Source organism: Aythya ferina, assembly GCF_964211825.1.
Source record: "Aythya ferina genome assembly, chromosome: 15".
NCBI classification, from domain to species: domain Eukaryota; kingdom Metazoa; phylum Chordata; class Aves; order Anseriformes; family Anatidae; genus Aythya; species Aythya ferina.
This window is the reverse complement of record NC_140314.1, coordinates 11,426,086-11,709,903: the sequence shown is the minus strand read 5'-3', so window position 1 is coordinate 11,709,903 and position 283,818 is coordinate 11,426,086. Positions and strand designations below refer to the sequence as shown.

At 45.2% G+C, this 283,818-nt stretch overlaps 4 protein-coding genes and 3 long non-coding RNA genes across 24 annotated transcripts; 5 read left to right on the top strand and 2 right to left on the bottom strand.

The window, feature by feature from the left end:
- Positions 1–2,653: 2,653 nt before the first annotated feature.
- Positions 2,654–7,172, bottom strand: LOC311445262. 5 transcript variants are annotated; one of them, XR_014698321.1, is made up of 4 exons: positions 6,586–7,172; positions 5,338–6,457; positions 3,019–4,354; positions 2,654–2,916 (listed from the first exon to the last, which is right to left on the bottom strand). It is a non-coding gene; the product is annotated as an uncharacterized lncRNA (long non-coding RNA). The 5 variants fall into 5 exon arrangements; XR_014698320.1 differs by having other exon boundaries at positions 2,654–4,354; XR_014698322.1 differs by having other exon boundaries at positions 2,654–4,354; positions 5,338–6,460; positions 6,946–7,172.
- A 6,148-nt stretch (positions 7,173–13,320) lies between these two features.
- ADCY9 (adenylate cyclase 9) lies at positions 13,321–95,734 on the top strand. Of its 2 annotated transcripts, XM_084537164.1 has the most exons (10): positions 13,322–15,613; positions 55,949–56,121; positions 61,611–61,715; positions 65,942–66,159; positions 70,108–70,210; positions 73,496–73,704; positions 81,322–81,481; positions 84,455–84,603; positions 87,626–87,667; positions 93,575–95,734. In XM_084537164.1, exons 1-10 carry the CDS (start codon positions 13,918–13,920, stop codon positions 94,761–94,763), a joined length of 4,044 nt encoding a protein of 1,347 aa, XP_084393290.1. In that variant the 5' UTR covers positions 13,322–13,917; the 3' UTR covers positions 94,764–95,734. The 2 variants fall into 2 exon arrangements, with proteins under 2 accessions (XP_084393291.1, XP_084393290.1); XM_084537165.1 differs by lacking the exon at positions 61,611–61,715 and having other exon boundaries at positions 13,321–15,613.
- LOC311445263 lies at positions 18,398–91,169 on the bottom strand. Its single transcript, XR_014698325.1, has 2 exons — positions 87,994–91,169; positions 18,398–18,473 (listed from the first exon to the last, which is right to left on the bottom strand). It is a non-coding gene; the product is annotated as an uncharacterized lncRNA (long non-coding RNA).
- LOC311445261 lies at positions 18,443–25,778 on the top strand. Its single transcript, XR_014698319.1, has 4 exons — positions 18,443–18,676; positions 18,785–18,849; positions 24,492–24,563; positions 24,825–25,778. It is a non-coding gene; the product is annotated as an uncharacterized lncRNA (long non-coding RNA).
- A 28,988-nt stretch (positions 95,735–124,722) lies between the features above and the next one.
- Positions 124,723–219,365, top strand: CREBBP (CREB binding lysine acetyltransferase). 9 transcript variants are annotated; one of them, XM_084537157.1, is made up of 32 exons: positions 124,724–125,161; positions 138,278–138,813; positions 138,940–138,990; positions 159,725–159,901; positions 169,016–169,265; positions 169,808–169,921; positions 177,081–177,323; positions 177,944–178,043; positions 178,505–178,651; positions 179,113–179,230; positions 181,884–182,076; positions 182,265–182,318; positions 183,196–183,320; positions 183,880–184,068; positions 185,576–185,992; positions 186,632–186,811; positions 187,044–187,230; positions 192,075–192,193; positions 192,329–192,568; positions 193,059–193,147; positions 198,599–198,709; positions 199,396–199,452; positions 201,315–201,392; positions 201,886–201,953; positions 205,695–205,845; positions 206,629–206,775; positions 207,205–207,318; positions 207,597–207,762; positions 209,020–209,187; positions 212,730–212,891; positions 213,142–213,423; positions 215,032–219,365. In XM_084537157.1, the coding sequence occupies exons 1-32, from the start codon at positions 125,077–125,079 to the stop codon at positions 217,201–217,203; spliced, it is 7,290 nt and encodes a 2,429-aa protein (XP_084393283.1). In that variant the 5' UTR covers positions 124,724–125,076; the 3' UTR covers positions 217,204–219,365. The 9 variants fall into 9 exon arrangements, with proteins under 9 accessions (XP_084393282.1, XP_084393280.1, XP_084393278.1 ...); XM_084537156.1 differs by having other exon boundaries at positions 124,723–125,161; positions 138,278–138,990; positions 183,226–183,320; positions 185,579–185,992; positions 198,629–198,709; XM_084537154.1 differs by having other exon boundaries at positions 124,723–125,161; positions 138,278–138,990; positions 183,226–183,320.
- Positions 219,366–220,531: 1,166 nt separating this feature from the next.
- Positions 220,532–243,031, top strand: TRAP1 (TNF receptor associated protein 1). The gene is made up of 18 exons (XM_084537179.1): positions 220,532–220,652; positions 222,427–222,594; positions 224,010–224,092; positions 224,488–224,628; positions 231,906–231,977; positions 232,695–232,855; positions 234,000–234,109; positions 234,298–234,371; positions 236,915–237,070; positions 237,412–237,532; positions 237,658–237,727; positions 238,875–239,022; positions 239,562–239,747; positions 240,110–240,248; positions 240,726–240,811; positions 241,244–241,389; positions 241,791–241,863; positions 242,149–243,031. Exons 1-18 carry the CDS (start codon positions 220,547–220,549, stop codon positions 242,248–242,250), a joined length of 2,142 nt encoding a protein of 713 aa, XP_084393305.1. The 5' UTR covers positions 220,532–220,546; the 3' UTR covers positions 242,251–243,031.
- Positions 243,032–250,985: 7,954 nt separating this feature from the next.
- On the top strand, positions 250,986–282,810 carry SLX4 (SLX4 structure-specific endonuclease subunit). 5 transcript variants are annotated; one of them, XR_014698318.1, is made up of 16 exons: positions 250,986–251,105; positions 256,553–256,654; positions 258,380–259,139; positions 260,204–260,467; positions 261,281–261,446; positions 263,155–263,370; positions 264,389–264,603; positions 265,686–265,999; positions 268,058–268,340; positions 269,813–269,901; positions 273,012–273,158; positions 274,901–275,070; positions 275,918–278,376; positions 279,794–279,896; positions 280,142–280,690; positions 281,249–281,384. XR_014698318.1 is itself a non-coding variant. In XM_084537162.1 (16 exons), exons 3-16 carry the CDS (start codon positions 258,770–258,772, stop codon positions 281,586–281,588), a joined length of 5,613 nt encoding a protein of 1,870 aa, XP_084393288.1. In that variant the 5' UTR covers positions 250,986–251,105; positions 256,553–256,654; positions 258,380–258,769; the 3' UTR covers positions 281,589–282,810. The 5 variants fall into 5 exon arrangements, 4 of the variants coding, with proteins under 4 accessions (XP_084393288.1, XP_084393286.1, XP_084393287.1 ...); XM_084537162.1 differs by having other exon boundaries at positions 269,819–269,901; positions 280,142–280,624; positions 281,249–282,810; XM_084537160.1 differs by having other exon boundaries at positions 280,142–280,624; positions 281,249–282,810.
- The last annotated feature ends 1,008 nt before the right edge of the window (positions 282,811–283,818 follow it).

Genomic DNA, 283,818 nt, shown 5'->3' with positions numbered 1-283,818 from the left:
TTTCTCGCCTCTCACTGTCCTCCGCTGGGTGAGTTTGCATGGTTTTCTTAAGAGCTAATGGCACTGAAATGCCAAAAGAAATGTGCTAATAGAGTTGCTGTTCCTGCCGTTGCGCTGTGTGTCATTGTCACAGTAAGTCCATCAAACCTTCTATTTGCAAGTGCCGTGTTGTGCCATCTCTTTCTTTGCTGCCTTGTCCCTCCAGGGCCCGTGGGCTCTGCCCGGGGTGCCCCATGGAAAGCCCCCGGAGCCCAGGAGGAGCCTGACCTCTCCCTGATGGCCTCAGACCTGAAGGCAGCATCACTGTGCTCTCAGGCTGCTCCCATCCTTCTCCCAGCCCCTTTCCTTTCCTTTTCTTTTGCTCCAGCTTTTCTTCAGCACTCATTGCCTTCTCTCCCATTTACGACCCCTCGCTCTCTCCTCCACCGCCTGCAGCCCCGTGCAAAGCACTGGCACGAGTGTCCCGGATGGGGCTCCTCTGACATGGCCAGCTCCTTTTCCTGGCACACTGCGCTGGGCTTTTCCTGGGCACACTGCGGGGGGGTGTCCGAAGCTGGGGCCGGGCCAGGGCCACCTCCTGCTGCCCCCGTCCCCGCGTCGCGGGCTGCGAGCATCTCGCCTGAGCGCGTGCTGGACAGACACTCGCAGGAGGACACGCAGCGGGGACACAGGCCCGTGTAGGTGCCCGTGATCGAGTGCATTTGGATGAAACTGTCAGCTTGAACATCGGCCTGTCTAATAAATCCTGGCATTTTCCAAACACACTCCCTGTGGGTGCCTGTTTTTTTTTTCTCTGGCCAGAGGCCAGCGGGGTGAGGGTGGGGGGCAGCGGCCAGGTCCCCGTCCCTCAGGCTACAAGGAGCGCATCCCATCCCATGTGGGCTCTCCCCAGCACCGGGGTCCCCCCGCTGCCCCCAAGCAACACGACGCCCAGGGGCACGCACAAGCAGCTGACACCCTGCATGGCTGTGGCTTCTCCTCCTTGAGCATCACTTTGGCACCCGCTCTACCCTGGGGTCCTGGTGCCCCCCCAACTATCTGGCTTGCTTGCTGGTCAGAAGGGGTTGTCCCAAGAAAGCTGGAATAGGCAGAGGAACATCTCACTCAGCCACGGCTCCTTTGGAAAGCCTGGAAAATCCACGGCGTCTCAACGTGCGTGAAGGTCTGACTAGCGAAAAGCACAATTTCTTTCCAGAGCTACTTCAGAGACGTGAATCATGAGAAATTAACACTCCTGGCAGAATAAAAACCGATTCCACTGAGATGCGGTGCTGGCAGCAGCCCTGGCATATCTCTTGGATGGAAAAGGCAAACATTTATCTCAGGACCTCACCGGGCAGGAGCTGCCCATGCTGCTGGCGGCTCCCGACACAGAGCCCAGCTCCTGCCTGGACCCGAGGCCGGCTCGGCAGCGTTCCCAAAGTGTGGCCGTGGCACTGCCGATGTCCAGGCACAAGCTGAGGGTGTTACTGTCCCTGCTGCCTCCTTTGCCCCAGGACTTACCCCAAGGTCTCCATCGCCTGCCCCAGCGGTGCGTGGAGGTGATGGGATGTACCTGCCGCGGGATGTTCCCACTTCCCCCTGTGCAGGGCTCAGAGACCTGAATGAGCAAAATAGTAAATGAAAAAGGGCTGTGTTCTGCCTGCCAAAACACACCACTCGTAACCTCACCGCCCTCGGTAGCATCTCTGCATTTCAGAGATGAAAATATCCCAGTGGCTCTTTCGCAATGAAGTTGATTCCATTTCTGTTTGTTTGTTGTGTTTTATTTGTTGCTGTTTGGTTTTGGTTTGTTTTGTAGACATTATATTACACTTTGCAGGGGTGAGGAGCGATGCCTGTAACTTGATCAATCTTTCTCGCTGCAAGCACAAGGCCAGTGCTTCTCACTGTAATTAATTAATTAAGCCCCGCACCTCCCCAGCTGTACCTTCCCCACGGAGGAGCACCTGCCTTTCGTTAGTGGCAGCTGCACGCGGGGAACTCGGCTGCCTGCTGCATCTTTCATGGAGGAGAACCAAAAACCAGATTGTGCCTATGTGGGATAAGCTGGAAATCAGTGGGTTATGCCTGGGGCACGTACACGCTGAACCACAAAAGTGCACAAAGCCTTGGCAGCCCAGTGGCACAGCCAAGACCTGAGGGAGGCTCAGGGCAAGAGGCGGAGGCTCAGAGGAGGCCGGGCAGCGTGGAGCCCTGGGGAGGTCGCCTCAGCCTCGCTGTGTGCCCAGCAAGGGCAACGCAGGAGAAGCGGGGGCTGCTGGTGTGGGGGCTCAGCCACCGAGCTCCCCTGGGTCCTGGGAGTGCGAAGGAGGAGGGAGGGGGGTGGTGGGTCAGGGAATGGGGTCCTGAAGACAGAGAGATGGGATGTCTCTGCAACAGGAAAAATACTGCAGCACCACAGCCATCAGGAGATCTGCTGCAGCAGCGAGCAGCCTGTGACCTTCAGCGGTCCTGGTGGCAGCGGGGACCGGATCGATGCCTGCAGCAGCCTCAGCAGGGGATGAGCAGGGTGAGCTGGGGGCATCAGCGGGCACCCTGCACCCCCAGCACCGGCTGTCGGAAGGGATGGCAGTGGGGACAGCACCGCTGGGACCTGCGGACACCGGTGTGTAAGTGTCCGGGTCCTGTTTCCATCAAACCCTGGCTACACAGGTGCAGCAGTGCTGTGACACTCGTGCTCCTCGTCCCCACGCGTGCTTCTAAAGCTGTCGGCACGGGGAAGCCCTTGCTTCCTGGCTGCTTTCTTGCGCCGTCTGCCGAGGGATGGGAAAGGCCGAGCAGGAACCGAGCGCTCCCAGGGATCGCAAGTGCTGCCCAGCACTTCCCAGCACCCGTGATTAATTGTTGCTCTTAAATCCAGCGCTTTTATGCAGGATGGAGAACGGCCAGCCAGAAGCCCAGCTCCTGCCCCACCTGTCAGTAAAAAACATTGCGGTTGTATAGTTGTGGAAGGAAATAAGAGTAAATGCATCCTCTGTAAGTGGCTTCAGCTTTCTACGCACATCTGCATCCTACCATTTCCGCTTCGGTGGCCGGTCTGCTTCTGTTTTCCCTCTTCCCATGACCCGTACACTGCTTTTCTCCTTAATCCTGTCTGCGGCTCCTGACGTGGGGCTCGGGGCAGCGCTGCAGCTATGGATAGCGGGGAGGAAAGGAGCCACAGCTGCCTCTGGCCAACTGCAACTGATGGAAATTTTGGGTAAGCTGCAGCTGCAGCCCAAGCCCCATCCAAACTCAGGGCTACTCCAGGTGCTTTCTCCTTCCCTGATGCACAACGCCCTCTTCCCTCCTTTGGTCTGCCCCATTTTAACACTAGGGAGGGGAGCTGGCAAGCCAAAAAAACAAGTAAGTGAGGGCAGGGCTGCACAGGGAAGCAGCATGGAGTCGGGACACTCAGCAGGTGCCAGGATGGCTGAGCCCACAAAACTGGGGCTGGTGCAGCCCTGGTGCCCGTGGCGGAGCTGTGATCCCAGCAGGAAAGCAGGGTGGGCTTTTTGCAGCCTGCATTGGTGGCAAGTGCAGCCAGACAGCATTTTCCCTCCTAGAGGTTATCCAGCTTTGCTTTGGGTGCGCTCCCTCCACCACCTTGGGTGGTGGGAGGGCAGAAGCACGATTAAACCCTAGGGCAAGGAAGGGGAGATGGGCTGGAGAGGCAGAAACATGGAGTCAGGTGTGACAAATCCAAGCAGCTCAGGGTTGTCATTGTCGGATGCCCCAGCCCTTCCTACAGAAGACACCAGGATGATTTTGGTGTGCTCGACACTGGGGAGCACAGCCCTGTGCTGGTCCCACCACCACGAGCTGGGAGATGATGGATGCTTGGCGCCTCACCACGGTAAAACACATCAAGACAAGAAGGGACCCAAGATGAAGAAGTTGGAGGTGAAGAGGATCGAGGGCAGCAGCTCCTCCTGCAACAGGCCTGGGGCTTGGCAGCATCGGTGGGCAGAGGAAATCCAGGGAGAGGCACCGCAGAAGAGGGAAGGGCTCGCGGGATCGCAGTGCCGCAGAAGGAGGAGTTTTTTTCCATTGCTTGCAAACATCATCATGTTGTATATAAACACAAAATGCCAAAATGTGAGTCAGCTTAATGGCAGTTTGGCTTGCACACAGAAAGAAGACGATAAATGTTAGAGGCACAGTTTGCAGAGGTGATTTATGGGCGTTTCGGAGGTTTTCAACAAGTCGCTTCATGGCAGGTAGAACATGCTTCCACAGTCTAATAAATTTTTTGATGAGTTGCTTCCCATCAGTGAGGAGAAACCTCTCAGGCCCGGCTAGTGGCCAAGCTTACTTTTTTCGCCTTTGGCCTTGATATACTTCAGAAAGTGCAAATGCAGATGGTGTCTTCCTATGGGCAATAGGATAAGAATACATAACAGTGTATTTTTAATAGCTGCTAAATAAATTTAGTGGCACAATGCCCTGATCCAGCAGAACAAAAGATCCTATTCACATGAGGGAGCAGATTTAAGACGCACTCAGAAATCTTAATTCCTGAATTCCCCCCCCCCCCCCCCCTTTTTTTTTTTTTGTTCAACATAAAGAATCTCAATGAGCCAGTTGCAGAGACTTTGATATAACGTCATTTTTGTAACAAATGCTATGGTCAAAACGTTGCTCCACAAACATTTACGCATGTACTTAAATTTACACGTGTAAATAATCCCATTCAGGTCAGCAAAACTAACCACATATATAAAGTTAAGCATGTGTGAAAGTGTCTGCAGGATTGAGGCCAATGATTGCAAAACAGTTTAAACTATAATCCTCCATTTTCATTAGTTCTAACTTTCTTGAAAAACTTCTACCGTGGGCTTGCAATTCTCCATGTCTTGTTGAGCCAAAGGCGATTTTTCTCCCCAGGAAGTCCAAGCAAAACCCTTCCAGCTGTTTTCAAGTTGTTAGGCTTCAAAATTGCATTTCCTACCAAGGACATTCTGCCCTTTCAACTTAGATAGCTCAAAATCTATTGTGTAAATACAGCTAATTAAAGCCAGTTATTACTTGCTATACATGAAAGCCCTCGAACACCACAGCCCGGTAGATTTGGCTGCTTTTGCTAATAAATCAAGGAACTCTCCGAATCATTCAGGAAGCTCCTTGAGCTTTCACCACGCTGCAGAAACACTAAATACAAAGTTTACAGCCTACCAAGAAGTTTCCCAAGCCTCCTTCTTTTCTGTAAGACTTAAGACTTCCAAAAAGTGGAGGTCTTTTGGAACGCAGCATTTGGCGACCCACGTCCAGCTCCCTGCCCGCCATGGGCGAGCACCGGGGGGCAGCCCAGGGAAACCTCTGATTCCCAGGCCCCCAAGAAGCCAAGGCACTAACCTTTAGAGGCCAGTCTGTCAGGCACAGCTGCCCATCCCTCACACCCTCTGTCGCAGCAGTGAAGCCTGGGCTGGTGGCAGAGCCGTCCGAAGCACTGCTGTGGTATGGTTTGCACAAATATAAGTGTGAACCTTTTGGCAAGTGCGTTCACGCAGCACCACAGTGGAAGAAGTCCCTGGCTGCATGGAAGGAGATGCAGAAACGAGCTAGCTGGTTGGGCCTGGTGATCTTGAAAGTCTTTTCCAAAATAAATGAATCTACGATTCTGTGATTTTCTTTTCTTTGACCACTGGGACTCGGCACGGGACCGCACTCCCAAATCTCCATGGGTTCATCCTCTCAGAGCATCGTGGCACTGCCTCCAGCCCCTGGGCACAGCAGTGGTGGGCTCCCATCGCAGCTCATCACACGCCCCATCACACGTGGCAGCGAGCAGCCACGGCCATCTCGTGGTGAAATTTCTCACTCGTACAGTCCAGGCATCCTGCTTTTTCTTGGACTTGTTTCAGCAGCTGGGAAGAGCATGGAAGCCTCGTCCTCCTCTCCAGGCGAGGTGACTGAACAGACAGTGCTGCCTCAAAAATAAAACATGACAGTCATTAGGCTTCGCGTGTTGGGGGTGTAATAAAACAGGATTTAATAGGTATGTGTTGCTTGAACAGCCATGAGAGGGGCCATGGGGAATTGTCACTGCTTTTCCACTGAGCCAAAGCTAAGGAAGGAACTGAAAAAAGGAGGGTAAAAGCGGAGAAATTAGAAGACAGGAAAAAGCCACTTAGTTCACCAAGCCTGCTCCTCCGTGGGGTTGGCTCAGCCCCCGCGCTCCCGTCTTTCCCCAGGGACTCACGTTGCTGCATCCTGAGGTCGGGGAGTGCGGAGCCCCGGGGTGCTCCGGGTGCTGCTCTCCTGAAGCATCGTCCGAGGGCACGGGATCGCTGTGTGAGCACTTCAGCCAGCGGCACATCTTCATAGCTTATCCAGGAGCAGGTTCTGTGGGATCCCAGGAGCTTACTCCTAATAACGGAGATGTTTTGGCTAGGCAGATAAGATGCAATCCGGTTGTTTGTTTGTGCCGGAGAAATACCGAGAGGCCATCTCAGCTCCTCGTTTCCTTTTCAGCCTTCTAGGAAATAATTTACCAATTAGCAGACAGCATGCAGCGAGGAGATGGGGTCACACACAGTAAGACGTCAGGCCGCCTGGCCTGCACCAAGTCCCCTTTTAGACACCCTGCAGTACTTCACTCACCTGTCCTGGTCTGCCTGACACAACATCTGAGCACCTCCTGCAACGCTTTCAGGGGGGCTCCGAAAGCTGCAGCCTGGAGACAAACCTCGTTGGGAAATGGCCAAAAAGCCTGCCATGGTTATGCTTTTTTCTGACGGTGTCATTCAGAGCTCAGCTTGTGCTGTGAAGCATGAGGGCTATCGGATTTTTGCTTATCACATGTGGCTGTCAGTGCTCCCATTTAAGCAAAGAAGATTCCCTCTTTATAAAAGGACAAGGGCCCCACTCCTGAATCATGATTGCATCTAGTCTGGACCACGTAATTTCTCATTCCACAATCTTTCATTTTTCTATATGCTACTTTGTTTTTTCCCAACTCACCTTTTTACCAGATTCTTGCTGTTTTCAGCACCCCAGAACTGATATTTCTCCCCAGCTGCAGAAGAATACACCTCACCTTGCTTCCAGTTTCAGTCACTGACAGAGCAGGGTTCACATTGCTCCATACGATTTCTTCTTGCTTCATCAAAGCTTTAAACCTACCACCACAGCAGAAGCTCCTGCTGCCTGTGCTTCATGACAGTAGCAGTGGGCTCCTTCCAAGCTCACAGAACACCAGCGCGTGTAAATCATCACTAACGCAGGCTGGAAATGGAAACAATCATTCCTCAGTGCCTCCCACATCAGCCTCTTAAATCAAACGCCTGCTGCTCAGGGGCATTTGCTTGGGGGGAGCAGTGAGTTATCCACGATCCTAGAGAGCACGGCAGCCGCGGCCACCTAGGAGAACGCCTGGGTAGAGCTGAGAAGGTGGCTGCTTTTGGTCTTCTTGGGGAGAAAAAAAAAAAAAATCACCAAAAAGCTGGTATTACAGATTTTTTTTTATTTATTTTTTAATGATTCTGGCACCCACGCCACAGAATAACAGATTTGCAGCTAAAATACTCTGTGACATTCTGAGAAGGGGAAAGAGAAAGTGAACGTGTTAGATGGGAACGCCGTGTTACTCAAACACAGCGCCTGGCTCGGGGCAGCAGCAGCTGCCACCACGTCCCCCAGTGCCACCCTAATGGTTCTGGCACCCACAGGCCTGGGAACAAGGGGTTGGGCCCGAAAAATGCAAGAGCATTTTGACCTCGGAAACCTACACTTGAAAAGGGGCTTGGTACACACACCACAAACGTTCTGCTAACTTTTAAGTTGTGTAATTCCCTGTGGCACTTGGAGTCCTGGAGCTGGGATTTTCTGTGGATTTGCAGCAGGTCTTTCTTCAAAACCTGTGGAGTGTGCACAAGGTGGTTGCATAAGGCTGTAATTATGCCTATAAATTCTCATCCCCACCTCTTTTCAGTTGAATAATCCTAAACACTAAATATAAAATGTGTTGCAAGTTGCAACTGTACTTTTGAAAAAAAAAAAAAGTAAAAAAAAAAAAAAAGTTATGCATTGCAGTGTTCACACACATTGCACAAATGACAAATGATTTTTTCCAAATCTCTATAATTTCCTCATAATAATGCAGGAAGATCCTGTACTGAGTGTCACCCTAAAAGGAAACCTGCCTGTGAGGTTATACGAATAGCTCAGGCTATTCTGAGGGTGATTCCATGGAAGAGAAATCCCTTATCCCTAAGGATCTTCCCACAGAAACTGTGCAGTGAAGACAGGTTGTCTAAATAAATGAGCTGGTACACCAATTTTTATTTTATTTTTATTTTATTTTATTTATTTTATTCTATTTTATTTTCTGTTTCTCTGTAGCATTGGCTTCATAACCCCTATTTTGCAGCATCACCTAAGTCAAGATGTCATCAAGGTAAAGGAGCATGTACGAGGTCTTCGTGGTACTGCAGCACATAGGTCCCCAGCCCTTCTTTAGACGAGATGGAAGTCAAATTTCCTTCTTGGACCTGGAAGACAGCGAGACCAGCCTGCAGCAGGCACCAAGGGAGAAATGAGGAGCAGTGCCAGGATGGTGGCACGCAGCCTGATGGCCCCGACACATTTTCTAAAGGCTGTCTTTCTGTAGTGTGCTAAAAAAATAGCAACAATCTATCTGCAAGATAAAAAGCCAGCTGAGCAACTTGAGAAGAGGAAAACGGGTGAATTAACACTATGCTTATTTTCCTACTTATCAGCCTGACGTGGAGCCACAGAAACTCCTCCCTAACGCACACCCTGTATGGACTATTTTTACATGCCTTTTCACTGCCTTCCACCTACTCACAGAAGTCCTGCCCATGACTTAACACCACTTGACTGCAACTGTTGATCATTTTCACTGTTTTTTGGTACTTTGTGTTGTGCTACGAAGCTGAGAGGTGGCCTGGCAGTGGGAGTGACCCAGCTCCACTTCAGGCATCCTGGGTGAGCATTTTCATGGCTCATCTCTCACCAGCTGTTTTACAGCTTCATGGCTTATGGCTTTGTTTTAGCCAAGCTGCAGGCTGTCCCTTGTCCCCCTGCTCTGCCCTGACTGTCCTGCAGGTAGATGTGCTGGGATCTTGATGCTTGTCTGGGTGAGTGGACATCAATGCCTGCTGCTCATCCATCTCCTGCTGTTTATTCCTTGATGCTTGCACACCAGAGCGCCCCATTCACACTGATCTCAACTTCTCTAAGTAAAAAAAAAAAAAGCCTTTTTTTTTTTAAAAAAAAAAAAAAAAAGCCATGCAAGTTCCTCCAGCGAGAAGTTGTAGTTATAAAAAAAACAAAACAGCACATTAGATGTGGCAGTGTTTGCAGACAACAGTGGTACTTCCTGTGCTCGGAAGCTGAGCAAGTTTCTATTTCAGGCTTTGCTGACTCAAGGGTGAGGTACCCACGCTGATTCAGCAGCTTGGCAAGTCAGGAGAACTTCTCATTACGAATGGCACGAGCAATAAATTTTAAGTTTGCCTGCATCTTACAGACATGCATTTTAAGTGAAGCCACCTCCTGGTGGCAGACAATTTGCCAAATAAGCGGTAATGTCTGCACTGCTTTCAGGGTAGATGGCCACTTGAATGAGACACCCGTAAAGACTGCAAGGAAAAGCCTCATCCTGCAGGAGCCAACGCTTCCCACTCAGCTGGGCCAGGATTTGTCCTTCCTATCGAGGTACAAGTCATGCAGAAAGACCTTCTATTGCTTACTTGCTTCCGTTATCCATGCATCTTGTCTGGGGCATGAAATTGTGTCGGTAATATGAGTGATTTGAACCACAGCCTCAGAAGGATGAAAATACAGCACAGTTAAAATCAACCTGGCTACCTCACAGAAGTAAGAAGAATGCACCACTTAACTTCCTTTGCTTTACAAGGAAAAGGTGCCAAAGCTAATCCTTGTGCTCTTCTTTTATGGCAAAGTGCAATAAGCATCGTGATCAGTTTCTGAATTTAAAGCAGATGGGGTAACAATCCTCCCAAACATTTTACCTGTTAGCATGCAACCAGAAGTCAGAACAGTGTGCTTCTTGTCCAGACACGAGCTCTCTCACCCAGAGGTTGGCAGGGCTCGGAACAAAACTCTGAATGAACACTACTAGGCCAGCTAGGATGCAGAGGCAGAAATTTGTCTGAAAGTGAGATCCTGCTATCTGGTAAGGTAGGAAACTAGGGAAAGGGCTGTCTCTTCTCTCTCCCTTGAGCCTTTCTGTCTCTGGATGGACTAAACAGGTTTCAAAACATTTTTTTTCTGAACATTCTTGCTGTTTTCAGAGCCAGACGGGACAAATAGTCTCCATCCATTGCATCCATGTTGCCTTTTCTTCCAGGCTGTAAGTTTTCCTTCGCCAGCATACAATAAAAGCCACAAACTTCTGAATAGCATTCCTCCTCCCCAGCTACTCCGGCATTAATATACTTTGTTGTTCTAGCCAGCAGTTCCCATGTCATATTCTTCTGCCTCCTGAAGGCGGTTTGTGAAGTCTAAAAAAGCATCATGTGGGTTGTCACATTTTAGAACCCCCCCTAAATAGTTTTGCACAGCTCCATCAGATAAGCAGTGAAGTAAAATATTATGAATGTCAAACAAAAGCTAATCAGAAGAGCTGACAAAGCTGTGCCTCTGCGAAGGGAAGCAAATCAAATTCTATAGACTAAATATGTATATTTAGTGGCATGAATTTAAGAGAAATGTGCAAGTAGGATATGCGTTTGCCTAACTATTGCACTGTAAAGTATTTCCTCTAACTGGGTCCCTGAGAAAGGAAACCAGCCACAGTATATTTTGGAAGGGCGGCCAGAATTCTTTACAGGAAAACAGCACAACCCAGAACTACCAGGCGCTAGAATTAACCCAGGACTCAAAATTAACACTGCCTGGTAGCTTCCAGCTCAGTCAAGGTGTGCTCACTGAGACAGTGACCAGGAGGAGGCATCTTCCTTGGAGGGTGCTACAAAACTCACCCACCTACCTTGGAGGGACACAGCAACAGCATTATACACCACAGGGTTCAGCTCTCTCCGGAAAACTAATCAGAATGGAAGGGGGGGGAATAACAGATACAGCTTTGAACCACTTCTTGCTTTCTAAGACAAATTTTACTCAACCACTTGAAATAAATACTTACATCATTGGCATTTCTTGATTACCATTTACATGCATTTCATCTGCTTCTCAAATTCAACAGAGGTATCTTTGTGACAGAAGCAGAGGAAAAGAACAGCACCCGTAACAAGGTCGAAGTTTCAGTCTTTTGGGAGGCAGCCCTAAGTTCTTCCCAGGCAGTAGAGCTAACGAAAATAAATACCAGGCAACTGTTCTCCCTGCTGCACACGTAGCTTGTGTCTGTATGGAAGTGGATGATGGCAGTAGCCGCTGGGGCACGGTGAGGCTGGTGGGCAGCCACAGTGCAGCATTTTGCAGTGATTTGGCTGTTAGAGGTTTCATCTGGTTATTCCAAGGCAGGGCTTGTTTTGGGGGTGAACGGCTAACACCGAGTTACTGCACAAAAGATCAAAAGGACGAGCAGGATGGGAGCCTGTGGGTAACAAACCTAGCGGAAGCTTCCTTGGGGGAGAAAGGACTCTGAGAAATCCTGAAGTCGGGGTCTGAAGTCAGATGCCTCCTTCAGTCCCATGTCACTGTCCCTCAAGCCAGCATACAATAGCTGGGAAAGAGGAGACTACTTCACTAGCAGAGATCAAAAGCAGTCTCTGACTAGCAGGCAGCCAAAATTTGGGATCATGTGGGTCACTCCATTAAAACTTGTGATGTAGTCAGCATCTTTGATGTGATTCTGTTTATTATAAGAACACACAAAGTCTTGCTTTATTGAGCATGGGGGGAACAAGACATGTCTCTTGCTTTTGGGTCAGAGCTTTGCCTCTTCTCATTCTCTCTCCCCTGGAACATGCACACCCCATGCCTGACGTGGGGGTCTCTCCTGCGTGCATTAGAGGGAAATGCACAGGAACTGCCCCTCTCCTCTGACCCGAGCACTCATGCACGAGCACTGTTAAGCACCCGAGCCACCTCCTGTCTGTGTGCTCATGCCCTGTGATGCACACGCAAGCCACTGCCCGATGGTTTGGCTTTAACGAAGGTGTGATCCCACATCTCCATGCCAGATACTCCTGAAAATTGAATTAAAGCCTACCCAAGCAGGTTTCAGTAGTAAATAACAACCTGAGGGGCTTCATCTTCTGCTACCTTCCAGACAAGCACTGTTTTACTCACTGACTGTCGGCATGCTCCTAGTCACTCTGGACCAAAGGAGCTGAATGAAATCACAGCTTTGTACTTGCCAGAGGGAAATCTCACATCTTCAACAGGAGGAACACTTACCCTGGCATTCTTTTCAACAACATCCTGATTTACTTACACATAGTAAGGGCTTAAATTATTTCCTATTTCCCCTTTTCTTCCCACCTATTTCAGCTCTTGGTAGTTTCTACCTTTTTCAGAGGGGCATTGCGGGAACGCGGCTGGCCCAGACTGTCAGCTGATGGAGTCTCTCGGAGGGGATAATGACAAGCCAACGCTCTCACAGAGCAAACAGTGTGCTTGCCTCCCAGTGCCTATCACATCTGGAGCTTCGAATCGCCCCATCTCAGCAACAACCTAAGTCTTAGAGGACCATTTAGCAATGCTAAATGACACAGGTAGCGTTATGTTAAATTGAAGTCAAGGAATCCCTTCCTTTTCCCAACAAATCTCCCCAATTCCTCTGAACCTTTGGAAGCCTGGCAGCCTGAAGACACCACCCCTCGTGCAGTAACTCGGGGTACGCTTGGCAGAGCGCACAGAAAGCTCTCCAGGAGCCCCAGCAGCACTGCCCGTCACCGGGGACCCCCAGCTGCCCTCCTGCCTTCCTCTCGCTGTCCCCTGCTGCATTTCCATGAGAGTGGCCCCGGGGAGAGGCTGGGGGCCGGGGGGCCTCGTATTTACAGCGCCAGGACCCGAAGCCCGTCCCCGGGGGGCGCCTGGGCCCGCTCCGCCACCGGGAGCCGTCGGGGGCCGGGAGCGAAGAGAGGACAAGAGGGGACACAGGAGGGACAAGGGGGGGACACAGGAGCGACGGGGGGAGCAGGCAGCGCCTGTGGGGACGCGATAAGGAGGCGCGGGGAGCGGCTCGGCGCTGATAGCAGAGGGGGGGGGGCACCACAAGAAGCGGCTGTGGAGCAGCACCGGGCCCGGCCCGCTCCGTTACCCCGTCCCCGCCCGGCGGCGGAAAATGGTGGCGAGCACCGCCTCTCCCCCCCCCTCCACACACACACACACACCCCTTCCACAGCGGCCCGGCCCCGCCCGGCGGCAGGGGCACGGAGCGGGGCGGCTGGAGCGGAGCCCGAGGGGCGCTCGGTGCCGCAGCCCCGTGCGAGGCCGGCGGGGAGCGGCGGGAGGCGGGCGGCGGGGCCGGGCCAGCCCCGCTGGGGCGGGTGGGGGCCGGCCCGGCGGCGGCAGCAGCAGCAGCAGCAGCAGCAGCGGCGGTGGCGGCCGTGAGGGGAGCGCTGCCCGCCCAAGCGGCCGCCATGGAGCAGCGGTGCCCTCCCGGAGGGGGCCCGGAGCCCGCTCGGCGACGCTGAGCGGGACCGGGCAGGGGGCGAAGCGAGCGGCGGGTCCCGGTCCCGGTCCCGGCCCCCCCCCCCCCCCCATCCCCAGCCCTCCCTTCACGGGCGCGGCGCCTCCGTGGCCGTGCGAGGCGGGGGAATATGCGGGGCTGCCCGCCTCGCCCTGCCCTGCCTGCCGCGCCCGGCCCGCGGCGGAGCGCCCCGGCGCTGCCCGGCCGCCCCTCCGAGCAGGCGGCGGGTGGAGACTGAGCGGCACGGCCCCGGGGAGCCCCGCGGGGTGGCCCCGCCGCCGGCGGCTCTCCCGGCCCCGGAGGGTCCGGCTCCGGTTGCTCGGAGCTCCCCGGGAGGAGCCGCCAACATGGCTTCCCCGCCGCACCAGCAGCTGCTGCATCACCACAGCACCGAGGTGAGCTGCGACTCCAGCGGGGACAGCAACAGCGTGACGGTGAAAATCAACCCCCGGCAGCAGGCGGGCTGCGGCTCTTCCAAGCGCTGCAAGTACAGCATCTCGTCCAGCTGCAGCTCCGGGGAGTCGGGGGGTGCCCGCAGGGCGGCCGGAGGAGGCGGCGGCCCCGGCCTCCGGAGGCAGAAGAAGCTGCCGCAGCTCTTCGAGAGGGCCTCGTCCAAGTGGTGGAACCCCAAGTTCGACTCCACCAACCTGGAGGAGGCGTGCATGGAGCGGTGCTTCCCGCAGACCCAGCGCCGGTTCCGCTACGCCCTCTTCTACATCGGCGTGGCCTGCCTGCTCTGGGGCGTCTACTTCGGCGTGCACATGAGAGAGAAGCGGATCGTGTTCATGGTGCCGGCGCTGTGCTTCCTCGTGGTGTGCGTGGCGTTCTTCGCGTTCACTTTCACCAAGGCCTACGCGCGCCATTACGTGTGGACTTCGCTGGTACTCACCCTCCTGGTCTTCGCCTTGACTCTGGCTCCGCAGTTCCAGGCGCTGAATCCCCTCTCAGGAAGCGGCGACGTGTCCAACCGGACGCCCCCGGCCAGTCCCGCGGACACTTGTCTCTCTCAAGTAGGCAGTTTTTCCATGTGTGTCGAAGTGCTCTTGCTGCTTTACACCGTGATGCACCTACCCCTGTATTTAAGCTTGTTTCTGGGACTGTCGTACTCGGTCCTCTTTGAGACCTTTGGGTATCGCTTCCGCGACGAGAACTGTTTCGCGCCTCTTGGAGCCGGGGCGATTTACTGGGAGTTGTTGAGTAAAGCCTTCCTTCACATCTGCATCCACGCCATCGGTATTCATTTATTTATCATGTCCGAAGTCAGGTCCAGGAGCACGTTCCTGAAAGTGGGGCAGTCCATCATGCATGGAAAAGACTTGGAAGTGGAAAAAGCCCTGAAAGAGAGGATGATTCATTCTGTTATGCCAAGAATAATAGCCGATGACTTAATGAAGCAGGGGGATGATGAAAGTGAAAACTCCGTCAAACGCCATTCCACCTCGAGCCCCAAAAACAGGAAGAAGAAGCCCTCCATCCAGAAAACCCCCATAATATTCCGCCCTTTTAAAATGCAGCAGATTGAGCAGGTGAGCATTTTGTTCGCAGATATCGTTGGCTTCACGAAAATGAGCGCCAATAAATCTGCCCACGCGCTGGTGGGGCTCCTGAACGACCTGTTTGGACGTTTCGACCGCCTGTGCGAGGACACCAAATGCGAGAAGATAAGCACTTTGGGAGACTGCTACTACTGCGTAGCTGGCTGCCCAGAGCCCCGGGCAGACCACGCTTACTGCTGCATCGAGATGGGTTTGGGGATGATTAAAGCCATCGAGCAGTTTTGCCAGGAGAAGAAAGAAATGGTGAACATGAGAGTCGGCGTCCATACCGGGACAGTCCTGTGTGGCATTCTGGGAATGAGGAGGTTCAAGTTCGACGTGTGGTCCAACGATGTCAACTTGGCCAATCTGATGGAGCAGCTGGGGGTGGCTGGAAAAGTCCACATTTCGGAAGCTACTGCAAAATATTTGGATGATCGTTATGAAATGGAGGATGGAAAGGTGACCGAGCGAGTGGGTCAGAGCGTGGTAGCTGATCAGTTAAAAGGTACGTGCTTTTATTTTGTATTCAGTTCTTTTTTTTTTTTTCCCTTTTACGAGGGAATATTTTTTCCCCAGTACGTGTCTTATGCTTGTTGACTTGCAAACTGAACGTGTTTTACACATATCTCTGCGTGCTGGTGATCAGAAACGCCAAGGGAATTACAGAGTGAAAGATGCCATGGAGATAAGTGTGAAAGAGCTCATGCCTTTTTTTTTTTTTTTTTTTTTTGGAGGGTACTCAAAGCATACTTGGACTTCAAAACTCCTTAAAATTCCTCGTGAGCTTATCGTGTTGTAGGGAGGAGAAGGTTAATGTGCTTGCTGTCTGCAAGAGGTTTTTGTTTGACTGTTGTGTGTCATCCTTTAATTCAGTAAATAAACTTGTTAATTGACTTCATGTGCCATACATACAGCATATGTGTTTTGCAAAATTATGTATATCTGTGAAAAGTTTTTTGGCACCGAAAGAGTTGGGACTGCGAAGGCATTTGGGAAAACTGACAGCTGGATTCACAGAAAGAAGTGAGCACTGCAGATTTGGCAGTTTGATAGCGAGTTGTTACGGTTCGAAGTTAGGCTGGAAAAAGTTACTGGGGTGGTGCAGTGAGCTAGCAGATGCTCTCATTTCTGCAGCTCTAAGGATTTGGGGATGAAACTGCAAATTTGCAATTCTGGAAAGAAAATGAGGGATTGTCCGGTTCCCCTTATAGCTCGCATAAGGGGCCAAAACTCATTTTTCCACAGAGGGTTCATTTTCAAATGAACCCCTCGACTGCTTTCCAGCAGAGGTAGCAGCACGTAGGGGTGCACGCAGGGGGATTGTACGTGCTGGGGCTTTCACTCTGGGGCTCCTTGGATAAAGCTGTCCGTCTCCAGCACCGTGCTTTTGTCTCTCCGAGGTGTGTGTGTCTGCAGCAGCGGTGCTCCCAAGCGGAGAGCAGACAAACAAAAATGAGCGTGGACTGCGTTGCAGCCCCTTTTGTGCGACGTGGGTTTGTTTGTTCAGCTTGTGAACGCGCACGTTTCTATAAGGAAAGTGCGGAAAATGGAGTGGAGGAAACCAGAGGAGTCGCAGGAGAGCGTTGTGGTGGGGAAGGAGAGGTTTGTGGCAGTAAATACGAAACGAGGCCAGGATGGTTGTAGGAAGGTCAGCGAGTAAGGACGGGGGGAGAGCGTTGCAAAACAGCGGTAGAAGCGGTGGCGGCGGTCTGCTCGCCTGTGGCAGGTGCTTATTTTGATGTGACACAAATACTTATTTTTGGTGAACTGGCTGTCTGTATGCATATGGCAACAGGGCTGAAATGAGAGGCTTACGGGGAGGGAAAATATCAATAATGACATTGGTGGCTGGAAGCCACGGAGCTGAAGCAGATGTGTGTCCTGAGGCTTTAGCTCTCTATTTGACTTCTAAAAATACAAATTAAGTTAATTTCTTTGAAAACTGTTGACGCCGGGGTGGTTACGTGGAAGGGTACTTTCGAGAAAAAAGGATCAGATATAATCGCTCCGTCAGGGTAACTTGAAGCTTGCCTTTCTTGTGAAAATAAATTACATGATTTCCAGAGAAACAGCCCTGCGATGTTTAAGTTCTTATTTTCCCTCGTCTGTCTATAGCCAAATGCAGTGTAAAGGCTGTGCTGCAGCAGCAAGTGAAATGAAGTGGTTTTGCTAAATTTATAACTGCACTCAGTGTCATTAATCGAAGTGACACAAATTGGCTTGCGGAGACTGATGGTACTGCTCTTCGATATTTTAATGTATTTGTTCATGTTTTCTAGGAGATCACAAGAGTGCTGTATAGAGCAGTTACGCCCCATGCCAGGAGTGTTTTTTCATGGTCTTCCTCAGACTTGTGTTCTGTCCTTGGTTTCATTTATTGCAAGGAGGCATAGGCTGCTCTCCCTGCAGCGTACTGATGCGGATTTGGCAGCTTCCAATGCCTTTCACGGGTCCTGCTTTAGCCAGGGCACTACGGATGAACAAGCTGAAATGCAGCTCAGATAAGATGAAGTATGCTGTGTGGATTGACATTTTAATGGTCTCTTCTCACCCTGAAACCTAGCTATGACAGCAGTTGGAAGATGTGGTAAGAATTACTTGAACAAGGAATTGCTTTAACAAGGGTTATTTTTTTTTATTTTTCTTTCTTTTTTTTTTTTTTTTTTCTTTCCCATCTGTATTTTGTCGCGGAGCTGTAATTAGCTCACGTTTTATTATCCGTGTCTTCTACGGTTACAGAAAGCGAAGCCTGTGTGCACGTGTACGTGTGGTGCAGGCAGCCCCGTGCCCTGCCTGCTCGACGTGCAGGTACGCCGCAAGGTGCTGCAGCAGTTGCCCATTTTTTCCTCTTTTCTCAGTCCTTTGCTCCCCATTGAGCTTACTTGGCTGACAGGTGAATGGCATCAGGGGGGGAAAAAAACAACAGGGAAATGGCAATGATAAAAGCAACCTGGCAGCAGTGCCACTGCGTAACAGGGGGCTGTGGATTAAAACCAGCTGCAGGGGAGGGTTTTGTTAAGGAGCCACTCTGAGAGTTAATGTGGTGAAGTGAATTTCACCTTGTAATTAATAGTCCTCTGCCAAGCACCTGCTCGGTTTTGTGACTGAAGTACTGTTAGGAAGCTTTGCTTTACTGTTTTCCCTGAGTATTAGTTGATAGCAGCGATAGAGCAGAGGAAGTTTGTTGTGGTTGTTTAATTATGTCATGTGTCGTACTCTTTTCAAGTATCAAAGCACAGCGGAGATAACAGGCATAAGCTTTATTTCCCTACCAATACTTCACTTCTCAGCTTCCTTTCAACCTTTGGTATCTTAATGATATCCTATTTTTTATGTTGTATGCCTAGCCTATTATCTCTTAATTGCTTGAGCTGCCGCAGCGGTCGTTGCTATCTGGCTGAGGCTAAGTCAACATTACCAAGTCAACTCCTCATTGAGCAGAATGGGGGTGCTGAGGGCTCGTGTCCACCTCGGGTGGGTTTTGGGACTTCTGCCTGCATGAGTGCTGCCCTGGCACTCTGGACACGGCGCTGTGCTGGCTCAGGAGTACCCCAGGGTGCTGGTAGAGGTGTGCCCGGAGTCATCCTCCTGCTGCTCTGCTTGGTTGCTGGAATATGCGAGGTATAACCAAGTTTCTCCTTCCCTGTGCTGTTTTGTGTTTCGTTGGAATTTTTAGGATGGAAGTACCTTTTCTTCCTCCTTTGGCTGATCCACGATACGATGCTTCCTCGTCTCCTTATCGTAAGAAGTGCAGCCCCAGTATGTTCCTTCGTGTTTCTGACTTCTGAACTAACTAGATGGTGTTTATAGCCTGCTGATGAGGAAACAGAGCCACTGATGGCCTTACAATGTCTTTTTGCCTGGCTGCTCATTGTTTTAAGATTGCTTAGGCCTGCTGGCCTAGCAACACCTTGGATTTGAGGGATTATAGGGGAACAATGTTGCAGTGATTTTTTTCAAGTCCATAGATAAACCCTAGAGGTCAGTTTAATTGCATCTTCCATATTAATTTTGCCGTAGGATTTGAGACAATTCACTTTTTCTGTTTTCTTGCTGAGCTTCCTAGCAAATACATGTATTGAGGAATAAGATAGCAAGCGTCACATAATACATGAGATTATGGTGTTAATGTGTCCCTTCAGGACTCTGTGGAGTCAGAGATCTCATTTCAGGATATAAAAAGTCCTGCTTATGGAAATATTTTTGTTTTGCTCTTGGTTGTTCTTGTTTCTTCTTGGTTGTTTGCATTTCTCTTTCTTGTTACTTAGGAGGTCACAATTTTGCTATTTGCCAGCCAGCCAGCAACATTTCCAGAAATACCAGGGTCACCAGCATCTTTTTTTGAGCGCTCAAAATGCGTAAGCATGTTGGGGAAGAATGCTTTCTCTGTTTATGGAGCATAGCACAACGGAACCATGGTTTCATTTGGGACGTTTGCATGTATGCTGTTAGTCTAGTGAGAGTCATTGTTATTAAATTCCCTAAAAAATTCCTGGCTGTTCTGCCTCAAGCCACCTCCTTCAGTTTGTCTCAAGGAATGGCGTTACCCCTGAATTCCTGGAAGCGCTTGGAGATATGGACACGGTTTCTCTATGGTTGCCATTTGCTTCATCATGGAAAAAATGTCAGTGTTTCCTGTGCTCTCCGTCACTGGCTCAGCAGCTCGAGCTGTGCGTGACCGTGGGGTGCAGGTCTGGTGGTGTGAAAATCCTCCTTCACCTGTGGCAGCCGGTGGCTCCAGCTGGTAAAGCGCTCGGAGATCTGGGGCTTAATGTTCTGTTCTTTGCCATTCTCCGTGCTTCTTCTAATAACTTTAAACGTTTTTAAAGAAAGCAAATCGGTTATAAAATTCGCCATTTTGCCTGATATTGCAACCTTTCTGTGCAGTCCATGAAGGCTGTTATTTCTCCATAAACTGCGTGAAGGCACGGTGGCAACCTCTGGCTGACGGGATGCGCGTCTCTGCGCCAGGCCTGCCTGGTGACCCAATACTCTGCTGCTCTTCGGGTTTAAGTTACAGGGAGGCAGGGCTGGTTTTCCTGAGAGAAAAACGTCTCAGATAAGGTTATGTAGAGGCAAAGCACTGAATTTTTCTTCCCTTCATCCCCTCTTGCAGATCAGGTGAGACCATCAGGTGATGGCAGTGAAATCTCCCCAGCCTGCCCATATTTCTCTTTTTGCAGGGCTTCACACAGGGGACCTGTGCAGTTGTGTGCTTCTTGAAGCTCATAGGAGGATGAAAAATAAGATGGAAGTTTCCCTGAACTTCCTGAGCCCAGCCTGCTGGGCCTGCTGTAAATCTAGAAGGCTTGTGCTTGTGCCAGTAGGACAGCTCAGCAGAGAGCTCCATGCGGGTTCGTCTTTGCTGCGTGACTTGGCTAAAAGCAGCTTTAGTCCGTAAAGAGGAGTTTTTAGTGAATAGTCAGTTTATCATTTTTATATCGTCTGACCTATAAACTGTTATTATTGAGGTGGAAGTCCACGATCTTGTTGTCAAGTGTGAGACTGAAAATATAATATACACAGGTTGACTTCTCTCCTGTGTTTTAAAAATGGAAAGTACTCAGTGACAGATAAAGAATTATAACTGGAGATAATTTGCATGAAGGCATGTTGCCAGGAAGAAGTAAATTCCACGTTGATTTAACATTTTGACATGATCTGTAATTTTACAGTGTAATAGTAAAAAGAAAAGAGATAAATAGTGCATGAAGTTGCTCAACCTGATTCTTGTCTAAGTCTTCACTTGGTAAAGATACGTTTTGTACTTATAAACAAAAGAACCTTATGGGAAAACCTAGTGATTATATCATGCAACATATCTGGAAAGTTGAATAATGATAGAGCTTTTTCTGAAAGTAAACATTTGTATTTTTATTTATGTATTAGTGCTAATCAGGTTTATTGCCAGGTAGGCATGACCTTTGCAGAAAGATCAATTTCTCCAAATTTTGAGGGAGATTTGCTGAGTTGCTCTTGACTTTACACAAGACCAAGTAGCAAAATATCTCTATTTAGAAATCCTCACATGTAAGCTGTTTTTATTATTCAAGGGAAACTTGGATGCTGACCGTTGAGGCTCTGAGTTTTGATAACATACTTCTGGGCTAATTTGATTGCACGTGGTGCAAAGTCATTTGTAAGCACAGATACCGTCTATGTAAGATTCTCCACTTTGCACAGGGTGGGGCCTGGTTCTGGCCATATACTTTGTTTAACAAATTGGCCTCCAGTTTCATTTTTTTTGTATGTCCTGACACTAACAGGGAAGTCAGCATGTGGCTTCCAGTCTGGTTGGAAGGTATTGCTGGATTCAGCCCTATCTCAGTGCTGTTGGGTGGAGCAACAGCTTTACTAGCCTTTAAGACATTTACATCCTCAAGGAGTTGAAGTGAGCACAGCACGAGTGGGGCTTTATTTTAAAACGTGGGCAAGATCAGTGTTGAAATCAGGTCCTGTAACTTTGGAGTGATACCATAACTTCCGTTGCAGTCAGTGATTGTCATCTGCAGAGGCTTTCTTTCATGTTCCTTTCTTTGGCTCCTCAAAATACAGTTGTTGAAATGCAAACCTGTACCCTACAAATAAGTCAGAATTCCCTTCTTCCTCCTCTCCATTTACTTCAGTAAATCTTCAGAGGCATGTAAGGGACTGTTCAAATGCAAGAAAACTTTCTGTTCTTTAAATAAGAGCATTGATATTGTAGGTTATAGGGGGAAAAGATTGATGGAAAAGACAAAGCACAGTCAAAAACACATAATTATATTCATCTTCTGTCACGAGGATTGAATGGGTTGTTTAAAACCCTCTTCAGTTGTTTCACAATATGTACTTCACTTTTCCTTCTGGCAGGCAAAGTATGTAAGAACTTACATTTGCCACTTTAAAGCACAGTACAATTTCATTGCATTTCAAGTTGCCGTAAATTGTCCTGGAATACTAATCAAATTAGTAAATTAGCACTGCTTTCTCCCGTCTGCAGCTCGTGGTTGAGCTGTCTCACTCTTGATCCTGAATCACAAGCTGGCTGCATCCCTCCGGGCTCTGTAAGGAGAGACTGCTATTCCTGCTTCCGTTACAGCTGACACTTGAAAATTCCCTGCTATTTTTAGATGATTTTCAATCTCATTTCTGTCCTTCAAAAAGAAAAAAAAATAAATCCTAGCCTTTCAATTTTTAACTTCCAGTGGGAGTTGCTATTGCCAAGAAGCCAGCCAGTCACCGTAGTCACATTAACACATTTTAACAGGTTCTGTTACCTACGTTTGTGTTACTGTCAAGGCTGTTTCACAGGTTTGTGGGAAATGGCTGGAACTTGACTTAAAGCGAGGCTGTACAGGTTGTGGAAGTGCAGCTGCGTGCTCCCAAGCAGCATTTAGTGAAAACACGAGGTGACAGTGGTGGCAGGAGTGGGCCGGGAGCAGCGCCACAGGGCTGCGGGCCTGGCCGTGGCCTAGGGCCGTGCTGAGGGGCCGTGGCTGCTTGGGCAGGCTCGGCTGGAGCCAGGCTCCTCTCGATCCTCTTTGTCTGTCCTGGGTGGCTCTGGGGGCCTGTGCTGCCCTTCCAAACCAACTTGTTTTCATCGCACAAATGTTCTCTTTCCTTGTTTCCAGAAACGCTCTAGCCTAGAGTGCTAGGCCTACCGGACACGTGGCTTTAGGGTTAGATAGGTTTCATGGTTCTAAAATTATTTTGTGAAGGAACAAAATGTTCCACATTTTTTCTTCATCGAGCATCCCTCAAGTTCAAAATGTCCCTTACATCTGCCTGCAAACTTTTGGATTTGTATTTGCTACAGTAACTTAATGTGGGAATTCTTAGGAAACCATATAAATAACCATAAATACATGCTGCAAGTCTTTATTTCACTGACAGTGCTTCCTGTTCCTTTGAATGCACTTCTTAAGCTGTTGTCTTCAGCTTGACTTGATAAATTTAGAAATCACATTATTGTCATGAAGTTGTACTACCTAGAGAAAATCCCCTAAATTGGAACAGTGACGAGGAGCTACTGGAAGAATGAAGTACGCTAGCTTGCTGATGGGACCTTTCTGTTTCTGGCTTGACATACGCAGAATCACGCAAACAAAAATAAAGCATCTTTTGCTGTGCCTGTAATGTCTTGTTTGCCTAAGAGCGAAAGAGCAGCTGTCTTTCCTCTTGCTCTTTTCCTTTGGCTGTCGGCTGAAGGTAACCCTGGTTCCTGTGTGTGTCCACCAGAGCAGGACCGTCCCCGGTGTTCCTCCCATTGCACGGGGAGTGGAGGGACACAGAGAGAGATGAAAAGCATCCGAATGCAGCTGTCTGTGAACTAGGAGTTAACGTTGGTTCCCTTCCACTTCTGTTAGCTTATAGGCCTTTGAAGGAAAACTCACAGAATGGTTAGGTTTGGCAGGGACCTCTGGTCATCTGACGCAACCTTCTGCTCAAGCAGGGAATCCTCTTCTGCCCCCTCAGAGATAAGAGGGAGAAGGAGGCAGTGAAAGCAAAACTAGTTTGTAATCCATGTTAGCAATTATTCATATGTTTACTGAGCTAAAATGGTGACAGTTGGTTTCTCCGCTTAACAGCACAATGAGCAAAAAGGAAAGTCAGTAATTGAAATAAAATGCGCTTTGAAATGTTGATTCAGCCTGTAGGAAATGTAAGAAAACTTCTGTTTCTGATATCAGATGCTTAATTCTTTGCATTCATTAGATAAACAAGGACATTTAAAACAGAAATGGAAACTTTTTTTTTTTTTTTTAATGTGCAGCTTGGATGTCTGACTTGAAAGCATATACCTAATGCATGAAATAGAACTTTTTTTTTTCTTTATACCCATTTTCAAAAAGCTGCCTGATAAGCTTTTGCATAGCTGCTCCTAGTAGTTCTTGAATCAAATTCTTGCAGTTATTTTTAACTCCTGTTCAGTGGACATGTGAGGTCTGTCCTGTAGGGAACGGAGTGTCTTTATCCTCTGACCGACTTGGACAGAAGTGAAACAGGTAAATCTCTTGGAAGTACTCAGGGCCTGACACGGCCGGTGTTAAAGACAGGATGTAATGAGGAAATGCTACTGCAAGGACATAATTTGCAAAGAGCCCAAGTACAATGTTAGCTCCAAATTTCCGTTGTTTAAACAACGTGATGCTCGGTAAGAGCTGTGGGTGTTTCTAGGAAGTCTGCGTTTGGGCTGTACCAGCAGAAGGAATGGTGGCTGCAGGCTTCCAGAAGAACAGCGAAAACCTTGTAGTGTGGCACTTGCCCACAGTGAAATTCTGCTAGCAGACCATCAGACCTTGTTCCAAGATTTTGTAGCCTTTTCCACCTATGCCACTTTTCAGGACTTGGTTTTTATTTGATAACAATATGTAAAATGGTTTCACTTGTTTTGCTTTCAGTCTGACTCCCTTTCTGTGAATGACATTGCTTCTGCAGTATGTTATGAAAGAGATTTTATCACGTATGTACATGTAAGTTACTATTGAGACAATATGAGTAATATTTAATGTTTTACTTGCTGCTTGGCAATGTAGCATCAACTGGAAGCAGAGAGCTTTCTTAAAAACACCACGTGAGGATGAGAAAATTTATTATTAGTTGTTTCATAATCCCAATAAACCATTTAAGAGAAACGCACACACGTGCCATGCCTTTCCCCAGTTTCTGGAATCCGTAGTGATCGCTAATTGAATTTTTCTGCTGAGGATGTTAAACTAACATGTATGTCTTAGGTTATGAAACATCGCTGCCACTGGAATCTGCTGCGGGTACGGAGCTGTAAACAAAAGGTCTCTAGTCTTCGCTGAAGTCACGTTTTCCTACCTCTGTTGGAAACTTTACTCATACTTTGGTATTTGATGACAGCTTTTCACAAAGAAGTTCAAAAATCTTTATTGCGTGAAACTGTTGAGAGTTACTTGCTTTCAATGTAGACATACATGATGTTTGTGTATATGTATAGCATTTCAGTAAATACGTGCATCCTGAGGGTGTTTCTTATATGAAAACGCACCAAGTTGTCTTTGCAGCCTGTTATCTCTGAAAAATTGTCTTCTGTGCCTGTGACCATCACCATGTAACCCTTCTGCCTCACTGCAGTCGAGCTGGGGTGTCCTTTGTCCCTCCTTTATCTAGCAGGGTGAAATCAAAGACATTGTGAGAACTGTTAGTACCAGTAAAGCTCATGATTCTACCATCTTATTTTTCGGACCCATTGTCAAAAATTTAAAATTAGGACTTTAGCCAGCTGGTACTTCTGATGAGACAGAAGCATATCTCTAGCTGTAAGCACCAGAGTAGGGTTGCCACTGTTGGGATTGCTGATGTGTCTGATGAGAAGTTCAGGGACATTTGCAGGATCAGGCATAACACTGAATTTAACCTCTCACAGCTGGATTCTTCCAAAGCCAATAAGGAGGTTTACGTGCCCATAGCCACAGCAATGTCCAGAGGCCATGGTGGGAATCCTTGTCTAAAGAACTGTATTATTTTATTATACAGGGATGGTTTGCCTTTTACAATTTACTGCCTGAAAACTTTTGAAATCCACTGTCTGTGTATTGCTGCACATGAGCTACAAATCAAAGCAAACAGGAATATGTCGTTTTGAAATCCCATCTATTGAAATTATTATGAAAAATGCACTTGTCTTTTTTTTTTTTTTTTTTTTTTTTTTTTTTTTTTTTTTTACTACTTTTCATCAAAAAGCAAAAATGGCCAAAATATAACATTCAGCTTAGGTCAAATAAATGTGTGGTCATACGGGAGCTTTTTGTTGTTGATATGTCCATTGTAAAAACACTGGATTAACCAAATTGCCTGGTAACCTTCATTTCATGGCTGGACCTCTTCAGCCGAATGTACTTTCTTTCCAGTTCATGGCCAGAAGATCAGCCATTAGTGCAGGTTTGTTGCAGTGAGAGCCTAAAGCTTTTAAAATGGTGGAGATCTCATAGGTCCAAGAGATCTCATATGGTCAGAGCATCTAGGTCATGGAAGGCTCCGACGTAGTGCACTGGTTACAGCTGGGATCTGGTGTTTGAAGGCACCATCAGCTGCTCTCAGTCAGGCTTTACTTGGGAATAGTGCACAGTTCTTGCACCAGATCTTCATCAGATGGCTGGTGTTAAAAAACAACAACAACAACAAAGCTTAGCAATCTATATTAGAACCTACCTGTTGATAGCAAAGGCAGGAGCACATCTAAGACAGATCTTTCTTTCGCTGCTGCTGCTTCAGCAGGGCCTGGGGCGCACCCAGCTCGGCAGCGCTGCTCATGCAGGGATCGCGGGCAGAGGAGTTCGTGGTGGCCACAGTCAGGTGCCGAGACTGAATCAGGCCATATGGAAAACATTTTTGATCAGGCACAGTGTTTTCTGAATGCTGCAAAAAGAATGTGTGTGTGACGTGGCTGTTTTTAAAATGTAGTGTGTCTGTCTGTCAAGCGTTGAATTCTTCCCAAGATTTCGAGAGGTGACAAAGTTGGAAATTGTCTTAGAACATAAAAGGAAAGTTTTTAAAGTTAGGATAGATTTTTCTTGCTAGGCTTCCCCGCTTTCTGCCCTTCTATAAAGTATGGTATTTTATAAGCACTTAGATAAACTGTGTTACGTGTGTATGTTGGGACTGAACTTGGACTGTGATTTGCGTGGTGTGAGCCTCATGGAATGGGCAGCTATGCAGCACGGCAGGCTGTAAGTGTGCATGGTGTTGCTGCTGCTGCAGCAGAGGGGGCTTTGCGGTGCTGGGTTGTGCTGGCAGCACGTTATTTGTCCGACCCCTTCGGAGTGCAGGATTTGTTAATTCTTGTGCTGCTTCCTACGCCCAGGATCCAGGCCCTGCTGGGGTTCTGTGCGGATTTTAAACAGCAAATCTTCCTCATGCAAGCAGCATGCAAGCTTCCTCATGCAAGTTGTTATAATCGTTTCCTTTCAGAGGAGCCAGCTGGTTTTAATGGCGGAGTTATTGATTTGGGGAGGTGGTGTGATTTTGTGTGTGCACTCATGTCGCCTGCAGGACGTTCCGGTAACAAGTCTGTGGGGGTAATGCATAAAACTGCATCGATACACACTGAGTGCACTGGCAGTTTATGTAAATAAGAGCACTTTAAGTTAGCAAAGGGCTTCCACACATGTAAGCCACACAGGAGTGTGCTCGGACAGTCCTTGCTGCTGTGTTCAGGTGATTCAGCACAAAGCGAAGTGCAAGAGGAAAGGCTGTAAACACAGACACAGGGATAGGAAGAAGGAAGCCTGAGAGTATTTCTGAGAGTTATTATCATCCCTTTCAATGTGTGTGTCAAATTATAATACTGCTGCCATGACCATCAGAGGTTGATGTTACAGAAAATAAGCCAGAGGACTGCAGCTGCCATTAGGTGGCCATTGGCCAGGCTCACAAAGCCAGTAACTATCCTGTCTCTATGCTTGAGTTGATAATGGCTCTTCTACAGCCTTGTTGGGTAAATAAATAAGTTTGGGTTCTTTCTTGAGCATAATTAGATTTCTTTTTCGTGGTGTGACTTTTTCACGTCTTGTAATTTGAAGAAAAATCCCTCCAACCCCTTCCTTTCAAGAAAGCCTAAAATAAAGGTCTCAGTATGGATATGTGGATATTTTTATACCAATACATAACTGAACCATAACAAAGGGAGGATGAAATGTTATTCTTTCATATGTGCTCTTTCCCTTAGGTGGTCAGGAGATAAAAATCTGCAGTGTGGGCCCAGCACACCAGCCGGGAAGAAGCTGTGCTGCGTTTGGGTCACTGGGACAAACTGGCTTTGTGTGCTTGCAGAGGGATGCTGTGGTTGGACAGGGGCAAGTGCTTGCTTTGAGAGCTGTCTGGAGTCCCTGCCGTTAGTTTCTTCCATGTCTGCAGCTGTGTAGCCCGTCCCTGGAAAACAGTTGTGCAGGCATCTGTCAGAATGTGTTATTTTTCTGATGTGCCCATTCAATAATCTGCCCGAGGAGGTAAGTCAGCCTTCATCAAACCCCGGTTATAGCTGCAGCCAGGGGTCGTTATGTTCGTGTTTTGTAGGGCTCCTGCCTGCTCTAATAAAGCTGCTGGAACAGTTGGCTTCATTGCCCTGATCTGTGAAGTTTACCATTGTTAATGTCACTTTTTTTGATGGGAGACTGACCAGACACTTCCTAAGAACGCAGCAGTGAAGTGCCAGCGTGCAGTAACTGCAATTTCTATGCTGTGACCCCTAAAAGCAGGTTTAAAACCCCATCACCAAACAGGTGCTCGCTTCCCAAATGTATTTGTGGTAGAGGGAACACCACAAAGTGCTGCTGTGTGCAGGGCAGGGCAATGAGCTCGTTCGTTTGCTGGTAAGAAGATGTGCTTGCATTTTGTTGACAGTGAGCTGTGATTGCTGACAGCGGCTCCCAAAATGCTGTATTTAGGGTTTCTCCAGAAACGCAGGCATTTATAAGTAAGTGGGCTAAATCGACTAAATTCTGTGCAGTTAAAATCAGTATTTCTACTTCATGGACATGGTGTGTTGCTTGATACCTCTGTCTCAGACACTGCCTGCCTGCATGTACGCTTCTGTGTTGAGCTGGGAATATTTTCTCCTATCTAGTTGTGTCCCCACATTCTCCCCATAGCATTTTCCCCCCACGGGGAGTTCAGGAAGAATACAGGGCTGAGCTATGTTTTCCCTTTTTTTGGTACATCTGTAGGCATTATCTGTAATAGAGTTTGGGGCCTTAAAAAGGTAAATTGGTATGGAGATACTGACCGGGAGATGTGGGGATACCGGGCACATTTCAGCAGCAGGATGAAGAACAGCGGGTTTGGCCCAGCAGCGCTGAAAACCCCCTCAGTGGTACGGGCAGATGCAGTATTTGCAGGGAGGAGAATGCAAATACTCCTGAGCTGTCCCTTGGCTTCTGCATCCCAAGCTCTGGTGGCAGGTTCTCGTTAGCGGCGTTGTCCAAGCCGGTGTCCGCGTCGTTCTGCTCGGCTTTCGCTTCCTGCGCTCGTGGGTGGAACCCGGTGTTCTGCCTCCCGACTTGGAGAGGAGAAATTGCTGTCAACGCTATTTTGCAGCTTTTTTTTTTTTTTATAGTACAAACCAGATAATGATTTATCCTTCCTACTGCAGTGTTATGGTAGTTCTGGCAGGGAGAGGGGTTTTTAAGTGACATTCACTTGGGAGGACGGAAATGATTCTTTAATGGCCTAACGTTTTCAGATGCTGCCTAGCATTTGGGGTGATTCATGACGTTTCCTGAACCAGAATTTACCTATTTGGATGTTGGGGAAGGAAAGAACATACTGCAGCGGCAGTAGTGTATCCAAGATGCTTTTTGTTGTTATTTCAGTGAGATTTCCCCAAAGTAAATCTCAAGACCTTTAGCACTTGGCGGAGCCTCTCCTCGTCCCGTGTGCGGAAGAAAGGATTGATTCAGTGCATTTATCCAGCTGACATTTGGCTGCTCTGAATACGTGTTCCGCTTAGTGTGACCGGTCATGTGAACATGTTCGGATGTGAACCTGTCTCCACACGTGGAGAAATTGGAGTTTTTGAGCTGCCTGTGTGTGTGTGTATGTATATAGTTGCAGTATTATCAGCCAAAACAGCGGGGAGACCAAGTGTGTAAATGACACCTGAAAATCTGAAAGGTAAGCACTAAAGCAAGTGCTTACAGCACAGGCAGTAGGTGGCCGAGTTCCTTCATGTTCGCCTTTAAAATTTGCCATTTTGGCATTTGGAAATTTAATATCCAAATTTTGAAACATCCTGCGGTCTTTTAATTTCTTTCTATTTTTAAAACCTACTTAATAACCAGGAGGTTAGTTGGCAAAAACATCTTTCAAGGGAAGCAGAAGTGAAAGACCGTGGATTTTTGGTCCGGTGGGAGACAGCTCATTCCCCCAGGGCGGCCATGCCCCTGCGTTCCCAAAGTTCAGGTGCTGGGGGCTCTGCTGGGCCCAGTTTTTCTTTCTGGGTTATCCATTACGTTCCTGCCTGATTTTAGGGGCTGCATTTCAGAGGAATTTTCTCAGTGCAGTGCAAGCCGCTGCCCATGGTAACTTGTGCGCTTCTAAAGAAAGGTCGTATTTGCTGGTATTGCCCTCCCTGCCCCCAAAACCTGACAGCTGTTTTAAGAAGTTATTTTCAGGCTGGAACATGAAACTTGGAGGAGAACCAGCCTTCTTTATAAACAAACTCAGCAGTTCCCCCCTATTAAATACGACTCTGTACTTTTATTTACAACTGAATGTAGCTGATCCTATGTTACTGCTGCAGTTTATTTCCCCCTTTTTATTTACTTTAATGCTCTTTAATGTTTGTTTGCTAATAATTCAAAAGCGTAAACAACTGGAGGTGGTGGTGGACTTTGTGGTGTGAGTTGTAATAGCATTTCCAGTGCAGTTTGCTGATGGGAAAAAGGATGTTGGGAAATAGGAAAGCTGGGATTTTCACATATTCGCATCATGGTTTTTAGCTGTAGAACTGAAGAGCAAAACTTATTTTTGAGCAATGTCTCGCATACTTTGGTGCAACTTCCCAAGGTCCCACAGCACCATGGTAGCTTCTCTGGAAATATTGTGGCTTATTTAGATAAATTTTCAGTGTTTGTTTTCTTTGTTCTCTTGCAACTGAAGATAAGCCCTGTAGGCAATACAGCAGGAAAATATTTTAATGGGACGGAAGCAGTGAAGGGAAAATAGTTATTCCTAAATTTTCTTTTGTATTTTTAATTACCCATTAGATCATATCTTCTGAGATGTAAATTAGCGATGGATTCTGTGGTGATAGGCAGAAAAACCGGGAGGGCGGTAGGGAAGTGGAAATCAAAGGGACGCTGTGTGATGGTGGGAGGGAAGAGGTGGGGAGGGGTTGAGAGCCGTGGGAAGCCAACCTGGACTTCATTTTCGGGGTCTTTTCTTGTTTAGCCCTTGGATGTCATTAGTTTTGTTTCAGAAATAGAAGAAACGCAGCCAAAACACGACGTGAAGCAAGTGGAGAGGACCTATAAGAGGGCAACGGAGACAGGCAGATGCTGAGAAAAGAGGGAAGGAATTGCAGCTGTTTGGGTTGGGATGGAAGGATGAGGGGGAGGGCGCTGCGTGGGGGGCAGGACCCGAGTCCTGTCCTTACGCTGCTGCACCAGCCCCGGGCCCGGCAGCGTGGGCGGAACGACAGCGACTTCATCGTGTTGAGGATGCTGAAACACTGACATGAATTAATGCATCGCCCTGGGAGGTCGTAGGGCTTCCCCCGCTGGCAGTTCTCATGAAGAAGCGAGGAGCTCCGCGGGGACTGCCCCGCGGCGTGTGGGTGGGCTGGGTCGGGGCGATGGGAATCGCGGTGCTGAGCCGAACCGCGCTGCTGCGAGTGGAGGTGCCGTATTTCAGCAAGATGGCATTAAAAGAATTTTAATCCTCTTTTTGAAAACACAGAAGTGCTGCAGCTTTACTGGGCGGGGGAGTATTTCTTTTTTTTTTTTAATGTCATGATTCATCCACAGTGCAAGATGAGAGAAGATCTGCTGCTGGCCCCAAAGCTGCGCGGAGCAGTGCCACGATCCTACCTGTGATAACCAGGCCTGGGATGGGCTGAGCATGTGTCGGGGCTGTGGTGCTTTCTGGAATGACACTTAAGCAGTCCCCAAGTCTCATTGCCAGAGGTTTTCCTATAGGTAGAAATTCAACTTGCAATGAGAATATATTTTTTTAACATTCTCACGTGTACACATATAAATAAATGCATCGATTCTGTTAGGTAAGAACTATTAATTCTGGAAAAGAAAATAATTGCAAACCAATGGTTTGGGGGGTTGTTTTGCTTTTGTGCGAAAAGCTTTGGATGCTGCAGCCACGCAAAACACCAGGACAGACGTGGGACACATCCTGACGGTGCCGGTCCCATCGCACTGCAGCTGGCCAGGGCTGGCCGGGAAGCACCTGCGGCTGGCGGAGGGCTTGCGATGCTCCAGAGGGTGGCTGCGCTCAGCTGTGACAGTTTGTCCCTCTACATCCTTTTCCTTTCAGTGCAATCTTATGGACACACTTGTGTGATAAGTTTTTTTTGTCTGCAGATGTGTTTGTCGTTGGAATTTACTCCACTCTGCTCTGCGAGCCTTGCCGTGGTGTTTCCAGGTCTGTTTCACTGGAAATTTCTCCTGCACCATCTAAGCTTGCAAAAACAAACCAGGCATAACTATTTGGAAAGGCTGTTTTGTGAGCTGTTCTTTCTGTGTTTTCCAAATGTATATTGCCAACAGTGAGACGAAAGTGACGGGAAGGTGCTTTGGGTGCAAGTGTGGCCCAGGAGCAGTAAAAGTTCCGTTTCCTCTTCGGCTTTGTGCAGACCAGCAAAGCACGTTGGTATCATGAAACGTTCTCAAATATTTTCTGTTCTCATTTCTATTTCTTCCTTATCTACTAGCACAATTCCGTAGGCTTGCTCATTGATAAGCAGATAAGGACACCTATCAAAGATTAAGAAAATAAACCTGATTTTTGATTGTTTCTATCGCTTGCCAGCTTTGTCTCAATGTGTGTGTACAGGAAAACGTTCTCAGGGGTCAACAAGCCTGATGATTTTGTTGGTAGTAGTTCAGATGTAATGCCTCTTAGTTATGAAGGGCAACATCATATACTTAATTTAATATCATGTTAGCCATTCTCTCCTTTCAGTTATCAACAGGAAGACTAAATAAAAATAGCTTAAAGAAACATGCCACTAAAATATTATTATTTTTAAAAGCATTAGGGAAGAACTATTTCAAGGGCTATTTTTAGGTCCCTAAAACTTGAGGCTGTCTTCTTATGTCTTTTTCCCACCATGTAGGCTTTTGTTTTGTTTTGTTGTTGTTTTTAAATCATTTCTGTTTACTTTCATAACCAGAATTGTTGCCTTGAAGTAATGTATTTTTAAGGATAGTTAAACTCAGGAAGTTTGGGGGGATTGTGTTATTTATAGTCCATCACTTTATACCAAGGTTCTTACCGAAGGATTTCTTTGTATCTGATTAATTTTGTTTCTCATTAATTTTTTCATTAAACTCCATGTACTCCAGTGGGAGCTGTACACCTAACTCAACTTGGATCTACCTGTGCAGATTGTGAAAACCAAGCTTCTAGCTCACACTGGGGAAAAAATCAAGTTATAAATATGTTTTTGCTCTCCTCGCTGGGGCTGTTTTACTAGAAAGCAAGCTCTGTTGAGCATGTCAAAGCCCTTAATCGTCAGGCTCCATCTCACAGTTGCTGCTTCTCACTTGCTCACTTTTCCTTTTTTTTTTTTTTTCCTTTTTTTCCCCTCCTTTGCCAGTTCTCCCCCTCCCCTCTCATTAATGTGAGTCGTATTCAGATTAAATTAAGGAAACACAGGGGAAATGCATATGTTTTAAGAGGCTGGTTCTTCTCTGCTCACGCAGTGTTTGTTGTTGGGTGCTGCCTGGAATTTGCCTTCATGCAAAACTTCAGCTTTTACTGTTTGTTTTAGGGCTGGCACGGCACAGTAAGCATCGTGCGGGTTTTTAGGTAGGGGAGAAATGAGGCTTTGCTGCTTGCGACGTGATGCAGGTCGTGCTCATGGGGCTGCCTGGCTTTTTGACCTTCCTCCTCCACGTAGATTAGAATTGTGGAATTGTATTGGCTTTCCAATTGCCATTTGGAAAAAGTATTTTACCTTTAATAAAGCCTATGAAATGTTTTCCTTCCCTGCCTCCAGCATCTTCGCTTTCTCCATGCCCCTTCTTTCTTCCAGTCCGTCCTTCCAGGTTTCCGCTCCGGGTCCGGAGATGGAAGCCACGAAGCAGGGCTGGCCCAGTGCTCGGGATGGCTGGAGGAGAGAAAAGCTGAAGCACAGGGAGCGAATGAAGCAATGGGAGAGAGCAGCTGGGTAGGGTGGTTGGAAACTCCTGCAGCAGATCCGCTGGTGGAGCAGCACTCCTCGTCCTCCTGCAGCAGCACCCCCAGGCCTTCCTGCTGCCTCCCATCTCTCGTTTGCTTTCTTCCCATTGTCCAGCTAATCCTTGCATCGGGACAGGATTCCTGAAGAAGGAGATGAAAATTTGTTTAGAAAGAGTCCCGGTTATCCATTTAATTTTATATGGGTGATCTGGAACGTTACACAGCCTGAATGTTGATGGATTGGCAGCGAATGTCAAGGCCCTTCCTTCTCCAAACCCCATTTTAGCTGTTTTTAAGGACATGAAAATGTAAAGATGCGATTACCAAGGGCAGAAGCAGCAGCAAGGATAACCGAGTCAGTTCCTGTTCCTTTTCAGGAAAGGAGCCCGGCTCTGCTGGGCTGGGAAGCACCCATAAACTTCCCAACCTAGCTGATTTGTTTTAAGCTCTGGATTTATGGGACTTACAGTAAGCAAACCCGAAAGGAAATAGTATAACATCCGGAACGGAGCATCTCTCTCACACTTGACAGTAAGGGAGTAATGGGAAGGAAGGAGCAGGGCTGGCCATGGGCAGGGTTTTGTGCCCAGGGCTAGGAGCGCCCCGGGACACGGCTGTGGTCGCTCCCCCGTGCCGACCGCGGCCCCTGGCTCTGGGGCCATAAAAGGGAACACATTTCTTGTCAAAATACGGCTGCCAAGCCCGGCGGATTTCTGGGAAAAACGTCCAGTAATGGCTGATGCAGCCTTGGGATGCTGGACAGATTAAGAGTGTAAACATTTACTTGCTTTAACCAGGGTTGTTCGCTCTTTGGAGCCCGTAGGGCAGGAGGATGTAATGCTGCCGACTCATGGACGGCCACTGCGTAGCGGCGTAAAGCCTAGGCAGAGGTTTAAAGGTCAAAATTGATGTTTTTGTTTTTGTTTTTAAGTTATTTTATCACGATGGACATAGCAAACAGGTCCATTTTTTTTTTTTTTTGAAAAAGGTGCATCCTTGCAGTAAAAATCAATTTCAGATAAAAAGTAGCCATTTTTTCCCTCTCGTCATTTAATTTGAATTGTTTTATAGTAACACTATTCCCATATTGCCCGGGGAGTTTTAAATATCTATAAGCTCTTTAAATGATGCAAGAAGGCGATCTGTTGGCATATAATGCAAACTGAGCGAGTGGAAAAGTAAATATTTAAGGCTGACATATTGAAGTATAAATAGCGGTCACTGTGTGTAATGTCTTAATTGTAAAAATATTTCTAGAGTTCTGCTACTATGCACCGCTGCCCGTCCGATGGCGACGTTTTCGAGAAGCTGCATTTATATTTTGGAAAGTCTGCCTCAGGCTGCTCGGGGACGCTCCTTTGCCAGCGCTGTGCCGCCGGGTGCGTGGCGATCCCCAGTCGGCGGGCAGAAAAACTTTTCTCTTCTGAAGTTTGTCCCTGCCCTGGGCTGGCTGTGGAGCTGTCTAATCCCAAAATGAGGAGCACGGCTCCTCAAACACCGGCATCGAGGCAGCACAAAGGGCTGCTGCTGGCCAGGCTGTGCCATGGGGCATTGGCAGCCCTGTGGAGATGCGGTGCTGGGAGAGGCCTGGGCCGATGCTGCCGCTCGCCACACGCATCCTGCCAGGCTAGAGCTGGGTTTTCTCCATCTTCAGAACCTGGTTTTGATGTCTTAAGGTGTGCAAGGACAGGGTTTTGTACCTGAAGAGCCCCAACGTGCACCTCAGCTGGGGCCACAATGAAGAGCTCACCTCTGCGTTCCCTTCCCGCTGGCTCCTGGTAGATCATGGCTGTGACTCGAGGCTTGAGTGATGAACAGGAGCCCTGTGGGCTGTGCCGTGCCCTGCCCTCGTTGTTGGGCCTGGCTGGCGTCCCTGTGTGCAGGAGGGCAGGGAGGTGGGAGCTGTTAGCATGCCTTGACATTGTACGACAGCTGCCCTCCGCTCGCAGCTGAAGTTTGGCGCGGCCGGAGCCAAGCTGACATTTGTACTTAATGCTTAACGTGTCTGACTTCAGCAATAACGTTAAAGGGAGGCATCCCTCTCTTGCAAAGAGCCATTGTGGTCACAGGTAACGCTAGTCCGAAATTGCGTTGGTGGTTTTTGCTAAATCCACTCTGAAATGTTTGTTTTATAGGTAGGCTTTGACTGAAAGTTTTGTAGAAGGGAACAACACGAGAGATCTTGCTAAATTTCAGCTTCCCCACCTCTTAAAAGATTTTCACATGCAGGAATTTGGTCTTGAAATGCAGTGCAGAACAGGGGCACGCCAGGGCCTTTCGGAGCCCTTCCTTACCTTTCTGGCAGGCAGCTTGCTCGGCCAGGTCGGCGTGGCGGTGACACGCACAGTGACAAGCTGCAGTTGTCATCGTCTCCCTAGATGGTGCCGCTATCTGTGTCAGCCCGTACTTTCTCTTGTTTATTCCTTCTGTAATACTGCCTGCTAATACTGAGTCATATTTTTAAGCTGTGGTTTGGAGCTCTCCAGGACCTCGAGCTCAGCGCTGGTGACGCGCTGCGTCGTGTTACTTTCTCCAGAAGCAGCCCCTATCTCGCCGCTCCCCTCCCGAAATTCGTAGCAGCCCAGGTACATCGCTAGTTTTGCAAAGCAGTGCGGGGCAAGGAGGTTTCCTGCTGCTCGGTGGGTCCAGCCACAGCAGAAGGTGGGGAAGGGCAGCCCCTTCCCCTTCCCTGTCCCATTCCCGAGGTGGCCGGGAGCGCCACGGCCACGTAGTGTCCGTTGTTGTGTTGTTCTTTGCCCAAATGGTATCAGTGGTTTTTACTCACTGGAAAATAAATGGTTTGCAGGAGCTTTTGTGGCCAAGAAAGAAAAATAACTTTTTTTTTTTTTTTTTTTTTTTTTTAATAATTGTGTAAATGTGTACAATAAAACCCAGTCATGCATTTAGCAATAAATGCTTGTTCTGCCAGTGCCATACCTGTGGTCAGGGCAGTGTAGTGACATTTTTCATATTACCCCAATATAAATAATTGATTTAGTGAATTATTATTTTATATGTTAGTTTCTAATCCAATGTATAGTTATATAACAATGGTAATGCCTGAGAGCCATAATGAAAATCAAGAACATTTTCTTAAGTGCTTTTCAAACATTAAAAAAAATCCCTGTGAACTCTGGTTTAAATAAACAATACAGATGCAACAGAGATACAAGCCACAGCAGAAGTAAATTTGTATTAAAAAAAGATAGGAACGTGCTTAAATATTTTCTTTGAAAAGCTTTTTTAAAAATACTATCTAATATCCTAACTGACATATTTAGAAGTCCAAAAGCTTTGTTCTTAATCATCAATTGTGCTGCGCTGATTATGCAGAACAGGTAATTCTGAGGCTGTCGAGCACCTAACAAAGGTCTGACCTTGCTGACTTCCCCTTGCAGGCCTGTGCTGTCCTCCGTTTGATCTGCTCTGTCTCTCCCAGCCGAGTGCTGCTTTCCCAACTCACTGGCTCAATAACCTTGTTTATTCGCTGCCTAGCAAACAGAACAGCGCATGCCCTGAGGCCTGGCTGTGGCACTACAGGGCTTGCCACCAGCTCTTTTGCCCTCTGCTTTCTTCCCCACTGAGATTTTTTTTTTCTTTTGTGATTTAATCACTTTTACAGCCTGCTTCTCTGGTTTAAACTGTCCGCATCCTTCAGTGCACGTGGCTGTTCAGTAATGAGCTATTCAAACTCATGCGGATAGCTTGAGTAAGCTGTACTTGGATATCCCATTTTATACTTTATTGCAGTGCATAAATCCTATCAGAAATTGATTAGGAATGTTCTTTTGGGAGGCTAGACGTGGTACGGTTAGGTCTTTGCAGACGACTGCTTGATGCTCATTTCCTTTCTTTTGCAAAAAAAAAAAATAAATTAAATTGTCTTGACCGTAGCGAAGACCATTTTTCAGATGTTGAATGCTGGAGTAATGGACACAGTACGGTTTTATCGTGCTCACACTGATCATTTCATGGCTGTGACTCCGTTTGGTCTGGTTTTGTTTGGCTTTTTGAACAGTTGTTAAAAACAACCGTTCTGGAAGCACCTCGCATAGGTAAGGTAGTAGGCTGGTATATTTTTAGTGCAGCAGCTAAAAAACAGGGCGATGGACAATAAAGCAGTGTGTGTGCCGCTGTCCTGGCAAGAGTGGCTGGTAGATGCTGCCCTAACCACAGAGCTCCCAAAGCACTGGTGTGCTTCGTGGCGCGGGGATCGCTGATTCGACTTGGTGAGCAATACATTCCTCTCTCTTCAGCTCCAGTGCATTGAGGTGTATTTTGAAAGCTTCAATACCAACAGGTTTTATAGGTTGTGCGTAGTTAATTCACATCCCTCAGTGGTGTCTTGAGCCATTGCTGCATTTCTCTTATTTCCCGAGCAATTCCGTGTGCTGATTTACGATGCAGTTGCTTTCAGTTTGCATCTTAATTTTATGTGTGTGTCACTTAACAACAGATGCTTTGTGGAGTAGAGGCTCCTATAATTAGATCTGGCATATGTTCTCATGATAGGTGAAATAGTTTGCATGCTTGCAGAATAAATATTTTCTGCTGTCCGTATTTATAATAGTGGTAAACAATTGACCACGTTAGCTCTGCGCTCCATCTTTAGCGTAAGCTGTGGCTTTTGGAACAGGTACCCTTGTGGTTCCAAAATACGGAGTCCTTTCTAACGGCATTTTTGTTGTTGTTTTAATAGTCCAAAAAAGGGAATGATCAAAGTGCAGTCTGTTCTTTCCTGCCCTTCTAGATATACAAAACAGCTGCAAAGCACAATCAACTATTGTAGTGATATGTGCCCGAGGTCTATAAATAGACGTAAAGCTTCGAGCTTGAACTGCGCTGCTGGAGAGGCCAGGGGATTTTTGCCTGGGGTTACTAAACATTCCCTCTCTTGTTTGTGGTTTAGAACCATAACTTCCTAGGCTGCTATATTCCAATTAAACCTGAATTCAAAATGACTTTACCATGAAGGCTTTACATGATTTCATTGTTCGCAGTTTTCTCATTCCGTGATGGTTTTCAACCTCTTTATTTTTTTTTTCATTGCAAAATCTTTACGCATTACAAGTTTCTAAAGGAAAACAAGTGAAGTACAAGAACTATTTTTTTACCAACAGAATATTGCTGCAATATGTGCACTTAGTGGGAATTTTATGGAGGCATGCATGAAGAGTGAGAATCTGAATATTGTTTCATTAAACTGTGGTCTGGACTCTCCTTCAACCTGGAAATGTGCAGTGTGGTGCTAGATAAGGGCTTCATGTTCTTTTGAACTGGGAAGTAGGCAGCTGCTCCAAGTACACCCTGCCGAACTGTGAAAAAGAGTAATAAAATCTGCATAGCAGACTCCGAGCTGCAAGAGCTGTTCCCAGATTTCTGAAGTTGATGTGCTGCATACTTCTTATTCATCGTGTTAACTGCTATTGGAGTAGTTGTTGAGAATGTGAGAGCTAGGGACTTCCAAGACGATGAGCGAAAAATTAGTGTATTTGGCAGGAGGAAGGTGTTGGAGATAATTTGGGTTTTGAGTATCCAGGATGTGGTTGAAACTGCTTCAGGCAGAGTTGAAGGAGGCTCTAAATTGCTCGTTGGCTTTCCGCTCGCTCTCCTCCTGAGCAAACGATTGGTTCCCGTTGCTTTTCGACAATGCTAGCACCCAGCATTGTTAATAGTGCTGTCCTGCTTTAAATTAAAGGGAGAGGAGTGATAAAAATAACAACTTTAGCATTTTAAGCCGCTACTTTTCACATGTAGCCTTCGTGCTTTGAGTCAGATGAACTGCTTCATCTCAAGTCTGCATAATTTCCATGACATGACTTGAAATCCAGATAATTGCCGCTTATCAGGAGCGACATGGAAGGACCTGCTCCGTGTAGGCAACTCACTGAAGGTGTTTCCTGAAGCCTTCGGTGCATAAATATACTTGGATATATGTGGTCTGCGTTTCCCAAGGACGTGCGAGCTTATGGTAGAAGTTCCCCAGCCAGAGAGTAGAGTGGGATGATGATAAACAGTGTTGTTTCTGTAGGAATGGCAATAAATCCTTGAAGGAAGCAGGTTGAAATCTCAACTGGAAAAGCTGTTTGAGAAGGTACAGGCCTGCAGAGTGCCTTGCAGCAGCCGGAGCTTGACGGGAGGCAGCGGTGTGTGTGTGAGGCTGCTGCTCTGAGCCCGGCGATGGCTCCGGGGTGGTGTTTGCCCGTGGTTTTTGTCAGTCAGAGATTTACCTGAACTGAGAAATTCGTCTATTGGAAGCTGTCCTGGTGTGGCCTTTCTTGGTGAGGATCGGGACATCAAGAGGGCTTTTTTAACTGAAGAACACCAGGAAAATTTCTCTGCTTCCTCTGCTGGGTCCATGAAAACCTAAACCAAGCCGGCACAGGCACACAGCTGATCTTTACATCAAAGAGGACTTTCCCTGTAACTTTCCATGTGGCAGTCCTTAGGCTTCATGGAGCAGCAGAGGTTAGAAGGAGCCTCAGAAGGTGCCTTGGCCAGGCTCCTGCTCAGATGTGGGAGCTCAGGCCCTTGTCCAGCTGCTTGGGAATCTCTCTGAGGACGGAGACCCCACAGCCTCTCTGCTCTCCCTTTTTTGGCACTCCACGGTGAAACTTCCTCCAGTATTTTGCCTCTCAGCTTCCACCACACAAAATATCCCTATAGCCTGGCAGAGCGGGCTGGGGCAAGCGCCCAGCCTTCCTTTGGAGAGGCTGAGGGGAGAAATCAGCCTCCTGCCCCCTTCCTGCAGGCTGCGTAGATGCACCAGCAGCAGTACCAGCAGTGCTGCAGGTGCTCGAGGAGCCGTGGGCACATGGAGAGAAGCTCCCAGAGCCCACAGGTAGTGAAGGTGTTGAAGAGCGTTCAGGGAGGTTGGTGGATGCGGTGGTTTGGACTGGGAGAGGATGTTCTCCTCCGAGTTGGTTTTCTCAGAGAAGCAGATGTGAGGTGAAGCATTCGGAAGGGTCGGTTTCTCAGGGTGGTTGCTGTAGTGCAGGCTCCTCTTTTTCGGGATCGCAGGGCTCCAGCGTCCCTGCATAGCATTTTTAGTGCATCCGGCAAAAATAGATGTACTTCAGTACCCAGTGTCTTTATTTATTTGCTTTTGAGAGCAGTAGCTATTGCGTGTCTTCCCGAGACGCTGTTTTTTTCCATGAGATCGTATTTGGTTTCTGATGTTGTTCGGGGCCCCTCGGCTGAACTCCTGCAGTCACCTTGTTGTCTCGAACAGAGCATGGCTATTGTGCTGGTCCTCGCAGCAGTTCCCTGCTAGAGCTGGCAAATGTTTTCCTGAACTCGCTGTACCCTCCAGTAGATAAAATGGCAATCTAAAAGCAACACAGGCTTCCCACCAAAAGATTAAAATTAATTCTTTTTTTTTTTCAGCTACGTGTTTTTTTTTCCAGGCTTCTGTGCTTGCTGGTTTGCCTCCTAGAGAAAGAGCAGCTACTCTGGAGGTGTGCACCATGCAGCTCCAGCTGAAAAGACAAATGCCTTGCTTGTGCTTTGGTGCTAATGGGAGAGCAGACTTGAAATAATCCATTTCCCTCTAAAGTAAACAACTTTTTATGCTTCTGACATAAAAGATGAAAAGCACACCTCCTTTCAAAACCAGAGCTTGCTCCTTAAGATTCTGGCAGCTTCATGAATTAAAAAAATAAATAAATAAAAATAAAAATAATATATATATATATATATATATATATATATGCTTCAGAGGAGATGTTCTTTTAAACAAAACACTATTTGATCTCCATATTCTATATATCCTTCATATTCTACAAACAGGACATCCAGTTGTTGTGTAATACCTTCAGTAGATGGCTATGACTCAGTGGAGCCCTCCAGTAACTATTAGAAAAGTATTTCCTTTCTCAGCTCTAAGTTTATATACTCCCGTTCCCGTTTCCCAAGTGAACTCTGGCATGAAATACCAGCGGCCTGGGTCAATGAGAAATTAAAATGTTCTTTTTTGGACTAGGCAGCTGGGAAAAAAAGGCATCAATTGATGGGGTAGCACCCAAAGTTTGTCTAAGGTTGGACTCGGTGCTGTGCGAGGCGATGCTGTTTGTTCTGAAGCCTTGTTTGAGGGTCTCGCAGCCCAGGGAAGCGAGGTGAGCAGCACATTACACGCGGGGCTCTTCTGTCCTGCAGGGATTGCGGCTCCGTGCTGGGGGGGCCAGGAGATCTGCTTCAGAAATCGGCAGCTGCGTGGTGCAAGTAGCTTTCTCTTGCACGTTTTGGCGTGACTTTGGGTTTTGCTGCCGAAGAGTTGATGGTTATATAAGCTCCAGGGGAAGACGGCTACATTAGCAATGCATAGCTGGGTGCTCGCATACATCTTAATATATTTAGAGTCCTGATTTGCCTGGTATTTCTAAGACATCCTACGATGATGCTTTTTAGGGGAGAAGAATCTCTCTTCCCTACATGCTGCCCAAGCAGTGACATGTGTTAAAAATAATTTATTTTTTCAAAGTATTTGTCTAGTTTTAACTTTTCAGTGATTAAACTTTGATTGAACAAGTTTAACAAAGCTTGAGAGGTTTAATGGTCTGAGAAGAGACTCTTTTATTTTGACATAAAGTGCTTCCATAATTCTCATAATGCTGGCTAAGAAATAAGAGTGTGCAGGGAAGATATAGATGGGAAAATAGATGGGAACAAATAGATGGGAAGAAGTGCAGTCAGAAATCCACCTAGGTGGAAGGTAAAATGCCAACAAAGTGCAGAGATCTCACTGTAGACAAAAATGAGGTGAAAACTGAGGCATAGACCTGTGTGATTGAGATTTTAATACCAGAGATAGGCAGAGATGGGGGATATATGTCCCAAGCATCCTACACACTATCCTGGATGCCATACACTTTGTTTAAACTCATTTTCTGATATTGGTGTCTTTAATTTCACGATGTCAGTTCTTTAATTTCAGTTTCCTTGAAGGAAGGCGTGCAAACTGAAGGGAGATTTGCCACCATCGTTTTTTCTGTTTTGAGACTTCCCATGCACCTCTGTGAGTTTTGCAGCTGCCTTGCTGCATTCTGGATGTGCATCTGCTTCTAAAGCAAGAGATTAGGCTGCTTACCTCAGGGAGATGCTAAAAAGTGTCAATGGTTGGTTATAAAATCCTTCCTTTGCATAAAATGGTGTGTACAAGTGTGAAGGTAATGAAAAGCATACTCTTCTTCTTGTTCAAACAAGCTCATAGTGTTTCTTAGATTAGATATCTTTGGAAAAAAGAAAAAAATTAAAAAAAAGAATTGCTTGCTATCGGTTAAAAAAAAAAAAAAAAAAAAAAAACTTTTTAAGATGAGTAAGCTAAACCACTGTGATTCATCATGTTTCTCAGAAGCCCTGATCCCTAACCTCAGGGAGAGAGTAATCCCACAAAATACCTCACTCTTCATTGAGGAATTTTGTTTTTGAATGCCTGGATCTTCAAATAAATCAGGAAGGACTCCGTCGGGCGGGTGATTCAGTAGCACAGCGCTGGCCCAGAGCTGCCAGAAATCCAGTTGGGGGCTGCTCCCCCCCGATCCCCACAGATCTCAGGCTCTTTGCACAGGCACCTGGCAGGGCTGCTTGCTTGGTGTCTGCTGTCGTTCCCCGCACAGAGGGGCTGGAAGAAGAGAACAGCCTTCTGCACCGCGTGTGCTGAGCTCGTGTCCAACGCTCTGCTTGCAGGTGCCAGGCCCTACAGGGAGGGAGGGCGATGCAGGAATTTACGTGCACTAAAATAGGCTTTTGTAACAGAAGCTGTCTGTCAGTAAGCCTGTTACGTAGTAGCATGCAACTATAAAGAAAGCTTCCGCATGAAAATAATAATAAAAGAAGTTAATTTAGCTGAATAGTCGTCTTTTTCAAGTCATGGCTTAGTTTATGGAACGCTTGTTTCTTATGAAATCACATAAGAATTTTTGAATACAGTAAAAGCAATCACTTAAGTCTTGAACCAAGCTAACCTTGCAAAATAAGAATAAGAACAGAATTGAATGTCAGGAGGGCAATGGTACCATCAAAGAACTTGCTCTGGAGTTGTGTGTACTGCTTATTGCAAGCCCTTAGTTTTATCCATAAAAGATTCACGAATGTGATGTGGTGCACAAAGGTCAGGTTTAGCTTGCTTTAACTTTAATGAATCACTCTGAATAGGCGCATAAAAATATCTTCATTTCCAAAATGTGAAGTATTCGGCCTATCTTGGATTTTCTCTCTTACACCAGATTTTGAAGAGTTTACGCAGGATAGTTAGCTGCCTCGCATGCCAGTGTAGCACAAACATTATTTATATGGAATTTTTTGCAGAGATGCTTCTTCCTAAGAGCTGGGAGACTAAATCATTTCACCAGTAGATTAGCTAGGGGAGATAGTGGGCCACTTTCTTGTGGTTTTGCTTTTGGAGAGGCGACGAGTTTCCGTAGCGAGCTATCTATTTATACCAGCTCAGAGCCCACTGATTTTCACCCTGGTTGTTTTTGCATTCCAGACACATTCCTGTACTCCCCAGTAATAAATTCTAGCCCGAGGGCAGTTTGAAATGTAATCAGGTAATTATTAGCACGAAGTCTGAGAATGTTTTTGCAAAGGATGAAACCATCATCCTTCGGGTGATATGGGGCATGAGCAGCTGGCGGAGCTGGCTGCGGTGTGAAGCAGGCTGCCAGGCTTGGTCTGAATGCAGACTGCTGGGCAATCGGTGAAATATCCAAACCTTGGAACAATAGAAGTGTTAATTTCACCCATTTTGTGCCACTTAGAAGACTTCTGCTCACCTGTCAGCCAGTCGTGGTGGTATTTTTTTGGTATTAAGATTGGATGTGAGCATTAGTAGTGGGCAGAGACTTGTTGAGGGCGCACTCATTTCAAACAGTGACAAGCCGAAGGAAACGGTCAGCAAACCTGTATTTGGAGAATGAGCATTTGACTGTATTTTATTTATTTTTAGCATCATTCACAACAGGTAGATTTAATGATGAGATGTAATGATAATCAAGAGAGTTCATTGAGCAACCAGTGACAAACCTCAAGCTAAATTTAATCAGGTGTGTTTGGACATACAAAAGAATTTGCCACATGTGCTACATTTTCTAGACATCTTTCATCTGAATTATGATTTGGATCACACTGCGTTATGTGGTGAAGTACAAGTTGCTAAATGGGGTAGCGATAAGCATTTGTGGTGAATGCACAAGAGCAAAGGTAACATGGTTTGAAGTCTGTGTACAAGAAGCCTGCACTGGTTCGGACCTGTCCTGGCCCGAGCGCGTGGCTCAAGTACATGGCAAGCTTTGATGACAGCCTGAAGACACTCGGCAGCTTCTCATGCAACAGCAGGTTTGTTCTCTGTCCCTGGAGCCAGGAGGGGGTCATCCTGCATGCCTCGCACATCCTCACCTTGTGGTAAGGGATGAAACTCCACTGAGAAGCGGCGAGACCAGGGAGGGCAGCAGGGGAGGTCGAGGGAGATCCCTCACCATGCTGCTCTTCAGCTTTGTGGCCTTCTCTGAGTGTAGGTGCTTGCCGTGCTTGGAGGATCAAAGTGGGTTCTCGACAGGTTTGGTTTTCTTGCTGAGGGCCCTAAGAAGCCTACCATTTGGGCAGTCTCTGGTTGTCCTGATGTTATACGGGAAGGAATAGAAGGGATTTCGGAAAGGTTTTGGCTGTGTGAATAAACATAGCTCTGGAACAATTTCCTTTTCTTTTTAACTTTGTTTTGCAACTTTTGAGTTCTTTATTTTGGGGAGGGCTTGTTAGTATCTCTTAGTTAAGGAAGGGAAATAAGCTGGCTGAAAAGACGAGACTCTCTGCTCGGGGAGACACAACACTCACAATCTCAGAACAGTAGCTCTTCTCGGCATGGGCTCACAAATTAATCTTTCCTTTGTGCTAGAGGTACTTCAAACACCCTCTGGCTGAAGTTTGCCAATTAAATTAAAAGCACAGCCGTATGGTGATGTATGCTTACACGGTGGTTGCATGCAGGGATTTCATCTTCACCTTACCTGTGTTTATACAGCTACTATCCATTGTTATTTTAAAGCGCCTCCCGCAGCAGTTTTATTTGCATTAGTTTTATTTTTCACTACTAAACTAGTAACCATTTGAAACTGTTGGCCTTGTAAACAAGCGGTGCATAAGTTATTCATAACAACCTACCTTGAATTACAAATGCCTGTTTGTATTGCACAAGGGGCAGCGCTGGGGGTGGGATTGTGAAACGAGGGAATCCAGAAGCGCGACGCCAGTCCTGTTTGCCTGGTCCCTGCAGCCCACTCGGACAAAAATCTCACCGGGTTCCGTCTGGGGATGCTTCCTCGGGGAGGAAAAGGGTAAATGATTGCTGTTGGCTCATTGGTCTTAAAAATAAACTGGGAAGATGCGTTGAACAAACGCTTGATCCCAACACGAATTCTTCAAACTGTGTGGGTAGGCTCTGATGACGGGTGAAAAGAATGGTCATCTTCTTTGAAACTGGGTGTAGAAATGTATTTAAAAAAAAAATCATATTTCTAATGTAGGAATTATCTGTGATACGCAAATTTACTTCTTTTGATTTGATCCCTTAAGGAAAAATCTTTTATTTTTCTGAGTCTGACTTAGGCTAATCAAGGTAATTAACTTCTACTCGAGGTAACTTCTGTGAATGTACTTTGGGGACAGTTCACAACGCATTCTTCTTGTCTGCAGAATGTTTCCACGTTGCATTCTTTTTGGTGAAATATTGGAGGTTACTTGCAGGGTGCAGGGATCTTTCCAGAGATCCCTGAGCATGAATAAGCCACTGTGGAGCAAGGTGGGCAGAGCTTTGTAGTGCACTGCCGTGGGGCAAGGTTTGCCTTTCCTAAAGCACTGCTGTGCCACTGCTGGTCTGTGCTTTCGGTAATGGGAAGAGGGGACAAGTTACGGCTGTAGATAGCCAATACTGAGGAAAGGTGAAATGAGAAGGGTCATTCTGACCAATATGTGATGGATATTTAGGAACTTTTGAGTTAGAGCTCTCCTGTAGGCATCACTGGATGCCCAAAATGATCTCTTTTCAGTTTGACCTAAGCAAAAATGTTGGTACCTAATGTGTGCCTTCGGTATTATTTTATCAATTGCTTGGAAAAAAAAAAAAACATATTTGAAAACTGATGATGACAATACTGCATCTGTTTGTTTTTGTTTTTGTTTTTTTTTTTTTCCCCTTTACCTTTTAATTTTTCTTTTAAACCAAGTTACACATGCAGAACCCACCAGCTCCTAGCAGGTCTGCTTGCAATTCTTACTTGGTTTAGGTTTCCTTGTCTGCAAGTCCACGGAGAGCGGTGAAGTCGCATGGCTCTTACTGAGGGCGTAATTAGCCTGCAGGATTGCCCTGCTTTAAATGAAATGCTGATTTAGCACATCGAGCCCAGACTACCTGAGTTATGCAAGAGGGAAGGAATTTGCCTGATTGTAGTCCTGTCAACACACAGAGATTGCAGCAGCGTAACAAAATAGACTGCTAAAATCTTGTTTAAATTGGTGCGTGCTCTTGTCTGGATCCTATTAAAAATATGTCAATACCAAGGGCCACAATAGCTCACTTTGTTACTGAGTGCCCGAGCAGACTCCGGTTGCATCAGACTATTGTTTTGTACTGCAATCCTTTTGTGCATCGTGCACGCTTGCTATGTTTCATTTCTAAAATATCCATCAAAAGGATAGGTGAAATTTCTGGTCCTGAGTGCAATTTTCCAGGGTGGAATTTCTAATAAACTTCTAATTGCTTTCAGTCAGGCCATGCCTTTTAGTTTAAAAGAAATCAGTTCCCATCCCCGAGAGCCTGGAGCTGACAAAACTTTTGCTTGGACCCCTCTCTGTTCAGCTTAGGAAATCCTGCCTGCCGTGTAGGGCCGGTACGGCCATCCCACGGCTCCGAGGTACGCCAGCGTGAGGTGGGCAGGAGGGAACGTAGAGCATGAGACAGCTCTGGCATGCCTGTGGTTGTGCGTAATTATCCCGTCTAGAGGGCTGGAATTTACTCGAGAAATCCTTGCCTCTCCACGGATCCCTGCTTTATGAAGCTGTTGTTAAAACGGGTTGCCTGAGGTCCTTGCCTTGGAGGTGGCCTCTCTGCAGCCATCTGATCACTCGCGTCCCCCCACAGCACAATGCAGCTTTAGGTTCAAAACGGTTTTGGTGTACTTAATTATGAAACAAAGGGATGCTTGGGAAGTGGATGCCCCGAGGGATCATGGCACTCCTCGGGCGGTGGGGAGCAGCAGGGCTCCCTGCATGGGCAGAGGCACAGGGGATGTTTGCAGATGCCAGACCGACAGCTTGGCTGCAGGAGGCTCCTCCCGGGCTTGCTGCCTGCCAGCCACAATGTAGTGCAAGGCAGTACGTGGGAGCTCCTGGCTCCCCAGGCAAGGTCCTGCCTTTGTTACACGGAGCATTAGGCAGAAGCAGGGGTTGGATGTTGCCTTAGCCATGTATTTTTGAACTTGCTGGGTTTCCAAGCAGGCTGCTTTCTTAGATTCAGTTCCTGCTTCCTTAGTCTTTAGTTATATTTTCAGAAAACAGATTGGGCTGTAGGAGTATGGTAATTTTTTGAAGACGTTTCAACCCCCTGAAGAAGCTGGGCTCCTGTGTGCTTGGTTGACTCTCATTTTGGCAGCTCCTTGGTTCCAAAATGTCATCATCTCTGCCACGCTCGTTCCTTCCCAGCCATTGAAATTAACACAGAGGGCAAAGGGATAGCCAATAAGTGTGAAAAATAATGCCAATAACATAGCAGGTGCTTATGAACACACACAGTTCAGTCACAGAATTTATTTTCACAGAGGTGTTACAGAGATTGAATCGTGCAAGTACAAGGCAGGTAGCATCTTTGCTCCCAAATGACCTACAGCTGGAATTGGGCCCTCTTTTTGCCATACGTGTAGAAATGTCGTATCTCTCTTAAGTTTTGTGAGAAATCCTTAGGACAGATCATCTGGTATCTGCAGCGCGTTAGCGAAGTGGCTGGACCTTTGGAGCACCCAGTTCCCAGGGCAGGACTGAAAAATCCCAAGATTACCCTTTGAACCAAAGCTCTCCTTTCAAGGCATCAGACTGTTTATGTACAGGTCCGTACAGTAGCTTATGAACAGGTCCATAAATGTGCTCCTGAGGCAGCTGTTGCAGCTGGACCAGTGGTTTGAGCCACTTGCCCTCGCTGGATCTGCACAGGACTCTTTCCCCCGCTCTGTGCCTTGTTTTCCTGTTCCCCACTCGTTTTCCTGTTCCTCATGCAGGTAGGAGGATGCTGCGAGGCTCGGGGGGAGGCTGGCCGGCTGCAGCCTCGTGCCTGCAGCACAGCTCCAATTGCAAACCGTGGCTTTGGGTGCAGGGCTCCCGGCTCCCCGCTGGCAGATGTCGAACACCAAAATTACACACATGTTGTTGATCAGCATATTCCAAGCCCACTGTTGTCTGTTAGCTGATCAAAAGCAAGCGTTTTGCTAAACAAAGGAGGCATAAGAAAAACAGTGGTTTTCCATAATACAGAAGATGCCTCTGGTTTCTCTGGCTCTTTGCAATTCTTCTTCTGAGATTATGAAAATAGGTTTGGGTTTTTTTCTTTCATTTTTTTTTTCTTTTTTTTTGGGGGGGAAGTTCCTTTTGTATTTCCAGCCTGTAAAGTTCTGTTTCTTATTATCATTGTTTCTGCTTTCCAGAGTCCTAAGATAACAAGTAGGCTCATAAATTCCCTTTCTAATTTTAGTCACAGGAAATACTGCTCCATACATTCGAAGTGCTTTTCCAGGTAGGCTTGTTTATCAGAGCCCAGGCATTGGGGCTCTGCCTGTTGCAGCAAAAGAAGCGCCCCATAGGTTTTTGGGGTGGGAGCTGCTGCAGCCTAACAGCTGGAGTAGAGATTAAATGTAAGGACAAAATATCAGGTCCGGTCCTCCTTCCTTCCTTTCTGATCTTGCCCAAGGATTGAGGGCGAGCAGCTCCCCTTTCGATGCCGTATCTCATGTTGTTTAAACACAGCCACTGGTGGCTCCTTCAGGAAATCAGATAAACTCCTTGGCACAGCTGGCGGGCTGGGTAGGTAATTGTTTCCACCATGTGAGCATCTCATAAACTTGCTGGAAAAGCCACTCCTCTTGCAGTTAAAGATCAGGCTAATAACTCCCCATCCTGGGCACAATGCCGTGGAGGAAACTTGTAAGGTTCTGCCTTGGAAGCTCTGCGCCCTCCTTTGTTCAGCACGAGTGAGCAGATGTTTGATCGCCTGCCCGCGCCGCGCCACGCAGGAAGGTGCTGAGAGAGCTCGCCCTGCGGCCCCAGTGCACGGTCCCGAGAGCTTGGGGCTGTTTTGGGCACTCAAGCAGAAAGAGGTTTTTTGGTTTGGTTCGTTTTGCTAATTTTTCTTTTCCCAGTTGCTGGAGTGCTCAACGGCAATTGTCTCTCTGGGCGATCCAATTGCAACGTGGCAGCATGCTTGAAATTCAAAATATACATAGAGGTCTTTACATGCCTAAATTTCTAAAAACAAAATCCTAAGCAACTTCAGCAAGTTGAGGTGGAAAATCATTACTAGTGCATAGCATTTCCACTCTGAAAGTTCAGTTGACTGAAAGATGTTCTGTGGGGATATCACAAGCCTTCTGATTATCCCGTTTGTATTTACCAGATGCTGCTGCCCAGCTAAGGATGTTCCTCGGAGCTTTTTCTCCCCTCGTTTCAGCGTGCACAAATGCTTTAATCATGAAATTATGAGAATCTTCAAGAAGAAAAACTCTCAGAAGTTAGTTCTTAAATGCAACAATCTGTTGGCAAATTAAGATTGCAAAATAGGAAAAAACTATTATTACAGAAGTAACAACCCTTATTTTCGTTTAAAGTTGCGCATTTCTTGGCAGTGCATTCAGCTTGGTTACTGGGGCCCTCTTTGAAGATGCCTCGGTTGATTTGCGGTATGTTGGCTGTGCAGCTAGGCAAAGGACTTCCAATTTTGTGATTGCCCGTTTCCAGATTGGATCTCTAGTGAAATGCACAACGAGCTCTGGTTCGTAAGGAGCCTCGAAATTCTATGGCAACATATTTTATTATATGAGGAAATCTAAAATCAGTCTCGGTTTCCTCTCCCTGGAATGGCCGGGGCTGAATACCAGTTTTCTCACTCCTGGATTTTTGGCAAAAGAAGAAGATAGGGTGTGGAGAAAACTTTGCATTGTGGTTTTTGAAAAGAGAAAGCAAGAGATGATTGATCGTGAAGAAGCATAACATTGAAAGTGAGTGAATACCGAGCTACTTACAAAGGAAGGAGCTAAAGCCAGCCCTGAAATGCAAAGCTTTTTGATGAGCTGCCTGTACTGCTGCGAGATACTTGTACCAGAGTTCTATAAAATGAGATACGAAATTACTGAGAGGTAATATTACTGAGAGGTAATAGCTAACACTGTTCATCACAGCAGACTAGGGCGGGTTATTAATAATTACTTTCTATCTGGAAAGGTGCTGCTATATGTCCTCACTGGCGTAGGTAGGGCAGTCACAGTGGTTCTTTCCTGTGGTAGGAACAGATTTCATGTGAATTCTGATTTTGGGTGGTAAGAGACTGCGAAAGCAGTGGGTTGTGAAAATAGAACTCATTATTTAATAATCGTAAATTCACAAAATAATTTATTTTGAAAGAAATATGATTAAAGTGTGTAGATTTATGGGAAATAACGGAAGGATGAATAATGAAAAAGAATCATTAATATAAAGCTGCTTGGTAAAAGGGGGCATAATTGGAGTAATTTGGATTTTATTACACCAATACCAGGAATGTTACTAATTTTACAGAAAAGAGGGCTACTGGGAAGTAGTTATTCCAGAAAGGAAGGTGCCCTGTTCACTAACTGCCATTTCCTAGCAGCACAGCTAAAAAGGTGAAGTGATTCAGGGGGAAGAACAGGGATGTGCACTGAGAACAGGGTTATATTTCCATTAAATGAATCAGTGAGGCAATGATTGAAATATCGTCATGATTTTTTCGTGTCTCTTCTTTAGTATCAGTACTGAGAAGGATTTCAGAAGCATTTGAAGTACATTAAATTAGAGAGGTGAGAGGTATGCTACAGCTTGCCAGAGAGAAAGTAATTTTCCTGTCTGCTATCAACAGAGAGCTGAGAAGCCTTGATTCCTTACAGGTGAAGCGTTAACACTTGATGCAGGAATCTTACTTTGCCAAGGAATTCGCTCACCAATTTTGGTACTAGCCCCCCTTTCTTGAGGCCTCTATAGGAGAAGACATCCCCTCTTCACAGAGGCATGGAGCAGTGCCCGTGCCACTGCACACGTCAGGCCTGATGAAGGAATGAAGCAAAGTAATCAAAGTGACCGGGACGTCCTCTTACACCCCGTGCCATCAGGCCAGGTCTCATCAGCTCCTGGGCCCGTTGCCCGCAGCAGAGCCTAGGGCAGAGGTGTGGGGAGGCCGCACGGCAGCGGCCTACCTCTGGGCTGCCTCTCCCTCTGCTCCCCCGGGGGCATTTTATTTCATGCTACCAAAAGCAGGTTAACAAGACGGGGATGTTTATGCACAGCCTTCCTCATAATTTTGTTTGTTTGTGAGCTTAGAGGTGTTTTGCTGTTGTTAGGCGTGGTGTTTTGGTACTGGGAGGGGGTTTCTGTCTTCATAGCTTCAGAGGAGGGCCGCCGATAAAAAGGAAAGCAAAGCTAGTAGAAGAAAGGAGCAAAGTGCAGCCATTTCTTAACACTTCCAAAATTCAGTGTTAGCAGCAGTCGTAAACCCACTGTAGCTCTGTGCAGATCTCACCTGTTAACTACTTTGTCAAAAATGCCCTTCCACAGACGCTGCCGTGGCAATGTTCAAAATGGTCGAACTCCAGCAGTAAATGGCTTGGCTCGGTGCACAGGAGCTGTTACTCTTTATAGCTCTGTCAGATTCCCAGAAGCTGAAGATGAGTGAAGGAAACGGCTTGTGTTGTTCAGAGACGCACGATGTTGCTCATTTTCTCCTGGGCAGAAAATACTGAATAAATCAGATGGTGGACGCTGTGCCCCCGGTCAGATGTAATACGTCTCCGTGAAGGAATGAGCCAGCTCCCTCCCGGTCTGTGCTTCCAGGAGCCATCTCTGGAAAAAGCAGAGACGTGCTGCAGGGTAGAGCCTGCCAGAGCACATACTCGCTATCAGGCAGCTTGAGATTGTGTTATTTTTCAGCATTTCTTTAGAATAAATCTGGGGGAAGGGAGTTATTATAAAAAGGAGACTGGCAGGAGGGGAAAGAAGGACAAGCTTTATCTTTATTACTGGCATTTCGTAGCACTTTCTTCATTGTAATGTCATGAGATGCATTGTGCAGCAGTACACCCCAAAACTTGCACCGTTTGCTGTATCTCACAGAAAACAGCAGCTCCTTCGTTGCTGGCTTATTTGTTTCGTACTGTTGAGTTACCTAATTGATGTAAACCTGCTGCACAGTGATGCGAATGTTCTTCCTGCTGCACCCTGTTTGTATGGAAGATGAGAGTGTGGCTGGGAGAGCTCGCTGGGTATGTAAAAGAAGGAAAATTACACCCCTTGTGTGATATGTTTTAGTTGCATCAATAGAGCTCTGTTGAATTAATAGCCCTTTTTTATACCAATACACTTCAGACTTACCAGGAGTTGCTTCAGGAAGTGTCACAGAATAGCAAGCAATCCCAAACGTGCAGTTTCCCTATCGTAAGAGCTATTTAATGACCAAGTATTAGGTAGGTAATATTAGTAAAGTTCAATAAAGGTTTCTGAACCTCCTAATTCTCAAAACATAACCTTTTTCACTTATTTACTTTCCTGAAACGCCAGTCCTTCAAGTAAGTAGCATTTGTTAGGGCTGCTCCGAGCACTCTGGGCTGCCACTGTCTGAATGCTGGGGACACTTCTCGAGTAGTGCTGGGTGGTTGGTGGGCACGGTGGGGCTGGGGAGCACGAGGAGGGGGCGAGGGAGGCTCTGTGGTCACCCGGTGCCCCCTCGGCCAGCTTGGAGCCTGGCACTGGCCACCCGTGGGGCAGAGCTGCTCCCCCAGAGCAGGTCTCCGTTGCGGCAGCCCCATGGCCTTGGTGCTTTTTCCTTGGTGCGGAGCTCAAACTGGAGATGATTTTACTTCTTTGCGATGCGTTGACAAAGTAATTCTGCAATGCAACACAGTAAAATGGGAGAAAAGCATTAAAGAATGCCTCCTTAAAAGTACAAAGAAACAAAGAAAATGCGTGTGCTTAAAAAAAAAGAAAAGAAAAGGGAATCATAGTGGCAAAATAATCCTGTTGCTTTAAAGGTAGCGTTTAAAAATAGAAGTAGAAAACTTAATGCTCTAGCTTTTACCCCAGTAAACATACAATTGTAAGCTGATTGCGGTGAATTCTTTACATGACAACCCCCATCAGCATAAGGTTTAGAGACAGCCCAACATCTGGAAGCCAGCAGCAGCCCGGGGTTTTACGAAGCGCTGCCGCCAAGTAGGATCCGAGGGCTGCTGTAACCGATGTAAAATGAAGGTCGGGTCCCATGCAGCACCTCGGGCACGGGGCCCACACGAATGCAGGTTTCTGCACAGGCTGGGCAAGTGCTGAGTGGTGTGAGATACTGGGGAAATAAACAAAGAAGCTGAAAAACTGCTATTAGTATGTCTAACTTATTTGTATTGGAAAGCTTACAGACAAAGTCCTGTCTGGATTACGTGTCACGGGCAGAAAAACGTTTATAGAATCTCTCCACAGAAAGTTGCAAGAGAATGACCTTTATCATAACGTCAGCTGTTACTTGAACAGAAACACTCTGTCTTCCAAGGGCTGGAGCTTGTGTCCAGCTTTTGTCCTATAGAAGGAGGCAACCAGACGCAGTAGATCATCTTGTGCATGAGTGGTTTTGGGCATCTAAAGCCAGGAGGTTTGCTGACCCAGATGCAGGACCCAGGAGCCAGTGCAGGAGCGTCTCCTCCAAGGCCAGGCAGGGAGGGGCTGGCTTCAGAATCGCATGGGGCAACAGCCTGGGACCCCAAAATAAGGAGCACTGCCTGGTTTGGGGATCTGGTGCCCCCCACGCTTTTTCAGTGTAGCAGTGCCTGTCCATGCCAGGTGGGAGATTTCCCACAGAGCAGCAATAAAACTGTCTCATTTCAATTCAGGAAGGAGTGTGGTGAGCAGCTCCTTCTCCATCTTTGTGCCTAGGAATAGCCCAGAATATTATAATGCAAACTATCAAGGAAGTGAAGTAGGGAATATTCTGAACCAAACTCAGATCCTCATTTTTTGAACAGATTTTTGGTACGGATCAGCTTGATACACCACGGTATTTACCAGCCTGGCCTTTAATACAGGATCTGGCTTCCAATTATGCTTCACTTCATGCAACAGTTGCAGAGAGTGCGTGTGGGCGTATGAGAGATTGAGTTTGTTCTTTAGAAATGTGAAGTCTGCACTGACTATGAAAACCCATCAGAATTTCTAGCACTTAAACGCCATTTCCTTTTGCAATGTGCTACCAGCATTAAGCGAGCTTCACAACAGCTCTGTGAGAAATGGAGAGTGCAAGTGGAGGAAGACATGCTGGTTTTCAGAGGTAGAATATCAATCCAGACATCATTGAGAAATGTAAATCTTTTCCAGAAGCAAAGAGTTAATGTCCAATCTCAAATTACAGCTTGGAAGCGAATGCCTAAAGTCTTAGCTCTTTTCTCAAAAGTACGTGAGTGAAAATGGAATAAAGTACATGTCAGGCATGGCTGCTGCTGTGGGTTCGAGTAGTCTCTTGAATCTGGGGCAGCAGGTGTCAGGCAATCCTGGTCGCCACCACTTCACCCAGAACGTCTTTATATTCCTGGTGGTTGTTCCCAGATGCTTCTCCTTTTGTGCTGTGCTCTTGAGCTTTGATAGCGCTTTGATAGCTACTGTGGTTCATATCCGAGAAGTCCAAAGGAGTGTTATTTTTGTCTTTCTGCAATTCTCAATGTTTATGTCTCTCCTCTAGGTTTGAAGACCTATCTGATCTCCGGTCAGAAGGTGAAGGAACCCCAGTGCAGCTGTTCACAAGCCCTGCTTCCTGGCTTGGAGTCTGGAGATGGAGCCAGGATACAGGCAACATCGTCGTCTGAGAACGCCAGCGACTTGACAAAGACTCTCAAACACGTGGAAAAACCTAAGGTAAAATGCCTAGTCCTATTGACAAGCAATCTCTAAAATAAGGTGAATGTTTTTTAAAGGTGGTTTCAGATAAATTATTTTCTTATTATTTGTATTTCGTGACCAAGAGGTCAACACTGCTTTTTCAATAGTCTTTATTTTATTGGGGAGAAAGAATCTATGCCTCCTGCAGCTACTATAACTTTTATGATTTTCTGTTCGCTGCAGCCTGCTTCTGTCTTTCCTCTATCTCTCATTCTGTGCACCTGTGAACCTTTTTATATGAGCATATAACAGACATCTCCACGGAAAGACAGCAGGATTGTTTGAGTGGTAGGAGAAAGCACTTCGGTAGGCTACAAGACTGTGTTTTATCTGCTTGCTCTAGAAACCTAGAGGGCAACGATTTGTATGGAGAAACAGCTTAGAGAAATGATGACATTTTGTTATGTTCACACCTCTCACGAGAACTCTTGACAAGGAAATCTGTGAAACAATGTGTATTACTTTGAAGCTTTGCTGTTACTCTCAATCTTCCAGCTCAGAACAGATTTCCCAAACAACAGATGTCTATTCTCTGTTTTCATTTGCGCTGTGAGTTCCTCATGGTGGGTTGCCTGAGTTGGCCACTAATGCCAGGCCCGTGGGTGGCTGTCTGCAGGTCGCTGTCCTTAGACTTAGTGAATTTGGTCCTGGGAAGAGCTCTTTATATTTAGCTGGTAGAGCAAGTGACTTTCATGGCATGCTGTCTGGATCAGCAGAGCATGAGAGAGGTTCAGGCACCTCTACCCTGCTTCTGTGCTTGGTTTTAGTTTTGCAGTAAAAATACGGGATCACAGTGTGATTAACTGGAAGGCTGGTCTGCAGATAAGGACCAAAGTTAAGTGATTTCCTTACAGAGCAAGCTGGGGCTGTATAACTACAGAAGGTAGCATAGCCATCGTTGTCCTTCCCAAAATATGCAGTGTGAGGTTTGGCTGGTCTCAAGTTGTTGGTGACACCTTTCTATTCCTACTGCTGTGTAAGTAAGAACTGGATGGCATATTTGGCATCCCTCGGGCACCAGCTTGCCAGCTCTCTCTCATCTTTCAATGAAGGGACTGACAAAAAATGTAGGAGAACACAGCGCAGGGCTGTCGGTGGATGCCTGTACAAATGAGTCTGTGCTGCCCGGCGCAAGGCCACACAGAGATACTGCTGAGGCCATAAGGGGTAGGAGCTTATGTGTTTCAAGTAGTGAAGAGAGAAAACGAGGATGCCTTGTTAACCTGATGGGTTAGGTTGGACTAGATGGTCCCCAGAGGTCCCATCCACCTCAGAACCTCAACTGTTCTGTGATTCTGGGACAGCAAAGTAAGCTTTAACTGCAGGGCAGCAAAACTACAGCAAGATGATCTTGGGGGTCTTTTCCAACCTGAATGATTCTGTGGTTCTAACACTGATCTGCTGTCATGTGGGTAGGCACTTATTTCTCTACGCGTTTTCTGAAACAAGAGCGTGACTTACTCAGCAGAAGTGTGCATCACTTCCTAAGCAGCTAGTGTGCCACGTTCGGATGTGCTGCTGGCCCGCGCTCTGTTTGCTGCTCATCGCCTCCCTGCCTCTGGTCTGGGGCCATCCTGGCTGGGTGTTAATTGCTGTTTAAATGCTCACACTGTTCTTCACTGCACAGAAGTGCAAACATGACTATCCAGATAAGTGAAGAAGAGGCTCACACTGGCTGTCCAAGAAGGGAAGCTGCTTCAGAAGAGCGTCTAGGACAAGTGCCAGCTTAGTTTCAGCCTTCTCAGACACCCTATCTACAGCGGTGCTAAAGCTACTGCATCGAGTTTATGCTTATAGGTACCTGTTTCTATTCATCACCACAAGCACTGGAGGTCTCCTGAGGGATTTTGCAAATGGCCAGACAACACCTTGAAAATACTGTGCCTGATTGCCCAAAACAGATTGATGCTGCAGTGAATTTTGAACTGCCTCAAACTCCTCTTCCCCTGCAGTCTGATAAGTATCCATATAACACATGCCCCAAAATACGACAGAATTTGTACAGCACAGTGATAAAGCAATCGTGTGAAGGCTCAGCACTTATTTAAAAAAAATGCTCTGCTGCCGTAGTTGCAGTATAGGAGTGCAAGATGCTCTTGCTTCTCGCAGCAGGGCTAGGTGCAGGTACTCCAAGCTCTGCAGCACGCTCTCAAGTGTGGATGTGCCCTCTGGGTAGTCTGTTATGGCAGACTGTGGACCGAGAGGGTTGGGTCAAGCATTTAGGAAATCTGTAATTAGCCAGCCATGCCAGAACAGGTCTTACGATATTAAAAATAATAATAATAATAATAAATTAGAATATATTTTTAAAATCCTCACAAAGAACAGATGTGCAATTTAATCACAGATCATGCACAGTTTCTGAAAAGAAGTGGGTTTCTTTTATATGGTGTTTTTCTTTTAAAGCCTGCAGCTTGCTGGTAGGGTCTGGAGTGATAATTTGCAGAAGAATCATGACTTACATGCCAACTGTTTTAAATACAAAGCTGTAAACAGTGTCAGTGTGGGAGGAGATGACTCCAACTCTGCAAAAGAGACTAAGTAGGAGGGGCAAAATTGTAGGCAAGCTGAAATATTTTTGTTCCAAAGGGAATAAGTGGCCATATTGCATGAAAAGGATGACTTTCACCTTTTGGGCTTGAACGGATGTTCTAGTGGACAAGGTCTGTTAAGGAAGGTCAGGAAGGAAAGTGCAACAGTAATTGATCCACGAAAGGGATTGTATTTCCTCCTCTCCTCCACTATGTCTGCATTTAATTTGATTGCAAATCTCATTGCAGCATGGATATCAATAAAAGGCATTTCAGGTCATGAAGTGGGTATGTAACTAAAACACCGAGGAAATATGCTGAAAACATTAAGTAGCAGCTGATTTTTGTATGAAAACGCTGTAACTTGCTCAGCCGTTTTTGGTATTGGTTTATTTTATCTATCACGTATTTTGAAATCCCATACTTGACTGAGAATTATAGGCTTTTTGTAAAAAAATGTCATTATCAACTCAGTATGAAAACAGAAAGTACTTCTGCTTGTTTTGGTGTTTGCTGAAAGTGCGTTAATGCATTATTCATCGTGGCTGGCCACAAAGGCACGGAGCTTGTGCGAGTGTCTGCAGTAGAGAATTAAGTTTATGATATTGACTTGAACCCATGGGGTAGGTCAGATAACCTCCCATCTCTTTTCCAAAAGACAGGCTTCTTTTCTGAGATTTTTGTCTTCTGCTTTAACCCTAGGAGCTAAACATGTGATTTGGTCCTTCTGGTTTAGTAGCAAGATCAAATGGGGAGTATTTTCTTTATTTTTGATGTTTGAGGTATTTGATTTTTATTATCACCGTTAACTGACTTCTGCTATGCTCAAGTCTACTAGCTATCATTCTAGGAACATAGAAAGCTCGTTAGCCCATGGTCATGTTCAATTTTAAAGTCATTTAATAACGCTTTCTGCAAAGTGATTAAGGCATTCATGATACTTGATATTTTTTTAAAACAAAACCATTTAGGAAACAGCTTCATTCTTTTTTCCGGTATGCTGTTACTTGGTCAGGCTGTAGCGCTTCAGAATTGGATGAAACTTGCTCACCCGTTGCCAGATTAAGGAACTTGTAGGTAATTTGAGTGCCTCAGCCCAGCCCATGCTCCCGAGGAGCCTTGGGTGTGATGGTCACGGTCTGCTGGCTGCTAAGAAGGCTCAGAGCCTTCATGACAGCCTTTGAGAGACATACATGGTTGAACGATGGGTGGAGCAGCAGTCCCAGGAAGAAGTGCCACACCAAAACAACCTTCAAAATTAAGACTTCTGAATCTTTTTTGAAATTCACAGAATCACAGAATTTTCTAGGTTGGAAGAGACCTCAAGGTCATCGAGTCCAACCTCCAACCTAACGCTAACAGCCCTCCACTAAACCATATCCCTAAGCTCTACATCTAAACGTCTTTTGAAGACTTCCAAGGATGGTGACTCCACCACTTCCCTGGGCAGCCTGTTCCAGTGCCTCACAACCCTTTCAGTGAAGAAGTTCTTCCTAACATCTAGCCTAAAACTCCCCTGGCTCAACTTAAACCCATTCCCCCTCGTCCTGTCACCAGGAACGTGGGAGAACAGGCCAACCCCCACCTCGCTACAGCCTCCCTTGAGGTACCTAAAAAGAGTGATAAGGTCGCCCCTGAGCCTCCTCTTCTCCAGGCTGAACAAGCCCAGCTCCCTCAGCCGCTCCTCGTAGGACTTGTTCTCCAGGCCCCTCACCAGCTTCGTCGCCCTTCTCTGCACATTCAGGTGTGACAAGAGACAGGAAAAGGGGCACCGGGTGAAAATTCAATTCTGAAAAGAGAAACATGCTGGTCTTTGAAATAGGGAGCAAACCTGAAGGGAGAAGCTGTTGTGTTTTTGGACCAGCTGTTGTATTTTGGATGGAAGCTTGCACCAGTGCCTCCTGAGCTCAAAATAAATAGATAAAAGGGACATGGGGTGTTGACTTCGGGATGAAATGCCCAAGTGGCTTGTTGGAAATTTCAACAAGTTCTTTTGTGGATAACCCACCAACACATAGGGTAGCGTGCTGAATTTAGCATGCTGTTCCCAGTGACTGGTGTATCTGTACCCATTCGTAGTCTTCTGGCAAGCCTGGTAACAACAAACTGAAGAGCATAGGAATTGTCAACAGGGATCAGATATAGGGTTCCTCTCGTACAGTATCCTGTCCCTACATGGTGAGTACAAGAGAAAAGTTTGAAGGACTTTGCAAAAGAAGATACAGGGTTAATTAGAGAAGATCCCATTTTAATTCAGTGGGACAGGTTGTTTTAAAAGCTGAACTGTGACCTTTTACGTTGCTTCCAAAATGCGTAACCTGTAACTGTTAGGAGTGTTGATGGTTTTGCTTTCCTTGTTTCCTGTGATGTTTGCTCAGTGTTTGGCTTCAACAGTATAACACAGCCACAGCTCCAGTCCCCTGTCTTACAGAGCTGTATGAAAAAGTATTCTTCTTTATTATTTTCAGATTTGTTACTTTCCATTTTTCTGTGCTGTTTGTAACAGACCATGGTGTTTTGTGCTTTTTGAATATGCTGCATTCTGTGCTAAGTCCTCCCTCAGCTGGTCATAATGCCATTCAGATCCTTTTGCAGACCCTTTTCAAACAATAAAATTGCACTTCTCTCGCTGAAGAATATTTCTTTCTTTTTAGGGTACTCCTTTACCAGAGAGTAGTGATTACAGAATATCTGTGATTTTACACCAGTAAATCTTTCCTGGATTAGATTTAGCTTTAGTAAGCAAAAAATCTATGATTTGTTTTTGAAATGGTGGATTCTGGTCCTTTCAAATTTTGCTCCCTGTTTCCCTTTCTGTTGCTTTGTTTATCTTTTAACCATGCAGCAAGCATATAAGCAGGCCACATTATAAATTGCATACCATTACGAGGACACCAGAATGTTCCTGGCTAAATTTTTTTTGTCTCATTGCAGCCTTGCCCTTCATGTAGTACCACCCTTGCACCCCACTGCGATGTCAGCATAGATGAAGGAGCTATCCAAAATGGTTGTCAGGATGAGCATAAAAACAGTACAAAGGTAATTCGAGTATTTATCACTTCCCTTCTTTCCCCTTATTTTTCTGCTTCAGTTAGCTTTCTCAGTTTTGCACAGCTATTGCTTTATTCAAGCTCTTAAGCAGCAGAACCAATTTTGAGCAGTTGTATTCCAAACTTTAGTTGGCCCCCCCGCACACCCTAATTTTTCAAAACAATTAGTAATTTTATGGGCCAGTTTGAGAAGGATCTAAAAGTTGGGCTCTTTAAATTAATGCTGAGGCCAGCCAATGAAAGAGGCACAGACAACACTACCAGCATCTCCATCGCTTACACCAGTCGCCGTGTGTCACCTAGCCACAAGTCACACACCTGTGTCTTGCCATTGTCTTCTGTATCATAGCTCTAAAACACGGTCATTCCTGTTCATGCCCACAGCTGATATTCACAGCACCTGAGTCCATTCACATCCTTTTTCAGACAAATAGAGCATCTTACATATTCAGCATGCTGCTGCCAGGGTTGTTTTCCTTGCTTGTTGCTTAGATATTCTTACCGAAGCCACCTACTCCCTCTACAGTACCAGACATGGCCTATTTGTTGTCTTGTTTGTGGCCTTTGTAGCCTCCCTGCTCTGCCTGTCATCTCTTCCCCCTTTCCAGAAAATTAAGCTCCCACCTAAATGCAGACTGGATGCCAGAGCTCATCAGCTCTCTATTATATTTTCAGATAAGTTTTAATGCTTTTCCTGACTGGGGAGATCACTTTATAACTATTCTCAGAGATAGCTATCTGGTTGTTTTCCTCCTCATCTGTCTGTAGAACTCTTCTGGTGTACAGAGCTAACAAAAAAACTTGCCAGCATTTTTGTAAATGGTATGTAGCACAGTAGGCCATGTTCTGTGTGGGGTTCCTAGGAAACAGCCTAAGAAAAAAAAATTCTAATCTCTTCAGCTCTCAGGAAGATAGAGCAGGGTGGCCAGCAGGTACTGGTCTCAGAACAGCATGAGATCTTCGAGACAGAAAACATTGTGGGAGATCTTCCCAGATGGTGAGCATGAGATGCTGCTTCCCAGGCTGCTTCTGCCCACGTGCCAGGGGTCTCCAGGAACAGACTGCAAACAGAGATTTTCCTCCCAGTAACAACCACCTGTTATCATATATTGTCTTCATCAGAATTATTCTTTAAAGTTTCTTCCTACTGCAGCTATCTTAGCCTCATGTATGTTAATCACGTGGGGGATGACCCTTGCTTGGAAGAGGCCTGTCCAGTGCTGAAAAAAATATCAGTAACGTCATTGGAAGAAATAAGCTGGTGGACACCAGATCATATGTCCCTCATGTATTCACAAGTTGCTGCCCCAAAAACTGGACCAGCTAAGTGGCTATCCAGAGTCTGGGATGCCCATTTAAATGAAAGCTTAAACAGGTACATGTACAATGCTGCCATGGCATTTGATTTCCAGATCTTCTTTGTAGTCTCAGCTTTCTTAGGAAGAGCCCTCAGCTCCCTCTGCTCACCTCTGTTCTCTCCCCACACTGTCACTGCACCTGGCCCTGCAGCATTCATGTCCCCTCCTGTTCTCTTATCTCCCAAAACACTGTTAACCACCTCCTTTGACCCTTTGGAGCCCCCAAGTCTCTTCGTGAGGGGAACGGTCCCATGGTGCATCATATCTCCGAGTGCTCGGGAGAACTGCACGGCCTATGGCTGCCAGAACCCACAGTAGCACTGGAGCTAACAGCATTTATTAAACAGGGATTTTCTCCTTACAAGCAAGCAGTTTCAAACTCTAATCCCCTCCTGTTAAGATTAACAGAGTGGAGACAGCACAGGAAAACCTTGAGCTGACCAAAGGGAAGAATTTTCTTAGGGATTTGAGCCTTTGCCAAAGAGCTGAAGAGAAAAGGCCAAGAGAAGTCCATGCTGACCTTCTCTGAAAGAGCAGAAATTTTCACTGCATTCTTCAGATGAACTCGAAGAACAGTCAGGGAAAGCAAACAGTACACATATCTTTTCTCTGAGCTGCCCAGACAAAAAAAGCTGTGTTTCCTCCTTTACTGCTTTTCAAGTAAAGCAGGGTGAGGAAAAGGAGAAAGATTCTTTACAGAGAGAAGGGTGATAACTGTGACCTTCATTTTTCTAGGCCTCAATTTTTTTTCTGCAAAGTGCTCTCAGCAAATACAATCTTTAGCACTAAAAAAACAAACAGCAGCACTGAAGAACCTTCACTTCAGGCACTTGTTTGACAGTTCTCCTTGCCTCGGGAGCAGCGGTCGCTCCGGCCGGCACTGCCGTGCCCTCTGCTCCTCCGGGTGGGCTGGGTGACCTGCTCTGGCTGCTGGAGGGCTTGTTTGGAAGCTGTTGAATGCTGTCCCGTAGAAAAGACACTGGAGACCTTTGGTGGTGACCAGGAGAGTGCCCTTCTGTCACACTCACAAATGCCTGTCCAGTCCAAGAGATACGCGTTGCTGAAATCACCTTTCTCTTCTGTTGCTTACGTTCCTTAGCAAAACATTGGCAGCACACCAAGGTAACTACTAAATTTCCCTATTATACTTCATCAGCTGCTGTCGCTGTACCATGAACACCTGCAAGCTGCCAAAACAGCTTGTAAGTCTTGAGTCACAATAGGGACAAGGCTGGGAATCCTGTCCTCTCCGTGCTCCACTCCTCCTGCTGGGCAGCCAGTGCAGAGGAGTCCTGTGTCCTGCCAGGGCAGGGGGAAAGGGGAGAGCAGTCTGCCTCCTTCCTGCCTTTCCTCCTGTTTGCTATGGCTGTGGGGCAGAGCAGGTCTTCCTTTCACTATGGCAGTTTTGATGGGGATGGGGAGCCGAGCCCAAGTGCCTTCTGACTCTTCCCTGCTCAAGGTGATGTTCTGCTGCTGCTGCTGTCTCATGTCTTTGCTGGTAATTATTTGTGAAAGCAGTGATGCATGAAAGTTTTTAACATGCACAGTGTTTGTGTTTTTATGTTTGTTCAACTAGAAAATGGATACCAGAAATGCTTATGTTAGAAAAATGCTGCTTTTTTGTTGTAACATCTTCCTGTTAAAAACTAGGAAATAATATATTAAGTGGCCTGTGCACCTTCAGTTATACCTGCCTGTGTTCACGTTCCTCATTTGTTTTACAGCCTAGAGACACAAGGAGATTCAATTAATTTTGCACAGGCAGCTAGAAATCTGGTATTTCTCAGCCTTAGCTAAGTTGATTTTACAATCTAAGGAACATATTTCAGTGCGTGATTGGGTGGTGTGATATTTATGGTCACTGCAGTGGCATCCAAGAATAGTCCTCTGGAGGAGCTAGTCACTGCTGTGCTGACTGCTGTACAGGCAGAAATGAAGAAACTTCTGTCATGAGTGGGTTTCAGGATGAAGATGAATGATAAATGATAAGACGTGGAGGGAGGAGATGAACATTCAAATATGCAAAGTTTTGATACATGTTTGTATTTGAAAATTGTAAAATGATCCTGACTAACTGCAGCTCACTTTCATTCTAGCTGTATTTAGCTGTCTAATTCCTTGGACTTGCTTCAGTGCACGTTGGTCTAGATCAAACAAAATGTAAAGGAAGAACTTCATGTTCCATGAAAATAGAATCATTTTTGGTTCAAACTTATTTTTATTCCGAAATGAATGACAGCAGAATTGCTGATACTGTGCACTTCAACTGTACTGCAAGCTGGTGTCAAAATTTAAAAGTACATTATTAATGGTAAAAGAACTATATCTTAGTGAGGAAAATGTGGTTTCAGTTGCAGAATATTTTTTTAGGATAATGAGCTGTACAAAAGGTCTGTTCAGATACGGCTGTTCCATCTTTCTGGGAAAGCAGTGAGGGTACAGTGGACAGTGGCAGGATCAGCAAGGCTGGCAGAGTTAATTGTCTCATGACCTGTGGAAAGATAGTACAGTTAAAGCAGGTATTTGAAAAGATTTTGAGAAGAATCTTGACCTGAAGATGAGTGAATGAAGTTTTGGTCTATCATTGGTCTTCACTGCATGTGTGAAAATGTAATTTGCTTTCTGATGCCTTGGAAACAGGGACATAAAAAGCAAAAAGACAACAACACCTAAAGAGGCGTGCGCTTCTAGCAGACATGAATGATTTCAAGGCAGGTGGAGGTAGGTCTTTGACATGATCACATAAAAGTTCAGCGTGCTGAGGGAGGAATTTTTGACTTTTGCTGCATTAAATCTCTCCTGTCTGCTTTCTCAACCATTCATGTTCCCTGTGTATCTTTTGCTTTCTGTCATGCAGGCTCCAGGAGGCCATAGTCCAAAGACTCAGAATGGACTTTTGAGTCCTCCACAAGAAGAAAAGCTGAGCAACAGTCAAACCTCGCTTTACGAAATGTTGCAAGAGAAAGGAAGATGGGGGGGCGTGAGTCTGGATCAATCAGCCCTCCTTCCTTTGAGGTTCAAAAACATCAGAGAAAAGACAGATGCTCACTTTGTCGATGTGATTAAAGAAGACAGGTAAGGAAAATGGAGCTGCACAAAGAAAAGGTATATAAAGAAAGAAAAGGCATTAACAGAGGTCCCGTATCTGTAATCAGCATTTGTGTGCTTTTTGTTTCATGTCAATAATTATTGTAAACATACTATAACATGCTGTATGTTTTCTGATCTTAGTCTGTCTTCTGTTTAACCTATAGTAGGAACTTGAACTCAAAAACATTCTGCTCAGGAATATGTAAAGCCAGGTTTTTCATCATTTTTTTCTGTGGTTAACAGACATTCTTCATTCAAGCCTTTGAAAAGGAAAAACACTCTTTCAGTGACTTGTTACAGAGTTGAACTCTTTCATCTTTACATTCAAAACTCCTCATAATACACATATTATGTACCTTCATCTGCAACTGAAACTGTAATATATAATCTGAACCACAAAACTCAAATTTTTGTATTGCAAGAGAACAACATCTGATAATATTGCATGACTAATACCTAGAAATCACATTTGGCTTGGAAGCAGAATTAATAGGAGTGAATTCTCATTCTACCTACAGCGTTTTGTAAAGTTAGTCTCTCTCCGCATTTCATACAAAAAGACTTGTTTTGGGCAGAGGCAAATATGTTCTTCAGAATTCAACACTGATTTTGTAAACACACAGCCGTATCTCCCTTATTATGGCAGTGATTTGACTGGATCAGCTAAACAGACAACTTAGTTTTGTTATTATTTATGGCTATTCTTATTTTTGCTTCACTGCTTCCACTGAGATTAGGGACATTTTATCTAAATATCCTTGAAACTGTATGCTCGTATATACTCCAGGCTGTTTGGAACAGGGACAGCGTTGTCTTAACTGGAAACATGACCAAAGCAGGGAGAAGTGAAAGAGGGACAAAAGTCCTTCTCCAGCCTCTTCTTCTCTTGTTCTTTTTCATTTTGTTTTTGTTTGTTGGTTGGTATTTTTTTGTTGTTATTGTGGTGTTTTTTTTTTTCAGATTGCCTTTCTCCTGGGTCCAACCTCTGTAAAAATCTAGGTTCCTTTTTGTGTGTGTGTTCTGTCATTAGTGGCTGAGAACAGGTGCTAAGCTGATACTTCAAAATATTAGAAGACAGAATGATTGTGAAAGTCCAAATGTTTGCAGAAATCAGGAAAAACAAATTGGATTTTTGTTTAAAATGTAACCAGCATCCTGCAAATTTTAAGTTACAGAAGCAGCTTAATTTATGCCAGTGGACTGCTAGATACCCACCTCCAGCTCTTGTATTCATGGAACTTTCCTCCTCCACATACAAAATGGATACTTCTTCAGAAAAGGAAAAAGTGGGACCATGATGTGACATCAGTCAAAGCCTAGCTTTTTTTTTTTTTTTTTCTCAATTAAATATCATCATTACCATATTAAGTGGGCCATTTCTTGTTGCCAGGGAAACTTCTCTGCTGAGTTCGGTTCATGTAAACATAACTTTCCAAAAATAATCTCCTGATTAATTAGGTCTATTCAAAATGGTTTAAGCCTACCGTTTTATATCAATCCTTTTTAACATTTCTTAGTGTTAAGTTATAGGTAATGAGTCATTTAAGAAACATGTTTGATCCCCTACTGTAAAACGTAATACATTGTTGGTCTCAAATTTAGTATCGATGAGGACGGTTGAATGGGAAATCTGAGTTTTCTCAGCGAGTGGGGTGAAATCCAAACTTCCACTTGGTCATCTTACATGAAGATTCACATCATTCACAGTAATAATTACTGGAATGTTGCTGCTTTGCTTTCATGTTACTGCAAACCCAACAGCAGCGAGTGAGAGCTTCTCTTCATATTGGGTAGTGACTTGCACCATGTTGCATGATGCAGGTGTTCTGATCTGCAATGTAAATTAGGCATCACATTCACAGATGTCTAACCTAGATATGGTGATTAGGTGTTTAAATTAATCATGCAAGCTTCCTGTACAGCTGGGAAGAGTTAAACATATCCTAGGGACGATTCAGGAGCCTGCACACTGCACAGCTGCCTAGGGCTGGGTGTGAGAAAGTGTTGGACGCTGGTGGTGTTTGTCATGCCCCAGCCTCTTCTGGAGTTCAGGTGTGTGTCTGAGAGTTTCACAACCGGCTGCTGGGCTCTTTGTGTGCCCAGATTTTGCCTTGGAGTTGTTATCTCAGCACAGTTCCAGTCATTTTTAAAAACAATAGCAATAAGGCCAGTGTTAGTGTAGCATTTTTCTATTATTGCGTTACACAGGAATCCGTTCCATGTAAGTTACTGGCTTGCCTTTTCTTAGAAATTGATTATAAGTATTTCACACAGTGCATAGTTTGAGCTTTAACTCTGGCTTTACTACAACCACTATGAAAATACCATGCTTTGTTCATTGCAATCTGCATGCTACCATGTATTTTAGAAGAAAACTGTAGTATAAGAGGTAGTAAGAGTGGTAAGTGGGTCTTGTTGTTCCTTGAGAGCATCCTGTAATTTTTTTTAATATATTGGCCAAAACCAGAGTGTTGAAAGGATGTAAAGTATCTGCCATATTCTTGGTTGAAGTCTTTTGACTTCTAGAGCCTCAGTCTAGCAGTGTGTATGTTTTGTTGGTCTTGCATCTTGAGAAAAAATGTTTCCCACATGCTATCTTGTATTGGGAAGTTTAGGTGTTTAAAAAATCTCTGCCAGTGGTACAAAAAAAATAAAATGCAGGTACAGACTAGCTTTCTTGGGTCTTTCAGCTTCTTCAGTTACTTGGAATTTGGTCTTGTGCATCTCGTGGCCTTTGTTTAGAGTTAGCAACTGCAAAATAGTCCACTCAAATTTTAGCTCAGGTGCTATGTTTTTTGATGTAGCGCTTGGAAAGAAGCAGTCCCATGTCAGATTCTACGGCAGTTTTTAAAACAGTGCATTATATATAACGAGTGGAATCAGTTGCCTGAAAACGAATAGAGATTCATAAGGAGAGCGTGTGTTCTGAAGTCTCAGATTAGGATGACAGAAGAGAGAGTGACAGACTGTCCCAGGAATAAATTTGGGTAAGCAAGCCTGACCATCAGGCACAAAGCAATCTGTGCTGACTAAGTTGAGTCCTTCCAGCTCTTTGACACCTACCAGAGAAAGAAGAGGTTTGCAGATCAAGTGTCATAGATATCACCAGAGAATTTCTTTCACAGGCTTCTTACAACTAATGTAGAACTCAAAAAATGCTCTTTTTTTTTGCTCTGGAAGGTAGGAAATAGAAACAACTTTTTAATGTTTAAGGCCCTTTTGTATTTGTGCTGCACCTGGCACTGAAAGATAAGGTGAACGAATAAATGAACACCCTGTGGTAGATGCTGCCTACTGGTTCATTAGTTCTAGTAAGCTCATTTCATTAGTTGTTAGTGCCTTTGTTGATGATTCTGGAGATTTCAATTTTTCCGTTGCAGAAGTAAATTCAAGCCATCCATCATCTTGGGTTACATTTTTCTGCAGCCTGGATCGTTAAGCAAATGTTCCCAGCTGAGTTACTGAGATATTTTAGTGTCTTTGAAATAACAAGACGGTGCTGTTTTCTAAAATGGACAAATTTGTCACCTTTATCATCCTTGGCTTGCTTTGTCCAATGGAATTCCATCCAAGACATAAATATCCCACGGCCACGCGTCTCCTAAGGTTGTGCACCTGTAGCAGCAATTAACCTTTACTATCAGCTAGCTTATATTACACTTACCTGTAGCCATCTGCAGTTATAGCTGTTAAGTTTCTGGAAGAGCTTGTTAGTGTCTTCCTGAAAATATAAAAGTTTACTCTGTCATGGTTTTGTAAAATATTTCCTTTGACTGAGCGAGGATAAGGGGGTACCACGGTGGCTGAGAGCAAAGAACTACAGGAACTGCAAATGCAAGTGCCTCCATCCCTGGAAGCAGAAACCACAGAATGGTGGAGCTCTGAAAGCACTACAGCTGAATAAACTGATGCTGAACTGTCTTTTCTCTTTAGCCTCATGAAAGACTACTTCTTTAAACCTCCTATTAACAAGCTGAGCCTGAACTTCTTGGATCAGGATCTGGAGATGGCCTACAGGACAAGCTATCAGGAAGAGGTGAGTTTCTCCTGGCATTGGTTTTCTTCTGTAATCCATTCAAGTAATGTCTGTAATTGTTTTTAACACATTTCATCGCAGTTGATGACAAGGGTTATGAAATGTCAAGTGGGATTTACTACTCAGTATTGCTGCCTCTGAAAACAGTCTCAGTTTACCTGTCTTGTGCCATGTCCTGAGTCTAGTCCAAGATTTGGGTTGGAAATACATTTTCACAACCCACCAGGATACACTAATCACTTCCCTTGCCTTTTCTCCATTTTCAAGTTAATGTTTCAAGGCTTTAGGCAGCTCAGAGAACTGTAAATGACTACTTGCCTACTTATTAAATGTCCTGACTTTGAGAATGGTATTTTTGAATTTGATTCTTGTTCATGCCACAGCCTCCTGGTTATCTCAGTGATACCCAAATCTGATCTGAACTCGGTATTATAAGTTCTGTAAATGCGTTGCATTCAAAAACAGGCAGTTCAAAACACTGTGTAACTGTAAGGAACAGGGTGTAAATTGTGAGGAACTTGGTGCATTCTTCAGGATTTTGCAGTGAGTATAAAAAGTCCTTTACCCCCTTGGGAGCTAGTAGTTCTGCAGACTTTACATGTCAGTAGATATTTTTGCTGGGTTGATATGAACTAGCAAGATGTTGTAAGTTTGCATGTAGCAATGATAGACATCAGTACTGACTGAGGTTGCATTTCCACGAGTGGCTGAAAAGGTACTGCCAAAAGAGGGCAATTGCTTTCCCACCTTGTTCCTACTGCTCCATGTTCCTGCTAATGGCTCTGGTGCTTACCATACTTCCCTGCTGTGATCCAGTTCATTTTACTAACCTAGCATAGAATATTCATGTTTTGTTTTGCTGTTTGGGGCTTTTTTTTTTCCTTTTTTTTTTTTTCTCTCCTTTTTTTTCCCCTCTATTTTCTGTCTTGGGATTGAACCAGCAGCTTGCTGAGTGCCAGAGGCAACACACGAGGTGAGGGTCTGGGAGCAGGAAGGGTTGTGCCCTGTCCTTGAGCAGTACTGAGCTGTGAGGCTGGGTCGCACATCTGGCAGGGTTCCCACCATGATAAACAAAGGTGTTGATTCTCTCTTCTCCCAGTTTACCCTGTATCTGAGGACAGGTAGGATTTCTGTTTCACTGCTTGTTGCTCTCTACTTGTAGGCTGCTTTCTGTGCTGGGCAGTGCTTCCACGCAGTGCAGCCCCTGTTTGCTTGGTTTCTACCTTTTACAAATGAGGTCTAACTTTTTCTTTTTCCTTTTTTCCTTTTTTTTTTTTTTTTTTGTTTAACATAAGGGAAGCATAGTAGTGATGCAGTTCAATTCATTCACCTTGTTCAGGAACTCTATGCTCACCCTGCAGCACTTTCATTGGTATCTCTCTGAATAAAGCTCATCCAGCAGCAATAGGGAGAAGCTTCCTGTGGGTGACATTCACATTGATGAAGTTATATCTACAGCAGTGTATTACATCTACTCATATCCTGGATTGAGTACTACAGGAGAGCAAACCAAGAGTAGTTTGTGCTCTTTTGATACATCAGAATTTACATGGTATTCATACCAGTGTGTGTGTGTACATACATGTGCACACACAGACCCCTGTTTGCCTGCTCAATTTGTACAAACTATACAGAAAACAGTAAATCAAAATCTTTCCAACTGAAAGATTGGAAAGAGAAGAAAAGCAGTGATAGTCAAGCACATGCAGATTGATCTAGTAATGTGGGTGTGCAGGAAATTGATAGAGGAAGGAGAAGGAATGAGGTCTGTGCATTTTCTTGGTGGTAAGCTACTCGTTTGAAAACTATTACGTAAACCTACCTGAAAATTGGAACCTTATTTTGTAATAGCAACTGTGCAGCACTGGGGCAAAACTTGTTAAAGCCTTAGTATTAGCACAGTACTGGTCCAAAACAAAACAACAAAAATCTCTTGGGGAGCAAAGCGATTGTAGCATTGCTGGTTGTTGAAATGCCTCGCAGATCGCTGTTGCTGAACGCAACTTCCAGCTCCAGCGAGTTCACCTCTAATTACACGGTGCCAGCTGCATGATTGCTTTGTGATCATTCCTAAGTGTCTCCACGTCCCGAGAGCTTGCTTAGCCTGTTCTTGTTTGGAAATTAAGGCACTACTTAACACTGTTAGGGCATCCTTAACTCTGTCACTTTAGGATGCAGTGCTCATTTCCTTAATTCAATTTGTGCGACTGTGTATGGACTACAGAGATTCTGCTACAGTTCAGATTAAAAGGTAATTTTGGCCCTGAAACAAAACTCAATGAATACATTAGGTTGTAGAGAGCTACAAATGAAGAACAAGTTCATTTTGCTATGCTGCTGAGTGCCGATAATGTTCTGAGGAGTGAAAGAAATGTCCAAATGAAAGCAGAGTACAAGACTGCAGTATTCAAACAGGACTACTTCATGGCATTATCAATAGCATACTTCTCATTTTTCTTTGGAATTTGTTTTCTGCTGTCCCTCAGGAAGATAAAAACACTCGTAAGACTGCACTTAGTGGAATAAGCCAGGGCACGGAGCTCATGGTCTGGTTTTCAGCTGGACTGGCCAAACCAGCACACACCGCAGCTGTGCCAGCACATGGTGGGGTGGGAACGTGTGGTAAGGGGTTGCTTACAGCAGAGAGTTACTTGGAGTCCTGGCCTTAGATCAGTTCAGGTTACATAGCGTCCCGATTGCTGCTTTTAGGCTTGTCTGAAAGGGAGATGTGAGCTCTGCCACGGTGAACTAACTCTTTCTGTTGAGTGGTGCTTGGAGGGTTTTCTTCAAGAACCCCTGGAACCAGAAAGCTTTTTTTTTTTTTTTTTTTTTTTTTTTTTTTTTTTTTTACTGTTTTAAGTTCTACTGTTATTTTAAACGAAAATACTTGAAGAAAACTTCTGATAGCTTTCTCTGCTAGCAATTAGTTTTTTATGTTCCCTTGCATAGTATTGGCAATTTTCATATTATTTCTATATCATTATATGCTGTTAAAAAAATGATAGCGGTCTTTAAGAAAAAAAAAAAAAGATTCACGCCATACCCAGGGGCTGCGCTGCCAGCGTGTTTCTGCAACGTAGGCGTATTCTCAGGGAACTGCTAGTCATTGAACTACCTCTTCTGTTTCTTTTTTTAAAACAGTACTTATAGTGGATTAATGAAGTGGCAAAATGTTCTCTATTCCTCTATTTATTTTTGTGAGCTGCTGTTTATGGTACGGTCAAATTCGGCAAGAGAGCATTTATTCATTGTCATCACTTCCCTCAACCCTTGTGTTCCATGCAGGTTATAAGGAATGCTCCAGTGAAGACGTTTGCCAGTGCTACCTTCAGCTCACTCCTGGACGTGTTCCTCTCCACCACAGTCTTCCTCATACTATCTGTCACGTGTTTCCTGAAGCATGGGATGGTGGCGTCACCTCCGCCACCTGCGGCCGTCGTCGTGTTCATCATCGCCATCCTGCTGGAGGTGCTGTCCCTCGTCATCTCCATTAGGTAATAAAAACGTAACGCTGTCTTGAAATAGGAGTGAGAAACAAAGCGGTTGGCTGGCTAACAGTGCTAGCAAAGGCAAGAAGGCTTGCAGCAGATTTTGCACAGAGAGGGTCTAGCTCAAAGAAGCAAAGTCTGCACACCGTGTGTGTCCCCGCTTAGTGCTTGTGGTGCTGCACACAACTCGATGTCTTTCACTCTCATCTGTCCTTCAGAGAAATCCCCCACATTTAAACAGAAATACACCATTCTGGTTTAAAGCTGAAATAAGTTGTCACAAATGCAAACAGTATTCCTTTTCCGGGGGGTGGGGAGGGAAAGGGTGTAGGAATAAATAAAATTGCCAAAGTCACAGCACATCTGTCAAGAATTAGTTTTCTTAATTATTTCTATTTCAACTCTGATCAGTTTAATATTCAAATACTTTGTGTTTTTTTCTTTTTTACACACTGAAGTTCAGTATTCCCCTCAATTCCTTGGCTGTGTAACAGTCAGCTGCTGCTCAAGACGGGGCATGGTCTTGTCTCCTCAGTCAGGGCCCTGCCAGCCCCCACACTGCCTCCTTGCAGCAACGAACCGTCAGCCCCCAGGTTCTTCAGGGTGCCCCTGAAGCCCTGTGCCATCAGAGGCAGGGCTTAGCTGCAGGCACAACTACCTGGTATTTAACAGTGATTTCTCATTCCCAATTTATGCCCAATCACCTCCAGGATGTGTGTTCTGGACTTTTGGGACACTTACGGTCCTTACCCCATCATCTGTAACTTGTTGAAGATCCGTTACTGCGCAGTTCCTGCATAACGTGGGGTGTCCCCAGGCCTTAGCAGAACACTGCAGTTGTTACATGCATTCAGCAAAGCTCATGCTCTCCTGGGCGTGTTGCCTGATGTGCACAGATACCACATGTAACGTGTTATTAACCCAGATGGGAGACGCAATAGTAAGATGTTTGTTTGTCTGTACTTGTGATGGCAAGTTAATTCTGCCCCCCTCGTTCTCTGTTTTCACTGTCACAAGAGAATGTTATGCGGGTGGTGTGTGGAAACGGGTGTCTTCACTTGCAGCTCTGCAGATCTGTTGGTTATGTGTAAGTTAAAATGCTTTTGTAATTACAAGCTAGAAGCAATTCTGCTGTTGTTTCAAAAGAAACAGTAGATTGCAGCTTGCACTCTGACTTTTCAGGCTCGAGGTAAAAAATAATTTGTACTTCAGCCACCAAAGTAATCCTTGTAACTCAAGTATGCCTACAAAGGTATGCAGGCATGTTTACAGGAAATAGTTTGTTTTGGAGAAAAGAGATGTCATTTGTGAACAGGGACAGTACTTCTGAAGGTAGTGTTTCTTAGCAGGTGTATTTGGCTGTTACGGCTTGAATAGTATTGTAGTTCTGGAGTTTTTGGAAAAACTAGAAACTCAGAAAAGTGAAAGTTTTTTTCTGTCAGTTTAATGAGCCCAGGCAGTTCCTTCATTACGTCAGGATTGTGAGCAGGAAGGCAACAGTGAGCAGTTAGTTTGGGTTAGGTGGCCACGAAACTGAATCCTTGGATTTGTTCAGCTCTGAACAGCTCAGCCACCACTTTGTACAAGAGTTGGTTTCTGCTACCCAGGTGCATTTGGAGATAATTTGTTTATTCACCTTGCAGATACCTTATCAAAATAACTCCATTTTAGTATTTTTCAGTATGTTATTGTTCCTACTTGTTTTTCCAATGTCACATTATTATCTTTGCATTTACCTTTTCTTACTTCGTACAGTTATAAAAGATAATGCTGTAATCCTATAAATTTTTATATGTGGGTACATAAGGTTTTCCTTCAGTCCTGTTCTGTAATTGGTTGGTCATGTTTTATTTAAGGAGAAGAAGGAAAGTTGTTGTTTTCAGTATGCTATCTCTATAGTCAGGAATTTGCAAAGCAGTTTTGTCTTTCTGACCTGTGTACAGCAGTAGGGAGGTTTAGATTCATTGCAGCACTGTATTGCTGACATCCATGCTCTCTGATAGTGAGCCTGGGCCATTACCAAGGTGAGTTTAAGTGGCTTTATAATGTTTTCTTAATGCTATTTGTTTTTTCCAATGACATTTCTGCCATTTGCATGAGATTGTATTGGTTTAAAACCTAAATTTTACTTCCTGAACAGGCTCAGATTCCTCATTTAAGGTCGTGTTGATTTAAAAAGCCAGTGTTTAAAGCAGACTCCTAAGTCTTAGAAGTATCTATTTTTTAATATTAATCATTCCTTTTCCTGATTGGAAAAGCAGGCTGAGATACATCTCACTTTTTGGTGAACATCTGTAGACAGTCATCAAAACTTAACTGGTCCTGCCTGTTATGGTAGCAGCAAGTTTTCCATAAACAATGCATTGAGAGCACACAGGTTTGCCTTTCTCCTAATGGGCACTCATGGGGGGTTTGGGCATGCAGGGAATATTGTAATTCCTGCACAGCTACTACGAGTGCAGATGATGGGAGCTCACTAGCACTTGCTGCTTTCACTGGGACCGAGATGGCTGTGAATCTCAAGACCCCACAAATTCTTGTGGTTAATTTGGGAAACAGGAATTGCTGGATGGGAGAGGTGGTTGCTGCCCTCCCCTGCGCTCTCCACCAAATGCGTGGCTGAGGAATTTGTGATTGAAAACAAGCCACTGGCTATCAGTAGCTACTGGGGCCCTTGTCACGCAACTGTGAGATGTGCTCTTCTTTCCTCTGGCATGAGGGAAGTGTCTGCAAATTTACCCCAGAGTTACAAGCAGTAGATTCTCAGTCATTGGCTGCCACAGGCTCACATTCACAATCTTTCCTTTAGTAAACAAAATATAATTTATACTTGGCTTACATCTCATCATGGCATCTATAGTAACTTGTAAGTAAATCTCTGAAGTTCAAAAAAGGATCATCTCTGATCTGGGGAGATCTCACCCAGGGTACTTCCTTGAAAATAGCCTCCTACTTTGCACTGAAAAAGAGCTTTTATTGCTGAAGACAATCTCAGAAGCCTTCTGGCTTGCTTTCAGTTAGAATCATAGAATCATTCAGGTTGGAAAAGACCTCTAAAATCACCTAGTCTAACCCTTAACCTAGAACTAAAGTCCACCATGCTTCTAAGTTCTACATCTACACATTTCTTGAAGACCTCCAGGGATGGTGCCTTCCCTGGGCAGCCTATTCTAATGCCACACAACCCTTTCAGTAAATAAATTTCTCCTGATACCCAACCTAAACCTTCCCTGGTGCAACTTGAGGCCTTTTCCCTTCATTTTACCACTTGGTGCTTGGGAGAAGAGCGTGATTCCCACCTCTCTACAGCCTCCTTCAAGGTAATTCTAAGAACTAAGGTAGTTCTAAATATATTGGCATATTTTGGGGGCACGTTTTTTAGGATTTGATGTCTGTTTGGGGTTTTGGGTTGTTTGGTACTTTTATGTTGAATTTATGGTCCATATTTACTTATGGTAAGATACATTTTTGGGGCACTCCAGTCTCCACAGCCTGAGGCACACGCTCATGTACAAGTGTAACAACCTTCCGCTTCCCCATCTGCGCTATTGAAATACGATCATTCTGTAAGTGTTCCTTAGTTGGCTGCATTAAATTCAAAATGTTTTAAATTGTGCACTGCATTGCATATTCCCAGAGGATGAGTTTACAGGCAGCTCTGTTTTCACTGCTGAAGCATGGAGCTTGTTGGCATCAAGAGGACAGACGTACTGTTGTGCCCTTATTCCATCTCACTTCCTTTGATCAGAAAGAACAAAATCATCCTTTTCCTCTTTAAATTGTCTTCAAAGCGAGGACTGCTCACTCTGACCGCTCATTATGCACAGAAAAGTGCAGAGCTTCCTGTGCAGAAATGTCATCACAAGTGACAATCACAGAATACCACAGAGATATCTTAAAGGGAGGGGATTGGACTACAATGCTGGGCACAATCCTAGAATTTCAGGAGAGGGATTATTTTGGGACCAAAAAATTCTTGCCTAAGTTTCTTATTGTATTTTCATTATCATGATGCGAAGCACCCTGTATTTAAATCAGTCTGACTTTTAATTGAATCCAGTGCTCAGACTAGGAAGTACTCGCTGCAGCTCTTGTGGCTAAGGGCTCGAGTCCAGCTGCGGTAGTGGGAGAGGAAAGCACTCACTGCCTGCACAATGAGAAACGAGGTAAAACTGAAGTTGTTAGAGCAGAAGTCCTTACGGAGCAAGGCTTGCAGGAGAAGGATGTTTTGATTTCTCTGAAGTGTCTGATAATAAATTATTGGAGTATCTATAGATGAGGATCCCACTGTTATCACAAGTGCCACTCTAGAATTAATTGTTTAAAGCTGCATGCAAAAAGTGGTGCTTAATTTGTCAGCATGTGGAGTATGTCATCTCCAGTTCTGTAAATGTAGTACAAAGAATGTCCTTCTGCCCACTTGAAATATGACTACTTTGACTTTCATGAGTTCAGTTGGAGTGTAAAAGGTCTTAAAGTTCTGGTATTTTATAAAAAAATACCTTGGGAAATGTCACTGAGCATACGACAGTGTGTGAAGTTTCACTTGGGATTCTTAGGGGTGCTTCTGCAGGAATACAGGTAAAAGAGATCTGCCCACTATTTTAGGTGTGAATACAAGTTTTTTTGTTAACTAGAAGCTTTTTTCATCCAGTTCTTGTTCTCAATTAAAACTTGTTATAAATAAGATGTTTAAAACATGCATTGCTTTCAATAACACCCTTCAGTGAAGATCTCTCAGTGAGGAGATGAATCCAGTGTAGTGGATATTTCAATACTGTTCTAAAGAGTGAGAGGTGGGAGCACCTGGTAAGTTGATTCATCAGTTTAGAAGTACCTTAATAGAGAGGAAAAAAATCTTCTGGGTGAAGAAAAAAAGCAAATAGAGTCAAAGCAGTAGAATGGAAACCTGCTGTACTGTGATGAAATAAAACTGCCCTTTGCCCACTACTTCACCTTCTCAAGGCTTGCCAAAGTAATATCCAAAGTCTGTCTGCTGTTGAAACCTGGTAGCCGACCGATTGGATCTTCTTAAATTCCTCGTAGCCAAGAACAAAAATTGCTTTGTGCAACTAGAGCTTAATGAACTGGTTTTGTTAACAACCTGACTTACATGGAGTATTGATGCAAGGGCAAACTGTATTCTGTTTTGCTTTTATTTATTTCTAACATCTGTGACTTTGGTATTTAATATCCCACCAATTCACTGCTGTGCCAAAAGCTTTTGATTTGAAATATGGGAATTGATTTTAAACTGCCAGTAAATACAGAAATGACGGTAATGTTCTCCATTAGCCATTAATCATTTATGCCAAAGTTACTAATTTGAACTGCAGCTTGTGTAAACATCTTAGATGCTTCAGCATTTAAGCCCTGTTGAGCTACCCACTGACACTGCATTATTTACCGGTAGTGCCCTGTGGCCATTAAATGTCTGCAGCTCTCCTGCTGCCGGGATTTAATGCAGTACTCGCTTCCTCTGATGGGAGAGCTGTGCTGCGTTCACAGGCTTCATCTGTTTTGTGAAAGATGGGGTTTCGCTTGTTTTAATTCCAGAGCACAGAGCATTGCAATTGATTCTGGACTGAAAAAAAAAAAATAAAAATCAATGCAAGAAGGTAAACATTACCACTGAGAAATGTGGAGTTGTCCTGGAATTTGTGCTTGCTTTTTCAAACATGCAGCTGCCTAAATAAAGAAGTGTCCTCATCCCAGGATTAACAGATCAGGTTTGCTGATGGATTTGTTGCTATAGTTCCCACAAGAATTTATCCTGGCATGAGGCTTGGCAAAAACCAAGCTTTTCTGCTCTGTGCAGTGCCCGCGTGGGTCGGGCTGCGAGACACCAGTGGTGCCGGGTGCCCATCCCCAGGGCTGGGATCTGCACCCACAGTGGGGTTCAGGGCTTGGCATGGGCAGGGGGTGCCCAGCTCCACTCAGGAGTGATGGGTGCTGCCCACGGTGCTCTGCCAGAGCCGGAGCTGTTTCCTTCTCACCGTTTAGCCATGTAAATGCTGATCCCAGTTCGTACGCTTTAGCAGGATCGACTTTATTTTTAGAGGCATGAACTTGGGTGGCATTTTCAGAAGGACTCGATACTGGAGCAGCTTGGCTGCTGCTGGAGCCGGGACGCGTTCTGCCATGGATGGTAGAGGCTGTCAGGACAGTATATAAGACTTTAGAAAAAAAAGTAATTACTCTACAGGGCTTTTGAATTTATTTTGCTTTCTATGCAGTTGTATTTCCGTGCTTTGTTGCAAATTCTCTTTTATGATGTAATATAGCTATGCTTTTTGGCTTACATGGGACTCCATTAACTAGGCACTGAGAAATCTGTGAGCACCCTCTCGTGGGGTGCTGATGTATTACAGCGTTTTCCATCCTATTGCCCTAATTTTCTCTTTTTTTTTCTTTGCACTTAAGTATAATTCCAATATTTTAATGTATTAAATGAGAGATTAAGTCTATTGAATAATGCTAGGGGTTGCAAAATTCATGAAGCCTAGAGCTGAGAATTAAAGTAATACTCATGAGCAAGGCATATTTAAAAGACGTGCCATTAGTGTCCAAGTCACGCAGAAAACTTTACCCATTTTTTATCAGGTTTTTATCCAACATTATACCTTGTATTTTAGTCAAAAGCATTAGAGAAAAATCCTCTGTGTTTATTTATTTATTTATTTATTTATTTATTGTCATTTTTTAAAAAAGATCTAGGTAGTGTGCAATAGTTCGTGACTTTGGAATGTGTGAATTCCACATTGAGCATATATTGTATTTAAACATTCTTGTCAGCTGTGAGCATCTCTGTCCAAAAACGCGTTTGCCATTTGGGCTCCCTGGTCATCCACTGTGGCACCAGCAGAATTACCTGTGCCACAAACGCACAGGGAGCTGCTCACGCCTGCCCTGTGGTCTCACAGCGGGCTCTGTGGTTCTGCCATTTCTCTTTGAAGTAAGTTCATCTCACAAAAGCAGGAATCCTTTGGTAAAGCAAGAAAAGCCCAGACCCGCTGTGGTAAATACACACATCCACAATGGAGAGCCTTTGAATGAAGGCAACTATTGCATTGCCTATTTATGCCTCCATAAAAATAATTGAAACCTTGAAAAGCGGTTGCAATTTTTGGAGAGTGATGAATGTTTCTGAGCTTTGAGAAGCAAATTTTGCTGATAGTCTGTTTCTGTAGATAAAAAACAGTTTGTTAAGCAAGCTTTCACCTTTGCTCACTCGTTTTAATGATGAGAAGCACTCAGGTGTAAGAAGTGTCTCCGCTGATCTGCCCTCGGGAGCTCTCCCCACCTCTTTAAGGCTAAGTATTTATGACTGTAAGTCTCTCATACACTTACCTTCCAAGTGAAAAGTGTTTTCCAGTTTGTTTCTCAAACCCCAGCATCCCCCCTCCCTCCCATCCCACCTCGTGCTGTAGCAAGCGAGCCATCATCTTTCAGCACGCCTGGATCATTCCTTGAACTTACCAGCAGGTGGTATGGCACGTGGCAAGCTGTGACTGGTGCTGCAGCCCCAGTGAAGAATTTTAAGTTATTTTATTACAGGTAATTAAGCTGTATGGAGTGATGTGCTGAAATTAACTCACAGGTCTGTGGTTCCGTTTGTTCCAGGATGGCATTCTTCCTGGAGGAGGTGATGACTTGCACGAAGCGTCTCCTGGAGGTGATATCTGGCTGGCTGCCTCGACATTTTTTCGGTGCAATCCTAGTTTCTCTCCCAGCTCTTGCAGTTTTTTCGCACTTCACCTCTGATTTTGAAACAAATATACATGTAAGTTGTAGAACTCCGTTTCATAGTCTGATGTTTTGGATCTAACTTAGCTTGTTGCTTGCCTGCCTTCTTCCTTCACTTCCCTCATGCTTTACAGATGTTTGATACAGATCCATTAGAGAAAAACAGGGCTTTTGTGTATGATGGAATACAGTTTGTTACATAAATACAGTGACTTGCTGGAAAACTGTCATACAGAAGAGGAGAGAGATAGTTATAAATGCCTGTGTGCATACATACTTTTTTTTTCCCTTAGAACAAATACTTCTGCTGGCATTTACTCTGACTAATGCAAGTAGAGTATCTTTTTTTTTTTTTTTTGATTTGGAGTTTGTAATCTGAAATGTTTTGTGAACCTAAGAAGTTTGCATGCATATTAGTAAATCTAAGAGCACGTATTAGCAGTGGGTTGTTTGTTTTTTTTCTCTGCCAGGTTAGATGGAGAAACTGAAAGGAAAGAGCTGTTGGGGCATAGAAATGATTACCCTGAGGGGCTGCAGGGATGGTTAAAGAACACAGGATGTGCCTTCTCAAAAGGAACTGAAAGAAACTGGCTTATTTGGCCCAGCCAGAGACAGGTTCACAGAAGATTTGGTGCCTCCTTTAATAAAAACATTCAGAAGTAGGGAGCAAGGAGCAAAATATGGAGGAAAGAAAATAACTGTTTAATTTAAAGGTGATGCATCGCATAAAATCAGTGCTTATAATTTTTATGAATAAAACAGTTGAGAAACAGATGAAAGTTTGTTTCTCTTAGGTAGCACAGTGTATGAGCCTTTCTTTCCAGGATCTTCAGGGAACTCATTTACAAATCGCTTGCTATTGCAGGGCCCTGCTTATAGGTAACAACCAGATCCTCTTCCTCCTTCCTACCATGAATTACAGATGCAGTTTGGTACTGTGTGTCGGGAAGTGTTTGTTCTGTGGGAACATATGGACCAGACATTTTGATTTAAATCTATTCCATGGTTTTCACAGTCTCAAAGGACTGGATTTGAGGATCTCACAACCCATGTTTAAAATCTTTCTGTAGCTTTTACCTTTGTGAATATAACCAAAGTTAACTATTTTAAAGCTGTACAATGTTTTTAGTTTAATGATGGCCTTCTTCCCTCATGACCACTAGCAAACTAATTGTAGGAATGTTTTCTTTACACTGAAGGGACCTGAAAACCTTCAAATCTCTCAAATTTCTCTGTGCATTTATTTTATATCATCCCATTCATCACCATCCATGATCATCTCTCCAAACATGTAAAAGTAACGTTGGAAGACCCATTTTTGTTAGCGTATTCTCAATACCTCATCATACCAGGTTATTGGTCTAAGGGCTTCAAGCAGCAGCAGTGAGGCAGTGGTGTTCATCACCAAGCTGAGAATGATCTTGGCTTTCTTTCCTCTTGCAGGTCCTCCAGAGTCGCGGGGTTGTTGGCTCACTCTCCAAGAGATGTCCCAACTCATCTTGTGCTCAGTGATGTTCCAACAATCATGGAGCTCTAGGAAATGGAATCAATCTATAGAGGGTCAGGTAAGTGTCATATTTTACTATGACATGGTTTTGCAAAGTTTTTTTTTATTCATAGCATTTTATACCTTCCCTGGATATAAAATAATTAAAATCAAAATTATCAAAAACAGCAATGAAAAAAAAACTTTCCAAAGCCATGCATACATAGTAAACACAGCACTTGCTGACCCTCTATAGGCTGGCTTCATGCTGGGGCATCACTTGGAGTGAGAACCAGTGCTCTGCCACTTTAGGAGACCTGAAATGGGGGGAAAAAAGTAAGTTTAAATTATGTTTTCTATGGACACTTCTGAAATGAAATTTATCCATTTTTGAGTCATTAAATTAAACAAAAAACACTGTTCTTGTGGTTTAAAATGGTAAATTATGTAAGTTTTTTTTTCCATACACCGTCTACTTCTGAATCACATGCTTATTTGTTATGTGACAGTATTCCTAATTTGCATTTTCTGCATTTCAGCTGTAAAGGAAATTTAAAATGGGGGAGAGAGAGAGCGATCATTTGATACTGTAAAATGCAGTATGTAGCAGAACAGAGCTCCAGGACGCGGTTGTGGAGTCTCTGTTTTAGCTTGGATGGTCATCGATATTCTTGATAAAACCAGACCTTGCACAACAGCTTGAGAGCTTTGACTGGTGTAATGTTGTATCTCAGGGAAATTAAGACATTCTGGGGAATATCTTTGTTCTGCACTTCCTTTTATTTATCCAGCAAAGATGTGGAAGGGGAAAGCATTCTGAGATAAGGCATTTGGAAGAGAAAACCCAACTTTTTTTTTTTTTTAATTGGCACAAGTAGTGGTATTACCGAGCACTGATTGACAGTGATTGATACCTGTCTTCTGTGATCGAAATAGTTTTTTCTTATTTCCTTATTCACCTGCTGATAGGCAGTATGCTAGCAGCCTCTAAGAAGTGTTTTTAAGGGTAGGAAGCTGGTTGTAGTTCCTGAGGGTGAATATGTTCCACATTTTCAGTGCAGTGGAATTTTGACATCCCGTTCAAAACAGGGAGGGTCTAATCCCAGTAATTAGAGAGGAGATTAATGTCAATGCTTACCCTATTTTTTCCTTTTTTCCTTTTTTTTTTTTTTTTTTTTTTTTTAATAAGAAGAGGAACTGAGCATTTTCCTAAGGTAAGCTGAAGGTGTTGAATAGTATTGAAATAATGGTGGTATAATGCGGTAATGCAAAACTGTATCTAGGGAAAATTGTGACAATCTGTCAATGCTAAAAGTTTGCTTGCTCTTTGAATGGAAGACCTCCATCTTCAAGTGCTGCCTCCTGTTACAGACACAATGAGGATCACTTAATGTGCATATCACACAAGGAAATTAGGGCTTTCTCTCTCATATTGCACATGCCTTTATTTGTGCTGGCATTTATGTGCAAAAGGGCTCCAGTCAGCAAGACAAAGCTAACTCGCACTCTCTCTCTTTGTTGCAGTACACCATGTTTATGTGTTGTGCCATTCTGATCACCATTGTGCAGTACTGTAACTTCTGCCAGCTTAGCTCCTGGATGAGATCTCTATTGGCAACTGTAGTAGGAGCAGTGCTTCTCATTCTGCTCTACATCTCCTTGTGTCCAGACAGGTGAGCATCACATCCCAGCACCCATAGACCATGTTTGGGATAAGCAAATTTGGGATAAACAAATTTTTCGCTGCCAGTCCAATACATATGATTTTAGTATCTGCCATGAATTTCTCTAGTATCTCAAATGTACAAAGTTGATTTGGAAAGAGATCTGTGTTTTTGGAGGCATTTCAGAAGGCTACCTGAGGGGCCCTTTCCTGTAACCTGTGTTGAAATGATGCTCTGTCCTCAAGTGGTGTGTTTCTAGGGCAAACGTAGGAGACCCATAGAATTGTTTTTTACCTTTTGTTAGAAAATCTATTTTAAGATATTTCTGAGCTGTTTGGTGTCCTCTCCTAGCTGTATTTACATTTGTACTTAAGAATCGTGTATTGTTCTTCCAGATCCGTCCTCAAGGAATTATGCACTGTAAAAGGCAGGCACTCAGATTTAATAGAGATCTAATATCCTGCTTCCTTTCTCACTTCTCTGCCTTTTCAGAGGATGCTGCAAAACCATAACTAGAGGAATCATGTTAATGTAGTTTGTGTGAAATAACCTTAAGCCCTTTCAGTTTGTCTGCTGATAAGCAGCTTTCTCCATAGGAGAACTTGTTTGCATTATTCTTCTATTTTCTCGCCAAGATAGTCAAGGGACTCCTTCCAGCCCCCTGTCCACTCCTATTGTCAAAATTTTATAATCAAACTGCGCTTCTTGGTGGCTTTTGGCACTCTTACCATAGCATGGGCTTTGCAAGGACTTCTTATGCTAGACTTCTGTGATTCCTATCAAAAGCTATTCATTCCTTTTACACTTCTTCAGAGGCCTGTTGAACCATATGGTGAAAAGCCAGGGAAAGAAAAAAAAATAAAATATTGCAGATGCGTGTTTTGTGTATTTAGTTTTCCCCTCTTCAGGCGTCTTCAGCTGACTCTTAATCTTGATCCAATTTATATTATAAGAGGACAGAATAAAAGTCACCCTTAACATCTGCTCAGGCTGTAAGTAACTCAGAAGTGGCTATGAGAGCTGTAGGAAGAAGAGCTTGTCCCTCCTTAGAAAAAAATAACTTGGAACTGGTGTCAGTTGACAAATGGTTTCTAGATCATATTAGACTAAAGAAGATCCTTTTTATGTCAGCAGAGCACTCAAGCGAGGAGTACAGAACAGCCTTTTCTAGCTTCAGTGGAGGGAAGAAGTGTTTGGTTTCTGGAAGTAGTGTGCAGTTTCTGGATGCCTGCTCCATTTTTCTCATCTCTGATTTTTCAGTTGGATTTATTTGTCCAGCTTACCTAACAACATCACTCCTCCAGTGTGCTAAGTGACCCTCTCCCAGTAACAGTTACTTTCACTCATTTCATTTTTGCTTGGCACTCTTTCCCTGTCCAACCACCAGCTTCACTGAGAAGTTAGGCGCAGGTTCATTTTTTCAAGGAAGTCAGTGAACAGTAAACTCATAACGCTGTTTCACGACTCCCTTGCTCCTCTTCCATAATTCCCCCAGGCCAGGGGTCTTGCTGCTCGTTAAGCTACACGCCTGCTGCTAGCATGTCTTCATGGAGCTGCTGCAGCATAACTCGGTGCTGGGTGCAGAATCACAGACAGAACTAGAGAATGGCTGAGGCTGGAAGGGACCCCTGGGGGTTTCAGTTGCAGCCCCTGTTCCAGCAAGGGACACCCAGAGCTGCTTGCCCAGGACCATGACCAGCAAGCAGAGCCTTTTAGAATAGGGTAATGTAACGTCAGTGTAGTACCAAAAGTCTTTATGCAAAGGCAGGCAGTCAAGCACCAGCATGGAAAAGGTATCAAAGTGGTTGACATTTTCCTGGGTGATTACTTCAACAGACCTCTGTGCAGTTTATTGCAGAAGAAAATCAAAACGTTTGTTGTCATAATTTTAACTCCTACTTCCGTATTCAGAGACAAATTTTAGACAAATCACAGGTGTAATTACTAGATCAGCTTGTACATAAGCTCTGCATCATGATATTGCGCAAAGGGAGGGACACAAAACTTGAGATAACTTGGGGATTTCCCTGCACATCAATTTTATTAAGGGACTGGAAAGGTTATTCCCAAACAGAGAGGTGGAGACCTTGCAATCTGACAATTTGTAGCACCACCTTTGCTAACTACTAAGGGGGTAATTATGAATGTTTAAGAAACTTTGTCTTAAGAAATTTTACTGATGATAGTGTATTTTTGCCTGTGGTTTGAGCAGTGGTAATCACAAATGGGCAAAGTTTAGAATTCATGCAATATGTTATTTCATCTCTGAAGTATTTAAAGTAATAGGCTGAGCTGTTCAACTGCATACCCGAAAAACAGCAATTTGAAGAATAGATCGTGAACAAAATGCAGGTTGAATTAGTGTGTCCCATAACTTCTGTTTGCCTAGATTAATAATAACTTTTTTTTGTTCCTTTCTTATCGATAGTCTAGATGATTTTTTGTCAAAAAGGTAATTGCAGCTTTATACCTCACAGGGAAATCCATTCTGCACTATTCTTTACCTTTTTTTCCCCCCCCAAAAAGTAACTAGTTCTGTCAATTATAATACTTAATTGCTGCATAGAAATTTTAATGTTTAAATTACTTTCATTCACGGCATCTTCAAAAAGAGACTCTATATTTGTGTTTTGGTTATTATTTTTTTTAATCTTTGTATTGTGTTGGTCCAATAAGATGGAGGCATAGCTGATTTTTAGAGTTCTGAAATTGGTTTTCTATGTTTCCAAGGTAAGTCTGGATTCTTTCACAATTACTTGTTCCAGACATCATATTGACTGCATTATCATCACCTAGTCTTCAGAGGTTTTTGCATCGCTGTCTGACTGTGGTTACTTCTGCCAAGCAAAAAGTGCAGATAAGGCGGCGTTCAAACAAAGTTTGTCTGAAGTTGATCAAATGTGCAGTGCTATTATTGGTCCTACTGTCCACATAATAGAAAAGTTCAAAATGCTAACTGGAATTCTGGCAGAATGCTTTGTTTATTGCTTTAACTTCCTTCTGATGTCAATGCTTTTTTTTTTTATTTCAGCTCTGTGGAAACTTTTCATCTGGATTTGGCGCAGAACTTTAGGTAAACTTTATATCAAATGACTGTGTTTAGGAATAGAAACATTTTCAACCAATTACATGTAGTAAAAGTTTGCATCCATAGTAATACACTTGGGAATTCAACAAATTGGTCCAGCAAGTTGTGTTTAAGCTCCTTGTGTACCTAATTTCCTTTCCAGAAGACCTGAGTATGATGAAAAATCATCAGAGAGCTAATGCTGCAGTTGCTGAATTGCATAATGCTATTTTCTTTTTTAATTTTATTTGTAAGAAATAGAACTATGGAGGAGCTGTATAAAATAGCACCTGTTCTTCCAGTAGTAGCTGTTTTTAAAGCACTATCTGTACATCTTGAGCTTTTTTTTTTTTAATTGTTTTGTTGATTTGCACAATTTGGAAGCATGCAGAGTTAGATGTTACCCACAGCTGGGCAGCTGAGAATTCCCTGGTGTAGAGAAACGTCAGCAGAAAGAGCAGACTGTGAAGCCAGCTGCCTTCACCAGGACGGAGACATGCAGGCAATGACAGTCTGCGTGCTGTCTGTCACCCGGAGCTCACTTAGGCAGCACAGCACGTACTGTCATTGAGAGCAAATGAAATTGTAGCCCCCAGACTTCTAAACCAACAAACAAAAATGTTTTACTGGGTTATGAATAGCCCCTTATAGATCAGCGAATTAAAGATTCACTCTAATTATTTCAGTGCTGAATTCCCTGTGATTTTATTGCGAGTTTTTCTTCTACCATTTTAAGTGTTTTTACTAGTTGTTGGTATTAGAAAAATGTGTTTTCTAATTGCACATTTGGGGGCAATACTGAGGTGATGTTGTGCTCGAATGAACTAATGACCGTATGAACAAGTTGACTAAGTAATTCATTTAAACCAGTGTGTATTCAAGAGGATGTTGCTTTTGCTGTATGTATCAGAAAAAAAAAAAAAAAAAAAAACAGTATTTACTTTTAAAAATTATCTACACAAAGTGCTATGTTAGTTTAGCAAAAATGTGTGTGTTGTAAAGACAGGGAGATGGTAACTAAGCTTTCTTATTAGATTTATTCACCAAGATGATAAAATTTAATACAGTGGTATTTTTTTACATGGGTTTTCCTTTCTTATGGCTTTGATTGAAGATCAAAGATGAAAGATAACTTCATTTTCAGAAGGGAATTCCAGTTCACTAAACCCAGAAGGGCTGAAAAGTTAAAGCCAAAAAACAGAGGTTGCTCAGTTTTTGTAGGCCAAAACACTGGAGGGAATTTGCTGAAAATGCAATGTACAAAATATTGAAGTGTGGTGATCACTGAAGGTAATGTCTTAGGATTAACCTGAATTTAAATCTTCAGTGTTGTATTATTAGTTTGTGAAAAGGCCTAAGCTTTTATGTTGCTCAGAATTACAAATGTCTTGGCCACCATTGACAACAGCTTAACAGGCTCCTGACCAGCTGCTAATCACTAATAAATAATTCATTCTGCCTTAAATAATTGACAACCCTGTCTTCAGTTCCACGACTGTTTGTATATCATTGTTTATTAGGAATCTGTCAAAAAAGAGCTGTCAAGCATTGTTTACATGCAAACATTTTTATTTCAAGAACGTATCATGTAACTTCTAACTCATGATAAATAAAGGTAAAAGTAGATAAAACCAAACCACGTAGAGGTCGTTACTGCAAGCAGGCATGGAGTACACTCTACCTGCTTTGCAAATTGTAGCCTGTGATTTAGATTCTAAATAAAGCAGTGACCAAAACATCTGGCTCACTAAACATTTCTAAGCTTAAAATTAAGCTTTCTACTGTGAGATGCGTGGTATTTGTATTTTGCCTGTCATTCTTTCAGTCAGAGAAAAAATGCAGGTACATGGTGCACGTGTAAATATTGCACAGCGCCGTCCTTCCTGCGGGCAGCGGCAGCTTTGTCGGGTGGTGGTTTGTTGGTCACCATCTCTGGTTTAATGCAGGAACTGTGTCACACCAGTGCGATGTTTGAGAGTGGCTTAGGCTCCTCTGATCTGAAGCTGTCCAAACTTAGGAAGTGATGTAATGCTTCTCTGGTTTGGAAGTTAAAAGAGAGAACTAGGAGTTAATCCTATTCTACTTCTACTGTTGATTTGCAACAGAATTTGGTAGCTTGGGGCTCTTTTTAATGTGCATCGTTATATACCACAGTTTTAGAGTTATGTGCAAACATATTTTTCCCTTTTTCCAGGTGGTGTACCAATAAAAAGTTGAAACTCCCTTATCCTAACAAACATTTACGCTGTTCATTTCTGATTAGTATAGATAAACAAAAAAGATCCCTTGGTCACCCAAATCAGAGCAAAAGCTTTTCCTTAGCTCTGAGAGGGCAAGACAAACTTTTTATTTGCATGCCTTTCATGAAGCCATTCCCTGCTCTTGATCAAGAATTGAGATAATAATTAATATTGCTTGGGAGGAAAGGTACTAGTAATGGTAATGAAGTCTTAGCACAGAGTTCATCTCTGGACTGTCTATGCTGTGCTCAGTAAATCAAAATATGGAATTTGCCTCCTTTTCCAGACAGACCAGTTCATCAGCCCCAAAGAGGTATTACTGCACTTGGTCTTCTAAGCAAGAAATATTTATTGTTTTCATTCATTTCTTATCTGAGAGCAGATAAAGTATATTGTCGCAGCCTGTAATGGCTCAAGGAGGAACACTGATAGGCTACTCAAGGTGGAAGACTATAATTGCTTGATGATAGGGTTTTTTTTATATGCCTCCTCTTTATGTTCTTCATTGAAAGCAGCTGTTTGATTTCCTTTTTCCGTGCTGTTCCACCATTGCATTCTTTTTTAAGATTTAGCAGGCATGCATCCACTTTAAATATAGTAAGAAATCCAAATCCAAACATAGGTTACTGGCTCAGAAGCAAAATGGCTTTCCAAAAATCTTTATAAGTAGAAAGCCATTATCTTTATGATTTGTGATCAAGCCAAAGGAGATTCTATCTCCGGAGCTCTCACTTGTTCCATATTCAACACACAGGCTGAATGAAGATGCCAAGTTAATAGTTAGGCATCTGTGCCAGGAAGTGCTTCAACAGTTTGAGTTAAAGAAACATTGACAGCTTAAGATTTCGGTCTGAATGACTTTTAAAATTAGTTTTCTGCTGCAACACCTCATGAAAAGTAGAACTTAAAAGGATTTGGTTTTGTGTGATCCGTTCGTATATAGAGGTGTGGGTTTTTTTCTTCCTTGCATTCTAAAGGGCAGCTTTGGACGGAGGGTCATCTTTGCTAACAGGCTGTGAGGTGGTTTAAAGCCCTGTAGGTCCTGTAACCTATTCTCTGCAATGTCCAGAAATTTGATTTTCAAATGAGTAGGAAGTAAATGTTTCCTCCTTCAGGTTAGTATTGTGGCTTTTTGTACTAATGCTTGTAGCAGTCGCATAGGGATCAAAAATGCCTGCTCTGGAAAAGATACTGCACCTTCTCTTTTGAGATACTAACCCATTACCTTATTAATGAAATCAGGTCAGCTTACAAGTGAGTCACTCTCATTTCAAATGCAGATCTCTAAGGTTGTACACCCACGTGGGAAACAAGGTCAAGCCGGTGCTTGAGGAGATGATTGAGAGCTCGCAGATGCCAGTGCTTCAGGAGCTGTGAATGGGAGGCAGGAGTTTGTTCTTAAAAGGCATCTCTAGCGTTTGATACGGGCCACTTTTTGTAACGGAAAATGTATGGTGCCCTTCTTAATTTATTTACGAGGAATTACAGAACCAAGGACTATTTTGTACAATAAAAACTAAATAAAAAGCCTCTAATGACTTAAATAAATCCCTGTGGCAGGGCTGTTTGATGTTAGAGCAGACTATCTGAATCAAACTCGTGTACTCTCAAAGGAGTAACTTGGCATTGCTCAGATCTGCCGGCAGATCTCTTTCCACAAGATATGGAAAATAATCAACTGTTTTGAAAAGAACCTGAATCATGCTTCTTGACTGAGATTCATTCCTCACCTCCTCCAGCTTTCTTTATTTAAAGAGATCTTTACTCTTACCTATCCTCTCTTGTTCTGTTCTCTAAGCACATCAAATTTGGCGGATATTTTGCTACCTGCTAAAGAGGCAGCAAGGCGTGTATTTTAGAAATTCTTACTATTCCAGTCATTGATTTATTTTTTTTTTGATGTCAAACCAATAAAATGAATATGCCTTCACTTCTCTTGGGAGAAGTATATTTATGGTTGGGAAAATATATATATATATATATATATATATATATATATATTATATATATTAATTCCCAACATAATACGTAGCCTTACCTTTAATCTGAAATGTGACCTGTAAGCTCTCTATTGTAAATACTTGCAGAAACTTTTTTCTCTCCTATAGGCTTACTATGATAAAATTCAATAGATAAATATACCAAAAAAAAGACCATAGCACAGAATAAAATGTGTGTATTCATCTGTATCACAACTGTGCGGGGTTTGCTTCATCATACCTTTCTGGCTATACTGTGCAATCAAATATTTGAGAAAGAACTTCCAAAAAAAGAAATAGGGTCTGGAATGTAGCTCAGTTGCTAAAACATTTGCTTTGATTTCAGAAGTGGAAGCATGTCCCCTACGGACATAAAGAAACAAACTGAACATTGAAATGTTTTCACATTACAGAAACAAATTTAAAGTCTTCTTTACTTGAACTGTTGCTACTGTTGTGCTTTGAGGTTTTGATGTCTTTTTGCTAACATACCTTCATAAGAGGAACACAAACAGACGCTGAGATACAGATTGCATTTCTCTTTTTGAAGAATAAAGGTTGAGGTGATGCTTTCCCTTATCAGACCATTTCTTAACTTGAGAAACCCGAGCATGTGTCTGCACATATCAAGTCTTACACTTTGGCATAAGAAAGTTCATAGGAAAAAAAAATTCAGTTAAATGACTCCGGAAATCTCTGCATGCCAATCTGTCTGGGTTTAGACTTAGTTTCCAGCATTGCATAGGTGGTGTCTTCTCAGACTAAATATGTCTTCACATCTCTCCAGAAAGTTGAGACTGTGGACTGCAGATGTCTCCTTGCTAAGGGCTGTTTGGCACTGGAAGCGTACTCTGTCAGTGCTTCATAATCTGCACAGGCAGTCAACGAATTGTCAAAAGGATTTGAAATATTGCTCTTAATCTATATGAGCCTTGATTTTTATTTTTTAATTTTTTTTTAATCTTGGTATTCTGAGAAACTTTCCATCTCCACCATAAAAAGCTTCAGTGGTTGTAAAGTGCAAAAGATGTCAACCCAGAGCTCCATATTCAGCGCTTTCATGCAGGAGACATGATGTTCTTCACGAAGCATCTTGTACAGGGCTATCTTCTTCCAAAACCTTGACACGTTAACGTTAAAGGCACACTGCAAAGGTTGTCTTTGATGAGGAGACGAGGGAAAAGCTCGAAAAATCTAAAGTGAATGTTTCTAAATATTGGAAGTGTGTACAAAGAAATTATAAACACGCCAGTTACACACACTAACGCACGCAGCTGTAGACAGACATGTACATGCATGTATCTAAACACACAGCCATTATTAAGCCTTTATTTATATGTATTTACATGTAGTGTTTATATAGAATAGTATTTATATAGTTATATGTAGTATTTATATAGAACAATAACTGTCTCCTTAGTGAAATCTTTATAACAGGACCAATGTAAAGGTGGGCCAATTTCTGTGTTGCTAAACCCGATGGTATCCCTTTAAGGAAGTACTTGGTGAGTTTAAGAACGAAATTAATTCTTTAGCAAGCTTAGTAGCAGATAAAGTTTTAAAGGCATATTTTCTAATTTGGTATGTAGCATACACTTCCAACAATTTTCTTGTAGTGTAGGAGCAGAAATTGCAGTGCCCTGACCATGTTTTTAAATGCACCTTTCTTGTTCTTCCCTTTCTTCTGCTTCCAGCTCCAGGAAGAGTCCGTGCAACAGTTCGGTGCCAAGTGACATGAAGAGGCCAGCAGACCTCATCGGTCAGGAAGTGATTTTGGTTTTTTTCCTTCTGCTCCTCCTGGTCTGGTTTCTGAATCGGGAGTTTGAGGTCAGTTACCGCCTCCACTACCATGGGGATGTGGAGGCCGATCTTCATCGCACCAAAATTCAGAGCATGAGGGATCAAGCTGACTGGTTGCTGAGGAATATTATTCCCTATCACGTGGCTGAGCAGTTGAAGGTTTCCCAGAGCTATTCCAAAAACCATGACAGTGGCGGAGTAATCTTTGCTAGTATTGTGAACTTCAGTGAGTTCTACGAAGAGAACTACGAAGGAGGCAAAGAGTGCTACAGAGTCCTGAATGAACTGATTGGGGATTTTGATGAGCTGCTAAGCAAACCACATTACAGCAGCATTGAGAAAATCAAAACAATTGGGGCAACCTACATGGCTGCTTCAGGGCTGAACACATCGCAGTGTCAGGACAACAACCATCCCCATGGACATTTGCAGACCCTTTTTGAATTTGCCAAAGAAATGATGCGAGTGGTGGATGACTTCAACAACAACATGCTGTGGTTTAATTTTAAACTTAGGATTGGCTTTAACCATGGCCCTCTCACTGCTGGGGTCATTGGCACCACCAAGTTGTTGTATGACATTTGGGGTGACACTGTGAACATTGCTAGCAGAATGGACACCACTGGCGTAGAGTGTCGTATACAGGTGAGTGAGGAAAGCTACCGCATCCTGAACAAGATGGGGTATGACTTTGACTATAGGGGGACAGTCAATGTGAAGGGGAAAGGTCAGATGAAGACCTACCTGTACCCAAAATGCATGGACAATGGGATCGTGCCACATCACCAGTTGTCTATATCCCCAGACATTCGGGTTCAAGTGGATGGCAGCATTGGGCGATCTCCAACTGATGAGATTGCCAACCTGGTGCCTTCTGTACAGAATTCTGATAAGATAGCCCATGGCACAGATAACTCAGAAACCAAGGACATTCTTCCTTCCTCCAAGAAGCTCCAGAAAGATTCGATGAAAGCAGAAGAGAGGTGCAGGTTTGGCAAAGCTGTAGAGAAGACTGACTGTGAGGAAGCGGGAACTGAGGAGGTCAATGAACTGACAAAGCTAAATATCTCTAAGAGTGTATGATGCACTGTCAGAGTTGCATGAAGTGCTCTGTCAATAGAAACACAAAGACATTTGCAATTGGCAGTTTTCTTTTTCAAGAGAGACCTTCTCAACACCTGGGTTGTACGTTTGTTTTCATTTCAGCGCCTGATGCTGTGTGGATCACAGCTCTTCAGGGCTTGTTTTCATCCATCTCTCTCCTCCATGCCCCAAATCACATCCCAAGCTCCCCAGCTCCCTGTGCAACCATCTTACAGCTGAGTAGAGGATATTAAGTGCCTTCAGATATACTCCATTGGACTCCCTGTCAAGGTACAGAGGCCCCAAGTGAAATCATAGCTTTGGGTATTTATCTAATTTTAAAGAAAAGAAAAGCTGTGGTTATATCATTTTTATTGTTGTTTCTCACAAAACACTTTTTTTGGCTAATGCAACTCCTTGGGTTTTTTATATCTATCTGAACAATGTTTTACTGTTATCAGACCTTTTGTATGTAAACACACAGACAAATGTGCATGTATCTACCATATGAGACTGACATAAAGTGCCAGTAACGTACCACAAAAGAATGTCTTGGCAAGGGGGTGACACAATTTTACTTTGTGTTGGGCTGGAGGAGGAGTTCTGCAGTGGCTCAACATTTAGTTAGAGTAGGCTGAACAACTGCTGTAGTTTTATTCTCCTTTACCAATGCTTTCTTCAAACTTAATGTGCCATTGTGTGCTTTGGATACACTTCTTTTCCATATAGCCAATGAGTTACTGATATGTGGGAATGGAATAAGGGTTCGGACTTCACCAGCTCTCAGGACAGGCTTCCAGAAGCAGACAAGCGACCAGAAGAGCGTTACAATTCGGGTTTTGTGTGTCTGAAAGGGTTTTAGGTTGCTCCGCACCCTAGCTGAATTGGCAAAGGTAGGTGAAGTTGGTGTCTCTAAGCTGGTCTGATTTGAGAGAGAGAAAAGTTAAATAAATGTTTTGGAGATGCCGTTATTTATTTATTTATTTTATTTCTATTCTTATTTTGTTTTCATTTTTGTTTTTTTTTGCGGAAGGGATCAGGAGAGATGAGTCGTTAATTGGTTTAACAAGAGTAGTGGGATAGCGTTTCAGCCTCTTTGGACTACCAACCACTGTGAGGATGTTGTTACCCAGGCAATATTTGTTTCAAAGCTGGTGAAACGTCCGAAGCCACCAAACGCAGTTGGGCATCCCAGCTTCCCTCTGTACTGAACTAATGGTGCTGCACAATATTTTTTCAGGATTTGCCCCCTACACTGTGCTTTTGCAGCAGGGAATAGAACAGCATGCTCCCTGCGTGCCACTGAAAGCAGGAATAGGGAAAGAGTCCTTCGTTGCGAGCTGAGAAGCACAACAATTTCCCAGTCCTGCAGGTGACTTTGTGCAGGTCCTCGTGATCGGAGATCTGCTTGCACAGAGGTAACTGCAGGAGTGGGGCCTCAAACGATACTGGTCTGCCCTCTGCATGCTTCCATCACCTCACCCACTTACATCTGATGCCCCACTTTGGATATTATTACCTGTTCAGCTATTCGAGTTTAACAACCTTGCAACACCAAATAAGATTAAAAGAATTTTTGCGCCTGAAATAAGTTCTTTAGCCGGGGACGAGCTGGTGAAATGCAATGCTGTGCTGTCTGCGTATTGGTATGTGTTTTAATTCTTTCTTTCTGTCTGACCTGAAATCAGAATATATTGATGCTTCGTTTTATTCCCGATGCAATTTTTGGAGTTTGAGTAATAAATATACACATCGTGACGTTCCCATTCAGCCATCTGAGATCCATCTACACTCCATGGTGAGCACAGAGCCCTTGAAGCCTTTGTCAATTGTAAATCTAGGAGGTTTCTGGATCTCAGTTACCTTAAACAAGACTCTGCACACTGTTCTCACAAAACCTGCTGTTTATGCATCTCTAAATTGCATTGGATACAAAAGCTGTTTAAAGTGAATCTTACTCGCTCAATCTCCCAGCACACACAAAAAAAGGGGGTGCTCATCCCTGTGCCACAGATGCCGTAGCCTCGTTCGGGGCTATTCCTGACAAGCAACAATAGGAAGTTGTTTTTAGTAGTGCAACGTTCTACAGCAGCCTGCCTTCCCACTCGATTAGAACTAGTCCCCTTCCCCTGTAGTGGGTTGCACTTCCAACTTTCAGGTAGTATAACTCTGCAAATACCTCTTGCATCCGACGAATGTATTCTTGAAACCATTTCTAGGATTCTCCTTACAGTGAAGTCTATGTCAGTATTTCTTTTCTTACAGTAGGGGAGTTCACGTGGTCCAGAATTGTTTACATGCCTTCTAGTGTTATATTCGGGATCTCGAAGTGGTTCAGCCCTTTTCCCCTTTCCCTTCTTTCTCCCCGTTTTACAGACAGCTCTGCCCAGGGTTCAGTACCATTTCTCTCTCGCTGACCCCCTGCTTTGTCGGGAGCCCTGTGCGGGGACCTCTTGCCACCAGCCAGGTTTGCACCGCGTGGAGCCTCTGAAATGGGCAACGCTGCTGTGCTGCGGGAGCACTGCAGGTGGCTGCTAGCGTTCAGATACCAAAAAATGCAATACCACGGGTTCGTTATTGTCGGTATTAAGCGAATGAAATGGCAGAGGACAGAAATGGGGTTGGGCTCTGAAGCTGGGGGCTGCTGTCTGCTGCAGCCTCCGCCGCCTCCTTCAGAGGTCAGCGCCTCGTCGTAGCACAGCGAAGGAACAGGATCGGGAAGCCAAGCTGTCGGCCTGCGCTTTGAACAGCCAGATTTTCACAGGCACAGGGAGACGCTTGCTTTTTGTTGGGAAATGGTGGGGGTTGAACCTTTGCGCCTTCCCTTGACGCCTTTGAAAAGATGTCCCGGTGCTCACAGAAATTGTTCTGCGGGCGTTTGTAACGGTGCTGGGCTGCATCTCGCCGTGCCCCGGAGCTGGCCCTGCCACACGTGTGCTTGTGGGAGGCCTCAAGCGAAGCCGGTGTCATTGAGATGTCCCTCCTGCTTGCCCTGCTGGTGCCACCGCCATTCAGACATGGGGTGGAAGCTGCAGGGCTGAACAGAGAGCTGGAGGTGTGTTCTGCATGCAGTCAGCATAGTGCTGTGCTCTGGTTTTGGGGTGTCTTCGTGCTGATCGTTTCAAAACTACCCAGAGAGGGGGAAAAATTGCTGCGTGTTTGCTGGGCTGGGGCTGCCTTCAGCTGCAGGTCTCTTGTGGGAGCTGCTCGGGAGCACAGAGTGAGGAGCAGGATGGTGAGCGTGCCCTGCAGCGGCGTCTTCATCTGCTGCCAACGCACAGAAATGCTGACTTTCTTGCAGCTGCTTCTGTGAAATTGAATTGATTTCTCATTTAAAAACACGTAAATGGCGTTCCTGTTGATTTACTTCTGGTGTTCGTGATTTGGAGACAGGACCAGAGCTGCCTGTTGTTTCCCACAGTTTGGTGCCATCCCCTTTGGCCGAACCAAGCAGGCACAGTTGGACTTTGAGGAGACAAAACGGGGGCTGAGAGGATGCCCCCAGCGTGGAAGTGGCACAAACCTCTCCCAGAGCCAGGTCAGCGTCAGCTGGCACCAGGAAAAGGGCAAAATGTAACTAGTTGGGTACTTAGGGCTTATAATTGCTGAACTCTAACTTGTTTCTAAACCTTTAATTCTGAATACAACAGCCATGTTTAAAAAAAAAAAAAAGTTGTAAGGGAGCAGTTGTGCACTTCATGCCTTTATGTTGCAATATCGCAGAGCCTGGGAGTGCCTGAGGTTGGTTATAACCCAGTCGGCTGCGTAACTGAACAACTTGGGGGGGTTTACCAAATTTAAGGACTGCGTCTGTTTTCTCTCTGCTTTCATACGGGATTTCTCTGGCTCAGTCTGGGTGACCTTGAGTATTAGAGACCATGCAAAAGCAGAAGTTAATAACTAAAATGAAGTGAGGGGCTGCTGGTGTTGGGTTCAGGGAAGCAGAGCTCAGGAGGGCCCTTGTCCCCAAAACGCTCTGGGATGCTGAAAATGGAAGGATGCTTGCAGAGAGCACGTTTTGTTTGCTTGCTAAGCTTGAGGCTTCTTGGTTCGAAGCTATTTTGTGGGGAGGCATATTTGGAAAGGAATGTGGCCAAGCAAAAAATGAGAAACTCTGCTTGCTGTCGCAGCAGAAAAGAGACATGTGAGCGGGCAGGGGTCCTTGGTGGAGGGGCTGCCTGGTACACACGGAGGGTGTGGCTTTGCCTTGAAGTCTGGCATTTAGTTATAAAGCACTGTTTATTGATGTGACTTTCCCAGCTGCTGGAGATGTCATGGGGATGGTTTGGCTGGAAACAGAGTGATTTACGCACGGAAAGAAGAGCGGTGGATGCTAGAGATGCAGGGGTGCCCCAGCGCTGTCCAGCAACGTGCTGCAGCGCTGCTGCCTCGCAGGAGCAGCCCTGGGGTCGGCTGGCTCGGTGGGGTGGGAACAACCTGGGCTTGAGGCTCGATGGAACCGAGACCATCAGCACACAGCGCCTGCAGAATTTCGCCAAGTCCCATAAAAACAAAAATTTGGAAATGATAACCGCTGCATGCTGATTCCTGCAGACGTTCTGGCTGTGCCTATTTTAGTTTGAGGGGGGCAGTGGTCTGGTGACTCAGTCAGGAGCTGTGAAACCATGGACCATTTTCTGCTGAAATGTACCGTGCAGGAAAGCAGAGAGGCAGGAGGGTCTGCTGGTAGGAGTGCAGGACCCCGTACACCGGTGGATTTTTGTTTCAGTGGATTTTGGTGCTCTGTACGATGACGTTCGTGCTTCCAGCTCAGAAGGTGCCCACAGACCCCCAGACCCTTACCGCTGTCGCCAGAGCTGTGAAATCCCTTTGGTAGTTTCCAGGTTGCCTTTGGTGTCCTTGGTGCCCATGGGGGAGAGCAGCAGGGGGCAGCGGTCGGACGCACGGACAGGACTCGGCAGTGTTCCCCGTGACACCCCTGGCAGGTGACAGACCTCTGCAGGGTCTAGAGGTGGGTGCCTCTGTCCCCTGCAGCAGGGAGTCACCCGCAGCGTTCACCCACTGCTTCTGGGTGCTCCCGCGTGGCACAGGGTCCCCCAGCTCAGTTTTTCACGTGAAGCCATGCCCAGCTCCTCAGCTCGGGGGGCACTAAGCCCGTTTGCCAACTTCAGGAGGAGCGAGAGCCTTTCTCTAAGGAGGAGCGACCAACTTCCAGCCTTCACCTGCTACAGACTCGTGATTTATGGTTTCACGTGGCACGGAGCTCCCCTACATCTCCACTGCAGCAGGGGGCTGAGACTCCTGAAGCCATCCATGGGGTCTCTGGGGACATCCCCTCTCTTCGTGCTCATCCTCACGGGTGCTGTGCAGCCCCCTCGCGTCCTGCCGTAACTGCTGGCCTGGTGGCGAAATGTGGGGTAAGCAAACAGTGCTGCACAAAGCACCGAGCACGCTGATAACACAGAATCCCAGGGTCATCAAGGTTGGGAAAGACCTTCAGGATCTCCAAGTCCAACCAGCAGCCTGGCCTCACAATTCTCTGCTAAGCCACGTCCCGCAGGGATGGGGACTGGGCAGCACGCCCCGGTGCCTGGCCACCAGTGCTCAGATCAGTGAGGAAGGGGGAAGGTGGACGTGAGATGAGGTGTGGGTGCTCTGAAGGCTCATTTCTAATTTCCACGTTCAGTGACTTTGCTCGGCTGGAGCACGGGGAGGTTTGGGGTTTCTGTGTTAGGATAAGGGAGCCTGAAAACAGCCGCAGTTTGTGAAGCTGCTGTAATGCCACGCTCTGAACTCTGTCCTCTGAGCAACGCGGCGGGTTTTGTCAGCAGCCATCAGGCACCCAGGAGCTTGCTGGCTTTGTCTTTAAATTAGAGTTCATTAAAAATCAAATGTCAGACTCTGAATAGGCTCAAGCAGTAACTAAAATCACTGCGGAATCTGATTTGTGTTACCAGTGGCTCAGCTGGAGCGTTGCTGGGGGGTTAGGGGTGCTGAGTGAAGCTCTGTGGAATAACAGCAGTGCGGGTTTTCTTCAGAAAACCCTTTTTAAGCCTTGAGCAGAGGAGCTAAACTTTTGTCTTCAGCTAAGGAAACTGGCTATACAACTTAGAGAAATGTTTCCTTTTTACATTCAAGAGGCAATATTAGATTTTAAGATTATTTTGGGAAAACAAAAACAAAAACAGGTGGGTAGAAGACATTCAAAGCTTTTTTTCCCTGGTTCTTTAGTGCAGCTGCTGTCCATTAGTTGGCCAGGAGAGGTGCAGGGGCGCGAGCTGTCCCACCTGCGGTGCGATGCGGGTTGTGGGGAGCCACTGTTCTGCACACATCGTGGGGCTGGACGCTGGTGCAGGGGGAGCAGTCGCTCATTTTATTGTTCTGGAAGGGCCCCGAGGCTGCTGCATCGGCTTCTCACACTGTAGCCCTCGGTCTTACTTTGTACATGTTTTACTCTGTTCTTGCACTGGTCTTTGGCTTGCTGTAGCAGCGCGTATTTTCATCTCTAGATGTTGCAGCATTCGCTGAATCTGAAGAACTGCAAAGACAGCAGTGGCTGGGATCAGCTTCTAAAATGTCAAGTTTCAGCTCTTTGACTGGTGCTGCCCTCGCCTAGCTCGTCATCCGTGGTCACTTGAGCCACTGTGTACCCGAGGTACCTGGCCAGGCTCTGGGTTGCTCCGCAGCTTGTGTGGTTTTGAGCTTTCTGAGGATATTAACGCATTCGTCTCAAAGTGACTTTCTCAATTTTTACTCTTTTCTCCCTTACTTACTAATGAGTTTGCCTGTTTCTAAATTCATGCATTGGCTGAATATTAGCGCGCGATTCAGAGATTGTTTGTATTCTTTGGTTGTGGCTCAGGGCAGGAAGAAATGCAGCGCGTGGGGCAGCGATGAACCGAGGGGAGGGTGTGCAGCAGGAAGGCGCCTGCCTCTTCAGCATCCTTGACTCTTTGCCTTGATTCCAGCAGGAGCAGCGTTTCGTTTGGGGTTTATCTGAGAGGTGAGCTGGGTACCTCCGTCTCGCTGGTGCCCCCAGGAGCATCCCAGGGAGGGTTTTGGTGGTATCGCAGCACTTTGCTGGGCACCAGGGTTGCCTCTGGGCTGTCTCCAGCACCTGCAGTGGTTTTCTCCATGCATAGAGGTTTGGGACTCCCCCACCACCAGAGTGCCCTTCCCAGATTTCATTTGTCACTGCTAGTTTTCTGAGGCCGTGCTGAGATACACATGCGCATGCGTGTACGTGCCGAGACAGAGACTTGTTGCACCCTCCTGCGAGTACAGCTTCCAACTTCCAAAGTAATAAACTCTTTAAAGCCAAGAGCCTTAACGACTCCCACCGTCTGCTGAGAGACAAAGCACAGGTTCAGGTTTGTGCCGAATACTTAGGAATTTTTAGCCATGGATGTCTCCTGTCCGTGAGGAGGTAACAGGAGCATCCAGAGACGTGAAGGACCTCGGCGGCGCTCGCCGAATCCACCAGGAACACGTAGAAAGGCTCCCCCGGTGCTCTCAGGAAAGCCACCTCGCTCCCGCAGGGCTTGCCGTCACATTGCATTTCTCATAACAGCTCCTTTCTGTGAAATGCTGCTTTTAACCTGGCGTCAAAGCTTTCTGGTGGTGGTGGGGCTGGCCACCTCTTTTCCCGTTCGGCCCCACCACGGGGCAACCCCACGGTGTCGGTGCCGGAGCCGTGGTGGGGTTTGGCCAGGTGGAAGCGAGGAACCCAGATCCGGCAGGGCCGCTGCCTTGACGTGGTACGGAGACTTCAGCGCTGCCCGTCCTTGCCTAAGCACACGTGGAGATTGTATGGAAAGTGTTAAACGTTCATTGAGAACAGTTTCCAGTTCAGGAAAAAAAAAAAAAAAAAAAAAAAAGGCAAATGAAAACATTTTAAAGTATCCAGGTTAGCTGGAAATTGTTTCTTCATGACGTCTTTGTTTTCTTTCTCTTCCCATCCTAGCAAGGGCCGTGCTCACACTACCTTCTCCCCTCCCTTTCTGCAGAACGACAGAACCGCGCTGTTTACAAGCGCCCTGCGGGGAAGCTCGGCGCTTCTGCCGGGTCGCTTTGCTGGGGGACGGGGCTTCCGCGCAGCGGCTTCACTGTAAATACTCTGCATATGCTTCGTTGGCAAAGCAGAAATGGAGAAAAGTTGTATCTGTGAAATATTAAGCTATATATGTATATAGATAAACCGCGTATTATCTCTGACTCGTTACTACGGATCTGTAATCAATTGTATATTAAACTGTTTTACTGTACGGCAGATCATTTCACGCTATCTTAGATGTAGACAAGCTGAGAACGTAATTCACAATACACTATGTCAACTTAAAATTTGTTTGCTTTTTTATTTTTGCTTCAGCACAACTTCAAATGCAATCTCGTGCCATTTGCACATTGTTTCAAAGTATAATAGTTTGGAACAGCATTTTTTTTGAGCCCTTTGTTTTGGATCTGGCATCTTGCAATGTTTCTTTGATAAATCATGAAACCACCAAGTTAATTTTTGATTAGGTGCATATTTAGACGGCGTTTTGAATGCTGAAGGAATTTGTCACGTAGCCCAGAGCACAGGCCCGCTGCACTTCGGTGCGTAGCTCAGCACGGCCGCCGTGCCCCCAGCAGCGGCTCAGGAGCAGGATCAGGAGCAGGATCCCCCCGCTTCGTCCTCGTCTCAGCGCTGCTCCGGGGCCTCGGCCACATCTCTGCGGCAGGGACAGCCCAGGGCTCGGTGTGCTGGGGAGCTCATCGCGGTTGAAGTTGGGCATGGATTTAAGACAGACATTTTTTCTTTAGCAAACAGCCTGGATGGTTTATTCTGCAAATTATTTTAATCTGCTTTAACAGTGGAGCAGGACGTTGTTATTCCGGAGCAAGAGTCCACAGGACAAGAAGTCACTTTTCCCAGGAGTGGTTGTCTGTGAAGACGAGCCTTGACGTTTCTGAGATGCGAGTCCGGCCGGCAGAAAGAGGTGAACGTGTTGTGTTGGGCTGCCATGGGCAGTGGAGTCTGTGTCCGCCTCCCTTGAAGCATCCCATTGTGTTTTCACTGGGTGTCATGGGGAGACAGACTTGTCGGAGGACCGTCCTGAGCCCTGGCAAAGCAAGGCCTTGAGCTGGAAGATCTGAAGGCTGCCTCTGGGTCCGTGCTCATCCGCTGTACCAGCGAGCTCAGGTGCCCGCAGTCACCGTGTCCATCACCACCGAACCCTTCCCTGCCCCTGGGCGCTGAGGACGGGGCTGTGCTGAGCCTCTCGTGGGGTTCAGCCAGACACCGTGTTCAGGAGCCTCAGGTTCCCTTTCCTCTACTGCCCATCGGGCTGCAGCAGCGTCGCACCACGAGCTTTGTCCTGGAACCACGGAGAGGTGAAATTTGTTCCCCCTGAGGGTGTTGATTTATTGCTTTCCCCCTGTATTTTAAATACATTTTCTTTCTGAAGACGAGGTAAGTATCAGAGCACACGTCATGCGCGTGGTGCGACTCGCTCTGCAGCCAGCAGCCAGCGGCTGCACCACGACACTCGATGGCAACCCGGGGTTTTGTGCCAATGTGCAAATTTAGGCGATGCTCGAGTGTGCCTGGGTGTTGGCCTTCTGTTGTAGGTGAAAACTGTTCCAATGTTATCCAGTGGGTTTTCTATTGTAGATCATGGTGATTGTGAACTGCCAAGGGATATTTTTTAATAAATCTTATAAAGGCATTTCAAATAAATCCAGCCCTTCTGTTTTCCTTTTCAGTTCTATGTTGTCTTCTCCCAAAGCTCCCCCATTTTTCAGTTTCCTGTCTTTCTCTGTTCAGGTCGCAGTGAAGGATGTGTTAGATGTATTTAAAGATACTGGCTTGTGTGTGTTTAGCGTAGTAGGGGACTTTGGGAATGAGAAAAGCCCCAAAATCTCCCAGGGCCGCATTCCGTTGCCGTTCCCAGGGGACCGTGGCAGGGGTGATGCCGTGTCCTTGGGACATCGCCTTGCGGGGGTCTCATGCCCCAGTAATGCCAGGAGCACAGGAAGCTCTGCAGCAGCCGGCTTCTTGCTTCTTCATGCATCAGGATCCCCCAGACACCTGGAACGTGAGTACTGGCTCGCTCCTTGCTCCCAGCAGCGTGGTGTGGAGGTCCCAGGCCGGCGTGCACTGCCCAGCTGTGCTGCTCTAGGGGTCAACTGTTCTGGAGGAGCCGCTGTTGCCTCCGGGGTAATGCAGAGATGCAGAAGCCCGAGCTGCCCCAGCGCTCGGTGCCGTGGCACCCAGAGCAGTCCCACCTCGCGGGGTGGCTGGCTGCCTGCTGCGCTCACCTGGCCTTCCTCTTGCCACCAGAAGTGCTGCTCAACCTTCTGGGAGGTGAGAACCTGAGTGCATCCTGCCCAGGAGGGAGCAGGGACGTGGGTGCCCTCCAGCTCCAGCAGCGTGGAAGGTGGTCAGGGAGTGGCGATGCTGCCCCTGGCCCTGGGGTCTCCTTGGGCTTTCCCCAAGGAGCCCGGGCTGGGCTCCTCACCCTGGGAACTGGTTTTGATTTCCATGGTGCTAAAAAATCTTTTCCTCCATCTCTGGGGCCAAATCTGTCTTCGGAGCAATATTTTATTCCCCGCTCTCCCTGGTTTCATAACGTTCAGTCCAGCCAAAGGCCTATAAGCGATTTGTGTTCAATTAACGTTGCCACTTAAGCACCCGCTCGTTGCGTCGCTCGGCGTGGGTTCACCACATCACTTGGGGGAGCGGGGACCTGCCAAGGATGCGCTCGGCCGCTGCGCAGCCCCTGGGGCCGGGCGGCTCGGGAATGCAGCAGGCTTTTGTTCTCACTTGTTAATCATTGTTTTGCTGTTGGTAACTGAGCTTTGTCGCTTTGTGGTGTCGAGCAGCAATTCTCATTTCACAGCTTTGCGGAGTTTATGGGAATTTAAGAGCTGGATGCAAATGAACTTCATTAATGTGCTTAATTATCTTATAAACCTCATTTCCATCTGTCCTGCATATGCTTTGTACTCGAAGCTTTAAGGCAAGCATCCACATCAGCGTGGCACGAGGCGGCTCTGAGCAGGAGCCCTTGGCGAGCACCAGGCTGCGCATGCGGCATTACCTGTGGGATGATTTGCTAAAGGCAAAACATAGAATAAAAAATGAAGAACACAGAAACTTCTCCGAGGTGTCCAAACTCCAGCCCCCACACCAGGGGGAATCCTGAAGCTTCAACACCTTGATGATGTACGTGGTTTTCAGCAGAAAGCTATTTTGTGTGTTTCCAAAGGTGCTGCTGTAGCAGTACTCCAGCAGCCATGGCCATAATCGCGATGGGAGCCATCCGTCCGTCTTGGCAGCGAATCCCCAGGTTGCTGCTGGTGCTAGGAGCAAAGTCACGGGCAGGGCCATTCAGGAGCCCACTGGGGCCTTCTCCAGCAGCGCCTCCAGGTCTGGCCCCCTGGCCGTGCAGGCTGCGCTCCTGCCCGCTGGCAGGAACTTGGAGCACCGGAGTCTTCCCCAGTGGTCGGCTCCTCTCCCGTGTGGACACCACCACCCAATGCCACCAAGTCAGTGAGTTTAAAACCCGCCCTGCGCTGGCTCCTCTCGGCAAGGCATGCCCTCACTCCTGCCATCGCCTCCTTCCCTGTACGAGCATTTCACCATGGCAGAGGAGCACTGTGGTCCCAGCACCAGGTGCCACAAGCAGAATCGCAGGGGATGCTGCAAATTAATTGCATTATAGTAAATAATTATAATAATTTAATTTAGATAATAATTTAACTCCATTCAAGCATAGCATAAAAAGGAGCCTTTTCTTCCAGGCTGCCTCATGAAGCTGCAGACCTGCTGGACAGGAGGTGGTGCAGGTGCCCGTGGTGCCGGGGCTGTGCTGGGGCTGAGGTGCAGGGAGCGGTCGCGGGGAGCTGGGGCTGTGGAGCTGGAGATGCTGCAGTTGTGTGCTGGGCACAGGGAGTGTCTCGGCTGGGAAACACCAGCAGGGCTCGGTGCGGATCTGCAGCTCTTGTCCTGGCAGCAGCAGCCCCGGGGCTGTGCAGCTCTGAGGCCGGCGTCCCGTGGACACCGCGGTAAGCAGCGAGCTGGGAACGGGGAGCCGCCACGCATAGCAAAGTGCTGACAGAGAGCTCGTTCCCTCCTTTCACTCTTGCCAGCTCACATCATGGCAGAGACACCTTGTTCCCAGAGGGGCTCGGATAACACCCCGTCCTGAGAGCCCTCTGCCTTGCTCCCTTTTTGCATCCAGCCTCCCTGGTCCAGTGCCAACGTCCCTATCAAATTACCAGCCACCCTAGCTCCCCTTTTTCCCTCCAGCACAGCCAGACACTCAGCTTCAGAGATGATATTGAAGAATTGTCGTCATCTGGAGCTCTAAAAACTTGTAAACCTTAGCAAGGGATGGCGATGCTGCGTGCCGAGGGGTTCCACAGCCAATGCTTGTGCTGGGGACACACCAAAACCTTTGGTCCCTCAGCACAACTTGAGCTGTGGCTGCACGGTGGGCAACACTGCTGAGGTGTGGCCCAACACCTCCAGAAAGGCTGGAGCGTTGGGGCTGGCATCCTCCAGCTCCCCTCCGGCACCAGGACACTTACCGACATCGCGTGTGGTTGTAGCTCCAGAGCCTGTGTTAGGTGAGGCTGTGTGCCCGCGGGGCTCTGGATCCCTCTCCTGAAAAAGGAGAAAAGTTTTCTCTTCTTTTGCAATCCATAGAAAATATGAGCAAAATACGCATTTCTAGTGCTGCTGCTGTCCCATGGAGCTCCTATCATGGGGACCTGCAGGATGGGGCAGCTCCTGCTGGTCCTGCTCCCAGGGAGCCCTGGAGGTGCCCGGTGTGGTGGTGCTGCAGCAGATGCGTGGGCTGAGTTTCCAGGTGAGGTTTGCAGCAAACCCCCTCTGCTTCCCTACCAGCACACCTCTGTCCCTGCTGGGCCCTGCTCAGTGTGCCGGGCACTGTTCTTCCTTCTGGGGTTAGTTTTGCGTGCCCCTGTGCTACCTGCAGCCGGCACGCCCGCTGCAAGTCCATGTAAAAGCCAGGAAGCCCCGGGCACCATTCCCAAAGATGCCGGGAAAGCCCCTGCAAAGCCCAGGGCCTGCCACCCGCAGAAAGCTGCAGCTTGGGGCACGGTGGCCCTGGGGACACGGGGACACAGCACCAGGAGCACCTGCATGTCCCGGCCTTTACCTCCCCCTAGTGCCACCCCCGCTCCGGCTGCAGCAGGGGAAGCCCCAGGAGCCAGGGCTCAGCGCCCTGCCCGGCCCCCAGGGCTGCTGGCAGCAGGAGCGATCACCCCAAAACCCCCAAACTGGGCGAGTGAGCACTGGGTGCTGCAGCTGGCAGCAACGAGGAGGCATTCAGCATCCCCCAGCTATGGGGGAGAGGGGGAGCCTGGGGGCAAGTACCCAAAGGTGTGATGTTTTGCAGGCCGAAGGTCCCTAAAAAGCGCTGTTTTGAAGGCTAAAATGAGGCTGTTTCAGTGCCACAGTTGTGGGGCCAAGGATCTCTGGGGCAAAAGCCCAGCACATGGGGTCTGTCCCTGCTGTCAGCTCCGTGCTTTCCACCTCTCATGGTCTGAGAAGGACAAAGGCAGGAGGAGGCCCTTCCTTGGAGGCCGGACGGTCTGCGCCAGCCCAGCCTGGCCAAGGCACACTCTGGTAAGGTACATGGCAGGGAAATGGTTCAAAAAGCACGTTTGGCACCACAAAGTGGCTTTGTATAGTTGTGGGTGTCGGGGAGCTTCATGACCCCACTGCTGGTGATGCCCCAGGCTCTGCAGTGCCAGGGACTGGGCGTTTTGGGGTTGTCCCCAGGGCAGGGACAGAGCACGGGAATTGGCTCGATGTGGGGCCGATGTGCCCGTGGGCTTACAGGGAGCGGTGTCGGGGGGTGGAAGCTGGCTCACAACCCTGCCCTACCTGGATGTGTTTCTGTTGCCCTCAGGGGTGTTGGACTTCTCTGCTCCTCTGTGGTGAAGGGCAAGACTTGCATGTGGGGAAGGGGCAGGGGGTGCAGGCTGGGCAGTGTGGGGCCATGTGGGGCTGTGGGGTGCGGAGCTGTAGGGTGCAGGACGTGGGGCTGTGCAGTGTGGTGCACAAGGTGATGCCGTGTGGGGTGCGAGAGGGGCTGGCCCCACAGCACCATCCCCCAGGGGATGCCCAGACCCCACCACGCTGTGCCCCCAGTCCCCACCGCTTCTGGAGGAGCCCCCAGACCCACACAAGAACCGCAGCGGCCACTGCTGCCAGAGCAGGGCTGGCCACAGCCTGCGCGTCCCCGCCGTGCAGAATGAGCCCTGGGACGCTTCCAGCAGGAACCAGCCCAAAGAAGGCGTTTGCTGCACTCTTCTGGCTTTAGAAATGTCTTGGAACCGGAGGATTCCTCTCTTTCGAACTGCGTAGGGGGAGCCACAGGCCCGAAGGGTTAATTGCAATTAAACCCCGTTTGGTTTTAGCAGCCGCTAACGCTAACCCCGCGGCCCTGGCAAGCCCTGCGCTGGGGTATTTATAGCACCCTGAACTTTGAGCATGTCCAGCGAGCGGGCAAAGCCCGAGCCGGAGATGCAGGGAGGGCTGGAGGCTGCTGGGTCCCCTACACCAGCAGGGCCACGTCCTGGCCCGGCCCCTGGAAAAACCCTAAGGCCCCCAAAACATCTGTTTTTGCGTCTCTTTTATGCTGCAGCAGAGGTACCTAGGGGGTGATGGGCCCCACATTGGATGCAGTGCTCCTGGCCGGCGGCTCAGCCACACTGGCATGGCTTGGAACAGGGCAAGAGGACAGAGGACGTGCTGGGCTCACAGCCGCACGCAGGCCCAAGAACAGCAAGGGGGACAGCAAGGACACTGAGAGAGGGGCTGGAAAGCAGGACTTGGACCTAGGAGCAGTGCGGGAGCTGGAGCTGCCTAGCCTGGAGCATGGGAGGCTGAGGGGAGACCTCGCCATGCTCTGCACCTCCCTCAAAGGAGGCTGCAGCGAGGAGGTGTTGGTCCCTTCTCCCAGGCGACAAGTGGCAGGACACGAGGAAACGGCCTCAAGGTGCAGCAGGGGAGGTTGAGGTTGGACGTCAGGAAGAATTTCTTCACAGAAAGGGTGGTGAAGCAGGGGAACGGGCTGCCCAGGGAGGTGGTGTCTCCTCCCCTGGAGGTGTCTGAGAGGTACGTGGACTAGTTGGCAAGGACGTGGCTGAGTGATGGGACTCGGTAGGTAAGGTTGGTGGCTGGACTTGATGATCTCGTAGGTCTTTTCCAACCGGAGTGATTCTGTGGTTCTTTGATCTCCAGTCCAGGGCTATCCTGCTGCTGGGGTCATCCCAACACTGCCGTAATGTCCTCAGCAATCGGATGGTCTGTGAGCGTCCTGGTCTACGGGGAGAGGTGAGAAGTGACTCAAAGAGGTGTTGTCTGGAGCATGCTTGTGTACATGCTTCCAAAAGGGCATTGATCTGAGGCGGGATTGGAGCAGGGGCGGTGAGACCTCACGATGTGTTCTCGCCATCAGTGGAGACAGTGCAAAGACTGGGAGCCAGCTGCAGGGCACGAACGGGCTGAGGAGGAGTGTTACGAGTCCCAAACAGCCTTCTTTCAAGGGCAGGACAGCAGCATCGCTCCCGACCGCTGTGCAGGATGGCACCAGGTCAGCCAGACCCCGTGAGGCCGATGGGGGATGCACCACGGGCACAGGGAACCTCTCCAACCCCTTCTCCTGGGGCTGAGCGTAGGATTGTAGAAGTGCTGACTGGAAGGCTCCCAAGAGTGTGCAGTATTTATTTTTTTCCTCGAAAGCAACTGAAATGTTTTGGCTGAAATTTATTTTTTTTCTTGGGAGTTTTCACTGTGATTCTGGCCCGAGAAGAGAGCATTTCATCTAACGTAGGTAATGTTTGACAGGGTTGTAAGCAAATGAAAATCAGGTCTTATAAAGAGAAGTGTCTGGAAACCCTCATAGAGGAGGACTGGCCTCATTTATAATTGCAAATATATACAGTTTTGTACAATTACGCATCTTGGCCAACTGTGAGGGCAATTGCTCAAGATTGCCTCTTCTTCCTGAAAACAGTGGCTATTTATTTGTGGGAAAATGTATTTTATTCCCTCGGGAGAATAAACGGGTGTTGCTGTTGCTCTCCAAGGTGCCTCTGAGATGTTCTTAGGTCCTAACCCCACCCCGGGAACCTTTGTACCAGCAGGCGTAGGAGGAAGCACTGAAATGGCAGGGCAGGAAGGGAAGGAACGGTCTGAGTCTTACAGACCGCTGCGTCAGAGGCTACGAGCATGTCTTCAGAATAATTGAACAGGGATACTGTCCAGTACATGAGGCTACAAGGCTGTGGGGAAAAAAAAAAAAAAAAAAAAAAAAAAAAAAAAAAAAAAAAGCTGATTTCTATTTTTATGAAATAAAAGGAGTTTTGTGGATGACATAGCACCTTCCACTGAGAATGTCAGCACGAGATAAGTGGGCTACAAATGGGAAAGTAAACATTTTTCCCATGGGGACTGAGTTCTTCGTCTGAGAGGGAAGAATTTTTAAAAGAAAAATTTTGTCGCCGTAATAATGTTTTGATAGCACAATGTGCATTTAATGCAAGAACACTAATTCTCACCTTTGCCTGCAACTTCTTGCTGCTTCATCTGAACACGGTGAAGATTCAGATATCAGGAAAATTGGACTGCCTGTATTTTGTGGATGTAGCATTTTTCAGGGCACAAATTGGTTCTGTTTCTGCAGGGGGGGCTGATGTGCTTTTTAGGAACCAGGGGGATTTTTCAGCAGACGTCAGAGCAGGCTGTAGTTTAGCGATACTTTAATTTCATTCACAATGAGCAGCCCGGTGGGGGTTTTATTCTGGTTTCAGGTTGGTGGCCCTTTGAGATTTGATATGCCATGCTTCAGATCCACTGCTGTCTGGCATAACAATTCAGGTTGCTCAAAAGCAATGATTAGCATAAATGAAAGAGTGGGTGAAATGTTCATTATATTGCCTACTGTCATGTTTGTGTACCAGATTTTGTTACCATCTGTCATTTCTGTTTTCTTGTTGTTGCCAAAAGTTGTCATTCTGAATGGAGGGTGGAGACATATTTTCAAAAGATAACATGAGATAATTTTAGGTACTTTAGGGCTCATATGCTCTGTGCTGTGTGTCAACAGCTCTCATGTACATCAGCCTTGTGAGTCTTTGATAAATCCTGGGCAGTGATTTAGTTAAAGTAGGTTTTTTAAGTCATTGGTTGCAGCCACGCAAATGCATGAGATTCTCAGCTGTCGTCATCCAAAAAGCATCCAGTCCTTGCAATTGCAAAGGAAAGCTTAAAAAATGAAATGTGTCCTCCCTAAGGTTAAAAATACAGAGAATGTAAAGAAAGCGGGTATATGGTGACATCAGGCTGTTAGAAGCCAGCCTCCTGACCGGGGATGTGACCACGGAAAGCAGCAGCTCTGCAGTGCCCCCGGATTGCTTCCAGAGATGTAAATGTCCCGGGGACCTGAAGCTGGGCAAATTCAACCTTGAAATAAGCTGCAGCTCTCTTGCAGTGAGTAATGGCACACTGTGGCGGTGCACGAGGGGAGCAGTGCGCTCACCGGGGCTTGCAGCCTGTGAAGCAAAATGAGCTCATTTTAAACTGCAAGCTTTAATTCAGCTTCTGGAGGGAGCGAGGAGCGGGCAGGGGGTGCATGGCCTTGCCCCAGAGCTGCAGCGTGCCCCACTCTGGGGCTTGGGTGTCTGGAGGTGCAAAGGAGGAGAGTGGGGCTTCTTTCCAGTAGCTCTCCAAAAAGCCCAAGGTGCCCAGCAGGAGGATTTGGTCTCCGTGCCTGGAGCTGCAGGCTGCCATGCCAGGATGCTCCCCAGCCTTGGACGGAGGAGGAACGGCTACAGGAGCAGCCCTGCGAGGCCCAGGACTGGTGTCTGGTGCATCAGGAGCTCTCTGACAACCCAGACAAGCAATTGCTTTCCAGGCCAGAGGGACAACAGGAGAGGTGTCAGAAGGGCAAGCACAAAAAGGGCACAAAGGGGCTCATTAGAGTAATTTTGATAGTGGTGTAACTTAAGAAATTTAATTATTTCCAACTAACCTAGCTTCCTTCATAAGACAGCAGTGAAGCAGTGGATGGGACGTATCTCAACTTCATAAGGGCCTTCAGCACAATCCCTCATCCCAGTTCTATGAAGAACATAACAGACAGATTGGATTAAATGCCTGAAATGAGGGTGCATAGGGTACGGAGAGTTGGGTGCTGGGTTAATACCCTACGGTGATGAGTGGAGGTTTTGGATTGGGCGCTGAATCTGGTACTATTCCGTTTTAATTAATAACCTGTTAATTAATTAGGTGGCAAATGAGTGATTTGCTTGATGGAGCAGATTGGCCTGGGATGGTCTGGCTGCTGCTGTGTTGTGGGACCATGGCACTGTGGCAGTGCTGAGCCCCTGGAGGTCCATGGGGAGGCTCAGGACAGAGGAGCTGCAAATCCCTGCATGGGGACAGATCCTGCACAGCCCTCAGGCTGAGCACGGCTCCAGCAGGCACTTGGAGAGGAGGTTGTGCCCTGCTCAATGTGGGCTGGGCATTGAAGATCCTTTCAATGCAGATGTGTCCCCATCATGAGCTCAAAGATGCCCAGAAACCAGCATCTGGGCTCCACCACGGGGAAGTTTGGACCAGCTGCTGCAGTGACAAGATGGTAAGAAGCCTCACGTTGTCCGCAAGTGAAATCCACATCCCCTTCCAGGTCTCCTCCTTCATGGATGCCTCCTGGAAGCTTTTAAGCAACCCCATGGTGGGTTGTGCACCCATAGTTGTGCTGGCCACCCAGCCTCAGCCTCCCCAGGCTTCCATGGCCCCTTCCCTGGAGTTGCAGGAGGGCACACAGGGGGCTGCAGAGCACAGCACGCAGCTGGTGTTGGTGCTGCCAACCGAGGGCTCCTGTGTCAGGCAAGGGGTCAGTCAGGGCTGGTCACCTCCGTGCCTGGAGGTCTCAGGTCATTCTTTGTCCCTGCCACTGCTCCTCCCTGCACACGGGCTGCGGTCCTGGGACCGAACTTGCTCTAACAACTGGGCTGATGCTTGCTTTGGGATGCTTTGAGACATTTTAAGATATAAAGTCTTCCTGGCAGAGTCTCCATCCATGCAAAATCCTGTATTTCACACTGTCCTCCGCTGCTTTTCTAGCATGGATTGGAGATAACAGCTCTGTCCTGTTTTAACACTTCAGTAATGTAAATTGGCTTTCCTAGTTTGAATTCTTCCTATTTGCTCTCTGCTAGAGGGTAATTTTACAAAGCTCACAAGCAAATTCCACACGAGCATTTCAGGATGCTGCGCACGTCACTGAAAACTGTTGTAAAAATGTTGTGTCTTTTTTTTTTTATTTCACAAGTGTTTTTCAGAGCTCTCAAATTCAAACCAGCCTGGGAAATTGCCCTAAATGAGCACCAAGTGCCTTCTTGTATGGGAGAGCCTGGAAGGCAGCTGAGAAGCTTCAAATAAGCAGGGAGTTGTGGGCTTGGGCCACGGGGAGTGGAGCCCACCTGGTGGGGGGGCTGTGCTGGCTGCTTGTAGGGTGATTAAATGGATGTGGCCATAAAACAAGCATGGCAGAGCTGGGCGGCAGAGGTGAGGTGCAGTGCTTTGTCCAGCACCCAGCTCCCTGCCACGCTTAAGGCTGGGGTGGCTGGCGTGGGATGGGAAGAAAACCAGGAAAAAAAAAAGGGAGGTTCTCTGCTTACCTCCTAATCTGCTGTTGGTTTAAGGAAACAGAAGCACGCTCGGCGCCAGGACCTAAGTGCAGAGTGCTTAGTGCGCGGCTGCGCAGGTCGAACAGCCAGCCTGATAAATTCAGCAGTGTAGGAAGTGAGCTGCGTGCAAGGTGGACAGGTTGGTTTGAAAAGTTAATCCTGCTGTAATTAGAGGCGGTGTCGTAATAGCAAAATCGCAGAGTCGCAAATCAGAGGGCGAGATGCCACAAAGACTTAGAGTGCGTCAGGTCTTGCAAGAACGGGACAGAAGTAATACGCATAACAAAAATAATCCAGCCTCACGCTTAAAGGAATGCAGCAATAATCTGAGAGAGCTGGTGAAGGCTCCTCTCCCGGTCCAGCTGACAAGGTGTTTGGCCTTGAGGAATTTCAGGCGAGAAAAGTGTTGTGTCCAATCAAGGACACAAAATCCAAACAAATTAAAATGCATCTGGACTAATGTGCGGTGATGTGCATGTACGTTAAAAGTGCTTTCTGACCTTTACAGGAATTGTTTTATACCCTGGAGCGTGACATTTTATTACTCTTGCCTTCTACATAATTCATCATAGAAAAATATTATTTTGGCTATAAAATCATTCGCCTTCATTTTAAGCCCAGCAATAGTATTTAACTTTCTGATCCTTTTTTAAACTAATTTCCCCAGGCAAATTGCATATTGTGCCAGGAGATTCCTTTGGCTTTAAATTTTCCTGCCATTAATGTCACAGAATGGGACATCGCAGCCGAGAGGGCGATCATTTTTTTGATAACCTTGAAAGCAGCAGAGTAGAACACCTCGTTAGAGTTGCTCTCACACAGGTTTTCCAGTGGAAATTATCCCAGTTTTTCCTGTGCCAGTTATCACCACCACAACAGTCAGCTTTGCTCTGATCCCCTTAACCTGAGCTAGAAGCAATAAAGACAACAATTATTTCTATTTTCACCCAAGCCCATTATTTGGGCACTGTGCAAACACAGGGCAAAAGGTGATTTCTTCTGAACAGGTTTTACAGCTGAAGCCCTGATTCTGTGTTCAGGAAAAATTCTGGGCTGAATCGATAGAAAGTGTTTGGGTTTGGCTCCAGCACACTCCAGAGGGAACACCCAGGAGACCTCAGGTGTTGGGCCAGTTGGGGGAAATGAGGCGCATCCGTGTGGGATGTGCAAGAGCCAGACCTTAGCTGAGAAGCTGTCTAAGAGAACCACAGGGTTAGAGAAGTAGTGGATTCTTTGATGTGGTTGTTGCTGTAACAGGAAAAAATAACAAATTTGGTTTGAATCAATGTGAGAAATTCAGTGAGGGAAGGGTGGCGAAACAATACAGTTTAGTTAATTTGTCATTTCTCACTCGTTATTTTCCTAGTTTCAGAGCTAGAAGCTGTTTTTTAAAACTTTGCTTATGAAGCATGGAGATGAATTGTTTTCTGAATCAATTAATAGATCAGAATGTCTCAGTGCTTTCCAAAATCCAAAAACCGAAACCTCAAGGGCTTTCTGAATACTCACTGAATACCTGAATATGCAGGGGTTGTCCACCTGCAGAAAAGTACACTTCCTGAAAACGTGTTTTTGGCTAGAAAGAGGGGGAAAAAAGCATCATCCAATTCTTCCAGTTCCCCCAAAATGCTGAGGAGACCAGAGTTCAGCTGCACTTCTCCTAGGAAATGCAGTTCCCAACTCCAGGCTGGAGGGAGGTGTCCCCTCTGCTCGCTGTAGGGCTCTGCGGATGAACAGCCCTACGGTGTGGCCCCAGGCCTCCTGAACCTCCTGAGCCTCAGCTCCTGAGCAGGAGGGACCCCAAGAGGCCTCCGAGCCCAGCCACCCACGCACCCCACGGCTGGTCCCGGAGCTAGATCCTTCCTGAGAGCAGCTTGGACAAGGTGGTGATGGGGACCGGCTCCCCGCAGCATGGCTTGGCTGATCAGGCAGCGTGGGGCCACCAGCACGGCTCTCCCACCTCCAACCAGGCTGCTCTCTCCTGTGGAAGTTTGTTGTTTGTTTGTTTTTGCCTAAAACAGGGCAAGAACCCTTGTGCTAGAGGAAGAGCGAGGCTGGGGGAACACACAGGTGGTTAATGCATTCGCCTCGTCGGGCCCTGCTCATGGGCTCTCCCTTCCCTGATGAATATTGAAGAACTTTATACAAATGGGAACTGGTTCGGCAGGCCAGTTTTCCACAGACCCAGCCCAGAAAGGCTTCCTGGTCGCCGCTGGGGACCCTGCCCGCTGCAACAGGAGCGCGGGCCCCGGCCTTGCTGATGGGGACGAGCGCTCCCGGTGCAGGCCGGGGCCCCCCGAGGAGGCCGCTTGTGGGGAGACCCCCAATTGCTGCGGTGGGACAGGGGCTGCCAGCAGAGCTGCTGGCCCTGGTGGTGCCGTAAGCTAGAGGGGTTTGCACGTGGCCAGCCACAGAAGCACAGTTAGCAAGCATTTCCATAGCTGGAAGTGTCAGCCAGCACAAAACCCAGGCGCCTCGGGGGAGAGGTGAGGGCTGGGCAGAGAACGGGGTGGCGACTGGGTGCTCAGGAGGGCAGGGAAGTCCCGTGGAGGAGCTAGCTGTCCCCCACAAGGAGCTCAGCTCTGTGCCTGCAGAGGCACAGTGCTGTTGTGTGTTCACCTTTGGGGCTGGTCTCTGCCCTGAGTGGCACAGTCGGGGCATGAATGCAGGTGGCAGTGGCTGAGCAGGGACAGGACAGCCTCCTGGAGGGCAGCCACCCCTCGGGCTTTAATCGTTCTCTGGGAGCTGGGACAGAGTTAACTCCCGGACCCAGCACAGAAGATGAGGGACCTGCCTGACATTAGAGCCAAGAGGTGGCTTTGGATCCAGGTAACAAAGAGGCTGGCACTGCAGAAGAGCTTGGGGGTGACCCTGGGAGTTCAACAGAGTCTCTGCTAAGTTTATAAGCAGGTGGAAGGAGTCAAGCCCAGAGACAAAAGCTGGTGGGCAGATGGGCAAGCCCTTGACAAGGCAGAGAGAATTTTCCAGGAATGGAGCTCTTAGGGACAACCAGAGGTCTTGCACCAGAGCCACGACCAGCACCAGGAGTTCCTCTGAAGGAGAGGGCTGAGGCAGGAGGGCCAGGCGAGGCTCAGTGAAGCAGCAGCAGCAGCAGAGCCGTGCATCAGCCAGGACAATGCCCAGAGCAGGGGAACAACGCAGTCAGTGTCCCCATGGCCTGGCTTTGCAAAGGCTCAGCAGAATTTTGCACACGGGTGACTAACAGGATGATGGTGAGACTGAGAGCTCAGGCAGAGTTTTCATGGGGCCGTCACATTATTTTTTTTCAGCAGAAAACAGGGACTGTCAGGCCGAACACCAGGAGGACATTTCCAAATGTCATCTTAGACACTTACGTGGAAGTCACTGTGTTGCTGTGAGCAGTGCTACCAGTAGTAAAAGAAGCTATATGCAGAGAGAGAAGAACAGCTGAACTATGAAATTTACAGTAATGACTTTACTTCCACAAAAGAAATATGCAGTCTATCCAAGTAGGTTAATACATGGTGCATTCGATCAAACAGAGCAATTCTTAGTGGGGTAAAATGTGCTGAGCCCTTGATCTTGTCTCTGTAAAAGCCCTCATGGAAAGGGCAGAGGATAAAAAGGGATGAGGAGGAATGTGAAGACATCTCTCAAGGGACAGGCAAGCACCCAATCCCCCACCTTGGGGCAGCAGTTCATGGAGATTGCTAATATGTCACTGCTCTGAGGTTCGTGGAGTGAATGAAGCTGGCTGAGGCGCCAGCTGCAGCAGGAAGGATGAGGTCTTTTGAGGAGATGGACGTTCAGTTAAGAGGTGGACTCTACAGTGAACTTAGTAGGCAGGAGCATGAGCCGTGCTAGCCACCAGAGCTCACAGCTCAGCATGTTAACTTGGGCTGTCATTGATTTGGGGTTAAACTGGCACACCAGACTGTGACCTGCAGCACCCAAAGCACTTGCAGGTGCTTCCTTCTGCTGTCTGTGTCATGGGAAGGGCCAAGTGTTTGACAGAGGGACGTGGCGGAGAGCAGGGAGGCAAAAACCTCTGAAATCAACCCATCTTGAATGGTCAAGTGTACCTCAGGGCACCCCATATTTCCATGTGCTCAGGAAAGGGGAATATTTCACCATGGTCTGCAGGAAAAAAAAAAAAAAAAAAAAAAAAAAAAAAAAAAAAAAAAAAGCTTCATGTCTTTATTTTGGCCCGTGTTGGCTGAAGCCTCCCATAAACCACTAATTGCAACTGCTAAGAGGGAACTGGCAGGCATGAAACTTGCCGAGATTACACAGATTACTATTTTATGGATAGAAATACAATTTTCAAACTGACTGTGAGGCTGAGAGCTGGTGGCATACAGACAAAACTGTAGTGTAACAGAGCCCAAAAACAGACATTTTTCATAGCAGTTTGACTTAAAAATAATTTAAAAAGAAAAGAAAAGCGAATGGACTATTGTCTCAGACAAAGTGCAAACCATGATTTCTAGAGAAAGAGCCCAGGATGAGAACATAAACACAGATTTATACAGATTTTTCATAACAGTTTGTCAGGCATAGCAAAATGACAGGCCAACTCCAGCAAAAGGACTTCACATTTGGGACATATGAAGAAAGGACCACTCAGAGCGAGAGACGTGATTGTGCTGGTGACAGAAGACTGCATGTTTTTCCTGAACCGTTATTCTCACTTCAGCGAGAGCTTTACTTGTTAAATGGATGATTCCTCTACACCAGATTTATGCCAGTGGAGAGGATGGTCTTGACAGACAATGAATGGGCAGGGTTTTGAGCAGCTCACAGTAATACCCATGCTTGCATCCCATCCCCGCTAGACTTTGTTCAACTTGGAGGTAGGAAATTGCTTTAAAATGATAAATACGCATTGACAAGGAATGCAGAATCAGGTCTGGCTGATACTTGACAGTATTGCCTTACAGGATGGCACCTATGAAGCACAGCTAGCCACCTGCAGATGTTTTATTTTGGAGAAAATGAAGCAAGCAGACTGCTTGGGACGTTAGTTAGGCTCTGTAGCCCGAGGAACTGAGGGTTTGCAGAAGTGCACAGACATCTAACTAAACACAAAACAGCACTATGATTGCGGTCCCAGGGGTTACCACCACTTCCTGAACACAACAAGAATTCACACATACGATGAAAATCAGAAGCCAGAAACAGCAGTTATGTCACATAAAGTTGTTCCACAATCCCAAGAGTGCAGGGTGTGTCTAACCAGATAGACGTACTTGGAGGAAGAATATGCAGCACCTTCTTCAGCAGCTGGGCAGAGAGGAGATAACGGATGCTGGGCTTATCTTTTTGCCTGGGACAACTTCATTTGGCAGCAAATGTGGCAGGTAAGGCAACCAAATGCCAGGATATAATGTTCCCAGGAAATACTGACTCTTATTTCCCGTTAGGACTGTTTGGATGATGCCATGTTGAATATGAGTTGCAGAGCAGTGCTCCTCAGAAGTTATTCAAACACTGTTAATTGTTTGGTTGTAAGGATCAGAGGTTGCATGCTATAGAAATGATACTTCCATGTTTTGGCTGAGGAAGGAAGATTGATCTTGGGAACTGTGTCTTTAAGCAGCTTAGTTTTGGAGACAGGAAGTCTGGAAGTGGGCTGCAGCAGTGCAGATTTTATTATGCAATTTCTTTTGGAACTAGTCCCTGAACAAAGGGGCTATCCACTAAGCACCTGCTTCACGGTGGCTCCTGAGCACCACCAATGAAGTCCTCAGGAATCTATGCAAGTGCTTAATTGTTGGCTGGGCAAGCGGAGAGCTGGGATCTGTGACTGGGAACACTGGGTGCGAGTTTGGAGTATGTGGCTCATTCGCTTGCTACGCAGTACCTTCTCACAAAATCATCCTATTTGCTTGAGCTCATTCTGTGTTTGGCATTTTCAGTGGGTGTTATTACAAAGAGCATGGTACCCCGAGCTCTGCAGTACTGTTTGGGCAGCCTTTTGGGCAAGCTGTCATAGCTCTATTTATAGGGGTGGTGGATAAGAGTCAAGTTCTTCCCCTCACTCCTGCCATGAAGCCCATGCTGTTCTGATCCCATGGCAGGAGGCAGCTGGGGCCACCCTAAGGAGACCTCGGCAAGGAGAAGCTGCAAGACAGCATCAATAGTATCCTCCTCCTGCTTTACTGCCCCAGGGTATAGGATTCTCTCCCTCCAAAGCACCTCCTTCCTCTCCCACTCCCCGGGACTCAAAGCCCCCCTCTGATTTTGCTTATGTGGCAGGCCTGGTTTGGCCTGACACTTGCTGTAAAGGTAAAGGAGCTCTCCCAGCTTGTGGGAGAGGATTCATGGCCTGCTTCCACCTGCTCCCCATCCCCATTCCCAGTACTGAGAGCACAGGGTTGCCCTAGCAGGCACGAGCTGCTGTTAGAGTTGTGGTGGTGTGTCTGGGCTTTGTGTGTTGTAGCTGTACAGTCAGAGCTGCAGTATTGGTATAACATGAGCACGCTGTCTGTATTCAGGCAGCATAAACACCTTCCTAGAGAAAAGCTGTAGATCCACCCAGGTTCTGTCCCCATCAGTAGATCCCCATGCTGACTTCACACCAGAGCTGTAGAGTCATTGCAGCAGTACAGAAGGGGGCAAAACACTGTGGGTATCTCCTGGGGTTAGCTGCTCCAGTGAATCCTTCTTTTTCAAGACCACAAGTGATGTAATGGGCAAGGCAAGGGCAAAAAGTTATGCTAGCTGCAGTTCAAAATGTCCAGACCATATTTTTTAAAAAAGTTCAGGTAGCAGATAGCAAAGGGCACTGCTGTCTTCTGTTGTGCCTGACAGACAGACAATCTGACCTGATTTCCATCCATCCACCTCCAACAACAAAACGTTGTCCCTTAACCTAAACCAGGGCACTTGCCTTATATTACAGTGAAACACTGCTGGACAGAAGCTGTTGCAGATCCTTGTTACAGTGTTTTAGATGCCCTATTTGCCTAAGGGAAGTACTGTTCCTCGGTGTGTTGCCCTCATTTTTAAAATGATGGACAAGTAGACATCTTTGTGCTCCTAAACTTGAAACAGACAGGTGGTAGCTTAGCAAAGACCAGAAGCCAAGGGCTAGTGGCCTGTTGTGCCCACCGGCTTCTACTGCTTCTGCAGCAGCGGTGTTTCAGTAGCAAGTGCCTCACTGACTGACCTTGAGCCTTCCACCCAAAGGAGTGGTGTCTGTGGTGCAAGACCCAGTTCAGAATCAGAGCATTCGCATCTGGAGCCGCTGTGAAACACTAAGCCCCGTCCCACCCTGACCTATCCGAAAGCATACGGAAACACTGCTTTCGAAGGAAATGTCTGTATGGCAGACAAAACCAGGGAACACTACCTGTGTAACTAATGAGTAATGTAGTGGTGGAAGCAGAGGCCTGTAAGAGACCTCCTGTGCGTGATTACAGTCAGAACTCAGCATGGACAGGCACCATGTAAATAAATATTGAATTTGCAAGTAAATGTAATGAAATGCATGTAAATGTCAAAGTAAATGTAATGAATACAAGTTTAGCAGTAAACAAAAGAGAGACTTGCCCTTTGCAAAAGGTGTCATTATAGATCTCCTTTAAACCAATGCAAAGTTGCTGATTGATCCATCTCAGCTTATGGATTTCATCGGCATTGTCCCAGCGCCCTTCTCCAGTCTGGCCTCCAGTAATTTCTGCTCTTTGGGGACATGTCGACATATTGGGGATGAAAACAGCCCCGAGCAACTAGTTTGGGTACAAGGTGATCTGCTACTGCCTTGGCGTGCCACGTCACCGGGGCTTATACGACCTGCTTCTCAAGTTGGGAACCAGTATGGAAATCCACTGAAGCATATGAGCTCCAGTCCTATAAACCTGTTTCAGCCAGGAAAGTCTGTCTAGACAGAGTGCAGGCGTTTTTAAAGGCAGGAGCCCCAGCCGCCGCCTGGCGCCGCCGCCCGCTGGGGCCCCCGGTGCCTGAGCGCTGCCCCGGTGTGCGGCTGTGCCAGCCAGCAGCATGGGGACAGGCGGCCCTGGGGGACTGGGGGACACCGGGCCTGCTGGAAGCTGGACCCTCAGTGGGTCCGCAGCAGCCTCTTGCAGGCTGCTGGTGCCCAGGCTTGGGTGCTGGGGGCAGGTGTTTTGGCAAGGGATATGTGGGGCGTCCCCAAATCCTGTGGCATGAGGGGGCAGAGGATGAGGACAGTGCTGAGGGAAGCCAGCCATTGTGGGGGGACAACAGGCAGACAGGCATCAGGGGGACAAGGCCCCATGGCCTTGGCGTTGCCGCAAAACCCCACGGGAGGGCACAGGCTGGCAGGTCCTGAGGGTGCCGGGGGTGCTGAGAGGTGACACAGAGGGACGTTGAGAAGGGGAATTTGTGGTGGGGCTGGGAGGGGACAGCGAGAGGGGGGAATGCAGGGGGATGCTGTGAGGGGACTGAGGGGAGACACTGTGAGAGGGTACTCTGTGAGGGTAGACACTGTGAGGGGATGTGCTGTGAGGGGATACACGGAGGGGACACACTGAAGGGGCACACTGTGAAGGGACATGTTGTGGGCTGCCACACTGAAGGGACACGCTCAGGGGACATGTTGTGAGGGGATACACAGAGGGGGCATGCTGTGAGGGGACATGTTGTGGGGTGCCATACCGAGGGGGCACACTGTGAGGGGACACACTGAGGGGACATGTTGAGAGGTGCCACACTGAGGGGACATGTTAAGAGGGGATACACGGAGGGGGCACGCTATGAAGGGACATGTTTTGGGGTGCTACACCGAGGGGGCACACTGTGAGGGGACAAACTGTGAGGGGATACACGAAGGGGGCACACTGAGGGGACATGTTGCAGGGTGCCACACTGAGGGGACACGCTCAGGGGACACACTGTGAGGGGATACACTGAGGGGACATGCTGTGAGGGGCCGTGTTATGAGGTGCCACACTGAGGGGGTATGCTGTGAGGGGATACACAGAGGGGGCACACTGAGGAGACTGTGAGGGTAGACGCTGAGGGGGCATGTTGTGAGGGGGCACACTGAGGGGGCACACTGTGAGGGGACGCGCTGTGAGGGGATACACAGAGAGGGCACACTGTGAGGGGACATTGTGAGGGGACATGTTGTGGGGTGCCACACTGAGGGGCCACGCTGTGAGGGGATGCATGGAGGGGGCACACCGAGGGGGGACATGTTGGGAGGGGACGGTGTGGGGGGACACACTGAGGGGACACACTGAGGGAACACGCTGTGAGGTGTCACACTGTGAGGGGACGCGCTGTGAGGGGATACACGAAGGGGGCACGCTGAGGGGACATGCTGTGAGGTGCCACACTGAGGGGACACCCTGTGAGGGAGCAACAGGGGGTGCTGCGAGGTGCCCGGCCGAGGCCAGCGGTTGAGACTGAGGCGAACGAGACCGGGACGCCACACGGAGGAGGCGGCTGAGGGGAACTGAGAGGGGGCGACCGAGGGGGGGCGCGGCGAGCGGACACCGCGGAGGCACCGACGGCCAGCAGCCGGCAGCGGCGGCGGCCGCCCCCCTCCTCCTCCTCCTCCTCCTCCTCCTCCTCCTCCCCAGGACACCGCGGAGCAACTGAGGACGAGCTCGGCTTTTCCGGCGCCGCTCGCGCCTTTCCGGCGGCGGCGGCCGGCAGCGGGGGCGGCGGGGAGGCGTGCCCGGTGCGCGGTGACGGAGCGCGCAGGCACCTCCCCGTCCCCGCCCCCATGGTCTCTGGAAAAGAGAAGAGAAAAAAAAACTTTTTTTTTTAATTGAGGAATCAACAGCCGCCATCTTGTCGCGGAGCCGGAGCGCGGCGCGAGCGGAGCGGGGCCGGGCCGGGCCGGGCCGGGGCAGCGGGGCCGCCCGCCGGGACACGGGGCAGCCGCGCCGGGCGCCGCAGACGGGCAGCGGGGCTCGGGGCCGCGGGGCAGCGCCGGACGGGGCCCGCCGGGCTCCGCCAGCGGGACCGGGAGCGGCGGCGGCGACCGCGGCGCGCTCATTGTTTTGGGGCGTTTTTTTTCCTAATTTTTCCCATTTTCTCTTTTTTTTTCCTCTCTTTTTTTTTTCCTCTCCCCCGCCTTCCTCCTCCTTCCTTCCCTTTTTTTTTTTTTTTTTTTCTTCCCTCCCTTCCCTTCCCCTCCAAGCCCCAGCCTTTCCACCCCCCCCCCCCCCCCACCTCCACCTCCACCTCTCCCGTTTTGGGTCCGCGGCTCAGAGCCGCGGGTGGGGGCGGCGGCGGCGGCGGAGGGGAGCGGGCGGCAGGGAGGGGGGGGGGGGGGGACCGGGAACCGGGGGCCGAGCCCCCCCCGGCATCGCGGAGAGGCCGAGGAAGGGCGGCGGGCGCGGGGGGGGGGGGGGGGAAAGGAGGAGAGGCCCCGCTATGCTCCCCGAGTGACTGCCGGAGCCGCCATCCGGGCACCTCCTCGGCGGCGGCAGGGCGGGGGAGAGGCCGGGAGGAGCGAGGCCGGCAGGGAGGGGGCGCTTGGGTTCTTCCCCCCGAGCCCGCCCCGAGCCCTCCTCCCTGCGGCCTTGCTGCGGCCCCGGGTATGGGGGAGAGGGGGCCGCCGGCGGCCGGGCACTGAGCGGCGCTGTTGTTCGCCTTCCCCCTTCGTTCTTCTCCTCCGGGAGCGCCTCGGGACGGGCCCCGAGCGGCGGCGGCGGCTGCCATGGCGGAGAACTTACTCGACGGGCCGCCCAACCCCAAGCGAGCCAAGCTCAACTCGCCGGGCTTCTCCGCGAGCGACAGCACAGGTGAGACACCAGGGAGGGGGGGAGGGGGGTGTTTTGGGGTCCCCCCCCCTCTTTTAGGGGCGGGCGGGTGGGCCCGGAGACCGCTCGTCGCCGTACGGCGACGAGCGGTCTCCGGGCCCACCCGCCCGCCCCCCTTCTCTGAGGGGTCCCCACCCTTCCCCGGGGGTCCCCTCCTCTTTTTGGGGGTCCCCATGCTTCTCCTTCACCCCCCTCGCTTATCCCACCCTCCCCCCTCGCTGCCACCCCGCTCTGCGTCTCCGGGCTGTGCTGCGGAGCCTTAAAAAAAAAAAAAAAAAAAAAAAAACTCAACGCCACATCCCTATCCTGCTTTTTTCATATATCTGTTGGTGTTATCCTCCTTCTGTCCCCCCCCTCATGTCTGAGTGCGCTGAGATAGGTTTAAGGAGCTCGGTTCGACCTGCTCCGAGCTCTTTCCCCGTTTAAAATTTAAAATAATAATAATAAAAGAATTTGCAGACCCGCTCAGGCACTCAAGTTGGGATGAAATGCCCGGCAGCCCGGCGGTAGCTGCGACTCGTCCCCACATCGCAGAGCGTCTTCGCCCTGCTTTTCTTGTCCGAGGGGGGTTCGTGGGTGATGAAACACAGCAAAATTTCTCGTTCCCAGCGAGCGTGCGCCCACTGCGAGTACGCACGTGTGTGCATAAGCGCGTGTGTGCGTGTACTCAAGTCTTGAAGTGTTCCGTTTTAATTGCCGTCGTAGGGTCGTGTCGGGTGTTTGACTTGCACCTCTGTTCTCAGAGATTGCTGAATCTCGTCGGAGGGTCGGTGATAAGTTAATCGTGGTGTGCCTGCTGTGTTTTTATGGATAGAAAAAAAATATTACTATAATTGAGCTGATAAATTTTGTGGGTTGTTTTTTTTTCAGTTTGTTTAGTGTGCATTTGGCAGTAGCTTACAGATACTTCAGGCTTTTTTTTTTTTTTTTTTTCTAATTCATGAAATCTTTTTATTTTCAACCTCCCAAGAAACATGCCAAAAAGAGAAAGAGTATTAAGAGTAAGAATTGGCAGAAAAATATCTAGGTGAGGTCTTGTGACTGAACGGCGTTAATCTCTTTTGTGGAAGTGACAGAATGCCATAGGGAAGGCTGATACGTAAGTTGCTACGAAATGCACCAGAGTAACCTGGGAAAAACACGATTTTTCTGAAATTCCTCAGACCTGTAGACTGTACGGGTAGCCAGGGAAGGCTGTTTGAAGCTGTCTCTCTCTCTTTTTTTTTTTTTTTTTTTTTTTGAAGTTCTCTTGGTCTGTTCTGGAATGCTTCAGTCATAATTACGTCCTGTTCAGCAAGTTCTAATGCGTCTCGGGGAGCTCTGTGCCGCGCTGGAGATGTAGGCTCCAGTATCTGCGGGAAGTTTTGCACGGCGCAGGGGGCCTCTGGCCAGCGGGGACAGAAAGCCCCACGTTGTGTCCTGGAGAAGTAGGGTTGTGTCCGTGGTGTTGTGCCATGACCCCCAGGCAAAATGCCTTAGTGCTGGAGAGCGCAGGTATGTTGGTGCACTTGGCGGTGCTTTTTCCAAAAACTACGTTTTAGATTGGATCCTAGCTGCCGAGGCTGCTGGTGGAAAGATTGCTGCATGCTTCTATGCATTGTATTAGGCAATGTAAGTGGTATGAGTGTTGATAGCTGTCAAATACCTGCTCCTGAACCCAAAACTGCCCGCTTTCTTGCGCTGGGGCTTAAATGAACAAGTTTTAGGACAACCTGGGAAGTTGTCTTTGTGTAGGTGGGCAGGCAGCGAGTTCTGGGATGGATAACTGTGTTGTAGCTGCAGTCGTAAACCCATGCCACTTGATGCTGCAGCTTACGTGCTGGGGACGTGCTTTTGAGACGTTTTGGTAGGCCGAGTTGTGCTGCTGCTGAACACGAAGTGTTCAGGCGCTCGTAAGCGAGCGTAGCAGCGCGATGGCGAAGGGTCTGGTGGCAGGCCTGAACGTTCAGCAGAACACAACCACTCGCACCTGTTTGTACTTCGCTTTATGCTTTGATGCGGTGATGTTAAGCAACTCTTTTTGTCAGGGTGAATTTTAGCCGCCTTTAATCTTTCTGGTAAAAATAGCGCCTTGGCTTACCGTAGCGAAGTTTGCGCAGTCAAAATCGGTCTGCTTGCGTTCTGCAAAGCAGCTAAAACAACTGTCTGAGTGAAGGGAAAGCGGGGGAACTGAGGGGATATAACAGACAGGCTTGCTGTGAACATCGTTAAGGCTTCGCGATAGATTCTGCAGTTGTCTCGTTGCCCTTTGAATCGAAAAGGAAGGTTGAGACTTGGGGCTGGTAGCTGACCGTTACCGAGCAGCACTCGACGAGCTGGCTCGCACGCTGGAGTATCCACAGGAGAGATTTTCCCTTACCTAGCCAGGCAGGAGGAGTGCTTTTGTCTCATTACCTCTTTATTAGATACATAATTTTCATACCTAAGCGTTTGTATCCTTATTTATTTAAACTGTTACGAGGCATTTTGATCTAGCCTCTTGCAGGGTAAACAAGGGTTTAGTACAAGAAGTAGAACTGCAAAAACTTTGGTAATGGCAGAATGTTATTTTAATGGTGGGTGGTGTTACTGCTCCCAGTGCTGCCGGTATTGATCGCTCAGCAGAACATGCAGCGAACTGGCAGCGATCTGGGGCTGGTCTTGGTCTGAACTCTGCACGCAGATTGTGGAAAGTGTGCCTGCACGGAGCGGCAGTACAGCCAGCATTCTTCAGGTGCCCTGTCACCACTGCTCTGCAGATAGCTAGCTCAGTGGCGTTGTGTGCTGCACCGTGAGTAACGCATCCGTCGGAATTTGTTGCGTACCCTGCGGCCTGCTGCAGTCGTGGGGCTGTGCTAGCTCCAGAAGTGACAAGTGATAACGTGGGCCAGAGCAGAGGGTGTCCTGAGCTGCGGTACGAGTTAACATACTCCTGAAGTAGGTGAAGTTGGAAAAAAGGTGAGATGAGCAGCTTCAAAAAGTCCATTAGAGCTGGATTTACACCTCATACTTTCTCGTGTTTTTTTCACAGCTTCAGATCATAAACAGATTAAGTGGTGCAGCTGCTGCGAAAGCTGCAGGCTGAGAACTCCAGTAATTCACGTTTTCTGTACGGCCTGGTGTGGTAGCGTTGCGGCTCCCGTGTTTTAACACTGGGGAAGGACTGGGCTTGTCGCGTGTTCCTTTGCCTGTGCTGAGATGAGCAGAGCTCTGCTTAGCTCGCGGGGAGCTACGGAACTTCACCGAGGGGAGTTTGTGTCTCAGTACGCGGCCTGATTTGATCTTGGTCTCTTGCAGTGTGCCAAAAACCGGGTAGGTGTATCTCTCAGGGGATTTGGCTTTTAGCTTAAAAGAGAAGGTCTGCCTTTCGAACAAAGTAACTCAACGGAGACACCCAGGCTTTCTCTGCTAGCGTTCCCGTACGTAGCTGGGAGTTCAGGTGAACTGATTCCTCAGTTATCCAAGGCCAAACTTTGTGCGCATGAGAGCATTAGTGTGTGTGTCTAAGGGTTCGTTCCTGCGGAGCGGAGAAGTTTCCCGGAAGCTGTTTAATTGGTGTGCTCGTTTTACATGACGCGAGCAAAACTTCAGTGTCAGTTGCGGACTGTAACAGTAAGAAATTGCTTTTATATGCATGCTTTCTCCATCTCTCTCTCTGGGACAAGAAAAAGAGTAATTCCAGTAAGGGAACAGGCTTGGATTTCTAAGCAGAAAATCAGGAGAAGAAATGCTTTCTCTGAAAAGAAGTAGGTGAAGGCGTGTGTGGAGTTCTGACTTGCCACGGGAATGCCCTTTATTCCGTGGCACTTGTACTGTAACTAGCTGGGATAGGAAAAATGCAGCGTGTGATATTTTATGGCTGTATTGTTTCTTGCCATATATGTAATGGTGGATGAGGGATGCCACGCCAAGCAGCAGTGTTTACTTTCTGAGCTGTCTGAAGTTTGACACAAGTTGCATTGCTGTGCACCTGAAGCGGCTGACCTGCCTAGCGCTGTGCCAGCAGTCGTCGTCTGGGCCAAGAGATTCGAGAGATTAGAAATTGGTTCGCTTGTTGAGGATCTAAGGCAGCACATTTGTGCCAATTCACGAAGCACCGCTAATAGCAGGGTTTTCTATGGTTTCTCATCGGGGGGAGATTTTTGTAGATTTCTCCAAGGAGTTTGACGCTAACATCTGCATGAGATGACAAAGTTGAGCAGAAGGTCTGCCGGTCTAATTCTATGTGACAGTCTATATGCGGTTGTTTCCCCCTGCTTTTTTTTTTTTTCTTTTTTTATTCGTGTTTTGACTGATAGTTGCATATATGCTTGGGATTTTATCACATTGATTCATTTTCTTCATGATTTGAAATTAACACGACTCCTGGAGAAGGCCTGCCAACACCAGACGAGAATAAAGGCTGTGCTCGGGGGGGTCAGTCTTTGTTGTACCCTGGAGATCTCTTGATAGCTTGTGAAATAATTCCCAGTTTTCTGTTGCAGATTATTCACTTTCTATTCTGGCTGAATGTTCCTTGGAGTCATAGTCCAGTGCCACTAATTATTTCCACAGCAACATGCTGAGTTCCGATACTCTATCTGCAACTTCACATTAAAAAATCCACCTATCCTCGGTGTTTATTTCTACTGAAGGCTTTGCTCTCTGTTGTTACCTGCTAATAGAGAATAATGTGAGCAAAAATGTTGCCGTTTTATCAAAATACTGCAGTTTAATGAGAAATCAGGGGGAGTCGAAAAACAGGATTTGAAAAAATCTGGGGTTTGTTCTTATACAATGAAAAAGCATGTGGGACAACTTAGAAATCTGACACTTCCATCCTAATTTGGTTTACACTTTCAAGAATTTTTGCTTTGTAAATCTTCCTTTTAACATATGTTATGTTTTCCATCTGTCTTCTCAGATGTCTAAGATACAGCGCGAACCTAAATCTTTTATTTGGAATTCTCTCTTTAATAGCAATGTCTCGACAAATACTGTATTGTGCGGAATCATAGCGTGAATCAAAAGAAAACTGAAACTTCCATTATCAGGGGTAATTCACAATCACAAGGAACTCAGAGTCTCAATCTTTAGGGCACAGACACGCCAAAGGTTCGCTTCCTCTAGCCATTGAGGTGTAAGAATCTTTCTCATTTGGGAAGCTGGATAAATATAGGATCTTTGGTCTGCAGCTGCTTTATGTGTATAGAGAGGGACATGAAGTTGTCTGCTTCTCTGAGGGTCTTCTTCAGTGCTGTGGGGATGTGCTAAGGACGTCGGTGCTGCCCCACGAGCTACTCTCTCTAGGCGATGAGCCTCCCAGGGAGCTGCTGCAGGGTGTCTGAGGTCCTCGTGTGCACCAGCAGCTGCCTGTTGTGCAGGGGGGAGGAAAAGGGGATTTGAGGTTCCAGCCCCTCCATCTGCGTCGCACCTGAAGAGCACAAGCTTCTTGTCTCTCCCTGCCCGCCCAGCTTTGCCACAGCCCGCGCTTTGATGACTGCTTTAGTGGGTGTCACTGCACGGGTGACGCAGCTTCTGTGTCATCTCCGGCGTGGCGTTATCTCATGGGGCGAAGAAAGCTGGAAACTTCAAGTGCTGCTCGCTTCTGTAGTGGCTGTGAAGTTTTTTCCAAAGTTTCATAGGCTCCATTAAGGAAAGTATTAATGAGAAGGCAGCGAGCAGGGGCTGCTCTGAATCAGTGCTTTACAACAAAACAGATCTGAGCAGGTATTGTGTTTTTGTATGCAGTTAGTTAGAGTTGGAAGCTTTTTTAGAGTGAAATTATTTAAAAATTAAAAAAAAAAATAAAGTGCATGTCTGCTGTTGCTTCCGTATGTGCGTTTGGTGTATTCTGTGTTGTGTGTTCTTGCACAGATGAATTTGAATTGCTGAACAAACCACCCTTTGCTTGTAATTTGGTACCAGAAATAGGGAGGAAAAGCGGCATTAAAACAAAGAGAAAGGAAACATGATTTTTGAGCTATTATAAATCACAAAGGAGACAGAAAACTTGCCTGTTTTATTGTAATCTTGCACAATGTTTAATTCTTTTTGTTTCATAATACTACTTCAAGTGCACATTAATCATTGCCATTTCAGTCTTTGCAGAAATAGATCTGTTCTGGGCTCGTAATACAGAAGGTGCACAAAGGTGAGGACTTCACAGAAGGACTTGTGCAGCTGAAGGGAACATTTGAAGCAGCCTGAGCTAAAAAGCAGAGTTAGGATGGAGTTCTCACCACCCATGCCATCAGTCATAGTGGGCAGGATGCAGGAGTGAAAGATTTAAAATCTGAAACACCTTGTGCGAGCCTGTGTATTTGATAAGAAGTCTCCAGCCAGAGAATGTCACAGTGAAAGTTTGCTTGTCAAGATATTTCACACCGTGGTGAGCTATCTGCTGATTTTGTTCCCAGATGTGCAGTGAGGGTGGCACAGCCTGAGCATGAAGCAATGGATCTGTCAGTTGTGTGAGCTAACCGAAGGCATTCTCATGCTGACACTCTGTTTAGGTGTGCATTTCATGCTGCCTTTAGCAAGGGCTTGCTTTTTATTCCTGGATTCTCAGATGATTTTGCTTTAAATGGTTGTCCTGAACGTTAATGTTTTGTCAGCTGTTAAAATAGGGCAACAGAAAAGATACTTGTGTTTGTGATAGGGTGAGAAAGTGAGACCCCGCTTCCATTAATGTGCTCCAAGAACCCTGAAATATTTAATCTTAATCAGGATGATCCCATAAAAGAAAAGTTAATGCGACCAGCGTGTCCACTCGGTGAAGACACCTTGGGAAGCAGTTAAGGGGAAGAGCAGTTACAGAGAGGCTTTGTAGGACCAGAGGAAAGGAAAGTTAATCCAGCATTTGCCATCCAGTACTTCCAGAGTAGACCGGAGTGAGCGTTCTTGGGATTCTTTTGCATGTTTTTTGGTTTTGCTTTTTTGGGGTTCTCTTTCCCCTCTGGCATCTGGGAAGCGATGAGACTAGCTCCTTGTCTGAGTGCATTCTGCGGAGTTTCTTCTGTACATGAACTTTGGTACCGGGTACATTTAACATCCCCTCGTATACTACTTTGTGTCAGTAGTGGAATACTCAAGTAATCTGTGTGCTGCTGTTAACTTTTTTTTTTAAGTAGAAGCATACTAAGTCTGAAAACAGTGATTATTCCTGAAGTTAGTACCTTAGGTTTTTCTGGACCTTTAACACATTGTGTTTTCATTGTGAATGTAGCAAAAGAGAGATGGTCGAGGTGGTCTGGATAGGTTCAGCAGAGAGAGGAACATGAGGTAACGACTTGGTGATACACAGAGAGGTGATACAAAGAGAGGCTGGGAGCTAAACTCAGTGTAAACAGGGCTTTCAGCTTATACCATTTTCTTTTTTTTTTATTATTTTTTTAAGGGAGGTAAGAGAGAAGGGGGGCAGAGGAGCTGAACTTCCCTGTACCAGGCAGTTGTTTGGTCTCACGCATATCAGTTGTGGTTTTGGGGACTGAGCTGCGTTTACTTTTCCCTTCCTGAGCGGTCGGGCGGCAGCCGGGAGCGATTTTAAAGCTGAGTCGCTGCTTCGTGGTATTGCAGCAGAGGCTAGCAGAGAACGAACAGATTCTTCCCTTTTTCGTTAACTTTTTTGATTTGTTTGCTTTGTGTAATGAGCTTCAGTTTTGAAAAGTCACTTAGTTGCTGAAGTCTTATAAAAATAGATTGAGAGAGATTTTTTTTAGGAGCTTGAAATTACTTTTACTCATTCTCAAGATTAACTGTATGCTAAGCTGGTAGCGTCTCTTTTGGTTATTGGAACATACAGAATTCATTTTGTATCAAAATCAATTGATTTGGGGAACTTATCACTGCTTAGTTGTACCCTGAACAGTGTTTGTGAAGTGTGCTTCGCCAGAAGGCGAGTTGTAAAGGAAGCACGGAGGGATCGAACGCCTCCATCTCAGTGCCCTGTGCCCCAAATCCCAGCAGCAGGAGAGCAAAAGGAGGCAAGCATTGGGCCCGTTTTCAAGAAGGGCTGAAAGGATGAATCAGGCAACTACAGACCGGTCAGCCTGCTTCCCATCGCGGGGGGAGGTCCTCCGGGAAAAAATCTCTGGGCGGGGAACAGTCAGCATCGATTTATTAAGGTTAAATCACGCCTGACAAGCCTGATTGCCTTCTGTGATTAAAAGGACTGGGCCGGGGGCAGGGGGAAGGCAGTGGATGTCGTTTACCTCAACCTGAGCAAGGCTTCCAGCCTGATCCCCCGCAATGTCCTTGCTTCCAGCTCGGGATGTTGTGGTCTGGAGGAGTGGGTGGCTAAGGTGGGTGCTTTTAAAACAAAAGCAAACAGAAAACAAACAAAAAGGCTGGATGGCTGGGCTCGGGAAGTGGTGCTCAGTGGGATGCATTCAGCTGCAGGCCAGTCAGAGGAGAGTCTGGGGGGGTCTGTATGAGTCTGCAGGGGTCTGTACGGAGCGAGTCTGTGCTGATGTCCTTATCAAGGGCCTGGGGCAGGTGACAGTGCTGGGGGGTGTGCCAATACGGGGTGGGTGGCCACCCAGAGGGGCCAGAGGGGAGGGCTGGGGGGCCGGGGTGCTGCCAAACTCCAGCTTTCTGTCCAGCAGCCCTGCCTCTGGCGAGGGAGCACTGTGATAATTAGCCTAATGAGGTTCCTGGGGGTTAAGTAGCTAGAAAGTCTGGAGGCAACGCTCACTTCTGTGTATTGATGGACAAAATTCAAATACAATCTGCTGACTTAGGAACGAGCGAAGCAAAGCAGGACTTCTCTCTCATCCCTAACACAAACAGTTCAAAAGATTGGGCAGAAAGGAGTTGAGTTAATTATTCAAATCTCCTCTTACACAAGCCGTAACCAGTTGGGGCTCATCCATGTGCCTGCTAATGGATCCCTTGTTTTCCCCCCTGCCCCTTCCACCCGGTCTTTGGCGTCTCCTCAGCCCACCCAGGTCCCTCGTTGCTGGCTTTCACAGCCCGGTCACTGAACGTCAGCTTCTGAGAAAGCAGCAGTCTGCTTTGGGAAGCCAAAAGCCAGCGTCAGATGCCCGTCAGTCTTTGTGCCTGCCTCGTTAGGTGAAGTCGCTAATGTAAAATTTCCTTACTGGAAATTTTATTTTTTTTTTTTCCTACGAGGGCATTTTTAATTGCTCTTAAAACTTTAAATGTGCTAATTGTCTTTTATGAAACAATAAATTACAGAATCCTCAAACCTCGGAAGGAGGCTGGGGTGGATGTGGTAATTGCTGCCTGCGCCGAACAGTGTGGCCATTGAGCCGAGTTACCTGCCATCGAATTGTAGGGAATGGCTGCGGCTCTGAACTGTTGAGGCTTTGTCTGCTGGGGTCTGGCGTGATTGAAAGAAGCCTTACAAAACAAAATTGGGCTCACTGAAATGTAACAGCTCTGTTGGCATGAAAAGAAAGGCACAGTGAAAATACTGCCAGTGCGCCGGGACTTCCAGGGTGACTTCAGCGTCGACTCCGTGGATGGGCAGCCGACGTTTGTGGCAGGGAAACTCCCAGTCACGTCCAGGCGAAGACAGCTCCGAAAAATTGAAGCTGAGTTTGGTAGTTGGCCACCTGCTTTAGCATCTTAAACATATGACAAAGAAATGCCGTGGAGTGTGTCACCTCTCCAGGCTGGCCTGAAGGAGCCAAGGGGAGAAAGTTTTAATGGCTGCTGGAAGCGTTGTCCAGGATGGCAAACAGCTTACATTTGAGCCCAAAAAACTGAAATGAGGGGAACCTGTGTTTGTCTCCCGTGCGAGAAAAGAGATGCTCAAAGAACACAAAATTCTCAGTTTGGAAAAGGAGCCCTTTGGAAAAAGTGGGTGGGTTCTGATGCTTCAGTGCTTCCCCTTCCCGTCCAAAAGATGTGGTATCTGTGGGTTTTGGCTCTTTGTTTTAGAGGCCATTTGGGTTTATGTTAGCAGAGATAAGGAGGGGTATAGAAGAGGTGCTACCACATTGATCTCTAGCCCATGACTTCCTGAGCACTGAAATAAGTGTGTTTGTTGTGGGTAAGGGAGGCTGACCTCCTTCAGAACTGCTCTGTTCTGCTGTGCGACAGCAAGCAGGGGGTTGAGAGATGCAGTGGGTACAAAACTGGGTGAGTGGAGCAGGACTGCTCTGTTTGGGTGTATTTTGTGCATTGCTTTTGATAACTTTGTTTAAATTCACGGGAATATCTTGATTTTTTTTTTTTTAATTTTTTTTTTAGGCTTTTGGTAGATGCTGTTTATTTTGAGAACTAGTTGAAGCACCGAGGACGTGATCAGTTGTGTTCTTGTGAGGATGGGGGGAGGTCAGTTCCCATTTTGCCAGCAGATATGGGTCGTTCCCATTAAGGCAGACTTCTGCATGTGTATATAAGTACACGTATGTATAACTGCCAAGACAATCTGTTATCTTTATAGATTTGTTGCAGACATGCTTAAGTAGACTTCAGTTTTCTGTTGTGTAACTGTGAAATGCCTCGTGTTGATTTAATCGTTGCCCGAACTCTTGAATACTTGGTGAATTTTTACACGGCCGCTGTGCTAAGCTGTTTACCTGCTTTGTATTTTCCTGCAGGCAGAGCTGTAAACTTTCCATGCCTAACATTAATGTATAGACTTTTTACAGGAGCTTAAGAGTGGTAGAATATTTTAAGTATTCCCAAATGCTTGCTTCACTCTTTTCATAAACTGCAAAAACATTTCCAGTCCTTGGCTCTGGCAACATGGTTGAGAGTCCAGCCAGTGAAACAGAAAAATTTGAGCACTGCAGCTCCAGCATCCTGTTTTGAAATACAACTGGAAAAAAACTTCTCCGTTTCTTTTCTTTTCAAGCTGTAGCAACATGTTTCCCCCCTCCTTTTTGTTGCTCATCTCCCTCTGGCCGTACACAGCCACACGCACGTGGCTGGCCCTTTTTGTTCTTGAAAAACGAGCACTTTTAGTGCAGAAGCTTGGAAAAACAGCATTCGTGGGATTTACACAAGTTCCCTGAACAAGTGCTTTAAGCCTCAACGTGCCCGATGAGCTGGGGTGACCAGAAGTGCTTAAGGAAGGCCAAGTCTCAGACAGGGCCCTGCTGGTCCAGAGAGGAGCTGTTCTCGGGGCCATGTGTGGGGTTAAATCTGAACTGCTGGGAGAGGAAAGGTGGAACAAAAGGGTTTGGGAAAAGGCACCCAACACCCAGCGGTTGTGTGCCAAGAGGAAGAGGGATGATGATGAAGTGATCGCCAAAACATGCAGTACACAGGGACTTTTGTAAAAGATGTTCAAAGGTGAATTGAACGACCGAAGGGTAGCAAATAAGAGAGAAACGAAGAATACTTTAGTGATGAACAAAATTGGCTTAAGAAAATACTGGTTTGCTCCTTCCCTGCTTGGTCTGTTCCTGAGCCGTAGCGCGTTTCGTCACGGCCAGCCTCCCGCAAGCTTGTAAGGATGCTTCGGGGCCAGATACGTGCAGCCTCATACAGGGGTGAATCGAACGTTTTTGTGTGTGTTACTGAGATGATTGGTGTCGTTCCGTGGTCGCTGCAGCACATCTAAAATGCGTGCTTGTTTTTCTCCAGCTGGGATGAACTGAGAATTTGAATGCTGATGGCATGCATTGTGTTTCAGCGTACTGGAAGTTAAGGGTAGTACAGCCTAGCTGTGTGATGCAGGTGAAATGTGTTGTGGGTTTTGCTGCTGTGTTTTTTTTTTTTTTGTTTGTTTGTTTGTTTTTTTTTTTTATGCACTTGGTGTGGTCCAGGTTGTTGCTTCCTGAATGAGATGATGGCGCTTCTGCAGCCTGAGTCTTGTGCTAGCTTTTCCTCCTGGAAGAGTGAGTTGAATGTTTAAGATGACGAAGCATTTGGGATTTCCTCCTTTAGAAGAGAACTTCTGTTTGCTCTAACCTAGAAACGTTTTGTTAGTCTGTTTCTCACTCTGAGGGGCTAGGATTCTTCAGGGCTGACTTTCCAGGGGCACAATAACATTTCAATACAGTTCTGTTATGTTATAGTAGAAAGTGGTTGTTTTAGATCATGCCCTTGGACTGCAAAACTTTTCAGCGGTGTGTCGTGTTTGAACAGCTGCTCTGATGAACCGGGGCTGGTCTGCTGATGGCTCTTATTAATGTGGATGTACACACTTGTCCTCATGTCTTCAGATATGGAATTAAAAATTACCTATATACAATCAGATTACTTTGTATTTCTAGTTAAATACCTAAAATAAGTGTTACACAGACACCACTCACAATGTGTAATAAAACATTTTGGTGAACCTGAGCTGCTAATCTTAACAAACAAAACACAACTTCTTATTTTTAAAGAATTTCGGTGTTCCGGTCAAAGCAGTTCCTTCAAGGGGCTTAATGAAGACTTGATTGATTTATTTTGCCCATCTGGACAGCGTGTGGATTACCTCTGTCAATATTGGCCATGATAAATGAGGGCTGGGCACTTGGAGAGCAATTTGAATTATTTGAGCTGTTCAGGCGTTCTGAGGAGAAAATGCTGGAGTGTCTTTGAGGTCGTACGTCATGGGGGAAAAATGATGAGAAACGGATATTGAAAGCATTTCTATGAGAGACTGGGAGCAAACTACTACGTAGTGGTTCTGTTTTGCTTAAGCATTGAAGTGTAGCTGGAAGAAGTCTTTGGCCATACGCAAACAGAAGTTGCAGTGTTGAGGTAGGATTGTTGGATGAAATGGGGTTACTCGAGAGGTCAGGGAACGTGATGTGATAGCTCTTCTGGGAGAGCAAATCCATTGGAAAACCTCCCTTGATATTTCTGCTGTTTTCTTTTAGCCCAAAAAAAAAAAAAAAATGGACTTAGGTCAGATGACGCTGTTCGTTCCACCTCCATTTCTTAAGCATGGTACAGTGTTGTGTCAAATCATGCCAAAAGCCCTACTTCCTGGCCTGTGTTTTACCCTGTGATTTTGTGTGTACACCGTGTGCCATCAGGGACTGTGCTTTCTGAAGGGTGCCAGAGTTCACAGCAGTGGGCACTCGCCACCAACATTGGCAGTCTTGCGTGAAGTTTGGCCTTAACGTGTGACATTGACTACATACAAGACAAGTATGTAGTAATGTAGGTGAATATTTTAGTCACTTACTTATTGTGTTTTCTGACTTGTGTTTCTGCTTTAACTTGCAGATTTTGGATCTTTGTTTGACTTGGAAAATGATCTTCCTGATGAGCTGATCCCCAATGGCGAGTTGGGCCTTTTAAACAGCAGTGGGAACCTCGTTCCAGATGCGGCTTCCAAACACAAGCAACTTTCCGAACTTCTAAGGGGAGGCAGCGGCTCTTCCTTAAACCCAGGAATTGGAAATGTGAACTCGAATAGCCCTGTCCAGCAGGGAGTTGGTAGTCAAGTTCAAGGGCAGCCGAACAGTGCTAATATCGGTAATCTGGGTGCTATGGGTAAGAGCCCTTTGAACCAGGGAGACTCGTCTGCTTCAGGCCTGGCAAAGCAAGTAGCCAGCACCTCTGGACCTACCACACCTGCATCACAAACACTGAACTCTCAAGCACAAAAACAAGTGGGGATGGTGACGAGCAGCCCTGCAACATCACAGACTGGACCTGGAATATGTATGAATACTAATTTCAGTCAGACACACCAGAGCCTTCTCAACAGTAATTCTGGTCACAGTTTAATGAATCAGCCTCAGCAAGGACAAGGGCAGGTAATGAATGGATCTCTTGGGGCAGCTGGAAGAGGAAGGGGAGCAGGAATGCAATATTCTGCCCCTGCCATGCAGGGGAATGCAGGCAGTGTGCTGGCAGAGACTTTAACCCAAGTATCTCCACAGATGGCTGGTCACACCGGACTGAACACAGCACAGACAGGAGCAATGACAAAAGTATGTATATATGCTTTAGTATATCCAATTTATTGCACTTGTGAGTTTTTGGTTTTCTAAATACCTGTGTGGAAAAAGGGAAAAAATGAATGGACTCCTTTTTCTGCAACAGAACTAAAGAATGCGCTTTCATGAGTCTGTAGTTACAGGTTTCAGTCAGCAGTGATATCATGAATGATGGTTGAAGCAGTATTTCTCATGTGATCAGAAATGAAAGCACTTATTTAAAAAACACCTTGCTCTGTATCTTAGCAGGCTGAATTAGAAAACAAAAGCTTAAACTTGCAAGAAGAAAACAGTATTACTTCTGTGCAGGATCTCGTTTTATCTGCCAGGCAGCAGTATCTTTATTTAAAGCAACATGAAATCTGTTAGAGCTCTAAGTTTGAAGGGGCAGAGGTATAGCAACTGGTCCTCTTGTCAAGGACCACTATCAGCAGCTGTGCAGCGATTTTTTTTTTTTTAAATACAGAAGCACTGATCTGAAAACATTAAATTTCACATGGATTGCCAAGCCAGTGCAAAATTCACAAAAGGGAGGGGTGGTGGCTGGACAAGAAGTAATTCAGGGACCGTTACGGATAGGGGCAGGGAGTATATATACCTGGAAGTATCTACCTTTGTCTTGGGATGCTGCTCTGATCCCTGCTTGACACAGCCATTGTTTTTTAGCTCTTGACTTGCGTGGTATAAGCATAGAGAAATGATTAGAGAAGGAGATTGCTGCTCCTCCTGTCTCAGCTGGGAAGCAGTGCACCTCATTTCTTGTTTATGTTGCTTTGGTGTAGTTCCTTCCTAGAATTTTGATGGCAAAACCACTCTATTCTGGTATACAGAAGAGAATTGCATCTCTACTTTTTTATCTATCCATACACCACTAGTTGTTATCACTGTAGTTTATTAACAGCAGTCTTAATGCATGTGTTAAGAATTCTGGAAAAAAAAAAATCATTGCCTGACAAAGGCAAACCTATGTATTCAAGAAATGTTGCCATCCTTGTGGAACTGCACAATTTATTTAATTTTTGAAAATAAAAATACAAGAAGCATTCCAGTGGCACTGAAAGCGATCCTGTTGCTTAAGGAAGAGATGCCTGTGCTCTGGGTGACGGTCATAGCATGGAAAAGTCAGTGCGTCTGTCTCTAGCATCCAAATCGGTTAAATTTGCCATGTGGAGGGATTGGTCTGCACAGAAAGAAATGTTTCCCTTTCGTTTCTTTTTTCTTTGTAATCTGGGGGAAGAGTGACAAATTCTGATTACCTGGTGTAGCTGATTTCTGTAAATTTATGGATATCTGAGTTCAGGAGTAGATTTTCCCTAGCCACCGCACAGTTACATAGTGAAACTACTGATTTTTTGGTGTGAACTAATTTAAGTAGAATACCCCCAAGCAAAGGGACTTGCCTAAGGTCTTACCTGACTGAATGTACATGGCTCTGCTGGGAGAGGCTCTGTGATGTCTTGGTTTCTTTTAAGCAACCCCACCCCAGTAAGGAATAGATTAGAATAGAATAGAACAAATTGCATTTTTCAAGGAGTTCAGTCTTAGCCTGAAGCCAGCTGCAAGTGGGATTCACCAGCTGAGGAAGATGGTCTGCGTGTTTTCAGCGTGATTCAGGTTCAAGAAGTAAAGTTAATTTTGCATGGATTATGTTGGAAAAGAGTCGTGGAAGTACCCCGATTGTGCACGTCAGTAGTTCTTCCTTGTGCGCAGTGCTGTGCTCAGCACTGGTGATGCATTTCCAAAAGGTTAGAGCAAAATTAGTGCTTTCAGGAGGCCTTAGAAGCAGAATTGTTTGGAGAAACTGAAAAGGTACGACTACTTAATAACAGAGCATAAGTGATAAAGCAGCGCTTCTGTGAAAGTGCTAGCACTTAAGAAGAAAAAAACAATTTTAAAACCTTGGCAAACTTGAAAAAATAGAAGACTTGGTGTTTTTCCAGACCTCCATCTCTTGCCAAACAAGATGAAGCTTAAAGGCATCGCATTTTTGTAAAAGTTTTACTTTATTTACAGCTTAATTTTCTTTTGGTAAGAGAGCAAGCAAGCAGGAAAGATGTTTTACACAAATACTTCATTTAATTTTGGAACGATTGGTTTGCTCCCTGAATTTTCTTCTTCACAAGCAGAAGCGTTCCCTTTTTGCCTCTTCTTATTGGCATTTGAGGACAGGCATCCTGTTCAGTCTTTTCCTGTCCCCCAGCGTGTTGTCCTAATAGGGCCATCAATGGCGCTCGTGTTAGCTTTTTTCATTTATTGGTACTCCCGTTGTGATGAAGGCTTTTAAGAAAAGTAAATATTTCAGTGGGTTTGTCTGTTCTGAAACTGAAATTTCTGCTGAAGGAGAATGTGGGTTAGTTTGTTGGTTTTTTTTCACCTCCTGTTCCCTGATGTTTACCACTTAATGTGCACGCTGTAAAAAGATTTGAAGAGTAGCAATTAAAATGGTGAGGCAGCTGATTTGCCTAACTGGAGTAAACTGTTTAAAATGTAGCTGCCGTGTGCTGGAAGAGCTGCATCAAGGCAGGAAACAAATTCTCTAGCTGGTAACTATAGCAATGTATCTTAAGGGAAGGAGGTGGGAAATACGAATGCAGATTTTCATTTTTTGAAAAGAAGTAGTCCTAAACCAAGATTTTCTCATTATGTTTAAGTGATGTGCATCACTGATTGATTTCTTTTATTTCCAGTCTAATTGTTCTATTTCAGGATTTTCAGCATCCTGATAGCTAGGTAAGATTGCAGCCCCTCTGCTTGGTTTACTTTCTTTTAATCCACTGACAGAGCTGCAAGCATATGCAGATGGAGGGCACGAGAGCTCTCTTGCAAATCTGCGTTGTCTCTGGAAATCCCTGTGGTCTGAACCATCTCCATGCAGGTTCCTAGAGCTGTGCAGGCTGTGCCCGGGCTGCTGTGCTGCACCAGGCTTCCCAGACATGCGCTCTGCCGTGCCCCGATGTTCCTGGGGCAGCTGGGGGGAGCTGCTGGACGGTTGGGACTTGCCTAACCCGCCGAATCTGTTGTAGGTAAAGCTAGCAAGCCTGTTTTCCTTAGCTCAGCACGTTTACGTGCAGTGCGTAGCAGTCCCGTGACCCTGCGTAGTTCGGGACCAGGGCTGCTGGTGGAGACCTTGCTTCCGTGGTGGTTTGTTCTAACCCTTTTTAAGTAAGTGACTAATCAAGGAAAGTCCATTGCGTAAGTTTTTGCTTTTTCTATTTTTTCCTCCTTGTGTTATATTTGTATAAAAATATACCAATTGTACCAATTCTTTCCAAGAATGTATACCAATTCTCCCTAGTAAGAGGGATTAACCAAAAATAACCCTATCTTTTCACCTGCTCTCAGAAGTAACTGGGAGTCACTTCACCTAGAGTACCTTAAGCCAATACTGTTCCTTTTAAGCTGGACTTGTTTTAAGGCAGCTCTTGACAATGAGAAGCAGGCCAGAAATTCATGGTAACTCAAACTCATGATGCACGTGCTTGCGTAAGCTGAAGGTGGCAGATAAACTTTAAGCAAATGAAAATGGAATGAAAAATAGCTGAGTCTCAACATCAGAAGGCTGTGAGGTGCTGGCATCAGGGCTAATGCTTCCCCATCAGTAGGGAGAGATTAAAGCAAAGCATTTATTCAGTCTGTAGAGACATGAGCAAAAGATTTCTCATATTTCATATGATCCTCCAGAAGAAGCAACCTGTCAATACAAGTAAAATGATAGCTATTGAAGTCATAGTCATGTTTTCTAGGGAGTACGTAGCATGTTCTTGATAGCCTGGAATATTTTTGGAAATAGGGAATGGGGTAGGCAGTGAAAATATTTTGTGAATGAAAGATACAGCAGCTTGCTATAGCAAGGATTTCAATTCTTCACTGGCCATGACTGTGCAATTTGCATTTTCAGGTTTGTGTAGAGTGCCTGCCTTGTGATTTTGACCCATCTGAGTTATTCTGGAAACCTCTGAGGAAACCTTTTTTATGCTACATTATCTCTCTGCTCAGTTCACTGCCAGACTCCTCTTCTGAAACAGTTTTGCTTGTAACTTTGGGATTATAGCCCTGTTTTCTTGGACAATGAATGCCACAAAAATAGTTTTCATTTGGGTTGAAGTTCTTCAAGAAATCAGATTCAAAGAGCAGAAGAATTCTTCTTTGAACAAGTATCATGTGGTAGCGGTAGAGGGGCCGGTTGTCTTGTCACTGTGACTTCTAACAGGAGTAGAATTGCCTCTTTTTGTTGTAATTTGTTTTCTTTAAAGTCCATGAGGTCCAGAAAATGTGTTCAAACCATCTAGAAAATCTCCTTAAATTAAGGTTGTTTCAAAAGATTGAAGGTTGTCAGTTTTTGGACATCTTACGGGGTAGCAAAGCTAAGCAGATGGCTTATTGTTTCCATAGAAATGAGCACTTTGTTGCGAGCGTGTTCTGTGCCTAATGCTCTTCTGTTGCCGTGAGAGTCCCTCTTTTCCAAATGAGGGAGATGAGGCCTGCATGAAGTTTGTGGTGGCTGGCAGCTAGAGCTTGAAGTTGTGTTTCTGGAGATTAGATGGCATATAGTCTCTCGCTGAGATGCATTCCCTTCTTCCTACTGCTACTGTCAAAGCCTGTGGAAAACCAGAAGAGAGCTTCAGAAAGTTTCTATTTATTTTGGATGGTTCTCCAATCTCTTTTCTGTACCCTGGTAAGAGTTTTTGCCAGTGATTCACCTAATTGCTGCTTTAGCTCTTGCCATTAAGAAGCAGTAGAGTCCCATTGAGGTGAGTAGGACTCTTTAGTGTTTTTGATTACGTATGTTTCTGAGACATAATGCCTCTCTACGATCCTGCAGAAGGAATCACCTTTTCTTCAGTAACTTCAGAGCTGTCTCGCTCAAATAAGGGTATGCAGGTACCCAACAGCAGAAACAATCTGAAGCTGCGTGTGTCTGATCTGTGGAAGCCACTGCTTGAAACCTGAAATTTAAGCTTGTCTGGGAGTTCCTTTCAATGTGTTTGCCTTTATAGGACTACTAAACCTACCTCGAGATTAGTTTCCTTTCCGAAAGATGCAGTTTAGTCAAACATTATTGGGCTCTATATGGGCAATAAATGGAAGTAATTGTTTGGTCAGATCTTAGTCTGAAGCTATAAACACGTCAATCAGGAGAAAATGGTTGGTTATTTTTATACCTGGTTACGAGGATTCCAGCATTAGTGGTTTTCAGTAAAACGTCTTTCTGAGGCTGTAGCTTGTAGGTAACCTCATTATGTGCGTTGTGAACATTCTGAAGGAAAATATTTGTGCTGATATAAGCTGGAACCTGCGCGGCAAGCAGGAAGTGAGAGAAATGGTGATCTGGTCGGCAGGTCTTCCAGTGTAGTGTTTCAGGAAGTGATCTAGTAGCAGTGCTTTTGATACAGAGGTCAAAGTGTGCGCGAGTGATGTGTTTTCCCTGCTTGTGTGTAATGTGCTTGACCTCCCCCCCCCCACACACACACACACACTTCCTGGAAGTTGGTACCTGTAACAGATTTGACACCAAAATCTTACGGCTTCAAAATGTCACCAACTTTGTGAAAAATAGGTCTTAATATACTAGGTTTCTCTGTAATCTTGTCTATTAACTGTATCTTAGCATAATTAATTTGAATAGCTTGTGTTTTTAACTTCATTTCAGTCAAAATAGCTACGTGGCAGTGCAAGTGGCAGTAGGAGAAGTTTAAGATTAAAGAGGAGGAGGAATTCTTACCAGAGGTGACGTTCAGAAAACAGTAAAATCCTTGTTTATGTCTGTCGAGAGAATAAGCAGTTGTCTCGGTTCCTGTTGTTGAGCTGTCGAAGAACTGGATTCAGTTACTTGCTGTTTCAGTGCTGGGTGTACGTGCCTGCGTGTGCCTTGAACACCAGATCCATGGCTTTGCTCCCCATGGCTGTTTGCTCAGTGATGTTTCGGTGTTGGATAGTAACTGTCAGGAAATGTAGCAAGATAATGAATGACTTTAAAGAGCAAGGACTGTGATACTAGGCTTCTCCTGCATACGTAGTTATGGTGGTTGAGTCTGTTTTGAGGAATCTGTAGGAAGGAAAACTTGTAATGGGGAAAAAAAATAAAGCAGGCTATTTAAACAGGTTACCCAATTGATATTTCTAAGTACCAGATTTAGATACGCTTGCTGATTGTGAATTAAGTCAGCTGAAGATGTTCTCGTTCCGTTGCAGTTCTGTTTGTTTGAGCAAACTGCTGGTGCTGTTTGTTTCTCTGGTGAGCCTCAATCTGTCTGGATCTGCCTGAATTGTTTTAACATGACTTGCGCGTAATTTGCTGCTGATCCTCTAAGTTGTCCAGAGTCGGCTGCCAAGCTGACTGCCTCCTAGCAGGCCATGCCTCTGGCAGGCTCAGATAGCCAGCCCAAATCATGTTGTACCTAATGCTGCTTCCCAGTTTCTGTGGGCTCTTCATGAAGTTACAGACTCGACCACTTCCTTGGTTCCCTGGTCAACAACTTTATCGTCAAAACAACATTTTTACTCAAAAGAGAAAAGTGTTTTTATAATAATAACAAGCAGAAGCAGGATATAAATACATTGAAACACGTAACAGCAAAACTCACTGACTTGTAGTAAAATTAAAATCTCTGTAACACAGTTTTGTTTTGAAACATGACCGTGTAAAGTGGTACTTCACAGATGACTTGACTTTTGATACGCCAAAGAGATTTGGTGACTTAAAAAGCTCTCCTACCACAGGTATTCCTCCTGGCACCGGAAATTGTTTCCTATTTCTAGTACCTGAGTTAAATTTCATTTGCAGTTGTGCAATGTCATTGAAGATCTCTGAAGCGATAGTCACTTGGCTTCTGTCCTCTGCATGTGTTTATGCAGGTACCTGTGTTCGGTCTGACTGCTGCTGCAAGTCAAAAGAATTTGCGAAAGAGAGCAGTCAGCCTGCACAGGGGAAAACCACAGCTTCGTTTCCTCACCTCCTGCTTCCAGCTTGGGGAGCTTAAAAAAAAAAAAAAAAAAAAAAAAAAAAAAAAAAACAGCATTAGGTAAACCTGCTCTGGCTTGTCGTCCAGCTGAGAGAAGTGCAGTACGGTATCTTTCCAGAGTGGAGTTGTGCCATTATCTCCTAGTGCAGTAACGCAGCCATTAAGGATTTTATCACCAGCTCTCACTCATACCGGTTAGGGCCTTGTAATCCTTCAATTCTTGTCATTGGAGTAGGGTTTATTTCTTAGGAGTTGACATGAAAGAAGGTTTTATAAGTCAAATTAAGAGATCCACCAGTTTTTGTGGAAGCCACAGGTTAAAAGCTGTGTTGTTTCAAAAAGCTTATTAAAATGTTAAATTAAAATTTTATTTATAAAATAAATCTCCACATCCTTCTTATTATTGATTTCTTTCTCAGTTTTAGACTGTTTTTCACATAGCTTCCTGCTGCTGTTCATCATTTGTTTTTTTCCAATATACAGGTGAAAATATCTCTCCCTAAGAGAGGAGAACCTGCCTGTTTAAATGTTGGTGTTAAATGTGGAAGTTACAAAACGCCTGGTTATTTCATTCAGACGGGAATGTCTTTTTTGTAGTATTCCTACTAGGGCCCAGTCATACCCATAGATCCTACTGGGCAGGAGCGTTTCCAATGACAAGACCTTTTAAGAGCTCCAAAAAACCTTTTCTGTAGTTAATGATGCACTTCATCGTCGTGCTTGACAGGGAGCTGTGATGACATTGTGCATCATGTAGTTGGAAGTCTATACAGAAAGGTGTCAGAACAGCCGCGTTACGGTCTGAAAATGAAATGCTGGTGGTCTGTTTTCTTCGAAAAAAGGCAATGCAAGGAAGTTTGAATATTCCACATGGCACAGTGTGCTCCATCACCCTGCCTGAGAAGCTAACCAGGAGCAAGAAACGGAGGTGGTGCTCCTTGCTGCTTCCCCTGAGAGAACACCCAAAGTGTGGATGGGACGGCTTCCACTGCTGGACAAAAAAAAAAAAGACATTTGTTTTGAGAGTTTGATGTTAGCATTTTGAAATCTTTTCACTTAGCTAGAGGGGTTGGATTAAGTACAAGCGGCTACGTAGTGCGTGCCCGAGTCTACTTCGTAGTGGGCAGGCTACTTTTCATTGTTTTTTAAGTTAAATGTAAACTAGAAAAGGTGTTTGAATACACACATTCTCCCATTTCTCAATTAAAATCCTCAGCTCTTTACTGACACAATTGCTGGTTACTGTGCAGGGCTGAGTCTAAATAATGGCAGAATATAATAGCATTTTCCTTCTTCCTTGTGAACGCTAATGTTCTGAGGAAGTACCTGTTGTTTTGTGTTCGGAAGCGTAATTTCATTTGCGTGTGGCATTGGTGGAGGGTTTGCCTGCTGTAGATTTGTCCATGGGCCATGCTCGTTCCTCCTCCCCACCCTTCCCCTTCTTGCCTCTGCAGCAGAGAATAATTACTGGAGAAATTGCTGTGACTGGGGAGGGAAGCGGCGTGCTAAGCCTGTTGTTTGCCTTGTAAGTGCTCCCATGCAATCCCAGTGATGGGTTTGACTTCAAGACCAGCAATAGTTTGTGGAAATGAGATTTAGATGGACGAGGACGTCTGCTGGTGTGTTCTCGTGGTGTTTTTTTGGCCTCCTGACACTACAGGGACTACGTGTGGGTTGCATCTGGAAAGGTGGTCTACAGATGCTCGGGCCCCAAAGCGCCAGGCTCAACACCTATTTTTTGTTCCTTTGTTAGGTGTATGTACCTGCTTTAGCTTAGCAAAATTAGAAGCATGCTGCGCCATAAAAGGGACTTGTGAGGGTCTTTGTTCTAGCATGTATCATGATGAAAATTAGGCGTGTTAAATATAAGAGGTCCTTGCCAAAAAGATCCATGAAGAAGGCTTTTAGAGGAGAGTGTAAATAGGTTACTCGGCCTCCTCCAAGAAACGCTGCTGGCTTGGGGCAGGCAAAGTTTTTGTTCTCTGAGAACGGCTGCAGCATAGCGTTACCTGTCCCTATCAGCTCCTTTTCTAAATGGGTTTTACGAGCAAACAAACCAGAACAAACGCCCTTTGATACTCTCGGCAATTTGGCTAAATAAAATAACCCTCTTTAAGACGGGAGGACCTTTGTCCCCTGGAAGCGGAGGGGTCAGACCATGATGAGCCTGACACCTGGGATTTCACTCCCGAACTGGGTGTGTAAGCTGCTGGGTCGGGCAGGATCGCGTCCTCAGCATGTTGCTGTGCTGCTCCGGCTGGAAAACGCCACCACGGGTGGCACCAGGGAGCCGTGCGTGTGCAGGATGGGTTGGTTCTCGCTGTTCAGCTTACACGCCTGTCCTAAAGGTGGCCATCCCCCTATTTAAAACCTTTTGAGAAGCCTCGGTAGCTTCACAGAAGTTCTCAAGGAAGAGTATTTCTACAGAAAAGCCGGAGATTTCAGGGTGGCTCTTCATACCAGTGTGGTGTTTCAAAATAAACACATTTGGATCTTAAAACTATCACTTAAAAATTATTTCAACAGTATAAAATATTTATAGTTAGGTTTCTCTCGAGTTACTGTTAATGTCACGCTATGATATTTGTGCTAAGTGGTTGTTTTGAGTAAACTATATTGACTTTTTTAATGTGTTTATGGTAACTTATAGCATAAACTAGTTTCTTGCCTGTTTTGATTTCCTTTTTCCTCTGGTTGTGGATTGAAATACAATAATTATCTATTAGTTGTAGAAACACAATTTTTCCCTTAGTGTAACCACTCCTCCATTATGGTTCATGTTTGCCAAGAAGAGTACGTGCTGTAAGGAAAGGAAACTGAAACTGCTGTGAGGAAGGGAAGCTGAATGCCCCTCTCCACCGTGTTTTGGAGGCACTTTTCCCATTGCTGTTGCTCTCTAGAGCTGCTGCTGCCTCTTCCCCATATAACACGGGGAATATAATATGATACAGGGAAGAATAATGGAGTATCCTGTCACACAAGATGCCCGATAACGCATCTTCAGACAGCTTCTTGGTGATAAATGTGAAAAAAATCCATCTTAAATATTGCTACTGCCTCCACAGGGAGTGGAGGGGACGTTTGGGTTGAGCTGTGGCACAGCGTTCTGCTTCCATGTCACTGTGGATGTGCTGCAGGAAACCTGGTGTCTCTTCTGTTGGTAACTCAGAAAGATTTTGGCCTGCGAATATTCTCTCAGGTGTTTCTGTGGGTGTAGCTTAGTTGAATTTCAGTCCTTCAAAATCCTGTTTTAAGTGTTGAGTAACTTTCTCAGAGAGAGAAAGAAAATAGAAAAGACTTGATGCAGCAAACCTTTGAAACCTCTTCAGCTACTGCTTTCGATGTGGGTCTGGTTAACTTTCTGTTCCTTATGTAGTAAGAAAACTTCAGAAGAAAGCCACTTTTTTCTGCTTGGTAATCATAAAAGCTCTTGAGGCAATTAGAATACATTGATCATTCATGGCTATATATATATTAAAGGTTTGATATTTTTTTTTATTTGCAAAGGTTACTCTCTGCAAAGCAAGATGCGCAGCAGTGATGCTCAGTAACACAAAAGCTTTGATTCTTCCAGTGGTATATTCCATTTTATCAGCACTCAGGCTTGAGCTGACCTTTCCCAAAAGAAGTTTGGAGATGTTTTCCTTATGCAGGCATACAGTGCAAGCATGTGATTTTTTTTTTCCTGAGACAGGATAATTTCTAGTTAAATGCATTAAGAATTTTTTACTGCATAATAGGCATTTGTAAAGAGCATTTTCCACAAAATTCTGACCTTTGCATTTCAGTAACAATGCAGAAATATTTGTACATACTTTTAAGAGATTTTTTGTTGCCTTGGAATATGTAAATTTGTCTTTGACCTCCTGAAAAAACCTTGGAAGAGGTTTTCAAATGTTATTACAAGTGGTAATAAAACACCTGGCTTCGTCTTAATGGGATTTTTAAGATTTTATTTCTAGCTTCACTAAACCTTTCATCCTGTAATAAAGGGTGAAGTAAATTACAATTATTCCTGGGTCTGAGTATTTTTATTTGAGTTATTTTGCTACTGAAGAGCAAGATGCTCTAGAACCTTCACAGACCTATTTCAATAGGCTTTTTTGTAACAGCAGCTAGCGTAAAGACCAGGAGAGCGGAGACTTTCAGTGCAAGGTAGGCTTCCTCTGCACACTGCTAGCCAGAAACCAGATCCTGATTTAATTCCCAAAATAGATTCCTGAAAAGTTGTGCGCACACACCTTTTTTTCCTTTTTTTTTTTTTTTTTTTTTTTTTTCCATTTTAGGCAGCCCTGTTGTTAACTGACTATAAAAGTGAATATTTCCGAAGTGGTATTTTTGTCAAGCTGCCAGATGGGTTTAGGTGAGGAGCTCTCACCTAAATTTAGGTAATAGGATGGCCACTGTTCTTGCACTTAAATTGAATTATTTTCTCTCTTTTTTTTTTTTTTTTTTTTTGGTAACGCCATTGGCCCTCTGCCATAAAATGATTAATCTTTTCCTTGCTTCTCCATCTGTCCCTCTGGCATTTACATTCCAAGCACCATGGTGACTTTTCTTTTGGAACACGTTACTATAGGATGAAACAGCAATTAGCAGAGGCTTACGTCTTTTTTCTGTCAGTAAACAGATACAAGATGATGCCAACGTAGTAAAGAAAGCCTGTCTTTCCCACTTTGCAATTGAACACAAATTCCCAACGGACCTATCTTTTACACTTCTCCGGGAGCCTTAATCAGCGAGGTGGACCTTGCTTCGTGTTAGAGATTTGTGCTTCATGCCAGAGGGCGATAAGAGTCCAAAGTGCGAAGTCCTCGGCGCGTGGACGGCTCGGTGCATGCCCTGGGTGTGCAGGCAGAGCAGCCGAGGAGGGATCGGCGCTGGGAGGCTGCTGCCTGCTCCCCGGAGCTCTGAAACATGCACGGGCTGAATGCACCCGGGAGCTGGTTGTGGGGCCAGAAGGCAGGAACCCACCGTTCTGTCCTCCCTCGCTGGTGCTTCCCGGCCGTGTCAGAGGCAGCTGGTGTCCATCAGTCGGGTTTCCTGACGTTCCTCCATTACAGCAGATCTGCTCCAGCATTCCCAGTGCTTTGTGTAACTGTAATCGATGATTTGTGAGTGTCTGAAACACCTGAGTGCTCCATTTCCTTACCTTGAGAGGATAAGGAAGATCACAAGAAAGCTTACTTATTAAAAAGCTTACTCTAACTTATTTGAGTGATTTAAACAAAGCAAGGTGATGCCGTCTTTGGTAGCAAAAACACATCCATGGGTGGGAAGGGAGAAGGGGGGACAAAATGCTGAGTTTTGTAACCAACTTGAGTGTTGAAAGCTGAGATTTGGAGTAGATTTAATAATTCGATGACAAAGGGTTTGAAGGCTCAGCCCAGTAACAGAGTTAAGTGTCTGCTTTTGTGAGGCCCACAGGAGAGACTGAAGGGTGTGTGGGTCTGCGTGGCTTGGTGGCAGCAAGAGCAGAAGTTCTGGATCATCCCTGTCCCCTACTGACTGATGGCAGCAGTAGCTTGGTGGCATGAGCAGGAGACCGTTTCTCCATATGACGTGATTCTGTGCATGCCAAACCCAAAGGACAAGTCCTGGATCTGTGGGACATGATGGGAAGTGCAGAATTTCCATTACATGCCAGTTGTTTCTCTTTTTTTTATAAGAAAAAAAAAAGGGAAAAAATAATGCCCCTTACATACTGGTGAGGTAATAGGGGATTTTGCATGAAGCACATGAGATACTGAGTAGTAATGGCTCTAGAAGGGTTGGATTATTTTCTTCAGGATGTTCATGCGTAGTGCACAGGTGCTCAGTCAGCCTAAGGCTCTCGATAGTGGTATAACCTTAAAGTTGTAGTTCAAACATTCAGAAAACTTTATCATAGTTCACAGATAGCTTTGGAAAGGTGGAAATAGTTATCTGTTCAGCATTCAGCCTGTTATTTATCAGCGGGTTCTTGCAGTGATAAGCAGGAGAAAGCAAGGGGAACATCCTCGCAGATTGGGAGATGTAGAAGAGAGCAGCAGTGAGTGGCAGAGGTCTCAGTGCAGATCTTGCTGCCGAGCAGCCAAGCTCTTGTGTGTGCAGCTCTTCAACACTGCTGGTAGTTTGTGGCAATCTGTCCCGTTATCAACCCAGATCACACCTGGGGTGCCGCTGGTCTCTCCTCTTTCCTTGATTGTAGCGTGCAGGTTCTGTTCTCAGAGCTGGTAATTCAAATGATTAATCTGGGGCTTAGAGTTAACATCGATTTTAGCTTTTCTATCATAGCCTAGATCCAGAATAATATAAGGATGGTGTTAGCTCACTAAAACGCTGTCTTTGTCTTCCTGTTTGGTGAGATGAGGAGGAAGAGGAGCAGTTAGAGGCTCTCCCCTGGCTGCCACCCCACTGCCAAGCAGTGTCCCTACACCGCCACGCTTTGTGGTCCTCCGCCCCACGGGTCTCGTGAACGCCTCCTGTCCTGCTTCCAGCTCCCTGCCGCGTCCTCAGATAATCTTTCCGATGTGCTGACAGGACAAAACCGGCAATAATGGGGGCTCATTCAGAGCCCGGGAGACGCTGCCTGTCTGCGGCCGAGCACAATGGGAAATGGCAGAGTCCTTTGTGCCTCTGCTTCACGGCGATGTTCATCGGAGAGTCATCATTTACCTGTCCGTCTATCTGCCCTGCAGTGTTACGAACTTAATTATCTGCGAGGCCTTCACAAAAATGGGCCAAATTGGCTGGTGGATTCTAAAGCAGTCAGAGAAGAATTGTTCTGGGGAAGGGAGGAGCGACCCTGCAGTCCCCATCAGCCTGAGGACCCCCCGTCACTGCTGCCCTGTCCTGAGCAGAGCCATCAGCTGGAGCCGTGCTCTAACAGGGCTCTGTAGGGGCTGGCTGTGGGTTTTGGCTTCTGGTCCACACCTCTGGGCTTTGGTGCTCTTCTCTGAGGCTGGTCAGTGGGCTTGGCAGTGTGGTCCATCCATTGCATCATTTTTGCTTCCCGAGATAAGCTGTTCTCGCCTTTTTGCGTTGTCTCTAGCCAAGAGAGCTTCTCGTTCACTATCAGTAGGTTCCATTTTATAAAGGGCAAAGCACATAAAAACGAGTGACCCAAGGTCAACCTCACAGGCCACGCAGCTTTTGTGAATTAATTCCTGTTTAGAAGTAGGAGTACATTCTATTTAGAGAAAAGGTAAACATAAACTTACGAATTTCAGTGGCATTTGGGCACTTGCATTTTTTTCTTGTTTTTGGTTTAAGCTGTAAAACTTCAGATCTTAACCTATTAAGAAGTTTTTGCTAGATAGCAGATCTTTGTGTTGTCACCTTTCTGTTCCCAAAAGTGGTACTTTAGGATCATTTCAGTGCTTGCCATAATAAGCTAAACAAATGAATAAGTTTAAATAATGAGCTAAGTAAATTAGGCTATTAGACTGCAATTAGACTATTAGTCCTTTGAATAGTTCGAGGCCTTTCTGAATCCTGTCATGTCCACGTATCAGTCGTGAAGAACTAATGCAGCATGAATTCTCATCATTACAGTAACATTCACATCAAGCCAGAAGCATGAAGATGTCACTTTCTGCTCACCCAGTCATCTTTTCTGACCTCCTGTTGGCATGCTAAGAGCTCAGATTTGTTGTTCAATCACTTTGCACGTTCACAGTTTCAAAGACAGTCCAGCCAAGCTTGTCTAGCTTACTTCCTTTTTTTCTAGGACTGTTTTCGAGATACAAATCGTGTAGATACAGAACTGAATACTAATGATAACTTTTATTTTTAGTTTACAGGATTGAATCATAACCAGATTACTTCAGCCAAGTGTATTTTCCCCTGAACCCCTGTTGCTTTGATTCTCCTATCAACCTTTCAATATTTTTTTCTAATGTCAGGCCGGTCCTAATTTATTTGGTTCTGTTTGTTTGTTTTTAAATATTTTTCCATTTTTGTGCAGAAGAGTCGGTCATTCAAAACTTATTGAAAATCAACGTTTAACTTGGGGGCTTTTTGAACTGATCTGGTAGGACCAACTAATTCAAAAAAAAGGAAAAGAAAAGAAAAAGCAGAGCTTTCACTTTTTTGTAACTTTACACAGGCAGTGATGTTACAGGATAGAAAAGCAGGAGCGTTGTCAGAGGTAGGTGCTGCTCCTTGGGGTGTTTTTGTGCCTGCAAATGAGGACAGCTTTCTCTCTTGCAAGAAAACTAATAGCAGCTTCAGTCTGTCCTGCCAGACCTTTTATTAAGTCTGGAAACCCTGGTGTGAAAGATGGGTTAAGGGTGACAGAGGAGAGCATAGTTTCCCAAAGGAAAAAGGGTACCAAGGAGCAGAAATATCCTTACATGTATACACACACACACACATCTGTGATTTATGACAGCATTATTGGACGGGAAGTTTAAAAAGTGGATTTTGAATAGTGAGCAGTGAATGATTTTTGCAGCGCGTTGTGTTGCTTGCATGTCTTGGGAGCCTCGGAGGAATAAGTGGTAATGAAGTAACTGCCTGAAAGAGAACTGGCTGGAGTGGCAGAGGTGAAGGGATAGTTAATAAAAACTTCGAGTAGGAGGAAAGGACAGGGTTTATTAATGGCCCAGACACTTAGTGTACAAAGGGAGTAGCTCCTTGATGCAGGTTGGAGGAAGAAATGCTGTGGTGTGTCAGCAGTAGTACAGAGGGGAGGAAGAAAGTAAGCTTTAAAAGAAGGAGATACGGTGTGGTATTAAGATGCAGCCTGGTCCTGACTTACCTTTGAATTTGATGCCTGAACACACATCTCTGTCGCATCGGCTCTGAGTTACACCACTGAATGAAGTACATAGATTTGGTCGCAGACTCGATGTATAATATCTATGAAACTCCAGGAACTGGAGGAAATTTAATTGCTGTTCTGCTCTGAAAATAACTGGAAAGCAAAACAAAGGGAAGTACCTCCTACAGCTGCTGCCCAAAGCATTGCAGCGTGAGATGTCTCGCCTTGTCCAAGCCAGCTAAACGCAGGGTTTTTAATTTTTTCAGCTTGGATGTTTGTAAATTTCTTGGCTTGTGAGAGGAGAGCAAAATGCTCTTACCTTCCTATCCATTTCAGCAATAGATTCCAGTATCTTAGAGAGTTGCCATAGTGATGAAAAAAGGGGAAGGAGAATCTGCTTGTCTTTCTGGGATAGCAGAATTACCAAATCAAATGCATCTTCTGCCTTAAAGGCGAGTAGCATTCGACCTGTTTCTGAGAAGAACTGGCTTAGAGCAGAAATAACTTAAGACGACCTTCGTTGTGCTCGCTGCTCCTTCAGGCACTTCTAACCCTGACTCGTGGGTTGTGCTGGCGTGTTCTGAATCTGCCCCAGTGCAGTTGCAGGAACGGCGAGCAGGAGGCGTGGAGCTGGCCACAACGCCCTGCTTGCTCTGCTTCGTCACGAGCCGCTGCAGTCGTGGCCACGGAGAACCGAGCGAGAAGCGTGAGCTGAAAGAACGCAGGAAGAGGAGCAGAAAACAGGAGCTGCTGGAGGTGGGATCCCTGGGGGGAAGGAGCGCGGGGACACAAAAAGGAAGGTTTGCTGAGCGTCTGCCTGCCCTGCCTGCCCCCTCATTTCACACAGGAAAGAACCTGGGGGCCCGAGGGGGAGCTGCAGCGCCGGGGCGTTCTGACTCTCATTTGCTTTGGAGCCGCTGGTTTCAGTTTGCGGAATGAATAAGTGCTGTAAAACCTTTACCGTGCCCAGGCATACGATTGTGCTTACCAGTTGTCTTGGAGATTTCAACCAGTGCTGGTTCAGAAACTTCTTACAGAAGGTCATCAGATCCAAACATTCTTACAATTAATTAGGAAACGCCAGCTAATGCCTTTTGTGCTTGGGCACGTTTTCGGCAGAGCACACAGAGGATGTGATCCTGCCTTTCCTCCCACCTCCTCTTGTTGCTGTCCTGACCCAGCTGCACTGCCGGAGCTCTGCGTACCGATGCTGGTGGGCACCAAAACTCCTCAGCCTTCCTAGCCAGAGCTGACAACCTGTAAATAGGTGTGGGTTCGTTAGAGCACCTGTTGTGCTGGTTCTGCACTGCTAGTCTCGGGAATCCCTAGTGCTGCTGATAAGCGTAACTGCTCTGAGGCTAAACAGATCTAAAACAGAAATTACTGCTGCTGAGACTACAAGCATCTGTGAGTTTTAGTAAACCTGTGTGTGCTCCCTCTTGATCTTTGTCTCCGTCTTTACTTCGTGGGTTGCCACATAAGAGAGAGAAGTTTGTCTACTTATTGAGATATATTTTTTTTCTAGTTGTTTGAAGTTCTTTTTTTAAAGTCTTTGGCATTTTGGTTCAGTGGCAGTAATTTACAAAAACGAAGCTAAGTTTAAAGGACGTGTAATATTTTAGAATGTTATCGAAGTATGTGTTTGTGGTGTTTTTTTTAAGTTGTGGGCTGGTGTAACTGTAGCCAGGGGTTCCCTTCCTTGTGGCAGAGAGTGGGTGTAAAGAAATGCAAGTTCTCAGGTGGAAGCTAGTCGGCTTCCAGCTCGAGTTCAGAGAACAGCAAAGCATTTCTTACAATTTGGATCAGGTGTCTGTCACTTAATGATCACCTAGAAAGGAAATTATTATCCTCAGCATATGAAGCACTCAGTTTGGATGACTTGAAAGGTTTCTCTGTTGCTGTTGTGCTGGGTTCTGAAATGTTTCATAACAAGGTCCAGTGAAAAGCAAATATTAAAAAACGAAGAGGCAAGGATGCGGTGGTGCCAGGTGGTGCCTGGTCAGATTGCTGTTTCTTGGAGCTTTTGGCATAGTCTGAGTGGTTTAGGGTTGTGGCAAGCTTAAAATGAATGTTCTGTTACATCCTTTGAGACTGAAATAGTTGTAAAATATTTCATTTTAAAAAGTTTTTAAAACCCCTTTATAAAATGATTAATCTCCTGATAATGAAATCAGGTGAATAACACCTTTTCCTTTCTTTCAGAGCAAGAACTGAAATGTGGTGTGAAACTTGCTTAACATTCACTTTCCTTTGAAAAGCAAACAAAACCAGAGCAAGCTCTTCCCTCTCTGCAGGTTCAGGTGTTTGGATCCCGACAGAAGGTGTGGGGCCCAGCAGGGCAGGGGGGTGGTGGGAGCAGGCTTCCCCCTGCGGGGGGCTCGCCGCTGCGTGGGCTGTAGGGCTCGTAGGAAGCTCTAGCAGAGCAGTGCTTGCCAGCGATGCATTGATCAGCACAAAGCAAGCAAACCTGCAGGCACGCTCACAGAAGAATGGAAGGGCCAAGAGCTGCAGAGAGATGAGGTTTGTGTTTGGGGATGCAGCAAGGAGCAGCCAGCCCAGCCTGCTCTTGTTCCTGCTCCTGGCCTCGGAGAGGTTTGAGGTTGTCAGCTACTTGCTTGGTCACACGTTGAGTTTCAGAAACTTTCTTCACCCTTCAAAAAGAATTTGGTAGACAGTGTGCAGGAATAGCCCTGGATATTGCATGATCCTTTCTCATACATTAAAATAGTGGACTAGGAGGAGTGGGTAAGTTTATTAAATACTTTGCTATTCTTCAGAGAAAGCCTGCCTAAGTCCATGTTGTAGTGAATAAATAAATAAGTTTAAGTGTCTTTGAACATACAGTGGTGTGTTTCCAGCACGGATTGCTTCAGGTTGTATGGATCTGAAGTTCGGGTTATACTTCAGGCCGTTTTGACTTGCGTCTAGTTTGCAAGTACTGAAAGGAAAACCGTTTATATAGAAAGTGGGAAATACTGCATGGGCTTTTTTATGTGCTGACGTCGGAATGTTGGCATTTTTTTGGGAACACTGCTTTAGGAATGCTTTCTGTGCAGCATTTTATTCCTGGCTGTACCTCTTTTTTTTTTTTTTTTCGTGTTTGTGTATGTCATGCTTTGTAGTATTTTCAGTGTAATAGTTAAGCTAGATATTGCAAAGTCTTTCCTATATGGAAATGCACCATCCAGGGTCTTCAGCGTTTCAGATGGAAGCTGATCCAGTGTTTCAGTTCTCAGGATGCTGTATCGTTTTGGCAGTAGGATCATTTTGGTAAAAACAGCTCCTCAAAAAGAAAAAATCCCCTTAAAGGTTTTTTAAGGTTGCATTTATACTGCCATTTTCCATCTGATCCATGCATCTCTTCTAGACTTTGGGATTCCAGCACACCTTGTGGGAACACACTGCAGACATTTCTGGGCCTCTCCAGAAACAATGGAAAGTTTAGGATGTGACCTGTGCTCGAAACGCCGAGTCTGGTCCTCGGGGCGAGCAGTTCGGGCGGCCCGGGGAAGCAGACCTGGCAGCTGGCCGGTATCTGAGGGCTCTCTTGGGAAGCCAGCAGGGTGCTTTCCTTAGGAACTCCTCCAGAACAAACGCAGGAGTCCAGAAAGTCGAAATTCTTGAAGTCTGCGTGGTGTAACAGTACTTGATACCACTCCTCTAAGCTTTTGATCCTGTTAAGCAATTGGGGTTTTTGGTCGTGTAGGCTCAGCTCTGCTCTGGAGCGCAGCAAATAAATGATAACCTCTTACACTGCAAAGTAACAGCTCTTTTAAAAGGAGTAGGTGTAGGATCACATCCTTCTGAGAGGATAAAACATTTTGTGTGGTCGAAGCAGGCCTGGATCTGGTGGCAGTGGCTCTGCCGCTGCAGGGAGCCGGGTGCCGCCGGGGCAAAGTGCACGGCTGAGCCTGGCACTGTGTGCTGGACTCTGCCCCGGCGTGGCAGACAGCTCCTAACCCCACAACTTCAGCAGGGAAAAAGCTGCCACGTGCCCAGGAACGGGTCGTCCCCCCCCCCCGAATTCCTGCTGGGAACAACGGCAGTGAAACCAGCGGGGCGGTGGGCGGCTGGGGTGTTGTGCAAGGGAGGGCTGCAGAGGTCAAAGGGAGGGGAAAATAGGATTTAATATTTCACACAAAAGCTCGCTCCGTGCTTCAATTTATATTCTGACGGGTGATAAAGTCATCTAGAGTTCCTCCCAGTGTGGGGGGAAAGAGCACAAACGTGATTATCCACTCCACTTTTCTGTGTTGCCTTCGTTTGAGGGATGGGGTTTCATAGCCTTAGCCATCCTCTTTGACAGAAGTAAATTCCCATTAACGTGTCTTTTTGGGGCCTTTTGTCCTGTGTAATACCAACTAGCTCAACTAATAGAGATTTCCTCACTTCTCTCGTGAGGCTGTTCTTCAGGCAGAATGGCTCTTTGGGATGGACGCTGTTCTTCCTAATTCATTGGGGATTGTATTTCTGCTTTCTGTTCTTAAGGAGTTTGGGGGTGTAATTTGTCAAGGCTGTTGGCTTTAGATGGATGTCATTTTGTTCAGACGTTTTTCCTTAAGTACCAAAACAAGCAGATAAGCACTTGCTCTCTTGTTTCCCTTTCCTTCCCATCTGGTCGATGTACGAAGTCATACTTCATGCACAGAATGCGCAAAGTGCATTTGAGGCTTGTGTGGTTTTCAAAAGTTTTTACAGAACTGGAAAAAGTATTGTTTTTCTTGATGCAGATTAGGAAGGATAATCTTATTTTCTACTTTGCGTTTGCACAGTGATGTTCAAGTTAAATTGCAAGACTTCGGATACACATGGGAGCTGTGTAAAGCCTAATATTAGCACTTTTTATGATTTGATTGAAGTTGTGAAACTGAGAATCTAATATGGAACAACTTAAAACTAGAATTCGGGCTCTGTGAATGCGAAGATGGATATTTGACGTGTTTTTTTCTTTTTTTTTTTTTTTTTTTGATGTCCCTTTAGACTCTAGAAAGTTACAATTTCATTCATTTTTTTTTTCCAGATGGGAATGACAGGTAACACTAGTCCCTTTGGGCAACCTTTCAGTCAAACTGGAGGGCAGCAGATGGGAGCTACAGGAGTGAATCCTCAGTTACCAACCAAGCCAGGCATGGCGAACAGTTTGTCTGCCTTTCCTGCTGACATCAAGAGTACTCCGGTCACCAGTGTGCCCAATATGGTGAGTTGTATCTTACTGTTTCCTTGGGTGGTTGTGTATTGATCGTGCATTCTGAATTCTGGGGTTGAATGGCCTCTGCAGCGTTACTGGACTTCTGCAGGGTTATTTAAACATCAGAGATGCCCCAGAGTTCTTCACTACTGCTCTGTGGAGCATGTGGGAAGTTTGTGTTCGTTTTTATACAGTAACTTCCAAAGCAAGCAATACGTTTTGTTACAAGATTGCATTACGTCCTTTCATTTTGTCTGGGACATTTAGTTCCAAACCAGATGAAGATGTTTTCTTTGCAAGTGCTGCTTGGAAGTTTAAATGCCTAAATCAATTAGAATTTGTGTTGGATACACCATAAACTTCCATGAAAGCTAAATAGTGCCTTTCATATCCTTTGAATCTAATATAGTAAGCACACCACATGCTTTTCAGTTGATATTGTGCATGACTTGCAGCTCGCAAGTTTATGAAGATATTCTTATTAGGATATCTTGCCCAAGTTTGTAGTATTCTGTTTACTAGAGTTTTCTTTATAAAGCGAAATGAAATATTCCCATTTGTCTCGGTATGTCTGTGTATTAATCAAACCGCTTGTGTCGTTTCTATGGGAACTCCAGCTTGTTGCATTTTATATTCTTATATATGATAGCAGTTACTATAGAAACTTGTAAAACCTTCCATAAGATGCAAATTGCTTATTTTTTAATTTAACTTGAAAACCAGCTAGTTTTTGGCACAAGCTATGCTTGTTCTTCTATCAGTGAGTGTGCTACCTGCCTATAGCTAATAAGGCTATTTAGGAGAAGGAATGGGATGTGATAAACTTCCTCTTCTTTCCTGATTTTTAGAGGAGCACTTCCTAATTTTTCTTTACTGTTGCATTGTGAAATCTTTGCCTAACATTATCTGTAATTTACTGCTAGCAATTACGGAAAGGAGCTGGCAACTAGAATGGAGACCATGTTCAGAATACCACTCGCGCTCATGCAGAATGTTTGTAGAAGACAAATTGCTGCACAACTCTTCTAATTTTGTTTCTAAAATATTTTAAGTTTGGTTCAGGTGTAAAGCAAATGAACTATCTCACGATTCTGCAGAGAAGCTGAAAATCTGCCCACAGTACTGTATTTATCTTAGTGATTGGGTGATGCTGAAGCCTGATTTTATTCTCATTAAATGTCTGGTTTTGGGAAGTGTAACTCTGAATGTACTCGCTTATTAGTACAGGATGTAGTGGCAAATAAGTGAAATAAAAAAGGCAGTAGCCATGGGAAGGAAAAAAAAGAAGAAACCATGTTTCCTCTCTCCCTCCTTGTCCAAAAGGCAAAATCCAGGAAAGTTGTCTGGTATTATCAATTGCAGTTTCTTTAAAGTGCCAAAAATGAGAGTTGTCTGTTGGGAGGACAAACAAAACCATCTTTTTGTGTCTCAGGTGTCAAAACCTTCATATATCCAGTATATCTTTTTCTCCCTCCAGCCAGTAATAACTGTTTGGGCTGACAGACGTGCGGGCTGTAGAGCTAAAATGTCTGGGCCCTGCCGTCAAGCCACAGCGTTACAGATCTTGTGGTGGTCAGTTTGTTCCTCATGGGGGTAAAACTTTCATCTTTAAAAACCAAAGTTTCCATCTAAACATTTTTATTGTAAAGCCAAGAATTTAAAAGGAAATGTCAGACTTGTTAAATTTCAACCTTTACTTGGCCAGGTAAGGCAGTGTAATTATTGTAGTAGTGCACACACGGCCATGTGCTATTTCATCCACGGGGACACTGCTTTATTCAGCGTACAACGTGAGCGATGCCCTCTGAAAGGGCGCGTAGTCAAGACTCACTTCTGTTTTTGCTGCTCAGAGCATAGCTGTGGGCCTTGTTTGCTGTTCGCAGTAATACATTTCACTCAGCAAGTGTTTTCTGTGGCAGTCGTCAGTGAAACGTGCACGTACTCGGCTGAGTTAACTTTCACAGCGCCTCTGTGAAGATGGTTTCCCCTTTTTAACCAGGAGGCTGAGGCACGGGGTGAGGCTTGGACGAACCTGCTGACTCCAGACTGGAGGCTCCCTGGCTTGCTGAAACGTTCTTCATTTCATGAGTAAAGGCATTCATAAGGATAAAGGGGTGCTCGTAGCTCGTGGAAGCGATGTCTCCGTCTCAACGTTGGGCACCTAAAATAGGACCTGAGTGGCACTTATGAGAAGTTGGTGGTGGTGGAGGCAGCTCCCTAGTGCAGAGGTGAAGAGTTTAACTATTGCACTGGGACTGCAATAGGATCAGTTCAGCCTGCAGCTACCACAACAGGAGAAGGACCAGCTGCTGCTTAAAAGGACCACCAGCTTTTTTTGTGGGATGATTGGAACCGCATTATCTCGGTAACCAGTCCTCTGTGGGGTCCTTATCTTAAACAGCCCCCAGGATGCGTCTGTGTGAGACACAAACCCATGTGAGTTAGAAGATTGGTTATATATGGCCTGCCTGCGGCAGGAAATCAGATTCCAGCAGACAAATCAATCAAATACCTTGATTAATTGCCACTAAGTGTATGTAAATAAGAGAAGAGGGAAGAACAAGTGGTGAGGCCGATGTCCTAAAACCTCTTGGTCCTGAAAAGAGGGACATTTTTCAAACACTCCTTTTCAGTCTGTTGCCTTTCTCCGTAAGCTTGTGTGTACACTGCAAAAGTCAAAATGGAAGATGAGGATGTGTTAACCCACGTTGGTCTGAGCATCATTACGGTGTTTGTGTGGCACCCACATCCCAGACCTGAACCAGCCTTCAGGTGCTGGCGGCCGGGACAAACCTCTGTTGCAGGAGGGGATTTTCTTGCCCATACTCAGGCTGCAGCTCCACTAAGAACAGCTCCATCTCCCCACCCCTTTGGCCCCACAAGTGCTGTGGTTCTCAGCTCAGAGCATCTTTATTCCAAGCCTGACCTTACGCGAGGCCCCGAGAAGCACATTTGGTTTAATCTCTTTAATTAGGAAAGAAGTAGCAGGCCTTATGGTATTAAAAGGTCAGCTTTAAGGTATTAATGTTCAGTGCCAGCAGGATGGATTGGTTTTTTTTGCTTGTTTTTTAATTGTGGATCCAAACACTGAATCTGGGGATCCTGGAACTGTGTCAGTTTTTCTTACGTGCTGATTGCCTGGGCTTTCTGTATTTAAAAAAAACATACAGTGCGACTTCATAAGGGAACAAAAAAATTCATTTTTTAGAATGGCTCCTGATGCAAAGGTTGAAAAACTCTCACTTGTGACCTCCAGCTTCATGGCAAGGTCTAACTTTTGGAAATGTCTCAGAGCAGGCAGTTGTAATTCTGGCTTTGTATGGCTGCTGGAGAACACAGTCCGTCTTCTTACAGCATGGGCAGCTTGAAGGCCTCAGCAGATGTCTCATTTCCAAAAAAAAAAAGATGTTGTTTCTGATTCCTTGGAAGTTTTGATGAAACACTTGGTGAGATTCAGCGTGAGCGAAGCTGTACGCAGGACTGGCCATACTGGGCTGCAGTGAGATCACCCAGACTTTTTGGATGGTAGAAACGAGCCACGCTCTGCACCTTGGCACTCAGCACAGAGGGGCCGGGAGGTGTCAGCCTCCTGCTTTTGGGGTGCGGTGGCTCCGGGATGTGCAGTCAGTGAGGGGAGCCCCATCAGCCTTTCCTATCAAATTTGCCGAAGCCTTGCGGTGTCTGTGGTGCAGTGCATTCAGGTGGTGGTGAGAGGTGGTTTCTTCATGGACATCACAGGGAAAGCTGGTATTTATTTCAAGATGGGTTAGGAGTGCAGCGTGTGAAGTTCGTCTGGTTGTGCCTGACAGACACGACCTTGGTTACACAATTACCCTTCTGACCAGCAGATGGAGTTGAGAGAATATTACTTTTTAAAAGGTAACAAAATCAGCTCCCTTTGGCTCTCGACTTAGAATTGGAGCAGCTCATGTTCCGTTGCATTTTTTTTTCAAATCTCTGCATGCTTTGAGTTTCGAGGTGTGTTCCTCCTCGTTTCTCTCTTTTTGTGTCCTTTGGATTTCTTTATTAATAAAATTTGATCAGAATAGGAAACAAGGGTCTTTAGCTAAGACTAGCAGATGAGTAGGGGTGCCTTGCAGTGGGCCTTCTAAAGAGAGGAAGAAAGTTTTCAACTTTGAAGCCAGATATTATAATTAGCATGAGTAGAGCTATAGCTACTTAAAATAGACAACTCTTATTGACAGCTCTTATTCTAGGGACTAGAAATGAAAGGTTTTCTGAAAACTCTCCTCTTTTGTGTACTTAAAGCACGGAAGGCTTCTTCTCATAACCTCTCAGCGATTTTCCTCTCGTGCAGCAAACACGAGCAGCCTCCTCCCCTGCTGCAGGGCTGTCTGTGGCTCTGTCACCCCCGTGCGTGCTGCCATCACTCTCAGCAGCAGTCTGTGGTGAGCTCCCCTTCCCCGTGCCTGCCCAGCCCCGCTCTCCAAAAGCTGATTTTTCCAGTATGCTCACTCGTCTTTTGCTCAGGGGTTTCCCACCGGATCTGAGGTGAAGCCACAGCCTAGCGAAGAGCTGTGAAAAGCTCCCAAGCACATTGCTGCACATGGGTCTTGTAAAGGCACAGGTCCTAATGACCAGGAGATAAATCTGACAGGTAGTGCCTGGTGCCAGAGAAACCGTGTTATTGTGCCGGGAGCAGAGCCCCGTCTGTGTTTGGTCTTGGGACAAGAGTTCGTCCTGGGAACACGTGCTGCTTTGAATGGCAGAACCTCGTCGTTTTTGCGCTGTCTGTAGGTATGGTGCCAGGCTGATGAAGGCAGCTGAAGAGGAAGATCTGCTCTTTCGCCAGCACCCTGGCTCGTCTTCCTCTCTCCTTCCCCCTTGTGTGTGCTGGGAATATCCAGCACCACTTCTGCTCCCTGCCACCAGCTGAGGTGAAGGACCCCACAGCTAGCACTTCCCGGGTAGCTTTCCTCCACTTACAAACTTCTCGTTTGTCTATTATCCATGGACTTGCTATTTGGGGTTTTTAATATTGATCATTGCTTAGGCTGTTCTATCAGCCAGTAAATCCTATATAAACCTCTCCTAATGCTTTGTTCATTTCAATACCTGTCTGCAAGAGCAGGACTCTGCAGATTGCTGTATCCAGTTTCATTCCTTTTTTGTTGCTTTGAGGAATTTCTTTGTGTTTCTTGCCATTTGCTGGTGCTTCAAATCAAAAAGCTTATAAATACAAGGAGATAAAACTCCAAAAGTGAATCCTTAAGGAAGACACTGATCCAGCATTGATTCCCAACACAGTCAACTGCATAATATGGAGCCGTTTGCTGGCTTTAGAAGCGAACTCTCTTCCTCTTTTAACTCAGATGTAAGAAGTGTAAACTGGCTGTGTTGCTTTCAAAATGAAGCTCTGGTGGTCACTGGCGAATGCCTGGGTTCATGCAGTGACTGCACTGAGAAACGTGCTGGTCTTTGATACCATCAGAAAGCTGCTCCAGCTTTGTGACAGAAGAGTGCTTTCTGGGTTGTTGGGAGCTGGTTCAGTGCTTATCAGAGCCTTCCTGCGATTGCTGCTTGCAGGAAGGGCTCCTTCCAGTCATCGTGTAAACGTGCAGGGGGGGTGATTGGAGTTGGTCACGCTGCAAATGTTTAATTCAGATAGAAGGTGTGCTTTGCCTTGTGTGCTCCTGCATGAGCCAGAGGTGCGATGCCACCTTGCTCTCTGCAGATACTGCCTGGGAGAGCTGGTAAAGAGCTTATGAAGTCATAGCTGAGAGACTGGATGTGCCCACAGCGTAAATGCACATGTGGATGACGTGTACCAAAGCCTGTGTTGCTAATAGTAAATAACCTCCCTTTCTTAGGCCTAGATGTCAGCAGACTGAGATACAGAATCGTTAAGGTTGGAGAAGACCTTCAAGATCATTTGGTCCAGCCACCACCTGGTGCAGCCTGCCTTCTGGTTAGGGCAATGAAAGGTCTGCAAAGCAAACGTCTGTATCAGAACAGTAATCCCTCGTGGCAGTTGCTCCTGAATCATCTCACTCAGGTCCCATCTTGACTAGAAACCTGTCTTAAAGAATTAACAGACATTTTTTAATGCAGGATTTAGCCTAATACAGTGATTCCAGAAAGTAGTTTCCTTTTAACATCAGGAAGAAGGGAAAAAATCTGGAACTAGTAGTAGTTGTGGAAGAGGAAGTGTACTTTAAAGACGTAAGCTATATGGAAGCGTGACTGACAGACACTGACTATGAGGCTGTTTACCTGTTGAGAGGTTAACAGTTCTACTGTAATTGGTGCCTTTTTGTCTAAGGAAAGGTAGTAGATAGTGTTTTATCTTGAGAGATGATGTTAAAAGTCCTTATATAAGGACATCAAAGTGTGGAGGGCTACTGGTCATCTCCGTGAAGCTGCAAGGGAACTTTGTGTCCTTCCAGGTCCATGAACGCAGGATGCCTGTGCACCTGCACTACCCACGAGTTTCTGCTCCTTAGAGCAGGGGCAGGGCAAAGCCATCTTGCTGAATGAACGTATAGTTTCCATAAGTTTAAATGGCATTAATCATTGCTTCACACAATAAAAGGGTTGTGCTATTCTATTTCTAGAATTCTGGTTAATGAAGCTTTCATCTGTCAGAGGTTGTGGCAAACTTTCAGTCACTGATGTGTTTAATTTGTAGTGGAGCCCAGCAAGAGAAACAAAACGGTCTTTATTCCTCAGATATCTGACTGTGGAAGCACTTACTGTAACTGGGGGAGCAGAAGCACCTGAATTTCCAGCTACATCAAGAAAGTTGTTAGTCATTCACGTGAGACGATGCGAAGCCTCCTGCTGGTTTTGCAGTGGAAGGATTTCTGTGTATGACAGGAGCTGGGCAGCCCGGGGGTGACCTCAGTGCACTGACACATCCCCCCTTTCACACTGCTCCTGCAGACCACTGCTCTTGAAGACAAGAGGGAAGAGACCAGCTTTCTCAAGCAGCCAAGTCTGGAAAGTGAGGTGGTGGGAAAGATCATTGTGTTTGCAGGTTTGGATTTAACAGAGTTGAAATAGCAAACACCATAAACTTCAAGAGCTTTGGCAATATGCTGAGTTCTTCCTTTGGTTATGCCTACCTGCCAACGTTCTCTTCTTGATCAAGGCTGCTTGTTCTTCTATGATCAAGAAACCCCTTTGGGTCAGGGCACTGTATCTGTGCTGATAAAGCTGCAGTCACGTCTGCTAACTGGTAGAGTAGTAACAAAAGTAGAGTTTTGGCTAAGGCAACAATTTTTTGACTGGGATGAAAACATCACAACCAGCAAGATTTTCTTTGGCATGGTCTCCCTGTTTTTCTGCAGATTGGCTGAACTAATTGTTTCCTATTCATGACCTACGAATTGTTTCAGCAAAACCTGTCTGCTGTCACAGATTTGTTCGCAGCAGAAATGGAAGACTTGAAAATTACAGCTGCATGCCCTGGGAGCATAACTGGATGTTTTTCCATAGCCCACTTTTCTTTTAATGCTTGTCATCTTGCAAGCTCTTAGGCAAACAGACGCAGCAATTCCTTTTTGTTTCAGACTTAACTATAATCCTCATCAGTGGCAGTCCCCGTCTCCTCCACCGAGCACCGGGCGTGGTGTTTTGTATGCGACTTGTGTGCATTGCTCTGCAGAAGAAATGCCAGCTCTCTAAAGCCTCGTGTGCCATGGCAAAGCTGAGGGCAAAGCTTGCTGCTGGAGTAATGAGAACATGTGTCAGGGAACCTTGCTTTGACCTAAGAAAATGAGTTTTGTTGCTGTTATGTGCTCTGTTTTGCTGATTTTGGTATTTTCTGGGGGGTCCTAGTGGAAAAACTTTTCTCAAAGGTCAAAAGTAGAGTGGGCTACTGATGGTGTATTCTGTCACTTAAGCTTGATTTTTCTTAAAATGCAGTAAGCAGGCTTTGGTCAGGAGTTCTCTAGATGGCCCTGAAGTATTTCCCGTTACCTCCCCGGTATAAGCCTCTTCTTACTTTCTATTTATGTGTTTTAAATGGCTGATTTTCTTAGGTAGCTTGGAAATGGATGAGCTTTTCCCAGGTAATCTGAATTCACAATGAATAATCGGTGATTCTTGGGACAGTTTCATCTCGTCCGTGGGATTAATTCAGGCTGGAAATCATAAGGATTTAAGCACTTTAGCAGTGCCATATCTGCTGCTTCTAGTGAAGTCATTTTGTGCTGTGGATGCGTTCAGTGTAGGGGAATAGTTTTTGATTGGGATAAGAATATCTTGAAAATAGGGTTTCTGCATTGGTTGTCCTTCGAAAGTCTAAGAAGATATGTGGGGGGAGGAGGTTGTTTGCTTTTTTTAAAGGCCTCTAAATCTGTACCGAAGAAATTGTGTGTTAAGGAAGTTCTTTAGCGTTTCCAGTCCATTATGAGCCATGTCTTAGACTGAAGATCTCTGTGGGCTCTGTGAGGCAGGACTCGGGCATTGCTGTGGAAGTGTGTTCCTGAAGAATGGATTCTGGACAGAAAAGAGCAGATTCTAAGAGCTAACACAACCTAACATCACCCTCTAGTAAACTCTAGTACACAAAGTGCAACCTAAACTTAGGTGACCCTTTCTGGAAGAAAACTGTGTACATCTTACCTTGGATTTTTTTCTCTATGAAGGGAATTTCAGCAGTCATATATGAAAAGAAATGCTAACTTAGGCTTGGAAAATCAGTTCTTCCTCTTACTGTACTATATAGAGACAGTTGTGTAAGTGTGACAGTCCTTTCCCTTTGACCTATACTTTCTCTTGTGGACAAGAACGTAGGATTGAAACATGTAATACCTACGATATTAAAATATACTAAACAGATTTGAATAATCTTATCTCCAAGTGTGGTAGGAGCTCATACCTGTTGCGGTTATGATCTGCATAATAAACAGAAGATTCTGGTTGGCTTTTTGATTAAAATACTGCTTGTAAATGTCTTAATAAAAGAATCCCTTAATATGATGTTCTGAGATTAGAATACAAAATGTTTGAGAATGCTGCGGAGAGCGGTATAATAATCCCTGTAGCCTGTAATACGGGAATGCTTGGTGAATTGTCTTGTGATGACAGAATTACTGTACAAGATTAAGATCAAAATTCAGATTTGCAGACATGATACTAAACTAACTTTCTTCTTAGTCCCAGATGCAAACCCAAGTACAGCAAGTGGGGATTGTACCAACGCAGGCGATGGCAACTGGACCAACAGCAGATCCGGAGAAGCGCAAACTGATCCAGCAGCAATTGGTTTTGCTGCTTCATGCTCACAAATGTCAGAGGCGTGAGCAAGCAAACGGGGAGGTGCGAGCCTGTGCTCTCCCACACTGTCGAACCATGAAGAATGTCCTCAACCACATGACACACTGTCAAGCTGGGAAGGCCTGTCAAGGTGAGAGCATGTCGCTGCAGCTACTCTTGCAAATGAGCTGCATGCCACTTCTTGGGTATTTGTCAGCAGTGTTTCCCTTTTGTCCAAAGGACCACTGTACTCAGCAGAAATGAGTGGAATAGCTAGCTCTTTAATTAAACAGCAGCTCCCTTTTCGCTGCCTTTACCCTGGTTCCCATTTCTGATCTCGTTGCATTTTTCTGTGTAGAAAACAGAATGCAGTATTTCCATGTTAGAAATAGGCTACAACAGTATCCTGGAGAGACTTTTATCTCCTTTATATAAAGAGGATCTAATATCCACCTTGTGTTTGCCTGTAACTCAGTCATGTAGAATTTCTTAAATTTTAGTACTATTTTCTGTACTTACTGTGGCATTATCGGTGAGTCCCAAAAATGTTTAATTGCAGATAGTTGTGTTTAATTACATAAACATCATTGCTTGCAGCGGAGAGAATAGAATGGCTCTGAAAAATGAAAAGAGTATATTTAAAACAAGTTAGCTAAGAAGTGACCTCAGTCTTGTTGCTTTTCCTTGTTGCAGTTGCTCATTGTGCTTCTTCGAGACAAATCATTTCCCACTGGAAGAATTGTACTCGGCACGACTGTCCTGTGTGCCTTCCTTTGAAAAACGCCAGTGACAAGAGAAACCAACAGCGTAAGTAGCTGCTTTGCTGCTGTCACAATGGAATTATACTGTTAAAATGAAGCTAATCATGTGTACAGTGTAAGAATAAACCTTGACAAGCTCAAAAAAATTAACAGCTGTTTGCTAACTGTATATAAAGATGAATGGACTAGTGAGTTCTTGCTCCTGATCATGGAATGCAATTATTACTTAAATATACAATACATGAAATGTGAAAGTCTCAGATTGAGCCCACATTCATTTTTATGTGGTGTGGCAAATTCTGCCTGGTATTTTCTGGTGAGGTACATTAATAATTGCTATGGTCTAAGTATGATTCCAGCTGTAATAAAATTTTGGATGTAGGTAGAGTTTTGGGGCAAATTTGTTTCTTTTTTTTTTTTCCACGCTGCTAAAATAAAATCAACATGCTAATAATGAAGAAAAAAATATCTGTAGAAGTGTATTTTTGTGCAGAAGAAGAATGGGTCTGAGCATCTTAATCATTAAGTGTATTTAATGCTGGTGCTGACTAGCTGAAGATCTACAAACCATAGTATTTTTGCCCATGCCTGTTTTTTCATACTGCCTTAGCTGTTGCTGATGTTTGGGGGCAGTCAGTTTCTAGTGTATTTCTTCCTTCTTGTTCTGAAACAGAAAACACTGGGCTTAGGTTGGTAGGTTCTTTTGAAATGATGCCAAGATAGAACATTTGACAGCATAGATGCAGCAGTTTTAGAAGTCTAAGTAATGTTGTGCCTAAGTATATTTAAAGAAGGGTTAAGAAGCGGAAAATAGCTGAAGGGCTTGTGCAGCTTCTACATTTGGATAGTATTGGAAGCATTCTGCTAATTTCCATTTAGGCTGAGGCTGCAGTGAGGAAAGCTAATAAACCTTGCAGGGTAGTGAAGAGCACTTAGGTTAGGTGAGTAAGGTAGAGAGGAGAATAACTGATAAGACTGTCCAAATTAACTAGCAAGGATGCTATCGTTATAATTTCAGGAGGGGTTTTTCCCTCCAAAAATAAAAATAAAAAATAAAACCAAAGAGCTACTTGAAGGTAGGGATCTTGTTTTCATTTAACCAAATGTCTCCTTCATAACCAAAATATTTTTTGTGTGGTAAAACTAATTTGTTGCAAGTGATTAGTCATGTTTGGCCTTTGAAAAATGTTTTGATAGCTTTACTTTATAATACGACATGGTCTGTTTGTGCATAACATCCATAAGACACAGTTATCAAAGCACAATAGATATTTTTTTTTTAATACAAGCTGTAGTAGAAAACTAGCTTGTGCAGTATTTGTTTTTACATCATTCATACAGCTTATCAAAAGAGAAAGCACTTTAACCAAAAAGAAAGTCCTTAAAAGGTAACTTTATTGAGATCAAATACGATGCCTCGTTTTGACTGCAACAGAATTATAATGGGTAAATGTTGAGTTTAGTGTTCTTATGGCAAGCAGAGGAAAATAAATATGAAATCTTGCTCTCTATGCAAGTAACTGATAATCCAACAAGAATAACCATGAAAATGTACTGCTTAGCATGCAAGTCTCATTATTCTGAATGTCTGAGTCATGCATGTGACACCCCCTGGTTTGTTTGAAGGTTAAGGATGAATGCTAAGAGTACTTGTTTAGATGTATTATAAGGTAGACCACTTTTTAGGCTTTCAAAGAAGTTTGTTAAATAATTTATGTTAATAGATGTGTTTGAAAACACTGCTTGATCAGGTGAAAACTAACCTAAGCTAGGTTAAAGACCTGAAGAAATTTGTCCTCTTAGTAGATGCTGTAATTCTAACTTCCAACTGAGAGGGGATGGGGGATTCTAGATATGGCAGAATAGGTTGAGAACGTTTGGAAAGGGAAAAAAGAAATGAGGTGTAGTGACACTTGCTACTTTTCAGGCTGTCATTCTTGCAGAGTGAATTAGCACGTGGTCATTAAAGTCTTTTGAGTCCTCAAATCTTCTTTCCTGTGCTGTTGCCTATTTTACCATTGGTACTTTGATTCCTGTTGTATCTGTGCCAGGCTTTCAAGCAGCTCCTGTAAAGTGTGCCAATCTTTTAGAAAGTTCTGCAGTTCGGCACTTCTGAAATGCTGGAATACGATGGCTTGCTTCCACCTGTTCCCTGCAGAGTGGTTCCTGTGCTTCTGTTCCTGCTCCTCTGGGGATTCCCGCTGGAAACAAGGACTGCTTGCAGTGCGCAGGGTCATAGAACGGAGCTTGCTCTTTAGAGGCATCTTACTCCACATCCTGGTGTTCAGTTTCTTTGGTGCCATTATTGGTAGTAACATGACTTGCTAATAGGACGTGCTGGGACAAGGCCGGAACTGTTTCTGTGTTCCTCATGGCTCTTCATGTATATACCATGTAGAGCTCTGACTGGGGTAGGATACAGAGAGAAACTGCTCCCCATCCCCCAGCTGCATATACTAAAACATGAAGCTTTTCTTTTGAACAGGCTATCTGCTCCTGTGTTCTGAAGTAATGACTTGAAAATTGGTACTAATGTCTTGGGTTGGAGGCTTGTTTTTGTTAGGAAGTACTTAGTTCGCTGCTGAGCCTACCACAAATTAAGGTATAAACTCTTGTAAGGCTTGGCTGTTGATGTATCTGCTAGCATCATAGCTCTATTGTAAGTTACTTTTCTGTAGATTTGTCTCATCATGAACCCTGTTCAGGTGGGCAAGACTGGAAGGTGGAGCTGTGAACGTGGAGCCACTCTCCTCTATGTTCTTCCCTGTAGGAGTTGTTGAAGAAGATAAAAATACACAAATGGGGTAAAATCAGGAAAAAGTTTGATTGAGAGAGTAAATCTGAGACGACCAATTTTCATCTGAAAATGTCACTTCTAAGAACACTGGGCCAGAAATTCCAGGATGTATAGACTGAGGGATGAAGGGTGGGAATTGGATAAGGGAAGAGGAAACAAGGCTGAGGGAGTAGGTTGTTGAGCATGGACAGAAAAAGAAAGATCTGGACCCAGAATATATGGGAACTCGCCAGTTGTAGAGAAGGAAGGAGGGCATTGATGCACAGGGAAGTGTCTGCTCAGAAAGAGTAGGCAGCAACTTGTTTGCTGGAGCCCGTTTTCTTTGAAAACTGGAAATTAAATCTGGTTTGGTCAAGTCTTACTGTCAGTGACTGCCTGTAAATTCTTCAAACAAAATGTCCTTTTTTTCCCCTGCTCCTCTAGTGCTGGAAATCATACAGAATGGTGACGTACCGGCTATCAGTTATTCCACTGAGCCGTATGATAAATGGTTAAACCACAGATTAAAAAGTTCCATTCATTGACTAATATGATGCTATACTGTGAAGACTTTTAGATTAATGCTTACTGAAAAAAAAAAGTTTAAATGTCGTTGGTGTGGTAAAGTTTGATACTGACACTTCCTACTTTGAAGCTGCTCGTGTAGTTACTCCGTGATTTGATTTTTAATCAGACAATTACATACAGTTACATTTCCTATACCTGCCTCATTTTGGGTGCAGGACAGGCTTGTGTTTGGTGAGTCAAGATTAACAACAGAAGTTTTGCTCCAGACACTTTGAACTAGAGGGGATGTAAAAAGGAGAGTGAGGAACTGCAGGACAACAAATTTGAACACTGCTGAATGAGCTTTAGTTCCAGAATATGGAAGCAAAACAAACTCTGTAGAACAGACTACTCCCATTTTTAATAAGTTGCTCCAACGAGGTGGTTGGATTAGAGAAGCGCTGGGCATTCATGGTTATTCTGGCAGTTGGAGTCTGTCTGTAAAATAAATGCTATTCACCTGCCTCTATAAAGCATACAGGCATACATTAAGTCAGCATCATCTGCTTTGCACACTGAAACAGTGTCCTGTAGATAGTGCTTGATCATTTCAATTACATCCTAATGCATGTACCCAGGAGGGGTATAATCAGCCTGTTCAGGAAGTTCTGAAGCTGCTTAACTTCTGCTTGTTTGAACTTTCACTCTTAAAATATATAAACACAGGAGTTTGTAACAGAAGCGTATGAAGCTTAATTGTTTTCGAAAGGATGTAGAAAGTGACCAGTTCTGTACAGCCCTGTCTATGCTTGTACAGTTTCTCATATGAACTTACCAATGTCTAAAACATCAGTTAATGAAAAATCACACTAGACATTGCTTCATGTATTAAGTAGGCTAGTTTGATAACTCCTGTTTGTTTCAATCCTGTAGTAATTTTAATTGACTTGATGTCCTCTGGTATCTGCCATAGAAAGAGGACTGCATTTCCACTTGATCTGTCCAGTATAGAATTTAATACCATCTTCCTCTGTTTTCTTGTGGGACAGATAGAGATCCTGTCATGCATTCATATGAAAACAAAACAATGAAAATAGAGAAAACCCCTTTAAAATCAGATTCCTGATTTTGTGAAAAGACTCAGTCTGTTACTGAGTTACAAAGTAGAGAAAAGCTGACACCAGACAGAGCCACTTCTCTCCGCGCTGCGTGTGTACCGCTACTTGTAAGCATCTAGTCTGTAGTAGTAAGTCCTGTAGTAAGATATTTCAGATTAAGGTAACATTTGGCTGTTTACCAACTTTTGGGAGTTTTGCCTGCTTGAGTAGGTATGTGCACACATGTGGAACTTCTTGGAGATCATTAGTCTTTTCAAATTGCCTGGGCTTACCTCCCTTACCTGCCTCTGCTTACCTCCCGCAGCTTGAAGTGATGTCTTGTTGCCAGGGTGGTGTTTTATTTCCAACAATCAATGCCAGGTTGGTTTTCTTTCTGTGGATGAGCACGAGGAATGGTGAAACACTTGGCTAACCTTGGTGTGGTGACTAGAAGCCTTTTTCCTGTTCACAAATTGCAGCTTCATCTGTGGTCATTCTGCCATATCCACAGAGATTTGCCTTTGATTTACAACCAACATGGAGAGCATATGTGGTTTTTGTCATAGCTGTTCGGGAGAACTATCATCTTTTTTTAAAAGCTGAAGTTTTTATTATCTCCTGAAGCAATCCACTACAGCCTCTGAAACCTCATGGGTTCCAAAGTGGCACAAGTTTTGTGCTATTTAACATTCCTTTAGAGGCTCCCTATTTCTGGGCTTGCACTAGTGTAAAGGCATCTTTCTCTTAGGTTGCATGAGCCCAGGGAGTATGTGCAAATCCGACAAGACTAAACAATTTTGTGTGTCAGAGATGGAGAAATCCTGGAGAGATAGAGTTCATTTTGGGTGCTTTGACAGAAGACCTTCGGAAATATTAAACTGAGCTCCTTCAGGAAGGTTTTTCTGAATAAACAGAGCATCCTCTCTGCCTGCGCTGGGTTTCAAGAGCCTGGTCCTGCCAGAAAACATAAGTAGCTAATGCATGTTAGAGCTAATGAGTTCCTGTTTCCCAGTGAACAGAGGTCTTGTGATCAATTGACTTGTTTGTGATAGGTACAGTGATAGCGATGGCACGTAGTGGTGGAGGGGAGTTACCCCTTCTCTTGCACAGGCTAACTGCGGGGAAGGGTTCGGTGTCAGGGCCTCACAGTGCCGGGGAGCCTGCCTGGGAGAGGGATGGAGGGAGGGGGGAAGGCTGGAGCCTTCCTCGGGGTTGAAGCTCTCAGGTTTTTGGCCAGAGTGGGTTCTTCAGAGTCTGAGGGTTGTGCTCATGCTGCTTTTTTTCCATCACTTGCGAATTCACGCACTCACTCTCTTTTATTGAACTTTCCCTTAAATGTAGTAGACATCAGTCGAGTTTCTGTGTTTTTAAACTCGGTTGAAAATGATCAGTGAATTCAAAAGCTGGGTGTGTGTCCGCAAAGTGTAAGTATGCCTACTTCCATGGTAGAGCCGGCATTCAAAATGCCATGGAAATACATGGGGGAAAAAGCTGGGGGGGGTCTTCTGTGGGGCTTTTTGTTTGTAACAGGGGCATCTGGGACAGTTTTTGGAGTTCTTCAGCAGATGAGATGGAATTGAATTCCCATCCATGGAGGGAAAAGTCTGGACTCTGATGTCTGTGGGGTTTGTTTTGTTTGTATTTTCTCTCTCAAATAGAAGCTGAAAGTGTGTGCATTTCTTTCAGTCAGTCTCTTGGTTTCCATAGTGGGAAGGATTGAAGAAAGCCTTCAGTGCTGTTAGTGTCTCAGAAGGCCTGTTTTCCCAACTTTTTTTTCCTAACTTTGTGCCTCTCAATGTTTTTTTTTCTAAAATTGTTGCTTTATCAAAAGCTATCATTGTTGCTATAGTTAGGTCACAAATTTGTAGCACACATTACATGTCTAATTACTTGGGGGGGTTGAATGTGAAATATTACTTTTACCAGAGCCTCAGTTAGCAGAGTGCAGTTCCTCCATAGTGAAGGATATGCTGTGTGTGTCATGTGCTGTGGAACATGTTATTACTTGGAGTGGCAGCTAAAATGAGGACTGGAATACAGATCTTTATTCAGTTCTGTTTTATTAAAACTGCTTTTCCCTATAGTTTCCATTTCCTGTCTAAAATAGAAATGACTCTTCCATACATCTGTGTGGTGAGAGTGGTCACGTGGTCATGTAGGTTAATGAGTACCTAAATATCATTATCTAAATCATTTACCAAAGCCTGCAGCAGACTCATCCCCTTTCTGAGTTTCCAGATTGTTTCAGATTCTGTTCGTACAGAAGCCTATCGGGGCTCTTCATCTCTCTCACTTGGGTTTTAGGCTAAATTCTTTGGCCTTCAGGGGATTCATTTAGCAACTATTCAGAATAAAAATTCCTACCAACAGAACTTCAATATTACCTTTGTGTCCAAGGACACAGTATTTGTGCTGATCCTGAATTCAAGATCTCTGTTCTGGATGGAGCCAAATATTTTGACCTAAAATGGGATTGGTGGGAAGGAAAGAAGTAGAGGAATTAATCTTTTTTTCCTTGTAGACAGTTCCAAGTACACTGTTTAACCTTATATTGGAGCCTGTACTTTATGTATATTGTGGTAATTATGGGCTTATCTGCCTAAAATTTACAGCACTTTTTTGGACTGTATGTATTAGTCACTGTTGTGGTTTTTGTCCTGTAGAATAAAAGACTGAGTTTTGCACTTGGCATCTCAGGTGTCATTCAGTCCTTTGGCACAAAAATACATATCATATAACTATATGCATGTTCTGCTGATTCTTGGGATGATAATTTTGATTGTCCTTATAGATTTTCAATTTTCTATTATCCTTTCTTTTTATAGCCCTTTTAGGGTCTCCAGCTGGTGGAATGCAGAATTCCATTGGTTCTGTTGGAACAGGCCAGCAGAATAATCCATCGCTAAGTAATCCTAATCCGATTGACCCCAGCTCCATGCAACGAGCCTACGCTGCTCTTGGACTCCCATATGGCAACCAGCCCCAAACACAGTTGCAGCCCCAGGTACAAGGCCAACAAGCGGCACAGCCTCAGGCTCACCAGCAAATGAGGACCATTAATGCTTTGGGTAAGTGCAAAAAATACCAAGAAAGTAAGGTGTTTAAATAAACCAAACTATTAAACTTTTAGGACAAACAATATTAGACTAGTGGCTTTCTGTTCGTGTTGATTAATAACTTAAAATGATACTGTATATACACTATTGTTCATTTACATCTGAATATTAGAAAGCTTTGTATATATTTCTTCTGCCAAATGGTGGTAGTTTTAGTTCCTTCTAAAATACAGTCCATAACTTCTCACTTTCTAAGGTGATTAAATAGAATTCCGTCAGGATTTTGGTTTGTTTAACAAGTACTCCACATGTTCTGGCAGACTATTCTGTCTCAAATGCTAGCTTATTTCAGGAACCTAATTGTTGTTGTCTTTTTACCTTATAGAACTAGTAGCAAGAGTTCATGAACTTTAAATTTTCATAGATTCATTTTTTCTAGGAAAAAATGTTTATACTGAGATTAGTTTATGAAGTAGCTATGTATATATGCACCATAGTAGATACTATTACAATTGTGCATATCTGATACAAGGTTTCTTTTCTTAACGAGCTATGTCCGTAAAGTGTAGTTTTGTGTTTTTATTGTCAAAATTGTGAACTGGGTACCAATGATGTTTAATTTTATCCCAAAGGAGCCAACCAGATGAACCTTCCCACAGGAGGAATAACAACAGACCAGCAAGCTAGTCTAATTTCTGAAACTGCTCTTCCAACATCCCTTGGGACAAATAAGTAATGCACACATTTTCATTCTTGCTCATTTAAACATCTATTTACATGCTTTATGAATGTAAATAAAGAGAATACTTGAAAAACTAATTGTATTGCTGCTTGAAATGATCAGTCACATCTTTAGCTACGCTCTTCTTTACTGTTTCAATTCTACAGCTACCACTTTGTCCCCCAAGAGATTTCCGGAATATCTAGTAGTTTTAAAGGAATTCCCAAAGGAACAGTATTTTGTATTTTTAAATGCACAAATACCTTAACAGTTGTGATTCTTTATCTTGTCTCCTGAGCTTTGTTGCTATATGCTCTGTAAGTTGTTGATATCAGAATTTCACTTACAGAACGTTTGATGCAATACCTAGAATTGACGAAAACAATATCTTAGAAACTACTTCAGGCATCAAACATACCACCAAACTTCGCATTATTGTACTCTTAACAGTCCATTTTCTTTTTTGCTTTAGCCCACTAATGAATGATGGCACAAATACTGGCAATGTTGGAAACCTCAGCTCAATGCCAACGGCTGCACCTCCTTCTAGTACCGGGGTAAGGAAAGCATGGCATGAACATGTCACTCAGGACCTGCGCAATCATTTAGTGCATAAACTGTAAGTATTCACCAAGACCACATTTTTTCCTGAATATTTTTAAAGAATTTCAATATTGTAGTTCTATTATCAGGCTGAAAAATTGTTGAGGAGGAGGTTATCGGTAGTGGTTCTCTTGACGCTATTCCACTGAGAACGAGCCACTGTCTTTAACCCTCTTCTTCAGTTCATTCCTCTTGTTCATTAAGGGGTGAGGTAGGCAGTTCATATGGCTAGTAAACTTGTTCTGCTGTGCTAAACAGAAGTATTTAGATTCTTGACAGTCAAACTTCACATTCTCTCACCACTAAATTTGCTTTAATCTTGTGGGGAGTAGTAGAATATAGATTTTCTTAAACAATTTTGATAAACGTTTACATCTCTGTGCAAGGGAATATGCAGAGTAAAGATTATAAAGCTGCATAGTGTTATTAATTTTTCTCTGAATAATTTTTTTGTTTATTCTCTCTCATCTACGTTAGTGTCCAAGCCATCTTCCCCACTCCTGATCCAGCAGCACTGAAGGATCGCCGCATGGAGAACTTGGTGGCTTATGCGAGGAAAGTCGAAGGAGATATGTATGAATCTGCCAACAGTAGGGTATGTTGACTCAGCCTGCGTATTCAGCATATGTTCAAGAGCTTGTAGTATCACAAGTCTTATAAGCATAATGAACACCAACCACAGAGAATAATTTCACTGTTCTATTGATGAAGAAAGTCATGCTATCTTCTGTAACAGCATTTGTGTAGTTCCATACTGTCTGGTTAACATCACTTTGAACTAATTTGTCTCCTTCAGGTCTGTGAAAACAAGACAACATAGTCCTAGCCCTGTTTGCATTCCCTCCCGAAAGTCTGATTGACATGCATTAGACTTTAGAGTTCTTGATGTTTCCCTTACTGACTTTCTCCTTTATGGAAGTCTGCGTAGGTGGTTGTTTTAATGCCTCTTTACCATTGGAGGTTTCGTCTAGGACTCAGTCCTGTTAAACTGCTTACCTCTTACCTGCAGTGTTGGAATAATTTCTCTGCTACTCAGCAGCACTGAGAGTGATTTGGCTAAGACAAATAGCAGTTTCAAGTCTCAACAGAATAAGAAATCAGTTTGCCTGTGTTTATCCTGTGCATGGGAAACAAGACAGAATTACCTGTTCATGAATTCTTTGTCTACAGTGAGGTGTCAGCTCAAATCTCTGTTACTCAGAGAACAAAACCCTGTTGATTGACACAGAGCATACTATTTCTTTATGTCACTGTGGTGCTTCCACCTTAAAGGAACCACTCCCTGGAAGTTTTCATCGGGGTAAGGCTGTGTTAGTAGTACCAGTACTGATAGCTAAGGAGATCTTACCTGATCCTAGAAATTCTGTGATTCTGTGATCAGAAGCTTGAGGTCCTTTCTTTAGATACGGGTTACCTGAAGAGAGCAATCAGTGGTGTTACAGGTGATACTTCTCTCAGATTAGCTCCCAGAAGAGCTGAAGATAGAAGCAAGTTTTGTTTCCTATAGGCAGTGCCTATACTTGTAATGCTGCTGCTGCGTCAGCATCGGTCAGTGGCAATATCGTGTCCTCCTTGTGGCTACCCAGTGGTTGTTTAGCAAGGAAGATTTCGAGTGTGATCAAAAGTGATCACCCTTGAGCACCCCAGTAGGTTTACAGACCAACTTCAGAGATCATTTCATAGATGTACATAAACATCTCCATATGTTGTCAGTATGAATGAGAGTAGTAGACTTCTGGTTATAAAATTAGATACTTTCTGACCTCTATGCCAGACAAATACTCAGAAGCATCTTCTCTTCACCACTGAAAACAGCTGTCAGAGCCTCGTTGCCAGAGATCTCCATTATAAGAATTCATCTAATTTATTTGGCTCCGAAGCAGCAAATTTGGAAGAAGGGAGTAGTTAAGACATTCTAAATGATTCCATGTGGAATTGCATCCTTTTTGAGAAGCATCACTTCTACTTTGACATTGAAAAACAGATTAGTATGAGGTGTCAAACTGCTTATTAATATGCTCTCCTTGTAAATACAGTATTTTTTCAGGAATCTTTGCAATGTGGAAGTAGCACAATCTTAAATTTATTAATAGGAACTTGTAAGTGAAGTTTCTGGAGCAGGAAAAGAGGTGGGGCTCTAGCACCTTGAAGCTGGTCAGTAGAAAGTGTCTACAGTGGAAAGCGCCTGTATTGATGGATTTTTGAGATGTTTGGAGGAGGGAGGTGACCTAGAAACAAAGCTCTGTATTATAACACTGGGTTTTCTTAACAAGACTCGCGAGGGATACCCATCTCACCCTGGTTTTCTGAAGTGAACCAGATTGTGCTGTAACAACAAATTTTAGTCCAGTTTGAAGATGAAATGACTGTGGGACAAGTATCACTCAACCTTTGCTCCATGTAACACTGGGTTTAAGAGCACTGGTGACCCCACAAAATAAATGTTGTCTTGGGGTTTTGTATTTTTTTGTTGTTGTGAGTTGTTGGTGTTTTTTTTTTTTTTTTGTCTTTAGCAGGTGCATAATCTCACACACTTTGCAGATGTGTCTAGCAATTGCTGGCAAGCAAAATTGTCTCCCTTGCTGTGCACTGTGACTGCCTTATTTGATCTGTTGTCAATGTGTATTGAGTAAAATGGATTTCTTGTCTTGCACAGATGTAGTGTTTAGTTGTCTGTGCCTGTGGACTATTTTTCACTGATTCCTTCCATTTCTCTGGGGTTTTGTTTGTTTTTGTTTATTGCCTGCAATGACTGTTGGTAGTCAGACTCTTTAGGAAAAGTGGCTTCTGTCATTATTTAAAAATTGATCTGTCCTTAACACCTGTCTCCTGAAGTTCACATAGAATGACTGTATTTCTAGGGATATCTTTTCTTTTGTCTCTGGATTAGTTGAAATGCTTTTATGAAAACATCATTTAAAAATCATTAACGCTTAGAAACTAAATCATAGCTTCCTGTTGTTTTTTGTCCAAGCAACAGAGAAGCTGCAGTCTTCTGCTTTGTCTGCTAATCTACACAGCGTAGATGGGGTGAATAGTCATAAAGCCAAGTCTCATGTGTTTTCTGGAAGCTTGGTTTTGCTTATCTGCATTGAAGCAGTGATGAGACTGTCTCAATTTTACAGAATTTTGAAAAGAAATAGCTCTTGTTGAAATAGACAGGTGCATATTAAAAAAAAAAAGTAGAATGCATGAGTTTGGTCATTGCTTTCTTATGCTTGATGTTGAGTGTTATCCTTCTTTTGTAGGATGAATACTATCACTTATTAGCGGAGAAAATCTATAAGATACAAAAGGAGCTGGAAGAGAAGCGGAGGTCTCGTCTACATAAACAAGGGATCTTGGGAAATCAGCCAGCCTTACAGACGCCGGGACCTCAGCCCCCTGGCATCCCGCAGGTTGCTGCTGCCATGGGCCAGGCACAGCCCGTGAGGCCTCCCAGTAAGTGTTTCTGCGTGGGGGTGAGAGCAGCCAGGGAAAACAGAAAGAGTGACAACAGCTTTTTTTTGATATTTATTTTTATTTTTTTCCTTTGGCTATAGCCCCACACGATTTGTGTCCTTGTGTGCTTAGGCTAATCTCAAGTTCATATGTTAAACTTTCTTTATCCGTTCTTGTTTTTGTTGCAGATGGGCCTATGTCCATGCCAACCGTGCCTATAAGTCGTATGCAGGTTTCTCAAGGTATCTATGTCTTCCTCTCTAAATTGTGGGTACGATATAAATCAGTAGGGTTAAAACCTGATTGTCTGCTTTTTCTCTTGGAGTTGTGGGGGGGTAACTACTGGGTCTCCCTTTTTTCAGCATCATTCTTTGTTGTTGCTTTGTGATGGGAGCTGTCTCAGTGCCTGTCTACATGTACATACTAGACACTTTGCTAGCACCTGGGAAGTAGTTCAGTCGTTTCAAAAAGAGGATGAATACTGTGGATAATTTGTCCTTTAAATATGTTAATTGTGGGGGGAGGGGAGGGGGTACTAGCATGTTTTTATCAGGTAATTATCCCAGTATATACCTGTAGCTGCAAATTTAGCACATTAATCCTGCACATCCTAAAATCTTTAACTAATGATAGATACCCTCTTGGTTTCTCATGCAAAGTGCATTAAAAAGGCATTCTAGCTTGTTGATAGCACTGCTGGTTTGCCATCGTGGATTTAGGATGCTGTGGGCTACACTAAGATGCTTCAGCTTCCCCCAGGAGAGTATCCACAATTATTTTATTTCAATAAACGATCCTTTGGTGTTATGTTATATATAAATAGCATCTTGTCTGTACAGATCATCTGCTCTCTTCATCTTCTGCATTTTGGGTTGTTGTTTTTTTTTGACACCAAAAGTTGTATTCCCCTTAACTGACATTCTTCTCAAAATTTTGCATTCTGATTTCTCTCTTAAGCCAAGTAATTTGAGCAACATTAAAGGAACATTGACACATTCCTTCAATATTAAACATGTTGGGTGGTTACATTTTAGTCGTAATAAATGTGAATGTTAGAGTATACGTAGATAAGTTCTGATGACTTGTTCCTAATGAGTTGTTTTGGGGGTGCATTTGCAGGAATGAATCAGTTTAACCCCATGTCCATAGGGAATGTACAGATGCCACAAGCACCCATGGGACCCCGTGCAGCTTCTCCAATGAACCATCCTGTACAAATGAACAACATGGGCGCTGTTCCTGCGGTTCGTACTTCTTGCTATCAAGTTCTTCTCAAAATTGGTTGATCACATTTAGTGGTGTTAAAGCTGTTCTGAAAAGGCCATGTCATAGAATAGTGCTGTAAATTGTAGGATAATTTCAGAGAAATGTACCGAGCCTGTCAGGATTCCTTTGAGGTATCTGTTTTCACTATTTATGTGTTTAAAAAAGAGTCTTTAGAGAGATAGATGCCGGAGTTGCAATATTCTCCAGCCGTCTATGTAAGAGCATAGTTTTTTCAGGAACCTGTGTCTGTACAGTATATATGCTTTCTTTATTCTTCCATGAAAACATGTTTTTATTCTTCAGAAAAGTGTCTTAGTATAGTTTGAATATTAGATGCATAAAAATAACTCCCCCACGTATACCATGGAAAAAAACCCTAATGTTATATGCCTATGCCCACTTCCATTTGATTTACTGAAGCCAGTTTTGCCCTTTGTTTTTGTCCTGTCTTTGGGCTGATTACTTTGAGGGTATTTTCCTTTGCCTTGCTACATGATAATAAAAGTTAATAGCTTTAATTTGGGTGTTAATTTTCAGATGGCAATGTCTCCTTCCCGAATGCCTCAGCCACAGAACATGATGGGAGCTCATTCCAACAATATGATGGGTCAGGCTCCTACCCAGAACCAATTTCTGCCCCAGAATCAGTTTCCAGCACCCGGTGGGGCTATGAATGTGAACAATGTAGGCATGGGTCAGTCAACAGCCCAGGCAGGGGTGGCACAGGTAAGATATGTTTTCTAATACTTAGGTTAAATACTATTAATTATTTTGGTCTGATTTATTTTGTAGGTGTATCTTTATATGCATTGCTTATTGTAGTCACTCCTAACTGTAAGGAATCCTGAGTTATACCTTCTTTCTCTGAACTCTGAATAGGTTTCTAAAAACATACCTACATAAACTAACTTGGGGGTCGATGCCCTGTAATTTCTGGTGTAAATTCTAAAAAATGCATGCTGATGAGATTTTTAGGGAGATCAAAAGTTAGTTTATGGGGCATTTATGAGCATATGCTTTTGCTTTTGTGTGGACCTTATTAGCCAACTTTAAATCAAGAATTACAATAATGTGGTTGGTGAAAATATTTCTAAATTTGTAACCCCACTTCTGAGCAGAAAATGTTTTCTAACAGGTAGGCTTTTTTGTTGCAGTAGTGGTCAGTGAAGTAACAGGTATTTATGATGACAAGGTATATGCATTTCTGCAGGGAGATGCTCGTTTTTTTATTTGTGTTTTTTTTAGCTCACTGTTCAAGTAAAGTAGGTTAGCTGGGGCCTCCGCAGTTCTCTAGTACAGCCCAATCTTCAAATGAGAGACAACTTAGCCCTCCTAATCTGATCTATGTCAAGTCAAGGTTTGTAGATACTCCATCCTGAAAATAATCAATTTCTTACACGCTGGTTTGGTCATTTTACCACCTTTGTAATAGAAAAAAAATCTTAATGCATTTAATTACTTAAAACTGACTATATGCAGGCAATACAGAAGCAAGTTTTAAATTTGAATTCTCATCTGCAGGAAATTACTGGTTGTTAAGGATTTCTAAGAGTAAAATGTACATCTGAGGGTAGTGTTCTTTTTTTATCACTAATTATTTGATGCAGTTCTTAGTAAAACTTTAGTAAAAGTCTGTGTATGTCCAATATACTTTATTGTTGCTGGTCTGAAAAAACAGATCCACCATTTCCTTCAGCATCTGGATTAGTCTAATTGGAATTTAAAAGATCAAAGCAAAAAAAAAAAAAAAAGCAAAAAAAAAAAAAAACACCTTAAGTCTTGCACTGTGCGACAGAGCAGGCATTAAAAATGTTGAGCTGTTTTCCAGAGCAGGGCTGCTTGAGAGTCCTAGCCTAAAATGTGTATTTGCTTGAAACCATTTTGTATGCAAAGTCTGAACTTTGCCCAGCTGATGGTATGATTTAGAGTTTGCCTGCCTGCAGGTTTCTGTTTTACTCAGAGATCGCAAGGATTCCCTTTCTGTGCCAGTAGTATTCAAGTAAAACGATACGTGAGGCACATCTAGGTCTAGGAGCAAGGTCTTTGACTAAGAGCTGATAAAAATGATCAGAGAAGTCAGAGCATAGTTATCTGCAGTAGCAACGCTTGTTTTGAGATGATTGCATATTAAGACTTGTTTTAAAGATGACTTCAGTGCTGTGACTTAAAGGGTGGGTGTGATTCCCAGAGTCTGGGGAGTAACATGTCTCTAAGAGGTTCTCTCTCCCTTTAGCAGGGGCAGGTTCCCAGTGCTGCTCTTCCCAACTCCATGAACATGCTAGGACCACAGAGTGGTCAGCTATGTCCACCAGTGACCCAGCCACCTCTACATCAGACTACGCCACCTGTGTCCACTGCTGCTGGGATGCCACCTATTCAGCACCAAACACCAACTGGAATGACTCCTCCTCAACCAGCAGCACCCACTCAGCCATCAACACCAGTCTCATCTTCAGGACAAACCCCTACACCGACCCCGGGTTCTGTTCCAAACGCAACACAGACACAAAGCACACCTACAGGGCAGACTGCAGCACAGGCTCAAGTTACCCCGCAGCCTCAGACCCCAGTTCAGCCCCAGTCTGTGCCAACCCCGCAGCCACCCCAGCAGCAGCCAACATCTGTGCAGGCACAGCCACCTGGCACTCCAGTAAGTACCAGAGAGTTGCATTTTTTTCTTGTGTAGTGGTGTTCCACATGAGTCCTCCCTATGTATAGCACCATGTTGTGAATGTATAGAGCCTGTACTTTATATGGTTGTCAATAATAGCTTCTACTTTAGAGCAAAGGGGGCATTATTTAGATGTGTAAAAATGTGCATTCAGATGTTCTTGGCATTGTTTGAAGGAGGGGGGCATAATGAATGACTTCAAACTGCTCAAAGTAAAAATGGCAGCAAAGTGTGGAAAGATGAGGAATAACAGGCCTAATATTATATTTGGCCTTGATCACAGTCAGTCTTTCCTGAACATGCAATTTGCATAGGTTTTTTTCTTTTAAGTTTTAGTCAGGAGGAATGCACATGTCAAGGAATGTACCATGTTTTACTGGGCAGGTGTTTTCTCTGTAAAAGAAGCCTCTTTGGGGCAGAATTCTTCCTTGGCTTCTCCTCTGTAATACAGAGTTACTGAATGTGTTCTATAGCAACTTGACTACAGTGAGCTCCTATATCCATGTTCTGCACTGTTTTAGAATATCATCTCATGTCTTTTTTGTGCTGTTCATTTTTTAGTAAAGGAAAATATTTCTATATATGCAGTGTCTTTCTTTTGTACTGTTTTTACAACAGCTATCCCAGGCAGCAGCTAGTATTGATAACAGGGTCCCCACCCCTGCCTCAGTTGCTAGTGCTGATACGAATTCCCAGCAACTAGGACCAGATGCACCAATGCTAGAAAGCAAATCAGAAGTTAAAACTGAAGAAACTGAGCCAGAGACTAGTGAGACACAAGTGGAAGCTAAGACTGAGGTAAATGAGATTCTATACAGCTTAACTGAAAGCAGTGATAGATATAAAAGCACTTAATAATGTGTCTGAATTGGTGAGCTAAGGGGCGAGAAGAGGGTAGTTACTGGAAAGTAACTGTCCTGAGGACAGCCATGGATGGAGAGTGCTTTGACGATCTCAAAAGCTAATATTTTGAATGACTGAAGTTTGAGTCATAGATGTAACAGTACATCTTGTTGCATCCTTTCTTAAGGTGGAGGAGGATTTACAAGGATCTTCACAAACAAAAGAAGAAACAGATGGAACAGAACTGAAACAAGAGCCAATGGAAATAGAAGAAAAGAAGCCTGAAATAAAAGTAGATGTTAAGGAGGAAGAGGAAAGTGGCACTAACGGAACCACTTCACAATCCACATCACCATCTCAGCCCCGCAAAAAAAGTACGTATATGAAAACTGAGTTTTTCTTGGGTACTTAATACAAGCCTTTTATTTTCCACACTCTCTCTTCTGCTTGGGAGGTGTGTTTATTTTTGAAAGTAGGATTCTTTTAATGTTACTTGAATCAAAGGTGACAAAAGCATCTTGTGGTCTTGATCCCACCAGTATTCTCACAGTTTCCTGGTTCTGCACAGAGGACCAAGGGTAGTAGGGCAGTGATTGCAGCATAGATTACATACGTAAATCTCTCCCTGCACATCTTGGCCAGTGCTCTTTCATGGGAGCTCAGTGTGGATACAGTGCTGTCAGTAACCAAGAAGTATTCATTACTTTGGTTTTCTCTAAGAGGCTGCATGCACAGCCTTAAAACTGAGTTTTAGCCTTTACTTCTCTGAGAATCAGGTGCTTGAGCTCTTTTTCTGAGTCTTGGATCTCCAAGACTAGACTGTTACTCTGGCCTTAAAATTTATAAAAGAAGTCCTGTGTAGTTTGCTGTGTACTATTTGTTTGAAACTTTTCTCCTCAGAAATAGTTAGGTCACTGGTCTCTTAAGTTAACCTACAGTGTTAGCACAGATTTGTATCTAAATGTGTCTATACAGTATATTTTTCCAAAAGAAAACTCAAAGGTATTACAGATCTTGAATGGACTAACAGAAGTGATCGCTGCATGCCTTTGATTAGTAAGAAATATGCGAGTAAGATTATTAAAGAAAACGGGCCAAAAGAAATCACTCCTTTTTGTGGTGCAGGCTTACTTGTAGTCCAACTCTGCAAGATAAGTTTTTTGGACTCAGGCCCCAAAACTTCATCTGTCTTGATATCTGTGTCCCTTAGCATCTGTTCTTTTGAGATGACCCTTTCTTTGTTTTGCTTTTGACCAAAGGTAAGCTTTCAACATGATATAAAGATCAAAAAAAAAGAATTAAAATTATGTTCCATTTCATTTTTAGCCTTTTCTTTTGAAGGAAACTACTTATAATTACATTAGAAGAACATGACAGGTGTATACTTTCCAGAATGTGATGAAGAATTCAAAGATTTAGTTTGTGCAACTTGAATCTTGATCTCTTGTATATGCCTTGGGTTGCATTTAATTACTAAACATAGGATTTTTATAATAAAACACAGTAAACCACGTTTTCCCATAGATTCTAATTTCAGTTTGTAGCACAGTGGGCCAGCCAAATGAGAGCGTGCTGCTGATCTAACTGGCAGAGTCTATTTCAAACAAAATGTAACATAGGGAGTGGAAAGCATATTAGTGTTTATAAACCAGTTATGTTCCCAGTGGAAAGAATCATTGCTGCTTGTTTAGAAGTGTGCTTGCAAGTAAATCCAGGGGTGAGGTTGAAAGACGAAGGCTCTTACAGCATTAGTCTGTGCAGAGCTATACTGCATCATTCCAGTGATTCTGTCTGGGTTACCCTCCATTTCCAGCACCTCATTTAGAAACACATTTCTTGTCTTAGAAATACTGTCACTAAGTAGCTGTGTAGTATAATACATGTGCAGCTTGAGCAGGTACAACTACATCCACAATTTTAAATGGAGTCATTTTCCCACCAAGTAGTTTATCCAACTTTAATAGAGCGTTTGTATGAAAATGCTAAATAAACCAAGAGGTATTCAAGAGCAAATACCATGAAGTGTGCTTAAGGGTTATAATATATCTTAAAACCACTTACGAGATTCATCTCATGTTTTTCATTGGTTTCATTCTTCATTGGTATTTGGTACTCCTGACTGCACAGGAGGGATGAGGTTTTCCTAAGGTGAACAACATGGGCTGCAGCTGCCAGAGAGAAGTCTCCCAGCTGGAAGTGGGCACGGTGTGTGCTGTAAGATCATTTAGCAAGCAGTAGACAGGCATCTTAATGTTTGAAAAGATTCACCTGGGCCTTAAAGGAGTGGTTTCAGGGGTAGAAGTGGCTTCTGTTGCAGAGCTGGAATCTCATCTATTTGTACCCCACACATCCAGGTGTACTGAACATCATAGGCCTGGCTGTACTCACCAGTATTACTAGATTGTGACCTGACTGAAGAGCTGGGAAATGCTGTAAGGGCTACACAACAGCAGGCTAATAATGCTGAACTACAGGTCTGCTCAGTTCACCTGCACCAGAATTCCAGGAGATTAGCTTTTCTGGAGAACTGCAGACACCTGTTTCAGTGAGCTCTTCTTCCTCTCCCTGTTTAAAGTTTCATCTTTGTAAATAGGGGCTTGATACTCCCAAATTTGGGGTTAAGATTTGGTTTCTGTGCATCTAATACAAGCAAAAAGGGAAGGTTTTTTGTTTCCTTGCCTGTTACCTTGCAGTCTTAAAAGAAAAAGTGCTCCTGTCTTCTCATTGTGGATGAGGCCACCTTACAGCTTGGTGGCCTTCAGAATTAGTTCTGTTTTTTTTTTCCTTCTCTATAAGACATAATAATGCAAAACCTGCAAGGGCCTGGTTTGAGGGAGTCTTTTCAGGTGTATTGTTCCTATAATTTTGAAGAAGACTTCATCTTCCTTTCAGAATTTTCTCCTTAGTAATCATAAGCAGTGTTTCCTCTGAAGAAATAAAAATTTAAAAAAGGGGGAAAAAAAAGTAGCATTATATTCTCTTCTGGCAGATAATACATCATCATGATGCAGGCAGAGATCCCATCTTCTTACCACCCACGCATCCAAGACAAAATTGGGATAACTGGATGCCAGCTCCTTACAAAGATCATGCTACAGGGGGAGAACTGAGAGCATATAATTGTGGCAGGGGGGAGAACAGAAACTTTGCTGTAAAATCTGTGTATGGAGAGGTCCTCTGATCAAATGTTCTGTTATTAGTCATTTTCCTTAGAGGCAGAAAAGCTTTTTTGCTGCTAAAGGTGAAGGCGTATCAACATTTGTAGGTGAAGTCATAAACCTAAATAACTGGATTTTGATTTTTTTTTTTTTTCAAACCAGAATGAAAGTGTATTGTAAACTTTCTCAGCAATGATAATTATTTTTTAAGGAACTTGGCAGAAGTTCTGTGGAAGCTCTACTCTTTGCTTTTAGATCTAGATTCTTGATTCTTTCTATTTTGAAAGATTCTCTAGCTTAGTGCTATATTGTGATATGGGTCAGTACAGGGAAACTTTTTACAGCAACGTCAAGCAGGTGGCCAGAATAGACTATTAAAAGATGCTTTTTGACTCTTAAATCTTATTTTATAACCTGATAACCCAAAGAACTTAATCAAGTAACTGAGCCAGAGTAAGACAGTTCCAGAAGCAATACAGAACACTTTTTCTCGTGAACAGAATTCTGTATTTCCTGCTGTTCTTGAATTCCATAATATAACTTTGTTTATACAATTTTGAGAGCAATGGTAGTATTCTTTTCATGGGAAAGTGCCAGCATAATGGAAGAGAATTACCATTTTGTCAGGAGTGAGATAATGGCAACAGCTGCACTGATCATAAAGTTGCATTTGCTGTTGTAACAACAAAGGTGGGCCTCTGGCTCATCTTGTTTTTAATCTGCCTGGTTCGAGTTCAGTAGTTGCAGCGTAAGATCTTGATGTATCAGTAAGGCAAGCCCTTGCCGAAGCCCTTATGGCAGCTTATGAAGTCCTTTGCCATGATTTGGCTGACTTGGGGATGCTGTCTTACCTCTCGTGTGCATGAGCAGCAGTCCTTTCTCCAGTTACAGGCAATGCACTCAAACTCTTGCAGCTTCCCTCTGCTCTCCAAGTACTACTTTCATCCTGGCTAACAATTTCCAGGAGCTGCAGCATCCACAAATGCTTAAAACACCGAGAACATAATGTTTCAGAAATCGTTGAGTTGCATCAACTTGGTTTCTTGTCATGCTTTATTTTTTTTGGTGTAGTTTCTGTGAGCACAATTGAGGCAAAAGCTTCCGTCTTGGAAATATAACCCTAATGAAAAAAGAGGGGAAAAAAAATATTAATATACTAGTCATAGATTTTTAACCAGAAATCATCCTCCCAAAAAACTCGTATCTTACCAAAGCACCATCTGAGTGACAAAAGCAACGATCAGCCTTAAAGGGGTCTCTGTAGCCCCATTGATTTAAGTGCTTTCATGAGAACTCCTAATTGTTCCATTTTATTGGTATTGTTCTCGTTTCAACCAGGTAGATAAATATTAGATGCCAACCTGCTCTTCTTAGTTGACTTTTTTTTCTGAATAATAAGCATTCTTCCCTATTTAAACGCTCTGTTCCTAAGGAAATAAATGTAATTACGCTGTTGAGATGTTCAAAGAGCTCTCCAAGTTATCATTATTTTTCAGAAAATGCATTGCCTTTCTTGTCCTTGTCATCCACTATTGAAAGAAACATGGCTGTTGCCATGCCACTGTTGCCAAGTGGTTGTAATGATGCATATATATCTTGGAAGTATTAACACTTTCAAAATCAATTAAGGGTCCATCAGACCTGGATTGCTTGCATACTATGGCCAGAAAATTCCTGTGCCAGCTATCAAGACATCTGGTTACCTGCTGAAGCGCTGTCTCCTTGGCCCTGTCCACTAGGCTTCCTTTGCTAGAAAAATCTTGACGCAGGAATAGCAAAAGATGTCAGAAGGATAAATTTTGCATCCTGTTGAATATTGTATCGCTGAGGCTTGCAGTTGTTTTTATCCCCTTATGCTGAGAATATCTGCTAGTGTGATTTGAGTAAATGCAAAAGCTACTCAGTCTCTTGATTATAAGTTTTGCTTTTAATCACCTATGCAGATGGGAAAATCACTTATGAGATTTTTATGTTAACGTAGCTTATGTTTTGGGGTGGGGAGTCAAGTGGTTAGGATACCTGAAAGGAAACTTTCTAACCTTTCCAACTTCTCTTAACAGTTTTCAAACCTGAGGAGCTTCGCCAGGCTCTCATGCCTACCCTTGAAGCTTTGTACCGGCAGGACCCAGAGTCTCTACCTTTCAGACAGCCTGTGGATCCCCAGCTTTTAGGGATTCCGGTGAGCTGGCATTAAAACATATTAAATGTTCTAGTATTTTGTCTTTTCTCATATAAACGTTTTATCTTTTCTGTTCAACATAGTGTGAGCAATTGACATCTTAAAAATAAAGGATTTTTGTGTGTGTGTTTGAAGGACTACTTTGACATTGTGAAGAATCCTATGGACCTTTCAACCATTAAACGTAAATTAGATACTGGGCAGTACCAAGAACCGTGGCAGTATGTGGATGATGTTTGGCTAATGTTTAACAACGCCTGGCTTTACAATCGCAAGACTTCCAGGGTCTATAAGTTTTGCACTAAACTTGCGGAGGTGTTTGAACAAGAAATTGATCCTGTTATGCAATCACTTGGCTACTGTTGTGGGCGCAAGGTAAGTATTCCAGGGCTTTGGATGGAGTTGCATTTTTCCAAAGGGCTTTGCTTGATGGATCAGATAAAACATATGCTTTGTGTACTTTTTTAAAAAATTGAAATAAGGAAATAAAAGTGCTAGTAAAAATTCAGCTTTTTATTGGGACACTAAGAACTAAAAAAAAAAAAAAAGTGGATAGCATCCTGCTTGCTATTATTCTATTATTGTATCTTTCTCCCTTGGAGAATACCTTTTTTGATCATAAGCAATATTAAAATGTTTTGCTTCTTATGTCCATTGCAATAAAGTAGGTAACTAGAGGGGGGTCAGCTTTGTAGTTCATATAGTTACTGTAATTCCATTAAGAGAGCTTTACTAGTATATTTACAATAGCTTAGAAAAGTGTTATAATGTATTATGATGTTTTTAAGCGTCGGGTATGCCTGATAGATACTTGATTAATACAAGTTTACATTTTAAAGTATCTTTTCTCCCTATTGTTTTGCAGTATGAGTTTTCTCCACAGACCTTGTGCTGCTATGGCAAGCAGTTGTGTACTATTCCTCGTGATGCTGCCTACTACAGTTACCAGAATAGGTAAGTCCTTGACTTTTTTTTTCTTCCCTTACTCAGGAAGCAAAATCCTCTGAGTTCTCTACACTTGTGGAGGAGGACTATTAACCTTTTCTTTCCTTCATCTGCTAAGTCAGGAAAAAGTTTCTTGTTTATCCTTGCATGCTGTCCTTTTGCAGGTGACCCTTTAGCTTCCTGTACTGCAGGTTGATACACGCAGCACTTAAGTGCTTGCTATTAGCTAGGCTGCACCACTGAAGTAGAAGTTCTCTGTGTTTTCCATAAAATCAGTAGCAGGCCTTACTGGAGGGAGAAGGACAGAACTGCAAAAAGGCACTGAGAGATGTATGTTGCCTTGTTCTGGGAGAACTATAAAAACATGCAGTTTTATTTCCAAATTACTGACAGAATTTACAAAGCAAACAGTATGGTAATAAATTTTAAGACTCACGTTCTGTCTTCCCAGTTAGTATTTAATTATTTTTAAACTAGCTTTGACTTAGCATTGGAAACTTCACAGATTCCATGAAAAGCTAGGAAAATAATACTCTATATTAGATTTTTATTAATACTAGGATTTGATGTTAGTATTATTATTAAACAACTGTTAGTATTTTAGTATTTTCCATTTAATGCTTAAATCAACAGTTCCATAATGGATAACAAAGCAAGCTTTGTTCTTGGGTTTGGTCTCTTAGGTTTCTTTTTCCCTCCAAAAAAAAATTACAAAACATAAACAGGCTAAGAAACAAACTTCCTTTTCCCTGTTTAAAACAAAGTTATGAATTTCTTTTCAGAGGCCTGACAGTCTATCAGTCTTACAACTTCGAAGTGGCACAGCAGGCTGTTGTCTAACTGAGGTTGTAGAATGAATCTAGGCAGTCAGTGCTTGCATTTAGTATCTCTTAAAATGATCCCTACATCACAAAACACATTGAAAGGTGGTGCGAGATTGTTGTGTACCACATAGCCAAAGCAGTTCGGATATGGGAGATGAAAACATGTTGGGTCAGAGGTGGCTTTTGTGAGGCAGATAGTATTGTTATGGAGGAATGTAAATTCACAGGCTCTCATAAGAGATTTTATACAGCTGCTGTGAACTCTGGAAAAAAGAAAAAAAAAGTCAGCCTGAAGAGAAATAAAGAAATAAAATGCATTTAAATGGATAGTACTTCAGTAGCCACTGTGATCCTTAAATACCAATTCTGTGTGGTAGAATTTCAAATACTTTTTATATTATGCATCCAGATAGTGCTGTATGTGAAAAGAATAGCAACTTCAAAAATAATTGAAGAAGGGGTCGTTTTTCTTTGTTATACCTCTCCTGTTTAAGTTATTAGGAAGTCATTTGGGTTGCTCAGTGAAAGGTTGCTAGCACGAAGTACAGGGTTGGTGGGGCAGTGGGTTCCTCTGGACTTGGTGGCATGCTATTTCAATTTCCTACCTGTAAAGTTCAGTCTAAAAAGGTAGTTACAAAAGGTGGAAAAGAGGCACTGGGAAAGGGAGGTAATCTGCCTCAGTGTCAATAGGCCAGAACTGAAGTAGGCATAGATTTCTGTTCATCCAGGTACATTGAGAAAGGGTTGCGGGCTTTGGGATTATTTTTTTCTGATTTGGTTTTATTTTGCCTTTTTTTTTTTTTTTTGAGGTTTTTATATCAGGCCAATTAAATCAAGACTGATCAATGTTTTTTGTAGTGTGTTTGTTTTAACAAGATATTTCTGAAGATCAGTCATCACATTTTTAAGCGTACATTTAGCTTATCAGATCAGAGACCCCTCATTCAACAGCTGTATTGCTCAAAAAGAGTCAAATTAACTATTTCCTATAACAACAATCTTCAGATCTTAATTTTCTCTTAAAGTATTAAATCAGTGGAAGAAAAAAACTGTGGCTCCAGCTGATCTTTACTTGGTCAAGTATTCTTGGCTGTTCTGTAATTGGGAGATGTCAACATTGGATTTACCTGAAGTCCAATGTATTTCATAAACAAATTACAACTAAGAGTGATTAGGCACCATTGAATAAATTAACTCGGGTACGGCAGTTCTGTGATTAAAAATTAATTATTTGGAATAGAACTATTTGGCTTCCATACATTACAGAGAAGCTTAGGTTAAAATAAGTGTTCAGAAAATATGCTTTTTGTGTCAGTGTCCATTTGAAAAAAAAAAAAAGTGATTGGTGTTCCACATCAGTACTAGCATCCAGTTACTAATTTAGAATTTCCTTCAAGTACATTTCAATTACAGTTGGAAATTCACGAGTTAATGTAGAAACTAAGTCTCTTCTGGACTTTGATATTGAACCATAATTTTACTCTTCTCTGATAAACAGGAATCAGTCACGTGAACAGTCTGCATTTGAAAAGCTTTTCATTTTTCATGTGTTGCAATAAGTACATCCCTCAGATTTTCTGACTGTTACAACTAAAGTATTGTATGTTTCCGAAAGTTTTTGTTGAATATTTGTAGTGGCATGCAAAAATCAATGAATTTCAAGCAGGTCTCCATTTCTGAGGGTGCATGTTCATAATAACTTAGTTATTATTTCACCTTGGTTATTTTATGGACAGATGTTCATGATCTTCAGGTGATTCATTTCCACTGTATTTCAATTTCCATTTCTTCATTTTAATATCATATATGAAGGCTTGACTCTTGCTAGCGTTAGGCTTCGGTTCTGCAGCACGTAAAAATCCCGTGCTCCGCTTCCATCTGCAGATTGCTGGGGAACCGAAGCGCTGGTCTCCTGCGAGATCGAGCTTCCCACAGCTGCAGCGTGAAGCAGGGGCGAGCAGTCGGGACCGGTGGAGCTAGTTAGATTTGTGTGGTGTGTCCTAAATCCAATATTGAAGGCAGCCTCGCTGCTCAGCTTCAGGGGAGCGCTTTGAAAGCCCATAAATGATTCTGAAAATGGATCAGAATGAACTATTTCTGGGATTGCTGAAATGTAACAGTATTTATAGAAGCCTTGATCAGGGATTTTTTTCTTTACTTACACCCCCTTTTGTTTGGGTCCTCATGCGTTTCAGTCCTTCCCAATTTGACTCCTAAAATAAGCAACCTTGTTAATAAGGAAATAATCAGTGGGAATTAGTGTTCGTGGGTTTGTTTCTTGTTTTTAAATTGAAAAAAATTTTAAAGAAGGGGATGATTTAAAAAGAAATGCGGACAATGTGTAAAAAAAGATATAAACTCTCACCCTATTATGGCTCTAAAAAAAAAATACTAGAAGATACTGTATTGTTTCAGAGTATGGGCTGAGGAGCAAGTGAAGTCAGTGTAAATGAGATGTGAAGTGTCACTACACACTCCCAAAAAGCTCTTCTGTAATATTGCTCTGTAATAGTCGTGAAATATTTATCACTCCCAGTGATTACAAAATAATGGAATAAATCTTTTCTCCTGGCCTCATTCTGTTGCATTAGCAGCTCCAAAAGCCTTGGTTTTGCTTGAGAGGATGATGTGTTTAATCCTAGTTGAGCTGACCCAGAGAAGACAAGTCACTTGCAGTTTAACTTGCGGTAGGCTGGCAAGCAGGGAGCAGACATCTTAGCTCACATGGTTGCTATCAAAGTTGCAGCTGCCCTGCTGGTAAGATTATTACACGGATATGTCAGTATGGGCTATATTAAGTAGAATAAAATACACCTTTTTCCTCTTTGTGTCGCTGCACGCCCAATCCCACAGCAGAAGCAGCATTCAGTGTGCTGCTGCATTTAAGTGGTTCTTGGCTAGCGGAGTCGCTCTTGAAGCCTGAGCCAGCTGGCAGAGTTTGCAGAAGTTTTAAGGCTCTCGTAAATTATGCTATGGTAACACAGACCTGGCTCCAGTTTGGGGAAGATGCAGATCACTCATAGGAGCTTCTTTCCTCGATTCTTCGGGCACTGCTGAAGGACCCAGTCCCACTTGCTTGCATTGTGTTTTACAAGCATCTAAAAAATGTCTGGTGGTGACCTCATGGCCAGTGCGTGTCGCAGGAAGAAATCCTGACCCGTAAATTTCAATAGAGGCCTATAAATGGCTTCTGTTGTCTGACGGTCTTGGAGATCTGTCACCTGGCTTCCAGTAGTTTAAGTGTCTGAGTATGTGTTTTAAGGGGCAAGCTGCCATATTAATCTCCATCCCTTAAGTTGTTGGTTCATTGTGACACTGAGTCGTGTTTGATGCCTTTTATACTTACCATTCTTACAGTTCTAGCGTTTGAGTACTAAAACTGCATCTACTGTGCTGCCATTGCTGCTTATACTCTCTCACTCCTGATCCTCCATAAAGCTCCTTTATTTTGATGATCCTTTGTGGCCTTCCTGCATTTTACAGCTGTGGCCTCTCTTTGTTACCTTTGTTCATGTGTGAATTCATATCCTTTCCAAACATTTAGCCTCTTGTTGTTTTTTTTTAATGACCCTGACAACTTTGGTTCCAGTTCATCTGAAATAAAACAAAACAAACAAACAATGCCAAAAAAAAAATCTGTGTAACTTAGATTTTTTTTCAAATGCAGATTGTATTTTTGTAGAGTTTCATTCCAATTTACTCAGCTCTGCTTGTTAAATTGCAATATTGGTTTTGCTGAGTATAACTTGGATTGGCAGTTGGTCTGGGGACCAGAAATTCTGTCTCGTATTCAATTTGTAAAGCTTAATTGCACATCTTTACCGTATTTGATAAATATATTGTATGTATGTACAATATTTAATGTTGTTCACATATATACATATATCGTATTTAAATAGATAAATGGCTGGAAACTCTGACCCATAATTGCATTTCTGTTAAATGTTTGTCTAGAGTATGGATTTGGTTTCATTTATATTAAATAATATAAGCTGAGCAATTGGTCACATTTAATCTTATAGTCAAATAACTTTTGATTTAATATTTTTATAGATTTTTTCAATACCAAGTGTTTCTGCTTTTATAATTTTTACTGACAACCAGTAAATGCTTTCAGCATATTTTCTAATTGCTTAAATCTGTAAAAGTGTGTTCCTAAAGCTCTTTGACAGGCTATTTTTTTTAACCAAAGGAAACTTGATCAGTCTAGAGCCTGGAATCAAAGAGCATTTTTTTCCTAAGTGATGCAAATCAAATCCAAATTCTTAAATTTGAAGTCTGTATCTACGTAGCGCTTGGTAGCTACTTCATTAATCCTCCCCAAATTTTGAATCTGACGCTCGACTATTTGTTAATAATGATGGCCGAAATGTATAAAATGAGACCGAATGCTAATCTGTGCTTTGCCTTGGCTTTCTGCTCTGTGTTGTCTTGGTGTTTGCGTCTTACCTCTTACGTCTGTGCTGTTTGTTCCCTTCCCTGTTCTCTAATCCTGCCCTTCCCTCCCCTCTGTTCCTTCTCATTGTCCACACTGACCCATCAATCAACCAACAACGCCCCCCCTTTCGTCGTGGTGATCTGCCCTGCTCTGGTTGGTGGCTCCGTGCTTGGGTGGCTGTATATTGTGCTGGACCAGTTCACCCAAATATGGCCTTCTTGCTGACAGGTATCACTTCTGTGAGAAGTGTTTCACTGAAATCCAGGGGGAGAATGTCACCCTGGGTGATGACCCTTCCCAGCCTCAAACGTAAGTCGGTTCCTTTCTCTTTCACGTTTCGTTTTTAGAAGGAGGGGGGGCAACGCGTAGTCCTGATACAAATGTGTGGTGTCGATGGGGAAATGCTGGCTTTCTTACTAAAGAGAGATTTTTGCAGTAACAAATAACAGTTGTTACTGCGCGAAGTCTGTGCGGCAGTGTCTGCTCACGCTGCTCAGTGAAATAACGTGGTCGGGAGGGGGGAGAAGGAAGCTGTGTCAATAAATGTCACTAATCCCTTATCTTTTCAAATGAAAGACTTCTGCTAATCCTGATGTCTCGCCTTTTGAAGCACAGCTTTTGTTTATGAAACCAATGGCTTGTCTTTAACCTGGCCAGAGAATAAGATGCCCTAAGATTTATGAGGAACACAAGCTGCTTTGGAAGGTGGCTGCTTTACTGACAATAGCTTCCCTTGTTCTTTGTGATTTAAAATTTATGTATATACTTGGCTATTTATTATTTTGTTTTTAATTTACCACAGAAAATGAAATTGGAAAAATATTTTCTGTAGCTTAAAATAAAACGAACTGAAGTACTTTCTCAGAATAGAAAATACTGATGTGCGTTCTTCAGATTTGGTTTGCTTATTTGCTGCAGTTCAGAATAGCATGATTATGTCTCAGCCTCTGATGTAAAGGTACTACTGAGTTTTCATGTTAACTCTTTGTCTCTAGAACCATCTCTAAAGATCAGTTTGAGAAGAAGAAAAATGACACACTAGATCCTGAGCCGTAAGTAACCATACCATTCTTTTTAAGATTGTCTCATGACTTCCACTTGTTCTTTAGCCAGCACTTCAGAAATTAGCAAATAAAGTCTTCCCATTTCCTTCATTTCTGCCTAAACACAGTAAAATCTTTCTCTAGAGTTCATAGCACAACATGCAAACTTGATGTCCACTATTGATAACCAGGACAAAAACGTGAGCCCCTTTTAATGGCTGTTTCTGTTTCACTGAAATAAAAGCCTAGTTATGTTCTTCCCCTGAATATTTGAGTACCTACGAATACTCAAAGGGAAGGGGAATTAGAAATAAAGAATGTCTAGCTGAAGATTTACTTCTTAAATTTGAACTTCTTTAATGGCTGCTGCTGCTGAAAGGGAGCTCATGTTCAATGCTGTGTGGTTCTGCCCCGCTGCTTTGTACCACTCTGGTTCACTTAGGTGAGCTAATTCCGGCTGTTGGGTGCCTGTCACACAGTGGAAAACTAACCCAGGACCAGGAAAAAAAAAACTGGGTGGGAGAAATTCCATTCCTGCTGGTGTAGTGATCTGAACTGGCTCAGTAAAGGTGCAGAAAGCACCAAAACTGCATCGCTGTGGGTGGGACAGAAGAGCAAAATCTCTTTTGGTGGTGACCTGCTGATTGTAACCCCCTCACGTAACTTGTAGCTCCTATAAGCCAGTTACACGATACGCTGAATGCTGAGGAACAGGATGCAGATAATGCAGGACCTTGCTAAATTAAATACGGGAGACACCTTGAAAAAATTTAAGATTTCTTGCTTAGCACAAAAAAAAAAAAAAAAAAGTTGGCAGGTGTTTTAAGTAATTTTCAAATAAAGCCAAGAGTATAAAAGAATAATTTCTAAGGCGTGTTCAGCAAGGTACTGCACAACCTACTTAAAAATGGCCCTCCATTGTACCAAGCATTTCACACAGTGTTTCAGCCACAAGCACAGTGGGTGTTCACTGGGAATTCAGCATTTTTCTCATCCAATTTAGCTAGACTTCTAAAAACATGTTTTTCTCTTCACCTGCGTGCTCAGCCACTGAAAGACATCCTCCTTTCTTGAGTCTGTTACCTGTGGGAAGTTCAGTGAAAGTCACGTGGGATATTTCTGTAGTAGCATTGTGGTATTCTTCCTGTTGTCCTTAACTAGCGTCTGCAAGACTTGATCTTACTGCTGTTCTGTTCTCTGGCAGTTTGACGTGTAACACATTTTAATCCCTTTTCTCATCTTCGCAGATGCTAGATAGAGCTCCTTTGCCAGCCTTTTAAAGATGGACTGCTGAGCTAGACCATTGCATTTGATTCCATAAACAGAGTTGCAGTCTTAAAAGATAATTTTATTTTTGACATATGTTTAAAAAAAAAAAAAAAAAGTGTTGCAGACCTGTGCAGGCGAAGACAAGTTAATACATGTTTTCTTGGCACAGTAATTCACGAATGACTAGTTTTTACATTTACAGTAAGTTGAGCAACCATTTAGTCAGCTTGTGGTTGTTGCAACAATTGAAAATTAAATCTGTGAAGGTATTGTTAAGCAGAATTCTGTGGAGCTGGGAAAACTCACAACTCTACTTAGAAATGATTCAGGAAGTTTTGCACAAAAATTTCACATTTTTAAGTAATAAATTTAGTACATGTTACAGGTCTTTATGTAAAGATATATAGATAGGTAGATGTATGTCCTATTTGCACATGAGATAATTAGATGTATATCTGAAGCTGTACAATGAGCATTGTTTTTAACAGGTGTATAAATTGGATCTGCCAAAGTTGATTCAGTTCCTAGCAGAGGGTTAGACAATTTTGGAAAATTACCTGACTAATAACAAAACTGATTGGCTGTTATTTTTTTCTTCTCAGGTTTGTTGACTGCAAAGAGTGTGGTCGGAAGATGCACCAGATTTGTGTATTACATTATGATATTATTTGGCCTTCAGGGTAAGATGTTTGTTAGCTTTTTAACCCTTGTGTAATAAGAGAGATTTTGTTCATATAATTAAGATTTTCTGCATTTGCTTTTTAATATGCATTAGAATCTTTTAGTAGTTTAGCACAGATGGACAAAGGCATTTCTAAATATATTTTTTGCATTTATGGTCTCTTTCACTATATTCAGGTGAAAACATGAAACAAACTTGTTCATATACTCAGATTTCTGTGGTTTCTTTCTAAAAATTAAACAATGGAAGCTGATTGGAAGTAGGTATGTGTACTAAAAAACAAATGCAGTTCTATCTGCTTAGCAGAACTCAACCAGACTCAACCAGTTCAGAAGGGCTTTAAGTCCCTCAAAAATGGAAAGATGTAAACTGTTCAAATCCAGAGAAAAATATGTTGTACTTAGTTAATATTATGCGTTCAAACCTTGACCTTAAGGTAGCCAGTATCAAGGCTTTATTTATAAGTTTTTGCTGCTTCTTTTCCTCTGTAGGTTTGTTTGTGACAATTGTCTGAAGAAAACTGGTAGAACACGTAAAGAAAACAAATTCAGTGCTAAAAGTAAGTTTGATGTTTCCATTTGTGTGTTCAATTTTTATTTTCTCCCTCACATCACTGATATCTTCTTCTGCAGTTTTTTTAATGTTAGCTTTTTGACTGAGACTTTCTGTTGTCATGGTAGACAGTATAAGAACAATTGCAAAATGGGGAGTAGTGTCACCCAAGGCTTCAGTAGCTGTTTGTATTTTATAGACCTACTCTTCACAGGTTCAGTCAGCTTTAATGCTGCCTGATGTCTTTAGCATCTATGTACCTATTTTCCCTGAGACTTAAAAAAAAAAAAAAAAAAAAAAAAAAAAAAAGGAAATGAATGGAAAGGAAAAAGGCAATGAAAGGAACAGAAGAAACATAAGACTGCATGTACACGTTTCCATGTGGCGTTGAAACTGAAGTAAATTAGTGTCACATCTAGACCCTTCAAAAACTATGTAGTATAACAAGATGCACTGCATTTCAGGTGTGCTGTGGTGGTGCCAAACACTAATGTCGTTCTAGAGCTTTTCTTGCTTCTAGAGTGGACTACGGTATAAGAACTTTCAGATGGAATAAGTAGGCAATAGCATCCTATGTGTAGGCTTGGAAGTAACTGTTGTTGTAACCTTGTTGAAATGTTCACTGAAGTGTGCCAAAAACTTCTAGGATCAAGTAGTCTCCATCTCCTTAATAATCCCCATACAGGCGTTCTTTGTACACAGCTAACATCAGAGAGAATAATCGGAGAACCTTTATGCACTGCAGAGGACAAAAGCCAGGGGAAAAAAAAAAGCAGAGATGCTATTATGGGAAATGTAGTGTCAACAGCATAGAGTAGAAAAATAGTTTAGAATCAAAGTGATTCAGATGTACTTTGAAGAAATCCAAACAAACTTCAATGGCTAGAACATGCAGGTGTACTTGATTTCTCCCTTGTTCTTCGATCCTTTGAAATTCTGGGCACTACCTTGTCATAGTACGTTTGTAAACCTGAATCTTCCAAATTTTAATAAAGGAGTGGTTTTACATTAAAGATTTTTGTGTGATCATATATAGTTGACTGCATTTCCAGCATAGTAAGAGATTTCAAGTGGGATAACTGGGAGGCATTGGTTTCCCTTTCCTTCTCCTTGCTCATTGCCTATGCTGTTTTCTTTTTCCCATTATGATTTGAGTCCTGAGTCCTACTGCCAGATTTGAGTCCAGAGCCCACTGGTGAGGTCAGCTCTTGAGATCAGACTTGTTTAACAGTGCTGTAATAGAAACACAAGAACTGGGAAGGAAAGCTGCTTCTTGTTGTCAAAACCTTGGTCTTACTATGGACATAAAAACAAATATGAGTGGTGAATGTTTAAGACATTAACATGTTTCCTTTCCCCTCCTCTCACTCCCCATAATAACCCTGAGTTATCATTAGTATTTCTACACTCTCTCAAACATGGCATATGATCAAGAAAGCACATCCCTCAGCTGAAAGCTATTGCTCAGCTGTTCTGGTAACATTCATAATGTATATTAAGTAAACCCAGTTATCTTAGCCACATTGCAAGTAAATTGCATAAAGCTGACTGATAGCAGACTAAATACAACCTGTAAACGAGTGTACAGCTGGGGTATGCTGTGAAATTCCTATCTGTTGAAGAATCTTTCTTACTAAGAAAACATATAAATATTGTTTGACTAGTAGCTAATGCAGAAAATGTTTCAAAGCCTAAAGATATCCTGACAAATAAGTCACCCAAAGAAGCATCCTGACAAAAAATGACAGTAAGCCAGAAGTTTAACTTTATTCCTGTCTGTCCGTTACTCATCCAGTAACCAACATTTGCCATTGCTACTACAACAAAACTTCTGTACTTAGGCTGCCTGAAAACCTTACTATGTTGTTATTGGTTTGGATACCATTCTTCAAATTTGAACTACAGATTTGATAGTCATAGAATCATGGAATGTCCCGAGAAGGGACCCATAAGGATCATCGAGTCCATCCATTCAGTCTGAGTCCTGAGCTTTTATTGGAAGTACATGCATTAGATGTGTCCAAGAAACAAAATACAGTTGCTTTTTAAAAGAATTTGAAAGTTCTAATATATCATAATATGTGGATTTTAGATCCATTCCTTACAGTGCATGTAACCTTAATGCTCCTTTTTTGTCTATCTTATTTGGCCCTTTTTCTTATTTTTTTTTGAGTCATTTTGCACTGCAGCATAAGGAAGAAGCAGATATCCTTTCGTTGCTTAGCATTAGAAAGATGGTAAAATGAAAATACACTAAGACTGTAGATTTAACTAAAAGAGCTTTCTAAAAATGTACCAACTCATTAGCAGAAATTGAGCTGTTTCTATTTTTTCTAGTTTGTCTTAAAAGAAATCAACAAAACTAAATGATTTCTTCAGAAAACATCTGAAAATTCTTTAAAATCAACCACCTTCTGTTATATATGGAAATCCCAATATCTTTAGCTGGTACTGTGTTGGAATATGTAAAGCAAATAAATACCTTTATCCTTTAACCTTCTTTCAAATTATTTTATTGATTGCCATCAGTGTTGTGTTGCTGATGTTATAACCAAAGAATCTCACTGGACCAAGGGGAAAGACTAAAAGATGTAAAATAAGATTGTGTTTGACAATTTGTATAAACTGATCGTAAAATAAGCATTTAAGAATGTAGAAAGTAAGATCTTCCTTTGAGTATATGTGGCTCCATTCCCAGTGTCGGTGCCTAAAATAATTTTTATCAAAGATTTTTTACTGCAGCATTCTATATGCAAGCTCAGTAGTCAGGAAGAACCAACAGCCTTGTGTCTGTAACTAGATAATAACTGAAAAACGAAGCAACAGAGAACTGAAAATTAAATGCATGTTAGTAAAACGAACATCTGTAGATTGAACCATCGTTTTAGCCAAAGGTAGTTGGTGGGCCATAGAAAGTAGAAATATTAGTGGTAAAATAAATACAGTAGGATAAGAAAAGTGGTTATTAATGTTCAAGTCAAAGTGGTGTGCTACTTTTGTTTTCTTAATTTAAATCAATCTTCATCTTAATTTCTGTAATTTGTTGTGGATTTATTTGAAAACTATCACGTTCTGTAATAGTATGAGAGCAGCTATGCTCACAAAAGCTAATTGTAAATGTAAAGACTTAGAGAAGGGATCTGGACAATATGGAGACTTGAACTTTTAAAGACCTCTATCACTGTGCAAGAACTATTTAAGCTTTATGTGCAGATTACTGTAACTGTTCCATCTAAAAGCTCTCCTGAAAAGAAAAGAAAAAGCAATGAAATCTCCATTGAAGTCAAAAGGCTTTTCATTTCTGTTGATTTGCTTTGCTTGAAAAGGTGTGGCATTGAGCCAGATCTATAAAGTGATGTAATCTCTGTCAAACAGCCAAATTGTGTTTTTGTTAGGAGAAAACATTTGCAGTGTTCATAAAATAAGCCTGCAAATTTAAAAATGCTACGTAAAGCCTTCTTTGTTAGTTCACTTACTAAGTAATTTTTCCACTGTAGTGGTTTTAGTTTCCACTTAACGGTATGAATGCTTATGCTCTGGTTAAAAACATGCATTGATTTGCTGTTTTAATTTTGGCTGTAAAAAGAAAAAAAATCTTAATTTTCATGTGAAGGTAAAACAAAGGAAGAAAGCATAGTTATGCGGAGAAGTGAGCTGAGAAACTGTACAAACATAACTGACTCTGAAATGAAGTGGTTTCACCAGTATCAAAAACGTGTGTTCTCATGTTCTCCCCCTTCAATTCCAGGGCTACAGACTACTCGTTTAGGAAATCATTTGGAAGATAGAGTAAACAAGTTTTTGCGACGACAGAATCATCCTGAAGCTGGAGAGGTCTTTGTCCGAGTGGTAGCAAGTTCAGATAAGACAGTAGAGGTTAAACCAGGAATGAAATCCAGGTTAGTAATATTAATCGCAATAAACACAATGTTAATATTTTATTATGATGCCTTCCTGCACACATGCTGCAAAACTATGCCAATTTACACCTGAATCCTGTTGCAGAAATGTGAAACTTAGGCATGAATAAGCAGGTTACGAAAGGTAAGAAAAAGTAGTATGTAGCAAGTGAACTTGGAGGAGGTTGACAGCTTTATTTGGGCTGTTTGGTGGGCATGTGGAGGGACACTCTTTGGTTTTGGTTGTAATACTCTGACTTTTTATTACTAAATCTAGAGGGAGAGTCTGACCATGCTTTGGTTAACATTGAATACGTAGTTTACTCTGGAACATTTGCTGAGATTGTTACTTACTGTTCCGTCAATTTGTTGTGTTTTATAAATACTTTAAATAATAACTTTTGAAAGCTAATCTACTTAATGGTAAATGAAAAACTTTAAATTTTTATCAAGCATTTGGGATTTAATTCATAAAGGTAATGTTGACATCACATCGTCGTAGCGCATCAGGTTTTTTACTCTGCAGTATGTTTAAAGGCTGGTGGTTTCTAAGGATGTTCTCGTATTCAGTACTTGCCTATTCAGTCATATGTTAACTATATGGACACTGTTTTCCCCTGAGTTGTGCAGTGACAGGCTCTGTTTTAATACAGCTGTGATCTGACCCTAGTTTAACTTCTGCATAAGTATTTCTAACAAGTTAAAAGGAAGTTAAAGAGTTTTTTCCTACTGGTTTTGTGACTGTCTTTTTTTCTGTTTCCTTCCTGTCACTCTTTTCTCCAGATTTGTGGATTCTGGTGAGATGTCAGAATCCTTCCCTTACCGTACCAAAGCTCTATTTGCATTTGAGGAGATTGACGGAGTAGATGTATGCTTCTTTGGCATGCATGTACAGGAGTATGGCTCAGATTGTCCCCCTCCAAATACAAGGTAATCTTGCATTTCTATACCAGTGGTTCATGCACAGAGAACATCTTGCTCCATTCACTGGGAGATTACTTTCAACTACAGAAGAGTGGGAGATGTATTTCAATTCTGTGGATAAAATAAGTCCTACAGTGTAACTGCAAATGACTTTGAAAGGGACAACTTAACAAAAATGTTATGATTTTTGTATTTTCTTGCTGTATTAAAATATTCTTGATGTATATTCTTGCTGTATTAAAATGTTACCCATCTTTTCATTCTGAAGGCTGTTTAAACCTTCTTAAGATGCTTAAATATTCATTATAATAATATACAATCATCTTTTTTGTTCAGTATGGCTGTGTATATACCTTCTGTAAAAGTCAGTTCTCGGTAGAAAAAAATGAAGTTCATCTGTACATCATTTTTTTCATTCTTCTCTCATTATTATAGACGTGTGTACATATCGTATCTAGATAGTATTCATTTCTTCCGCCCCCGTTGTCTCCGAACTGCAGTTTATCATGAAATCCTCATTGGATATTTGGAGTACGTGAAGAAACTGGGGTAAGTGAAATCTTTTGTTAAGAAATGTTTTTTTTCTTAGCATTTTGTTTATTCAGGATGCCAAATAGCCTTGCACTTGGGGTAGTCTCTCTTTACTTCTACCCTTTCTGAGGTCTGTGGAACGCGTGCCTTTTCTGCAGCGGGGAGAGTTTGGATTTTGTCAATAAGGTTGTTTTTCTGTCATTAGGATTCTTTCTTTCATTTTGTCTGGCTGAGTTAATTTAAAGATGGTAATCAATATCATTAAGGTTCTTTCTTTATGTGTATGTAAATTGCAGGTATGTGACAGGACACATCTGGGCCTGTCCTCCAAGTGAAGGAGATGACTATATTTTTCATTGCCATCCACCTGATCAGAAAATACCCAAACCCAAACGCTTACAAGAATGGTATAAGAAGATGCTAGACAAGGCATTTGCTGAGAGAATCATTCATGACTACAAGGTTTGCTACTGCTTGTTTGCTGAATTATTTTGATGGGCTTTTTATTTGTATCTTCTTAAAAGCTTTCAAGCAACAGTGTGATCTGGGAAATTGGGGGCAGTGTAGTCCTTTTGCATTTCTTCGTAATGTTTTTTTTTTTGGAAAAAATCATTTGGCGAAGCTGTGCATCACTGAAGGTCATGGGCTGTCTCTATTTGCTTTCTTCAGTGAGTTTGTGAATTGTACAGCTCATGTTCTTCAGTCGACTCTGTAAGAAATACTGCAGGCATTCCTAAAGTGGACCCATGGCATCCCTACTCAGGTGCTTAAGGGAGAGAGGAATGAGCAAAAGCAAGTGGACTTTCCTGTACTGACTGGTTAAAAGGACAGGGTTGTCAGTATTAGCTTGTGCTGAGGGAGGGGAGAAGCTGTTTGTGGTGATTCTGGAGGATCAGGTGGAATATGGGACCTCACTAGTATGAAATAAAAAAAATTAAAAATTAAAAAAAAAAAAAAATTATAAAAATGGCTTTTTCACTTGAAGAAAAAGGATGGTTTTTGTCATCACATGTGTACCCAAAGCAGTAAGTTAAAGAGTGGAAAAGGTAGCATATGCCACTCCCTACACATGCTAAAATTTACATGTATTTCTTAATGGTAGTGACAGTGCATGAAAAATAATTGATGTTTTGATTGTAAATGACAGTTACTAAATGTGTGGAACAGAACAGCATAGATCAAACCTTGTCATCTGATGTGGAGTAGTAAAAGCTAGAACGTCTCTTTCTTTGCCAATAAGCTGGTCTTGATAGGAACCCTGTAGCAGGTTCCCAGATGAAGAGCTCACAGACTTTCAGATTTGTCAGGGAAAGGGTTAGATGAGACACACTTGCTGTTGATTCTGCTCTTGTTCAGAAACAGTGTAGGAAAAGCTCAGTGGTGGGTCTTGATTTTTTTTTAAATTGGTGTACCTAGCAGGGAGGGCTTTGTTACCCTTTCCAGGATTATCCCTGTCTGTACCGTCACGCACCTGTTGCGTGATGGAGGTTCAGGAGAGCCTCAGCAGCTTTCTTTCAAAGCTGAAGCAGGGAGTGAGCTGTTAGCACTACTGTCAGACCAGATCTTTGTGCTGTTCTCAGAAAAGAAGGCCTGCAAGGAGTGGGCCATGGGTCCTGAGCGAAGCACAGCTGCTCAGTGTAGCATGGATTGCCTCTCTGGTTCTCCCATCGCTCTCAGTGGTCTTCATTTATTTGTTCTTGGTATTGTGTCACTTAACAGGACATCTTCAAACAAGCGACTGAGGACAGGCTGACAAGTGCCAAGGAGCTGCCGTACTTTGAAGGTGATTTCTGGCCCAATGTGCTGGAGGAAAGCATTAAAGAGTTGGAGCAGGAGGAGGAGGAAAGGAAGAAGGAAGAAAGCACTGCAGCTAGTGAAACAACAGAGGTGAGTTAACTTTACGTGTTGTATGTGCTTCTGGATCACAAAGCTGACAATTAACACTTCGGTAAATTAGAGTTCACAGTCTAACTAGGAAAAAGGTCATTCACATCAGATTTTAAATCAGGGGTTCCCTTTATCTGCATTTCTGGTTTTCTTCTCAGGTAAGAAATACTCTGTTGGCTTGTTACTTCATTAACAGAATTAGAAGTCAGTTATGTAGTTCAGCATTTCTGTTCTCTGGGAAATGTGTTAAGCTACTTCTGGATTGCATCGTGATTGCTGTGTTGGCTTGCAGTCATTCAGCGGAGCTTCTAGTTCACACCTTTGCAAAGGTGTTTGTGTTTTGAAAGATGCTGTATTTTTCAGAGATGAATTAAATTTTGCCTATATTTAATGAAAGATACTTGAAGTCACTTGCAATTAATGCTTCTGAATTTCAGTTCCCAACTGCTACAAACTTGACACTGGTGTGAAATTTTGATCCTGATGGTGGTGTTCCCTCACCAGCATTCTTTTTGTGTGAATAATTTATTAAAAAAAAAAAAAAAAAAAAAAAAAAACACATCCCAGCCAGAATTTCATTATTTATATTTGTCTGGTTTGTACCTGTAACTAAATGGTTGTAGTGCTTTTATACTGTCCTTTTCCCTTGTGATTTACAGCAAGATATTTTTAAAATAAATATGGTAAGAAAATCTGAAGTCAGGATCAAGGTGGAACCAGAAGCTTTAACTAGGGAGAAACTGCATTCAGCTTAGATGCTGTGGCAATTTGCGTACAGTACATATCACGTGTGATTGATGTGGAGCAATTTCATTTATGTCAGAAAGTTCCATCTATTAAACCTTACCGGCTCCCTCAAAGCTAATATAGTTTGCTGCTATTTTTATGGAACTGTAAAGTTAATGGCTTTCACCTTTTTCATTCTGAATGTAATTTTAAAATTTGAAATATTTCAACAAACATAGCAGCATAAAAGTAACTGTAAGGCAAGGCTTGAAATTTATGTTGCAGTATTCTTTTGTTAACAGTATCACTTTCAATAAATCATAGCCTGCCCTTGTAGCCTGCCATTCTGAAAATGCCAGGGTAAACATGGGCATCCAAGAGGTGGAAAAAAAGGTGCTTTAAAATCCCCAAAACAGCTGTTAAACTCATGAGTTTACTTAAAGCGAGAAGAGACAGCCATGACTGTTAAAATCCGTATATTCCACTCTAATGCCATTGTTGTTGCTTGGAGTGTGGTGGGAACAAAATCTGCATCCACCTTGCTCAAGATGTTAACCAGAATTGCAATAAAAGGGAAGCAGTGTGGTCTTTGCCCCTTGGCTCAGGAAAAGGAGTAAAATGAAAGCGTGAGGACTTGTCCAGTGCAGTCATTTTGTGAACTTGCATCATTTTGTGGAGGAAAGTATGCCCAGGAATGGGGGATCTCCACATGTAGAAACAATTGATGAATCATAGTAGTTTGCCTTGTACTGCAGTTGTATAGAACCTGTTTATGACAAGAACTTCACAAAAACACAAACTTCATGTACGTGGAGAGAAAGTTAAAGTGTAACTGAACAGTAGAGAGTGCCCCAGCTCTGCAGGTGTCCTGAAAACATGGATAAGTCAGCTGTGTTACTGCTGTCCTGTCTGAAGTGATGTTCTGGGGAACAAAATGCAGGATCAGAACAAAATAGGAATAGCAAAAGTAATGTTAGGGGTCAGACATAACGGTACCATCCTGCATTTTCCTACTATTACTACCATAGAACTCGTTTTCTCCTCTTCGTCTACAAACTTCCTAAAGAAGCTGGCTACAGATTAAAGGGATGCAAACATTTCTACTGCAGTCCAGAGATGGTCATGTAGTATGAAATTCAGTCCTTAACAGTACTGGGACAATGAGAAAAGTCCTTGAGGATGTGGTTTACTGATTTTTAGGAGGAATAGGAGAAAGCTTCTAGGGTGTTGAAGCTCACCCTAGGAAGGAGGAGAATTTGTTTGAAAGTGTGCCACATGTATCTGTTATAAGAGATTCTAAAGAGGTGGTAAATATTCAGGAGTTCGTGAAAAAGGTTCTGAAGAGACAAGGTTCAGTGAGTAACCGCGCCATTGGCGTCTCTGGCAAACCTGACAATCTGTTAAATGGTATCAAAATGAAAGAGTACAAAACCAATCTTCTTAAAACGTTTGGAATAGTTTTGTGTGATTGACCATGTATAAATTAAAGATGTAGTAGAAAGGAAACGGAATTACGCTGTCAGCTAGGTTTCAATCTGTTTTTTCCTTTGGTGTTCAAATTTTAAAACCTATGTAGGTCCTCCAGAATGAACAGGCAAAGGGGAAGACGTGCCATAATGCCATCAGGGTGGTAGAAAACTTTGGGAGAGAAAGTCATAGGAACACACTGAATTCAATTCCAAATACCTGCAAATCACTTAGAGCTCAGTCTGGCTTGCCCTTAGCGTAGTTTTAATTTCCAAACAGGTTTGGTCAAAAAGTCAGTAAGATTAGTTACTGAATAAAACAAGGTTCAACAGGGAATTCCCGTCTAAGCCTAATGAACAAAATGAAAGATGGCAATGAGACATACGGTCTACACATAGAACTGCTTCTTCACTTGGAGTATTTTTGTTTTGTTTGAACAAATGTGCTTGCAAATAAAACCTGTTTGCCTGTACATAGTGTTCATGAAAGGAACTTTTGTTGTATGTATATGTATCAGAGGATTTCAGTAGCTTATTTTTGCATTCTGCAGACCAACATTGTAGTAGTCAGGGGAATTTTATTGGGTGGTGTGCTCCCTGTTGGGAGTTTGTGTTTTGGAGATTTTTGTTTTGTTTTGTTTTTTCAGGGACATTAGAAATATAAAACTGTTCCTGTTTTCTCAGGTCATCTAAATAGCATCATTTATTTATTTTTTTTTTTACTCAGCATTCAGAATATGTTCACTGTGGTCTATGTTGTAATCATACACAAATGAAGGCTTTGAAAGCTTGATATTGTTTGGAGTTACAGATGCAGTAGCAAGTCTTCAGGATTGGAAAAAACGTGTTTTGTTAGTTTCAAATCCTATGTGTCTTTATCTATGCATTAGCCTTAGATTTGTTGATTAATTAATTAGAACTTGAGCAAGTGTGTGAAGTCCTAAATGCACAACAAAGCAAAATCTACTCTTGTAGAATTTTTTTAAACTAATAATTCATTTTTAAACTAGTAACTCATTTTATTATCAAATGTCTTCAGGATTTTGAAAAACAAGCAATGAAAGCTGAAGTACAATGTTTGAGAAGGAAAAAAATAAACTGAAAACTGTTTAATGTATATGCATAGTTGAGGAAAAAATGGACTATTTTTAAACAACATTTGAAACTTCTTGCTTGCTGGTTTGACTTTTTATTTTTCCTGGAGGATAAGATATATTTAACACAGCATGCTTGATTTGCAGGCATTGGAACAAAGTTCTATTATTGACAGCAGAAGTGTTTCACTTTCAGCTGCAGTGAATGGGAGAGAGCTCTATAAAGTTTAACACATTTCCTATGCATTTATTGCAGGGAAGCCAAGGTGACAGCAAAAATGCCAAGAAAAAGAACAACAAAAAAACCAACAAGAATAAGAGTAGCATCAGCAGAGCTAACAAGAAGAAACCCAGCATGCCAAATGTGTCCAATGATCTGTCTCAGAAGCTGTATGCCACCATGGAGAAGCATAAAGAGGTACTGTCAAAATGTGCTGTGTAAAGAGATTTTATTCCTGTAAATCAAGGCATGATGATAGAACTGAAAAATCAGGGAGAGTAAAGCTTTTGGTTATGCTGAGTGTTTCAGTTATGTAACAACATATTGAAGAGATTACCATAAACTAAGTCAAATAACGTTTGCAGCGTAACATTATTGCAACAGAATGTGAGCATTTCCTGCAGGATTATCTAACATTGTTGGCTTTTTTTCCTGTGTTTATCTGCAGGTCTTTTTTGTGATTCATTTACATGCTGGGCCTGTAATTAACACTCTGCCTCCCATTGTGGACCCTGATCCATTACTGAGCTGTGATCTGATGGATGGGCGAGATGCCTTCCTCACTTTAGCCAGAGATAAGCACTGGGAGTTCTCCTCACTACGCCGATCCAAGTGGTCCACGCTCTGCATGCTGGTAGAACTACATACTCAAGGGCAGGATCGCTTTGTCTACACGTGCAATGAGTGCAAACATCATGTGGAAACAAGGTGGCATTGCACTGTCTGTGAGGTATGTGTATATCACCTGACACTTCAATCGAGCTCATTTCCTTTTGTTTTGTTTCTGTTTTTAAATATTGCGCAGAGTTCTTCCAAATTAAGCATGATGTGAGGAGTGCTTTGCCTTAAGGGAATTTGACTGCAACAGTGGGGTCTCTCTTCTAGAATAAGTGCCCTTAGTTTCTCTACATGGAAACCTGTGATACTCTGGAATGGCTACAGCTGAGTCTGCTATAGCCGTGTCATCTCCTCTGCATACACAAGCTTTTACTTAACATTAGGGAATTCCAGAATGATGTGGTAGGGTTTGACACTGCCAGAGTAGTAGGCATCCGCGAGACACAAGCTCATCCCCATTAAATGGATGTCCACGAGAGAGGTTAGCTCTGCTTTGTTCGTGGTACTTGGTGTTAGAATGAGTGCAGCCAGGTGCGTGGCCGGGCTGCTGTGAAGCTGGCTGAGAAGGCTAACACGGCTCTTCATCGCTGTCTCTTCTGCCCAGCATTGGAGGTTGCTTGCCCTTCAGATCAGCCCAAATAATTGCTTCCTAACCTGGCTCAATACTTATAATGTCTGGTCCTATTACAGGATAGATTACTTCCACTGAACTATGTTAGAGAGCAATTACACACAGAGTTATACAGATGGGCTTGAGGAGAAGATAGCCTCTAGAGGGCTTGCGATGACCTCTGGCTGTAGCTGAACCAAAAAAAAATTTTTTTGAATAAGTGTAACCTAGTTTTTACACTACAAGTTATTGCCAGGTTTGTGGTGGAAGAATCTTAATTAATCCCTCTGAGGAAAGCATTAAATAGAGCTTCTTGAGGCAAGACCGCAGGAAACGGATCGTATAGACTAGGGGAATTAAGTGGTGGAAGGAATTGTGGCCTTTAAGTTTCTTCTGGGTACTTCCGTGTGAGAGAGTGACCTTTCTCCAGAAAAAAAAAAAAAAAAAAAAAGCACAGGACAGTGAAAATGTGGGTGTTTGAGCAGGTTTTCAGATGTGTCTGTCTTGACATGAAACCTGCACTTAGAGATTAAAAAGTACATTTCAGGTTACAAATTATTTGTCAGTAATCACACGAAGAATAGTAAAATGGAGAGCAAAGCCATGATTTTTAAGCACTTAGGTTTGTTTGAACTGTTCAGAGGTGTCAGATTTCCTTGTGTAGGTAGCCCAGTAGACACTACAGCAAAGTCAAGTCACCATCCTCAAAAGGTAGGGAGGCACACAACTGCTGTATAAGAAAAATCAAGAGACAATTACAGCCCGTTTGCGTTATTACCCACAACAGGCAAGACCTGTGACTGCAGGTTCACTTTGCTAAGGCAGCTGATGGGGCTTCTGCCTTCTGCTGCCCAAAACTCCCAGCCTCAAAGGTCCAATCCCGCTGTCCTGGGGGCTGTGCAGCCGCTTCTCTACCTCAGTATACCAGGAGTGTATTGAAACTGGCAGCTGTTGTCTTGCTATTGTTCGGCTGTGTGTTTGTACCCACTGAAAGCCAAAGTGTGCTTCCACATCAGGATCATGGTGCTCGCCTAGCAGCACTCTTTCCTCTTTTACTGCCTTAGTTAGTGCTTTACAGACAACTGAACCCTGGATTTTCTTTGCTTTCAGGACTACGACCTCTGCATTAACTGCTACAACACTAAGAGCCATGACCACAAGATGGTTAAGTGGGGCCTGGGTCTGGATGATGAGAGCAACAGCCAAGGAGAGCAGCAGTCCAAGAGCCCCCAGGAGTCACGACGACTGAGCATCCAGCGCTGCATTCAGTCCCTTGTCCACGCCTGTCAGTGCCGCAATGCAAACTGCTCATTGCCATCCTGCCAGAAGATGAAACGGGTTGTCCAGCACACCAAGGGTTGCAAGCGCAAGACCAACGGTGGCTGTCCAGTGTGCAAACAGCTCATAGCTCTTTGCTGCTACCATGCCAAACACTGCCAAGAGAACAAATGCCCTGTGCCATTCTGTCTCAATATCAAACACAAGCTTCGACAGCAGCAGATCCAGCATCGCCTGCAGCAGGCTCAGCTCATGCGCAGAAGGATGGCTACCATGAACACCCGAAACGTGCCTCAGCAAAGTTTGCCTTCTCCTACCTCAGCAACGCCTGGTACCCCTACACAGCAGCCAAGTACACCGCAAACACCGCAGCCTCCTCCCCAGCCCCAGCCTTCCCCTGTAAGTATGTCACCGGCTGGCTTCCCCAGCGTGTCGAGAACTCAGCCCCCCACTACTGTTTCAGCAGGAAAACCCACAAACCCGGTTTCCGCACCTCCACCTCCGGCCCAGCCTCCGCCAGCCGCGGTGGAAGCAGCTCGGCAGATCGAGAGAGAAGCTGCCCAGCAGCAGCAGCAGCTCTACAGGGTCAACAACATCAACAATGGTTTGCCTCCTGGTCGCCCAGGGCTAGTAAACCCGACGGTGGGTTCAGTGAACCAGATGCAGCAAGTCAGCATGAATGTACCCCGGCCCAACCCTGTAAGCGGCCCGGTGATGTCCAACATGCAGCCTGGGCAGTGGCAGTCGCCTCCGATGCCGCAGCAGCAACCGATGCAGCCAGGAATGGCGAGACCAGTGATGCCGATGGCAACGCCACAAGCAGTGGCTGGGCCCAGGATGCCAGGCGTGCAACAGCCGCCCCGGAGCATCCCCCCGAACGCACTTCAGGACTTACTGAGGACCTTGAAATCACCGAGTTCACCGCAGCAACAGCAGCAGGTTCTTAATATCCTTAAATCCAACCCTCAGCTTATGGCAGCTTTTATAAAGCAAAGAACAGCCAAATACGTGGCTAACCAGCCCGGGATGCAGCCGCAAGCAGGCATACAGCCCCAGCCTGGGATGCAGCAGCCGCAGACCGGCATGCAACAGCCAGGCATGCACACTCAACCAGGATTGCAGAACATGAACGCGATGCAAGCGGGAGTGCAGAGACCGAGCGTTCCTCCCCAGCAGCAAGGGATTGGAGCTATGAATCCCCAGGGACAAGCGATAAACATTATGAACCCCGGCCACAACCCCAGCATGGCAAACATGAGTCCGCAGTACAGAGAGATACTGAGGAGGCAATTACTGCAGCAGCAGCAGCAGCAACAGCAGCAGCAGCAAGGAGGGGCTGGCATGGCAGGAGGGATGGCAGGACATAGCCAGTTCCAGCAGCCTCAAGGACCGGGAGGTTACCCTCAGGCCATGCAGCAGCAGCGGATGCAGCAGCACATATCCATACAGGGGGGGTCCATGGGACAGATGGCTCAGATGGGACAGCTGAACCAGATGGGCCAGCCCGGCATGGGGGCAGACGGCACTCCCAACATTCAGCAAGCACTGCAGCAGAGGATCCTGCAGCAGCAGCAGATGAAGCAGCAGATAGGGTCCCCGGGCCAGCCCAACCCCATGAGCCCACAGCAGCACATGCTCTCAGGACAACCGCAGGCGTCTCATCTCCCTGGCCAGCAGATCGCCACCTCCCTCAGCAACCAGGTGCGGTCCCCAGCGCCCGTTCAGTCTCCCCGTCCCCAGTCCCAGCCGCCACATTCCAGCCCTTCACCGCGGATACAGCCCCAGCCGTCACCGCACCACGTCTCTCCCCAGACTGGTTCCCCCCACCCAGGACTCGCAGTTACTATGGCTAGCTCCATGGATCAGGGACACTTGGGCAACCCAGAACAGAGTGCAATGCTTCCACAACTAAACACCCCGAACAGGAGTGCGTTGTCTAACGAGTTGTCTCTGGTCGGTGATACCACCGGGGACACGTTAGAAAAATTTGTGGAGGGTTTGTAGCATTATGGGAGCATCACTTTTTTTTTCCTTTCGTGTTCTTGGGACATTTTGTACTGAAAATTCAGGCATCTGGGTTGTTTTGAATCCTAGATGGAACTGCTGCTTCCTACACGTGGAAGAATGAATTGCTGTTTAAAAAAAAAAAAAAAAAAAAAAAACAATACAAAGAATATATTTTTTTGTTAAAGCCAGGCAGTTAAAATATCTGGTCTCTTTTGTGGGTTTTTTTGGTTTTTATTTTTTTGTTGCTGTTGACTCATACCTTTTTTTTAACGGGGAAAACAAGTTCATTATATTCATATTTTTTATTTGTATTTTCAAGACTTTAAACATTTGCGTTTAAAAGAAGAAAAATAATATTCAGAAACTGTTTCCTGAAATAATGCAACATTATAATGTATCCCGGTAACTTTGACACGTTGCGGGAAGATTTTTTTTCTATAGTGAACTCTGCAGGCGTTTGAAGTATTACCCCTGGAAAGATAGGAATTGACTCTTGCACACAAAAACACACATTGGCCAATGCCAAAATCTTTGTCTTGCAGATGTAGAAATTGTTGCTTTGTTTCTCTGATAAAACTGGTTTTAGATGAAAATAGGGATGATCACTCTTAGACCGTGCTGATTTGAATAGAGAAGAAGCATTCTTTTCTTTCTTTCTTCTATGTGAAACTTGAAATGAGGAAAAGCAATTCTAGTGTAAATCATGCAAGCGCTATAATTACTATAAATAAGAAAATCCAAGAAGATTCAATCACTGTATAGAATGGTAAAAAAAAAAAAAACTCATTTCTTACTTATAATATCATATTGTTAAATAAACTGTGTGCAACAGAAAAAAAGGGTGGTCCTTCTTGAATTCATGTACATGGTATTAACACTTAGTGTTTGGGTTTTTTGTTATGAAAATGCTGTTTTCAACATTGTATTTGGACTATGCATGTCTTTTTTCCATTGTATATAAAGTATTGCTTAAAATTGATATAAATTACTGAAGTTTTTAACATGTATTCTGTTCTTTAAAAATCCATGTAAGAATGTTTAAGGTTTTTATTTATTTATATATTTTTTGATCATGTTCTTTGTAAGACATGGCTATGAATATTCACTCATTACACAGAGCAGCCAGAGGCATCGGTAGGAGTGGCACGAAACATGGAGTATTGTAGGTAGCATGTCTGTTTTACAACACCCTTTAGTGATTGTTTCCTTTTCGGGGAGGGAGAGGAGAGGGGAATGGTTCCCATACATTTAATACTTACAGGTGTTCATCCATAAGGGTTAACTGGAATAAATTATTAATAGCCGTTGCTTTTTAAAATCTGCATTAATTTAGAGAAGGATCACCAATGAAAGGAAAATAGAGAGTATTGAGTTAATTCTAGGCTAATTTATTTAGTCTACAGTAAAATATGAACCTATTGACTTTAACACTATTTTTCTGCTGTTAACTCTGAGTCTAGATTTGAGGGTTTTCTGTGGAATAAAAAATAACAAATCATGTACATGTTCCCTTTAATATCCTGTCACCATGCCCTCATCTTCCTGGGATACTTGCCCCTTGTCCTCCCACTGAATTACTTTCTCCAAGTCAAAATCCAGGGAAACTTTCCCAGCGTAGGTGTGAGCTAAAACCACAACTAGCCTAAAATGCCGTCACTCAGACCTGAGGCTTCTCGATTCCATGCAACTCACGAGGGATTTGCAGCAACGCCCGGCAGCCTGTTTGTGCTCTGGGGGGAGCACCTGGCCTGCTCGGCTTCTCACCTTCGGTTAGCTCTCCCTCCAGCCTCGTGTTTTTAGGAGTGGGGCTGGGGGAGGATGGGGTGAGAAGAGCGCATGGTTTCTTGCTTGAAAGGAGAACTTTTTTCCCCGTGCCCTCAAAACAGTATTGCGCTGTGGCGCTACTCCATTCTTCTTAACTACAGAGCCTCTGCTTAAACTTTTCTTGCCAACCTTTAACTATTGTACCTTTTGCACCACCATTGGATTCATCTGCCCATGCAACTGTCTTCAGCAATTCAAGATGTCAAAATTTGGGGGCTGGGGTGAGGTCAGTGAACACTAACCCAAAGCTTGTCCAAAAGAAATTGCTGTAAAAAAAAAAAAAAAAAAAAAGATGGAAAGCCCTGATGCTGTGTCTCATGCTGTGTACTTAAAAAGAGGAAAAATACTATATTTGTGATCAAAAAGAGGAAACTTGAAATGTGCTGGTGTTTCTAATAAAAGCTGGTAAAACTGCTTGGATTGAAGGATGCTTCCAGTTGGCTGGTGCCCGCTAGGATCGGCAGAGCCTGATGCCTAAGGTTAAGATAACTGCACCCGATCTCGTTAATACCTTTAAGTAGCATCCATTTTAAAGAAGTGTTGGCACGGCTTCCCCATTTGAATAAGCTGGGTCTTGTACGGAGCAGAGAGCTGCCGGGCTGCCAGGCTGCAGCTCACCTGGGTTCTGCTTCCTGGGGAAGAGTGAAAAGAGACCTGGTGGGAAGCGAATACTGGAGTGTTTTTAACTGCAACCCGATGTATGCTGCAGGCACCTAGCAAGGGATAGGTTTAGACTGGATAATCCCAGCTCGCTGGAGCAACTGTTTCAGATAGGAGCGGGTATTTTAGGGAGAGGAGTGAAGCAAAGCTGAAGAGAAATGCGAGCAGAGGCTGGGCTTGGAGTGCAGCCCCTGCAGCCCCATAGAGAGGTTTTGGTCCAGTTTCCTTTGGATGTTGCTACGAAGCTCAGCATATTTGAAGTCTGGACGGACGTCTGCTATTCCAGGGCCTTGCCGGTGTTTCCTGGGGGTGGTCCTGGCCGTGAGGAGCAGCACCTGAGGACCACAGGATTTCACAGCAGAAGAGCTGGAGCCTGGTGCAGGATCTTCACGGTGGCTGAGCCCAAACCCTCGCGAACAAATGGCTGGAAACGGAGGGAAAGGCGGCGCTCAGGCCTGAACGCTGAGCAGCAGCAGCACCTTGCTGCCCTGCTCTGTGTCCCCGGCCCTGCTTTCTGCTTTCTGCCGCCCTGGTAGCGGCACTCAGGGGCTGCCCGCGCGTTCCGTGCAGCCGAGGGTCACCCCCGGTGCTCCCCCCGGGCCCCTTTAGGGCAGGCGCTGCGGGGCTGAGCACGAAGAGGCCTCCACCGGGAGCCGCAGCAGGTACCGGGAGGGAGGGGGGGGGGGGGCAGCCCCGTTGTCCCCGCGCCTGGAGCTGCGGCCGGGGGGGGGGGTGGGGGGGATCCCGGGAGTGGGGGGGGAATTCGGGGGGAGGAATTCGGGGGGATTCCCCTCGGGGATGACGTCACGCCCGCCGCATGACGCCATCGCCGCGCGCCGCACCGGGAGCTGGCGGCATGGCGGCGGCGGCGGCGGCGCGGAGGGGGAGGCGCCTCGGGGCCCTGCTGCGAGCCGCGGCCGGGAACGGGCTCGGGAACGGGGCCGGGCCGCGGGGGGCCGCAGGTGAGCGGGGCCCCGCCGGGAGCAGCCCCCGGGGCCGGGCGGGGGGCACGGGGGTGCCGCTTCCCCCGCTCGTCCCGGGAGGCTTCCTCGGTAGCCGCGGTGAGGGGGGGGTCGCGGGTTTGTGGCCGGGGCTGCCCGGAGGCTGTCGCCTGCTGGCCCGGCACGGGGCGAAAACGGTTTGGAAATGGGGCCGGGGCTCCGCCTGGCACGGGACGGGCTGTTAGGTAGGGGGGGTGAGGCCAAACGTGGCACGGATCGAAAAATGCCCTTTAAAATAATTAATCTGTTGTGCTGTAGAGGTAGGGAGGCAAAAAACGAATAGACAAAAAAATGTGAATGGCTGGGGGTCCTGCAGGCAGCCGGCACTTGTGGGGCCCTGCTGCCCGTAGTCGTAGCTCTTGCCACGAGGGAGAGCCCAGGCTGGAGCGGCAGAGCCCGCTGTTGGGGCAGGAGCTGTTAGTGCCTGCCACGGTGGGTGGGCTGGGGCTGTAGTTACTTGTGGACAGAGCCCGAGACCTCCCGGACGAGCTGGAGGATGCGAGGTAGGGCCAGAAGGGCTGGGTGCCGGCGTTGCCCAGGGCTGTGATGAGGCTGGGGCAGGCGGAGGAGAGCTGTGCCCCAGGGCTGCGTGCGGCCAAACCAAACCAGCGGTGTCCAAAACGCTCACGGTTGCTCTGTGAGGACTCACCGTGCAAATGGCTCCCAGTTCTGTCTGTTGTTGGTGGTGTTTTGTTTGTTTTTTTTGTACCCCTTCGTCTAAAGCAGTGACACCCTGAAGGCATGCCTTTGGCAGCCCTAGGGTGCGGAGCTTGCCTCCTTCCCCTGCCTACGAGCACAAAATGAGTTGTAAGAAAAGCCTGGGCTTGTCACTGCCTCCAGCCACGTTTGTTGTTTATCCATTTCCTCCCCTTCTGGTCACCTGTCCCCCACAACAGCCCGGTTCAGCTGTGTTCCTTGTGAGGTCGGGGAAGGCCACCCCAGCCCTGTCCCCAGCACCAGTGGGTCTGTGCCCCCCCAGGCTGTCCCTGGGGCCCAGGCTGTGCGAGCTGCCCCTGAGACACAGCACCGAGCAACTGGCTTTGGGACGAGCTCTGTAGCGCTGTAAATTGTCTTCTGGTGTCCAGGTTTGGCTTTAGTTTCATCTCCCCACAGAGAGAAGGCTTAGTTCACCTGGGCACCGTGAGGTGAGGGCTGGAAGGAGGGCGAAAGGGAACCCTAGTCCTTAACGGGGCTTGTGCCATCCCCTGGCTCCCTCGTTTTCCACGTGCTGCTTATCCCAGAGCTGGCTTGGCTGGAGGATGTCGTCCCTGTGCTGTGACAGGCAGGTATTTACTGCCACAAAGGAGCTGCTCACAGGGGCCTAGCAGGGCTGGCTGGAGCTGTTCGGAGGTAGGGGAGTGAGCTCATAAAGTTGCTGCTGGTGGGATGAAAGCGAGCAGGAGGATGTTGGTGCCAAGGGGTGTGCCTGATGGTGAGTGTTAGTTACCATCCAGAGAAGGTAACACCAGTGGAAGCAGCAGAATGCCTCTTCCTCACCAGTTAATTCACTGTGAAGGTCACACATTGCCATATTCTGGCTCGACTTCGGATTCAGAGGGGACAGGCTGGGGCAGCAACTTCCCGGAGGGGAATGGCAAGTGTCACGAGGGACCTTCGGTCTTGCTTGGCCAGTGTCATTCCCCACAGGACTACTGAAATGGGGCCTTTAAAGAGGGCTCCTGTTGCGTCTGATCCTTGTGTCTTTTACTGAAACATCCTGAATTGTATCTTCTAGCAAGAGGCCCAGCATGCCTCCCAAGGGAAATACTCCGTTGTTGGAGCCTCCGACACAGCGTTCCTGCCACCTGCGTTTTTGCTGGCCGGACATACAGCACGCAGACAGCGGAGAGCAAGGAAGAGGAGCCCCTGCACACCATCATCAGCAACACAGAGAACGTCAAAGGTGGGCACGGACACTGCTGTCTCGTGGGAGCACTCTCGAGCTGCAGACAGAGCCAGGACAATGACAAAGCCTTGGCTGGGTGTAGCTGTGCCCTGACCGTGAGGGTGAGCCCTCTGGGGTGGTGTTTCTGGAGGAGGTGTGGGTTGTGGTTGTCCCATCCTAGCCAGCAGATCGCAGCCTGAATCTGCGTTGCACCATCACCCGCCCCAAACTGGAGCGTGCAAATTAGAATGGCCTTTAGTAAGAAATGAGGCCATCAAGACTGCGGGAACAAGTTGCATCTGCGAGATTAGCCAGGCAGTTGACTGTCATGCATATGTGTAGAGGCTTCACAGGCACTAGAGTTTGCCTGAAAAGAGGCTTTTTGTCCCCAAAACAGCTTCTGCCCAGGACATTGCTGTGGACCATGAAGCTCTAATGAGAATCCTGTTGTCAGCGCTTTGATTAGAATGAATTGCCTTGCACATCTCCAGAGAGAGGTGCTTTAAAGCAAAACTGCATGAGTTATTTGAGCACAGAAATAGCATCCTAACTCTGTGCTCTTGTGGCTTTCCTGGCAGGTATTGCTGTGACTGCCAGGCTGTGAAGCTCCCAGTAGGGTTGATGCACTGCTCCTGCTGCTGTCCATATCCCAGCTTAGCCTCTGTCCCCAGGGAACGTAGGTGCTTACCAGCCAGGCCTGGCGGGTGTGTGACCTGTGGCTCTCCCTTTATTGCTTTAGGGTTCTCTAAAGCCTCTAGCAGGAGAAATGCTGTTTTTAAAAAGCCAAGGATGGTCTCTCGGCTGAAGTATTGTGGTGTTTTAGTCTTTCTGAGGAAAATTCTCTTCTAGGGCACAGCCACCCACTTGCATAAATAGGTGTAAATGTATACCCATGCCAGTCCCACAGAGACGTTTGAGTCTGGCTTTTTCTGTGTAAGGCTCAGAGCGTTGTTTGGCCTGAGAGAAACCAGCTGGCTGCAGAAGCTCTTGGAGCTGGGCACGTGCAGGTGGACTCAAGGAAGGGTACAGAAGGCAGGCTGAATGCCATGGGGGCACTTCACAGGGTGCCTGGGGATCACACGGGGCCACACGTGAGGAGCAAGGGGAATCTTTCCCTCCTGGCTACCTGACCGCAGCCTGGGCATGGTGACCAACGTGCAGGCACTGCAGTTTGTGCCTGTCTTGAGGTTTGTATGCAAGGAGCGGAGGTGCAGAGGCCAAGCATCTGCTTGGCAAAGCGTGCTGCAGCATAGAGGTGTGTAAATGGCACTCTTGTTGTCATCTCTTTGGAGGCCACAGCTGCCTGTGTCCTGTCTCACTTCACACTCTCACTCCTGGGAAGCTGAAGTACATGGTAAGAATGCAGATTTGCCAGATTTCCCATTATGACCCCGGTGAAGTACCTTAAATAAGTGTTTCTGGTTTGATTCCAGGTGCGGCCTCCAAGCATGAGTTTCAGGCTGAAACGAAGAAACTGCTGGACATCGTTGCCCGTTCCTTGTACTCAGAAAAGGAGGTAGGGCATCTGCCACCTGCCCCAGCGCTGGCAGAACTTCTGTGAGCCAAGTCCTGTCTCTGTCAAGGGTTATATTCACAGCCGTTGAGCTGGAAGAATACCTGCTCTGTTTCACAGTAAATCCTGTGCTATTCATATCCCACCCTTTCTTGAATGGTCTTTTCTAAGCCACCTTGAAAATCTGAAAAGTATGGCCAAGGTTCCTCTGTGGGCTTCAGAGGCTCTGTGCTTTGTTAGTGAGTTCAGACAAACCATTCTCCTGGCAGATAATGGGGAAAGGCAGTTCTTGTAGCACGCTGGGATTTAGTTTGTGGGTTGACAATGAGCTCCTGGGCTCTGAGAGCCCCGTGCAGTGCAGAAGGCCAGGCTGCAGTGTCAGGTTGTCTCTTCCCCAGGTATTTATCCGGGAGCTGATCTCCAATGGCAGCGATGCACTGGAGAAACTGCGTCACCGGCTGATGGCAGAAGGGAAGGCCTTGCCAGAGATGGAGATCCACCTGCAGACGGACGGTGGAAAGGGAACCATCACTATCCAGGTACCTCCCTTTAGCAACAGGAGAATGTTCCTTCCTGCTGCTCTCACCACTGGCCTCGCTCCTGTGAAGGAGCGGTGGGAGCTGAGTGGCAATGCAGCCCCTTGGATTCCCAAACCTGCCTGAAGAATCGTTCTGTACTCAGCTGGGCTCTGGGTCGTGAAGCTGGTACATCAGGATTTGATGGGAAACTACCAATTCATCTGTCCCAAACTTCCCTAACAGGAAAATTTGCTGCTCCTCCCTCTCCTTTTAGGAGCTTCCAGAAGCATTTCTCCCAGTATCCTTTCAGTGCGCCTCCTAGGTTGTTTGTATATTTCTCAGTGGTGGAGAAGTTGGGAGTCTGGTTTCATCCTGACCTTTGTGTAGGAATTCTCTTCCCTCCTCAGGTCTGTGTTGCCTGGGAGCCAGCAGACCTCTCTCACCTGGGTTGCTGGGAGATACTGGGCTGGTGGTCAGAGCTTCCCACTGCTGATCATCTCCACATCCTCCTGCTCTAGAGCAGGCCAAGCCCAGCTGAAGCTCTGCCCTAAAGCACAGGAGGGACTGTGGGTTGTGGCAGCACCATGGCACCTGCCTGTCCTCCTTTCTGCAGTCCTGGCTCCCTACTAGTTCACTACTGGTGACAAAATGCTTAGCAGGAGTGGGGGAATCTGTAAGCATGATCACCTGTGGGCCTCAGCGTGGTGAGGGCAGGTGGAGCTGATGCTGCTGTCTGTACTTCGATTGCTTTTGTTGGTGACCATTGTCCAGGATGGAAGGCTGAGGCTCAGTTTTGGTGCTTTCATGGCAAATATATTCATGCAGAGGTGGCAAACGGGAAACTTTCCTTGTGGACCAACATCATCTATGAGAGCGTAACTTCATCCTGTTCTCAGGAGATCTGAGAATGAAGCAGACGGCAGCGGGTGTGAGGGATGACTAGAGCAGTTCCCGGAGGGATGTGGCACAGGCAAAGCACACGGTCTGCTATTTTTCACGTGGACAAAAGCACTTGATGTTAGAGGCTGCTCAGTTATTTTACACTTGTTTCTCTGCAGAACAAGTGGCTGCAGTTGCCATGGGGAAGCTGGCGATCATTAGTGGGCAACATGATTACCAGCCCAAAGATCCTCGGATTGTAATGCAGAGGCTTTGCTTTTCCTATCACACCTGACTGTTGCATTTTTCTGACTGCTGTGTAACACTGACTCCTTAATGAGCTCTCGCTTAGCCCCGAGCAGGGTATCACCCCTGCCTTGCTCTTTCTTTCCCTTTTCCCGCAGCCTCTGACCCCATCCAGCCTTGTCCTTCTTGTCCTTGGCTGTGGAAGCGGTGGCACTTTGGCTAAGAGACCTGTTTGCCCACCTTGCAGATAGCGTGTGTTTGACGTCACACCCAACTGGAGCTCTTAGGGATTTATCTTTTTATAACCCCCTATCTGGTTGCCTGTGCGTCTCTAATGCGACTAAATGAGCGAGCCTCTAACTGCAGCAGTGCCGTGCTCTGAGAAGGGAGAGAGAGCAGCGCTGCTCCAATCTCTTTTAATAGGTTTGCCTTCTCAACAGTGCCTAAAGCTCCTTACCTCCAGTGAAAGGTTTATTTATAACCTCTTGAAGAAATGTACCGAATTTAAGGATTACTTTGAGCAACCCTCAGAACATCTCCCTACCTTTCAGGACTGCAGAGGTGCAAAAAAAACCTTGCCCGCAGTGATCGAGGCAGAGATGGACGTGTTTTAGTCAACGTTTTGGGTTTTGTCCCCACTAGGACCCACTGGAACAGAATCAGCAGGTTCCTCATGTGTCATCTCTGGCAGCGGTCACCCTGTTTTTTTTCCAGAAAGGTCCTGTTCTCACCCTGACCCCTAGGTCCTTGTTCTCAGATCTTTAGGCTGCTCTCTGCCCCTGGGTCCGCTGAATCTTGCCTCCTCTCCTGTTCCAAACCACGCAGCAGCTCTTCGTGCCTCACCATCTGAGAAGTGGCAGGGCTGTGGTGTGTGGTGGCCTCTGACAGGCGCATCCCCGGGGGAGGGATGATCCCATTCCCATGAAGGACCACGTTCATCTCTGTGAGGTGACGGCGGCTCTGCTTGCTTCTCTGCCGGGAGAACTGAGTCCTCGTTCAGGGGCTGCTACCTAAGCATTGCCAATGTGCCTGCTCAGAGGGGAACGCTGTGTGTGAGTGTTGGAGTTTGCTGTCCAGCCCACCAGGTTACACCACCTTCGTGCCTTCACCAAAGCCCCGTTGTTTCAGCAGACGCCGTGGTTTCCTCCACCCCTCTGAAAACTGCCTTGCTCTGTGTCTGGGGCAGCTCCATCTGGTAGCAGCTGCAGCCTGTGGGGTCAGATCTGTTAAGAAAATCCTCTTGAAAACATGAGGGGTGTGTTTTCCTTGAGGAAAGATCAGAAATTCTGTCTGCTGAGGCTGTACAGATGTGTGTCTGAGGTGGGAGCAGACCCCAAAGCCCCATGACCACAGAGCTTGGTGTCAGCACCCATACGTGGTGATGGCACCGGGCTCTGGGGTGGCCGCACTCCTGCCCTAGTGCTCCACCTGCTGATTGATAACCCTGTGCTCACGTGAACCGAGGGGCTGGAGGGTTTAGGAGAAATTGTCTGAAGCACACACAGAGCTGCTGGACGAGGGAGCATGCCTCCTCTTTTAACAGGGGTAGCGGTGTAATTGTTGCTAGATTTTGGGCTGCTCGGTGCCCTGTGCTGGGCTTTCTTCTCGCCCTTGCAATCATCCAAAAGCAGTGTTTGCAAAGTCTCGAAATAACAAGTTTGCTGTGTTTGGGAGGAGATCAAATGCCTGCAAACAGCACTCACCCCGCCATGCAACAGCTCCCTGGATCAGTGAGCAGATCTCTCCTGGCTTCTGAGCTATAAACGGTCTGCAGCAAGGACTGAGCTGTCCTGAGGCTCTGATAAGGACCTGAGGTGTCTTCTGGACTTCAGCAGGTCAGTGCAGGTGCACCCACATCTCCAACAGAGCGTGGTGCAGGTGGAGAGCTGGTCCTGCTCCGTGCTGGGTCTCCTCCTGGCAGCCACCCTGTGCCACCGTGCTGCATCCTGAAGGCGTGCAGCATTGCAGCATCCTTCTGCTGCTTGGGCTTGAGGGTGCTGGCACGGACAGAAACGTGGGGTGAAGCTCTCTGTGCCTGGGGAAGCCTCGGGTGGAGTGAAGCTTACAGAAATGTGCCTCTGATTGCAGGGGTGGGTTGAGCTTCCAGTCGTTGCATCATCTTTAACAAGTAAGCCGGGGAGTCAGACATAGAAATGCATCTCAAATAATCTGTGGCCTAGAGAAAGAAGCGCAGAATCTTTTGTTTTCTTTCTCTTCATGCCAGAATAAGAGCACATCATGTTTAAAAATGGGAAATTCTCAGTGGATAAAAGGAAGTAATTTCATGAACAGCAGGCGTTGAGACCTGGATGGGTGGAGGCTGCGCCTGTGGCGATGCCCAGCATTGTTGCGGATAATGTGATAATGTGAATAGATGGTACTGGAAAGGAAAGAAAGCATCAGGCTCTGCCTTTATTCTGTGTATTAGGCAAGCTTACCTTCTATTGGAACGCATGAATTTTAGCGTGCTGTTTCCTCCCCTCATTGCTGCTGCAGATGCATTCGTTATGGGTTCTAAACCAGAATGCTGCTCTGGTGTGGCCCCTGTCCTGGTCGTGTGGGTTTTCAGTCTCCTTAAGCAACGCGTTTAATAATGGGGGGACAGCTGTTAATCTGACATTTGGGGATTTTATTATCTTGGTAGTTGGCGAAAGCAGCATGTCCTTATTTTATAAGGTAGTCGATGTCCTCCTGATGCCCCATTGAGATTTTGCACTGCAATGTTTTGCTTTGTTTTGCCACAAAGCAAAGGGAAGGGCACGGTAGCTCTAACGTGTATCTAACTGCAAGCATTCTTTCAGATGCAGCTGTGGCAAAGGCAGCAGACTGTTTAGTTAAGGGATTGTTTTGGGTAACAAGGCTCTGCAATACCTTAAATTGGACTCAGGTAATGAGCAAAGATAATGATGCTTTACCTAGGTTCCCGTTTCCCAGCTAAACTAAGCAATTTGTTACCTTAAACTAGATTTGTTGCTGTAACTGTGTGCTGTTTGTTTCTAATTTACTAAAAAGTCTGATAAGAATGCAAGATTGATTTGATGAGATGGGTAGTGGGGCCGAAGGTGTTCATTTACGTCTTTCGAGGACGACAGAATTCCTCAGGACTGCGGAGCAGGCAGACGGTGTGTGGTGGTGGGAGCCCCGAGCTGCGTGCCAGGCAGTCACCCAGCCGTAGCTGCGCAGGGTGGGCTCTGCACGCCTCCAGCACCCGCACCAGGAGGGTTGGAGCAAAGTGCAGAGAAAGAACAAAGGTCCAGTGCGGTCCAACAGCACGCTTTGTACCTAGGAGGTCTCCATGTAAAAAGAAAAGAGTGCTGAAAACAAATGTGCAGCTGCTGTTGTTTTCAGGGGAAGCGTTGCTCTGTTCAGATGTGTGGTTCAGCAGGGGACCGCAGTGCTCCTGCCTCCGGTCTGCACGGCTCAGGGCTCAGGGGCTGGCTGTTAACTGGGCACCCTGAGAAGTCCCAGAAGGGAAATTCGGCCAGGTGAGTAGATCATAACTCAGCAGAGCAACAGAAGGGCTTCTGTAATCAGCCTCCAGCTAACGAAGCGTCAGTGCCCTGGATCTGTGTCACGCTTTACAGCAGTTGGTTTCTCTGCGAAGCTGTGGAGTGGCGTTGCACGCTTTGAACTTTGAACGTATCCCTCACTTCTCCTCGTTTGTGGAGGACCCATGTCCCGTTGGCTTTGTGCTTTCACAAAAAGCTCTGCTCTGGCTGTTCTCAACTAGCAGAAACTTTCCTGTAGGATGAAGAGAGGGCTCGAAGCTCTCTGCAGGGGAAGTGAAGTCGCAGCGCTGGTGGTGAAGCAACAGCAGTCCTTGCAGCTAGGCTGGCTGATCACCCATAGAAAGTGCTCGTAAATCACCGTGGGACCACAGGGTGCTTCCTGCCCAAGGCACCCGTGTGCAGGAGCAGTTGGAGTCTCGGTGGCGTTCCCATCTGAATCCACCCAGGTTTTTCCTGCCTGGTGGTGCCTGCTGAGGCAGGGCCTGGGGTCGGCCACCTCGGGGCACGCTTTCTGCTTCCCCTGCCGGTGGCCGGGCGGTGTTTGCAGCCGGGCTCCCTTTGTTCGCTGCAATTCACCCTCATCGACCTGGTCTCTAGGAACTGTCCTTAAGCATTTTGCAGTACGTTTGGCAGGGAGCTCTGAATTCAATAGCCAAATATATTCACAGGGTAGGGATATTTTTTTTAACATACTGGAATTTGGGAATGACACGCTGTGCTATAAATAGGCATGGATCAGAGGAGTTAAGAGTTCTGTGCAGGGTCTGGCACGAAGGAAACCTGAACCAGATGCTGAAAACATCTAACATCTTTTTTTTTTTTTTTTTTTTTTTTTTTTTTTTTTTTTTTTCTGGCCTTTCCTTCCCTGGGGGAAGGGACCATGTCAGATTCCTGAGATTTTGCCATGCTCTGTTTGTTTCTCCTGGCTTTTCATCTCCCACTGTTGAGATTTTTACCTGCCATCTTCCCGCTTAGCCAGGATGCCTGTGACTGGCCTTACCGTATTTAATCACGTGGAGGGTGTTGCTGTGCTGTGCCTTGTGGGGATGCAGAAAAATATCTTGTCCACGTGGCACTTCACTCAGCAACCTCACAAGTTGACCACAGTTTGATCATTCGGTGGAGTTAAATACTAGACCAAAAGATAGGTACAGGTATTTTTAATGCCATCTTATTCTCTAGTAAATGAGCCCACCGAGTGCCCCACATGGGTGGTAGAAGCGTGCTGTGCCAGAAATCTCTGTGGCATCCCACCTCCGAGCCACCTAGCAGCAGTTGGTTCTGCTCAAGCTCATTTTGCTGACTCCAGCCAGCCGAATTGCCACCGGCAGCACTCGGAGCGTGTCAGCGCGCTCTGGGACACGCAGGGAGCTGTCAGCTCTGACAGCTGCACGCACAAGTACGTGAGCAGAGCTGAGTCCTTCCCCTGAGCAAGGATCACCTTTCACATGCATCATTTTCACGCTGCCACCGCCTCACCGAGTGGCTCAGAGAACCTGTCAGGGTGGCTTCTCGGGATGTTTCTGGCAGGTAGAGAAGAAACTGCTGGATTTTGGGAGGAGGAATGGCTCCTTCCTTTCAGAAGTCGCATTGCAGAGGCCGCTAGCTTGTACTTGGCTTCTTTGGAAGGTGCACGTGGAGCAAGTCTGAACGCTGGCTGTGAGTGGGAAAGGTTTTTGTTGCGGTCCTGTGTGAGGATGCGGCCGTTCCTAGCTGGGTTTTGCTGTCCATGCTGCCTTGGGGTTGTGCAAATGTGTTGTGACAACTACTGAAGTTGCAGCCTAGTCTGAGCTGTGCCGCAGCCTTTTCTGGATGGGGCTGCAGGGTTTGCTGCCTGAGGGGCACGCGCTAGCAGCAGGGAGTTGTTTTTCTGCATGCAGGAGTGTGAATCCTTATATAAACGGGGGACAAGATGAAGCCGTGCCTTCAAAGCCTGGGCTGGGCACTGAGGGTGGCCCGGGCGCTGTGCTTGCAGCTGGGGTTAGGTTGTTCCTGGGGGCACCGCAGTGCCCAGCTCTCAGACTCGTGGCTCTGGACACTGACAGCTTCATGCTCAAGTTCTGCGGAGCACTGCGAGTTGGAGAGGGGATGGGAAAGAACAGGCAGGAGAAGGAGACCAGCGAAAGCAGAGCGTGGAGCCAAGGGTCTGCATTACCCGAGATTTAAGGGATTTGCTACTCTGACTCCTGGGGTGAGGGCATCAGTTCCCTACCTGCAGGCTGGAAATGAGCTGCTGCTCTTGCTCCTCGCTCCCCTGTGTGCTTGCTGAGGAGCAGAGGCTGCCTCGTGCACACACAGGGAGGCTGTGACCTGGCTCGAGATCTCCTCCCAGCACTGTCATACTGTGTCGTGTGAGCGGTGCAGACGCCAGCCAGTCTTGGCACATTTCTGTTTTCTCTCCATCTAACGCTTGAGTTTCTAAACTTCTTAATGACTTATAGCCACAAGACAGCTGGGGCTGCCCCTTAGAGCCCTGTCCCTTCTGTGCCTGCTGCCCTGCCTCTGTGCAGGTGCAGTCCCAGCTGGAAGCCTGCTGCTGTTGCATTTACCTCTCAGTGACTGGGTGAGAGCACTGGGCAGAGGTAGGAGCTGCTTGGGTGCTGGTTGCTACAGCAGTTCTCTACTGCTATTTCAGCTGCTATTGCTGTTTGGTTTTTTTTTCAGGACACAGGTATTGGGATGACCCAGGAGGAGCTTGTTTCTAACCTTGGTACCATTGCTCGATCGGGCTCAAAGGTAACTTGTGGCATTACCCCTTCCTCCCCTTCGGGAAGCCTTCTCCAGTTACAGTCTCTCCTGTTCTCCCAGTAACTTCTCATTGTCTCTTCCCTTGGCCCCCAGCCCAGCTGTGAAATACACCCCTCTTGGAAGGTGAAACCTTCCTGTGGAGTCTTCTGCCTCTTAATGGTCTCTGCTGTGTGCCAGGGAGGCCTGTGGTGCCGAAGCAGCACTAATGGCCCCCGTGTGTAATGCTGCTGCACCTGCCTGCCCACACTCCCAAAAGTCAGTGCCTTCCTCCCCAGGCCATCGTTACGGAGGGGCACATGCTCATTTGGCATTCACACTGCGTCTGGGAGGGCAGCAGCTGTGTCCTCATGCTGGCAAACTGTCATATTTACCTTTTTTTCTCCCAAGTCACTACTCTGAGGTTGCTTGCTCCTTATTGACCGAGCCCTTGTTCTCCTTTACTGCTCCTTGCAGCGAGTGTTGCCCTGGGTGATGCTCCCCTTTTCCACAGGCGTATTCCCTTAGGGAGAAACCCATGTCCTCAGGGAGAAACCCTGTCCTCAGTCACCCTCCTGAGTGCTGACAGAGGTGTGGGATGTGGGTGCTGAGCGGCCAGGCCCATGGTGCCTGCTGTAGGGCTTCATAAGTGTGCACAGGACAGGTCGCAGCCCCACAGCAGTCCCAGAGTTCATGCACTGGTTTATGTCTCCTCCTTTTTTCCCCCAGGCATTTCTAGATGCTCTGCAGAGCCAAGCAGAAGCCAGTAGTAAAATCATCGGCCAGTTTGGAGTGGGTTTCTACTCGGCCTTCATGGTTGCTGATAAAGTGGAGGTGTTCTCACAGTCTGCAGAGCCGGGGAGCCCGGGCTACCACTGGTCCTCAGACGGGTAAGGCTGCAGAAAGGGGTGGAAATGTGCAGGGGCTGCATCCAGATCAGGCACAAACTGAAAGCTGAGCAGAGCAAGACAGGGCTTGTGTGGTCTTTCATGACTGGGCTTACTGGTTTAGATCCTGCTCAGATTATACACAGCAAGAAAGCGTGGCCAAATGTGCCAGGGTGAACAACCGCAGACGAACTTGCTTTGTCAGAGCAGGCATGTTGTGGACAAAGACAGTACCTGCCTCTCCTGTTCCTTCCCTGCTGGCAGGCATTTCTCTTAGCAGCACTCCAGATTAGAGAGAGAAATTTGCTGTCTTTGGTCTAGTTCCCTGGCTTTTTGCTCGAGGGCACCCCTGGTAGGCAGGGCTGGTGCAGTGCTGTGGCTCTGTAGGCACGTGTCTTCTGTGGGCTGGGTCTGTGTGCTCAGCCTTTGCTTCTTGCTTCCAAGCTGCAAACACCTGTGGTGGCAGAGCTGTGCTGTGCTGGACCCTGTTGAAATTGGAGCTCCTGGGGGTGAGAAGCTCTGCATCCCATTAAAATCACCTAGAACTGAAGTATTTCTATGATTCTAGTTACCAAGTTATTTAAATTCTTGAAAAAAAAAAACTTGTAACTGAGACATCAGCCTGTCTTGGGATGCCAAGCTGCTGTGCACTGCAGTCTGTACTGCTGAACACTTTGAAGGCTGGCCTGTCTCTCTGCTACATCAGTGCTCTCAGTGGCACTCACTCAGCAGCAGAATAGGAGCAGTCACCCAGAACAGGCTGCCTTCACCAGGGCACAGCTGCTTTGCACTGCAGCCAGGTACTGCTGCCCAGTGGAGGTGTGAGCATGGACCCACAAGCCCGAATTGTCAAATGTAGGGGAGAGGCTGAATGTTGGGCCTATGCAAGCTGAAATTTGTTTGAAGTTTTCCTGCAGAGGCTGCTGGTGTCTGTAGAGAGAGGAGTCTGGGGTATCGTAGGAAGGCAGACGTGTTATCTGGGAGCCTTCTCGAAGGCACAGAGAGCATTCAAACATTTGAGATTTTTTTGCCTTTTCCTCTTGGTGCTGAGGTGTTGTGCATGCTGTCAGTTTAATTACATATTTTTATGTCTCGTCACGGCTGTATGTGAGGCACAAGCTGACATGGCTTCTGTTTCTAATCCTAGCTCAGGAATGTTCGAGATTGCGGAAGCTTCTGGTGTCAGAACTGGGACTAAGATTATTATACACCTCAAAGAAGAGTGCAAGGAATTTGCCAGTGAAGACCGTGTCAAGGGTGAGCAGAGGAGGGAAATGCTGCTACCCACTGAGGGGATGCACGGAGTCTGTTGGTTCCCCACGAGTGGGAGGTGAATGTACAGTGTCCGTGCTCTCCTGCAGCACCCGTTACATGCTGTTATTGAAGAAATTCTTACTCTGTTGTTTTCACAAACATGACTCTTTGATGTCCTCTTTCCATTCCAGAGGTGGTGACAAAATACAGCAACTTCATCAGCTTCCCGCTGTACCTCAACGGGAGACGAATTAACACGTTGCAGGTAAGCAGGAGGGCCACAGGCAGGTTGCTGGTGGAGATGAACCATTGTAATCTTCCACCGGAGACAGGAGCACAATAAAGCTGCTGCTGCTGTCTCTGGCAGTCACAGAAGGATTGTCCAGGATATCACAGACCCTTTAGTGACAAGTTAATTAAAACAAGAGGAGGTAATCTGGCATAAATCATGTCTGGTACTGCCTATTGGCGTTTGTTGGAGGGAATGCCTGCAGGTTGACAAAGCAGTTTTTATTTACAGATATCTTCTGGATTCTTCCCTAATCAGAATGATTGTCTCAGTGCTTTTAGTGCTACTTCTAACTGTTTAAGCCAGGTGACATGTTAGTGGTGTAGGGTTTGCTCACATCAGTAGTGTGCTGACACCTCTTGCTGCAGTTCTTCTTGCCCTTTGCTTGTGGGATAGCCAATGCCAGTGGGCATCTGGGTTTTGTTGCATCTCAGCTCGCTGTCTGATTTTTTTTAACTGCTTTTTAATTAATTTTTTTAATTGCATTTTTTTAAACACTGATGTTTTCTGACCACTTAAAATGATACAGCCAGATCCACCTTAGTCAGAAGTTCTGGCCCAGTTGCAGGAAGTCTCCTAGGTGAAAGTAGTTATCTTTAAAATAAAAATCTATGAATTGTTTTTCCTCCAGCATCTCATTTTCTGGTTGGTTAAATCTTCCTCACTTAAGAGAGTAGGTACAGAGTGTCTGTGTGTGCGTGTGTGTGTGTGTTTGCTTTTTCCTGGGAAGTGGCACCGAATGTGCAAGCTTTCAAGGATGTACTTAAATATTTTATCATGTTAATTTACCTAATGTTCTGCAATTGGTGTTATTAGTGACTGTTATTTATTTGGATTCCTACAATAATAGCGTTTCTGCTCCAAAGGCTTTCTAGCTGTTTCCCTTAAATCTATTTCTAGTTTTTTAATTTAGACAGCTGTTTGGTCTTCCTACCTCACAATCAATAGAAAACACTCCCTAGAGAAGAGCAGTACTAGAGCAAGGGGTGAAATGTGCTTAATGGAGTCGTGTACTTTTATCTTTATATCAGAAAGTGTTTTCTCCATTGGGATATGGCAACAGCTTTATTCTCACTATGTTCCCGTTTCAAGCCTCTTCTTTATCTGGGATCTTTTTTTCCATTTTTCCACACATCAACATCAGTTCACTGTAAACAGAGCTGTAGTTAGATCCCTACTGTGGGTTTTACTAGATAAGATCTTGAATGCTTGCCATGTAGCTGACAGCATAGAATTAGAGGCTTTTCCATCCTGCCTGTGATAGCTGTAGCTACAAGTAAGACTCTGGGAAAGCAGGACTTTACCTACCAACAGCTGCTATGAAGCACCTTAGTACCCACTTGAGTCCCTAATCCTACCTGTGATCCTGCAAACCCTCCAGGACACTTGTGTGTGCTGGAAATGTAAGGAAGCTGCTTGTGTAACAATGCTCTGAGGCAAAAGCAGCTTTAAGGAATACAGAAGCACAGCAGGGTTGCCAGAGCCCTGAATCCCTTGGACTGGTAGGTTGAGGGTGGGCTGGATGTCTGCACTGCCCAGGGTGGTCGATCACACCTGTCACTCCATGTACTTAAATGTTTTAGTACATAAATATTACTTAAATACTTAAGTACTTAAATATTTTAGTATTTAGGGCTCAAGTGGCAAAGAGTTGTAAGTGCAGTAGTCTTCATCCAGCTGGAAACAAGAGTTTGTTAATTGGTCCCAGTGTTTGTTAACTAGGCAGAACCTCCCTAATCTTTGCTAGATGCTAATCTCGTGTTGAGGTACTGAGAATGTAAATGTGGTGTGGGCACTGGGCTAAGTGCTCCAGAGAATGCTGGGCACCTGTGGGGTTCAGAGCAGCAGCAGGTGGAAAGCATGGCCACAGGGAAAGACGTGGTCTGGAGCTCATGACTAACTCATGTGTTGATGTGTGAAACTGTGCTGCCGAGGCACAGCTGGCCGATTTGTTCACGAAGCAACTCCTGAAATGCTCCAAAATACATAAGCAGAAAACAGGTAATGGAGGACCTGCTTCACAGGCAGTCAGCAGACCTTGCAGTGGGACGGGACTCCTATCGTGGGGACAGGTGGGTTGGAATAGGCACACTTAAACTTTCACTTTTCTTTTGCTTCTTGGTCTGAGCCCCGAGATGCTTGACCAGGACTGCCAGTCAGCTGAGCTGTGGTAATTGTCTGTGATGCTCTTGGCCAGTGACACGTGTCAAGTAACAGAGGTTAGCCAAACCCCTTTTGTTTTGGGCTGAACAAATCTGCCTTAGATGTGCTGCAGGACAAGAGTTCCTGCATGGAAGGTGACCAGAGGTCACCTGAGTGGCAGTAATTTGTTAGTGTGTGAATATTACTACACCCCACTGCCCTCCTGCTGTGCAGAGGAGAGTGTGTCTGTTTGAAAGACGGCGTTTCCTCGCTCAGGCACCCTGGAGGGAAAAATACAACTCTGGAAGAGCAGCTTTGTGCTGTGAGGCCATGGGTGATGAGGGCTGGTGGGGACTCATCTCCCTGCTCCTCCGCAGGCACTCTGGATGCTGGACCCCAAGGACATCGGTGAGTGGCAGCATGAAGAGTTCTACCGCTTCATAGCTCAGGCTTACGACAAGCCCCGCTATGTCCTGCACTACAAGACCGACGCTCCCCTCAACATCCGCAGCATCTTCTATGTGCCTGAGCAAGTACGTGCAGTGGGACATCTGCCCAGTTCCTCTGAGGAGGAGAGACAGGGACTGCTCCTTAGGCAGAATTGCGAGGAGGAGCATCCAGCGTGGCAGCTCTGCAGTGGGTTGGGTGCTACAGGATAATGGTGGGGGTACTGGGCCATGAGAGGGGTTGGAGGAGGCTCAGGTAGGTCCCTAGGGAAGACAGGCAAGATTTCAGCTCCTGCTGGACTCAGTGCTGGTAAAGGTGACCGCAGTATGAGCTGGGCAGCTGGTGCTGCTGAGCAGATTGCTGTGTGCAGCTGATGGTCGGGCACCCTGCGCAGTGCTGGTGTTACCTTTGTCTCTTGTTCCTGCAGAAACCATCCATGTTCGACATCAGCAGGGAACTGGGTTCCAGCGTCGCCCTCTACAGCCGCAAAATTCTCATCCAAACCAAGGCTGCCGACATCCTGCCTAAATGGCTGCGCTTCCTCAGAGGTGTGTGCTGGGAGCAGGAGCAGTGGGCTGTGCAACGTGGCTACCAAGGGGGCTAGGGGAGGGGCTGCTTCCTGAGCCTGGCTCCTGTGTCTGCCTCGCTGGTCAAGGGTCGCTCTGTGTTCCAGGTGTTGTGGACAGCGAGGATATACCTCTGAACCTCAGCAGGGAGCTTCTGCAAGAAAGTGCCCTTATCAGGTAAGAGGCTGAGGCTCGTGTGGCTTCTTGCTGGTTGAGGAGGGGGCATTGTGGGGTAGTCAGAGGGGTGTGGATGTAAGCAAGCTGCAGCGTTCCCATGCTTGAGAATTTCTTTGGTCTGTAAAGTGAACACGGAGTGTAAAGTTTCGCAGCCATGTTGGACACATCTTAAGATGTGTAATCAGTGTGCTGTCATACAATCTGCTGTTTCCTCCTTGGCCATGTGCAATTTGTGCCCTAGGCTGCCTTTTGGTACCTCTGGTCAATAGCAGTAAGAGTGGATTTGCTATTTAAAGCGTCTGATCTCCACCACCAGGTGGTTTGGAAAACAAAACCAAACAGGCAGTGCTAGGAAGCTGGTTCCTACCTTAGAGTCACCGTGTAGGCCTTGAAACAGCATCTTGTAACTGTTGTCTCCAGAATTCCTTCAAAGCTCTGCCATGCTCTCACAGATACTTGTCAAATGCTGAGTGCCAGCCAGCAGGGTTTTCATTTGGTTCTGAAGCCTAGTGAAGCTGACCACCAACAGGCCAGTCTCCTCAAAAAAATAAAATAAAATAAAATGCCCCTGGATCTTAATTTTTGTGCTTCATGCCTGCCTCTTGAACATCTACCACTGGAACTTGATACACAAGGATAAGAGCAGGCTCTTAATGCATTTTGGTTCTGCTGTTACCTTGTTAGGTTTAATGGCTAACTGGCATTCAGCGGCTGCTAAAATGCTTTGAGCTCCACTGTAGTCATGAGAATAACCCTGCCACTTCACTGGATTTTGAGGCCGTCAGAAAGGAGTCCTCCCAGTGTAACCCTTTTAGAGCTGCTTCCTCCCTGTGTTTAGGGGTAGCTGTGGGAGTGCGATGAGTGTCCTGTGCACAGTTGGTTAGGTACTGCAGTGTCACTGAAGTTATTGAAGATTTGAGCTTCAGCCTTGTGTTTGTACAGCAGCCCTGGCTATCTCTCCAGCTCTTGACTTCTCTTGACTGAGGTACAAAGAACAAATGCAGAGCCTTGGGGAAAAGGAGACAGTGGCCCTAGAGTTTCTTCTTTTTCCTCTTGTTTCCAAACACATCACTGAAACACTGCATGGGGAGATGTTCTTTTGTCTTGGTCTAGCAGCTGTCTTTAAAAAGGCTTGTTCTTGCTGCAGGAAACTCCGAGATGTTTTGCAGAAGAGATTGATAAAGTTCTTCATTGACCAGAGCAAGAAGGACCCTGAGAAATATGCCAAATTCTTTGAGGACTATGGAGTATTCATGAGAGAGGGGATTGTCACGATAGCAGAGCAGGATGTTAAGGTACCAGCAGTCCTGATACACTGCAGCTGATGGGAAAGAGCATGGGAAAGAGTCCTGCTATGACCTGGGATGAGGGGCACTGCTGCTTCTCTGGATCTTACATACCTCTAACTCTTGTTCTGGGTCTGACGACCTACGGATGCTCTAGGGCACCTTGCCTTAACTGATGTTTTCTGACTGGGTGCTGTTCCCCACTCTAGTTCAGGACACTGCAGAGTCTCTGTACCCACACTTGTTGTCAGCCCTCACTGATAGAATGTGAACTACAGCAGGCGGTAAAGTAGGGCTTTACCCCTGCTGTTGTCTTCAGGCTGGATTCCCACTTCCAGGAGAGCTTGGCCTACATCCCGTCTAGGTCATTCTTCTGCCTCCATAATATCTGGAGCAGGAAAGGTGGGACCCGGAATCCTCTGAGCCCTTTTGCAGAAGTACAAACTGCAAACAAGCCTGCCCATTGCAAATAGAGGTCCTGGAACTGGGAGTGATCAGGTAGAGCTATAGTGGCCTGCCTCCAGCTCATGAGAGCACGTTTCTTTCAGGAGGACATTGCGAAGCTGCTGCGTTACGAATCGTCTGCCTTGCCTGCAGGCCAGCTGACCAGCCTGACCGAGTACGCCTCCCGCATGAAGGCAGGGAGCAGAAACATCTACTACCTGTGTGCACCCAACCGGCACCTGGCCGAGCACTCCCCGTACTTTGAGGCCATGAAGAAGAAGGACATGGAGGTAGGTGAGCAGTGTGCTGTGCTCAGGACACTGCACCAGAGCCCAGGGCTCAGCTAGATCTTGGAGTTGAGCAGAGCAGTGTAGCACCCTGTGCAGGCGGGTTAGTGCTTGTGCAGTTATCTAGATGTTTCTGCTGGTTCTGACATCTGTTAATTGCCTTTGCTGAACCCTGGAGCAGGAGCCTAGGAGTTGCTGTGCAGTGCTGGTAACAGCGTTGTTGTAGGAGTCCTCTGCAGGCAGGTGGCCCTTTCAGGACTGGAGTCAGTGCTGGTTCCCAGCTTCACTTGCTGGGGAAGAACTTGTCCAGCTGCAGCCCTGCCATCCGTGGTAACAACGTGTTATTGTCTGCTTTTTTGGCACAGGTCCTGTTCTGCTATGAGCAATTTGATGAGCTGACACTCTTGCACCTTCGGGAGTTTGACAAGAAGAAGCTGATCTCGGTGGAGACGGACATTGTTGTTGATCACTATAAGGAAGAGAATTTTGAGGAGAGTCGCCCAGGTATCGTGAGGTCCCCCTGGCCTTTCCTGCTGCATGCAGTCCTGCCGCCCTGGGTGTGCCTCTTCCAGCACTCTTGCAGTTCCTGAGTCTGTGAGCAAGAGCACTCCTTTCCATCCTGCAGTTCTCACGGGCGGAGGCAGCTTGTACTTCTTGCAGATCCCTTTCGTCGCACATGCTGCTGTAGATCAAAGTTTAAGACATTTGCTAATTTAAGCAGGTGGTATGTCATACACAGAGCTTTAAAAACAGACACACACCTGGTGCCCTGACAGAGGGAGGCAGGCATTGGCAGGGAAAGAGCCTGCCCTCTGTGGGCATGTCGTGGTCTGGGATGAGGGGATGCACGGAGGGTGTGCTGAGTGGTGCTGCATTCCCATTTTCACAATATAGCAAGTAAATGAAAGTGTGAAATGGACTGAAATCAGGAGTAAAGATCGCTGTCCACTGATTAGATGTGCCCTTTTTTTTTTCTGCTAGCTGCAGAACGTCTGACAGAGAGAGAGGCTGGGGATTTGATGGCCTGGATGAGAAATGTCTTAGGCTCTCGAGTCACTGATGTTAAGGTAGGTGTTCTGTGCCTGGGTGACTGAGTACAGAAGATCCACGGAGATCGTAGTCTAGGAAGTGAAGGCACTGGTTGACTGGAGGTCTCCTGCCAGACTTTACTGTGGACTGTATGAGAAAAATCACTTTCTGTGCATCCTGTCTGTAAATGGTGTAAATGCTGGTATTTGTCATTTGGGCGGTCACTGTGGCGATGGGAAGAACCACTTAATGTGTAATGAACAAAGCCCATTTTACCAGGCCCTACTTTAGGTTATGTAGGGCCGGTCGGGACCCCAGCTCTCCTGCCTGCTTAGGCAGCTCCTCTGGGGTGGGGACAAGTTGTGCAGAGGCTCAGTGTGGATCTGTGCTGAGGAGACTGAGTCCTTTAACCTCACCCACCTCTGAATTGTGTGTTTCCATCTCAGCACTGATTGCTGTTTTTGCCCCAGGTGACTACACGGCTGGACACCCACCCTGCCATGATCACTGTGCTCGAGATGGGGGCTGCCCGACACTTCCTTCGTATGCAGCAGCTGGCCAAGACCCAAGAGGAGCGTGCCCAGCTTCTGCAGCCCACCCTAGAGATCAACACAGGGTAAGGGGTGGCAATACCAGTGCTAAGCACTGCATTCCTGCTGGGGTGGAAGCAGAGAGAAGGCAACTTAAAGCCCCTAGGTTAGCAGAACTCTCCCCATTAAGTGCAGCGTGCGCTACAGTGCCTCGATCTGTGTGGCCACATGGTGTGGTGGACATGAGCCACACACCCACACTGTGTCCAGCCCTCTGAGGATTGCGGAGGTTATAGGGTCAGGATGGGAGAGAAGAGGGAAGCCCCTGGAACAGGAGCAAGAAAGGTGGAGCTGTCTTGGCCTTTAGTTAGAACATTTTCTGTCCCGCCTTGGCTTAGATGCTTATTCTGGAGGAGAAAAAAAAAAAAAAAAAAAAAAAACGTCCAAAAAAGCTAAATCTTAGTATGGATCTCTCTTACTCTTACAGGCATGCTCTGATTAAGAAGCTTAACGAGCTGAAGGACAGTCAGCCTGATCTGGCCCAGATGTTACTTGATCAGGTGAGAGCCAGGCCTGCAAAGGCACCACCATCCTCCCCAGAGCCAGCTTGCAGACCATGTGTGGCAGGGAGCAGGGTGGAGCCCTTTTAGCAGGCTGGATTCATTCTTCTGTGTTTCCCATTCTGTGTGTTTCTGCTGCTTGTGGCCAATGTGTTTTCCTACCAGGCTGCCTAGAAGACATGCTTGTTGTCAGCATGCAACTCCTGGAGTGTGACATGCATTTCCTCCCCAGCTCTCATTCACCTCGCTCCTGCTGCTTATTTAATGTGTTCCTCTCTTTCTCAGATTTATGAGAATGCCATGATAGCAGCAGGACTGAACGAAGATCCCAGACCAATGGTGAGCCGGCTGAACGAACTCCTCACAAAAATCCTGGAGAAAAACTGAGCCCTGGAAAACTGAAGGATGAACTCTGTGCTGATATCTCTTTCCTCAAGTGCAGTTGCTCTGTCAGCTATTGCAGCATCTGCTTGCAGGCACTGTTCAGTGAGGGGCTCACCTGGCAGGTGGCTAGGGAGAATGCAGGGGACTTCCAACCATCACTGCCTGGGCAGGAGCCAGTTGTAGTTACTACATCATGTCATCAGCCTGTTCAAAGTGCAGTGTTCTTAGTGAGAGCAAAATCCAGAGATTGCTGCTAAAACGATATGCTTAAATTTCTGACACAAGCCTAGAGAACCTTGCTTCACACTGTTTCTAGATATGTCCTTTCCCAAAACAGCAAGAGTCCCAGTTAGGTCTGTGGAGTCCCAGTTAGCTCTCTGAGTATATCCCCATCCACTGAAGAACGATTTCTTGTGCACCATTGTGCTCTGAACAAGCCCTGGCAAAATCCATTAATTTGTGAAGAAACTTTGACTTCTGACCAGGCAGGAGAACTTAGGTGGCGTGGAGATAGATTGCTGCCATTAGCAGACAGATCCTGTTGGTGGAACGTGTCAGTACATTCCCATGGAAGAAAAGATCACTGAGCTGCTGAATAATCAAGTTCATCCTTGTCTCGCTTTAGAGAAAAAGAAGCAACTGGGAAACAGTATTCCAGTGTGTGGAGCACAGCTTTCCAGTGTACGGCCTTCTGGAAAGTCTCTAGGGTTCTTGTCTCTTCTCTGGGATAAATTGCATGTCTTGCTGACCTTTATGATGAATAAATTCCTCTTTTCCAAATCGCTCCACTCTTCTCTTTTCCTCTTACTTTGTTGGTCTTTGTGCCTTCCAGAAGGTGATTTCGTGTTTCTTCTCTTGTCAGATGAGGCTTTGTTCTTCAGAGCACTGGGTACTGGACAGTGGTGGGTAGAGAGGGCTGTGAAAACAGTAGGTTGTAGCAGAGTGTGGAAGGAAAACAGGAGAATCTCCACCCTTGAATTCTGTTAGAAAATACCACGTGAGATTTCCCTCTGTGCATCAGGTTTACACCATGCAAATTGGTTTACAAGAATTCTTTTCTCAGCTGGTGCCATGAGGCAGCTGTGACATTTGTTTACCTTATCCTTAAATTGCCAGATTAAGATTCTGAAACTGGATTTGGTTAAATGTTGGGAGGCTGTGCTGGACAGGATAACCTCCAGCTCTTTCCCTGAACACCATGAGCTCAGTAAGCAAAAGGAAGCCTGGCTGTGCAAAGAGGAATGAAAAGGGTCTGCTGCATGAGGTGTCATTTTAGGTGTTTTATTAATGTTGCCTGAAATTCTTCTTCTGCATCTGTATAAAAATGGAATTAATGTGACAGTTTAAGGGGCATTGAGAACAAGGAGCCACCTTCTACATCCCTGGAAGCTGTATTGCTCAGCTAGAGGCTGCGGGTCGTGCCTCTGTTCCTGGTAAGACCTAGATGGCATCTTGCCTTTTGATTTGATGGAGTTCCTTGATCATGCAATAAATACCCTGAAATTGTCCAGACTGGAAGCCAGCAGCAAAGGTGGCACAGGTAAACACACAAGGCTTTGCTTCTGGAAGTAGACAACACAGGTGAAGTTCAGCTGTGTGCTTTGTAGTCTAGACTATATTCTTCTCTTCTAAGCAGATTTAAGATCCTTTGCCATCAAAATCGGTGTAAATACACAGGAAAAAATACTGGGTATTGTACAAAGCTCTGATGCAATGTAGGGCACGTGAAAGGAGCGATACGGTGTGGCTCCATAGCTAGACCTTTGCAGTGCAGCGTGTTTCATGAACAGTGAGGAATGAAAACCTGTGGTTCTCTCGGGCTAACGTACTGCAGGTGAGTGCATCAGCCTGCAGGATGGTCACCTGGTGCTCACTGATACGATGGCTAAAAATAGTGTCTGTTGATAGAGCACCTGAGCTGAATGTTAGCTTACAAAATCTGATGCAGTCAGAAGCAGAGGATGCTTACTCCAAGATGGTCATGAAGCATCTGAGATGTCTTTAACCTCTCCAGTCCTGGGAGTCCTCTGGGAATCCCAGCAGCCCTTGAGGTGCTAATTTTTTGCCATGACAGATTTATGACTAAAAGATCAAACAATATTTCTGTTGTTGGAGTGTAAACTAATCCTTTGTGACTGTGCCCATCGAACATGCTGAAAGGTGGTGACAGTCCTGGGGCTCTGTATGCAGGAAGGAGCGGTAGCAGCAGGATGGGGAGGGTGCGTTGACCCAAATCTTACATACATGTACCTGATCATGCTGCTTTTTCTGGTGCTTTGTCTAAGTTTCACATTTCTATGCACCAGAAGCCTCTGTAGGTTCTCACCTCTTAGTTTCGGCTTTCCCTTTTACTCAAGACCTGCAGAGATTGCTGCTGTATGAAGTTTTTATACACAGCTAACAATGATCCTAGTGGAGAAGGGAGATGTAGAGGCATCGTGTTGATGAACACAAACTGACATGCTGACAGGAATGCAGGCAGGTTGCTTGAGAGCTGGTCTGTAGATGACTGGCTCTGAAAGAGCCTTTGCACGGAACGCAGCAGAGGCTTTTTGGTAAAAGAGCAGTGTAAAGGACGAGTTGTTTCAAACACGACAGGTAAGGTTTTTCTCTTTCTACACAATGTCAAAACATGCTGTGCAAGTAGAGAAGGCCTGTATGGATCCTGCACCAGAACTTCAGTGCTGTTTGTGGTGGCTGAGCTGTGCTTTTCCAGCTGCCACCTTCTCCACTTAGGTCTGAAGTTATCCTCAAAGCACTGTATTGCTAACCAGTTTCCATCCAGCCTTTGCTCTTCCTGAAGTGAGAGCAGAGATCCCTAATTTTTCCAGCATGTTGAGGCAAAACATGAGTTCCAGGAGTGTGCAGCACATTAGAATTGTGTTCGAAAGCCATCAGCACAGGCTGGTTGTCCCATGCTTCTGCATTTGCTCCCCCAGACCTCCCCATGGGATGGAATTTGGGATCTCCAAACTGGAACAACCTCATGCAGCTTACTTGAGTTCCTGGCTGTAAACAGTGCTGAACCCCGCTACGTACAGAAAACTTTGTTCTTTGATTTCTCCTGGGCCTTTGGACAGGCAGCAGTTTAACATTGTTTTGTTCAGAAGTGGCTTTGAGTGTGGACTGGGTCCTTCTTGTATTTTTTTTCTACAAGTTAAGCTTTATGTGCTGACAGACTTCTGGTGATAAACAGCGTAGCCTCCTCTGCTGCTCTGCCCAGTCTCTTCAGCTGAGTCAAACCTCTATCCTCCAGGGCAGAAGATGGAAAATATTTATAGACAGCGAAATCCAGTTTGAAAGGACATTCCCGAGACCTCGTGCTTTTAAACTTGGACAGGATCCCTCTCACGTCTGGCTCAGGACCTTGAAACTGGACCGGCCCATAAAGTAGTTCACTGGGCCAGATTGAGAAGAGTTTGCTTTCGTCCAGACTTCCTGCTGAGACTATCGAGAGTGTCTTGGGCAGGCTCCAGGTCTATGATTTATGGACAAACCACAGGCCAGGAATTTGCAATCTAAGCTCCTTGAGCAGCAACTGTTTAAAACATTATGGGAAGAAATGGCCACTGTTTCCAAAAGAAGAAAACTTGGGAGCCATTAATAATGTTTAGCACTTCTGTAGTGTCTTACAATTATCAGTTAATCCTCCTGCTTTCCTTGTACAATAAGGATATTTCTGAATTACTTCACAAATAAGATCTGCATAGTCTGAACAAATTTCCCCAAGAAACACAGTCAATCTGAATTAGGGATTAATTAGGGATTAGGTACCTGCTGGGTTTGGATGAGACACCATAAACGTAGCGGGAGCCTTCAGAGCACCCTGCCCAACACCCTGTTCATTTGAAAACTCTTCCCAGGGCAGTTCTGGGTCTGCCCAAACCTTATCCGGTGAGATCATCCGCTTTCTCAGTAGAACCCAGGTTCAAAAATTCTTGGGATTTCAGAGAAAACCTGGGAGCTTGGCTGCTTACTGGAATTACCCTTCTTTCCAGATTGTTGTCTCCTCTATTGCTCAGGAAGAAGAGGACAGTGTGCTAAAATGACCCTGCTGATCCGTCTTGCTGTCTTTCTACACTCAGAACAACTCACCTAACTGGAGCAGGCTGAACACAGTTCTTCCTTTCCTCTCCTCAGCAGGAAATTTTTCTTCCAGACAAAGTCATCTGTTCTCCCCTTGCTCTCAGAACCATTTTGTTTCTCCTTTACCCTCCCCATTTCCACTTAACCTCCATCTTCTGTAGAGCACTCTTTGACCTATACTGTGGGTGCAGCACAGTCCAAGCTATGAGGGGAGTTCTTCTGCCATTAATTTTCTGCTGTCATTTTCCCATTCTCGTCCACGACCAAAGGATGTTCCTCGGTGCTGTCTCCTGCTGTCAGAGCTGGAGCACCTTCTTGCAGGAAATTTTTCTCAAGTCACAAGCTCATTCACACACACTGCTCCTGGAAGCAGTCTGGACTGTGAACAGGTGGGAATGGGTAAGGGGAAAAAAAAAATGCCATCGGTCCCGGTCCAAATGGAATGGTTGGCAGCAGTGCAGGGACCACAGGCTTCTGTAAGTACTTAAAACTTGTAAGGACTCATGACTGTCACGTTGCCATTAATCTATTTACATACAGCAGGAGGGGTGAAAAATTGGTGAAAGAAGCAGTTTCCCTCCTCTTTTTAAATCTATATGGCAAAAGCTATCATAATGAATTGCCCATTAAACATATCCGTGCAACTTTACTCCAAATGTCAGGATGTTATTTGCAAGGGATTTGGGGTCAGGTAATAGCAGTTAACGAGGAAGCAGGCCATGAAGCCAAACAAAACTTGGTTCTTCCCCTTTTGCAGCCCAAGTAAATGAGGGGTAATTGGGGATAAAGCCTACTCCAAAAGTAAATCACTAAGTAAAGCCTTAATGGAACTGTCCCAAATTAAACTCTTAGAAACTCGGAAAGTCAGTGCTATGTCTAGAAGCAGAGGGAGATTCAACTTGAGCGTTGTTTGCTAATGTATCTCAATTGCTGGACTTCTTCTGTCTAAAGTGATTTAGCAGATATTTGGAAAAACAAGTGTTCTAAGTTGTCTTGCAATATGCCTAAAGAAATCAAAACATTAGGATTTTTTTGTTTGTTTGTCTAATGGTGTTTTTTTTTTGCTTTGCCCTTTCAAAAGACTCAGTATTGTGCACTGAGTGTTGTGGTGAGCTTTGTTAACGAGCATGGCCCATGTCCATGAGATTCCATGAAGGACAGATTAATGTAATAACTTTAATGCAAAAAGTAAACTTTACTCAGTCCTTCCCCCACTGCCATTGGAATTGGCCCTCTTGGCTATTTCTCTGATCACTGTTGACCTAAATTGAACCAATTTGTACTGAAAGCTTAAAAAAGTTCATCTGAAGCTGCCAAAGAGCCACCAGCATTACAAGCCTTAACACAGATCTGTACGTTTGCCCGTCAGACTCAGCAGAGATAACAAAGTGAAACACATTTTGAGAAATGCTGAGTGTGGGGATAAAGGTATGTACACATATATAATCTGTAACATGTGCATGCATAGATATGGAGATGCACAGGTTTACATGTTTACTGTAAATATAATTGCATGATGACTTCAAGCATTTGCTTTTAAAAATATTTTAGAACTGACAACAGTGCCCAAGAGTTCCATAATAGTAGTTTCCTCCAGAGAAACTTGGCACCAATAGTAAATATGCTGTCTTTTTGCAACGTGTATCAGGGCTATGCCTGCATCTACAGGGTTGTAATTCACAAGAGGGTACCAAAGCACATAGTAAATCAAGCCAAGGTTTTCATGGTAGAGTTTAAAGCACTGTGGCCCTATGCATGTGCTTTAGGCATGTCTATCAAAGTAGCTTTGCTTCTGCCCTACTGTGCTTTCATTGCCTCTTTGTTTTTTGAGTCCCCACCAGCACAGAACATCCTTCCTGTCCCACGTCATTGCTCCAAGCGCTTTTTAGCCATCTCCTTCTGGCTGAAGTTCTGCAGGAAACTGTTTTCTTCCACCTCCCTGCATCGAGGCAGGACAGCCAGCACTCCCTGCCTGGGAAGGGGTTACCCAGTTGCCTCTGGTACAGACCAGTGCCCTGGTGGGGAGAAAAAGTGAATTATTAAAACACTGTTAGCAAAAATCCAGTAGGTCCACACAGAAAATCACAGTGTCTCTGATCAGCTGCCTGATTTTGGGAGAGCTGCTTTGGTTCCCTCTGACTGGCTGCATCTTCTCAGTGACGTTTGGTGAAATAGTGAACAGAGCTTGTTGCAGCAACCATGTCCTTATTGCCTTAGGAATAGTTACAGGCTTTGAAATGCCCTGTGAAATAGGTATCAGTTTGGTAGCTGGTTCATACTATTAAATACTTGTGCTTTTGGGTGGATCTGTATTAGTAATACCACAATTCACTTGGTTCTTTTCAATATAGGCTTTAAGAGGATGCATTTATGAACATCGGCAAGGTTGAGAGGGTTTGCACTCGTTGCACTGAACACAGTAAGTTTTAAAAGATTCAAGTGGTGGAAAAACAGTTGCTTGCACATGTTCTGTGTTTCACATTTCCAAGGTGCCTCAGCACTTTTAGAACAGAAAATTGCATTTGTCTATGCAAAATGCAGTAGAAGAGTCAGGCTGCAGCGTTGCCTGGCAGCTGTGCTGCAGAGGCTGGTCTGGCTGAAGATGCGTGCGTTTGCTGTGCTCAGCATCGCTTTGAAGTTTCCCTGTCCAGAAGCGTGTGATGGGGTTTGCAACCTGCAGAGATGCCCCTCCAAGTCTCCTACCTTGGTTTTGGTGCCAGCTGTGTTGTAGCTGGGAGGATGGGACTGTGAGCTGGGGCTTGGGGAGGGCTGAGGTTTGACGTGGGCTGCTTGTTGGGTTGGCCTCACCTGCTTGGCCCCTGCCTTGCCTCACCTCTTGGAAGAACACCAGTGAGGGACATGGGTGCAAAGCTCAGGTTGCTTGGGATAATGGAACTCTCTTCCCTAAATCAAGTTTCCTGCTTCTCTGGTGCTTAGTTTCGTTTATTCTTTTAAATATTTGGTGCTTTTGCATTTATGGTATTGTGCAATGAATATTACTGTGACTTGGCTTAGTTCTTATGGAACCTACATGGTGTCTCAGTACATTATAACCAGAGTATTCTTCAGTGTGTTTGTGCAATGTTTGCTTGCAAGTTCTTGCAGGGTTTTCTTAAGAGTGCTCCTAATTCCCATAAAGTGTAGTAACTTCAGAGAGAACTTGAATAAACTAGCCGAAGTGTTGAAAGACACAAACCAAAGGATTTCTTCATATCGGTTTTGGGTTCTTTCATACTGGTATGGGCACGTTGCACCTCCTGGGGAGAGTCAGTGCATAAAATGCTCTGATCAGTCTTGCCAAAATAATCAAAGGCACTAATTCTTTGCTAAAAATGTGAGGTCTTCTAGCTAGTATTGCTTGAATTTAGCACGGCTTAAAAAATGAATTGCTTTGTGGGAAGTGAAAAAGCATGGTGCCTAAGTAGCTTTTTCTGTGTTAAAAGTTGCAGATTTTTGTTGTTGTTGTTGTAAGATTTCCAACCAAGCAATGCTATGACAATATCCATTTCTTTTGGTTATGCTAAATTAGAGATTAAGATCTAGTTACAGGGGGAGGGAGGGGAGAGGAGATGTTATGTGTAAAGGGGACACCATATTGATCACAATAAGTAGTGCTTTGTATTTCTTTAGTAAAATGCTTACTTTGTTTTTGAAGAAAACTGATAGTAATGTAGTAATGATAGTATTGACAGCCACAGTGCTTTCTGTTGCTGCTAAACCTCCTCTCTTTGCCTCTTGGCCTGTTAAGAAGTGTTACCAAGGAGTGAGTTGGGTTCTTACCACATCCATACCACATTTTGAGGAATAAAATCCTGAGTTCAACACAAAATATGCATTGAAAAGGCAAAGCCACTGTGAGGATACACACACCCCCTCTCTCTGGTGCTTTTAGTATCTGCAGTCCTCTAGCCACAATAAATTGGTCATTTGGAGGAAATAATTCTTGATTGCAACTCCACGCTAGTGTGAGGTGTCAGGGCTTAAGCTGACTAATGAAGAAATGGCATCCATTTCCCTGTTCTACCCCCACTTTGTATAAAGGACAAAATAGAATGGCAATGCTGAGAGATCAGCTCTGTAGAAGCTCGAGCTAACTGCTCACCTCAAATTTCCATGGGGCAAGCTTATTAAAACCTCAAAGCATTCCCCTTATACCAGACTTCACAATTTTCTTATACCAGGCTTTTTTTTTAATGGACTTTAGTTGTAGCTCTGGTAGGTTTTCCGTGTGAGGACAGGGACGTGACTTTTCACCACAGTTCCATGGTGGGCAGGGGCAGGTGTGCCGTATGCACTCCTTAGCTCCTTAATATTTCTATAAATTCCACTTTTTTTTTTTTTTTTTTTTTTTTTAATAACAAGAAGAGTTGCGTGCTTTGCTACTGCTTTTTCACGACCAGCTCTTCCCAGCGGCCGCCTCCACAGCCCCGGGCGGGGGCCGTGCCCGCTGCCGCCGCTTCCCCGGCGCTCGGCCGCCCCCGGCGGCCACCTCAGGGCTGCCCGGGGCCGGGCCCGCCTCAGGGGCCGTCGCCATGGCAACCGGTGGCGGGAAGCCGGCGCGCACGCGCAGACAGGGTGCGGCCGCCGCCGTCCGCGCCTGCGCGGGCGCCGCCGTCCGCTGCCGCGCGCATGCGCGTCGGCCTCCGGTGCGGGGCGAGGGAGCCGGTTGGCGCCCCGCGCATGCGCCGAGCTGCGGCGGGGCGGCGGGGGGCTCCCCGCGGGGGCGGCGGGGCGGCGGGACCGGCGGCGGCAGCCCGAGGCGCGGCGGAGAGGTGGGCGGCGGGCGGCGGGGCGGCGTGACGTCATGACGCCGGCGCCGCGCGGCGGCGGGGGCGAGGGGGAGAGGGAGGGGGCCGGGGTGTGACGTCAGCGGGGGGCGGGGCCGGGCAGGGGGGCCGCGAAATGGCGGCGCTGAGGCGGGGCTGGGGCCGGTGGCGGGGCCCCGCGCGGCGTCACGGGATTAAAGTGTTACAGAGTCACACAATTAAAGTGTTTGGTTCAGAATCACACAATTAAAGTGTTTGGTACAGAATCACGGAATTAAACTGTTTAGTCCCGAGTCACTGAATTAAGCCGTTCGTTACCTGCCGGTGAAGCTCAGGCTGAGCTTTGGGGTCCTCGCTTGTGTGCGAGGCCCTGGGGCGGTTTGTAGAAATAACATTTGTCAGAGGGACCCGTGTGGTGTCTGTGAGCTGCCTCGCGATGTGGCTGTGAGAGGCACGCGTTTATAAATAACTATAATAGATCCCCAGCATCACTGATGCCATGCCAGGGTTTCACTGACAGCTCCCATCAGGTCTGTAGCTGATGATACATTTGGATATTGGCGAGGTCTGGGGCCTGGCTTCATGAAAGGAGAAGGTATTTTAAGAAAAATAAATGTAAAAATGCGTTTTCAGGACAGAAAACTGAGCCTGTTTGTGTAAGACTCTGGAATATGGAGAACAGAGATGATAGTGTGAAAACATCAAGCAACGTACTGACAAGGTAGTGCATTATCTACCATGCTGCAGCTCCTGTACGTGATATTAACTGCAAAGTAGGCAAATTATTCATTGTTACTAATTAATGAAGCATTAGTGGAGGAAGTATATGATTAGGTCACCTGCAGAAATCCACGATGAGTGTGGTAACCTTTCCAAAGCAAGCTTGTTAGGATTCTTGGATAATGTGGGGACACCAAGATGCTGTGCTAAGCTTCACTTTGTAGTTGGCCTTTGTGATAATAAGCTAAAATCAGAAGATGGGCTTTATGGGAGAAAATGGTATTTGTAGGACTTGTATTGTTTGAAGTGAATGTCCCCCAAATGTTTTACGCCTTTTAGAATAACGTTGTCCTCTTGAAAAGAAATGGCTTGAACGTTTAACATTAAAACGTGATTATTTCTCATTATATTCACTTCCTGATTAATCATTCAGTTGATTTTCTTGCCACAAACATCCATAACTATGATTGCTCCCTTCTTTATCTACAAAATTATGAGTGATGATCTGAAATTTCACCGCCACTGTCGCTGGTACCACGTGTAGAGGAAGCTTGGCCTTTTTGTTGCTACAGCTTGGTGTCAGTGTGGTCCTGCAGGGACCTGCTCTGGTGGTGACACCTCTCCAGACTCCTTGCTTCCCAGACAGCCGTACCTGTCCTGTACGTGCAGCCCTGTCCCAAAGCAGTGACTTTGTGCTGAGGTCTCTGCTCGTTTGCCAAGTGCCTGCCTCGTTCTGTTGCTGTCTGTCATCATCAGCATCTCACGGTTCCCTTCTCCCAGACAGCTTGATCATGTGTGCTGTACATCTCTCCAATCTCGTTTCCTAAGCCTAAATAATAGAAAAACATGAGTGAATCTCTGTGGGACAGTAGCAGAAACATATGCTCCCAATGAACTGCTATTTGTAGTTGCATTTTGAAACCTAGCTAGCTATGTTTTCATCATTTTAAATGTGGGTTGTATTGATTCTGAATTATTTTAATTAATCATTTTGTCCCTTGGTACTTCCTTAATGGTTTACAAAAGAATTACACCTCTGTTAGCACACAGAGGCCTCATTAAAAAGGTATTAGCTTAACGTAGGAGATCTTGGTTTTCATAAAATTGTGTTGATTGGTATTAATTTTATTATCCGTCTTTAGTCATCAATTCCCATATAAGCCATTTCTTTAACGGCCTGGTGTTGATCTCAGTCTGAAAGATGGGTGTTTGCTTCCCTAGTTGTCCTTGTGAAAAATCGTAGTTAGCAGTCTAGAGAGCTGTTAGCCCGTTTTTCTGTAACTCTGCCTGTAAATGATCTGAATCTCTTGGCAGAAATATCTTCAGTAGCCGCTACCAAACACGCTTTGGATTAGCTGGGGTAGGTTCCATTCATCAGCGTTGTGGTACGGGTCCCAGGACCATAGGATGTTCTGTATAATATAACATTTGTGTGGGTTTCCTCATAGATATTTATGCAGAGATTTAGTTCTGCATATTTTCAGTTAGTATTGACAGTTCTACAGTTTGTTTTCTCACCACCCAGTGGCCTTGGTAGGTCTTTGTTCTCGTTTTTGGTGTACACCAAAGATTCTTTTTGAAAGTCCTTAACTTTTGTGACCAGAAAATTAATCTTACATAATTTTATCCCCTTTTCATTTCTCTACAGTTCCTTGTTTATGTTCATTGCTATCCCATTTTCTTATCGTGATGTTATCTTACACATTTATTTTTATTATTACTGTGATTACTTCTCTCCTGCACTGAACAATAAATTACTTCTCAGTAAGTATTGTTCTCTTTATTGATTTTTGGGCCTCCAGTGAAATGGTTTTATTCAGTCCTTAATTCTCAGTTGTATGTTTCTGTTTAAATGAATAATTTTCCTGTTGCTTTCAGTCACATCAAATAAGCATTTTTGAAACACCAGCTGCATACATTTCTTATTTGTATGCTGCTGTGTTTGCATACAAGCGACGAGCATTTGCACCTGAGCAACCGTTATTTTTATTTTTATGGTCACTTCCCCTTTATCCTTCCAGAGGAGGTAGAAAATAAAAATTTCCTATTTTGGTGAAGCGCTTTGTAAACTAAGGTCAGTTTCTCCAGCGTTTGAAAGCTAGAGAGGCATTTTGTCATGTAAGTAGTGATTTAAAATTCATGCCTAGAATGGGATAAAGCTTTTATTGGACATAAAATACTTTACCATATGTACAAGGTGCTAGCAGGGGGAGGTGTAGTCTCTAAAAGAAATGTGAGCATGGTACCCCGATGGGATATAAGGTATTGTAAGGGGTATTGTCAGGTAGACATCATTACTGGTCATTGCTAAGATTGCTTGTTAGTCTGATTGTGCTTGCTTAGCTATCATTTTCTTGCTTACATAGACTTGAATTCATTTATCATCTCCTGTATTTCCACATCTGTTTTTATTACCCTTTTCTGGCATGGAAAAGCTGTCAGAGGCCAGGACAGGAGGGTTGGTACCCAGCTTTGAATTCCTATTCTGCACTTAGGTGTTTGCTCCTCGCTGACCAAGATCTGCTGTCCTCAGCGTTAACGTTTTTGCCCAGCTGCAAGCAAAGTGAACCTGCCCTGCGTGGTTCTCAGGTTGTGTCTCTGTAAGGTACCCTGTGCCATAAAGGTGTTGGCTGGTGCAGGGTCATGTGTGGAGCGTTTAAATAGAGAAATTCTGAAAATCGTCCTGTGCACATGCTCTTCTCCATCAGGAATGGGAAGTGGTGGGAACCTGTAGGAAGATTTTTTTTGTTACAGGCTTTAGTCAGGAAAAATCCCTAGGGGGTTTCTTCTGGTGTGGTTTCCAGAGCAAACACGAGAGAAATTCTTTCCCTTTGCAGTATTTGGACTGGCCTGACTGAACGTTTTGCTACCAGCCTCCACGGCTTCCTCCTGCAGATTTCAAAAAAAGGAGAAGGGCAGGGGGCGACGAAATGCCCAGTGCCAGCACAATGGCATGCAGCATCAGGGTTTCAGTTAGTGACCAGCTGCAGGGAAGGTCGTGGAGGAAGAAATGTGGCGAGGCAGAGCTGGGGGCTGGCAGGGGAGCAGGTACGGGCTGGGTGCTGCTGGCCGGGCCCAGACAGCGCTGATCCTCAATTTGTGGCCGTGACCTATTCTCGGAGACTGAAGTGGCAGAATTGTTCCTGGAGCAAGTACACAGGTTAAAAGCAGTAAGTAAACAGGCCCAGATGTGCATTCAGGAGTTCAGAAGAGATGCTTCAAGTGGTTGAGTTGCTGGTAGAAACGTGCTTTCAGTTGTCAAAAGAGAAGCTGCTCCGGGTGTTGGGAGGATAGCAGATATTTTACCCATTTTCTTCATTTCCTGGAAGGATTCTGTGACTGAACTAAGTAATTACAAGCCTGTAAGTGTTTAATATGTACCTATTAAACTGGTTGAAATGATCACTGAATTCTTTGCAGATGTCTGTCATCATGCATTTTTAACCTGATAGCATCTTACCAGCATGGGAGCCAGGTCTCCCCGGGAGGCTGCCTCTCAGAAGTCTGATGGAGTGGTTTGATGGCAACAAATTAGGAAATAAAAAACAAATTAACACAGCTTACTCAGAAATCCTTTGAAAAGTGGAACGAGGTAAAGAATTATTTTGATGGTCTGAGAGAGGAAACTGACGGAAGGATCACAAAGAGCATCCACGGGCTCGTTCTGAACCTGTGGGGCACAGAGGTGAAGAAAGAGAGAAATCCTACAGGGCACCTTAATGATGCCAGAGACCAAAAGGGCTCAGGGCATCTCTGTGCAGGTAAAACTTTGCTCAGCAGGCAGGCACTTTCAGAGAAAGGCAAAGGAGATGTTAGGATCAGCAAGGCCTTGGCTGAGGAAGTCTGAACAGTGTGTAACGTCCTCACTTGAAGAGTCAGCAGGCTGCTGATGGCAGTACTGCTCAGAGCACCCCAAAAAAAGGGAGAGTGAAGAGGTTCGGGGAGTGCTGATGGAGATGGTTAGGGACCAGGAGGGCTTCTCTGGGCAAAGAGAAAACATGGGGACTCTTCTTTTAGAGGATAAACCCTGGAGGACGGGATACATATAATTTAATAAAATATTGAGGGGTCCAAAGAGAGTAGATTTGGAGTTTCTGTGCTCCTTGCCTCAACAAAGGACAGTCAAGGAAGTAAAAAGGAAGCGAAGTGAGAATTGATGAAATAGTGTACTTTCTCTTGGCATTCTCAGTTAATCCAGGGAACTCCACTCAGTAGTTGCCTGTGACCCTAAAAACAGCCGAGTCAGAAAGGTGGTGGTGTGGTGTGGCTAGAGGTTTATGATATAAACACCGTTTTTTTTTTTATGAATGAAATGTTGAGGCTCTGGTTTCAAGGAAGTTACTGGGAAACAAAATGAGCCCCAAATGAGAAAGGCGAGGGCAGACTGAGGGGACTGGCCTTGGGAAGTCTCTAGCCCAAACTGCTGCTCAAAGCAGGGCTGGCTGTGGGGACAGACCAGGTTGCTTGGCCCCTTACCCAGCCTCTGACCCATTCTGCCTTCTGGGCTTTTTCTGCAAAGCGTGCAGTGCTGCTGGGTGCAGGGGGACACAGTGCTGGGCGCAGTGTGCAAGTCACCTACATGTCTAAGGACACAGGTCAATGGAAGCGGGAGAACTTGGCACCACTGGAGCATGTGCTCTTCCCAGCTCCCTCCCCCTGCACCTTGGAACTTGATCAAAAAGAGCAATCAGTGCAACGCACCCTAAATTTCACCTTTTCCTTTCATTTTCCAGGTTCCATCTTTCATTCTTACTGGTCTCGTTTTGTACTGTTGCGATGATCCACATTTACTTGAAGGCCACAGCCGGGTATGGATTTAGCATCTAAGTGGATAGGTAAGTGCCGCTGTTTATTTTATTTGACCAGCGTGTGTGATTTGTAGAGTCCTAAAACCTTCCAAAATGAATTGAATGCTATACTGAAAGAAATTGTTTTCAAAGCTATTACTTCTCCAGCTCTATGAACTGGTGCCAAAGCTGGCTGTAAGGTACACCACTAACAGCAGCATCAGAAACACTGAGCTGTAGGAACCTGTAAATACATGTCTTGAAAGGGAAGAGCAAGACAGATAAACTCTTCATTAGTTTTGCATCGTTTGTCTGTCTGACTCGGTCTACCTGGGGTACTGGACATTGACTGCAAACACAAAAGTGCAGATCTGTTTCAAAATTTAACATCAGGAACTGACTGTAAGTAATACGACAGTACAGATGTGTCTGTGAGAAGTATCTATAGCCATGGAGGATGTGAGATTCTGTTTTTCTCCACATGCTGTCTCCTACTTAGAAGAAAATGGTCAATTTACAGCGATAACTACACCAAGATTCTGTCCAGGAAAATTAAATTTATGAACTGGCTACATAAAACTTCAGTTTCTCTCTAACAGGAAATGACTCCAAGATTCACGGCAAAATCCTCTGCTGGTTTGGGAGGCTGAGTTTAAAATAAATAAATCCATTAACATCTGTAATTGCTTATAGGAAAGGCTGACCCATGAAAGTGTGTAACCAGCATTCCTTAGCCTTGCCTGTCTGCAGCCAAACCATTTGAGAAAACAATCTCACATGTGTTTTTCCTGCTTTTTGAGTCTTTCGGTGCCCAGAGCTTTACTGGAGAAACTGAACCGCAGTTGCTGCCATTCCAAGTGAAACACTCTGTTTTAGGCTTGAAAGGAATAGGTTTGGGGAGCAATATAAAACCTCTGGTAAAACGGCCAGAGCCGTAGTGAACTCAGGACTAGGAAGAAGAGGACAATCAAAAAGTCTAAGAATAGAGATCTAGTTTTAGTGTTGCCTGGGGTCTGATGACATTTCCATCTGGATATTGTACCTAGTGCTGTTCCAAGTAATCCCTAGCTAGTGTGGCTATCCTTACTGTAGCTGAAAAAGATTAAGAAACTCATTTAAAAATATCATTTTTTAGTCCGTTTACCTGGTGTATTTGACAGCAGTTTGTGAAACACGGTCACTGCCATGGTTTACTGAGTACTCAGTGGAGGGATTCAGTATTAGTTAGCAGGAGAGCTAATCCGCAATGTGAGCAGGCCGTGGATGTAAGAAGAGAGAAGGGATGAACATCCTTGATAGAGTTGTTCTGACTCGTCCCCAAAACCCTTCTGGATATACGAAATTCCCTTTACTTACTTGTCAAAATGAGGTTGTGCTATCCTCCTTAAAGGTTTTCTGTCACAGCATCTCCAGAATCGCTTCTTGACCTGAAGGATTTTTTTTTTCTCCTTTGCTGCATTTCTTGGTCTTGTGCTGTATAAACGTAAGGACGAATGCATTTAAAAAATGGACAATCTCAAATCCTGAGCCCCAGGCCAAAAGCCAACCCAGTGTCAGAGACCTAGTTTGGAAGTTTTCCTCTTCTCTCCTAAGGTAGCTTGTGCCCATCTGTAGTATGATTATAGTGAGCGTGTTTTGAGTCAGTATGTGCTTCTGCTAATCTTCCTGTTTTATACAAATTGTCTTCTCCTTCAGGGTTCTACCCCATCCCTTTCCTATACTGCATCTGCATACACCATCCGACATAACCACCTTTTTATTTCTTTATTTCAGGGCTGCAGTAAGTGTCTTATTGAAGCCCCTAGCACATCCTGTGCATGGTCTGCACAAACTGTAGTGCTTACCTTCTGGTCTAGAGAGCTCAGAAGAACCAGCTTGTCAATGCATTACATGTGAAAGCACGTGGGGTGCTTGAAGAGAGAATACACTCTATGAAATGGCTGCAAATTAAGTGTGGAAGAATGAACTGTCAGGACAGTGGAGAAGTGCCCACTGTGTTGACCATTGAAGTCTGGAGAATGGAGATCTCTGAGGGGATGGAAAGGACTTGTTGAAAGTCACAGGTCGTGGAGGATGCAAACCTGAGCTGATTCTGGTATCTTCCCCTCTCCTCCAGTCCGTGCAGTGGCATTAGGCCACCGTGTTACTGGCACCCACAGGCCAATGGATGAACAGGACAATGATTTTAAAGAGTTGTGGGCAAATCTTTTGGGTAGAGCGAAGAAAAAACCTGGGGATGCTGAGGCAGCAAAGAAGGCCCAGAAAAGGTCAAAGAGCACTGTTGCAAGAAGCAAATTAAGAAGAGGAAAAGCTGCTGCCACGAGCCAAAACCATCACCTCTTTCCAGCAGCAAAGAGAACAAACTTGATTCAAGATTTGGGTCCTAAGGAACAAGCTTTGGTGCACAAAGAAGACAGTAACACTGTCGCCTGTAGTAGTGGTGAGACTGAGCAAGGGGATGGAAAGATAAGCCCCTTCCCTGCCAGCCAGCTGAGTACAGCAGCCAGTGACTGTAGCCAGAGGATTCTGACAGGTGAGTGAACTGAAGTCTTTCATTGAAGCATCTTATGTTTCCATCTACACTTAGCTGCTTAGGGTTATCTAGGGTTTTAACCTAGCAGTGTGTTCTGCACTAGAGGCAGGCAGCTGATGTTCTTTAGTAAGATGAAGCCTTAGCAAAAAGCATTAGGTAGTCATTATTCAGTGATTTGTACAGTATCAGAACTTAGAAAAACAGCCTCGAATCATCTAGAAGTAAGCCTAGAATGTATTGAGGTGCCTTTTCACTCCGTGCGTTGTTACATTGAGAAATAAATTGCCTCTGGATGTTGTCAAGGTTAAAAATATAAATGAGTAAAGAAAAATGTGAATTAATTGATAAAGGATTGGTCCTTCAGCAGTTATTGAACGTGATGGCCAGAATGCAGTCACCAGTACAGAAACTTAAACTGATAAATAAGGTCAGCCAGGAGGGATTATTTGTACGTGTCCTGTCCTGATAACCTTTCTTAAGTGTCTGTTGCTGACTGCACTGAGACAAGGCACTGGGCTGGTGACCTCTTTGGTCCAATCTTGTGTGCTGCCTGTATGCACAGGACACCTCAAAGCAGAGCAGGGGCATGCTGAGTTGTCAGTCTGGCATTACTTCTGCCTGCTGCTTCTTACCATCTCTCTTCGGGACTCCTGGTTCCTCATCTCAGACCTTGAAAGTTTGAGTCACAGTTTGGGTTTGGAGATAAGAGTGAAGAACAGCAGGAAGCACGGGACAGAAGAGGGGGGGCTAAAGGGCTGCACTGCTTGTTGCCCTTGCTAGTGACCTTCAGGTGAGGTCTTCCTTAATAGTCCTTCCTCTAAAAGGGATACAGAGGTATTTAAACTGCACTGTGGCACAGAAGTGTGATGCTGCTACTATAGTTATGAAGTATAAAGCGATGTAATAGCCAAGCACCTTATTCAGCTCTCTTTTTAAGAATAAGTGTTGCAAAGCTGAGCCTGGCTCAGCCTGCTGTTGGGGGAGGCTTCCCCCCAGCTCTGGGGGCAGCTCAGCTACTTGTGCAATACTGACTGGTAAAGCTCTGGTGTTTTCTTCCCTTCTAGTAAATGCTCTGAATGGCTCTTCCCAGACTACATTATCCTTCCATCCTGCTACACAGCCAGGGGCCTGCTCTTCACCCACCTCAAAGATACCGCCGCTCGCAGGACCAAAGGCACGGGTAGCAGAGCTGGTAGTGGAGAGAATGCAGCAGTTCAAGAGAGTGGCACCTGAGCAGCTAAAACACAGCACAGACGATAGCTTGCCAAAGTCTGTAGCCAGCGGGGATTTTCCTGATGAAAGCCAGGAGCAGAACTCACCAGAGAATGGTACGTTTCTCCCGTTAGCTCTTGTACGTGCAGAAAGAGTGCTGTGGGCTGGTTAGAATGGTTGCATGAAAAGCAGTGCAGATTCTTGGGCTTTGTTCCCAGCTAGCCTAGTGGCTCAGCGTGCAGCACGGAATAAATCACTCCAGATCACTGAGTAAAGTTGCTTTCTCAATTGTTAAAGGACAATCTGTGCTTTTCTCCCAGCTCTTCTCTGAGGCCGAATTAATCTCATGTTAGATTCTGGAGGGATAGTGGACTTCTTGGAAACAGGTTTGATTCTGACAGGATCAGTCAGCCTTGTCGTCCTTCCCTTGGGACAGTGTTAGGTAGCTGTTAGGTAAATATGACTCATAGATTGACCCCATCCTTGGAAGATTTCCAAGATTTCCACAAAGGTAATGTGTTCCATGCAAATGCATTGAATTCACAAAAATTTTACTCTGCCTTCATTCTATTTTAGGTCAAGACCCTGTTGGTTCTGCATCAACACAAAATCTGCTGTGTTTAGTACGTTATGTGTAAGATCCTGCATTCTCCCTAGCAACTTTAGCCAAAGCATACCCCCCTTTGGCTCTGACATGTGATGTACTATGAATAAATCACCACCTACTGCTCCCTGGGTAGTGCAGTTTTGTGTTGTTTAAGGAGCGCATTTTGTACACTACTTTATGAGAGATCAGGTGTAAAGATGCAAGAGAAAGATTGCAATTGACTATTGTGTGGCTAGTTTAATAATGGCAAAAACAACAGCTCCACAGCTTCCATACAGGATTCTTCGTTCTCTGTCTTAGTTAACTCTCCCTTCTTTGCCAGATATCCACGATCTTCCATCCGTGCAGCATGATGGTGCTCTGGCTTTGGCTCTTCAGCAGGAAACCAAAGAGGAAGCCCTGGAGGATGCAGGCTTGTTCTTTTGTCAGATCTGCCAAAAGGATCTCTCAGCCATGAACTCGACGCGGCGAGAGCAGCACGTTAACAGGTGAAGGGCCAGCTTGATTCGTCCTTTCTGCATCCTCTCCCGTTAACCTCAGACCGTTAGGTCGGCTTGGCGATTCTAGAACCCGGTAGCAGGGGAGTCTATGTGGTGACATTGACTTTTATGGCCTGAATTAGCAAGTTCATTTGATCTCAAAACAGGGGCTGATTGTCTCACCCTGCAGGGCTTCTGCACGAACATGTTAAAGCCAGTGCTGCTTTCATCAGTAGTGCTGCAGAGTGGCTGTGATTGTGAAGTGGCTAGCAAAATTAATGAGGACCCACTATTGCAGATCTGCCAATTTCAGCCAGCAAGGTAATGTTGGCCCTATTTAGCTAAAAGTTGTTCGTATAAGGACAGCTAGAATGTAACTTTGTCACTGCATACCCGAGTTGTTTGCAGAGGGAAAAGTGATGCTCTTCAGAATGATGCCTAGGTTGTGTTACAGTGCTTGGCAGTGAGAATGGAGAGGCTAAGGGAAGGCATCCCTGCCTTCTCTTTTGTCAGAATGATGTGCAACTACATTGGTATCAATGCCCTAAACTGGACAGTTTCCTTAGTGGTAAATAATCAAGTACTGTTAGTGTATTATACGCAGATAGCTCTTTGTAAGTGTGCTTCTCTATTGAGAAAGGATCAGAAACAACACATGTGAACAGTTGTGCGTGCTTCATTAAGGCACTTTAAGGGACTCAGGAATGGTTTGGTTTGGCCCGTCATACATCTTGCTATTGAGTGACTGGCATTCTTTGGACTGTCTGCAGCTGCAGTTTCGGAGGTGTTACTACAGTTTCTGTCTTCAAATACTTACTGCTGGTTGATAGGACTGACAGCGTAGAACAGCAACAGTGTATCAGAAATGCTTTTTGGAAATTAAGTCTGTTTTCTGAACTGTTAAACATGTAATCTGAGGATGAGACTACAGGGTTATAGTGGCAGTGGATTTTTTGATAGCAGTCTTCATTGTGAGATGTAAAGCTGCAGGTGGATAGATGCACTGGCAAACTTGTAATCACCAGTCCTAGTACGTCAGATGAATGTTCCCTTACACAGCTCTACGTGTAGGTTCTGCGTGTCATTCCATAATAAGGGAGGGCTTTTTATAACATGCTTTGTAAAGAAAACAAACACTGTGTATCTCTTTGGAGAGGACAGAAAAAGAACCTTTAAAACTTTTAAACAGTCTTGGCATACCAGAAATTATTACTCTAAGTACTCTTACTTTCTGTGACACAAAACACTGTCCTTGTCAAGTGAGATATCTGACTTGAAAATGGCTTTCATTCTCAACACTGCACTTCGTCATGCCTACAAAAGCACTAAGAAGGACAAGAAAGAGTCATATTCTGGGTGAGGAAGACCTACTATTTCTCTGGTAGCATGATTCTGTTTTTAATGGTGGTTTAGAAATTATCTGGAATGTTACAATCAATGCAGAAAGAGGGATTAGGTGATGGACACAGAGAGAAATTAAAGAAGTTAATTACTTGTACTTGCTTCTAAGCAACATGCTGTTAATATGCCTGTGAGGCTGTAATTCTCTGTATCTGGTACATTTCATATCCATCACAGCAGTGGGTACAGAATTCTTATTTCTTCAGGGGATGCTTCTTTGCCTGTTGCAGATATCAGAGATGATTGTGCTTCCTTTTCTTTAATATGGCTTAAATCTTAGCATGGATAGCCTTAAAGCTGTGCCATTGTCTCACAGGTGTCTGGATGAGATGGAAGATGCACAGATGTCATCCTCCAACAAACCACTGGTCCCTGAATGTCCCATCTGTGGGAAGCAATTCCAAACCCCTCAGAGCCGAGTCAGTCACTTGAAGCGCTGTGCTGTCGAGATGGATGTTCCCCCTAAGATGCTTCTTCAGGCAGTGCAGTTGCAGGTGTCCACGCTTGGTGATGCACCTCTACAGTTTCCCAGGTAAGCTGGTGAAAATAAAATACGCTGACTACTGTCTTTGTCCTGAGAGAACTTGACCTTGTGTTCCTGGGACAGAACTGTAGAAGCAAGGCAGACTCACATGCTGGGGGCCCCCAAGTCCAAAGAATGTCAAGCAGGGCCATGGCCCAGTACCACGAGAGGAGAACGTGGCAGTTAGCTGGAACAAAATACGTTGTTTTCCTTCAGAAGCGGTCAGGTAGTGGATGACTTTAAAAATCAGCAGGCAGGAGCAAAATGGGGAATAAATAACTTTACAGTGTTTTGTCAGAAATATATGAGCTCCGTGAGGCAATTACACAGTAAAGCTGAATGGTGTGTTTGAGCTTATTAGGCAGAACACGTAGTACGAGTGTCTGCAGTCTCTCCCGAGCATCTGTCTTGCCAATGGCTCAGCTACTCAGCTCGTGGCTGTAGTGGATGTATGCGCTTCACACCTCGAGCTAAGGAGGAAGCAGATCTGATGTTTTGAAACGTGCTAGGTGCAGAGCTGCATCTGTTGTCTTGGATTTGAGCAGAATCTTCAGAGTACAGCAAGTTGTGCCTGACTGAATTTGTAGGAGGGCTCGTAAGTCCCTTTGTGCTGAGAAGGGGCTGTTGCCTGTACACTAAGGAAACAAAGACTGGGAGAGCATTTTTTTGGCGATCTTGTTTTTACCCTGCTTCAACTTTATTTTTTTCCCCCTTTGATACACATTTCGAAAGCATTTAGGATAGAGATTACAGATGTTTAAAAAGCACACACAACTTATATCACTGTTGTGGTCTTGTGTTCTTAGCTTTTCAAAAAAAGATTTTCTCAAAATTGCTCTAAATTCCATGGGTGCTAAGGAATCTTTTGCTCTCTTCTGGGGAAGAAGGCACTGCAAATAGCTTCTCATTATTCCGGATATGGGAATCTCTCTGAGGAAGCAGAGCAGCTTCTCTGGAATGCTCAGTGTTTCTTGTCTCTGATCCAGTCACAATAACTTGGGCTTCCTGCTGCATTCTTGTATTTCAGCAATCAACCAAGCAGGTCAAAGCGAAAAGGCTCCTCCAAAGAGGACTCAAAGAACAAGCAGAAGAGGGCCAAAATGGAGACTAAGGATGAAGATTTGCTGGTTGCTATGGCAATGTCACGCTCTCTGTTGGAGCACGAAAAGCAGGAACAGGCAAAATCAGTTACAAACGTGAAACCAGTGGCTGCTTTGCCAATCAAATGGAAGCCAGGATCAGGTATGTGTTAAAGTGAGTTAGTGTCAAAGGCTGTGTTATTGGAGAAGTAGTGTAACTTAGCCTGCTCTGCACTTGAACTTTCCTGTTGGGTACAGGAGGGATGACAGCCCAGTTTCTGCTTTATTTTTACTGTCAGAGTTTAGCAATGTGCAAAATCCAAATACAGTCAAGAAAGGTTGTGGCATGTCCATGGTTTTTAGTGAAATACCTTATGAATCTCATGCTTTTTTTCCACTGATTGGTTGTTTTGAAACTGTAAGATATTCTTTAGATGAGCTGTTGTTTTTTGTAAGCTGTGAAACTGAAAAGAAATTACACAAAAAGAGCATTGTTATTTCTGTTGCAGTAGATTTTTTCTTACTCATCCTGCTGCAACCTGGATCAATGCAGCTTTTTCAGCCTTGTCTCATCTCTCTTTTCTTTCTAGAGTGGACCTGCATATATTACATGCCATTGAGCATGTGTTTTACCATTTTAGTGTGCAAAAAGGGTTTAGAAAGGAAGATAACTGCCAGTGGAGTGTTGCATGCTGTATAGAGGGGGGACTTTACTCTTCACAACCCTGCTTAGGTCTCCTACTTCCAGTTGGATTAGGGGTTGGGCGTTGGTAAGACAAATCTAGTAAGATACAGGATTGCCAAAGAACAGCTCTGCAGTGGTTGTGTGGGCTGTGATTCGTCATCATCAGAGACCAGGACACAAAAGAGTCCTTCATAGTTGGTGTTGTTTTTTTTTCCTCTCTCTTTTTTGTGAAGCACCAGGATCTAGTCAAAACTCATAGGCACCATTCTGTGGGTCTAGGAGGTAGACTACGTAGATAGCAGTTGCTTCCACAGTGGTCACTTTTTGTAGAGATGTGACATCTTCCAATAGACAGCAGAGCAGTGCAAGCAGGAATCAGTCTTTTCTGGAGTTAATTTCTCCAGCAGGGGCAATATGAGGCTTCAGACTCCTTGCAGGAATCCTAAGAGCTGTGTTCAGCTTGCAGCTGCGTTTTGGTCACCACTGACTACAACACTGGAAGGAGCCCTGTGTGTTTAGCCGCTTGTTTATCTGGGTTCCTCTTCCTTTTCTTTTTAAAGATAAAAAACGACGTAAAAGAGGCCCAAGTACACCTCCACCATTACTACTTCAGGATCCAGAGAAGGCCCGCAAGAGGATCCAGGAGCGGGTAGCTATGCTGCTTGTAGAAGAGGCTGAATTCCCTCCCACCCCTCGGCTTCCCTCTAGCAAGATTTTGGAGGATAAATCTGGGAAAGCAGCCTGGCTCTTGCCATTGCCCAAAAGCAGGGACTGCTTTCTGTGGAATATCAGTGCTCTCACAGGACCTTGTGACCCTGAATTATTCTACACAGCTGGATTATCCCCTGCGATTGTACCTTGGAAGCCTGTGCAGGTGGGACACTTTTGACCTTGCTCTGGTGTGTATGTGCCCTAGCTCCTTTGCCCTGCAACTCTTCTGTTTCATCACTTGGTATTTAAAGCGTGACCCTTTGCCTCTGCATGCTCACTGCTCCTGTACTGTTGTCCCCTTGTCTTACCCAGTTAAATTTTAGGATCTTGAACTTGCACTTCTTGCTTTTGGAGACGAGACCAAGGCTCATGTTACCATGCTATTCCTTGACCTTTCAGAAAATAAAATGGATGGGAACAGAGTACTGAGTGAAGGGTCTGCATCCCAGTCATTTTTCCACTAGCTTGTTTGTGTTTACAGCAGCCTGGTTCACATGTTCCATTGTGGCCATGCTCTGATGCCTTGCCCACGTCCTGCACTTTGCATTGGTGCAGCCTCATCTCAAGCACTGCATGCAGGTTTGGGCACCACAATATGAGAAGGGCATAAAACTGTGAGAGTGCCCAAAGAAGGGCAGTGAAGATGGTGAAGGGTCTGGAGGGCAAGACATGTGAGGAGCAGCTGAGGTCCCTGGGTTTGCTCAGCCCTGAGCAGAGCAGGCTGAGGGGAGGCCTCATGGCGGCCTGCAGCTCCTTCATGAGGGGAGCAGAGGGGCAGGTGCTGAGCTCTGCTCTCTGGGGACAGCGACAGGACCTGAGGGAACGGCATGGAGCTGGGACAGGGGAGGGTCAGGCTGGGGGTTAGGGAAAGGTTCTGCACCCAGAGGGTGGTCAGGCACTGGGACAGGCTGCCCGGGGCAGTGGTCACGGCACTGAGCCTGCTGGAGATCAAAAAGTGTTTGGACACCACGCTCAGACACGGTCTGAATTTTGGGTGGTCCTGTGTGGAGCCAGGAGTTGGACTCAGCGATCCTTATGGGTCCCTTCCAACTTGGGATATGGTGTGATTCTGTGCTGTACTCAGACAGCAAGGAATTGGGTGAAAAGTTTAAACTGAAGACTGATACTTCTGCCTTTCACCAAGGAGAAGGTGGGAGTGCCCGCAGTTGTTAAGTATTTGCACTTCAGGCTTTCTCTGTGCATCCCACAGGCTCTTGGCACATGAGCTTTGATCCTATTTTCAGTTCCACTGTTTCATTCTATTTTTCATCTGGATTTCCTGCCTCTTTCAGTGTTCTGTATTTTTTATTAAAAGTTCCTGCAGAAGGAGACAAAGGTCTTTTAATCTCTCATCTTATTACATACTTGCTCTCTGAGAAGACAGGTATCACTTCTCTTGCTTCCCTCACTGCTTCCTGGAAGGATTTTTCTGTACTTCTGTTCAAAAACTACTGTGCATATATAGGTACTTTGTTTAATACTTTTTCCTTAGTCAAATCCCAGAGCTTTTCATTGGCTTATCCCCAAGTAGGGCTGTAGCAGAGGGGCTCCATTCTATTAAGATCTTTGACCTTTTGGTCAAAGAAAAAACTGCCAGAAAAGTTTAAAAATAAAAAGTGAGAAGGCCTTTAAAATTCTGGCAACAATGTGTTTTCCCATCTGATTCCTTCCATTCCAAGAAATGGCTACATTTCTATTTCTAAAATTCTATTTCTACTTAGAAATAAACAAACAAAACTGTTTTCATTGGGAAGTAGAACAAACCTGGAAAATATCAACTCACGGGTGAAAGTTTGATTTTTGTTACACGTGACTGCAAAAAATGTTTTAGATCTCTGAACAGAAGCACCTGGACAGCTTCAGCTGCAGCTGTTGCCAGGTGCTTCAGCTTTAATGAAATGTTTAGATATCGGAGTGGGAACAGTTCCACCATCCTCTCTCCCTACTTGCCAGTTGCCTGCACAGGCATGCTCCTGGTGAAACCACCTTTTCTGCATTTTCTGTTGTAGTTTCCTTTTTTCTTTTTCTCTTTAGAGCTGTCTTTTCCTTGGAGAGTCCTTCATAAAACTACAGAGAGCTTTTACCTCAGAAGCCCAGGGAACGTTCTGCAATCCTTTACTAGATGTTTTGAAAGTATGAACTAGAGACAATATTCTGAGCTCATGTGATACATACAACAAGACCTAATTTATTGGTCTCTTTTTCCCCCCTTTTTGATCAGAATCACAAGCCAGACAACGTTCCGCCATCAGTAGGATCTGATCAACCAGAAGCATCTCAACAAATTCAGCCTGACCTCAGTTCTCATGATCCCACTTGCATAAAGGTCAGAGACCAAACTTCTGATGAATTCAAATCAGGCCCTGAAGAAGATGGGCAATCTTTATCGCACAGCCAGAAGGACGTTCAGAACCTGCAGAACCTAGTTGAGTTGGCCAAGGAAGGACTTACCCTTACTCAGTGGAAACTTGATGTTGACCACATTCAAGCAGCAGAGCAATCAGGTAAATTCTGGCAGCTTTGTGAGCCCTGTCCCTAGTCCCTTCAGCTACGCAGAGCCAGATTTATGCTGTACTAAGTTAGGAGAGCCATGACAGCACCCCCAGGGTGTTGAAGTTGATCCAGGAGGTGATACTGGGGTGGGACATCTTTCTACCATAAACTTTAGTTACAGTGAAACTGACATTTCCAAAGTGATGCACATATCCCAGCATCAAAGAGAACTCCCAGACAGCAGATACTAAATTTTATTTTTAAATTCTCTTAAAGTTATTAAAAGTTTGGTTTTTTTTGACAGGATGGAGCCCAGACATGTCTAATGACTGGGCCAAAATGTTCATACCAGCTATTTGGACACTCTTATGTGCACTGTCTTTTTGAGTCTTGAGACAATTGGGTGAAACAGAGGTGCAAGAGGGATGATTGCATGGTGGTACATTGGTACAGAAACCTGAAGTTTATCTGTACCTATACAGAGGCTAAAAAAAAAACAAACCAAACCAAAAAAAACAACCAACCAACCAAACAAACAAAAAACACCTAGAATTCCTCCCTGGGCTACTCTAACCTCTCCAGTCATAGTTGCATGTGGTGCACAACTACACATTTTAAGGTCAATGATATCCCTTTAAATGGCCTAGCCATTTAGCAGAAAGTACTGTGTGTCTTCTGGTCACTTGTGAAACAGAACATGGTTGATAAGATCAGCTGTCTGTATTTTCATTTGGGTATACTATTCCTCTTCCCCTACTAAGCTGCAGGAAATGATTGCTGCTCCTGTAAAACTACTCCTGGGTTTTTGTTGAAGATATAACTTCATGGGGGAGGGAAATCATTTCTACACATAAATGTATGTTGTGTGTATAAAAGAGCCCAGGGGCAGAAATACCACCATGCAGACACTAGTGCAAGTGAATCCATTTCTGAAGACCTAAATTCCTTCTGTCACTCCACGTCGTGTTCTGTGCACTGTATAGACTTCCACAGGGTCTGGGCTGTGCAAAACTGATTTCACTGGCTGCCTTTGAGCACCAGGGCCCATGAGCATTTATTCAAAGTTGAAATGCAGATCCAAGATGCATTCTGCCTGGCTGGTGGAAAGAGGCCATGGTGTGCCCCATCCCGCTCTGTGCCCTAGTTTTTTTTTCTCACTGGAGAGAAACTGAGATGTGAAGTGGAGAAGCATGCTGCAATCAGCAGTTCTTGGTCTGGATGATTATGGCACACACAGATCTGCTGCAGATTGGTGCTGCTCATGGCTGAATGGTACTCAGGTACCCACAGCCTGTCACAGCCCAGAGCCAAACCCCTCCAAAAAAGCCAAGAGGGAGAGAGGCTGAGCTTTCAACCCAGTCAGGCTGACTGTAGCAGGTGTCTCAGGGAGCCCTTGTGGCAGGGATCCTGTCAGCAGTTCGTACATCACTCTATCTGATGAGGAAGTTGTACATGATCTGTGATGTGCTTTTTCTTCTTCGAGGAAAAGAACTGACTCCCAGTGACTCTCCACATACTGGTTTTGTCCCAGCACTCAAAGAGAAGAAATTCCTGACAAGCAGCTGTAAGAAAGTAAGGACAAACTTTTTTGTGTGTGTGCTTTTTTTGTATTTGCTTACTACTGTAAAAAGGAAGTAAAAAAGAAGCTGTCACATTTGTGTAATTCACAGAAGAATGGAATATTTTGCATTCCTTTCTGTAGAAACTAAGAAGTGCTTAAGGTTCACAATCACTCAGGAATCATCATGGGCACAGGTGAGATCAACAGACATGGTATTTATTTGATGTCTGCAAGTAGGCCTGTAAATTTTTCAGTACTTGTCCCACCTGATGAGAGAGATGATTTAAAATGGCAGGTAACATAAAGCCAAACTGTGCATAATTTATGTAAAGAGAATCAAGTTAAACAGTTATATACAGTTACTACAGCACAAAGAATATTTGGGATAGGGACCAGGGCTGTAGCTGCACTGCAGTGGGTGGCACTTTGCTTTAATTCCCAGGCAACCTCAGAGAGGTTAGCTAGAGTCCAGGAGAGTTGCCTGGTGCTTCATCCAGGCTCGCATACCCAGCTGCTTTGGGTGGTTCTGCATGGAGCCGTTCCTCTTCTGTCATCTTCCTCCCCACACCATGCCAAGCGATGGAAGAGAGAATCCTTGCAAGGACTGACTGACTGACTTGCACTAAAGTTTTAGACAGAAAAGCCTGGTAGATGAGGTGGAATGCTCCAAGGTCCATGGAAGGTGAGCGCTTCTTAGAAAACTGCATTAGCAGCAAAAGGATTTAGAACCTAAAATTCTCAATTGTGGGAACACATATCAAAGGAACTAATTAACAGTCAGTGTGCTCTCTGGTGACTAGGTGAAGACCATAGGCTAGAAGGTCACAGATGATTTTTATCAAGCCAGTAGTGTTACGTAAATCACATCTTACCCTGGATGCACCTCTCCTTTCTCCCACAGATGTATAATCAGTTTTCTTCAATTAAAGTGCATATGAAAAATCCCTAACTCATCCTATTACCAGGGTCATCCACTTTATCTATGTGAAACTTACTGTCTTTGGTTTGATAATAAATAATCGTGCCATGAAAGGCAGTAGAATTTGGTGCAAGGTAAATTTTGATGCCTTGATAAGGCAATTTCCTGTTGTGCATATAGAATTGAGAGACTTCTGAAAGAAGACAAATCTTTGAGGTGCGAATCAGTACTAAACATGGGCATCCCAGCTACTTGTTACAAAAGCTCTAGTTATTCTTTGGAGGTATTAAAAATATCCTTAGTAGAAAGAGTATCTTGTTTTATAAACTTCTGTGTACATTAAAACAAAGGCCTGTAGCAATACAGAGACTGTTCTGATACTGTTGTTGGAACTCAGTTGCTACCAGCGATAACGGGATGACCATTTGTTCACATTTGGTTTGATTCTATGATTTATGACTGCTGAGCAAACAAAGTCTTGCTGAAGAGATTGCTGCTAGAACACAGCAATGGTAACCACGTAGAGCAAATACACCCACTGCATCAGTAGCACATCTCCCCCACCCATGCTTAAGAGCCTTGTCACATCTGTGAGTCCAGTCTAGCTGGCCTGCTCAGTAGGAGGGAGTGTCTTGGTGTGCTCTCCGACAGGAGCACATACCCACTTGGAACTGTCTTTGGACCAATCCCTTCACTTTGCATGGACAATGGTGCAGCCAGGAATTTTCTAGTCTTATTTAATTTCCCCATTCTTGACTTGTAATTTTAGCATCGGCAGGAAAGCTGTTCTGGGCTTGTTGCCTGGAACACAGCATCAGGAGTCTGTGTTTGCTGGCTTCCTGAGGTACTGTCTTGCAGGTATCCTACCTGCCAAGAATAAGAAAGCAAGAAACATCGGATTAGTTTCCAGACTGAGCTTCCTGTCTTCCCCTTGGAGATCAGTCCACACCACTGCCATGACACGCAGTCTTCCCTAGCCCACCTATGAAGACCTGGAAGAAGTGTTGTGGTGTGTGCTGCCGTTTTAGTGCTAATTAGTATTGGCTGCCTGCAAACACATGCTGGAGCAAGTAGAAAGGTTGGGCTTCCACAGTCCACTGAGCTAATGTGGAAACCTGCTAATAAAATAAAGAGCTGTGCTGTTCCAGATGGAACTGCATCTCATGCAGATGTTTGCTAGAATAAAACTTGCATTTCGTCAGCTCTGCAGTAGCTTCAAAAAGCACAAGGTCAGTGACTATTGTATTATGGATAAACTGTTTTTCACTTACAGTCAGACAGCCTCTCAGCACGAGCTGAGAGTATTTCACAGTGGCCGTCTCCAGAGGCACAATGCTCGCCTAGAGGGATCTGAGTCTTTAGAGGATTGCCTGGATTGGGTTTTACTGGGAGCAGCTCCAGAGCAGAAACAGTGTGTATCGCTGCTGCCTTTGGCAGCATACCCCAGGCCTCACCTTATATCACCATTAACCAGTCACAGGTAGCTCAGGCAACAAGCCCTCCCCAAAATTCCAGCAAGGGGTTCTAGAACTGTAATAGAAATTGTTTGTTTTCTTGTAGTTGTTGTTTGTTTTGAGTGAAATTTTCAAAAAGAGTTTTCAGAACAAGCATGTAAGTTCCTTTGAACACAACACCTCCATTAGTTTTACTGTCTGTGGGCCCCTTGCTGCAGAGCTGCTCTCAGCTGTCACTGCCAGCCAATTAACAAGAAAAGAAAGGCTCATTACCCCACCCCTGAGTCATCCTCTTTCCTCTTACTATAATTATAGTGAATTGAGTTCAAGTCAATCAAAGTGCTTCCTAAAAATGTGGTGGAGGGCAGCAGATCAAGAGGCCAACTGTAGGCAGTGGCTAGACCACATCAGGAAATGGTGTGGCAAAGATCTGGTGGTGATAATGTGCTGTAATGCAAGTAGAGGAGAATACAGCATGACTGCCTGTTCACAATTGCGACTTTGTGAAAAAGTAGAAAGGAGGAGGAGGAAACCAAAACCAGAGGTGTCTGACAGACTTGTCTGCTTATTTGTCTTGTGGAAGACCTTGAGTTGATACGGCTGCTGATCAGCTGCAGAAGGCGATGGCAGTGCCTGGGGCCCACAATAAAGCCATACTGACCAACTGGGGTTTTCCCTCCTTATTTTTTAAGAAAATGTCTGACAGCTGTAATATAACTTTTGTCTTTGTGTTATTTCTGTGTTCTAGTCCTCCCTCAGGTTGCTGGCTGAAGATTTCAGTGCAATGGTCAACAACCCCCACTTAAGCGACGTGCAGTTCCAGGTGGACTCTGGGGAAGTCATTTATGCCCACATGTTTGTGTTGTATGCACGGTGCCCACAGGCCGTTCAGGTTGTAAGTACTGTTGATATACTTTCCTTTCTTCATTCAGTAAAGCCCAAACTGCTCACACCTACAGTCAGTGCTGCTGCAGGATCAGCACAGAGTGCTGCTGGGCCTAATGACAAGTGCCTCTGGCCACATAGTGTTTTCTTTTTTTGTCTCGGGAAGCCAGAATCCTGACAAAGTGGTGGAAAATGTAATACTTTATGTGGGGAGACTATGGGGAGACAAGGATCCTTCTTTGCATTCTGCCCGTGAGCAATGGACAAAACCTCCTACGTGCTCTTTGCCCTTGAATTTTTGTACCTGTACAAGTGCGGATTGCCTTGTCTATCTTGGTGTGTCCTGCCTTCCACCTGGGCTGCAAAGCTTGAATACAGAGTAGAGGAATTCTGGGCAGGACTTGAAAATTGCCTGCACAGAGGTTTTGTCACTCTCACAGTTGCTTTGGAGGAAGCTGCCCTGAACTGTGTGTTCTGCAAGAGTAGTGAATAGTTCCTATGTTCCCAGAAACATTTTGGGTTGAATAGTTCCCAACCTGCTCCTTTGCAGCCTCCTGTCGGCATGGTGAAAAGCAGTGAACCTAAGATTTGAATTCTGCTCTTTCACAGAGTTGCCACCAGTCCATGCAATCAGCTTCCTAACAAAAGAAGCTTTTCGTAAGAGCTGCCCTTTTGGAAACAGTGGAATTAGTTTTATCCTCATGTATGCTGGCAGCATTTCCCACACAAGGTGCCTCAAGCCATTTCTAAGGGGTCCACGAGAGTTGGGGAAAGGAAAAAGCAGGCTCATATATGTCGTACAGTGGTCTTAATGTGAAATTTATGAAGGGATCTTCTCAACCACTAGCAAAGATGCCTGTGCCCAGAGCACACAGGATTTTAAAAACCATGTGTTAGCCAGGTTCTATTACTTTTTCCCTGCAACACTATCTGGCTTCACCATTCCCATGGGCAGAAATCATTTGTGTGACTGCAGTTGTGAGATTGGCCCCCATGCTGTGTTTTTCATCCTTGCAGAGTTGCTTTCCAGTAAGTCCCTACCTGCAAAGCAATGTTTCACATTTATTTTCTGTGTAGGTGCTCTTATTTGTTGCAGCTTTTGAGTAACAACGAGAAAGAAATGAATCAGAGCTGGCTTTGGAGCTCATGCTTTCTGTTGCATGATGTCCCCTGACTCTGGACAGAGTTTCAGATAGCACATTACGTGATTTGGCTGCAAAGGAAGTGACACCTCACTGAACTGAAGGAGCATTTTCAGCAAAACCTGAGATCAGGTTGGACCCACACAGATAATGGTCCGGTTCAGTGAGGTAGTGTTTATATGATGTCTCTTTTCCTGTGAGACGCCAGGAGAACTAGAATTTTGGCAGTGTATCAAATGAAGGTAAATTCAAAACAGATCAGGGGAAGCTCTCTTGTGAGAAAGGTGTGGATAACTCCGAATTTGTGCTCTGGGCAGTAACTGCATTTCAAAACCAACTGGAGAACTCTAAGGCCATCTCTTATATGTGTGACTAAAACAGTGAGTAGTCAAATTTTGTATAAGCTAACAGCTCTAGGGTCAGGAAGGAAATAGTCTCTTCATCTGAAGCTCTACGTAACCGGTCATTTTAGCTTCCTTCAGGGGCATCAGGTCCTGGTCCTAGGCCAAGCCTTTGGTGAAGGAAAGGAGTGATCTGGTAGGAATAAGAACATCAATGTTGCTGTTCCGTTAACAGCAAATGGACTGTGTTTGCTTTCCTCTTACCCCAGGTTCACAGGGAAGGGTTCTTAGTGGAGGAGGATGGGAACGCGCAGACACGCCGTGTGCTGCTGAGTGACGTGACAGGAGAGGCGGCCTGTGCGTTCCTGCGATACCTTTATGCTGCTGATGCTGGTATCCCTGCTGGGATGTTGCCCCAGGTCAGGGCTCTGGCTGCCAGGTTTGTACTGTGAACGTGTTTTGGATCCTTCCCTGCTTTCAGCCATGACCCCAACCTGGGATCTTCCATTGTGGTTTTTTTTGTAGCTTACAAATTCCATAGTCCTCTCCTTACATCTTAACTGAAACATGGATATAACAGCATCCTACCCCCATCTTTTCCATGACTCTCCAGGTTGTATCCATGTGAGATTTCCTGTTTTCAGTATAAGCCTAGCCCACTTTTGCCAAGAGTTTTGTCTGGACATTTTCATTGACAGATGATGTTGTCAATGATGACGAGCGTGTCTACATGTCTACACACATCATCAAGATGTGTGGTTCATAAAGCATTGCACTATTGACGTGTAATCTAAAGAACACTTGCAGAACGTATTGGATCTGTTTTGCTAATGTGTTTTATCGTGCTCTCGGTCATGAACCTAGACACGCATTAAGTAAAGAGTTTGAAACAGGAGCAACTGAGATGTGGATGGTTGGGTCTTGACAATATGTATGTAGAGAGGTGCCCTGTCACACCAAAAAGCCATGAAGCTTGCACATAACAGGCATCCAGCCCCTGCCATGCCATGGGACTTCCACCAGTGCTATTGGCAAAGGGATTTTAGTGTAGTGGTATAGCCATTGAATCTCTTATGTAAAAGAAGGAAGAGTGAACCTGGTGCTTTCATGTGAGTGACACCTGGTAAAGGGAATTCTGAATTTTAGGAGTACACTGGAGCTCGTGTATGTTAGGAAACCAAGATCCTCATGCAGATTCTTCACAAGGCTCACAAGTGATCAGGCAGACAAATGGTGGAAAAATACTGGAAGAGGCAAGTATTAACATTACTATTATCTCCTTGCAGGTTTGGTGTGAGGGAGCTTATAGGAGAGTGTGAAAATAACACTGGAGAGAGCCAGGTGTCTTCTGGCGTGGATTCAGAAGATGATCTGATCTCTGTGAGGGATGACAAAGATTGTGAGGACAGAGCTGAGAACTTCCAAGACCTACTGAAATCAGTATGGATGGGTGAAGATGAGGAAGAAGCAGCTGTCTCGAACCCTGAATGTGAGAAAGAAGATGACAATAGGGTGGGTGAACAGGAGCTGGCTGAAATCTATGAGTTTGCTGCAACTCAGAGAAAGATAGTTCAACGTGAAACAGAATTGAGTGAGGGAACAGACGGCAGCACGTGCAGTGACACTGAGGCAGCCCTAGGTATGAACCAGCAGATGGAGGAGGAAGAAGTAAAGAGGTCAGAATCTGCTTCAGTAAGTAACAGCTTCAAAGATCTGAGGGATGACAATGATGCGGAAAGACCTAAATGTGACTTGTCTGCACAAAAAGAGAAAATGCAGAATATAAATAGATGCGAAAGAGTGAATGTTGCACAGATCCCTTTTGTGCCTCACCACGGTGAACCACGAAAGTGGGATGTAGCATCCCATGGTGCCACCACTAATGAAGGAGAGACCGTTAGGAGATGTGATGATGGGAAGGATTCCGAATCATCTCAGGTCTCATGTGATGTAGAAGGGGAAAGTCACTGTGAAAAACAATTTTCTAGCTTCCACAATGATACTAATGTAAATGAAAATTATGAACACTTATTTTCTGCAACTCAGGGAGAGTACTCAGAGCCTTCCCAGATGAATGAAGGTATTAAAGAATCAGAAAAGACTCTCTGTGAAAACCATGTTGATATTAATGATTCTCTTCTGAACAGCAAATCACAAAAAGACCTCTCTCCACATAGAAACTCTTTGTATGGTTCTCCTTTCAAAGCTTATGTGCCCCTTTTTCCTGCTGTCGGCTCTTCACCTGTGTCTCCAAAATCGGACAGAAAGCTTGCCAGAGAGCATATGCCAGCATTAAAGCAAAATAAAAAGAAAAAATCCTTCCCATCTAATGAAATACTCTTTCAGAAAGCTAATGAGCTGGATACTGCATCAGGAAACGAGAACACAATTTCTCCAGCAGAGCTTCCCCACACTGATTTAGACAAGCATATGAATGTCCCAGTGCTGTCATCACCAGTTATCAGAACTCAAGATCCTGCAGCTCAGGGGAATGAGAAGTGTGATGTTATTGTTTTATCTTCTGATGATGAAATGGAGTTACAAGAAGACAAGAAGTCACCAGAGTCAGGCTCTGCTCTGAAGGAAATGGAAGTCTCTGGGCAACTGAAATGTACAAATGTAGAACAAGGTCCTGAGATACCAAAACCTGAATATAACTCATCAGTCACTGAAACAGAGCAGAAATCAACACAGGTCTCATGCGTCATTACAGAAAAGGTGCATATAAGTAATGGTGTAAAGATGTCCACTGAAATGCCTCTCAGCAGTCAAGTAGATGGTTGTACAGAGAGCAGGCAGAGTCCAGACGTGAGCCCTGAAAAAGGGCTCCATGAAGTTTCTTCAGGTACAGACAGCTCCTGGATAGTGCCAGACACACCAGTTCTGACCAAAAGCAGAAATTTCTCAACGCAGACTCATGTCACAAGTATTAACTCTTCAGAGAATACAGGACCTAAAGCCAGCACAAGAAGCCTAGCAGCTGGTAATAGTAACAGTGAAATAGATAGAAATTTAGTAAAAGTTCCTGAACCAGCATTGTCAGACAAACATTTGCCTCTGGAGAACTCAATCAGTGAAAGGAAGCCTTACAGCAGCCCAGAAGCAGAATCATCTTCTGAGAAATCCCCACCAGTTTCTGCAGCGGATGCCATTCTCCTCTCCCCTGGCCACACCAATATGAAAAGCAAATGTGCTAATACCTCCTTTTTGTCCAAATCTGTGCCTCCTGGCCATGGGCAGTCATTGGAAGATAAAACAAACATCAGCGTGGTTGAGATAGAGGACAGTGAGGGGGAGAAGGAAATAAGTATAGCTTCATTGAGCAGTAGTGTCTTGCTTAGTTACGAACCCCCAGTTCCTGTTGGTGAATGCTGGCCCGTCGAGTACCTGTCACCAGTCAGAGGTGACAGCCAGGACTCCAAACAGGTTGGCCATGCAAACACCAGAGCTTCCAGCAGTCCCAAACCTGGCTCTTCACATGACCAGTGGGAGAGCCCACAAGCACAGGAAATTAAGGGCAGTACTCCTCTTCAAGGAAATCCTGCTGGCAGAAGAACAACTTTCTTCTGTCTGGACAAGAGTCCTATTGAGGCCTCTACATCAGTGGGCAGTAGACCGAGTTACCTGAACTCCAAAATCTGGGATGATTGGGATGGAGAAGAAGATGAAGATGAATTTCCAGAGATGCTTCCTCTGTCGCAGAGGGTGCCAGCTGCAGCAGATGCAAATCCTGTAAAGACTCCTGGTAAGAGCTTGCATTGATACCAGATTCACTGAACTACGTTAAATTGTTTTCATTTTAAGTGGTCATCCCACCTGTTGTTCACTTGATATGTTGAAAGGGCTTTTGGCCTTCTAATCTGAAGTAGTTGCCAGGGCCAGGCACAAAGCAGGTAGAGTCATCTGGTGTTGGGGAGAACATACCTAAATGAGAGATCCTTGGAGCATTCCTACTTGTGTTTTATTTGAGCTGTTTTTTTTGACAGTGATAGTACTTGTTGCAGAAACTCCAGGTACCTGGAAGAAAAAAAAACAACAAACCAAAACAAACAAATAAAAAAAAAGCACAACTAACCAAAACAAAAAGGAACCTTCAGCTTGCATGCTGGTGGATGTTTGTTCCCTGTAGCAGTGGGTGTTCTGTGCAGTCTTTTGCTTTTAATGCGTTCACAAAGTGATGCTTGCGCTTACGTGAGGATATCTGGTAAGCAACAAGATGCAGCTAGCACAGGCTGCAGAGGGTTTCCTTGTATTGAGGCCAGCTGGAGGCGAGTGCCCATCCCTGCCTGTGGGTTTGCTTCATGCATGCTTTCCTGCCAAACTCTTGCACAGTTGTCTTGACATGTGCTGCCTTCTGTCTGCTGCTCCTGGCCCTTGTAACAGCCCACTGAGTGCCCATCAGATACCGTGAGTGCAGGGTGCAGTGAGGGGTCACAGGGCACACCAGGCTGAGAGCCACACTACTCTTCCCGTCTTTGCCACCAGCTTGCACTGGAATCTGCAGGAGTTCAGCCTTCTTGAATGCTGACAGTACATGAAATGCTGACATAACCTCTTTGGTCTCAAGAACTTAAAAGGATTCGTATTTTACCTGTGTTGCACTTGCATGATTCCTTCCACCTAAGACCAATACTTGATCTCATAGTATCTAATTAAAATATTGTGCATGAGTAGCTTAACAGGTGCTTCGAACATGACCTGTGAGACTGACTGTGCTTTACAATGCCAGTAAATAAGTATCATTAAAACCGGGTCTAACTCAGGATCCCCGAAGTTCAACTTGCTCAGTTTCTTCTTCGTCAAGTCTCTTATGACATTTCCTTCCTGTGAGCAGAACTACTTTACAGAATTCAGTAAACATGCTTTTTTCACTGCCTTGCAAGAATTGCTTCTTCTAGACCTGCCTTATGTCTTGATTTAAGCTGTTTCTCGTTTTAAAGTCAGTAAAAACCAGGTGTCCCAGTCTAGAAAAAGCAAGTCATTGACTGTTCAGTCCGTTATGAAGGTAAGTAGTAAGTAAAAGAGCTTGCAGAAAAGCAGTACTACTTAATTATTATGCAATATTAGAATATCTGCCACCAGATATAAGTGGGGGAAAGCTACCAGCCATTTTAAGTGCTTTCTGTGCTAAGCCTGATTGTGGTAATTTCATCCTGCTGCAGAACCTGCCTGTCAGGAGAGCAACCGGTCTCCCAGGACTCCAGTGACACCAATGCCAGCTTACTCCATGATGGAGACCCCCCAGCTGAAGAAGGAGTTGAAAAGGTTAGCATTACCCGTTGAAAAGGTTAGCATTTTACTCTTTGAGCAAAAACTTGCTGAGAGGTAGTGTGAAAGAAAGCCCCTGGACTGAAAGAGAAGCCTTGGTGAAACTTGAGTCACTGTTTTTTGAGGTCATATCACGTTCTTGTAGTGAACGACTGGAATTCCTGGTGTGAGCACCTTACTAAGCTGTGACAGTGGGAGGCTGCAGCATTACCTTAGCCTAAGCTCCCACCTTTCTCTTTCAGATTTGGAGTTCGTGCTCTCCCAAAGCGCCAGATGGTGTTGAAGCTGAAGGAGATATTCCAGTACACTCACCGGGATGCGGACTCTGACTTTGAAGATGAAATCCCACCCTCCCAGCCTCCCCCGCAGAAGTCCCCTGCCAAACGCTGTAGGCAGTCAAAGGCAGCACGGACCACAGGTGGAAAGCGTCCCAAAGCCTCGAGGGCTGTGAGCAAAAGGAAGCAGGTTGCTACGGCTTCTTCAGTGCTCCCCGTGGGAAGGGCTGTTGACAACCCTGTTGGACCCCCTGATAAAGGCTGTGCAGCCCCCAAGCAGGGACCTGAAATGACAGGTCACCCAGGAGGAGCCAAAGAGCAGACAAGGTCAGCTGTATCTCCTGAGGGATGGTCTCTGGAAGCTGATGGTGAAGACCTGATGCTGTCAGCATCTCAGAAGTCTACAACTTCTTCAGGGGATGGCAGCGACATCTCTTTTGGTTCACAGAGGTAGGGAAACAAAATGCTAAACAAAAAAGTGGTGCAGGACAGAGATGAGCTAGGAACATGACAGAGGTGAGTGTTCCTGAAGGGGCCTCACTGCCTCCTTGGGTTTGTTATTTGAAGGTCATCACAGTCCTATGAAAGAAACACATTTTGTGTTTTTTAGTTTAATTCCCAATGGGCTATTCTCAGGGCTTGAAAGTGTTTGTGGCTGAGACTGGCACACGGGAAAGGCCCACATCTGTCGTGCCTGGTCAGAACGGCTCTGCAAGTTACAACAAGGAGCACTCAAAGCACTGGCTGAGAGACTGCAGCTAGAGCAGGGAGAGGAGAGCACAGCACGACTCAGCACAGGCTGCCACAGAATGGCTGCAGTGGGTGCTGTGGATCAGGAGCCAGGAATGCCAGACAGCTTTGGGGCTGGCTGAGCAGGACCAGAGCTGGCGTGGCTGGGAGGGGGAGCTTGCAGAACACGTCGTGTTCTTCTTCACTCACGTTGTGGGTGCTGGTGCGGGTCTATGATCCTACAGAAGGTAGTCTCAAGGGCTGGCCACCAGGTACTTGGAGAGCTCCGGGCCTGTCCTTGATGACTTGTTCTTTGATTTCTGGTCTATTTGATCTTGATTTCAGTTCTTTTGCGAAAGAATTTGAGGCCTGTGCATTCGCATCTGAAGAAGAAGAAGAAGAAGAGGTTCCAGCATCTCAGGCAGCAGCTCGGGAAGAAGAAAAGCTGGAGGCAGTGAGGTGCTACATCCGTTCAAACCCAGCCCTGTACCGCAGGATTCTCTTCTATGAGCCGATTGAGCTGGCTGTGCTGCATGCAGAGCTGAAACTGAACGGCATTAAGATTGCCAAGGCAAAGCTGCTGGACTTTCTGGATGCTCACTGCATCACCTTTACCACAGCTGGAGCACGGAAAGAGAAGGAACAGCAAGGAAAGGGGAACAAAAGACGGAGGAAACGATACTGAACGGAGCCCACTCCTCCATCCTGAAAATTCTGTACATGGAGGCCTTCTTCCTAAGGTGGAAACCCTATTGCAGGCTGGCGCTGTCAGCGGTGGTGTGATCAGTGGGTGCACTACTCCTCCTTGTGGCCTGCTGCCCAGATGACATGCTGCAGAATGGATCTGAGCTGAGCTTTTCTTCCCAGCCTTCCTCGAGTTGCACAAACTCCTCTTTCAGGAGCCTCTTTCTATCCCACGATTTTCCTCCTGTGCATTTTCATGTCTTTCCATTTTTCTAGTAGGTTTTAGGTCCCCAACTTTTCTTCTTCATGGTGCTTCTGGAAGCAGGTGCTTCCTCCAGTGACTCTTGCCAAGGCCTTTGCCCTGGCCTTGGGCTGTGACCTACTTCACCCTTCAAGTTCCAGTACTGAGTACAATAAAGTACAATAACTCATCCCAGCCAGTCCCTTTTCCTCTGTGTAAAGCACTTGAGTATTAAGACCCCAGTGACTTCAGTCTTCTTTTTTTCACCATATAATTTTCCTGCTGATTGTTAAGGCAGGGAATAGCATTGTGTGCCTCTCTTCTGTCCTTGATTCAGTTTGTGGTCTCTGGTAAAACTCATAAATCCATGTTCCAGAAATGGCTGCAGAACAGTGGAGGTGTTTTTCTAGTCTGTTTGTGATGGCTCCCCAAAGTGCCCTCTGACACCAGATGTCATGTGAAAACTGTTGAACGTTCAGCTGTGTATGTTCCCTTGCATGCTGGGATCTGTGCTAACGATATCATCTGCTCCGTTTTCAAAGCATTGTTTTACCTTGGTGTTGTAGTTGATTATGCCCTTGACAGAGATGTTTTTAAAAAGACAGTATTGTAGTGGCCAGTGGGTTTCCTAAGCACTTCTCATAACCTGATCTAAACTTCCTTGATCTGTCTCATTTTCAAACTGGACTGATCTTTGGTTGTAAACTGTCTGGGACACCTGGAAAAGTCTTAGACCCTAAATTGCCATCTTGTATTTATTGACTTTTACAACATCATCTGACTTTTTTGTGTTCTGGCAGTTCTGAGTCTGCAGAGTCTCACTCAGCAAACTGGTCACAACGCTTCAAAAAAAAAAAAAAAGCCTGATTTCTAGATGTATTTATATATTTGAAACATGTTTTTTAATTATTATTATTATTTGATACAGTACAGCCCTGGGTTTATTTGATTTATATACAATAAACAATTCATAAGGTAACAATGCTAAGCCATAAGTAATGTCTTATGAGAGATTTGGGGGCCGGGTCGTTCTAGGCAGCAGTGCTGGGTCTGGTTGAGAGCAGGAGGAGCTCCACAGTCTGCAGCTGTACTGCCTGGAACCTGAGCAGAAACCTGGAGGAAGAGGAGTTGTGGCGGGTGCCCTGCAGCAAAGAGAGGTGGAAATGGAGAGGCCGCCTGGCAGTGGCTGAGTAGCGGTGCATTGGTGACCTGGAGAGAGAGGAGCTGCCCCGTTCTTCAGGGCCACATGGCCTAAAGGTAAGGGAGGTACAGGGAGGGCAGGGCAAGGAGCTGGAGTCTGCCAGGACGGCTGCAGGGAAGGGTCTGCTCTGGCCTTGGAGGGAGGGCTGCTGCTGAAGGGGGAGCAGGTAACTCGTTTATGACTGAGGACTTATGAACCTTCTCCCTCAAGTGTCTCTGCAGCATTTGGAATGGTGTGGGGACTTCCTAGCGAAACCTTCTGTCATGTCTGCTGGATTTTCAGGAACTTCGGGTAGTTTTCTTCCCTGGCAATCACATCACTTCTCCCCCCCACCTTCTTGTGCAAGAGCTGCTATGAGACAGCTTTGTTAAATGGCCAAAGCTTGCCTTTAAGTGGCATTGCAGGAAATGTTTCCCTCCGCGTACCATGTGTTTCTCTCAAGCACACACTTCGTACTGAGAAAAAGCTTCAGCCATACTTGTCAGTCTTAATATGGGAAAATAAATAAGATCCAGCCCCAGCTTTTCTGCTCTGCTTTTAAAGTAAGACTTACATTTATGATCAAAGATTTTTTTAATCAATTCTTTGTTACATCTTAACCTTTGGTAAAGGCAGGGTCACATTTTGGTGCATATAAATTACAATTGCTCAAGTATAAGAGCATTTTGTCATAAAATACTGTTTAGCATGCTGTGAAAAAAATCCGAATTTTAGTCACTGAAAGGGTCTCCATTCTCTCATTTTTGTCATCCATAAAACTTGCAACTGGGCAGTCTTTGTCTAATGTAG

Bases quoted from the DNA above. Each gene is read 5' to 3' on its own strand.
- ADCY9 (XM_084537164.1), top strand. From the start codon at position 13,918: ATGGCTTCCCCGCCGCACCAGCAGCTGCTGCATCACCACAGCACCGAG. The intron at 81,482-84,454 runs GTAAGTTGTAGA...TCTTTGTTGCAG, and splicing joins ATTTTGAAACAAATATACAT to TACACCATGTTTATGTGTTG. The intron at 87,668-93,574 runs GTAAACTTTATA...TTCTGCTTCCAG, and splicing joins GATTTGGCGCAGAACTTTAG to CTCCAGGAAGAGTCCGTGCA.
- CREBBP (XM_084537151.1), top strand. From the start codon at position 125,077: ATGGCGGAGAACTTACTCGACGGGCCGCCCAACCCCAAGCGAGCCAAG. The intron at 138,991-159,724 runs GTATGTATATAT...TTTTTTTTCCAG, and splicing joins AGACAGGAGCAATGACAAAA to ATGGGAATGACAGGTAACAC. The intron at 206,776-207,204 runs GTAATCTTGCAT...TCATTATTATAG, and splicing joins TGTCCCCCTCCAAATACAAG to ACGTGTGTACATATCGTATC.
- TRAP1 (XM_084537179.1), top strand. From the start codon at position 220,547: ATGGCGGCGGCGGCGGCGGCGCGGAGGGGGAGGCGCCTCGGGGCCCTG. The intron at 234,372-236,914 runs GTAAGCAGGAGG...GCTCCTCCGCAG, and splicing joins GACGAATTAACACGTTGCAG to GCACTCTGGATGCTGGACCC. The intron at 237,533-237,657 runs GTGTGTGCTGGG...TCTGTGTTCCAG, and splicing joins ATGGCTGCGCTTCCTCAGAG to GTGTTGTGGACAGCGAGGAT.
- SLX4 (XM_084537160.1), top strand. From the start codon at position 258,770: ATGGATGAACAGGACAATGATTTTAAAGAGTTGTGGGCAAATCTTTTG. The intron at 266,000-268,057 runs GTGGGACACTTT...CTTTTTGATCAG, and splicing joins TACCTTGGAAGCCTGTGCAG to AATCACAAGCCAGACAACGT. The intron at 269,902-273,011 runs GTAAGGACAAAC...TCTGTGTTCTAG, and splicing joins TGACAAGCAGCTGTAAGAAA to TCCTCCCTCAGGTTGCTGGC.